The sequence below is a fragment of the Ochotona princeps genome, chromosome 19 (genome assembly GCF_030435755.1).
Source record: "Ochotona princeps isolate mOchPri1 chromosome 19, mOchPri1.hap1, whole genome shotgun sequence".
NCBI lineage: Eukaryota > Metazoa > Chordata > Mammalia > Lagomorpha > Ochotonidae > Ochotona > Ochotona princeps.
In genome coordinates this window covers 47,482,428-47,768,810 of record NC_080850.1, presented here as the reverse complement: position 1 = coordinate 47,768,810, position 286,383 = coordinate 47,482,428, and the positions used below count along the sequence as shown (strand labels likewise).

General features: G+C 46.4%; 3 protein-coding genes and 1 pseudogene across 6 annotated transcripts; all 4 read left to right on the top strand.

Annotated features, from left to right (window-relative positions):
• The first annotated feature begins 50,647 nt into the window (after positions 1-50,647).
• On the top strand, positions 50,648-105,814 carry LVRN (laeverin). 2 transcript variants are annotated; one of them, XM_004586352.3, is made up of 20 exons: positions 50,649-52,108; positions 68,047-68,189; positions 68,979-69,118; positions 71,866-71,992; positions 76,795-76,949; positions 77,817-77,930; positions 84,184-84,327; positions 84,476-84,541; positions 84,638-84,703; positions 85,038-85,204; positions 86,635-86,711; positions 87,845-87,984; positions 89,756-89,811; positions 91,937-92,090; positions 94,021-94,115; positions 95,837-95,944; positions 96,587-96,754; positions 97,324-97,461; positions 102,141-102,216; positions 105,209-105,814. In XM_004586352.3, the coding sequence occupies exons 1-20, from the start codon at positions 51,411-51,413 to the stop codon at positions 105,347-105,349; spliced, it is 2,973 nt and encodes a 990-aa protein (XP_004586409.2). In that variant the 5' UTR covers positions 50,649-51,410; the 3' UTR covers positions 105,350-105,814. The 2 variants fall into 2 exon arrangements, with proteins under 2 accessions (XP_058533521.1, XP_004586409.2); XM_058677538.1 differs by lacking the exon at positions 96,587-96,754 and having other exon boundaries at positions 50,648-52,108.
• Positions 101,401-101,548, top strand: LOC118760143 (U2 spliceosomal RNA; annotated as a pseudogene).
• A 6,835-nt stretch (positions 105,815-112,649) lies between the features above and the next one.
• Positions 112,650-127,521, top strand: ARL14EPL (ADP ribosylation factor like GTPase 14 effector protein like). Of its 3 annotated transcripts, XM_058677515.1 has the most exons (5): positions 112,662-112,812; positions 112,892-112,996; positions 122,523-122,627; positions 124,385-124,524; positions 127,007-127,521. In XM_058677515.1, exons 3-5 carry the CDS (start codon positions 122,532-122,534, stop codon positions 127,227-127,229), a joined length of 459 nt encoding a protein of 152 aa, XP_058533498.1. In that variant the 5' UTR covers positions 112,662-112,812; positions 112,892-112,996; positions 122,523-122,531; the 3' UTR covers positions 127,230-127,521. The 3 variants fall into 3 exon arrangements, with proteins under 3 accessions (XP_058533499.1, XP_058533498.1, XP_058533497.1); XM_058677514.1 differs by lacking the exon at positions 112,892-112,996 and having other exon boundaries at positions 112,663-112,812; XM_058677516.1 differs by lacking the exons at positions 112,892-112,996; positions 122,523-122,627 and having other exon boundaries at positions 112,650-112,812.
• Positions 127,522-141,080: 13,559 nt separating this feature from the next.
• Positions 141,081-270,729, top strand: COMMD10 (COMM domain containing 10). Its single transcript, XM_012927413.2, has 7 exons — positions 141,081-141,188; positions 142,061-142,151; positions 144,965-145,075; positions 146,711-146,866; positions 164,320-164,430; positions 269,891-269,950; positions 270,611-270,729. Exons 1-7 carry the CDS (start codon positions 141,148-141,150, stop codon positions 270,647-270,649), a joined length of 609 nt encoding a protein of 202 aa, XP_012782867.2. The 5' UTR covers positions 141,081-141,147; the 3' UTR covers positions 270,650-270,729.
• The last annotated feature ends 15,654 nt before the right edge of the window (positions 270,730-286,383 follow it).

Sequence of the window (286,383 nt, the reverse complement as noted above, 5' to 3'; positions counted from 1 at the left end):
GAATTCTCACAGATTGACTCTCTGTCTCTACGTAGGATTCTAACAGAAAATTACCTGTTGGGTTTGGAAGCTGTGTGTTTGAAAACCCAAAGCTGGACATTTAGAGTTTTACATACAAAGTAGGAAGCATGAAGAAGGTGTATGACAGTGACTTTTGAATGGTGCTCCCTTTCTCGCAATGGTTTTCAGTTCCAAAGTCTTAACAGAATTGCTTTTACAGTTTTGACCTGCAGGTGCATATTAAAGTGGCCATCAGAAAATAAAATCAGAAATGTAAAATTTGAGCTAAATGCGGTTAAATATACTGCTCAAAATACACTAGTGTTCTGTAGTAAACCTTCTGACATCCAAACCGTCATAATTAGAATCTTGATTTTCCTTTGAGTGTTTCCTGTATATTTTTTCATGCATTACTTTTTACAGTTACACATAGCTGGCAATGAGCAACTTGTTTGTATGACACCTTTTTGGTGTGGTTTTAGAGGTTGTTTATAAGCCTCCGATTTAAAATTTTAGAATGAAAGTTTGTTGAGTTTTATGGAGTTTAAAAAAATGAACTTGATAAATTGCCCATCTTGCTAATTAGAAAAGTGTCCTCTAGAATTTGACATTGTTTGTAGCCCCTGGCAACATGTGTGCCTTTGTGGCCTGTGCTAGGAGCAGTGTGTACTGTGCCGGAAACTGAGCTGTGTCTCTGGTCCATGCCACTACCTCCCAAACAGGAAGTATGTAATGGTCTCACTCCTTCCAGTGACTGAACTCACTGCCGCCTCCTGTGTTCCAGTACTTATTCACATTACTTAAACTGCCAGTTTCTAGCGAAGAGTCATAAACTACTTGAGTCTATTGTTAACTTCTTTAGTCAGTAGAACTAGTAATTGGCTCTCCCTCCCTACCAGCCTCTCCCAATCAGATGCCCATTTTTGAATCGCAGAGAATGAGAAATGTTTGCAGGTCATTCCCAATGGGAGTTCAGCCTGCTGCCTGGACAGGTCCACTTATACAGGCCTTTGGGTCACTTGTCATGGTCAAAACTAGTTGTGACAAAGCCAAGAATGTCATTCGTCATACAGGCCAGGGCTGTGTTTGATACTAAAATTATCACTGATGATAATCTGTATAAAATAACATCTTTTTTTTAAGGTTTTCAATTTTTTTTGTTAAAATTGTTTGAAAATTCTGTAGCTGCTCACAAGAACATTAGCAGCAGCGTGTTTTATCTGTTGGGGTGTTGAAGCATTGCCTTTGAAACCAAAACCAGGCTTCCGTGAACCCCCAGATTTCAAGCTTCTGCCTCAACATTCAGAAATTTAAAAATTGAATATTTCTGTCTTGCCCAAAAACATTCTGTTAAAGTCTTGCATCATTTTGTTAATGATTTTGAGTCTGAAACCATTGACTAATGTGCTTATTAACGTTGGTGTTCTTTCACTTGGTGTTAGTTCAGGGCCTGTGTGGCGAACCTTCCAGGAGAGATGGGGGAAGGCTTTGTAGCTGGAGATGATCCCAGCTGCCGTCTTATTATGCTGTCTTTCAAACTTAAAAAAGCATTGTAAGATGGTAGGGTGGGGTTTTATGTCTTGGATGAAATAAAAAACTAGATTATTCCTTTCCTTTTCCCTGTAAGTTAATTGCTGTTGCATGAGAAAACAAAAAAGGAAAACTTTCATTCTTTGAAATGGAGTAGTGCTGCCTTTTCAGTTTTGCTTGCACATATTTTGTTTATTTTTGGGTCTGGCAATTTAAAAACAGATAAAAAACAAATCATATCCATCCATTACTATCTTTGTGATTCAAGTGCTTGAAATTTCCAAGAGTATGTCTGTATAAGTCTTCTATCTGTTTGGCCTCATTTTGGTATACTTGCAGACTTCATTTTGTTTTCTTTCTCTTAATTCTGTTTGTTTAAACTCATGGGAGAGAAGACATGCTGTCCCCATTCTTCCATCCAGTCCACACCCTGACTGCTTTGGTTAGTGCACTTGCTGCGGTCTCCTTGGTACAGTGGTGCTCCAGTAGAACAGGTGGAAACAAGTTATTTCTCTAGTAGAACTTTCTCTTTTTTCTGCTTTGTGTCAGTTGTATACACTTAAGTCTTGAAGAACTATGCAGTACTGTCAGGAATATCTTATTTTTACAGTTTATGTTATATTTTCTGTGAACAAAAAACTTAAATTTCTACAACTCTTAGTGTTGAAAAAGTTAAATGGCAGTAAAAGTTACCTACCTTATTGCTTTGAGTATGTTTTACTTTAAAAACAACAAACGAAATGAAAGTTAACTTTGCACCTCTGGGTCAGCTGATTGATTTCCAAGGGCAGATGACCTCTTTGACATGTTCTGATTGAAGAAGGTTGCTTCGGCCTTGACTCCCGTGGAAATCTGGCCATTCACATGTTGACTTGCTGAGTAAGCCCGGCTTCATGTATGAGCGTCGGTGGCCCCTCTCCACATATACCTACTGACCAGTAGTCCTCCCCTCGCTTCCTTCACATTTTATATTCCGCAGAACCCAACTGCTTGAAGTGTTAAGTACACATAACAATTTTTAAGGTTTTCTATACCCTAAATTAATGACATGCTACACAGAAGGATTGAACATGCTTGAGAAATAATTTGATTCTCCTCATTCATCTGGGTGTTTTGAATAGTCCCCGTCCTTTGCATGTCTATGGCTTGCTGCTTATGTTTAGAAGAACTGTAGTTGTACTTAGAGATTTTTCTTGGCTACACATAAAGAACATGGCACATACATGTTACTGAACTGATTGCTATGTTGACTATGTATTCTCATTAACAGCCAACAGTCTAAACCATCTTTGGTCTCAACTGATTTTAATGAAATTTAATAGGTTGTGTTTTCTTATTCTCATTTTTTTAGGTTTGATTAGCTGGTCATGGTGAACAGGGTATTATGGAAAGTAAGGTTTCATGACATTTAATACCGAAAAGCAGGTTACTGTTGAAACATGTAAACCATAGCATCTGGTAGTGTGTATACACACACACATTCTGTTTTTCTCTTGCAATAATAATTTTGTGAAGCCAATAATTCATAACTTTAAAAATATGTGTACTCAAGTATTTGATCAATGGTCTCCTACATTCTACTTATCATTTGTACCCCTTATGGAAATTCCACAGTAAATAGTGGAAAATTAGAAAATCCTTCTACTTGGAAAATGATGCTGGTTTCAGGATGTCTGCAATCTTGTAAAATTTTTCATGTTTTTGGCGGACAGCAAACTTCCTGGTAAGAGAGCTGCTAATTGCATTCCTCTTTGATCCTACATTATTCTAGCTGTTGGTAGCAGGACCTTTACCTTAACAGGATTGCAGCAAAGACCCCTTGGATAGAATTTGTGCTTCCCTGAGTAGTGCTCCCCTGCATCTGCAACGTCTTTCGGGTAGGGGAGGGAGGCGAGAGGTAACACACCCTGTGTCTGTGGCGTGGGGTCAGTGAGAAACAGCATGCACAAAGAGGAGCCGAGTGCCCAGCCGGGCGGGCCTCGAGGGCAGGTGCTTGCCATCCGCATCAGCCAGATCATTGCCTGTGGAGACCATATTTCTTACTAACATTATTTACTAATTTTCCTATTTTTTCCAAATCGGAGTTGATAATCCATGGCTTTTATTTCATTGCTTAACAGTGTTTTATCCTTTATTTAGCAAATAATTTATACTGGCCTATTTTGTATCAGTCAAGATTTTTCTCAGGTAACAGCTTTATTATTATTATTTTAATGAACGAAAGAGGTAGGATTCACACGAGAAAATAAAATCATGAGAAGGAACTTGACCACTAATGCCTCTGAATTCATGGACACACAATTTGCACAAAGTACAAAATGTGCTTTTGTGACTTAAATTTGTTCTTTTGTGCAGCATGATACCACTTATCTCAGGTGTGCCTCTGGGCTCTGTGTTTACACCTTAGATGAGAAGAGATGAAATCTGATTGGTAAATTAATCAAACCTTGGTAAATACAGTGGCAGTTGTGTGTCACTTTTATTTTCAGGCTTTTTTTTTTTTTCAAAATTGTTTCACAGATTCTAAACTTTTCAAGTAAGAACAAAGCCATGTATTCCTCATGGTAATCCTGACTGGATTCATTTACTTACATGTACTACCTCTTGCATTTATGCTATTTTTTATCTAAATCTGTATATAGGATTTTGAATATATGAATGCTTTTGAGTCTACGTTATATGACAAAGCATTTTTAACTGTGCTTTTACAATGCATCAAAGGGTTGGGATGATCTTTCCTTGCAGTTTTACCTTTAGGAAGAGCTAATTATTAGATTGAGGCTTCACTTAAAGCCTGATTTTAAAAACAAACAAAAACCCAAAACCAAACAAAACTTTCTTAGAAAAGGTGAGAAGAATCCCCACAATTTGAAAAACTAATTTTACCGTTTTGAAATGTTTCAAGGGGTTAACCTTGAGGAAAGAAACTTGAACATAATCTGTTACTTTCAGTTTCTGTCTCATAACACATACTTGCAATAAATACCATTTTGAAAAGAAAAATACAGAGATATTTGATGAAGATTCTATCATAAATTATGCATTGTGCTTATTTACCAGTTAGGATATAGGTGAAGATTTGCTTTTGTCATGTGGATATTGTGTATAGTGTTCAGGTGGTACACATTAATTTGTATTTAAGTCTACATTGTTACCATTGCATGTTCACTGTATTTTTGTAATGTGTCAACTATTTTCTCTTATAGATTAGTATTTCAAAGTAACCATTTCATACCAATTCAAACCGCCATCTGATTTTTGAGCTTATTATATGAAGTCTTTGGTCATTGTCTTCCATGGTGTTTTCTGATGAGCTCCACCTGAGTTGTACATTTGCCTTTTCTTGTATTTGCTTCTGTGCGCAGGCTGGCTTGGCGGGTGCCCCGGCCCGTGCTGTATCAGCTGTGAAGAATATGAACCTTCCTGAGATCCCGAGAAATATTAACATTGGTGACATCAGTATAAAAGTGCCAAACCTGCCCTCTTTTAAATAAAAAAATTAAAAGACCACTCCCAGGTAAAATCCAGGGGGAAAGTCATCCAAGTTTACCATGCACTTGTTTACCAAAAACAGAGCAGTCTTACGTGCCGCTCTTGGACCTGAGTCCAGGTACTGGATAGAGCTGTGTAAGATCGCCCGCAAGTTCAGTGTTGCTTTTCTTGCTCAGTGATTTTAAAGAAATCGAGTAGTTCCTGTGTGATTTTCTTTGTGTTGTGGCCTGCATTCCTGTACCCACCTGAGGTGTGCCCTCTGTCTTGGCCGCCGCGGCAGCATGCCCAGCAGTGTCTGGGGGCTCCTGCAGGATGGCCCCCCGCCCGGGCAGGAGTGTGGGTGGGGATCACAGTGCAGCATTGCTCAGTTCTTTCTGCTCTGTGTCACAATTGTTATTTAAAGAACCGAGTGTGTATTGCATGAAAACATTGTGATCTTTTCCTCTTAGTTTAAATAAACTCCAAGGCAACTGGACTTCTAACACCTCTTTCTGTTTGTCTGATATCTACTTTAGCAATAATTTTTTTATGACCCTCTGATTAAAAAGTAAATAAAAGTATATTTTATCACTGTTAAGTAGCTGTTAATGTTGATTTATTTAATTTATGCTCAAGGTTTTAATAGTCAAAAAACGCTGAAGTATCCTAAAACTCAGGTATTTCACAAATCAGGAGTGTTTTGGCGTATTTATTTGGTAGGGAGTGACCTGGTGTGGAAGATGAGAAATCTTTTCTAAGTACCTGTTGGCAGTGTAAAATATTTTTTTCATTTTTCACAAAGGAGCTTTAAGTTTCAGATGCCTGATCTCTTCCTGCCCAGTCAAGAAAAATATCTAGACAAACACACTAGTTAATTTTGAACACAAAAATATTAGGGTGCCATGTCACTTTCCTGTCCTGAAGTCAGAACCGCCCCAGGTCCCAAATTCTTAGTTTCCCAGAATTGGCCCAAGCTGGCACATGAACTGGTATGCCCTTAAGGGATGCTGGTGTCGCAGATCTCCACAAGGCCAGCCTTTGAGAAACTTTAGAAAATTAAAAGTGTGCATATTATACATTCCCTGTGACTTTTTTGGGAGGGCCTTTATATTGATATAGCACACTTTGATACCTTTCTGTAAAAATAAATGTACTTTTTATAAAACAAAAATAAAGCTAGAAATGATATGAAACTAGTTCAGTAACTAGTAATCTCCCCGTGGGTTGTGACAGTGAGACCCTGAGGACCTCGTGTCTGTCAGGAGACAGGAACGAAGCTCTGTCAAGTCCGCACTGGAATCCTGTGGAGTCCTCCACAGGGATGAGAAAACTTGCCTGTGAATTCAAAGGGATCCCTGGAATGTACTGTCAGGTTAAGAACAGAGGGAACAGTGTGTCTAGAAAGTCTGTTAGCCAGGGTTCTTCAGAGAAACAGAACCGGGAGTACGGAGGGCAAGCTGAACCCTGGGATCCTGCACTGGGGTGGATCCAGCCCAGAGGCAGTGCCCAAGGAGCCCTGTCCTGCTGGGGCTGGGCGTGGGCAGTGTCAGCATGGTTGTTCTTTCAGGACCTTCAGCTGGTTGGATAACTCATTTAAATGTCCCTGTTGCCAAAAGCATCTTTGCAGAAACACTCACTTCCTTCTGCACTGTGGACAAGCACCCTTCCCTCAACCACTGGGGACAGGAGTGCCAGGCACCCGGCACGGCTCAGAGCCCACCCCTGGCATGAGCGTAGGGGTATCCAAGGTAAGAATAGACACAATAGACACACAAGGGAAGCCACCGCCTGCCATGCTGGCATGCATGCTGGCACTAGTTCAAGTCCTGGCTGCTCCATTTAGGATCCAGCTCCCTGCTAATGCACCTGGGAAAGCAGCAGAAGACGGTCCACTTGGGCTGCTGCCCACAGCAGTGGAAGACCCCAAATGGACTTCCCAGCTTGTGGCTTTGATCTGGACCAGGTCTGACTTTTGAGACTGTTTGAGGACAAGTAGATGGAAGATGTCTGCCTAACTCTTTGTAACTCTGCATTTTAAATAAATAAATCTTTTAAAAATGAAAAAAAAAAGGATTGTGTCTATGTTTGCCTTTCAAATAATATTTCTAAATCCATGGAATCCTGGGCAGTGGCTGATGGCTTGGCTGATGAGTCAGGCAAAGCTTGCACTGTCTGTGACTCTACGGAGAGCGTCATAGAGGAAGCTCTGGCATTCCTGGAGCAGACTGTAGTTTGGCGAAGAGTCGGTTGCCCTGCTGCTGACACAGTGGACCTGAGCACAAGCCATGGGAGCAGGGAGGTAGGCTCACTTAGGCCAGGCCTGCTGCTTCTGTCAGATACCTGTCCACTCCCCACAGAGACCGCGGCCTGGCCCCAGTGCAGCAGCTCCCGTGAGGAGGACAAGCAGCCGCTTTGACAGATAATGTCCTCCCTGACCTTGTATTTTCCAGCTTCATGGCCTCTGCCTTGCTCAAGGATTTAAACAGGATTTGGAAAGGGTTTGGTCAACCTCCATGTATCTCATATAACACCTCAAAGGAACAATGAGTCTACCTCACAGCGGAGTAGGTGCCATGGTGGTGTATAGACAGACGCAGGGGCTGAACCAACAACCCCACAGCGCTGGCTAAGAGCAGACTCAGAGCCCATGGAGGGGGAGGGGGCAGGGCTCCCCACCCCGGAGCCCATCCAGGGGGGAGGGGGCAGGGCTCCCCACCCCGGAGCCCATCCAGGGGGAGAGGGGGCAGGGCTCCCCACCCTGCTGCATGGCCTCTCGTCCACGTGTGCTGCCCCGCCGCTTTCTCACCCTGCAGAGGGGCATGCCGGTGCCTGCCAACTCCCTGCTAGGAATCCTGTGATGCCTAGTATTGGCGTCCGCTGAAATGCGAATATGGACAAAGCCTGACTGGTCAGCAAAGGATGTGTTTGACTTTCAAGGGCTTCTTCCTCTTGGAACCGGCGCTTCCAGAACCTTCCTTCTCAGGTGCCTGTTCAGGGGGGTTGGGTTTTCCTCACTTGTCATTCCCACCTTACCCAGGCTTGGGAACATAAATCAAAGTAGGAGTATTTTCCATAATAAAGCTATTTGAATTTCAGTAAGCAGAAGTTCTAATTATGTTCAGCACCTTCTTTATAGTTTATCTTTCACTTCCTGGAATTTGCTTTCTTTTTCCTATGAGATTAGAAGGGACATCAGTGCCCAAACCTCAGAATGGTTTATTCTGGAATGACTGGCAATGTGTGTGAGGTTTCTTTTTTTTCTCCAGACTCCCCTCTTCCTGCACACACACACACACACACACACACACAGCTTGAAGGCCGAAGCAGATGATTTCCATATCTCCCTTGGACACTAGCCAGGGTGTGCCATTGCACCCCACCCCGGACGCAGCCCTGCCAGCAGGCTTGGGCTCCCTGGGGAAGTTGTCCAGTCTGGACTCCAAGCAGATGTCATTTTCTAAATGTGGTACATTTTATACCAGCTATTTGTAGAAATAACAGAAGCTGCTTACTAACTTTCCTAAGCTGCTTTCTAGAACTCTACAGTGGAACACAGAAACACTGGTAAAATTACTTTGGGAGCAAAAAAAGCCCTTTAATAGCTCTGTAGTGTGGAAGCCATAATCCTTTCCATTTCCAGCAGACCAGTGCCGCCACGTCCTGTTCAGGTGATCGGCAAGTGCATTTCAAATCCAATTGCGGTAAAATGTAATAACCTGAAGCAGCACTTCAGATGAGCAGCAAGATCTGCTCTACCGCTGGAGCTGTAGGACACGGTTTACAGGTGTCCCCGTGTGGGTCGCTGGCCTGTGTCCTGGCCGCGGCAGAGGAGAGGCCACGCCTGGGGAAGGCTCCCAGGAAGAGACTGGACTGACAGTGAATGCAGTGTCTGCCGGGAGCAGCCGGAGCAGGGTTCTCCAGGCGGTGCCATCTGAGGCTGGCAGATCCATGGGGGGCCGGTGTGTGTGCTGTGGAGTGATCAGTAGCAGCCCCTCTCCTAGCTGTGACAGCAGAAGTATTTCCAGACACTTCCCAGTGCCCCCACGGTTGCAGAATGACCCCCTGAGAACATCAGCTCCAGAGGCCCTTGGCATCGTCTGCCCTGTCAGACCTGATGGTGCCAGCTGTGAGCTTAGGAGCTCAGAATCTGAAAAAGAGGGCAGCCCAGTTCTGTCTGCCTCCCCACCTCTTTTTTCTTTTTTTTTTTTACCACGATCAACTGTCACTGATGATTATTCAGGAATAATGTGGCGTGTGCACGTGGCTGTGAGTACCTGAGGCATGGACAGGAAAGGCGCACACGCACTGAAGGACGCTGGAATCCGCCGCAGGAATCCGCCGCAGGACCAGGCATGGGCTCTGCACACTCGCAAAGACATGGATGCCGGCTCACCATGAGGAGGACTCAAAGGACAGACACAAGGGTTCACATGTGTCAGGGGAAATCACGGATCCTCATGAGAGACCTGAGAAGGAAGGGAGAGGGTGGAACAAGAAGAGGAAGAGCAGTGAGCGAAGCCAGTGCAGCTCAGAGGCTGGGGCGGCACAGCTGGCCTAGAGGGCACGGCAGATCTGGAAGGTAGAAGCAGGCTTCCATCAACCACAGAACAGGCCTTCCTGAGCACATGACTGAACACAACCCAAACGTATTTAAAGATAGGATGTCCCCCGGAGACTGAGGAGGTAGCAAAGACGGATCCTCGGTGAAAAGGCACAGTGACTGCTAGACAGTGGGGCAAGAATATGTACACACACAGTAACCCCAACACACTGGTGAAGTTTCTGAATTTCTAAGCAAAGCTGATAGAAAAGTGAGTTGCAGGAAAGATGGGGAAGTTAAGGTGGCTTCACACTGCCCTCGGCGGCAGTTGCAGAACATCCTCAATAGGCTAGGGCTGGAGAGGTCAGTATGAAAGCGCATGTGGCCTGGAATAGACACAGCAGCACACACACACACACATCAGAGGTGCATGTTACATGCAGACAGGCACTAGCAAGGACACACCCACTTCTGTCGTCTGAGAAGGTCTGGACCAAGCAGAAAGAGAAACATGCCACACTGATAGGGCAACGGGGACGCCCAACACTCAGGAGAGGGGAGCAGCCAGCCGTCTGCTGGAGAGCCGTGCACCCCGAGACAGTGTGCGGAGAACGGATCCCGGGTTGTCCTGCCGAGGGCCCATGTGTGCATTCGAACTGTGAGGAATGCAGCAGACACGGAGGAGCCAGTCCACCCACACCCTGGCCTGTGCTGCTCTCAGCTGCCACAACACCAAAGCAAGACACCTCTGAGAACCTGGCAGGGTCAGAAGACACCAGGTAAAGCACAGAGAATTCCAATAATGGTGGACCAATGACTCATTCATTATGACAAATTATGCTATTGTGAGAAGGTAACAGGAGAAACTGCTTACTGGCTACCATCTTTGTTCTGTAAATCCAAAACTATTGTTGAACAATATTTTGCAACACTTTTTTAAAATCCTGTAAGCATATACGTTGTGACTGTCATGGCTTCTGCTTTTCACGCAGCCGTACATGCAGACAGAAGTCCTCCCCAGCCGTCCATTGCTCTCCATTTGTGGAGAAATGCTGACACTCTGCCCACCACATTTTAAAAACTACTCACCTGGGGCTGGCATTGTGGCATAGCAGACAAAGCTGCCACCTGCAACACTGGTGTTTCATGTGGGTGCTGGCTTGTGTCCTAGTCGCTGCTCTTCCAATCCAGTCCCTGGAAAAAACAGAAGATAGCCGAAGTGGGGCCCCTGCTACCAGAATAAGTTCCTGGCTTTGGCCTGGCCCAGCCCTGGCTGTTACAACCTTCTGGGGGAGTGAACCAGAGGATGGAAGCTCTTTCTCTCTCTCTGCAACTTTCAAATAAATAAGTAAATCTGTATTTATGTATAAGAATGGCTGTCTCTGAATAGTGGAATCTGCCAATTTTCTGAACTGCTTGAATTATTTCTAAGACTTGAGGCATTTCTATCAGAGTATTAAAATCACCGAGTTTTTTTTTTTTAGTTGACAGATGCCAATCATCAAGAACTTTTTGTCCTGTTAATACTCTAGTCACAATAGGAGCTGACATACTGACTGAATTTATACAGAAATTCAGGACAAAGCCACCAGTGCATTTGAATATAATGTTACGTAATCAAGAAAAGCAAAAAGCATGTCTCCTGGCTGTTTTCCTGTGGGAACATGCCGGCACACACGGGTCTGGGTTGTGTGACTGCCACTCTGAAACTCAAGTCATTTGCAGCCGGCCGCTACAGTGGGAGTACAAGTGCAGCCCAACTGAGCTGTTAGTCCGTAGGCTGCAAATTCAAATGTCCAGAGGCAAAGGACATGCTGAGTGCGAGGAGAGCTCATGAGAAGACAGAACTGGAGATGAGTCACTGCCCTTCCTGAAGGCGAGCAGCAGAGAGCAGCTCCGGGAGGGCTCGCTGCCCTCTGAAAACAGGGCACGGTTTACAGGACAAGCTGCCCCGGGCCCTGGGCTCTGGGGAGAGCACAGGTTACACGCCTTGGGGCCCAGCCACGGATCCATAGGCAGCTGGCTGCATAGCTCCACTGTAACCAGCCTTCCTCTGGCATTTGTGTGCCTTTCCACGAGTCACCATCCCTGGAGATTTCAAGTCCAGTTCCTTTGTCTTGTCACCAATAACGCTTCCTGTTGCTTGTTGAAGATGGTACCTGAGCTGGAATTCAAAGCCACCTCTGAGAACCACCCATCCCATCTCCCAAGTACGTGGTGAAGCAGACATGTTAACCAAACTGCTTTTTTGTTTTCTCTTGTTAATTTGCTTTTTGTTTCAGGGATCTGTTCCAACTAATAGCCCATGATGGTTGAAGAAAAAGTTTCTTCCCTTACAGTTGCTAGCAGAAAAGGAAGCCAGATCTCTCTTAACAACCTCGTCAGGCTGCAGACAAGGAGTGGGGACCTTGGCATTTGTTTGGGGGAGCCCAGTTCTGCTGGCACAGTAGATGAGTCGGGGTGGAAGCCTGTTCTCTGGAAATGTCCCCTTGCAGCAGGCCTCACCCCCATCCCCAGTGTGTTTTGAAATCATGATTCATACTCAACTTCCAGGAACCCGTCTCACTGGGGCAAATACACATAGTTCTCTGGGTATGTCTTACAAGGCTCTGCTGTGGCCCAGAAAACTTCATCTTTGCTGTACACTGCCTTCCCTGGAGACAAACAAAGCTGGGATATCCCGGCTGCCAGGAACCACCAGAGCCCAGCATTAAGCCACAAAAGCCATTATGCATTCAGTACACACACACACACACACCCCTTCTCACACACATACCTTTACACAAGCACACACACCCCTCCACATACACACTCCTCACCTGCACACCATTCATACATGTGCACACACCCCTTCACATACACGTTCCACACACCCACCCCTTCACATGCACACCCATTCACACACGTGCACACACACTTCATACACACCTTCACACACCCATGCACACTCCTTCATATACACGCACACACCCCTTCACATACACGCTTCACACATACACACCCCTTTACATACACACCATTCACACATGTGCACACATACTCCTTCACACGCACCTTCACACACATATACACACTTCTTCACACATGTGCACACACCCCTTCATATACACACCCATTCACACATGTGCACACACCCCTTCAAATATATGCTCCACACATACACACTCCACACACACACACCTTTACATGCACACCCATTCTCCTTCATACCCCTTCACACTCATGCGCATGCACACACACAAACTCTTCACACACATACACACACACATCCGTTCTTGACTTCTCCCTCCCTATCACTGCTTGATTCTGGATCCACAGCTCCTAAGTGACAAAAACAAGTCATTGTGATCATGAACATATTCCCAAGAAAAGAAACCAAGCAAAACAGAAAGGATCTGAGAGGGAGAAACTGGCCTTCACTGTGGGTTCCTTCTGTGTGGTAAGCACATGAGTGTAAGCCAGATGACTGGCGTGTCGCCTCCAGAAGTCATTTTAAGGATTAAACTCGACTCCCCTGTTGGCTGTTTTGAGTGGGGTGTGCAAAGAAGCCCTCACTACCCAGGGAACCTGAACGCCTGCCTACACCTCGGTCAGTGCACCCTGGAGGCCTTCACCCGAGTCAGGCTATGTGCCTGTGGACAGTCGCAGGCTGCCCAGGCTCTTGGTGGAGCTGGACACCAGCTGGCCAACTGCAGGGCTAGGAATCCCATGGAAAGGGAACAGAGAAAGAAAGCAGCTGTGTCAAAGTCAAGGTGATTACTCGTCAGGAGAATCAGGGCAGAGGTGCTCTAGTTGTAGTTGATATCTGCATGTCAGTGTCCCATGAGCCAGGGACCAACAGGAGCTTCGTGGAGATGGAGTACAAGTGTCTGTAAAACACAGATCTAAACAATCGAGGTTTCTAAGTAACGAGGGTTCTGCTCCTGGTCTCTAGTTCTTCTCACTGTGCTCCAAAGTTACTTGTCTTTCAGGAGCGAGAGGCCGGAATCTGCTGTGTCTACCTTCTCACTTCTGAAGATGTGTTCACAGTTCAAGGCCGCCAATAGAAAGATGATTCAGCTAGAAGATAATGTCCGAAGACAGAAGCAACTCATGAGCGGGGAGGGGCGTGAATTGCACTAGAGTTCTGTAGATGCCGTGCTTGGGGCCAGGGGAAGCAGCCCTCCCGCCAGCTGGCTTCCTGGGCTCCCAGGAGGGGCCCACACGCAAGCGCAGCAGGTGCTGGGGCTCATCCCCGGAATGAGCTGTTGTACTTCATCCCTGAGGATCCCCACTGAACCCTGGAAGAGGCACAACTTGTCCCTGCTCCCCAACCCGCTTCATTTGTGATCTCATCAGCAGTGGCCTGTGGAGGCTGGGCTCCCTGCAGCAGGGGTAAAGGCACACAAATCCCTCAGAGTCCCCCCAAAACGCTGCCATTTCTGGGTTGTCTGTGCTGGTTCTGTTTTAACCTTGCCCCTTCCCTCCCTCTTCCCATCAGCTCAGACTTGCCCCCATCTACACACAGGATTCCCCCAGGCTTTTGCTAGAAATGGGTGGGCCACAGCTGACAGCTGTGGACCTGGCCCCACATCACATGCCCTGGGAACACTAAAGTCTCCACAGGCTTGAGGGGAAGTCTATGAATCACAAACTGGCCACCCTAGCAGGAAGGATTTAGAAAAGCCAAATGGAAAATTAATTAAAATGTTCAAGATGGGACTTAGAGAAAGCTGGGAAAAGACCATTGCCATCATCTGTGGAGAGCACAGGGGCCTGTTCAACGCTTTTAGGGAGAACCAACTCACAGCTGATAGGTGCTTGAGTTCAAACTCCTGAATCATGGCCAGGCACTGAGGCTAATGATGGGGAGCAGCAGGGCAGGTGAGCAATCCATGGGTGCCTGTCACAGCAGAGCCCTCACACCCATGACTTAAGTTTCATTTTCTGAACTGGCTCTTTAAATCACAATAATGCTCATCACCATAACATAAGCTTGTGTGATTTGCACCAAGTCCAGGGCTGCATATGAATCCTAGTGAATGAAGCCATGGCTTTTCTTCCAAGCAGCCCTGCCTTGTCTTTGCTAGGAGACCAGCTGCAACTTCAGGCATGTTTGCTCCGTCAGTGTCCAGTGCACAGTACGCCAGTTTCTGAGTTGCTCATACAACTCCAATAGCCTCAACTGCAAACTTGTCCACCAGCTTTCTGTTAAAGCAGCTGGATTCTTTAAATCTCAGGAAAAGATATTTCCCTCTCTTCTGTTTGTACTTCCCTTGGAAGTAACAGAATTCCCATGAGCTTCCAGTCGGGACTGGTGGCCAGCTTGTATGCAATGACGCAGGCATACTTATATCAAGCAACACAAAAACGCTTCCTGCTTGTTGGTAGACACTGCCCCGTCTTTGCAGAAGCTCACTCTCTGCCCTCTTGGCCACGCCCTAGCATCCCCAGATGCCTCGACATCCGTCTGAGGTTTTTTGGGCTCCTATGACAGCATACTACAAACTGGGCTGCTACCACAACAGACATTACTATCCAAACCATTCCAGAGGCTGCGTGGGGGTCTGAGGTCAGGATGCTGGCTCTTGCTCTCACTGCAGATACTTACGGAGGGATCTGCCCCAGGTCTCTTGCAGGTGCTGGTGGTTCATGAGCCATCTTTGAGTACCTTGGCTTGTAGCTCCCTGGCCTCTATCTGTGCCCGCATGTCCATGTGGCATTCTTCCTGTGGGGGTCTGTATGAGAGTTCTGGGAGTGACCCCACTCTAGACAACAGGGCCTGTCCTGTCCTATGTGCTCCAGCACTGACTTCAAATGCAGTGACTTGCCACATCTTGCAGCCAGGAGTAGAAGAAAAAGAATGCTCCCAGGCAGGGGCCCAGCTGTGCGCAGCATTTAGGTGCGAGGCAATGGCTGTGCCGTGAGTGTCACTTCCAAATGGGCTGCGCTGCCGTGGGCTCACCGGCAGCACGCTGGTCTGGAATAATCTGCCCGGGCTGCTGGCCGGCCCAGCTGGCAGGACAGGCTGCAGGTCCACGGCGGCCACAGGTGCTCCTCACACGCTCAGACTCACCCCTGTCACGTGTTTCCACATGGAGCACAACATGCCAGATGAAAAGGATGCAAAAGCATTTCCAGCTTTCTGCTTTCTGGACCCCCTACCTAAAACCAGAAACAAGTACCCCTTTGTCCCAGCATTCTAAGTTTAAGGGCAAAGTCAGAACTTGTTCCTTTTATTTTTTTTTTAAAAAGAAGGCTTTATTTATTTATTTACTGAAAAGCAAAAGAGAAAGATCTTCTGGTTCACTCTGAAAGTGTCCACAAGGCCAGGGCTGGGTGTGAAGCCAGGAGCCAGGAGCTTTCCTGGGTCTCCCACGGAACTCGAGCCATCATCAGGGTGATTTAGCAGGGATGGGAAGTGGGACCCAATCCAAAGTACTCAGACATGGGGTGTGGGCAACCCATGGTGCCACAATGCCCACCACTGCCTACTTTTAGTTTGTTGGTGAAAGGGAAAGGCAAGGATGAAGGGGCAAGATGAGAATCTTGATTTTCCCTTTGATGAGTAGGGGCTTGGGGCAGGGAATTTCTTCCACAAAGCACAAGTCTATATAAATTTGAAAGAATTACAAAGAGACTCTTGGGCCCAACACGATAGCGTAGTGGTTAAAGTCCTCACCTTGCAAGCGCTGAGATTCCATATGGGTGCTGGTTCTAATCCTGGCGGCCCCGCTTCCCGTCCAACTCCCTGCTTGTGGCCTGGGAGGGCAGTCAAGGATGGCCCAAAGCCTTGGGACCCTGCACCCTTGTGTGGGAGACCCAGAAGAGGCTCTGGGCTCCTGGCTTCGGATTGGCTCAACTGCAGCCATTGTGGCCACCTGGGGAGTGAATCATCGGACTGAAGATCTTCCTCTCTGTCTTTCCTCCTCTCTCTCTGTATATCTGCCTTTCCAATAAAAATAAACAAATCTTAAAAAAAAAAAAAAAGCAAAGACTCTTCCATCTGCTGGTTCACTCCCCAAATAGCCTCAATAGTGAGAGCTGGACTAGACCAAAGCCAGGAGCCACCTGGGTGCAGAGGCCCAAGAGGTTGGGCCAAGCTCCACCACTTTCCCAGGTGCATTAGCAGGGAGCTGGACTGAGAGTGGAGCAGCCGAGAAGGGAATGAGCATCCACATAGGATGCCAGCGTCAAACGATAGCTTAACGCACTACACTACAGCCACCGGCTCCTGAAACAAACGTCTTAAGGTCCTGGACCAGCCATTTCAGCACATGGGTGCGTAAAACATGGGAAATTTTGTTCCTGATGCATTTCACCCAGGCCTGACAAACCAACCGTGTTAGCCTGGGTTCTCAAAGAGCAGAGCCTGGGGCAGGAGCTAATGCCCCCTCAGTGCAGCCCCGCGAGGGAGGGGGTGGGGGTTGCCCAGGCCGGTCCACAGTGAAGATGAGTGATCAGTCCCCTGCTGCAGGCAGCAGCGCCACGGGGTGGTCTTCTGGGAGAAGTGGACTGGCTCTGTTTTGCCTGCTGTTGGCCTGCAGGTCACAGATGAACTGTCCAGCTGCAGCCTTGTTCTGGGATGCACACATGTGGGCACTAAGGGCTGCCCACTGCCTCCTCACACTGCTGGACGTGTGACACTTGCCATCCTGCAAAAAAATCCAAGATCAGTTACAAATTCCGGAGTCGGATATTGGGTGGCATCAGCTTGGACGGAATGGGAATGCTGGGTCAGCTGACTGGGCAGGATCCAGGAGTCCTGCTTGCAAGGAAGCTGATCCCAAGGGGGAGGAAGCTGTGTGACCCAGCAGCCTTGCACAGGTCACCAGCCCACCAGACTGCTGCCCTTGACTTTGACTAGTCACGACACTGTTCAGTCCAGCATTGAGCAGGCGCTCTTAAATGCCTGCTTGTTGAATGAATGGCTGAAGTTTGGAACCAGCCCAGGCCCTCCGCCTCACCTGGCGGGTGATCTTGTTTGTGGCTCTGACTTCCTGTACTTGAGCCAGGTCATGAGATTTCCCCTGTCTGCATTTGTCTCTGATACCAGTGTCTTCCCCATGCACTGAGACAGAGTGAGATTTGTTCTTGCGGTCAGAGCCTCTAGCTTCTGATTGTTCCATTTTAACTTCTGATCTTCACCTCACCCCTCATCAGTGCAAGTGTTGTAGCCTCAGACTGACCCACGTGCGGGGGACGCAGCCACGGACTGATCCGCATGTGGGGAACACAGCCACGGACTGCCCCATGCTCTGCATTTGGAGCTACTAGAAGCCTGAGCCCTCACTTGCTGGCTGGGTTACTTAGCCCTAGCCCGGTGGGAAGCAAGCAGCCCCATCCCTCTTTGCGGCCCAGCCTCTGTTTCCAGGTTGTACCTACCTGAGAACAGTGGTGGAGGACAGACAGAGATAGAATGCTTTTCTTGCTGATCTCGCCTCACAACTCAGGCCAGTGTGGGGTGGCCTCACAGGGCGGGTGGCCTCACAGGGCACGTGGCCCGTGCAGCACTGTAGCCCATCCCCTCCACAAAGGAGCCCCATCCAGGATGAGTCCACGTGCTCCTGCACCCCACATCCCTGCATGCTTCCTTCCACGGCATTGCCCCTCAAGTCTCGCTGCTGTCCTCACAACCCACAAGCACAGCACACTCCAAGGGACACGGAACGGCCGCTGAGAACCGAGGAGCATCTGCTGGAACAGCCTCCTTCGTTTCCAGATCACCTGAGCCCGTGACAGTGCAGACACTGTCCAGACACACAGAGGAATCTCTTGCTGGCCCATATGGCAGCCCAGCCCTGACAGGGCCAGAAACTCCTCCACGTTCTGCCCTAACTGCTGTCTTTCTGCAGCATCGGGAGCAGCTCAACATTGAACTCTGTTCAGTCAGCTAGGTCGAAATTGGGCTAAGTGGCCCCAAAGGGTGCCCAAGCACCAGACGAAATAAGTGGATGCTCATGGCGGAAATGGGGTTCCCTGGCTGCTCACGAACTTCTCAACATTCCCCAATTGATACATTTGTGTGAGTGACTAGCTGTGGCCCACAGACTGGGAGCAGAAGTCACAGGAGGCACTTCTGGCTGCGGCTGCTTGCGCTGCTGTGCCACCTCCATCACCTCCCAGTGAGATGGGCACGCCCGTGGAGTGCCGGGGAACATCCTGTGCCCCTGGGTTCCGGGCATCTCATCCTGTCCCCCAGATTCCTGGAGCCCTGGGCTTTTCTCCTGACCCTCCCGCTCCCACTTTTAGCCCACCTTTTCTTGCTGAAGGAATGCGTCAAGTCACAGGAGTGATCTTCAAAATGTTTTCACACACTCGTGGATTTCAAAAATGCTCACTCCGAAACACACTGACATTTCAATGCTGTTTTCCATATACTTTTTGGAATCCCATATATGGCAGTAAGATGAGATTTAGGGACATACCAAGTGCCATGAGACAAATGTTGATTCCATGTTCTCCCTCATTGCCTGGCTCAGTGTCAGCCCACCATGCCCCACAGGGACCTGTCATGTATTTTTCATTGTTTCTCCTGCAGCTCATCCCTTTAACTGGATCCCTTTAACTGGACCTCATGAAATTTTAATTTTTCTCTGGGATAAAAACCTGGTCAGATTTCACACATGCGGAGTCTTTGCTGTTTCCAATTAACAGTAGAAAATATTTTCCTTTCAACAATTCAGAATTGACTCTTGGCTTCTTCCAAGCTAAGCAGATTTAGTTCTCATCTCATGATGCTCATTACAAACCAAGCCAACACTCACCATTTTCTAAACCAAGAGTCAGGGAAATCCCAGCCTGGCTTCCCGGTGGTGTCCTTGAGGCCCACCCTCACTGTCCTGCAGCCTTCCCCTTGACCCACTGGTGCCCAGATGGCACTGTCAACAGTGGGAATGTTTACAATTGGAACTTTTTTTAAGATTTATTTATTTTTATTACAAAGTCAGATATACAGAGAGGAGGAGGGACAGAGAGGAAGACCTTCCGTCCGATGATTCACTCCCCGAGTGAGCGCAACGGCTGGTGCTGCGCTGATCCGAAGTCAGGAGCCAGAAACCTCTTCCAGGTCTCCCACGCGGATGCAGGGTCCCAAAGCATTGGGTCGTCCTCGACTGCCCTCCCAGGCCACAAGCAGGGAGCTGGATGGGAAGTGGAGCTGCCGGGATTAGAACTGGGGTCTATATGGGATCCCGGGGCGTTCAAGGTGAGGGCTTTCGCTGCTAGGCCATGCCGCTGGGCCCTACAATTGGAACTTAAGCCCGCTGCTGGACACTCCTTCCCTGGTCTCTGAGACACGTGAGTACAGGGCAGTAAATGTGAACCAGACCGGGTCACCGATGACACAACCACACGGGCGCGCCGCCCCGGACCCGCGGCGCTGGACCAGCCCCGACCACGGCTTCGCTTCCCCCTTCCCCGCATCCTTTATCCTCTGGCAGCTTTGGGGCCAAAGCAGAGGCGAGCACAAGGCACAGTGTCCTCCTCACTCTCCAGCCCACGCAGCGTCCCCACTCCCCACGGCCAGCAGCCACCATGTGGCCCAGGTGCACCCCCGTGACACTTCATGGTGGCGCAAGGACTGTGTTTCACTTTGGAGTTCACTCTGTGGGCAGGGCAGTGACGTGGATGCACCCTAAGCCCCACACACGATGCAGACTCGCCGGCATGGCCTCCCTGCGCTCCTTTTCTGCACTAATTCACATGTGATCCAGACACACGGAACATGTGATCCCAAGTCATGTTGGGATCACATGTTCCATGTGCGCCCCTGCTCCCCATCCCCAAAACAGATAATCTTGTTGCTGGGTCGTGCTTCCATCCATTCCAGAATGCTCTACAGCCGAAGGTCAACTTTTGTTAAGTGGCAGCTCCGCGTTACACCGGGTGTGACACAAGCCTGTGGAGAGGCAGGGCTGGGAGCAGGTACGCGACTGAACCCCACGTCGTGTGGGTTGTTGCCTTCCCCTGCCACGATGGCAGCAGCAGAAGGGAGAAAGCCAGCTGGGGCCCCAAGTTCCTAGGGTACCTCCTGCTGGTTTCGCAGGCACATTAGCAGGGAGGTGAATCAGAGGTAGAGCAGCTGGGACATGAACTGGCACCAGTATGGGATGCTGGTGCTGCAGGTGGAGGCTTACCCCACTACACCATGGCACAGACCCCCCCCCCTCAGTTTTAAACCTGCAAGACTGGCTTCTATGGCTCTTTTAAATTCCTGTACTTCTGGGATCACAATGGGCTGTGGCTCCATCTGCTGCAGCTGCACACACATTCTCGTCTTCCTTCAGCACCTGGGAACACAACTTCCTCCACACTTCTCCCTCAGAGCCCTGACAGTGTGAGGGCCCGGGGCCCACACCTCCCTGGCTTTCCTCTTACTGCCCTGGACTGCCCTCCTTGGTTTTCTTGGTGGAATGGGCCTCATCTTCTCCACGTCTATGTGCTGGAGTGCACCACTCCCCTTCACCTACACACCTTCGTGGTTACAATCTTGCAGTTCTATGGCCACAAACACAAAGCCATCCTGACTGTTGGTAATCTGCAATTGATACATACAGTCCTTGGATCACCCCCAAAACTCAAACAGCCCACTCACCATCGCCATTTGATATCTAACAGGCACAGAGGAATCAGACACGGATCTTCATCCACCTAGCCCAAACCCTGTCTGTTAGTCAGGTGGACACCTTCGGTCGATCCCGGCTCCTCCCCTCCACCCCTGCTTGTGTCTTCTGTAGGCTGACCCTCCTGACTTCCAGAGAAACCCCCTCCCCTCCACCTTGCTGCCTCCAGTCTAAGGTGTTGTCACATGTGCTACAGAGAGCTCCACCAGAAGGGAGGGAGGGAGGGATTTTTTCAGAGAACCCCAAGGATGCCTTGCCTCTGCTGGCAGCCTTCCCTCACAAGGCATGTCACTCCCCTGCCTTGGACCTGGACTCTCACCCTGACGTGCCATTTCCCTGCGTCTCCCTGCAGCCCCCAGTCACTCCTTGCTGTTCCACAGGCCCAGCTGGCACACGCTGGCCTCTGGGTGGTGCTGTTCCTCTTCCTCTTCCCGGGGTCCTATTCTCCCAGAGGTTGCCTGATGGGTGCCTCCCGTGTGCGGCTGCCTAGGTGTCAGGGAGATCTTTAGTCTCTTGCAGCAGGCGCCATAGGTCGCTGTCTCCCTGTGAGGATCTGAGAGCTGCGTCATTCACTGCTCCCAGCCTCAAGGGCAGCACCTCCCAGGGGCCGAATGAGGAGAGTACTGGGCTGTGTCCCTCTGCCCTGCTTTGCCCCAGGACCTCTGGGATCAGTGTGTGTCGGCGTGTCAGTGTCTGCTCCTACTGTCACCACTTGTATGTGCTGACCAACAACTCTGGGCTTTCTAACAGACTCATTAGGAAGTGGGGCTAGCATTACATGCACCCGTGCTTTAGCAGGTTCGGTCTGCCATGAGGAAAGAAAGAAGGGCCGGGATGGAGCCAGAGCATGTAGTTAGCAGGATTCCCGCCCGCAAACCGCCCCCTTGGAAAGCTCCTGGGTCCCTAGGCACAGGACACAGCAACATGGCTGTACTACCCTTTGGCTTCCTCACTCCTTTCCTGGCGTGGTGTGCTGCAGTTGATTGGAATTTAGGAAGTACACATTCCTTCGTTAGTTTCACAAACAATTTATTAGGTCTATGCCACGCCCAGCAGCGGACCAGCAGTTATCTGGACTGACAGATGAGCACGCATCAGAGGGTCAGCAAGTTGCTGCAACTCTGTCCAGGACAGGATGGGTCTGGCTTGGTGTGGGATGGGGTGGAGGCTCCTTACAACTTTTGGAGGCAACGCTGATAGAAACTTGGCAATTGATTCTGTGTAAGCAATGAAGGAGCAGGCGGAAATGAGGCCAACACCCAGCTTTTTGGCTTGAGTCACTGCGGGCTGGAGGGGGATGCCATACCCCAAGGCAGGGAACACTGGAGCAGCAGGGTGCAGAGCGGGGAGAAAAGCGAGTGCATTCTGCCAGGGAGGTGCCAGCAGGCCAGCACAGGTGCCAAGGAGTAGATGCGCACGGGGTGAGGGCAAGACTAAGGTCAGGACCCGGGAGCGCATGCCGGTGTGAGTTTGGAGCCTAGGCTAGAGGTGTCCTTGGGTCAGGGGAGACCACGCCCTGGGGAGCTCCCACATTCAGTGTTGGAGCAGAATGCCCAGTCGGTGGGCCAGAGAGGAGCCAGGAAAGAATCATCGGAGGTGAGGATGGCAGACAGAGGCTGGCCGCGGGAGGAGGCCGGCTCAGCGCCAGGGAGGTGAAGGAGCTCGCTCATGATTTCAGCTGGGACAGTGTGAAAAGTGATGGGACAATGTGGACTCAGAAACGCACGGGGCGGGGGGACTCCGAGCTAGCTGGCTAGAGGGGAGCTGGAGCTCAGGGCCCCGCCCCAGAGGCCAGGGGCCAGGGCCAGGTTTCTGCGCAGGTACGGGTATAAGGAGGTGGAAGAGGAGCAGATGGGGGAATCGGTGGGCTGTGGGATTAAGCAAAGATCAAGAGGTCCCTGGTTCAAAGCCAGTTATCCCCCTCCTCATGTTTTTTTTTTTTTTAAGATTTTATTATTATTGGAAAGCCGGATATACAGAGAGGAGGAGAGACAGAGAGGAAGATCTTCCATCCGATGATTCACTCCCCAAGTGAGCCGCAATGGGCCGGTACGCGCCAATCCGATGCCGGGACCAGGAACCTCTTCCGGGTCTCCCACACGGGTGCAGGGTCCCAATGCATTGGGCCGTCCTCGACTGCTTTCCCAGGCCACAAGCAGGGAGCTGGATGGGAAGTGGAGCTGCCGGGACCAGAACCGGGGCCCATATGGGATCCCGGGGCTTTCAAGGCGAGGACTTTTAGCCGCTAGGCCACACCGCCGGGCCCCCTCCTCATGTTTTTTTTTTTTTTTTTTTAAAGGGAGGAGTGGGGGTGAGGAACCTTTTTGATTTTTTTTATTTATTTTATTTTTATTACAAAGTCAGATATACTGAGAGGAGGAGAGATAGAGAAGAAGTGGAGCTGCCGGGATTAGAACCAGCAGCCATATGGGATCAAGGCGAGGACCTTCGCCACTAGGCCACACTGCCGAGCCCCACCCTCCTCATGTTTTAAACAACAGATTTCTGGGGCCAGTGCCGTGGCTCAGCAGGCTAATCCTGACATGGCAAGCATCAGTATCCCACATGGGCGTCAATTCGTGTCCCGTTTGGGACATTTTCCCCGCGTGGGAGACCGGGAGGAGGCTCCGGCCATGGCGGCCGCGTGGGGCGTGAACCAGCGGGTGGAGGATCTTTCTCTGACTCTCTTCTGTTAACCTCTGTTAAAGGTACACCTTTAAAAGGAAGCTAAAATGCTCCCAGGGCCAAAGCCGTCTCAAAGCAGCCTCTCTGGAGGGCCTGGCCAGAAGGGGAGCCGCCCTGCCCTCCTCGCAGTCCTCCAAAGAGCCGGCACCGGAACCACGAAAAGACCCTGTCATCCGCCCCGAACAGAGCCTCTTCCGGCAGCGAGGACCCGCCTCTTCCTGGAGGACCGCCTCTGCCCGCCTCTGATTGGGTCAGCCTGGGATACCAGCCAATACCACTCAGGCTCCACTTCACGTGACTTGTTGGCTCCACCCCGTTTCGACACCTCCTCCACGACCAGGAGGTTCTGCTAATAAACAGATGGCGCTGCTTCCCGAGTCCGCTGGGCGAGAAGGTAACAAGTGTTTGCCACAGATGTTGGTGTTATTATGAAAGTAAAGTACAGAGAAGCGTACAGGAGTAAGCAAATCGGCTGAGACAGTGTGCGGTGGCTCGGCCCCTCCGCACAGCCGGCATCGGTGCGGGCTCCTGGCCTGTGGGGCACGTGGCAGGGAGGCTGGTGGCCCCTTCCCGCCCTGCACCGTCCACCCGCACTCCATACGCACGTCCTCCACCCTCTTGCCTGGCCGCACCTGCCTGTGCCAAGTCCCTGGGCCGTCCTGGACTGCTTTCCCAGGCCACAGGCAGGGAGCCAGGAAGTGGGGCCGCCGGGATTAGAACCGGCGCCCACGTGCTGTGCCACAACTCCCGAATCTCCGCTCCCCCTGCTGCCTGTTTTGGGGGTTCCTTTGCTCTTGAGGCGTTTCTCCTTGTTGGGGTTGGGAGAACACAGGAAGGTTATATAGAGCTGCCAGGGTGGGTTTTTTGGAGTAAGTGGGGGTCTGTGCTGGGATAAGTTCTTCCTCCTAATGAGTAAGCGCCTGCTAGTTTATTGCCTGTATCCATCTGTTCCAAGTGTCCACTGTACTTTGCTAAAAAGGCTTCCTAAGAGTGTGTGAAGCCACATTGCTTAGTCCTTGCACATCTGAAAATTTCCAATTCTTATTTCACTCTCATACTTGATCAATACTTAGCATATAGAATTCTAGGTGCAAAATCATTTCCATTCAGTTTGAAGGAACTGTGGTGTTGTATCCTGGACCGGTGGTGGAGTTGCGGTCTGGTGCCATCTTGGTCGTGTTGCGTTGGTTTTCCCTGCAAGCCTGTGGAACACGGTCTGGCTTGGACACTCGGAAGTCCACAGCAAAAGGCTTTGGGGTCAGCCCTGAGAGTTCTTCCCGTTGTTTCCTGGTTGGTGACAATGGCCCAACAGTAGGCCTTTCCAAGCTACATTCGTGTCAATTCATTAATAATTTTCTGCTTTGTTTTCTAAATTCTCACATTCTAATTCTCTGATTTTCTTCTTATCTCCAATTTTCCAGCTCTTACCATTTTGTTTCTTTTAGGAAATTCCTTCAATTTCAGCGTCTACATCTTTCGTAAATTATCTTATCTATTTTTCCCCCCGTTTTTTGCTTTATTCACAAAATCGTTTTCTTGTCTGACTGGCAGTATTCATTTCAAAGTATGAAAAATGACATCTGCCTCTTGCATATTGTTTCCTCTGAATTCCTCTTTGCCATCCAGGTTCTTCCTCTTGTGTATTTTTCTCGAACGCCCACCGATCCTTAGCTCTGCTCGCGTTCTAGCACATGCCTCAGTATTGCCAGTCGGAGGGTTTGGATGAGAGGGGTGGGAGGGGGCCTGTTGCATTTCAAATTAAGAAATAAATCAATGTTTTTAAAGATGTAGCAAGCTGTCGATATATCAGCAGGAGAGTAACTGCAAGAAAAGGAAGAGAGGAGGCCGGTGCGGGTCAGGGCCTTGCAGGTGCTGGGAGGCCTTCCTGGGTGTGCAGTGTGCAGTGACACCCTTGGAAGCAGCAGCCTGGGAATGTGACTTTAGATTGCAAAGTCTCTGCAACAGGAGGGCTGAGGACTGACTCCTGGAGGACCTTCGGATCTGGAGAGCAGCAGGGACGGCCCACCTGCTGACCCGGGGACAGGGACAGGAGGAGGGCTTTCGCCAGATGACAAGAGCAGGAGTTAGGTTTGACATTTACTTACTAGGGTGGGGGTGAAGTGTTGGGGAGGAGAGGTGCCTGGGAGTGCTGTGCTCAGGCATGGCCTCATGGTGGCGGAGGCTAAGCCAGTCTTTCTTCTTCAGGGTTTAGAGTTTGAGGTCAACAGGGCCTGGTTAAAAAGGTGCTTGTTGTGTAAATTGCTGAGAATGAATGAGTTGTTCAACAAGTTTGTCTCCTCCTGGAGGAGAGAGGCTGAGCGGTGCCCAGGCTTTGGCCGTAAATAATGAGATAACACAAGGCGGTTGTCCTCCTGGCCTTGTGCTTTGTGGATTGGGTTATCCTGAGGTGGTGTCTGTGCAGATGGTCCCAACTTCTGATTCCCCATATTATCTAGTCATTTAGCTCGTGTGTCAGTTGATACGAACGTCTGGAAGCCATGTCTTGCTTCTCTGAAGATTGCTTGTTTTACCCGTTTGCCAAAATAAATTTAAATCTCTGTTCCTGCTACAATGATTTAATCTTCCAAAAAGAACATTCATACCTTCAGTTTACAGTCAGCTCCTCTTTTCCAGAAGAGCATTATCATAAAATCTTATGCTGAAATGAGAGATTTTTAGCTGGTCCACATGTAAGTTGAAAATGTGCAGTTAATTGATAAGTTAAAAAATCCTTTGTATTTATTATAGAAATTATTGTATTTTGAAGGGATCTAGCAGTGAAAGATGCTGATTTGGATGGTGTTTGTGTATTCGATTTTAACACTAGTGAAAGCAGAGGAGGTGGCTGGCTGCTCAGGCTTTCTCAGGCGTCTGGGTCCCTGAGCTGATGGGCCCCGAGCAGGTGTAGCGCTCTCCCCACAGGCCCTCCAGCCATTCCATTTCCATGCAGGACTGGCCGCCACTGGCCTTCCAATGAGAGACAGCTGTGCCTTGGTGGCATGACAGTTTGGAGGGGAAAAGGATGTTGGCTTGCTCTTTGCTCCTTGTGGCAAAGCTGCAGCCTGAGGGGGAGAGTTTGGCACGGCAAAGCGACGTGGGCATCTTGGTCTCCCTGGCTGCCAAGGTCTGGGTTGTTGGCCCAGCTACCAGCCAGTGCTATGGAGCCTGCAGCTTCTCTCCTACTCTCTGTAGGAGAACTTAGCGTTCACACTCTAGTTGATGTAAGTACCAAATGTTGCTAGCATGTTATTTTCTGTGACATCACGGTATGACTTTTACCAGATTGTCTTACTTAATCCTTTTTATAAACACTCTGGGGTATGTCCTCTCTGGGGTATCCTCATTTTGAAGACAGAGCTCTGCTAGCTCACAGAGAGGATCTGAGGATGGAAACCCCAGCTTCCCAACTTGACAGTCTGTCCCTCTGAACTGCTGTGCAGTAAGCGCTGTCTGATGTGGAAATAATGCTGGAAGAGTCCCATGAGTAAATGTGCAGAGAGAGGAGCGAAGAGCTGAGAGTTCAAAGAGTCCCATGCGTGTGAATACATTCCCATCTCTTATAGGAATGTTGCACATTAAACATGAAAATAGCAAAAGTGGAAAATAGTAATGACAGTTTTCTTCTGCTCTCAACTAGAGGGATTTATTACACTTGAATTTATTTAATTTCAAAATATTTATTTTACAGGTAGGGCACACACAGAGAAGTCTTTTATCCCTGATATGCTCTCCAAATGTTTGCAACAGACGGGACTCGATCAGGCAGAAGCCAGGAGCCCAGGGTTGAATGTAGCTCTCTCATGTGGGCTACAGGGCCCACATGCTTGATCCGTCACCTTCTGCTTCCCTGGGCGGGGGCGGACATCAGCAGAAAGCTGGCATTGGCAGTGGAACCAAAACTGAAACCGACACTCCTGTGATGTGGAGTGTGGGTACCCCAAGGAGGACCCTGTCAGTGGCACTTGTCATTGCTATTAAGGGTGTTAGGTGACCCTGCCTGTTCTCACTGGCCTGGGTCCTTACATGGTATTGAAGTTTGAATTTCACCCCTAATGGGAAGACAGCTCATTGAGATTTATTTAGAAGCAGAAATGTAAGCCATGTTCTAATACTCTGTAATTCTGCTCTTAAGGAAGTAACATAATTGTGAAACAAGGAGTAAACTCAATTCAATACCTTTAACCTTACTTTTCTTATCAAATATTTACAAATAGTCTACATGTACAGTAGCAGGAACATGGCTAAGTAAACTAAGAATCTATTCATACACATATTAAGATAAAACAATTATGTAAAATGGAGAGTTACATGAAAGAATGCTTATGACATGAGTTAAAGGATTTTAGGGGTCTGGCATTATGGCGTAGCAAGTGAAGCTGCAACCTGCAGTGCTGGTTCACATCCCAGCTGCTCCACTTCCGATCCAGCTCCCTGCTAATGCACCTGGGAAAGCAGCAGATGGTCCAGTGCTGGCCCTGCCACTGCCTCCCAGTTCCAGTCCCAGATCTAGCTTTCTGCTGGGTGAAGCTCCAGGTGCCTGGCTGCAGGCTGGCTCAGCCCTGGCTGCTGCAGCTTCCTGGACAGTGGAAGAGCGAGCTCTCTTTCACTCTAACTTGCAGAAGAAGTAGAAGATTCTGTATTTTATGTGTTCTGTGATTCTGTCTGTGGCTGACTGCAGTTTTTAGATGGACAGATAAAAGCACTAGTTGAGAAGAAAGGCCTCAAAATGCTCACAGAGATTTATGCTAGCGTGGAGACTTCTTCCGGTTTTCTCAGTTTCCGTAGTGTGTGTATTTCTAATATGGAAAAAATGTGAAAGAAAAAATAGGCCATCCACAAATCAGTTCTTTATAGGCAGGCAGACCTTGCAACCTCATACCCAGCAAACTGCTTTTAAAGGAAAGTCATTTTCTGTGCTTCCTGGAATTAACTGAAGCAACAAAAGCAGCGCCGCCCTCTGGACCCCACGTGAGGGAGGGCCTGTCGGTGCTCGGTGAGGGACGCGCTCAGTGGGCAGCCCTGGGGAGGCGCTGCAGTTAACAAGCATGCGCTGGCCAGAGCCTCGGCTCCCCACCACGGGGGGCTCGTGGAGACCACCCAGTCAGCACAGGTGCCCAGCAGGGGTTGTGACCCACCCTGGCGTTTGTGCTGTGTGTGTCAGCGGCATGGGGTGCGGTAAGGTGGAGGGTGTGGCCGCACAGCCCGGGCTTCGGGCACCTCTGTTTCGGAAGACTTTTATTTTTATTTGAAAGGCAAAAAAATACAGAGAGAGAGAGAGAGAAAGCGAGCAAGAGAGCGGGCTTCTGGTTCCCTCCCCAGATGGAGCTGAGCTGATCCAAAGCCAGGAGCTTCCTCCAGGTCTCCCACGTGGATTCAGGGGCCCACCAACTGAGCCATGCTGTTGCTTTCCCAGGTCATAGGCAGGGAGCTGGGTCAGGAGTGGAGCAGCTGGGACATGAACTGGGGCCTGCACGGGAAGCTGGCATGATGGGGTGGGGATTGGCCTGCTGCATCACTGTGACAGTCCCAAACTGACTTTTTAACTTTTTTTTTTAAATCATCCTAGCTCTCCTCCTGAGCCTCAGAGAAATACAGCTTTCTGCCTCTGCGTTTTCCCTCTCAGGTGTGGAGGAACTGGAATGGGGAGGGGGGAAAGTGGTCCAAAACAGAAGAAACAGTGAAGTGGGGGTTCCAGAAGGGGTCGCACTGCTGGCATGCGTAGTGGGGTTTTGTTCGTCTTGCTTTAATCTCTTCTGTTTTGCTTTGCTGTTTTCTTATATTAGGGAAGGGTATGTGCGTTTCAGTATTTTACAGATATCAAATTACCAATTCTGTTAACAGAAATAAACGGGTAGTTATCACCTGAAGAAGTAGATAATCTAAGTATCACCAAACTTCGGTCTGTGTTAACCATGGTACCAAAACCAGAGGAAGACATCACCAGTGAGTGAGGAGGCCTGTGGTTGGAGAGTGTGGACAGAACTATGCCTGCAGAAACACTGGCACGTTGCCCTCGTGCTCTCAGAGACAGGACTTGAGTCAGCAACTGTGCAGCTTCCACAGAGACCCAAGATGAAGTCAGCCTACCTTTACTGTGTCTGACCGAAGGACAGAGACAACCAGACAGGAGGCAGAAGACTGGCTCTGGGAAGTGGAGAGTTCTGGTGGGTGCCTAGCAGGTCTGTCTGATGGACGGGACATCTAGGGGACTGCCCTGAGGAGGCTGATCCTGTGTCTTTGAGGAGGAGCCCTCCTCCCCGCTTTGTTGGAGCGCGCGGCAGAAGCTGTCTGCCACAAGGAAACTCAGAACCGATCCCCTGTTTCTTTGACCGCCAGCCTGGCAGCTGAGCTTCTGTCCTGGAATCACTTGATTGTGGATGAGCTGCTCTTGCTAAGGTAAAACACCTGTGTACCTGAAGAACGATCAGAACTGGCTTGGGAAGGGACTGCTCCTGCAGCTGGATTTCAAAGTTGCATGACTGGTGTGCTGGAATGTAAAGGAAGATGAGGCGGTTTTATTCTGGAGGCTCTTTCTCAGCATACTCACAACGAACACTTCGCGGGATCCCAGGGTTGGTGTTGCTTTTAGGAGCCTGTGAACGCTGATGGCAGAAGCCAGCACAGTGCTGTATCGTGGTGCTAGCATTCGATGTGGGTGTCAGTTCTAGTCCCAGCTGCTCCACTTCCCATCCAGCTCCCTGCTCGTGGCCTGGGAAAGCAGCAGAAGATGGCCCAAGTCCTTGGGACCCTGCACCCGTGTGGGAGACCTGGAAAGAAGCTCCTGGCTTCTGGATTTGGATCGGCTCAACTCTGACCATTGCAGCCACACGGGGAATCAACCTGCAGATGAAAAACCTCTCTCTCCTTCTCTTTCCAAAAAATATGCCTTTCAAGTAAAAATACATACAATGTTTAAGAAAAACTGATGACATATTTAGTTACTGTTATGATTCATCTAGTGATTAAGGTGCCTGGGTCTGACTTCCATCTCGCAGTCCCTGGGAGGGCTGGTGCAGGTTCAACAGGCTGCATTCTTGCCACTTGTTTGGGAGTTCCTGGTTCCTGGCTTTTGCCCCTGTTCAGCCATGGCCTTGATGGCAACTGGGAAGTAGATCTGTGGGTAGGAGCTCTCTGTCTTCTGCCTCTCCCTGTTTCCATTTCTGCCCCAGACAGTCAGCTCTCAGCACAGCAGCAATGCCTTGCTTTCCCTGGCAGATGGTCTAGGAAGAAGATCAGCATATGGTTTTGTCCATAACAAGACCTAGAGGCGTCATCACAGCCAGGAGTGAAGTCTGGTGGTGGCTCCTGATGGTGAAGTTGTCACACAGTAACACCCATAGTGATGAACATTGAACTCTGGTGGCACCACACAGCCGCTGAAATTCTGCAAACCACAGTTGCCACAGTGCCCTTCGAAGCTACAGGGGCGTCCAAGACAGTCCGCCAACCAGGAGTGGTAGAGGAGGTTATAAGAGCAAGGTGTTTGTGGGAAAAAAAGATTACTCTTGAATACCTGTTATGTCTGGGGGAAATAAGAGTAGAAGAGGGCCTGGTGCAGTAGCCTAGTGGCTAAGGTTTTTTGCCTTGCATGCGCTGGGATCCCATATGGGTGCCGGTTACAATCCCAGCGGCCCCACTTTCCATCCAGCTCCCTGCTTGTGGCCTGGGAAAGCAGTCGAGGATGGCCCAAAGCCTTGGGACCCTGCACCCACGTGGGAGACCCAGAAGAAACTCCTGGCTCCTGGCTCCTGGCTTCAGATCAGCTCAGCTCTGGCCATTGTGGCCACTTGGGGAGTGAACCAGCAGACAGATCTTTGTGCCTTCTTTCTGTAGATCTCACTTTCCAATTAAAAAAAAATATATTGAAAAAAGAATAGAAGAGCAGGAGGATGTGGCTGGTTGAGCTCTGTGCAGCTCCTAGGCTGTCGCCAGCACTCAGACACGTCAGTCACTTACAGAAGAGCTGACCGACTGACCTTGAGAGCAAGACCTTGCAGCAGCATGGCTAGTGTCGCTCGAGTGCTGCTCTCGTCCTTCCACAAAGCATACTTGAAAAGCCATCCACTAGGGGAAAGGGATGACCAAGCATTTTGAGGGGCTGGACACAGGACCTGAGTGGACATGACATCTGGACACAAGGTGGTGGTGTGGACCCCTGTTGGACATGAGGCCCCAGCCTGTCATGAATGCTTGCCTGTCTCTTGCTGCAATTCGGGGGGTCTGCTGCCAAGCAGGTGCTACACAAAGAGGAGCTTCCCAGGCTCTCCTGGGGCTCCCGCGTGTGTCAGAGGAAGTCCCAGAGAGGCAGAGTCGATGCAGCCAAGGAGCCAGATGGTCATGTGTGTGTCCTGTGGTAATTGAGGCAGCAGTGCACCCCTCCCAGCTGGTGCTCTCTGTGCTCAGTGATCCTGCTCTGGGAGCTCGGCTGGGGCAAGCTGACAGCGCACAGGCTGCCTGGCCCCTCTGCACTACACTGCTTGCCTTGCCCATCTGGGCTGCAGGTGCTGGAACAACCCGCAGGAAGGCCTTTTAGACTGAAGAGAAGCTTCAACCAAGTCCTTCAGTTGCCAGGTGAGGTTTGTCCTTTTCCAGAGCGTTGTTCATGGAACAAGCTGCTGGCAGATGCCTGAACCTTCTGTTTCATATCCACATTAAAACTGATCATTTTCCTTTGTCAGTCTCCCTGTCTGGCTGTGGCGGGTAGTTACAAGTTCACATCTTTCCAAGGACTTACCAGTGTACATGTGGAACCAGATCCTTGGAAATTGGAGTAATTCCAAAGTTGGGTTCCTGGGTTATGGAGTGAGGGCATAACAGTGGGCATCGCTGAGTCCACCCCTCCCGGTCATGACACTAAGTCATGGCTCAAATACCCGTGGGCAGAAAGTGCTCTGAGAGGGTGGGGCGCTGCCCTCCAGAACTTTGGGTGCTACGTGAGAGAACGACATGAGCTACTGTTGCCTTACTGGGAGGGATGTGTGGGTCTGGGGAGCGGCACGTGAAAACAGGAGTGGCTACACCTAACTGTGGCTTCCAGTGACTCGGGGAGATTTTGTATTCTCATCCCTGTGACTGTGGCTCCGTGTGGTTACAAGGCCTGGTGCCCAAAGTGACTGTGCTCTTCCTGGGGTCACATGACATTTGGGTCACCTTGTATTTGCACAGTGCAGCAGATGGAGGAGTTGCCATTCTGCAGGGAGAATTGATTATGATTGGCCAGAGGCAGCAGGACTGCCCTGACATGGCAGGAGCAATGACTGGCTGCACAGAGGTCAAAGAAGGGCTCCCTGGCCCTTTTGTAACTCTGAGTGGATGGGACAGTAGCCCCGAATTGAGCTTTGCCTGCCTGGACAACAGGCCCCTTAGCTGTGAAAACTCCCTGAGTGGAAAGGGAATTTAAGATTGATTTATTTGAAAGGCAGAGTTGCAAAAACGGGAAAAACGCAGAGAATCTAGCATCTGCTGGCTCACTCCCCTCCAGTGGCTGCAACAGCCAGAACTGGACCAGGCTGAGGCCAGGAGCCAGCAGCTTCCTGGGTCATATGTGGGTGGGTCACAAGCTCCTAGACCATCTGCTGCTTTCGTAGGGGCATTAGTATGGAGCAGGATTAGAAGTGAAGCCATTGGGATGTGAACTGACCCCGTTACGGGGTACTGGCATTGCAGATGGCAGGTTCACCTGCGCCCTACTCCACAGGACCAGCCTGGAAAGGGGAGGAAGGAGGATGGGTACCACTTGTGGCCATGAGTTCAGTTGTGTCACTGGCTACCATCCATCCCACTAACCTCCTTTGCCTGAGTTTCCCTCCAGTAGGGCACCCAGAGGACCCAGGGGGGAACTGCACCTGGCAGGCTTCTGGAGCATCCCATCAGGGGGCGGTCTCAGCTGCTGTGCCAGAGGAAGCTGTCCTGCCAGGGGCTTCTCACCAAGTGATGCTGAGAGACACAGAGCCTCCTGTGGCAGAATTAGGGCTCAGAGACTTTCCAATAATGATGTCAACCTTTCTGGAGACTTCCACCCAAGTGTACCTCTTCTCCATCGTTGACTTCAGACTTACAACAAAGTTTGAAGGCTTTCCCATTCTTCCATTTCCCCTGGCCACACGCGGTTCTTGCCCTGCAGTCACTCCCTAATAACATTTCTGTACATTGAACCTCATCTTGGGGTCTGCTTTTGCGAGGACTGAGACGGGCTATGCCGGGCCATGACTTGCTTTCTTTCTAATTTCCACGTATGAGAAGAAGCATGCAGTCATTGCCTTTCTGTATCTGGCTTATTTTATTTAATGTCGTGACCTCCCCCCTCCCAGTTCCATAATTTTGTTAAAATGACAAGGTTTTGTTCTTTCGAATGGATGGATGATATTGATCACATTTTAAGTCCATTTATCTGGTGATGACATCTAGGTTGATTGCATATCTTGGCTGTGGTGAATACTGGTGCATTGAATATGGCAGTACAGGTATCGCATTGGTAAGCTGGTTTAATTTCCTTCTGACATCCTTCTGGCACTGGGATAGCTGGGTCACACGGTAGATCTAATTTTAGTGTTTTGAGGAAGCTCCATGTTGTTCTCCTTAGCAGTTGAGCTAACTTGCATTTCCCGCAGCAGTGTAGGGCCCCTGCCCTCCGCAGCCTCAGTACCCGGTTGTGTTCCTGACTTTGTGATAATAGGCCTCCTTGTGATGCCGCCCTTAGCGCTCTGATTTGCCTTTCCCTGGGACTGGTGGGACTGAACATTTTTTTCGTGTTTTGGTTAACTGTGTTTTTTCTTTAGAGAGATATCCGTTCAGTTCTTTTTTGTGCATTTCTGAACTGGACTGTTAGGATTTTGTTGTTAGATTTTCTCAATTCCTTGTATATTCTGTATATTAATTATTTCTTAGATGAGTAGTTTGAAGATATTTTCTCCCATTCTATCTCTTCTCTCTGTTGAGTGTGATTTTTCACTGTGCATGATTTGATATAGTGCTTAGTTGGATGCAATCATATGTTTTTTTAAAAAATAAAATTTATTTTTCAATTTAGTAATCAAATGTTTAGTCTCACTTTGGTTTTCTTTGCTTTTGAAATATTCAAAGAATTCAGTCTTTGAATATTTCACAGAAATTACCTATTCTGGTATCTTGAATTTTTCCCTGTATGGTTGCTTCTAGTGGTTCCACGTTTTAAAGTCTTATGGTCACTCTCTAATCCATTTTGAATTTTTATGTAGCTGGGACAGGGTAAGGTCTTGTTTGAGTCTTTTTCTCTTGATATCCGGTTTTCCCAGCATTGCTGAAAAGACTGGTTTTTTTTTTGTTGAGGATCAGCAGTAAATGCATGGATTCATTTCTGGCCTTTTATTTTTTTTAAATTGGTCTGTGGTAAATTTTTATGCCAAAACCTTACATTTGGGTTTTTATAGCTCTTTGATGTGTCTTGTTTTAGGATTCTAAAGTTTAATTTGAAAATCAAAATTATAGACATAGATGGGGAAACAGAAAGAGATTTTCTATTAATTTACTCCCCAGATGGTTGCAATGGCCACACTTAAGCCAAGCCAAAGCCACAAGCCAGGAGTTTCAGCCTGATCTCTTGTGGGTGGCAGGGGCTCAAGCACATGGGACATCTTTCACTGCTTTTCCCAAGATATTAGCACAGTGCTGAGTCAGAAGTGGAGCAGCCAGGACCTGGCACACTAATGGGATGCTGGTGATACCAAAATGCTAGCCCCCATGTGAGGTCTGTTGAAATGGATTGCAACGCTTCTGGCTTTGTTCAGGATGGCTTTGGTTATCTCAGATCTTCTGTGCTTCCATTGCAAATTCTGGGGTTGTGTTGAGAGACAGAAATTTGGAGGACAGGCCTCCTTGCTAGCATAGTTCCACAACCAGCTGTCATCCTGTGAGAAAGATCCAGAAACGCGGGGAGGCATCCTGAAGGGTTGATATGGGAATGCACAGGCCAGAAGCTCCCTGATCCTCAAGTTTAGATAGCAGATCGAAGGGAGGTGCCTGCTAGAAAAACACACTGTTTCCTGACAGACCGCGCCCTGCATGCCTGTTTCAGACCCTGCCTCCTGGACTGCGTGACCCTGGTCTGTAAAAATCTAATGCTGTTAGTAAACCGCGCTACTGACTGTCAGTCAGTAGTCCGTGTGTGTGATTATTCGCTGCAAGCACCTAGTCCCTCACTGCTGGACAGTTCACAGGGTTGCTTTTCTCATTTTGTGAAGAAAATCATTGGTATTTTTCATGGGGATTACCTTAAATGTGTAAATCTTTTTGTGTCGTATGGAGTGTTCAGTAACACCGATTCTTCCGATCCAGGAACATTGAAAGTCTTCAGTTATATGTGTGTTTTCTTCAATTTTTTTTTTATAATCTATTTTATTGTGTTGTTGTTGACAATCTTTTCATAGTTAATTACAGTTAAAGAAAGAAAAAGAAAAAAAAAAGGTTCAGGGGGATAGGGAAGTGGGTAATACTATCATGTCCATATTGTTTCCATCATGTATCTGAGGTAAAGGGGGATATTGAGAGAGAAGCCCCACCCGGTTTCCCGCCCACCCCGAGTCCCGGATGTGGGGCATGCTCTGAGATATGTGCTCTAGTGGTGTTAATAGTTCTCCAGTTATGAATCGCTGCCAGTTTCGCTCGATGAGGTCGTCCACTGACTGATATGGTCCATCATAAAGTCTCCGTTTGCCCCATTTTTCGCTGCTAACATGTAGCTGAGATGAATGATTGATCTGCTCTGTCTTCTGTCTTTTCTTGATTAGAGTTCTGAGTCCAGCAGTTCGATTGGGGAGATCTCCAAAGAAACTTTGAGGTATTCCCAGACTAGTTTCTTGCATGTTCTAGCAAGCACAGGGCTTTTGGGGATTTTAGTGTTGCTTAGATCCTATCTGCTGAATGTCAGAGAACCACACAGTGGGCCTGTTGGTGGTGCTGGTGGTGGATCAGGGCTGTAGATTTGGTTCCCACCTCGTGGAGTTGTGCTAGATGGCAGGAGAATTATGTTAGACACATATCACCATTCACAGGTGTGTAGGATTCTTGCTTCCACTATCATTGTGGTCAGATCTCTGTTAGGAGTAAGCTGGTGGTCGTCCTTACACTAATATCCAGAGTGAACACACTTTCCCCCTTTTCTGTAACTGTTTGGAGGGAGGGAAACACTTGGTAAGCTCTTGAAGAGCTAAAAGCACAAGTGACTAAGATAAAATACAGAAAAAGTTTAATGAAGACTCGCAATTGAGCTTCAACCTGATGACAGAACAAGAACACTTGAAGCAGAAGTGAAAATTAGTAACATAAGTCTAAACAAACTTTTTCCAAACTGAAAAAGGTTTCAAATTACCAATCTCAGAAGAACTTGTGATGTTCCAATAAAAAAAAATCGATGGAAAGAGATATATTCTTGAGAGCATCCTGGAGATAATTTTTGGATTATAAAGATAAAGGAAACAATTGTCATGCATGTCTAGAAGAACATGTGCTAGAATTCTAAACATTTTTTTTTTTCCTAAAGTGTATTAGTTTGGGTCTTTCAAGGAAGTCTGAAGTGAATTAAATGTGCAAAAGATTTACTGGGAGAAATGACTGTGGATAAAGGGCCAGGAACTGGAGGAGCCAGAGAGAACTTGTGGACTGTGCTGGACTCTGCCATCTGTGTGGGAGGGAGACAGGGAGTGCAGGACCGGAAGCCAGGCGCAGAGACAAGTAGGGAGTGCGGGATGGGAAACCAGGTGCAGAGACAGGTGGGGAGTGCCGGACAGGAAGCCAGGCTCAGAGACAAGTGGGGAGTGTGGGACTCAAAGCCAGGCTCAGAGACAAGTGGGGAGTGCGGGATGGGAAACCAGGCACAGAGACAGGTGGGGAGTGCCGGATGGGAAGCCAGGCTCAGAGGCCAGAAAGTTTTCTTCAGGCCAAGGAGAGGTTTCCCAGACACTGGCCAGTGCGAGCCAAGTGCTCTGCAGCCTTTGATTAGCATCCCTGCCACACTCAGTCATATGGACTCCAAGCAGCAAGTGGAAAGCCTTACTTTTAATAATTTTTTTGCATGAAACAGTCTGTTTCTTGCAGCTGAAAGGGCCAGGAATGTCTTTTTTTTTCCCCTTGCGGATGCTGAGCAAACTGTGTTGTGTGTCTGTGTTTTGACTGGGATGGGTCACATGTGGCCCAGATGTGGAATTTTCCACCTGAGCATCAAGGTGCTCAGGAAGTTTAGGATTTTAGATTTCAGATTTTCATTTTAGGGGAGCTTCTGTTAAAAAAAAAAGTTGGAATGTTTATAGAAATGGTATTAAAACTTGTATGAACAAGGTGAAGTTTGAATCTGTATACAAGTCCTTGGCTTTTCCCATTTTAACTACTGGCACAAATCTGGTGCACTGAGTCCTTAAGTTTATTTAAAAGGTGAGGAGGACGCACACACCACACAGACCACACACACTGACACTGTTCAAGAGTAAAGACCGGGAAGGGAAAAGGATGGTCTGGAGAGAGAGTCCCTCCCACTTACCTTTCTCTTAGTTTAGAAAGGGGAGTGGTTGCATGGAAGAGATGCATCCTGGGAAAGGGATTATTGGGCCAGCAGGTGCATGGGTAGCCTTGCACAAGTCTGCATTTGCTGTGCTGATAGCGACATCTTCCTGCCTTGTTTTCTTACTCACCAGCATGAGATGTCTAGCCATTGATTGAAGTATTTTTACGTTTTTTCAGCAGGAAAGTCTTTGACCATCTTCATTGAACCCATTCTAACTGCTTCATTCTTCTTGGGGCTGTTGCTAGGGGACATGCTGTCCTGCTTTCCTTTTCAGATTGCGCATTGTTGACATCTAGGAACAACAAGTAGTTTTTGTGTTGCCCCTGCACCCTGCAACTTTGTCAAACTTGTTACTTTTTTTTTTTTTTAAAGATTTATTCATTTTATTACAGCCAGATATACACAGAGGAGGAGAGACAGAGAGGAAGATCTTCCGTCCGATGATTCACTCTCCGAGTGAGCCGCAACGGGCCAATGCACGCCGATCCGAAGCCAGGAACCTGGAACCTCTTCCGGGTCTCCCACGCGGGTGCAGGGTCCCAATGCATTGGCCCGTCCTCAACTGCTTTCCCAGGCCACAAGCAGGGAGCTGGATGGGAAGTGGAGCTGCCGGGATTAGAACCGGCACCCATATGGGATCCCGGGGCTTTCAAGGCGAGGACTTTAGCTACTAGGCCACACCACCGGGCCCAAATTTGTTACTTTAGTAGCATTTTTAAATGGGCCCTGTGGGCTTTTCTACATACACAATTATGTAATGTGCAAATACACAATTCTATCTTTTTTTTTTTTTTTTTTTTTTGCAATTTTGATGACTTTTGTGTATTTTTCTTTTGTAATGGCTCTGGGGAACCCTTCAAATACAGTGTTATCAAATAGCAATAAAAGCAGAAATCCTTGTCTCTCCTCCATCTTAGGGAGAAACTTTTAGTCTTTTTTTATGAGAATTACTTATTTTTATTGGGAAGGCAGATTTAGAGAGGAGAGACAAAGAGAAAAAGATTTTCCATCTGCTGGTTCACTCCCCAAATGACTTCAATGGTTGGAACCGATCCCAAGCCAGGAACCGGGAGCCTCCTCTGGGTCTGGCTTTGGGCCATCCTCTTCTGATTCTCCAGGCCACAAGCAGGGAGCTGGATGGGAAGTGGAGCAGCCATGACAGGAATTGGCACCCATGTGTGGTGCAAATGCCTGCAAATGGAGGATGAGCCAGTTGAACCTCTGAACCACCACAAACTATATTTCTTTGTTGAGCCACTTTTGGATTCTTGGGCTAAACCCAGCTTGGTTGTGGTGAATAATCCTTTTGATCTGATGGATCTGTTCTCCTAACTTCCTGTTGAGGATTTTTGCATCTGTATACCTAAGGATAGGTCTGCGATTTTCTTTTCTGATGATGTCTGTGTCTAGTTTTATTAGCAGAGTATTTGGAAGAGTTTTGAAGGGTTGATTTGAAGTCTTTTTAAGTGTTTGCTGAAGTTCACTGGAGCAGCTGTCTGGCCCAGGAGCTTTTGCTGATTACTGACTCAGCTGGGAGGTTTTCATGAGTCAGTTGTATCATTTGTGTTTCAAAGAATCTATCCATTTCTTCTGGGTGAACTCATTTTTGGTATATGATTATTGGTAGTGTTCTGGTATAACCATTTGTTTTTATCCCTGTTAAGTCAGTAGTCATATCCCTACTCTTGATTTTTAGTTATTTGTATCTTCTTTGTTTATTTTATCAGGGTACTCAGTTGTTGACGGTTTTAAAAATCTTTTCCCAGAAACCTTTTGGTTTCTTTGATTTTTCTGATGTTCTTCTATTAAGTTTATCTCCACCCACTTGTATTAGTCCTTTCTTCAGCTAGCTTTCAGTTTAGTTGGTCTTTCTTTGTCTAATCCTGAAGGTATGAAGTTAAGTTATTGATTTGAGATCTTCCTTGGTTTTTGATGTAGGCATTAATAGTTCCCTTGAATTACTGCTTTCACCATATCCTGCAGTTTTCCTCCTAAGTTTTTTATAACCAATTGGTTATGTATGTTTTTATTTCCACATATTTATCTCAAGTTTTCCTTCTGTTGCCAATCTCCATCTTCATCCCGTTGTGGTTGGAGAACATGGCTCATGTGACATCTGTCTTTAAATCCGTAGAGACTTGTCCAGATGAGCATATGGTCAGCCTGGAAAGAATCGTGGCTGTCCATGGAGATGAGGAGAGTGTTTATCTTGCTGTTGTTTGGGAGAGAGCTGTGCACATGTCTGTTAGGTCCGAGAGGTTTACTGTGTTGGTCATGGCCTGTTTTCATCTTGTCATGTTTAAACAGAAGGACCAGGTGCCTGTTGGGATGAGAAGGGCGTCTTCTTCCCAGAAGTTGCCTTTACAAAAACAAAATACCATCCCCACTCACAGTCTTACCGTGGGAACAGCAAAGGGGCAATGATTCTACCCTTCTGCGTTTTTAGCTTATCTTGAGAATAGAAGAGGCTCCTACAGATCCTTCTGATGGCTTTTTGTTTTATCATGAACACCTAGACAGCATTACAGTTCCCCTTCTCCTAATCTGTCCTCACCCTCTGATTGTTTTTCAAATTGTACATGAAGACTCCACTTTGACTGGATCCTCTCTCAGAGCCCCCTTCCCCTCTGCCCGCTCAATTGCTATGGCAGATTTCTTCCTTCCTTTCTTTCTTTCTTTCTTTCTTTCTTTCTTTCTTTCTTTCTTTCTTTCTTTCTTTCTTTCTTTCTCTTTCTTTCTTTTCTCTATATAAATTTTATTTTTAGTTTTGATGATGTTTACATTGTTGATCAGGGTGGGAAATCGAGGGTTAGGGAAAAGTGGGTGTGATCATTGTTTCCAAACTTTATATTTCTTCTTCCCATTTCTGGGGGGTGTGGAGAGATAAGGGGGGAAACCATACCCAGCTTCCCAACAGCCCCAGTACCCAGGAATGGGGAATAGCTGCCTGATTTCAACCCAGTGTTCCAATGTGGCACACTCTCTGAGGGTTTTGCCCAGGTGATTTCAGTAGTTCTGAAATGTTGTTGATCTCACCGATTGAAACATGAGGGAACCCTTTCAATGTCCAGTGGCAGACACAGTTGATCTTAGAGTCTCCATTCGCCCTGATTTCTGCTGCCATCGTTCGGCTGGGGTAGTTGTCCAGTTTGCTCTGTTCTTTCTCTGCTGTGGTACCACGTGTCCTCTGCAGGCTCCAAGGGACTGCCATATCCTACATGTGTATCTGGCCTGCTGTCCACTGCTCTCTCTCTTCCAGTGAGGAGGATGAGTTTCCGCAGGCAGGCCCAAGGACCTGGCCCAGGTGACCTGAGCCCCCCTGGGCCACCCTCCCACCCCCCAGTGGGTGTCGGGTTCATGAGCCTTAGGGGCAGTGGGTCCAGTGAGGCCTGGGTTGCATGGCCTGGGACCTTAGGCCTGTCTGAGTGGCAGATTTATTATTTATTTATTATTTATTATTTATATTTATTTATTTTATTGGAAAGGCAGATGTACAGAGGGGAGGAGAGACAGAGAGGAAGATCTTCTGTCCGGCCGCAACGGCCGGTGCTGCACTGATCCGAAGCCAGGAACATCTTTCCGGGTCTCCAACGCGGGTGCTTTGGGCCGTCCTCGACTGCTTTCCCAGGCCACAAACAGGGAGCTGGATGGGAAGTGGAGCTGCCGGGATTAGAACTGGCGCCCATATGGGATCCCGGGGTGTTCAAGGTGAGGACCTTAACCATTACGCTATCACGCCGGGCCCATTCCCTGGTAATCTTTTTGAAAATGGAAGTGCATTATATTGAAGATTAGCATAGCCACCTTAGATCTCTTTTGGTTAATATTTGCATTTCCTTTCCTGCTCATTTTCAGCCTTGATCTTTGGATCTAAAGTGAGTCTTTTGTAGACAGCATATAGTTAGGTCATTAAATCAGTTCTGCCAATCTGTTTGTTTTGTCTGGAGTGTTTAAGACATTTACATTTAGAAAGACTGATTATAAAGAGCCTAGTGCAGCCATATTGGTTCTTTGTGTTCTCTGCGTTATAGGTTTTTCTTCTGTTGCTCATTTCATTCAATCATACCACCTTTGTATGAAATTGATTGTTTTTTGTGTGAAAAATTTTGATTGACTTCCCATTTTTATGTGTATATTCTATCAATATTTTCTTTGTGGTTATCATTTTTTGTTTTGTAAACCTTTTAAAATTTTTGTCATGTAAACCTTTATTTACTTAAAAGGCAGATCTACAGAGAGAGTAAAAGAGAAAGAGAGAACCTTCACTCTCTGATGACCCCAACAGCCAGGTTTGAGACAGGTTGAAGCCAGGAGCTTGGAACTCCATCTGGGTCTCCCACATGGGTGGTGGCTGCCCAGGTAGTGTATTGGCAGGTGTATTGGAAGTAGAGCAGCTGTGACTTGAATGGGCATACACATGGGATGCTGGCATTGTAGTTGGAAGCTGAACCACTGTGCCACAACACCAGCCCCCACATTCGACATCTTAAGGTTGTAATAATATAATTTGAATCCATATGAAGTTAACATGACAGCATATATCATGTAGTATTACCAGCCATGCCATAGTGGCAATCCCTGCTCCACTTCTCATCCAACTCCCTGCTGACTCACATGAGGAAAAGCAGCAGAGGATGGTCCAAGTATGTGGCCCTCTGCATTCATGTGGGAGAGCTAGCAGAGGCTCCTTGTTCCTGGCTTTGGACTGGCACAGCTCCAGTGATTGCAGTTACATGGGGAATGAACCAGCAGATGGAAGATCTTTCTCTCTGTAACTCTGCTTTTCAAATAAATAAATTTTTTAAAAAACAGGAAGACCTCAGCTGTAGGCAGCTGCCTAGGTTGCATTGTACCTAGGCAAATATTACACTGCTGGGAGGAAAGCAGCTAATTGCTACCAGGCATCCTGGGCCTGGTTAATGCCAAGTTTGTGTTAATTGTACCAATTTTCCAGCATGGTTGCCTGTTCTATTTTTTTTTTTTTAAAAGATCTGTGTGGGGCAGACACTGACATGCCAGCAGACAGGGTCTGGGGTCCTGTGCATGAGTGTGTGCGCCCTGGGTAGGCTGGCACAGCACACTGCTGGAGGACCGGGCTTGGGGATCTGCATGCTCACGGGCAGGGGGCTGAGGATTACTCAGGGTAGCAGGTCTGGAGACGTGTGGGAGGGAAGACTGCTGAGGGAGGACAAGATAGGTGAGGAGTGACTTCCAGGGGACTTTCACCAACCAGGCTACTGTACTAGTAGGTAAACAAGGAGGCTGAGACCAGGTGGTTTAGAGGAAGGAAATCAGGCAGGACCCTTTGGGGTTACATGAATACACCCACCCACATGGGAGACCTGAGCTGGGATTGTTGGTATCAACCAACACCTACGGGCACGTACTGTGGCTGGGGGGCCTGCCTGGCAGGGCTTAACCACAGGACCCACCATTGAGTGTTGGGGCAGGAGGTGAACCATGTTAGACTGGGCCATGACACTAACCAGCTCACGAGAGAACAGGATGTGGGAACAGATTGTGTGGGGCATTGTGGGTTCAGCCCTGTGGGGCTGCCAAACCAGTTGGTTTGTTCAAAGGCTGGGGGTGGTGATGAACTTAAGCTAGGCATGATCATGGAACTCACCAACACTCATGGGTACTGGGGTTGGGAACAGGGCAGTGCTGGTCCAATCTTTTATCACTGACAGGCACACTCATCTACCAGCATATACACAACATCTACCAGCATATACACAACATCTACCAGCATATACAAAGGCTGATACTGCGGGGCAGACTGTGCTGGGCAAAAGGACCTAACACCTGCTGGCACACATGAGATCTGTGTCTTGGAGTTGGCCTGGTGGGGGAACTTGGGGATCTCCCCTGGTGGGCCACTATTCCCACTGGTGAGCATACGAGTCAGGGCTAGGTACTGGTCAGGTCTGGCAGGGCTGCTTCACTTGTCAGCAGGTGTGTGGGTTGGCTCTGGGGGCTGAGGGTTGGGGCAGACTGGCCAGGGCCAGGCCAAACCATAGCACACCGGCATGCATGGAATCTAGGCTGGAGTGTGGGCCATGCTGGGCTAAGCTAGGCTATCACCCCTCCCTGTGTGCACGAAAGCCAGGGATGTGTGCAGGCTGGGCAGGGCTAGGCTGCAGCACCCATCAACAAGAGTTGGGACTGGGGGCGGGGCAGGCCAGACAGGCTGCAACATCTGATAACAAAGGTCAAGTTGGGTGACAGGTTAAGCTGGGCTGGGTCAGAGCAACCACAGGCATGCGCAAAATGTGGCTGGGATTGAGTCTTTTTGGGGAGCTAAGCGAATGCTCTGGCTGGGCTGCCATTCCCACTGGTGAGCATGAGAGCCAGAATGAGGGCGGTGATCTTGGTTGGACATGGCTGTGGCATTCCTTAGCTTGGGTGTAGCCTATTCTGGGATGTGCTGGACTGGGCTAGGCTCCAGCACCAGCTGATGCTCACAGGAGTAGGTGTAGGACAGTCTGGGTTAGGTCTCTGTACCTGCTGAACCATGCAAAACCTGGGTCTGGGCGTGAACCAGGCAGGGCTAGGCTATATTACCCAACAATAAGAGCCGGAATGGGTATGGGCTCTTTGGGAAAGGCAGGTGTGCCTGCCAGGAAAGGAGGTGGACCAAGTCAGGCTGGGCCAAGAACCTATCAGTGTGCACAAGCTCTGCCATTGGGAGATGACCTGATAGAGTAGTTTGGGGCACTCCTTTGTCAGGATGTAATCCCTGTAGGTGAGTGTAAGAACCAAGGCTGGGAGCAGCCCAGACAAAGTCAGGTGCTGCTAGGCAAGGTGTGGGTCAGGTCTGGGGGCAGGCCAAGCTGGGGCAGTCCATAGCACCCACTGGCATTTCAGAGAACCAGGAAGGGGTGCAAGACAGGCCAGATTGGGTCACAACACCAGTCAGTTCATCTTAGGACTGGGACTGGGTTCTGGTTGGGCTGGTCTGGCTGTAGCACCTGCCAACAGTAGCTGGAACTGGAGATAGACTGGGCCAAACAAGACTATAGCATCAGCTGGTGAATGCTTAGGTAAGACGAGCCATGCCAGTCTGTGCTGCAGCACCACAAGCACACATAACACCCAGGATGGGGGCGGCAAACACAATAGGGGAGCTGTGGGGCGGGGAGGAGGTTCCCAGCTGTGCCACTGCTCCCACTGGTGAGCGTGAGAGCTGGGAATGGGGCAGACCAGGCTGGGAAGGGCTATAAAACCAGTTGAACTGCATGTGAGTTGGGTTGGGGAAGAGCCAGTCTGTATCCACTAGTACATGCATAAGCCACAGTAAGTGCAGATTGGTTGGGCTAGCAGATGCTGGGACTAGGAGCAAGTCATGTCAAGCTAGACCATGGAACCACTTGGAAAGTACAAGATTCCAGGACTGGCAGTGGGCCTAGAAGGAAAATTGTGGGCACTTCTCTGATGGGCTGTAGCTTCCACTCGTAAGCATAGGTTCCAGGACTGGGTATGATCCTGGCTGGACAGGTGGTGGCACCTGCCATCATGAGTGTGGGCTAGATAGTGGAGTTGGTTGGGCTGAGTTAGGCTGTGACTCCTATTGATGTGTATGGGAGCCGAATAGGCTGTGTGATAGACTGTACCAGTTTGCTGTACATACTGGCATGCACAGGAATCAGAGCTGTTGGCAAACATGGTGGGAAATTGGGGGTCACTCTGACTAGGCTACAGCTCCTGCTGGTGTGTGTGAGAGCCACATACGTGGTGGTTAGGGTTGGGCTGGGCCACAATATCCACTGGTTTATCAGATGGGGCTGGAGACAGAATTGACCAGGTGACTGCAAACGCCAGTGTGTGTGTAGGCTGATGTGGGTGATAGACTGAGCCAGACTCTGTGCTAACCTGCACACACAGGAGTTAGGTTGGAATTATCTCTGGCGAGTTTTCTTTGGGGGAGTCCAGTTTCCCAACTGGATCACTGGACTCAAAACTCCAACCATGGTGAAAATCACAGGATCTGTGGTCTGACTATGGAGTGCATGTGTCAGAACTGGGCTTTCTTAGTTGCAGTACACAATGTGGCGGCAGCATGCCTAGATGCTCATGGGCAATTCGACAACCAGTTCATTGAGGCCTGCAAAGGACATTTAGTACCATGGAGAGCAGAGGAAATTGGACAGCACTTCTGGGCAAGCTTTGACAGCAAGTATCTGAACGAGTCAAGACTCTACGGTGGACCTTGGAAGAATTCCTCAACCTTGGAGCAATGAAATCAGCAGCATCTCAGAACTATCAAAACCACTTAAGCAGTATCCTGGGATGGCATCGGGTGGCTGTTCCCCATTCCTGGGTACTGATATGGTTAGGCTTTAGGGCGGCAAGGGTGTCCCCACTTTCCACAGATAAAAGAAGAAAAAGGGAGATTGGAAGCACTTGCTTCATCCAATTTCTCCATCCCTCAACCCTTCCCACTCTAATCAGTGGTCCACATGGGCGTATATCCCTCTCAACTATGTAAACATCATCAAAAATAAAATGAAATTATTATTATTTTTAAGAAGAAGAAATGGAGCAGCTGGGACTTGAATTAGCACCCATGGGATGTTGGCATAGTACGTGGAAGCCTACAGCCTCTTTATTACATGTTATAAATGTAATGAACTGTTCTTGGTGGGGAGACAGAGGCAGAGATCTAGACAACCCCACTCTGGTTCACTACTGAAACGCCTGCAACAGCCAAGACTGGGCTACGCTGAAGCCTGGAGCTGGGAACTCCATCCAGGGCTCCTGCCACTGGGGCAGAGACCCAGGAAGCTGGAATTAAGAGTGAAGTTGGGGGCCTGGTGTAGTAGCCTAGTGGCAGCGCCTTGCATCTGTCTAGGTCCCATATTGGTGCTCATTCATGTACTGGCTGCTCCACTTCCATTCCAGCTCCCTGCTTGCAGCCTGGGAAAGCAGTAGAGGATTCCCAAAGCCTTGGCACTCTGAATCCACAAAGGAGACCCGGAAGAAGCTCCTAACTCCTCGCTTCAGATTGTCTCACCTCAGGCTGTTGTGGCCAGTAGGGGAGTGAACTGGCAGGTGGAAGATCTTTCTCTCTGTATATCTGCCTTCCCAATAAAAATAAATAAATCCTAAAAAATAAAAAACAAGGGGTAGAATAGGGGCTCACACCCAGGTACATTCTGATTTGTATGTAAGCATCCCTGGTAGTGTCTTAAGTGCACAGTGGAATGTCTGGCTCTCTTTTGTGTTATTGATTTCATAGATTACATGTGTATATTTTATAGAATAAAAAGCAATATTTTGTATGCATGTATCTTAAATCCCATCTTAGAAAGTGGAGCTACAAAACAAAATTAGAAAAACACCAGCTGTCGCAACTGCTTCCGTATTTGTCTTTACTGTAGATATGTATATCCTCATATGGCTTTCAGTTACTATCTAGTGTCCTTTCATGTATGCAAAAATTTAATTTAATTTTATTTGAAAGTCACCAAGATTGATTTTCTGTCTCCTGATTAATTTACAAAACACTTGTTAAAATGGAGCCTGGGCCAGGTTAGAGCCAGGAGCCTGGCAGTCTATCTGGGTCTCCCACATGATTGGCAGGAACCCCAAACACTTGAGCCATCCCCTGCTGCCTGCCAGAGCATGCCTTAGCTCGATTTGGAAGTGGCTCTCAACCTGGAGCTGAGGTGTTTCTGACATGGGCTTCAGAAGTCCCAAGCAACAACTTAACCCTTGCACTATAACATCCCACCCCAAGTGCCCTTTCATTGTAATCTGCTTTCACTGAGCTTCTGATAAGCCAAGGACATTTTAACTTTCCTCACATTCTCAAGGGACATCAAATCCCCAGTTGACAGATCTTTCTTTTAGCACTTAGCTTACATTGATCCACTGTCTTGTGGTACCCAGGGTTTCTGATGTGAAACCTGAGGAGGGCTGGTGTGTGATGTGTTCCTTCTCCCTGTTGCTGTCAGAGTCTCTCTTGGACTTCAGCTAGCACAGTGTGATTGCAATATGTCTGTGTTTATCCTGCTTGGAATTTGTTGAAGTTCTTGGATTTGTGGATTCATGTCTTGCATCAGATGGGCGACATTTTTGGCCGTTGTGTCTTCATGCAGTCTCCAGCCTTCCATACCCCTCTTTTCCTTCTGGAATGCCCACCGTATTTGTGCTGGTCTGCTTGGCCATGTCTCACAGGTTCCTCAGGCTCTGGTTTATTTTACCCTTTCCTGCACCGTCCTCTTCCTCATACCGAATAATCTCATTTGCCTGTCTTTATTTACTCATTCCTTCTTCTTTCTGATAAAGCTGACTGCTGAGACCATTTAGTGGATTTTTACTTCAATTATTTTACTTTCAATTTTAGAGTTTCTACTGGTTCTTTAAGAAATAACTTGCTTTTTAGTTGATATTTTCTACTGAGAAATTATTCATATACTTCTTTTCCTTTCATTCTTTTACCACATTTAAAATCGCTAGCTCTGTGTGGCATTGTCTGATTCTGTAATTCCTCAGGGACCTTTTCTTTTGCTTTTTCTGTGTGTATGAGCACACTTTTATAAAAAGATGATATTTCTTTTTTTACAGGGTTAGCATCACTTTATTTTTTTTTTTTGAATTTTGAATTATGTGGTACAATTTTGTATAGGCTGGGATTCCCCCCGCCCAAACTCCCACCCCCTAACAGATTTTCCCCATTTTACTACAGTTATGTAGTCCTTCATAGGGAATCGTCATTCTATCAGTCTCTTATTCAAGTGTACCCTGACATTGTTGGTACAGACAATGTCAGGCAGTCCAGCATCCCATTGTCTACACATGTCCAACAGATTCATGGAGATCCATCTTTCATCTGGAAGCAGAGATGCATGTTCCGTTATTCTCCCACATCTGGATATGTTAGACCCCAGTACTCCATCACTATACATTTCCATAATTGAGAAGCCATGAAACAAGGTCAACAACTGGTATAAGTTAGAACAGCCTCAACAACAACAACATCAACAAGTTACACACCATGAAAAAACGTGCTACTGAGTAACCAACACACGAGTGACAAAAAGGAAACACAAACGTCTCTTGGGAAAAATGATGCCACCGTGTAATCCATGAGCCAGTGATGAATTCAACAAGAGAAAAGAAATTATTTGGAATAAACAAAACTGAAATACAAAACATCAGAACACATGGGATACAGCCAAAAAAGCAAACAAACAAAAAAGATGATATTTCATTGTTTTAGCAGCCAGAGTGACAGAGAGAATCTTGCATGCATTGATTGACTTCCCAAATGGCTGCCAACATCTAGGGCTGAGTAAAGTTGAAGCCAGGAGCCAGGAACTCAGTGTTGGTCTCCCACATGGGTGCAGGGTCCCCTTGGTAGCCATCCTCTGCTGCTTTCTCAGGTGTAAGTTGGGTCACTGGATCAAAAGTGGAGCAGCCAAGACAAACGCTGCCGACAGTGCAGGCAGCGGCTTGGCATACTACTCCAGTGCTCTGACCCCATAGCTCATGCTAAAAAAATGTAGGAAACATTTTCTTGACAGCTGATGTTTATTCCAGAACTACTTTTTCATTGAAATGTCAATTATTTCACATAATATTTTTCCAGTTATTTTTTAATTGTCATGTTTCTTTCTCAGCCAATATGCTCTTTTGCAACACTCGAGTGACATTAATGATTGTCAGAAGTAGTTTTTTCTTAATTAGATGCTCATGTGGTATGGTTTTATGATTTTGTAGCTTTCTGTGTGGCAGTCAGTCTGCTTAATGATGTTAGGGCAGTAGAATTGAATCTTCATGTCCACGGGTGTGCTTCTCTTGGGAGTGAAATCATTCAGAATCCTCAGGAACCTGTCCTGGGGTGTGTCCTGCAGGACGGGGAAGGCTGGCCCAGGGCCTCATCACATGCACCTGCACTTGAATGTCAGTTCTGCCTGGTTTGGACTCGGGGTGTCCTCTTTCTCTGGGCAAAGGGTCTTGATACTTGGGGCTATGCGGAAGCTTCGGAGGAGCCGAGCCCATGCCTTGTAACACCTGGGATACGGGGCATGACACTCCTTAGCGCCCTTATCCCCTTCCTTTCCCCCTCTCCCCCCAAGTTCCACCAAGGCTGCAGGGCTCTAGCCTCCTTTCTGTTCTTGCACTAGCTACGTGCACCACATGCGTCCGGCCTCCCTCCAGAGGCAAGTTTAGGGCTAGGGATTTGTTTTCAAAAATTCTTCTGGGGCCCAGCACAGTAGCCTACTGGCTAAATCCTTGCCTTGCATGTGCCAGGATCCTGTATGGGCACCAGTTCGTGTCCCAGCTGCTTCCCTTCCAGCTCCTTGCTTGTGGCCTGGGAAAGCAGTTGAAGATGGCCCAAAGCTTTAGGACCCTGCACCTGAGTGGAAGACATGGAAGAAGCTCCTGGCTCCTGGTTTCAGATCAACTTAGCTCCAGCCATTGCAGCCACTTTGGGAGTCAACCAACAGGTGAATATCTTTCTGTTTCTCCTTCTCTCTGTTAATCTGTCTTTCCAATAAAAATAAAATCTTTTTAAAAAGGATTAAAAATTCCTTCTGACGGCATGACCGCCCTTCGTGGGTTATTACAGCACATGACCCAAATGTCCTGACTCTGAGGCCCCAACCCACCCCTCAGTATCCGGTTCCATGAGGGTAGGAGTCTAGCAGGTGCATGACTGGGAAGCCCTTTGAGCGGTCCAGGAGGACTGATTCCTACAGGGAACGCAGGCACACCTCAGCAAATCTCTTTAGGTCAAAAACCCTGTCGGAGGGGTCCAGATCTCAGAGTGGTCCAGCCGCCTCCTCCCCATGCCTCTCCTTCAGAAGCTGCAGCGGTGCGGCCCTACCCTGCACTCCCCAGGGGCGTGCCCCTTGGTGAGCTGCGTTCCGCCTCCTCTTTGGTTCTGGAGGGTGGGGGTGGGTAAGCAGGGGCTGGAACTGATTAGCTCGGAGGGGAAAGCCTTGGAGGGACAGGAGGAGGAACAGGAGCAGAAAGGAAGGCGCGGATCCAGCTGCCGCCTCCCATTCCAGGCTTCTACCCGGTTCCTGCCAGGCGCATTATGGGGTCCCCTTCCAGCCCCGGCTTTTACTTGAGCCGCGTGGTGGCCCTGCTGCTGGCCGGGCTGGTTGCCGCGCTCCTTCTAGCGCTGGCCGTGCTGGCTGCCCTGTTCGGGCACTGTGCGCGCACCCCGCTGTCGGAGTCCAAAGTCTTGGGGGTCCCCGGCTCTGCGTCCTCCCCTCCCAGCCGGCAAGAGGAAACCCGACCGACTCCAAAGTCCGGCTCTGCCCAGGACAGGGCGGCGATGACCCCCTCGAGCGAGTGGCGCCCCCCGGGCCCTTGGGATCAGTTGCGGCTGCCGTCCTGGGTCGTACCTCTGCACTATGACCTGGAGCTGTGGCCCCGCCTGCAGCCCGATGCGCTCCCGGAGCCGGGGCTGCGATTCAGCGGCTGCGTGAACATCACCGTGCGCTGCACGGCGGCCACCACGCGGCTGCTCTTGCACAGCCTCTTCCTGGACTATGAGCTCGCTGAAGTGCTCGGTCCCCTGCCTCCAGGCACCAGGGGCACCTCCGTGGGCCGTGTGCAGGTGAACGACGTGTGGTTCGCGCTGGACACGCAGTATATGGTGCTGGAACTGGGAGAGGCGCTGCAGCCTGGGTCCCGCTACGAGCTCCGGCTTGCCTTCTCCGGCCCTGTGCTCGTGGACGCCAGAGAGGGGCTGTTCCTTAATGTCTACACCGACCAAGGCAAGCGCAGGTAAGGGCCGGAGCCCGTCACTCAGCGGGTTGCAAGGGCGCACCTCTCGCCTCTCCCGGCCCCGCTCAGAGCAAAGGTGTGGAGATCAGGTGCTTCTTACGGCCGGTTTCCGCTGCGTCCCGGCTCCTACAGGGTTTTGTTTTTTTTTTTAATCGCTGTCTCTATTGAAGGTCTCTGCTGCAGCGGAACTGGGGAATCCTTCAGAAAGCCCCTTAAGAAGTTTCTCTAGCTTGCAGTTTTTCAATTCCCCTCTCCCTCCGGGGACAGAGTCCTTGCTACTTGAGGTTGGCCCCTGGCACTTGGGGACGGGCAGGCTGACCAGAAGGGCGGAGCCGCGTGGGGCTCCCTGCTCTACCTTTATCTAGGCGTCCTGGAGCCGCTGCTCCTGCACAAAGCGCACCCACGCCGCAGTGTGGCTCACCAGGACCCCGGGCTTTGCCGTTACTCATCCCCGCTTCGCGCCCAGGGTCCGCACAGCCTGCTACGCCCACCCACTGCGAGACACTGCGGGCCAGAGCGAGGATACCGATGGGATTCCTTTGCGGAGGAGCCAGGAGGGCGGCAGCAGGAGGCCTGCCCTGGGGGGGCACGCTGCGCGGTGTGCACGCGTTCCTTTTTCTCCCTTTCCACACTCCCCGGCTACTGACCTCAGGGCGTGAGCAAGGTAACAGAAGGGTTTTCTTTTTTGAAGATATCTTTCGTCTCTCCACCCTGGCTGCAGCATCTGCAGTTTACACAACTGCACCTAGTCTGCCCTTTATTATTAGAGAAAGTGTTCTCAGATGTGCCGCGAGGGCAGGAAACCGCAGAGTTGCTCTCTAAACCGTCTGCCGCTCCTTTTCAAGCTCCTTTTCAAGCTCCCCGGGGAGCACCCCTGGCGTCTTGGAGGATGCAATCTGCTAACTCTTGCTCCGAGGGGCGCTGTGCTTGGGTTGCTGCTTGGAGGATGAGGTGTCCTAGTTAAGCCTGTGGGGAAACTTTCTCAACAGCCGAGTGTAGCAGTTCAGGGCAGATGCTCTTTGTCCCAGTGCCCACTGGCTGGGCGAGTCCCAAGGTGCCCACCCCTGCAAGTGCAGCCTGAACCCGGCCGCAGCCAGGAAGGAAAGTACCCCTCTGTTGTGCTGCCAGCTGCAGCAGAGCAGGCCCCACATATGTTCAGAAACCGCGGAGGGTTCCCACCTGGCAGCGTTTGCAAGAGCCAGGCTATAGGGAAGTCAGGAGGATAGCCCCTTTGGGCGTGTGCGGGCCCTGGGTTCCAGGGACTCTGGGCAGGTTTGTGTAGTCCCACCGGCCTCAGTGTGATCCTCACTGTGTGAGGTGAGTCTTTGCTTCATTCGTGGGGGTCAGACTACACGGTGGAGCTGAGCAGGGTGGTACACAGCCGGGGTGAGTGGCTACTGTCTGAGCCCTGAGTACTGTCCCCACTTAGAACAAGGGGGAGTCAGCAAGGAGCCCAGAGGCAGGAAGGAGCCCTGCTCTAGGGCACCTGGAGCTGTTCCGGCACTGGGTGGACTTGGGTAGTTTTAGTTTGGGGAGATGGAAAGAGTTTGAAGTTGGTCACAGCAATGTGACTTACCCTAACATTGCTGAACCACACACTTAAAAACATGCGGACAGCAGATTTCATGTTACATGAATTTCACAATTAAAAATTTAGAAAGAAGGAACTGTTCTACGTCAGTGAGCTTCGAATAGGGCTCAGAAATGTACATATCACTTCAGCTAATTTAATATCCACAGTCAGTGCCTCCTATATCATTCCAACTTTGGTTTTTACGAGATTACAGAATCATTGAAAGTGAGAGGTTCTGTAGACCCTCCACCCAATACTCCCAAATAGTTTTTAAGAAAGATTTATTTTATTTTTATGTGGAAGACAGGGTTAGTTACAGAGAGGAGAGATACAGAGAGAGAGAGAAAGTCTTCCATCTGCTGGTTCATTCCCCAAATGGTTGCAATGGCCAGAGCTGAGCTGATCTAAAGTCAGGAGTCAGGAGATTCTTCAGGGTCTCCCACACAGGTGCAGGGTCCCAAGGACTTGAGCCGTTCTCAGCTGCTCTCCCAGGTCATAAGCAGGCAGCTGGGACAGGAAGCAGCACCCATATGGGATGCCAACACTGCAGGCAAAGGTTTAGCCAATGGCATCGCATCTCCCCCCCCCCCCCGCCCCCAGTAGTTCTATCTTCCATGGTAGTAGTGCAGTGTGGACGGATGCAGGAAAGTGACGTGATTCCTTTGTGTGCTCTCAGTCTGGGCTGCTTGTCGCGTGGGTACTTTGTTTGCCACACTGTCCCCTGCCTCCAAGATTGCCTTAACACTTCCGTGTGTGCATACGTACCCCTCCCCAGCAGCCCGAACCCCTGGACCACTAACATGGTCTCCACCTCTCTCATTTGTCCACTCTGACAACATTGGGTATATGGAATTATGCAGTATAGAAGCTTTCAGGATTGACGTGTGTCACTTACTAGAATCTGATGGAACTAGAGATGGGGTCCGTTCGAATTGTGTGAATTTACTACCTCTAGAAATTGTGGGTTTGCTTTTTGTTGTTGTTTTTGGTGGATCCTTTGGAATTTCCTGTGTGAAACCTCATGCCATCTGGAAAGAGCAGCGTTCAGTGCTCCCATTCCCATCCATATGCTGTTGATTTTCCTTTCCTGTTTGCTTCTGCTGGCTGAAACCTCCAGGCCAGTGCTGAACAGGAGGGTGAGGATGGACGTTCCCTCGTTTTCCTCTTGTTCTCAGGGAGACCACTTTTAACCCTTCACCTTTCAGCATGAAATAACATTGGGTATAGGATTTTGTTTGCCTTTATCAAGTTGAGAATGTTCTGCTGTATTCACATTTTTCTTGGGTGATTTTTGCATGAGTAAATTTTGTCAAGCAGTTTCTCTGTACCAGCTGATATAGTCGTGTGATTTTTCTTTCTTTTTCGAAGATTCACTTATTTGAAAGGGAGAGTGACAGAGGGAGAGGCAGACATTGAGGCACCTGGTGAGTCACTCTCACATGACTGCAGTGAAACCAGGAGCCCGGAACTCCATCAGGCTCTCCCAGTGGTCCTGGGCCCCAAGCCCTGGAGCCGTCCCAGGCACACTGGAAATGATTGGGCTCACAGTGGAGCAGCCAGGATTTGAACCAACACTCCACTGTGGATGCCAAGCTTGCAGCTTAACCCACTCTGCACAAAAGCAACTTTGTTTTCTTTGCCTGTTTTTGTGGTGTATTCCAGTGACTGACTGTTAAGTGGTGAGCCAGCCTTAGTGTCTCTCTTTTTTGATAGGGCAGCTGCTGTACAGTAAGGGCCAGCAGAGTTCCCTCCCCAGGCAGGGAGGAAGGTGTTTCAGAGTCTGGACAGACAGAGCAGGTGTCTTTGTTGCCCATTCTCCTTCAGACAACACACAACTCTCACACAGACTCTCTTCTGGAAGTCATTTCTTAGGAAACATTTACAGAAAAAGAGCTGGAGACTGGGAAGGGAAGGAGGCAGGACGTGAGATCAGGCCAAGTCCCAGGAAGGAAAGATCTGGGGAATGGGAGCCTGTCATCGGCAAGGTAGGGAGGGCTTTACTCTTCCCACTGGTCATGACCACTCCCCACCCCACCCCGGGGCAGGTGGGTCCTCAGGTCTCTGCTGTTCAGGCCTGTAGAGCACTGGCCTCCCATTTCGCATGGGCAGGCAATACAGCCAGAGCCACTCAGATTGGAACACTAGTGTCTCAGGCCAGCAGGCCAGCAGGCCCTGGCAGTGGAGGTTGCAATCCATTGAGACCTAGGGGATCAAGAGTTTCTGCCATGGGCTACCGAGGAGCCACTGTGCTAACGGCCAAAGAGGCTGGGCTGCAGCTGGATGCTGAGAAAGCATTCACTCGAGATGGAGCACAGCAAAGGGTGGCACAGAGGCCCAGGGCCCAGAAAGTCCCCCTACCTTTCTGAGTCTCTTTGTCCTTTCTTTCCCCATGTGGCATCTGGGTAGGAAGAAGATCCTTAGTGTCTGTGGAGTTTGTTCTTTGACTTGGCCTAAACCATGCTGTTGGAACCTCAGTAGCAGTGAATAACCTTTCGTTGGCAAGCTTGCAGTTCCCCCCATATTGGCAGCTACTACGGGGAGATGAGTCAGGAGGCTGTGTGCTTACACCAGGCACCTGTAACCATGTTTCAGTGACTCCTTGCTCTGTCCTCCAGGTAAAATAAGTCTCCCTGAGTTGAATAACTGCACTCAAAACACTCTGGCTTACCCATGGTTTCTAAATAGTCAACGACTCTTTAAGTCATCAAGGACTCCATAAAACCCTGCCATGTGCCAGCTGCTCTGAAAGAGGGGACCATGTCGCTCAGCTGCTCAGCTCCCTGATGGTCACATGATAGCAGATGCTCTGCACTAATTGCTCCAGTGATCCTGGACTACAGGTCGTCTTTGACCATTTTGAGACACGAGGAGGCCCTTTTTTAAACATCTTCCAGAGGGTGAATGTAGCTAACACCAGTGCCCAGGATTTTTAGGGGCCGTGCAGCATTCTCGCCTTGAAGATGAGAGACACTTTTTCATGTCACTAACATCCCATGACCAAATGGGAGCCCCTGGAATGCCTTCATCGGGGTGGTGTTTACCTTTTCTGGTTATGACACTGTTCATTGCACTTATCATTGCCAAGACTTTGGTAAGGAGTGAATAGACACGGCCAGCCTGGTGTCTAATGCCATAGAACGCAGCTCAAAGCAATGGAAAGGTTAGGAACCCCTCCTTTTCTTGCTGGCATAGAAGGGTTGAGATCTGGAAAAGGATACCTTGTAAGTAACGTATATATATATATATAATGTATAATTATTATGTGTATTATATGTGTAATCTCCCTATAATTATATGCATAATATACCACACATGGAATATAGAATACATAATATATAACATGTACAATAATATATAACATAATATATACAATATAACACATATAATATGACTATATGTTTATATGTAATATACAAATATATTTTTATATGATATATAATGCAAGATACCTTTTAAGTAATATCTTATATATTAATATATACCTTTTAATATATGTTATGCATAATTTAATACACGATATATTAATATAATATACATTTTGATTATATATCAAGTAATATGTATGATATGTGTAGCATATACTATATAATATGTATATTATATATTACATATTATATGCAATTATATGAATCTATGGTATATAACAGCTGTTCTAATATATAGTATAAATATACATATATTTATATATGTAATGTATAAATATTTTATCATATGATAATATATAGCATATATTGTATTGTATGTTGTATATATCTTTATTTCATTCCTCATTGTGTCATCTTTTCCTCTGTCTCCTAGAACATGCTGGGTAGCTGTAAATCATTTCTGGGATGAAGGCTTTTTCCTGAGGTTGCCTTACTGCTTTGCATTCCATGGTTCTTACACAGCCTGACTGTGATGTGGTTGACAGGCCCTGATGACTTCACACACACAGACCTGGGTGGTGCTGCAAGCTCTGTGTCCTTGGTAATCCCACCCTCCTGCCATGCCCATCTTTGTCACCCGCCTCCCTGCCAGGCAGTCTGGTTGGCATTTCCTGTGTTTCATCTGGAGAGACCCATGCAGCCTGTACCCTTGCATGTCTTCTTCCGCTGGTAGGTTGCTTGGAGCCTTTGGTGTCTGTCCATGGTTTCCTGTGGCAGGGATTTCTGCCTTGCATACGTTTTCCACAGTGTGTGCAGCAGCTGAAAAATCCCCAATGCATTTGGATGGTTCCCAGCAATCAATAGTCAGGTCCTTGTAGGAATTTACTTCACTTGAGCAAACGTCCGGACTGCAGAGGTCCGATCATGAGGTAAGTGAATGTTTACTGCCGTAAAACATTGCACAACTGCTTTCCCAGGGGTCTGACCGTTGAGAGCTTCCATCAACAGTGGGAAAGTGTTCCAGTCGCTCCACATCCTGCCCAGCAGCTGGCCTGGTGAGGTCAGCAGGTGCATGTGGCCCCCACTGCAGTCTTAGTTTGTATTTTCCTGATGACCAACATCATTGGACATCATTTCCCATCCCTGTTTTCCATCCGTATGTCTCCTTAGTAAAGGATCTACTACAACTTTTAATGCACATTTTTATTGCCAACTTTTAAGAGGATTCTTTCTGAAATATGAGATTTGCAAATATCTTCTTTGTTGTTTGTCTTTTCATTTTCTGAACAGTGCCTTGAAGGAACACAAATCTGAATGGATCAACTTTTCCTTTTTAATTTTTTTTTTTTTTTGAGAGGCAGAGAAAGCTTCCATCCACTGATTGGCTTCCCAGAAACACATAACTGGGCTTGGACTAGGCGAAGCGGGGGTTGGAGCCTAGTGGGCCAGTGGATGGCAAGGACCCAAGTCCTCGAGGCATCCCGGCTGCCCCCAGGCTGTGCTAAAGCAGGAAGCTGTAATTGGGAGTCGAGCCAGGACTCCAAGCCAAGCATATTACAAGGAATGCAGGTGTCCCAGGAGGCATCTTAACTGGTCAGGCAGCACCTGTCACTGATTTATTTATTTATTTATTTTTGTATCAAGCTTTTGGTACTGCATTGAAGAAAACATCTGGTTCAAACGCATAAACATTTTCTTCTGTGATTTTGTAGTTTTCAGTTTTATAGAACATCTGTGATCCATTTTGAGCTAGAGCTTATATGTGATATGAAGCATAGACGGAAACATTTTTCTTTATGAATATAGAAGTTGAACTGTCCCGCTGTTTGCTGTAAGGTCTATTCTTTTTCCACTGGATTGCCTTTGTGCCTTTGTGGAAAAAAAGTAGTATGTATGTATATGTTAAAATTGTGTTTTGTTCCATTAATGTGTGTATCTTCATAGCCACTCTGTTATTTTGAGTTCTTAGGCTTTATAGTAATTTTGAAGTTAGGTAGTATTTGTCTCCAAATTCTCGTTCCTTTTCAAAATTATCTGAGATGTTCTAGTCCTTTGCATTTCATTATATATTTTAGAATTAGATGATTAATTTCTACAGATTAGAAGAAAAAGTAGGGAAAAACCTGCTGGGATTTTGACTGCTATTGTGTTGCCTACAGAAAAATTTGACACAAAATTCAAATTCTTACTGCATTAAATCCTCTGACCCATGAACGTAGTGTGTATGTATGTGTGTGTGTATATATATGATCTTCATTTATCTCAGCAGTATCTTGGTTTTTACTGTACACACCATAAATATTTTGTCAGATGTATCCCTATTCAGATTTTAACTATTTTTATACGTAATTATTTTCAAAATTTCAGTTATTTATTGCTGGTCTCTGTGTATTTACCTTGTGTGCTACAATCTTGCTACATTCTTAGTTTTAGCAATTTTTTGCTGACAACTATTAGTTTCCTGTTAGGATGGTGATTATTCCATCTAAAGTCCTGACAGTTTTGTTTCTTTCCCACTCACGGGACCATTGGTTATTGTATCCCTGTTTTTCTTTTCCTCTTGCGTTTTTTAAGGGGGTGGCTGTTGTTGGTTATTCTGACTAGCTTTGGCAAGTTCCCCTGTTTCTAATATCCTGAGTTTTGTTAGGGGACATGCTGTTTTGACACGTGTTTGTTTTACATCTGTTGAGGTGGTCACGTGGTTTTCCTTCCGTTTGTTCGTGTCGTAAGTTGCTTTGATTTTCCATTGGTGAGCCATTCGTCATCCCTAGGATAAACCTTATCAGCCTTTTTGGATATTGTTAGATTTGTTCTGCTGGCATCTGGGTTAGAATTGCCACACCCAGGTGGCGATACTGCACTGAACTCTTCAGGGTCTGCTGCTTTGTCTGGCTTCTGGTTTCAGGTGATGGTGGCCTGGAAGAGGAGTGTGGAGGCATTCCTTCTGGAGTTTCCATGCAGGAATTTGTGTACTATAGGCACAGTTACTTTCTTTATTGTCTGGTTGGATTTCCCCAGAAGGGCACCTGGCTGGAACTGCTGGCCGTGGTTTTAGTGCATAGGAAGGTGTTTAATAGAAGTGGGGACGGCGGGGTCTGGTTGATTGGAGAGTATTAGCAGATGGGCTCTCACGGGGGAGGGGGCTGTTTAGTGAGGGTTGTCAGAGCCTGACGTGTCAAGTTCTAAAACATTTCCTTGTTCTGTGATTTGACTTGACAGAATTAGTCCCCAGTGCCAGCTTCTGCGGCTATGCCCAAACATCCCTCACCCGCTCTAATTTATGCTTGCACCAGCAGGAATAATCAGCCCAGCCTGGCTTTTCCCTGGTCTAGTCCACATGCAGCGCACAGGTGTTGAAGCCTTGCATAGTCTAGTCTGTCTCTATCCCAGCCCACGCTCTCCATTGGGAGTAGCTGTCCGGCGAGGGAACCAGCCCCTTAATCCCCCCGCCAGTTCTGCCCCTCCCTTCCTTCCTGGATCTCATGTGTGCTGGTTGGGTGCTGCATTCATATCTAGTACAGGCAACCACGCCCTGGCATTCCATAATGTGTACTGGTTTTGTCGCGACCAAACCTGGCTGCTGGACTCAGAACTCTAATCAAGAAAAGACAGAAGACAGAGCAGATCAATCATTCATCTCAGCTACATGTTAGCAGCGAAATATGGGGCAAACGGAGACTTTATGATGGACCATATCAGTCAGTGGACGACCTCATCAAGCGAAACTGGCAGCGATTCATAACTGGAGAACTATTAACACCACTAGAGCACATATCTCAGAGCATGCCCCACATCCGGGACTCGGGGTGGGCGGGAAACCGGGTGGGGCTTCTCCCTCAATATCCCCCTATACCTCAGATACATGATGGAAACAATATGGACATAATAGTTATTACCCACTTCCCTATCCCCCTGAACTTTTTTTTTTCTTTTTCTTTCTTTAACTGTAATTAACTATGTAAAGATTGTCAACAACAATACAATAAAGTAGATTAAAAAAAAAAAATTTCCTTGTTCTGTAATCCCTGTGCGTTCTGTAGTGACCTTGCCCCTTCATTCCTGACAGTGTGACTCTGTGTCTTTTTCCCTTTAGGAGTTGGGCACCCTCCGACATCCTCCCCTGTGCCACTTACTAGGTGTCTGACTAGGCTGCTAGTCCCCTGGTCCTCAGCTTTTATATTCTACTCTCTGAGGTCTCTTCTGTTTCTGGGATTCAATGATTTGTGATCTGCACAGTAGTGTAGCAAGCATCCGTGGCACCAGCATCCCGTACGGGCACCAGTTTGTGTCCTGGCTGTTCCACTTCTGGTCCAGCTCCCTGGTTGTAGCCTGGGAAGGCAGTGGAAGAAGGATCAAGGCCTTGTGCACCCATGTGGAGACCTGGAGGAAGCGCCTGGCTCCCAGCTTTGGGTCAGCTCAGTTCTAGCCATTGCAGCCACTTGGGTAGTAAACCAGCAAATGGAAAATGTCTCTGTGTCTCTCCCAGTAATTCTGACTTCCAAGTAAAATGAATAAATCTTTAAAAGATATTAGTTGGATTTGATCGGTTTTATTCATCTATTAAAAACAGAACCACTTTTTGTCCTTTTTTTTTCATTTCTGTGAATTACGTATTGACCTTTATTATTTTCCCCTTTTATTTTGGGTTTCGTTTCCTTTTCTTCTCAATATTCTTTTACTTATTTTTTTAAAAAGAATATTTGTTCACTGGAAAGTCAGAGTGATAGGGAGGGAGGGGGAGAAAGCTCTTCCATCCACTGAGTCACTCCCCAAATGACTGCAGCCAGGTCCGGGCCAGGCCGAAGCCAGGCCGGAGCCAGGAGCCAGGAGACTCACTTGCGTCTTCCATGAGGGTGGCAAGGGTCCAGGCACTTCAGCCACTTCCTGCTGATTCCCCAGGCTCGTTAGCAGGGAGCAGGATTGGAAGGAGAGTAGTGGAGATATGACCTGTTGCCCTGTACAATGCCTGTCTTACAGGTGGCAGTTTTATCTGATATATTACAATGTGGGCCTCATTTTGGCATTTTAAAAAAAGATTTATTTATTTTTAATTGGAATGCCAGATTTACAGAGAGAAGGAGAAACAGAAATATTTTCCCAAGTGGCTACAACGAAGCTGAGCTGATCTGAAGCCAGGAGCCAGGAGTTTTTCCCAGGTCTCCCACATAGGTGCAGGGTCTCAAGGTTTTGGGCTGTCCTCTCCTGCTTTACAAGGCCACAGGCAGGAACTGGAAGGGAAGTGGAGCAGCTGGGAAATGAACCGGCGTCCATATGGGATCCCAGCACATGCAAGGTGAGGACTTTAGCCACTAGGCAATTGTGCTGGGCCCTCATTTTCATATTCTTAAGACCAACACAGCTCATTTTCTTTAAGAACCTTCTTTCACAGTAAGTGTACTTAGTGTTAATTTCTCCAGTAATTTTTTGCTTTAGCAGCAGGCCACAGTAACACTATGTTGTCATTTTATTTTCATTCCATTCATCATACTTTCCAGTTTCCATTTTGGTATCCTCTTTGAGTCATGGATTGTTCTGAACTGTGCTATTTCCTTTGTGAATGACAGAGTGTTTTCTCACGTTTCTGTTGAGAGCCTGACGGGCAGTCGCATGGTGCTGAGTGCTGGATTGTGTTGTAATACTTTAAAGAACGCTGTTTTCTGGGCGAGCACGCGGCTCCTTGGCGTGTCGAGGTGCCTTTTCTCTCCGGGACTGACTCCCAAGAGCCTGAGCTCCGGGACTGGGGCAGTTCTTTCTGGAGCAGTCCCGTGGTCTGGTGGTCTCTACGCTCTGGCTGTGGGAGTCCAGGCGACTTCTCGCAGCACTGTGTGAGCTCTGGGCGTGGTGTAGCTCGCTGTCACTCCTCCTGTTCTCTTCCCAGCGTCTGGTCTTGAGCACGAGGCTCCTGGAGGAGTGTGTCCATGCAGTCGTCTCCTCGCTTACCCACTGGCCCTCGGGTTCGGACTGTCAGTGTCTCCTGAGCTCTGATCCCTGCGTCCTCGCCACGGACTGCTGGTCTGTCTCTCAGCCCCCCTGCTCCATGTTGCAGTTCAGGACAGGTGGTTGTTGAGCCTGCCTTGCTCATTCTTCCGTATTGAGGGTCCAAGAGCTTCTCAACATCTAATGTCTAAGAGACTTGTTCTTGTCATTTTTCACAATAATTTTTTTTTTTTTTTTTGCTGCAGATGTGAATTCCATCTGCCCTTGGTGCTGTGCATTCGAATTCTGTTCCTCAGCCATTTGAACATCTCACTTTGATTTCCATGTTTCCTACGTTACACAGCTCGAGTGGACGGCGTGGGGGCACGTGCAGGATTCCGGCCTGGGAGCTGAGCTCTGGTTCTGGCACCCCCCCAGGCAGTCACTTTTCCGTAGGACTCTCCACGTGGTCATCTACTTTAGAAATCCAGCAAGAAAGGGTATAAGGTCCTTTCCTTGTTCATAGATTCCCTTAAGGAATGCTGCTGCTTTTCTGTTGATGACATTCACTCGAAAAGGCAAGGAAGAATTATGGGAAAAAAACAAAAATAGGAAGATGCGGAGATGGTGTCATGATGTAGTGGCAGAAACTTGGAGTCTCTTTGGGGGACAAGTTGAGTAACCTGAAGATAACTGATGGGTTTGTGTGGAGCAGGGAGAACACCTTCCTCACAGCAACTGTCTGTGCTAGACCTCTGACAGAGGTCTTCGGGTGTGACACGTGGGAGGGTTGAGCAACATTAGGAAAGAACTTGGGAGTCTCAAAGCGAAGTCGGTGAGCTCAAGGGGCAGGTGCATGGTGATGCCAGTACTGGCTTCCCAGGTGACATGGGGCTGGGAGGTGTGACCGGGGACAAGCTGTGCTCAGCAGGTACATATCCAATGTCTTCTGACAACTAGCTTTGGGCAGGAGGTGGCCACCTGGTTCCACCTTTCCCACTTTCCCTCCACAGTGTGTAATAAGGGCTGCCCTTTCTGTTCCTGTGGGAACAAACCAGTGGCCCATTCGTTCTTCTCATGACTGCAGTTATGGAAGCACACCTCCAGGCAGCTGCAAAAGTTGTAAAACACACACCTGTGTGCCACTCAGCATGTTGAACCTCAGTCATCGCGAACTTGTCCTCAGCCTGTTGTCCTTGGCTCCCCAACCCTTCCAACTGTCTCTTGGATAGAGGCTGCCATGAGGCGAGCCAGGTGCGTGGAATCCTCCACCTCTCTGCCCCCAAGTAGGGTGTAGCAGGGCTGGAGATACAGGGCCCACCCTCCCCTAAAAAGCATTTTCCTGGTCTCTTCAGCGTTACCCTGCTCCTTTGCCGCCTGGTGTTCCCTTGACTCCGCAGGGCGTGTTCCCCCAAACCCACCCCCAAGTTCCTGTTCTGATGGGCACTGTGACTCCTTCCGCAGGCCCTGGACGTGTTGTAATGTAGCTCTGAGCTCCTCCAGCCTCCTGCAGGTGAGTGTTTATCCTGACAAGCCTTAGGACAGCCCCGATGTTGGCTTGCTCTGTCTTGGAGCTTGGCTCTTCCAAGGAACACCCATGGGTCCCTTGCCTGGGACTGAGCTGGTTTCCAAGCAGCTGCACTCTTTTGGCACTTGCACCGAGTGGTCAGTGGCCTTGCTCCTCCACTTCCCTGCCTGCTGATTGCAGCTTTCTCAAGAGCAGCCTGCTCACCAGGCTGTGTAGCTCTGGGCTTGGGCAGCACCTTCTGCCCCCCAGCTTTCCTGACTTGCTGACCCTGGCATCAGGTGTCACCTCGGATCTTCCCGGTCGTCACTCCCTCACCACCATCTGAAATGCTTAAGAGGGGTCCCAGCTTGTGTACGACATAGCTTGGCCCCTTTCTTTGGAACTGCACATCTGTTTTGCTCGGTTGTCCTGTGGAAATGTTCCTTCTCAAGTAATCAGCAAACATGGTTCATGAGCCAAGCCCTGGACAGAAGTCTGGTGGTGTAACCTCTGGCTCTGCCCAAGAGTTTGATTGCTGAGTGTGTTTTATGTAAGAAATTGGGGCAGCAACTCTCCCAAGAGTTTGATTTCATCTTGGAGTCAACTAGAGCTGGAGGTTTGTGGCGTTCCTAAGACAGCTAGGCATGACTGTTCTGAGGGCGTGCTGCGGGTGTGTTTATGTGGTGGTGGATTGAATCCTCAGGGTTGCCCGTGGGTCTCGACCTCTCTGGAACCTCAGGGACCCAGAGAGTGGGAAGGCTAGGTTCTAGGGCTGGATGAGAGGACGGGTCAGTGGTGCTGTTGCCTGTGTCACAGTACACAGTCTCCCAGACTCTTTGCTACCCAGCTGGCCACTCTGGCCTCAGGCTGACCAGCACCGCCATTGTACATTTCAGGGAAACTCTAAGAGTGGATAGAGAGGGGCCAGCTCCACTCTCTGAGATCAGGGCCTCCTTACAGGGCTACTGGAGTCCAGAGCAGAGAGGGAAGAAAAGCCAGCCTAGACTTCCCACGGTCCCAGCTGTGGCATCTTCAGATCCCAGATGCCACCATGGTGTTCCATCTTTGCGGCAAAGGAGCAGGGTAACGCTGAAGAGACCAGGAAAATGCTTTTTAGGGGAGGGTGGGCCCTGTATCTCCAGCCCTGCTACACCCTACTTGGGGGCAGAGAGGTGGAGGATTCCACGCACCTGGCTCGCCTGGTGTTCCATCTTTGAGTTGCAGGGTCCCCTGTGTTTGGCTTGCCTGAGTGGTGACTCCCTCTGCTGCAGCCTCCTGCCTGCTGAAACCACACAGTCAGTGTGCGCTCAGCAGAGCCGTCTGCTTTCTTGCCCTCTCCTTACCTGGGACTCCTTGAGATCCCCAGAGATTACTGGTCAGGGTAGCTAGTACTGTTACAAGCCTAACTTGCTGTGGTTTCTGTGACAACAACAGTAGACATCCGTCGGTGTTGTGGGTGTAACTGAGAGCGTCTTATCACTGCATGCATCAATAGTGGGTGCATAGGTCTGGGCCACCCATAGCTGCCTTCCTGTTCGTGCAAGCAAAACTGTGAGAAAGCAGGGACAAGGCAGCCCACACAGACCAGGCTTACTAGCAAGGACAATTCGCCACCGTGGGCTCAGGGACCCCTCACAGGGCCAATAGAGAAGGGAGAAGGATTATTTTCTTTTTTTAATTTTATTTTCGATGTAGTTTCCATAGTTGACAAGAATGCAAGCCCATGAGGACCACTGAAAAGTGTGGGGAGGGTTGAGGTATGAGGGAAGGTGGGTGGCACGAAAGCTTCCATTCTTGTCTTTTCTCCTATGTCTGGGTGGGGGGCAGGTGGGGGGAAGAGGGTCAGCAATGAGGAAAGGGGAGGGCCGCTCCCAGCTGCCAAAACTACATCAGTCCCGGGAATGGAGAATGTGCACTTGATATCATCTTAGAAACCCCAGTGTGGGGAAGAATGTTCCAAGAATTTCGATAGTTATGAGATGCTGTTGTTTTCACCGCTCCTTGGTTGAGACAATCCTTCCAACGTCCATTGGCTGAGAGTCCACCCCACTGCATCCGCTCACCCAGACACTTCCTGCCAAGTTTGGCCAGAATTATCCAACCCGTTCTGCTTTCCATTTTCTTACGTGGCACTTCACATCCTCTGCAAACCTAAATGAGCTGGTCACCTCGTCTCCCCTATGCACCTGTGCATGCCAGCCACTGCACAGGCATCAGCAATCTAGGAGGCCCAGTCCCGATACGTGCATTCCAAGGTCAGAGCACAAATCCGAGTTTTGAGGACAGTGGTACAGTTGGGAAGTCCCCCAGAAACCTCAGCTGGGGTGACCCCAGACCTGACTCTTCCATGTGCCAGCCAGTTCGGGGCTCGATTCAGTCTGTCACCTGCATCAGCCTACACACATGCTAGAGATTGTAGTTACCTGGTCAGTTCTGTCCTCAGCCCCATGTCCTATGCAAACCAACAGGTGCTGCAGCCCAGCCCAACCCAGCATGCCACAGAGCTGGTGCTTGTGCACACCAGTGGGAACTACAACCTAGTTTGGGTGACCCTAATAACTCCCACCAGGCATGCTTCCAGCTCCAGTTCCTGTGCTTGCCAGTGTGTGCAGCAGACTGGTCTGGTCTGGTCTGCGGACCAGGAGTGAGTTTTGAATGTAGTGCCTGTCCTTAAGCTCTTCCTGAGGCCCTGCAGCTCTGTGTGCTAGTGAAAGCCTTGTCCTGGCGGAGAATGGGTTTCGGAAGGGGACAGATGATTCTTGAAATAGCTTTGTTGAAATCACATCTTATTTACCCAGGAACTGGGCCTGCAGCCAGGATAGAGCATCAGGGTCGTGAAGCCCCAGGACAGTCATTGAAAAGGAGGTTGACATCCACAGTTAACGTGGGGCCCAGCGAGGGTGACCATGAGCATGCAGCTTTACTCTGAGGAGGGAGATGTGGGCTGCAGCTCGGGCTGTGCTGGCAGAGGCTGAGCCCGCCGTCGGGCGTCGCACCCCTGCCCCCTCCCTACCAGTCTGCAGGGCACTGTGGGCTAAAGCTGCTAGCTGTCTCCTCCGTGCAGCTGAATGAGCAGCAGCAGCCCACGGATCTGCCCAGGAAGCATGAAAGGTGCTTGCTTCTGCTGTCAAGCGTTGGGGTGACTCACCCCTGTTTCCAAAGTAAGAGTTCCTATAGACTTCAGCGGGAAGAAGAGGGGACCTGTGGGAGACAGGGAGGACACAGGCCGAGTTCACCCAATGTGTGTTCTGGGGAAGCATGGACTTTTGCACAGAGGGACCCTAGGTCAGGGAGGGCCACATCCCCCTAGCCTGACCCGGCCACTGTGGCTGCTTATTTGTTGTTTTGTTTGTGAAAGGTTTGAAAACTTTATGACGTAATGAAACAAATATTGTCTTATGTGTTTTGGGTCTTAGGGGGACAGGACACCAAGTATGGTTGAAATTGGGGTGTGCGCATCCGGACTGCCCCGGTGCCCCAGGCTGGGTTACAAGCTCCGGCCTCCCATAGTTGCTCTGACCAGAGAGGAAAACAAATACTCCCTCGCCACACCTCTGACCCTGCAAACGTGTTTCAGGGCCCTGATCGCCTCGCAGATGGAGCCTACGTTCGCCCGGAGTGTCTTCCCTTGTTTTGACGAGCCAGCTCTAAAGGCCACCTTCCGCATCACAGTGGTCCACCATCCGGCTTATGTGGCACTCTCCAACATGCCAGTGCTGGGTGAGTAGTCCTCTATGTACTGGCTCTGCCTGTGTTGCCCCTGTGGGCAGTCCCTCAGGGCATTCTGAGGGCTCTGCCGGCCACAGTCACACCGGGAAGACCCTGGGCACTGTCCCGCTCCTGGACTGGCTGCCATGCTTAGACCTCCCACTGTTCTGTGGCTCCCCTTGCCCTGGCATTGCATCACCCCTGAGCTTCTGCCCTTGACTGTCGATGGTAGCAGGCGGGTGGCCTGGGACACAGTCTGGCACAAAGATGAGTTTTGTTTGGCTCATGTACTTTTTTAAAAACTCTGAGTTCATTTCCATCAACCAACAATGTAGAGATTCCACAGGAGGGTCTGTATCACCCGCAAGTCTTAGGACTAATGTTGGACCTGCCGGGCTTGAGGCGGCTGAGGCCACACCTGTGCCCGCACTGCCGCAGCTCCATGGTTCTCCCTGAGTGGCACCAGCCTGGCCCCGTGGGTCTTAAGGTCTGCAGTGTCACTTCAGAGGCCTAACTGGCTTCCCTGGAGACCTCGCTGTTCGAACCTTGGGAGAAACGTGTAATGTCAGGGAACAGTTGGAATGAGAGAGAGAGAGTGGTGGGGACCAAACTGAAACACTCGCTCTGCGATGTGGCCTTCAGTCAGGCCTATGTCACTCAAGGTGCACTCTGGGACCCAGCATGCTGTCCCCGAATCTTCCTCAGGTCTGTGGGGGGCCTTTGGGTGAGGACTGGCTTGAGAAATGACCTGCAGAAGAGACATTTCAGTTCACAATGGTCTGACTCAAACAATTCCTGTAGGTCAGTCGGAAAGGGAAGACGTGAACGGCACCAAGTGGACGGTCACAACCTTCCACACCACGCCCAGCATGCCCACCTATGTGGTCGCCGTTGCCATCTGTGACTTTAACTCTGTCAGCCAGACCGAGCGGGGGAAGGAGGTAAGTGAGGGTATGGCTTTGGAGAAGGGGCTTTCCCCACCGAGGGGCCTCACCTGTGTCCCCAGCGTTCTCTCTCCTATGTCCTTCGAAAGCTTTGGGGTGTTCTTGCTGAAGGGGACAGGAAGATTTCTGCTGCACTCTAAGGGGACTTCCGAAAGGCCACCCTTCCTACCCGCTCCTCCAGGCCACTGTCGAGCCCTGTGAACCTGCCCTCAGCCCCCTTCCCACCCCAGGAGGCTCAGGTTTGGGGGATCCCTCAGCCTCAGCTTTGGAGTCCGGATGGCCCTGGGCCTGGCAGTAGAAGCACACAGCAGGAGGCTGCGCAGTGGTCCATGTCATCCTGCCCTGGGGCAGGGCTGCCGTGGCCTGTGGGGTCTTCCTAGAGGACCTCCAGCTGCCCTGCAAGTAGAAGAAACAGCGTGCCTACAGAAGTGCACACCCGCCAGAAAGCTCCAATGCCAGCTGGGCTTGCCAGTGCAGGCCTGTGTTGGGCCGCCAGTCAGCCCTGCAGTTTGAACGAGTTCACTGATTTCTCTAGAGGGAAACCAAAGTGCAGGCTGGCTGCAGGATCCGGCCAGGCCCCAAAGTGCTCATGTGCTGAGAGACGCAGACCTGGAGAAGCTGGAGCTTGGTCCACGTGTAGCTAAGGAGGCATGTGGTAAACAGACCAGGGTAGTTGTAGAGAGGAGGGACCCGGGACAGAACCAGCACACCTGGGCTCTGGCAGGGATGGACGAGGGCCGACATCTCCACAGTGGCCCTTGTTGGCCTGGCTCCTTGCTGCCCTGCCAGGGGGCCACCCAGCCGCCCGTGAGCCTGAAATCCTGTGACTGACTTCACCCCGGCTGCCGGAGTGGTCCTCTATGGGAGGAGCCTGGCAAATGGAAATTCATGTACCAAAGTGTGCCTGTCTCCTCTGGGGGAGTGTGGCCTGTGGAGAGCAGGCTGCCTGAATGGTCTCAGAAGTCAGAACCTGGGGGGCAGGCAGGGTGGCTGGGAGGAGGGGGTGGAGAGGTGGGGCCAATGCCAGGCTCCTCCTGCCCAGGGTGAGGAACCCCTGCAGCGGAGGGAGGCTGAGGGCATTGACAAGTCCTGGCATGAGCCCCAGAAACAGGTGATTGCACTCTGTGAAGGAGGGGCATTCCTGAACCCTTGTGGAATTCAAAATCATGTAATTCAAGACACGTTTTCAGGGCGTGTATTCTTAGAGTGCACAGATCTAAGATTCCTTTCCTCAGGTTTTCCCCAGGGTTTCCCGGAAGAGCTCTTGTTGTAATATTGATTTGTTTTCATCCATTTGAAAGAAAGAGTTTCAGAGACAGAAGGAGGGAAAGAAGAGGAGGAGGAGGAGGAGGAGGAGAGAGAGAGAGAGAGATCCTTCAAATGCTTGCTCACTCCCCGAGTGCCCTCCCACAGCCAGGCTGGGCAAGGCTGAAGGCAGGAGCCTGGAATCTTATCTGAATCTCCCACATGGACTTGGGCACATGAGCAGGAAGTGGATTGGGCAGAGTGGCCAGGACTGAAGTCATACACTTGTATGTGGAGTGTGCTTCCCCCAAGTGGCAGCCTGCCCCACTGGCCTTGCCTGCCCGCCCGAGAGCTCCTTCTTAGTTAATGGCACAGCACTTGCATCAGGACCCATGTTTTGGTTCTGTCACCTCACACTCTCACTTCAAGGCTTTGGAGCCTCACCTATGCTTTTAGCATTAACACTGGCCACTCTGTCACAGATCACCTAGATGCTTTGTAGAGTATAAAATGCTTTTGTGTGATGATAATAATGGCTGTTAACCAGGAGCCTGTGAATCATACGGGTCGCCTTCCCAGTACCCTGTGAGAAGCACAGTTCCATACAGCTGACAGAGCGAGGCAGGCTCCTTTCTTCCTGTTGAACTGGAAAAAGGAACAGAATTAACCAAGAATTAACCAAGAATTGGCAACAGAATTAACTGAGTGTAATGCACTCACTGCATCAGCTTTAAAAATTTAAAACTTCACAATTTTAAACAAGGGGATTTGACCTCATTTCAATGATTGGAAATACAGAGGGACTATTGTTGTCCTAATTATTAAACCACTTAAAAATGTTTGTGATTCCCATTTGCTGAATCTGTGCTATACTGCTTCTTTAGAGAGAGACAGAGTTCCAGCTTTGTGTTCACTCCCTAAAGGCCTGACCGCCAGGACTGGGGCAGGCTGAAACCAGGAGCTTGGAACATGGTCCAGCAATCCCGGGGGGCGTCTTCTCCTGCTTTCCCAGGAACTTTAGCAGTGAGATGGATCAGAAGCAGAAAGGTTGGGATGCAGACTGCCTACCTGATACAGTATGCTGGCTTTGCAAGTGGTGGAATAGCTTACTCTGCCACAGCACCAGCCCCATGCAGAAGCATCTGCCCCTCCTGAGGGCACAGTTGTGTTTCGGCTTGTTAGAACTGGGTCCTGAGAAAGGAAGCCAGAGTTCCAAGTGCATTTTCACACAGACTCTGCACTTTCCTGGGGACAGATGGTGGTGTGGACCATTCAGAGGATTACTTTACGATCCCAGCATTCTACCTGTGGTTGGTAGAACTTGAAATGGGAGCCTTCTGAGGACAGCCCCACTAGTATCTTCGTGTGTGGTCCTCCAGGTTCTCTCAGCATATGTTCCCATGTCAACATTTTACTGCGCAGCTGCTGTTGAAGCCGTGACGGCAGGCTGTCCAGAGCACCTTGCTCTTCCTAACCACGCCCACGCTGTTTGGGTTCAGGTACGCATCTGGGCGCGGAAGGAAGCCATCACAGATGGACACGCAGACTTCGCCTTGAACATCACCGGGCCCATCTTCTCTTTTCTGGAGGATTTGTTTAATATCAGTTATCCTCTTCCCAAAACAGGTGAGGTCTTCCCTCGCAGGGCAACTGGTCCCCTGTGGTGGGGACGGGAATGCTGGGTGGAGGTCTCAGGCTCAGCAGATGGGCTCACCAGTTGTGGCCATGTGGCTGCTGCATTGGAATTGGACTCCTGGCCGCTCACTGTTAGATCACGCATCATCCACGATACATGAAAAGTTTGTGGAAAGTGGAATTGAAAGGAAAATGTGTTTTAATGACCATGGTCATTTTTGTTTTGTTGTTTTGTTTTTATTTGACTTTAAAAATTTTTATTTTTGATGAAGTTTACATAATTGATTAGTGCAAAGGATTGAGGGTTAGAGAAAAGTAGGTGCGGTCATTGTTTCCAAATTTCCCATTTCTTCTTGTTTCTGTGGGAAGGGAGGAAATAAGAGGAGAGAGCATTCCCAGCTTCCCAACTGCCTCAGTACCTGGGGATGGGGAACAGCCACCCAATATCAACCCAGGGTCCTGGTGTGGTGCGTATGCCAAGGGTTTTGCCCAGGTGGTTTCGATAGTTCTGAAATGTTGTAGCTCTCATCAGTGAGGAAGCCTTTCCGATGCCCATTGCTGATATAGCCATTTGACCATATTTTTGCTGTCTCCTTTGGCTGGGGTAGTTGTCCAGTTCTGTTCTCCTTCCTTTGCTATGATTTGTCCTCTGCAGGCTCCAGTGGGCTGCTATATCCTCCCTGTGTATCTGGGCCTGCTGTCACTGCTAGGATTCTTCCAGTGAGGAGGATGAGTTTTTGCAGGAGGGCCTAAGGACCTGGGTTAGGCGACCCAGACCCCTCAGGACTCCCTACCTCTGGGACTCATGGATCCTGCACCTACCATGCAGGGGGGCCCAAGGATCCAGGCTGGGTGACCTAGGCCCCCCCTGGTCCCCTCCCCCAAGGCTCACAGACCTGGCATCCACTGCTCCCAGACTGGCATGGCTTGCTTCAGTCCAGCATCAACCAGCATGAACTGCAGCCTGGTTTTTCTAGTCTGCTCCCAGTTCCAGCTCTTGCTGGTGGGTTTTGCATCCTAGCCTGGCCCAGCCAGCCCCTAGTCCTGGCCCTAATGTGGACTGTGGTCTGCCCTCCAATCCCACACTCCGTCCTGGTTCTCAGGTCTGCCAGTGAATGCTGTGAATTGGTCTGGGCTGCTCTTTGCCTTGGTTCTTGCGCTCATCTGCAGGGACTGCGTCCTGACAGAGGAGTTCCCCAAGCTCCTCTGTCAGGTCTCCTCCTGGCAGCAGCTCTCGTGCACACCAGTAGGTCCTTGGCGCAGGTTGACCTTGTCCACCTCTTGTCCTGGCAGGAACAGTGTCCTTAGGCCACACCCATTCTAGTTGATACTCTTGGTAGTTACAGCCCAGCCATACCTGGCCCATGCCCAGACACAGCTCTCACGTGGTTTAGTGGGAGCTGAGACCTAGCCCAGCTTGCTCAGCACCCACCCTGGCTCTTACAAGCACCAGACTGGGTGCTGGAACCTGGCCCAGTCTGGTGCTTGCCAGACCCAGTCTACACCCATGCCGAGGGAGACTGCAACCATATCCAGCCCAGAACCCTGCCTCTTGTCTGGCTCTCACGTTCACCAGTGGGAACCCCAACCCAGCTGGGGTGTCTGCTTAGCTCCCCTACCAGGCCTGTTTCCAGTCACAGATCTTGAACATGCCAGTGGAGATTACATTTCCACAGGGGTGAACCCACGTACCCCTTGACAGATTCTGTCCCCAGGCCTGATTCTCTCACGTACTGGTTAGTGTCATGGGTCAGCCTAACATTTCCCATCCCCTGTTCTGAATCTCACTGGTGAGTACTGTAACCTAACCCCACCACGTAGTCCTAGCTTTAGTGTGTGCCAGTGAGTGGTGGTCAGTGGTGGTAGGTGCTAACTACCCCAGCTCAGGTCTCGCATGAGTGCTGGTGCTTCAAGTCTGCCCCTTAAAGGTCCTCCCATTTGCTCCTTAAAACAACTCAGTCTAAGCCCCCCCACTTACCTCAGTGGTCTTGTCTGTGGAAGTCCCTAGTAGTCATTGCTCACCTGGACATGAACCCTTGAGTCCCCACTCACCCCCAACTGTGTGATCCCCCAGACCCCTGTAAGCCCACACCCCCAAGTCCCCAGAGTACGCAGGCCCCATGTGAATCCAGGAACTCCCAGGCTACACGTCCCTGCTGGGGACTCAGTGTAGTCTTCCTTCCTGCAGACCCTGCCCTCCCTCCTGAGCTCCAGCCTCACTGCTGCTCGTACACACATGTGCGTGGTGCTGTGCCCTGCATCCCCTTAGTGGCTTGTGTGTCATTCCAGGTCCCTCTGGGAGCTGTGCTGTTCGTGTGTCTTTGAAGTATTCTTTAGTTGTCAGCCATTGGATTAGGATTTGGGTTTGCCTTGTGTGGAATTGGAATCGTGTGTGAATATCGTGGGTTACTTCAGAAGACACGAACATCCATCATCTCCCCTGTTTCTGCATAGAATGCCTTAAAGCTGTAGGAGCCACCTGCTCAGAAAGCGTGCACAGGTCCCTCTACACTGAACATCTGGACATCTCTTTCGTTCCTCTGAGATGGTCCCTGAAGACTCAGAACAGTGTGCTCTGCCTGGACTGGCAGGCAGAGGAGGAGATGAGCAGCACAGTTTTGAGAGCTCAGGTCTCCAGGGTGCCAGGAAGCCAGGGCCTCTGCAACTCCAGCTTTTCAGCAAAGGGAAGTGGGCCTGGAGGAACACCAGTCCTCTAGGAGTCAAGACAGCTAAAATTCAGCCCTGGATACTCAACTGTTGCTGTTGCCTCTGGGACTGGAGGCGCCGCAGATGACCCTTGTCTGGGCCAGGAGCATTTGGTTGTGGTTATTTTTTTTTAAAGATTTATTTATTTTATTACAAAGTCAGATATACAGAGAGGAGGAGAGACAGAGAGGAAGATCTTCTGTCCGATGATTCACTCCCCAAGTGAGCCGCAACGGCCGGTGCGCGCCGATCTGAAGCCGGGAACCAGGAACCCCTTCCAGGTCTCCCACGCGGGTGCAGGGTCCCAATGCATTGGGCCGTCCTCGACTGCCTTCCCAGGCCACAAGCAGGGAGCTGGATGGGAAGTGGAGCTGCCGGGATTAGAACCAGCGCCGATATGGGATCCCGGGGCGTTCAAGGCGAGGACTTTAGCCGCTAGGCCACGCCGCCGGGCCCTTGGTTGTGGTTATTAAGGAGAGGGAGATGGGAGTCTGGAGGAATCCCGGGACCCAGGTGCTTTGCAGCACACACTCCATCCTGTGGGCCAGTGCTGTCCTTACACACTGCTCATGGTTCTGCCTCATGTTCTCTGGCATTGAAGTCGTCCCCCATCCTTCCTGGCGCCTCATCCAGCATAGCCCTGTGCACTCCTGCAGATGGCTCAGCCAGAACTTCTTGTGATTGCTGGCAGACCAACAAAACAGAGACCCTTGTCCCTGGATCTTTGGGAGAAAGTGGATAAGTGATTCATAATTACTCTGACTCTGTGCTTGAGCCACTGATGGAACAAATGGAAAACAACAAATGCCTTCTCCAGCAGCATTTCCCACATACACAAGTCTGTTCCTCTACCAGAGAGATTTGGAAAGCTGTTTGCTTTATTTCCTCCTGAATATTCCTTTAGCTTACCCTCTGGTAACTTGCTCAGTGAATTCAAGGAACCCAAGGTAATGTGAATCATGTGGACAGTACTTTTTTTCCCCTCCAGTGCTGGAGTCATTTTAATTCATAGTTGAAAATCAGAAGTAAACTGAAGTATCGAATACCAAAAAGAGTTAGATCCTCCTTAGGTCAGTGTGAGTTTTGGAAGAGTGGTGAAACGCTTTTAGGAGTATAGGTAGGTATTTAAGACTCAGAAGTTGTGAAATGGCACATTGGACATGAACATGCTTGTAAGATTATGATCTCATAGAAGTGAAACATGCTATGGTGGTCATTGGAGGTCTTTCTGGAAATATCACACGCTGTGTGGTTCTAATGCTAGATCCTTCTGGAACCTTCTGTAAGAGGAAAGAGATTAATGGATGTCATGCGTGTGGGGACAATGCAGGAAGGTGAGCAGGTGGGGGTTGAGGGGCCATGCTGGGCGGAGGATGTGGGGACAAGGCAGGAGGTGAGCAGGTGGGATACTCTGCTTCCTTCCCCTCCCCTCTTCTTCCCTCCCTTCCCCTCCCATTTCCTTGCTTTCTCTCCAGTTTTCTGCCCTTCCCTTCCCTTCCCTTCCCTTCCCTTCCCTTCCCTTCCCCTTCCTCTTCCCCTTCCCTTCCCTCTCTCCTCTCCTCTCCCTCCCATGTCCTCCCCTTCCCTACCCTCTCTTCCTCTCCCCTCTCTTCCTCTCCCCTCCCCTTTCCTGCCCTGTTCTGACCTCCCCTCCCCTCCTTGTCAGCACTTGGTGTTGGCAGGGTCTGAGTTTGCCATCCTGACAGCATCAGCAGTGTTGTGCAGTTCTCTGAGGACTGATAACATTGGGAATCTTTGTCTGCCATTTCTGTACCTCTTTTGCCAAAGCATCGGTGCGGATCTCTGCCCATTTAGTGATGACATTGGTTGTTTCCTTGCTGTTGAGTGTATTTTGGATGCAGTTCCCTTCATGGAGGTATTTGATTCTTGTATTGCCTGCACGGTTTATTTCCTGGTGGCTGTCTTTGGTATTCATCTTTGAACAGTCTTCCTATCCCTTTGGTTATAAACGTTCCCTTTTGTTTTTCCTAGGTTTATGATTTAATTTTTGAGATAATTTATGTCCACAAACCCCATGTTGTTTTTAGAAGGATGATTTCATTTTTCCCCCATTTAAATCCACTTAGATTTAATTGCCTTGCCTGTTTTTGACAAGCATGCGATGGAAAACTGGGGCCTGATGATGTTTGATGAATCTCTGTTGTTGCTGCGGCCCAGTGACCAGCTGACAGAGAGAAAGGCTATGATCACCTACATCGTCTCCCATGAGATCGGACACCAGGCACGTGGTAAAATGTTCCTCCTTCTCTCTCAGGAAGGCAGCCGGCAGTGTCCTTCCCCAGAAAAGCAGAGCAGTGAGGAAAGGGAGGGTATGTGTGATCAGAGGCTGGTGGCCTAGAGGCCTCGTGGGAGGAGTGGTGGGCCAGGGTTGGGTTATGCCAAAGTGCACAGAACACACACAGCCACACTTCACCTGTCATGTGAAGTATCATTTCCTATTCTAGCCTGACTGCACTTTCACCTGTCACCCCAAGTGTCAACCGTGTGTTGTTTTGGAACCGTGTGTTGTTTTGGCCACCAACTATTAGGCCAGCACAATGGCTTTAAGAGCTTGATTAAATACCAGGGCACAAATTTATTTGTTTTAGAAGTTACTGCAATTTTCTTTCCTAATTCTGTTTATCAACCATTTGACACTTTTTCCACCTCTTAAGCTCAGCTAGAAGTAATTACAGCTGGACCATGTTATGGAACAAAGGATTGCTTGAGCAATTTCTGCACAGGCCAAGTCCAGCTGTGTTCTTAGAGCCTACGCGCTCCCAGCAGAGTCCCATTGTAGCGTATGTAGAATACGAGGAGCTGGAGCTGGCAGGTGCTCAGCAAAGGGGGAGACTGCTTGAGCTCATGCTTGAGCAGCACACTTCCAGTCACTGCACTTGAGACGGTTGTTTCAGAGGGATGTATTTGTAATGTCTCCACATGTTAAAGCAACAGGATGGTTTGCAGAGTCATTATCTTTTTCACATTTTATTATTGAAGGCAATGGAAGTCTAATTCTGTCTTTTGATTGTACATTTACTTAACATGCAATTGTAACACATCTAACTTAAATTTAAGAGCGCTGTCTTTTCTCTCCCATCTTTGAAAGTGGTTTGGAAACTTGGTTACCATGGACTGGTGGAACAATCTCTGGCTCAGTGAGGGCTTTGCATCTTATTTGGAACTTGGAGTGATTAACTACCTCAATCCCAAACTCCCAAGAGTAAGTATATGTGCTATATTTACTTAATGTTTTTTGCTTATATAAAAGTAATGTGTATTTATTCATGGTTAAAATATGTAAAATTCAGAAAAAGTTAGGAAAACTGTGGGCACCCCAAGCACTTCAGAGACGGTGTATTTATTCTTTAATTTTTTTATTCCAGATCCCTTCCCTGTTGTCAATAGTTTTGAAAGTGGGAATTGCATAGAAATGTGTCTGTTTCATGCTCTGTTGTGAGCATTTCTGCAACTGCCCAAATTCTTTTTGAAAACAGGATTATGTGTTAGCTCCCCTGTTTCCTCACCCAGTATCCCCTGAGAAGGTGTTGGTGTATAATCTTGCCCTGTCAGTAGGTTTTGGGCTGCTTTTGCTGCTGCCTGGACTAAGCGGTACAGCAGAAACAATGATGGATAATGTGGTGCTTTCTGTGACTGAGGACTCTGGCTGGCATGTTTGCTGATTTGAGGAACGAGTAACATGCTGAAAAATGAAGCCCTGGATATGCAGATCTGGTTATTTCGACTATAGGCCATAACTGTGATATTTATTTAGAGTAATTAGGTAGTTAGATGTTTATGTTTAATGTTACTTTTTGGTGTACAGCTCAGTTCTTTGGCAGTGTGCGGGTCCTTCTGGGCTCACATCTCCTATTCCTGACTCCTCTCTGGTCCTTACAGCCATTCTTTCCCACTTCTTCCTCTTGTCACCTGCCACTGGTCCTGGAGCTGGGTGTGTGACCTCCTCTCCTGTCCCTGCCCTCACCCACGAGCGAGCTTGGTACTATTTGAAATGTTGGTCCCCTGTGGTTAGAGCTTCTTTACAGAGGAACTTGCCATTTTAAGGCAGGTTTGGGCCAGGTGTTTGGCCTGTGTTTAAGGTGCCCATTCACACGTGCATATACCAGGTTTAATGCCCTGACTCCAGTTTCCCGCTAAAGTAGTTGGATCTTTGCCATACACGTGGGAGGCATGGGTTGAGTTCCCTGTCACCGTCTTCAGCTCTAGCCAAGGACTGCTGCAGGTGTCTGGGGACGGAGTGGGCTCTCTCTCTCTCTGTATGTCTTTCCTATACTTTCAGTTATTCAAAGAATTAAGTTGAAAAATCAATATGTTAAATAAAAGTAAAGGAGATTGTGAGATTATGTCATTTTTGTTATTTTAGTTAGTTTTGTGGAAGATGAGTAAGGTAGATGCTTGTTTTTGTTGCTTGTGTGGCCAAAAAAAGAGAGAGAGAGAGAGAAAGGTCCTTCAGGGAGTCGCTAGAGCCTTAACTGGAGCAGAAGGCGCAGGTGCTGATGCTGTTCAGTTTGTGGATGAGGAGACCCAGGCAAAGAAGCATTGAGTACGGTGCACAAGGTCTCCCCCTGCCCAGGGGTCCCAGACATGACGCAGTCCCACCTGTGCTCTCCTGCCATGCTCTGCAGAGGGCCCTCTGGGGCACAGGGCTGTGTGTGTGTGGGCGGGGTCGCCTGCCCAGAGCCACAGGTGGCGCTTCTGTCAAGTCCCTGTGCCCACAAACTCGTGCACACCTCTGTTTCAGAGAACAGAAGCACTTGTGGTGTGTGCCCCCATAGAACTGTTTCTGAAAACGTTTGGTTGTCTCCCAGATTAACTGTGTTGGTAAGGAAAAAAGTTTCATCCTAAAAAACAATAGTATTTCCCCTTTTTTCTTAATTGAATAGACTACGTCATCAACATAAAATCTGATTTACCATATACTGAATCTAAAATGGGAATTATCAGTATCCAGCCTTTCTACATTTCTACTACTTTCAGGGCTAGGATGATAACAATGTCTTTTTGTCCTGTTGAGTTCTTTCTAGTTTCTCAGTTGCTAGTGGGACTGAATGTATTTAACCATAGGCAGGTGAGCTTCAGATCTCCAGACTTGGGGAAGTTGGCTTTGTTTGTTAAAAGCAAGGGGACTGGGCCCAGCATCGCGATAGCTTAGCGGCTAAAGTCCTCACCTCACACGTGCCAGAAACCCATATGGGCACCAATTCTAATCCCAGCTGCCCCGCTTCCCATCCAGCTTCCTGCTTGTGGCCTGGGAAAGCAGTTAAGGGCAGCCCAAAGCTTTGGGACCCTGCACCCATGTTGGAGACCTGGAAGAGGTTCCGGGCTCCTTGCTTCAGATCAGCTCAGCTCCAGCTGTTGCAGCCTCCTCTCTGTATATCTGACTGTCCAATAAAATAAATCTTAAAAAAAAAAAGCATGGGTACCAAGAAGTGGGGCTTCTGTGTAATCTAGTAAATTGCTTGAAATTCAGTAAAAAAAATTGTGTTTTCTGTTTCTTGGTCTAGTTTCAGCTGGAGGTGAGGAAGCCATGTGTCACGGCTCATGGAGTTAAGGGCCGAAGGCAGGTAGTTCTGACCTTGCTCACTGGCTCTCCTCCATCTCCCTCCTGTCTGCCCTCTGGAGGAGCAGGCTGGCCAGGGGCCCCATCATGATTCAGGCCTTCAGCAGTACTGCAGGTGGGCAGGGGCAAGCACTGGGAGACCTATGTGTTGCAGTACCTCACCATTGAAATGGCTGCACATGTACTTAGCGTCAAATTACTGGGCATGCACCTTGTGCTACTGGGACACTGACTGCCAAGCCAGCACTCGCTTGCTTACAGGGGTTGGTCTACTTGGCCTCATCCAGTGCCCAGGAAAACAGCCCAACAGCGGTTGGGACACAGCGGTTGGTTCCTTGTGGAACACACTCTGTCTGCCAGTCCTTGTGCTCTGAACTTCCCGCAGCAAGGACAGTGCTGCCCTCCCGGTTCCCTGTTTTCTAGGGGTGCATCAGTTGCAGAGGGAGGTGTGGTGACTATTGTGAGTCACCTGACTCCAAGAGGCTGACGGAGGGTTTAAACTGCAAAGCCTGTACCTGTTAAAATTTGTTTTCATTATATTTGAAAGGCAGAGACAAAGACAGACAGTAAGATCATTCTTCCGCTAGTTCATTCCCCAAAGGCCCTCAACAGTCAAAGCTGAGCCGGGCTGAACTGGGAGGCAGCTCTGTCCAGGTCTGCCATGCAGATGGCAGGTTTCCAAGAACTTGAGCCATTGCCAGCTGCCCGCTAGAGAGCACCTGTTGGCAGCAAGCTGGACTGGATGCAGACAAGCCAGGACTCGTACCCGGAGCTAGGTAAGGGCTGTGTTGTCTGAAGCGGTGCCTCGGCTGCTGGGCAGATTCCTGCCCCTGGAGCCCATGCCTTTAACCACTTTAACTCACAACAGGAAAGGAGGAGAGCAGGTTCTGAGAGACACAGGCCTTCTCTGGAATGTCCTTATCTGCAGGGACAGCAACAGTGGCTGTACGGTTTGATGCAGTGGCCAGATGTTTTCCTCTTACATTTGTAATGTGGGGTGAGGTGTCTGTTGTAGCAGTTAAGAGGACCATGTCCCACACTGGAACACCTGGGCTCCATGCCTCGCTCTGGCTCCCAGCTCCAGGTTCCTACCAGTGCCCACCCTGGGAGGCGGCATTGATGGCCCGCCCAAATGGGCTCCCGCCACTCCTGTGGGATACCTTGGATTGAGTTGTAGGTGTCTGAGGCATGAGCTGGTGGGTGGGAGCTCTCTCTCTTGCCCTCTGTCTCTTTCTGTGCTTATCACATAATCCTTTTTATTAAAAAAATTTAAAGTTAACGTACTTTTTATGTTATATTTTCTCTGGCAGGACTGAAACAGGCATCACTTTATCGGGGTCCCAGAGTTGAACTGCCTGAAATGTACGGAAAAAGAGGTGTTTGCTTTGTGTGATTAAAGTCATGCCAAGACTGAGGAAAACCTATACAGGCAGGCAGAGGCGTGGCAGTCCGTTCTCAAAGGGATATGTCTTGAACAGAGATAATGCTTTACATACAAAAGTGTTTGCTGACATGGGCCCTAACAGCAAGAAATCAGAGCAACTTGAACTTCTAACTAATAGCAGAACAATGATTAAGTCTGTGACTGCCCCTCAGCAAAACAAGAGGTGTTAGGTAGCTGGATATTCAGTTTTAATTGTGTGTTTTGTTTTTTTGCAAAGTCTGACCTGTACTTTGAAAGGAAGAAGTCTGATTTGAGTCGCCTGTGATAATCCTCATTGAGTTTCTCTTTTGATCTCATTTGTAGTGTGGCAGCCCTTACAGGCATAATCAAGAAAGCACAGCACTTTTTCCCCTTAAGATTTGTTTCTATTTAAAATCAGAGTTACAGACAGAGAGAGAAAGCAGGATGGAGGCGGAGAGAGAAAGAGAGCCTTCCATCTTCTGGTTCTCTCTCTAGGTTGCTGCAGTGGTCACGGCCGGGATAGTCCAAAGCCAGGAGCTTCATCCATGATTGCCATGTGGATGCAGCGTCCCAAACACTTGGCCATCTTCAGCTGCTTTTCTGAGGAGAAAAGCAGAGATCTGGGTTGAAAGTGGAGCAGCCAGGACACGAATTGGGGCCCATATCAGAGATGTCAGTGTAGCTGGCGCTGGCTTCACCCTGCATGCCGCAGCATCAGCCCTGAGGTCGCGCCATTTCTAATAGCTGTAATGAGTAAGTGGGGTAGAAAGTTTTCAGTGCTATGGGAATAAACAAGGTAGGAATGAAGTGTGCTCATCTCATGACTGTGGTGTTCACACTGGGACGTGAGATGATGGGTGGAGATATGACACGTGAGTCAGCAGTGAGCCCCTCAAGGCTCCTCAGCATGAAGCTACCAAAACCTGTGCCTAATGCAAGACCCACCCGCATGAACGGTTCCCTGCCATCCTGCTATGCTGCCAGCTAATTCTAGCAGGATCCACATCGAGTAGCTTGTGAGAAATGTAAGCTCCTACCGAAAGCAGCTGTCTTAGAACATGATGCTGACAAATCCCCAGAGGCTGGTTTGTGGGTTCCCGAAGTCAGCACAGGTCACCTGGCCCTGTCTGCCCAGCTGCTGCACTGCTCTGTGCTCTGGCGTGGGCAGCCCAGCCCCTCTCTGGCTGTTGGTGGGGTTTCCGTCAAGCAAAACACTGCCCCGCCCTGTGTCAGAGGGGAGGGAGGAGAGAGAGGCTTATCCTTAGAGAGACAGAGGGAGGCTCATCGTTGGAGAGGAGAGAAGGAGCTGGTCGTTTGGACAGCTCTGTGGTCCTCATTACAGTGTAATGAATTCCCTTCCCATAGTGCAGGCGCCATTGGCTGAGGTATCCCGTCTTTGAATTTATTCCCAGTTATAAAGGAAGTGGTTTGTGAGCTTGTGAATCTATAAATATGGCATGCTTTTGGTCTGTTCATGTCCTTGTGAGAGATTTATCAATGTTAAGGAGTCACTAATAAAATTATAAATAAAATTCTAGAGAATTCCAACCCCCTAGACTGGCTGTCTGATGGAGGCCTTGCCAGAGGCCAGGACCTTTCTAGGAGAAATGTCAGTGACTCTTGGAAAGCACACTAGTTTATATAAATGACTTTTTAAAAAATCAAACTAAGAAATACAAAATGAGGATTAGTGTGGTGGGTGAACTGCCTGTGATGCTAGGTCCTATATGGGCACCAGTTTGATTCCCAGCTGCTCCACTTTCAATCTCTCAAACCCAGGAAAGCAGGAGAAGCTGGGCCATGTGCTCGAGCCCCTGTGCCCATGTGGGAGCCCCAGAGCCCCTGGCTTTGGCTCTGGATTGGGCTAGTCCTGGCTGCTGCAGACATTTGGGGAGTGAACCAGCATATGGGAGATCTCTCTCCCTCTCTCTCTCCCTTTCTTCTCTTGGACTCTCTGCCTTCAGGTGGTGATTAAGGTATGAAATGAGCCAGAGAGTGTCCTACAGCTTTGTTGTTCCAGCAGTCCTGCCTTGTCCTGAATACTGCAGTTACGGATATTTGTTTGCTGTTCCCTCTGGCTACTTGAGCAGCAGGCTTTTTTTTTTTTTTTAAGATTTATTTGTTTTTATTGTAAAGTCAGAAATACAGAGAGGAGGAGAGACAGAGAGAAAGATCATCCGTCCAGTGAGTCACTCTCCAAGTGACCACATGGCCAGTGCTGCACCAATCCTAAGCCAGGAGCCAGGAACTTCCTGCAGGTCTCCCACGCAGGTACAGGGTCCCAAGGCTTTGGGCCGGCCTTGACTGCTTTCCCAGGCCACAGGCAGGGAACTGGAAGGGAAGCGGGGCTGCCGGAATTAGAACCGGCGCCCATATGGGATCCTGGCACGTTCAAGGCGAGGACTTCAGCCGCTAGCCACGGCGCCGGGCCCAGCAGCAGGCTTTAACGCTCTTCCAGGACCACTGACGCCTCCATGTTCTCCTTTGTAGAATGAGATATTTTTAGCCAACATTTTGCACATTATTCTCGGAGAAGATCACGCCTTGGTGACCAGAGCTGTGTCCTCGAGAGTGGGAAATTTCACAGACACGAGTGAAATCAATGAGCTCTTTGATCTGTTCACATACCACAAGGTAAAGACCATCAGGGTTCCCTCTGTCCTTGTGGGAAGTCACCTAGTGTAGATTCTGAGGATGGCAGTGTGCATTCAGCTGAAAACTGGGTGGAAAAAGCTGCAAGTGCGCCCAGGAGTTCTGATAACGGCTGCCTTTGTGTCCCTAGGGAGCGTCTCTGGCCAGGATGCTCCACAACTTCCTGGGTGAGCGTGTCTTTATCACAGCCCTCAAGGTGAGTTGGCAAAAAACAACAACAAAAGCTGTTGTCAGCTTGGCCACATCCATTGCTTTGACTTCCTTCGTAACCTTATCTTTTCTGTTTTTATAGTCCTATCTGGAGGCTTTTTCTTACTCGAATGCTGAGCAAGATGATTTGTGGAGACATTTCCAAATGGTAACTGTGCTGTCCTCTGTGTCTGCTGCCAGGGCAGGAGGCTGTGGCGAGCAGTGGTTCCTGGGGAGCCCTTCCCTAGGACATGGTGCCCCCTTTCTGGGAGGGCCGCCGCGGTTCCCAGGGCTCAGTGCCTTCAGTGAATGCAGTCATGGACTCTGGAGCTGTGTGTGGACACAGAGTTCACAACTCACTGCCATCTGCCCCAAGTGTCACCCACCAGGGAACACGGAGTAGGCCAGAAACAGAGCTTCTGTTAGGAGATGGCTGCTTTAACAGGTTTTGCTGCTAACCCTATCTGGTTTTGTGATTATTTGTTAAAAAAAAAAAACAACAGGCCATAGAGGACCAGAGTACAATTGTCTTGCCAATGACAGTGAAAAGCATAATGGACAGCTGGACACACCGGAGTGGATTTCCAGTTGTCACTTTAAATGTATCCACGGGCGTTGTGCGACAGGAGCCGTTTTATCTGGGAAAGGTTCAGACCCTTGTCACCCATAAGTAAGTGGTTCTGCCCTCCAGCTACCTCTCTCCTTCCTTGGGTGGGACTTGGTTGGAGGTGGTCAAGGAGCAGGACCCTTGCAGGGCACACACCCATTTACAAAGGGATCCCACAGGACCGTCCCCTTGGGCTAAGCGGGTAGCAGGGAAGCTGCTGATCCTGAGCTGGGCCCGAGGCCTTCAGTTGGGGTTCAAAGCAGTGCCGCTCCCCACTGCCTTGGGTTCCAGTTCATGAGCTTTGGCCCTCTAGCAGGAGTAGTAATCTTTTGGGGCTGTAAGACAGGCAGGAAGGCAGAGCCCTGTGTCCTTGGAGAGTTCTGTGAGGTGAGCATGGGGTCTGCATGCCTCTGTGTGTGTGTCTGTGAACATGTAGTGTGTGCATGTGTCTGTGCAAGCATGAGGGTGTGTGTGTGCCCATGTGGGTATGTGGGAGTGTATTTGAAGCCAAACCAGATTGGGTCGGACCCTGGTTCACATACTGACTTCACCATAATTCAACAAATTTGCTGAGTCTGAGTCGCCTTTCTAAGATTAATCTAGTAGCATGCATCCCAGGGAGTGCTGCGAAAGTGGAATGACATGTTCTTTCCTCACTTTCTCCTTCCATTTCTTCAATTATTAGATAATTTTCTGCCGTTCGTAGCATTTAAGGCAAAGCACAAATGAACAATAAATCTGCAAGTGACATTGCCAAAATTTACAATCAGTCCTCCTCTTTATGTAGAACCTTAGGGAGGGGAGAGAGGAGACTCCAAGTGTCCTTCTCCCTGTAACGCCCTGTGAAGTTGAGATGAAGCTGTGTCTTAGCTGTGCACGGGAACATGGACCCACACTTGACAGTCTCTGAGAACCCGGGCTTGCAGGAGTTTGTGCAAGACTGGAGGCACCGTGCAAGCTGCGGGTGGCGTGCCTCTTCCTGTGACTAATGTGCCGCTGTGGTCAGCTCTTTGCTCCAGGTTACGCGCACAATGTGGAGAGAGCATAGACATTCAATAAATACCAGTGTCCCGGCCAGCTCCTGTTGGATGCTTTCCTTGGGGGGGAGAAAGCTTAAGGCTGGAAAGTATTTTTGAAACCTTTGTGAAGCTGCTGCTCCAGAAATGACTTCCGTCCTGTGGGCTTGGATGAGCTCAGGCCCGTCTGCAGCCTCCTACTGAATGTAGTGGGACTAGTTGGGCGTAAACAGGCCTGGAAGATTTCAGTTAGAAGACAGTCGTGATGGCTATTGAGATGAAGCTGCTTACAATGCACCGAGAAGGAGGCTTGGGCGAGTAGCCCTGGTGACCCCGGCCCCAGCGGCATGTGACCCCGGGAGCAGGGCTGCGGTCAGGGGCCCCGAGCTCTCTGCTGTTCTGTCACCTCTTCAATGTTGACTTAGCATGCATGTTATGTGTGGAACTTAACGAAATGTTTTATTTTCTCCCAATAAGTGACACATGGATTATTCCTATTCTTTGGATAAAAAATGGAACTACACAATCTTTAGTCTGGCTAGATAAAAGCAGCAGTAAGTAACAAATTTTAAAAGCCATCTTCACATATATGCATATATAAAGGCAATGAATAAAAGGTTGAAATGTTTAGCTTTTGAAAAGTTGCTTCAGTTAAAACTAAAATGTGTCATTCTTGTTGAACATGAGGCTCTTAAGAAAAATTTAAAGCAAAAATACATTATATATGAAAATATGATATGGTAAGAGCTATACATTTTAGAATTCTTTTTAAATCTAAGATAAACTATACTATTGTAATAGTATAGGGGAAATCAAGGTGGGAAGGAGACTTGAAGAGGGGGAGGGGAAAACCCAGAGCTTACGAACTGTATCCTAAAATTAAAAATAGGTATAGAATTTAAAAAGATATATGCATATTTTAAAGATTGATTGATTTATTTGAAAAGTAAAGTGACCAGGAAGAAGGGAAGGAGGAAGGCAGGGAAGGAGGGACAGAGAGAAGGAAGAAGAGAGAGAGAGAGATCTTCCATCTGTTGCTTTATCCCCAAACCCAAACGCCTCTGCCGTGGGAGGAACGTGTCACAGCCAGCGGTGGGCCAGAGCACTGAGGCTGGCTCTGCTGCCTTTGCAGGGGCGTTCGCACAGAGCTGGCTCGCAAGTGGAACCAGCCCGAGTGAACTGGGGCCCATGTGGAGTCTGAGGCGCCTGCTTCACCCACTGCACTGTAACGGTGGCCCCAATTTGTTAAAATGTTTTGTTTATTTCTTTGAAGGAGGAGAGAGAGAGAGAGAGAGAGAGAGAGAGAGAGAGAGAGAAAGCTAGAGGAAGCTCGACTGCTGATTCTTACTCCCTAATGCCTGCAGTGGCTCAGGTTGGGCTTGAGTCAGGAATGCAAGCCTTGTTTCCAGAGCGAGTAGAGACTCAGTTCCGGAGCCCACTGCTGGCTCTCCAGACTGCCTTGGCAGGAAGCTGGAGTCGGGAGCCCCAAGAACTCTTCCCCATGAGATGTCCCCACAAGCGTTCTAACTACCGGGCCAACGACCTGCTCCTGCTCTAGAATTCTCATAATTGTTTTTCGTTTTCTTTTGCTTATTGTTTAGCATTAATCATTAACCATGTAGAGTATAAATGCTGAATCTCTTTTTTAAAATGTACAATTTAAAACTATTTCTACATCTCTTTGTAGAAGCGTTTCCTGAAATGCAAGTTACAGATTCTGACCATGACTGGGTGATTTTAAATTCTAACATGACTGGATATTACAGAGTTAATTATGATAACTTGGGTTGGAAGAAATTACAACAACAGCTTGAAACAGATCCCAAGGTAAGGTTTGATCTTGGTCAGTGGACATTTTTCAGAGCAGGCTCTGGACGCTGGGGGCCAGCCTGCCTGCTGGGGTGAGCCTCCCCGTGCCCCCGACCTCGGAGAGCTGCTTGGGAGGGGAGGATTTGGGCTGCCAGCACTGTGCTGCTTCATGCCAGTCTTCCTGTCCCCAGTCTTAACGTTCCAGGTAAGAATCAGAAGAGATTTCCCTATTAATTATGAGTTTTGTTTTTCTTGGGCAAATTGCTTAAATGTGCTGCTTCCATTTATCCCATGTATCCACTTTAAATGGAAATATAATCATATATTCTATTTTATGCGGGCCCTTTGTATATGCTTAAGGCATCTTAAGCTCCTCCTCAGGTCACTCAGACCCTGCAATGAAACTTCTCGTGCAGTTTGGTCTTGTGAAGTCTTGTAGGCCAGATCACCTGTGTTGTGTGCAGTCTGTGTGGTCAGTGATGTCTTCAAAAACCTACTGACATTTTTCTTTTTTTTTAAAGATTTATTTATTTTTATTACAAAGTCAGATATACAGAGAGGAGGAGAGACAGAGAGGAAGATTCTCTGTCCAATAAGTGACCACAATGGCTGGAGCTGTGCCAATCCAAAGTCCGGAGCCAGGAACCTCTTCCGAGTCTCCCACACAGGAGGCTGCCGGGATTAGAACTGGTGCCCATATGGGATCCTGGCGCGTTCAAGGCAAGGGCTTTAGCCACTAGGCCACGACGCTGGGCCCAACCTACTGACATTTTGAACAGAACACCTCCTGGGCCACTTGCCGTGCTGCCTTCCCTCCAGGCGCTTTCAGAGTGGCTGAGTACTTACTAGTTGCTAAGTGCACTCTGAGCCATGCCATCATGTTAGTGATTTATTGAGGCCACTTGTAAGACTCACTTTTTGAGAAGTGCAGGTAAATTATTTCTGTAGCACAATAGGTGAGCATATAGAGCATGGTTACCAGTAATGGCGATGTGGAAAATGTGGGTTGATTGCTGCCAAGAGGAATGCAGGGGCCACCAAGGGGACAGTGAGGATTGGCTGGCTGGATCCTGGAAGGCAGCTGGCGGAGCGAGGATTCGGAGGCAGGTCTTGCACACTGCTGGCTCCGTGAAGGGCCGACATGAGCTGCCTCGTGCCTGGCAGTGCCAGTTGAACAGCTGTCTGCAGAGCAAGGCTGGCACTGTCTCCCCTGTTTTTCTGGGGGTGATGCTGAGTCACAGTAGTGAAGTCCTCAGATGTCAGATACTACTTAAGAGACTTCCCCAGTATTACCAAAATAGTGCTAAATAAGACTTCAAAAAATATGTAAAATGAAATTTACACCGTAAGTTTCTTTTGATGCAATAAGTTGTGAAGTGGTGTGTAATTGTTTCTTCGTAAGCATCTTCCATGGACTTTGGTGCAGCCCCTCTGTGTTCCGTGAGGGCCTCTCTCTCATTCCAGCCATTCTAAGGCATGGAACATGTGCTGGGCTTCGGGGGAGGCCCTGGAGTCTGGTTGCTGTTTTCAGTTTCAGCGTGACTTGTTCCAGGAGTGTGCTGGCGCGCCTCCTGCGTGTGGAAGCCTTGTGATTGATGTCCAGGGGAACGTGTATCCACAGCAGATGTGTGATGAATGGCCTGTGGGGCCCGCTCTAACACATGAGACAGTTCACGTGCAAGTGCTTTGTGGGCAGCACTGATGTTTGAACCGTTACTGTTATTTTGAGTGTTTTGACCCAAAAAATGTTCTCTTCTTTTCCTGCACGTACATGGCTCAAATTCTCCAGGCCATTCCTGTGGTTCACAGGCTGCAGCTGATTGATGATGCCTTTTCCTTATCCAAGTGAGTACACTTTCTTTCTCACGCTTTTAGTGAGTGTCTTCAAAACTGTACGAAGGTCATGGCCTCCTGGCTGCAGATGGATCCTCGGGGTGTGCAGGCACTAGCCGGGGGAAATGAGGGGCCGATTCTGCCCCCAGATGGATGCCAGTATGGACTAGCAGTGCTGCCAGGAACAGGGCTGTCGGAGTGGAGTCTGAGTGGTCTGTCAGCCGAGGGGGAGGGCCATCTGTCAGTCATGGGGGAGGGCCGTCTGTCAGCCGAGGGGGAGGGCCATCTGTCAGTCATGGGGGAGGGCCGTCTGTCAGCCGAGGGGGAGGGCCGTCTGTCAACTGAGGGGGAGGGCCGTCTGTCAACTGAGGGGGAGGGCCGTCTGTCAACTGAGGGGGAGGGCCGTCTGTCAGCTGAGGGGGAGGGCCGTCTGTCAGTCATGGGGGAGGGCCGTCTGTCAACTGAGGGGGAGGGCCGTCTGTCAGTCATGGGGGAGGGCCGTCTGTCAACTGAGGGGGAGGGCCGTCTGTCAGCCTAGGGGGAGGGCCGTCTGTCAGCCGAGGGGGAGGGCCGTCTGTCAGTCATGGGGGAGGGCCGTCTGTCAACTGAGGGGGAGGGCCGTCTGTCAGCTGAGGGGGAGAGCTGTCCATAAGCCCAAGGCGGAGGGTTTCCATGGAGCTGCCATGAGGTTGCAGAATCGTCAATTTTGTGTAGATTACATTTACTCAATATAAGCTCCATGGCCAACTCTTGAATCAGGTAAATTAATACGTGTTCAGAATTTTTCAGTCAATAAAATTAAAGTTTATGAGATGACTTCAGTTCACAGAGATATGTGTTATGAAGAAGCTGCATGGATTTCCAAAAATAATTTTTCAGCAAAATAAACATTGTTTCATTTAATTTTCCATAAACTTTCTGAGATAACGTTGTATAGTCAGTTATATCGTTTATTCTGTTATTTGGCCTGTCATATATCTAGAGTAAATACCTCTTGATTTTGTCTGTTTTCCCCTCAGTGACCTGCGCCTCTTTCTGTCCTGTGCTCGCAGAAGCCCCTAACGCCCCGCGACCCCCACGGCGGGTCCACACTCCTGAGTACTCCTGCTGGGCCACCTGCTGCTGTCCTCAGCCTCTGCCTCTCCTGCTGTGAGCATCCTTAGGGCTGGCTCCCGTCTGTCTTCCCTTCCTGTCAGAGAGAGACCCCTACCTCCTTCCCTTCCTCCCTCTCTCTAGCTCAGCTAGGCCCATTCTGAGCAAGGTCCTTGGACTACTGCCTGCAGTCCTCTCACACTGAGCCAAGCTCTCACCATCTTTTGCCAGCCTGTTGCCTTCACCTCCAGCTTTTTGACCTTTCGAAGTTCATTCTGTTTTCTGAAGCACTATTGCAATGCAATCTTATGAATCACTTTCATCATATTACCCAAGTTGTTTAAATGCCCAAAGCACCTTGCTGCTGAATCTGGACTCTTGATCCTGACATTTAAGCCCCTGCCTGTTAGCTCCCATGTGTCCCTGTGCACAGAGCAAGCCTCGCCTCCGCCATCTGCTCAGCCTCAGTCCTGGGTGCGTCCTGCCTCTATTCCCATCTTGGTCCATCGCATCCTTCAGTGCTGTTTACAAGGACCCCTCCTCCGTGGGGCCTTCCCACACTTTTCCATCTTCCTCTGACTTCACACTGCTTTCCTGCCTTGCTGCTGTACTATGTTCATTGCCTTTTCCTGAGGCTTTTCAGTAACAGCCTCTCATGCGTGAGAGGCAAGCGCAGTTTCGTAGTTGGCGGTTGGTGTGCCCACCGTGCACTGTCAGAACATTAGACGGAATGATTGAATCATTCTTAGGTGGAAAGTGTGCTCTCACAGGAAAGATCAGTAAATGCACACATATCTTCCTGCCCGGTAGTTAATTCAACATTTGGCCTTTATTTCTTCTGTTGCCAAGTGTGTAGGCGTTTGATTATATGGAATTGAGATGAAGATTCTAGCAGCGTTGCTGGGGCTCCATCTTCCCTTCAGTGGCACCTCTGCCTCCCGCTTCCCGAGTTACCCACATACCTCACTGAAGCCACATAGAGAAAGTATGCAAATCATTTAGCAATTGAAGATTTTCTGAGTGTGTGCTTTTTACAACCAAACAGAAATAATTATATTGGCATCGAAACGGCACTTGATTTAACCAAGTACCTTGCTGAAGAAGATGAAATCATAGTATGGCGTGCAGTCTTGGAAAACTTGGTAACCAGTGATCTTGTTTCTGATGCAAGCAACTATGATATGTACCCATTATTAAAGGTAAGGTAACTCCATGCTTTGTTACACAGTTTTTCAGTAAATCTCCTCTTGCTGTTTTCGTGTTCTAGCCAGCATTTGTGACAGGTCTTCCCAAAGTGGTAGTCTGTTAGTTAAATCGCTGTGGCTGATTGCTTTTATTATTTTTTTTAAGATTGATTTCTTTTTATTGGAAAGGTAGGTTTGCAGAGAGAAGGAGAGACAGAAAGAAAGATCCTTCATCCACTGGTTCACTCCCTAAGTGACTGCAAGGGCTGGGAATGAGCCGATCCGAAGCCAGGAGCCAGGAGCCTCCTCTGGGGCTCCCATGTGGGTGTAGTGCCCCAAGGCCTTGGGTCATCTCCTACTGCCCTTCTGGGCCACAAGATGGATGTATAGTGGAATTGCTGGAACACAAACAGGAGCCCACATGAGATCCTGGCCCATGCAAGGCGAGGACCCCAGCCACTAGGCTAAGGCACTGGGCCCAGCCCGTTACTTTTCTTTTTTTTTTTTTTTTTAAGATTTATTTTTATTACAAAGTTAGATATACAGAGAGGAGGAGAGACAGAGAGGAAGATCTTCCGTCCGATGATTCACTCCCCAAGTGAGCCGCAACGGCCGGTGCGCGCCGATCTGAAGCCAGGAGCCAGGAACCTCTCCCGGGTCTCCCACGCGGGTGCAGAGTCCCAAAGCCTTGGGCCGTGCTCGACTGCTTTCCCAGGCCACAAGCAGGGAGCTGGATGGGAAGTGGAGCTGCCGGGATTAGAACCAGCACCCATATGGGATCCCGGGGCGTTCAAGGCGAGGACTTTAGCCGCTTGGCCATGCCGCCGGGCCCGAGCCCGTTACTTTTCATCAGTCACAGAACTGGACTGGGGGATGAGTGTGAATGAAATTTGGAAGAGGGTTTCATTCCTGGTGATGTGAGATGTGTCTCAGAAATCAAAGTGGATGGAACTGGAATCTTTAAAAAAAAAAAAAAGATACATTTACTTATTTGAAAGTCAGAGTTACAAAGAGAGAGAGAGAGATCTTTCACCAGATGACCACAGTGGCCAAGGCTGGGCCACGCTAAAGCCAGGAACGATGCATTTCTTCCAGGTCTCTCACATGGCTGCAGGGGCCAATTCACTTGAGCCATCCTCTGCTTCTTTCCCAGGCACATTAGCAGGAGACTGGATCAGAAATGGAGCAAGCTAAGACCAGTGGCCAGGAGAGTGTGCAGTTCCTGGGGCAACCAGAGGGTGTGATCGCAACCTCTCAGGGCCTCATCTCTCTTCTTCCTGTGTCCAAGGAACTGATAGGTGCCTGGTTAAATGGGGTGGTGATCAGTAGGAGCCCCTTAGATGTGTGTGGGGTTGAATTTGGTCATTTGTCATGTCTAGTGTAAAGAAATGAAAATGACTTGATTTTTAAATTTTCAGCAAGTGGACTCGTGTGTTCCTGGAGCTGTATTACCTGCTGAGAGCTCAGTTGGAGGAACTTTGCGTCAGGCTGGTGTCCGGGCACATATCAGTTCTCCCTGTGGCTGTGACAGTATATATACTTAGCATGAGAGTTCTAAAGTGAAGAGGTTAATTGTTTCGTGTGTTAGATTTCTCTGTTTTACAGACAACTGGAAATGAGTGACATGAACTGGTAATAACAGCTGAAAGTTAGCACTTACCCCTGCCAGGCAGGGTACTTTCATGCACTGTTCTTTTTTTTAACCCTTCTAATCACAATGCTATTGTTATAAATGGCATTTTACATAGAAGGTAACAACCTAAATGGGTTAAAAAATAGACCAGTTATACATTTGAGTTAGACATTTACTAATACAAGCCTAACAAAAATAATCTGTGAAGAACTGTTTTTTCCTTTTTGTACCAACATCTTTGTAAATAAGTACAGATGCAGTGAACATTCAGTGGTGAGGGAACTAACAATGTGTTTATGTTGTTGTTTATAGAAGTATCTATTAAAGAGAATCAAGTCAATTTGGACTATTTACTCAACTATAATCCGTGAAAATGTGGTGGTCTTACAAGATGACTATTTAGCTCTGTAAGTAATTTTAAGCAGTGATAGTTGCATGAAATGATTCTCATTCACATTCAGGCTTTTGAATTCATAAAAAAATCTTTCATACCTAGCGATTCCTGAGAGGTGTCATAATGACTGGAATAGGTGGGCTGTGTGTGTGTCCACATAGAAAATAACACCCTGGGATCCTGCTTGACCTGCAGAACACCACATGTACACATAGCTGTTACAGCCTGGATGCTCTCGTACCATAGGCTGTTGGTGGAAACTGCAAGTGTGTCCTCCTTGGGGGAAGAGCTGTGCTAGCCAGAGTTACCTTAGACCAGTGGATTGAAAAGCTACGGGAAGGCCAGGTGGGGAGACTCCCCGCCCCCCTGCACATTTGTGCCAACAGGAATCCTGCTGTGATGCAAAGAGAACAAGGCTGGTTGACAGGATACGTGTCAGTCGTCTGCGTGTGAGCAGGAGGGGAGGGAGCACTGGAACAGATTTTCACATTTTTGGTGAGAGATGTTGTGTGGGGCTGGCCTCCCTGGGCCGGATGTTTGTGTGTGTGGTTGGCTTCTACATGCAGAAAGGGAAACTGTCACCAACAAGTGGCAGCAATGTGTCTGCAACCTGCGCAGGTCAATAGACCAGGAGAGAATACAGGTGTTCCATCAGTTAGTGGCCTTCTGAGAGCATGTGACCAAAAGAACAAAGCTGACAGCAAAGTGGATGGAAGCCGGGTGCTGAGGGTTGGGGAGAGGATCCTGGGACAGAAGGGAAGCCATGCTGTGCGAGTGAACAGGAAGACAGAAGCATGCTCCATAGGCAGTACACATGCTAACCAGATGTATACTTGACTTTCCTAAGTTGCCCTGAAGTGGCTTCTACTTTGCAGCATTCTTGGACCAGTTCTTCTCTTGGGAGTTGCCTTGGGAGGTCAGATAGTGCTTCCCCAGGACTTCATCTTTATGTATCCAGGATCAGGGATGGGTGGGGAGAGGGAGTGGGCATGTATGGAAACATGCAGACTGTCTCCAGAGGATCTCTGCCCTGAACATTCCACTTCTGCTTATCAGGTCAAGTGGAAGGGTGGAGAAACAGAGGCACAGCTCCGGCACTTTCTAGCTGATGGCCAGTTTGGGCTCCTTTATTCGGAGCCCAGACATGGAGAGAATTCGAAGACATGCATGGCCAGGCATCACTTGCCAAGATGTCTTTTTCTTCTTTATTAAATTCTTTTGTACTGAGTTTACTTTGAGCCATAGTGTGAGCTCCTGTCCAGCCAAAACCCAAAGCAAACAGCTGCATTCATTCTTCCCTTAACAGGCAGTAAGAGGCAGAGACAGCGCCCCAGCAGGGAGTATGACCTCGCAAGGGGAGAATGAACCATCCTCTTCCCATTTCTCAGATGAAACATATCACATCAGGCACTCTGAAGCCATTTCTTTATCCATAGGCATTATTGTAAAAGAGAGAAAAAGTAACTCGACAGCAGGTGTGGGGATCGCTCCTGTGTGTGAGTGAAGGAGGTGAAAGGTGAAAGTGATTCATGTCTCACTTAAAAATATAAAATCCTACCCAGAAGGGCTTTTTGTTTTTGGTGCTGGAGAGCTTTTCAGCAAATATTTCTCTGAGTATGAAACACATCTGTCATCCACACAAGCTGCTTTCCGTAAGAAACCTGATGTTGTTGGAAGGGTGCTGTCCATGAAGGTGTGGTGAAAATGAACCTTCTCTTTGGCTTTTCCTTGAAGAATATCCCTGGAGAAACTCTTTGGAACTGCATGTTGGTTGGGCCTTGAAGACTGTCTTGGGCTGTCACGAGAACTCTTCCGGAAATGGATGACCCACCCACAGGATGAGTGAGCGTCACTTGGGAATCCCTCTTGGCTGCATCCCACTTGACACAAGGAAAACCTCTAGCTCTTGGCCTTGGGGATGCTCTCCCTGTGGGGGTGGCAGTTCTGCTTCCCCTGAATCAATCTTTCCCATCCATTCTTCTCAAATACTCCCCACCCCTTTTCAAACAGTTGACTGTTGTAGGTCTGCGTGTAGCAACAGATTTGAGTTGAGACTGTGTGTTCTCCCAGCCACTCTGCCGGGGTGGGACATCCTGTCTATATCTGTGAATGCGTCAGAGTGTCTGCCTTGGGCTTGTAGAGCTCATCAGAGAAGAGCCTGTGGTGGCCTTTCTGGCTTCATCACCACTACTGAGCCACCTCTGGAGGACTTGTAGCGAATAGGATCATGAGGCATGGGACCAGACTACATTATCCACCCACACCGAATGACCCTGAGTAACCTTTCTCTGAAGGCTAGGTTTCTGAACTAATTCAATGATCTGTTAAGGCTAGTAGCAGTTCACACCATTGCTTCTCTAGATCCCTGCTTTTGGCTTCTATGACTGAGATCTTAAATGTGGATGTATACTTCTAACTATGGAGCAACCTGGGTGAACATGTATCTTTACTGTGAGGAACAGCATTACACATCATGTCTTACAGAATACCATGTCCAATTAAAACTGTGATTCTATGTTATGGCATTGCCTTGGGAAGTGATGAAGAATGGGACTTTCTGTTCAGCGTCTATGTTAATAACACAGTGGAAGAAGAAAGGATGCAGTTTGCTTATGCCTTGAGCTGCAGTAAAGATCCATGGATACTTAACAGGTAATTGCACTCAGCCTGCCATGAACATGCCTGGGGAAGGAATCATTCAGTTAGTAAAGCGCAGAGAGAACGGAAGGGTGCTAAGGCACCAGCATCGTGGCGCAGCACGTTGGCCACTGCCTGGAGAAGCTAGCATCCTGTAGCAGAGCCCTGCTTCACACCTTAGCTGCTCAGCTTCCCTTCCAGCTGTCTGCTAATGCAGCTGCAGAGACCGAGAAAGATGGCCCAAGAGCCTGGGTTCCTGCTGCCTGCTTGGAGGCTCAAAGGGCAGTTCCAGCTCCCTGGCTTTGGCCTGGTTCAGCATGGCGCATCCCTGGCCACTGAGGCCGTTTGAGGAGTGAAATAGTTGGTGGGAAGACCTCTGTCTCATTCCCTCCCTCCCACCTGCTCTTCCACTCTACCTTTCAAATAAATAATCTTAAAAAAGAAAAGTGCTTATCTGAATATGAGAATTAAACATTGTTCTTTTGTGTATCACTGAGAATTGTGGGATTTTAATTCTGTTGAAGTTAACTCTTCATGTGGAATTTTCGTTTTAGTCATTCAGTTTTTGCAGTGTACTTTCGCAGGTATTTGGAATATGCCATCACTACATCTCCACTTGTTTTCAATGAAACGAATGTGATTGAAACCGTGGCTGCCTCCGAAGTTGGCCGGTACGTCGCCAAGGACTTTTTAATCAACCACTGGCAGGCTGTGAGTGAAAGGTAAGACCGAAGCTCAGCTGTGGCCGAGTGCCTTCCAGGAGTCCTTTGACTGAAGAATGTCGCAGCTGCAGTGACCCCAGCGCTAGCTTGGTGTCTGCACATGGAGCTCGTGGGAGACGTTTCTCCACTGTACTCACCACCGCATTTGTCCTAGGAGTCCCGGATTAGAGCAAGTTGTGTGTGCTGGACAGATCCTTCGTTTGTTCTGTGGAATCCAGCGCGATAGCTTTAAGAGCGATGCTCATTACTGCCTCAGAGTGGATGTTCTTTGTTTGTCAGGCTCCCTTGACAAAGCTGGAGTCTGGATTCCTAAAAGTTTGTATTTTCCACCTTTTAAGATTAAATCTGCTTACTTCCTGTTCCTTCTTTCAGACAAAATACATACTATCAGTGTGACTAACATCAGATGACCAGAGAGCATGTCCTTGCTGGCTGGTCTTTGTAGTACACTTCCTAATCAAGCATTCTTGAAAACCCAGAATGAATGTGTGCGCCATAATACCTAATCCTATTCACAAGCTGCAGGTGTAGCAGGTGCCAAGCAGCCAGCTTAAGGCCCGAGCACCCGAAAGGCTAGAGAATGCCTGGGCTGCTGAGGGTGCTGCATAGGCCAGTTCATTCCTTTGCAATAGAAGGACATAAACGACGATGCTCAGCCTTGTTCAGCCTGGTTCTCCTCCTGCCCCAGCTCTCGTGTTCACCAGTGGAAGCTGCGGTTCAGCAGAGGAGCTCCCCTAGTTCCCCTGCCAGGCCTGCTTCCAGCCCCGGATCTTTGCTGGTTAGTACTTTAACCCAGCCTGGCATGGCCTGCCCCCAGTCCCAAATGTGGCCAGCAGGTACTGCAGCCTATCCCAGTCTGACCTGTTCCCACCTCTCATGTGAGCCAGCAGCTTTCTTTCTTTCATGGTTACAAATTAATTGGATCTCTTTGTACTACCGAAGAGCACATTTTTATGTGTGGTATGAAGGTATGTAGTATTCAGTTAAAACAAAATTTTTTTAGGTTTTTTTTTTTAAAACATATATTTTTATTGCATTTCATTTTTTTAAAAAATTAATTACATTGCATTATGTGATACATTTTTTATGCTCTGGGATTCCCCCCACCCCTCCCCAGACCCTCCCCCCACCTTGTTGCATTTCCATAGTTCAAATTCAGTTGACATTCTTTCATTGGAGGTATTTACCAAGCATAAAGTCCAGCATCTTATTGTCCTGGTAAGTTCAATGGTTTCTTGGTGAGACCATCTCTGGTCTGAAGGTAGAGCCGGCAGAGTATCATCCCAACCAATTAAAAGCCCCAACATAATATTTCCAACCATTTACAACATTGTGGCATTAATTGACATGGTATTGATTAACCAATATGTTAATAGTAAAATGCAGGTTGTCAACCACAACCTGTGACTTCTTCATAGACATTTTAATTTTGGTTTATATTCAACTGTGTTCTATACACCTTAAAATGGCTTAGATTGCTATTCAGCTGTCTCATGCCTATTTTAATTTTAGTATTTAGCAGTTTATAGCATTGAAGCATGTAAAACAAATTTTTAAGAAAGATTTTATTTATTCTTATTGGAAAAACAGATCAGATTTATGAAGAGACAGAGAGAGATCTTCCATCCACTGATTCACTCCCCAAATGGCTGCAATAGCTGGAGCTGAGTCAATCTGAAGCCAGGAGCCAGGAACTTCTCTGAGGTCTCTCATGTGGGTGCAGGGCCGTAAGGCCTTGTGCCGTACTCTACTGCTTTCTCAAGCCATAAGCAGGGAGCTATATGGAAAGTAAAGCAGCTGGGACATGAACCAGCACCCACATGGGATCCTAGTACTTGTAAAGTGAGGATTTAGCCATTGAGCCGTTGTATCACGTCGTAAAGTGTAAATTTAAATTTAAATTGTGGAGGGATCTGGAGCAGTAGCCTAGTGGCTAAAGTCTGAGACCCCTCAATTTCCTTGTTTATAGAAGGCTTAACATGATCTAACCATGTGATGTGTGCAGTGTTGGGTATGTGATGAATGCTAATGCCCATTATTATTAATATTACCTTACTATATTGGTACATGTGTTTATTATTCCCTACCTTAATCTGTGTTTTTTTCTCAGTATGTTTTTCACTTTCTAGTCTGTGACACTGATAATGTCCTTAGAAGTGTAGAAATGCTATGTTTAAAGTGAAATACATATGCCTTAAGGTTGATTCTTTAAAATAACAGTTTAGGGATGAGTGATTGGTACAAGATTTAAGCTTGGCTAGCGACACTCAAAATCCCACATCAGAGTGCTTGGTTTCAATCACAATTCTGTTTCTTGTTGCAGCTTCCTGCTAATGTGCACCCTGGGGGGTGGCAGGTGAGGGCTCAAGTAGTTAGGTTCTGCCATCCATGTGGCCATGTGGGTAGTACACCCAGCTAAAGTTCCAGGCACCTGGCTTCAGCCTGGCCCAGCTTCAGCTGCTGTCGGGATCTGGGGTGTGAACCAGTGGTTGGAAAATCTCTTTCTCTCTCTCTCAAGTAAAATGGAACAATGTGTTTATATATATAACAATTATAATTACATGTGAAGTGATTATCTGTTAGTAAGGGCAAATAACTTGCCCAGAGTTTGTGCCTAGAGAATCGGAGAACTCCGGCTCCCTGGCTGTGAGCTCGGCTCTCTTCCTAGTTCCCGTGGCACAATGCAGTGCTAGCGTCTTAGTCACTGATTTGTGTGAGGACACCACTGAAGCTACTGAAGCCAGGAATATGTTCTTTGTTGACACTTCAAGTGTCTGTATTTTTGATAGCTTTGTATCTTTTAAATATTTTGAATTGCCAAGAGTTAGAGTTTTGCCATTTGTCTTGTTTGGAAAGCTAATCATGTGATGTGATATATTTGTCTGAATTCTAGAAAAAAAACTCTAATGCAGTAAGTGAGCTTGCTTTTCAGTTGATTTTAAAAAGTTAATTTTAGAGCAGTTTTAAGTTTATACCAGTTCATGGGATAGAGTTCGTGTGTGCCCTGTCTGCTCTGACAGCCTCTCCTGGTGTCAACGTTCTGTGCCAGCACATCATTGCCGCCCCATATCTGTGGTTTGGCTAGGCGTCTCTCCTGGGGTTACCCGTCCTGGGTCTGTTGCATACATGTGTCTACTCCACCGTGCCCTGCAGAGAATCCTACTACCCTAAGAATCCTGTCTGTTCTTCCCTTTTCCCCACCAGTCAGTAGCTTTATTTAATGAATCATTTACCTCTTTCAGAAGGTTTTGATTCATTGTTTAAATGTGTTGAGCTTTGAGCTTTGGCTGGGGCTTGACTTTGGGGATGGAACCAGGGTAAGCCTGGGCAAAGAGCTTCTGAAATATCCCCATCAGATGCTGCCTTGCTGGGACCTGGTCCTTGGGAAGATAGTTCCTTGGTTGTGGGTGAGGGACAGTCTGGCAGGGACAGAGGTAGCTCACCTAAATGTGAAAAGAGAAAAAACTTACAAAGAAAGTCCACATCCTCTCCCATTCAGGTCTGGTCCTAGGTGTGATACCTCTCACTGTGAGAGCCCTTGTGGGGTTACTTCTCACAGTGACACACGGACGTGGGGATGCCGTCCCCTTCATGGTCCTGTGTGGAGTCGAGTACACAGCCAGTGCATCTGGGGACCCCTGCTTCTCTACCAGGCCCCAAATCCTGCCTAGGAGGCCTAATCAGGGGCGTGCTCTGTGGTGTTTCATGGAGTAAAATCACTTTGGGCCTGGCTGTGCCCCTCATTGCCATGTGCTGGTCAGTGGTTGCTGTGACTTATTGTGTGTTGGCCAGAGATGATCTTCTGAATACTGGTACCATCGATGGAGGCTCTACTGGCCTTTTAGGAAGTGGACATGCTGCTGTAGATGGAGCCTGTGAGAGTACCAACAGAGAGGAAGCAAGAGTATTTTTTGTGGCTTTTTATAATATGTGGTAAGAATCGCTTCTTGGCCTTTTGGCTAAGATCAAGTGTAGTATAATATGTGGTAGGAATTGTTTGTTTGTTTTTTATCAGCCTTTGTAAGTGGATTCACAGACTACAGGAAAAGCCTAGTTTTATTTGAATATGGAATTCTAGGCACTTGTCAGAACTGTATGGAGAGGAGTCATGGGGGCTGTGTGCAGGTGGAGGAGAAGCTTGCTACAGCACTTTGCCAACTTCTGTGGATTTTTGCTTTTAAGAAGAGCTGAGTTGAACTGTCAGAGCTACTTGAACAGTGCCCTTGGAGCGTGCTCCACACAGGGGACCCTGGGCTGGGTGGGGGCTGGGTGGGGCTTCTCCCTTTATCTATTCCCCTTCCCGCCTTCCCCCAGATACAGAAAAAAAGGGAGAGAGAGAATGTGGAAATAATGGTCTTGCCCACTTTCCTGTAGCCCCTGACCCTTTGCGCCCTAATCAACTATGTAAAGATCATCAAAATAAAAAAATAATAATTTAAAAAATTCATTAAAAAGAGGAGCTTTTGCAGTCAAATAAAATTGTAATATTGCATGTTACACGGATCTGCATTTAACTATAAATGTTTCTTCAGTGTTGATAGAATTTCCTACACAGCATGTTTTTGTTCTAAAGGCTGAGCTGAGCTAGAGCCTACCTGTTTTGCTTAGAAGGGAGACTAGAACGAACAGGCGCTGGTCCCCGAGCGGCACCCATCCTGAGCACCTCCTCTGCTCTGCAGGTACGGAGCCCCGTCGCTGATCGCTCTCATGTACACAATTGGGAGGACAGTAAGTACAGACGCACAGATCACAGAGGTGAGTGCTGACTAGAGTGGAATACGGTGACAGACTGCATACAGCTTGTCGTGTGGCTTGGACGTGGTGAAAGTTACACATAACTGTCAAATCTGTTACACCCCTGGTCAGTTCCCCTCCACCCTTTCTGTTGCACCTGGCCCTGCTCCTGAAGGCTCGACTTTATCCTTTGGCGCCATGCTCGTCTCTCACTCTGGTCCCTGCACATCCCCACCTTCCCACTGCCCCTCTCTCAAGGCTGTCTGAGCTCTGTGTGGACTTCAGAGTCTTTGCGTTCAGAACAAGTGTGTCACCTGAATGTTAAGATGCCTGCATCCCCTCCCACCCCCCCCACCCCCCGCGCTGTCCCAGGGCCCCAGTTCAATTCCCTGCTCTGGCTCCAGCCTCCAGGAGGGTGGCCTGGAATGAACTCCTGGTTCCCACTTCTGTCCCAGACCAGCTGTTAGAGGCAGTCAGGGGGTGAACTGACAGATGGAAGCTTTTTCATCTGTCTCCCTCTCTTTCAGGAAGGAAGGAAAGGGAGGGAGGAGGAGGAGGGAAGAAGGAAAGAAAAGGGGGAAAAAGGATGAAAGAATCTGTTGACGAGCACGTGCAGCTGCTTGTGACCTGGCCCCCGCCTCACTCTGGCTTCGTGCTGTCCCACCTCTCCCCCAGGCACCAGGGAGCAGAAGGCACAGGCGGTTCACCATCCCTTTCCCCGCACCTGCCAGCTCAGCTGCACCACTTGCACGATTTCACACTCTCACATCAGTCCACCTTTTCTAGATTTCAAGACCATTTAGCCTTATGTCTATAGCACCTCATCCCCTTAGTGGCTGAGTGACTGCCCACCTTCCTCCTCCTTCCCTAAAAGCGATTCCTAACTTCCCTTTCAGATCCCATTCTACGGATTTTTTAGTGAACTGATTTATGTTCCCATATTGTCCCATATCTGCCTTCATCTTGGACCTGTGTCAATGGCACGGAACTGCAATGGGCGCCTGGTGAACTGTGATCATGTTGTAGTTAAGCCTATATTCTGGAATGTAGTACATTCTTGGTTTTGTTTCTCTTTGGGCTGAGATTCCTTTAGTCTGAGCTTTGTGCACATGGAGGCAACGGTGCCTCCTGGCCCACATGACCCTTGACACTTGAGCTGCAGGAGGAGGGAAAATGTCTTACTGAACTCTAAGTTCCCACCTTGAAAAGACGGCTTGGGTTGATCCTGCTCGGGTCACATGCACCAATCCCTGTGTAGTGCACATGGACTCTGATGGCCTGGCCAGGCCATGTACCAACACTGGGAAACAGCCGTACCCCAACGTCAGGTACTGAACAGGCAGTGGAGTCGTTCTGGAAGGAAACAGAGGAGATGAAGACCAGAAAGTAACCCAAAGGAACAGAAGCAAACACCTATAGAAAGACAGACACACAGCTGCACAAAGTAAACCAAGAACAGCATTTAAATGCCATTCAGTCACGTTGCTATTAGCAGGAGAACCACCAGCTTGGAGGTGTTGTACCTGTTTGGGTTCTGGCCCATGTCAGGCTTAGCTGTCAGGACTTCCCAGGAAAGGGGGAAGAGGGCACACTCAGAGCCTGCTGGGAGGAAGGCTCTAGGGTGGAGACCAAGTGATCTCATCGGTTCATCTTTGCCTCTGTTGAACCCAGTCATGTTTTGTTGTTTTAACGAGTGAAGGTTGGAATAAGTGTGGTAAACCTCACCGTTTTAAAATTTTGTAGTCACTGATAGTTTAGAGAATGCACAAATGAATTTAGTAATTATCAAATTATTCCAACTGTAAAAATAGACTAGCTATGATGAATATCCTTATCAACAATGTATTAATGTCCAGTGACCCTACTATATTACATCAGTTCACATGACAGTATCCAAAATAATTACTAGAAGGGTTGTGAGAAATCATTCCTCTAAGGCCAGGGCTTCTCCCTCTGTGTGCACACACCCACACGTCCATGTGGGAGTGTCTGCCTTCTGGCTTCAGCTTGGCTCAGCTCTGGATGTTGTAGCTATTTGAGGAGGGAACCTATGTGTCCCTTATCTCTTTAGCACTCTTTATATTTCAAATAAATATAAATCTTTAAAGAATACATTGAAATCAGACTTGATAGCCATATTACCGTTGGATTTCAGATACATCTGGGTGCTGAATTGATGTGAGCTTTGGTGAGCTGGTATGGGTATGCAATCACATATTATGAAATGAGTTCTTAGTTCTAATAGACTTTTGAGATGTAACTTATTTTTCAGTTGAAATCCAGCTTATGTGTAATGATTGGTACATATTCCAAGAACAGAATGCTTGTCATGATGCAGTTAAGAAGTTTAGCCAATGGATGAATCATTCTCTAAATATTTGTTTAAAATTAGATTAAGTTTTTATTTATCTATTTATTTATTGGAAAGGCAGATTTACAGAGAGACGGAGAGACAGGGAAAGAAAGATCTTCCATCTGCTGGTTCTCTCCCCACAATACTGCAGTGGCTGGAGCTGAGCTGATCCAAAGCTAGGAGCTTCTTCCGGGTCTCCCACAAGGGTGCAGGGAGGATCCCAGTGTTTTGGGCTGTCCTCTGCTCTTTTTCCAGGTGCATCAACAGGGACCTGGATAGGAAGTAGAGCAGGAAAAACATGAAGTGGCTCCCACATGGGATTATTGCAAGCAGAGGATTAGCTGTTTAGCCATTGCATTGGTCCCTAAACAATTATGTTTATAAAGACACAAATGTTACATACAGATTTTGAAATATACTTTCAGAGTTTATTTTTAGATTTAAAAAATGCTCACCATAATTTTGTCTGCAAATCTTTTGTCACATCCGGTATGTGTCCAGCAAATATTGAGACCAGCTGCCCAGACATGCTTTGGTAATGCAGCATGGGCCTTCTGGTCCACCTGACATCCCCTGGGGTAGACACAATCTGCTAGTTCCAGCAGTCTCTGTCGGGTTTTGGTGCAGACTTCGATCAGCCTTCTCTGTACTTCCTTCCAGCTGCAGCAGTTTTTCAGTGACATGTTGGAGGAGCCCCAGAGACTCACAGTCCATGCCAAACTACAGACCATAAAGAACGAAAACCTGGAAAACAGACAGCGGAGTGCCAGGATCGCTGCTTGGTTACAGAAGCACACCTAGCTCTTGCTTCCTTCTGGCCCGCCTCCTGTGTGTTACCATGGAGTCTGCTCACAGCTTTCTTTCGGTGCTCTGTGAGTCTGGGACACTTCACATGTTGATTGTTGTATTTCAGCCACACATACCAGGGCCCTGTTCCTCCTATAGCGTCACGCTGCAGCTCAGCCACCACTTGGGACTCTCAGCACTGCCAGATCTCTGGAGCAGATTTTACTTGGCATTGGGCAATAAACCCACAAGATTTACTTTGAACGTCTTGTAAACGCAAATTCGCCTAACAAAATCTAGCTTATTCTGTTGTGAAGGCCACCAGAATATTAAATCCTTGGCATTGCTGAAGAGTGCAGTCTTTTCTGAGGGAAATATAGGTCTGCAATTTTCAGGGTTTGCATAGCTTGGTACTGGGATGGTAATGACAGAGTAATGTGATAGTGAAAGCAGCAGAAACCAGAGAGAACATTCACCAGAAGAGAGAAAAGCCAGAGAGGGGGAGAGCAGACAAGCTTATGAGTCATGTTAAGTGTCAGAGAGCAGAAAGCATGTCTTTGGCTGGTTCTTTCTCCCGTATCTGTGCTACCTGAATCATGCTTTGCTGGCATCATAGTCCATGGTGTCTTAAGTGATTGTATGCTGTGCCCTTGTAATGGCCAAAATGGGGACGGAGGCTCTGCCCAGAAGGTCTTGGATGTATTTTCATCCTGGAGGTGTGGGGGTGCTCTTTCAGCCAACGACTGAGTGAAAATAATGGTGCCCAAAGCCAGTCACAGTTAAAGACACCTTTAGGCAGAAGGAAATCACCAAATAAGGAAAGTACAAGGTGAAAGCTAAGCAGAGGATCATTCTTGCAGGTTTGCACTCAGTGGTTAGGCTTACTAGGCTTACTTCCGTGATTTCACTTTGCAAATCAAGCCTACTTGTGATGTGGGCTGACTTGAAACATCTCGTCAGCGTGCAGCTAGGCAAACCGTTCCCCCTCCCCGGACTTGATGTGCTATCTTCTTTCACTCTTTCTTTTTGTATGATGTGGGTGAACCTAAAGAGCTCTTGCTTCCTTACTTAGATACTCTTACAGATTAAGAAAAAATGATGTGAAAAGTCCTTAAAGATGTATAAACTTAAGTCAATGTGGTTTAAGTTTTTTTTTTCTATTTCTTGTAAAAGTTAAGGCAGCTACAAATTAAAATGTAGCACAGAAGTTTGCTGTTATTCTCAGTTGACTAGAGGATTCTTTTTAAAAAGATCATTTATTTATTTATTTTAAATAGTCACAGAGAGAGAGAAGGAATAAGTGATAGCTTCCATCTGCTGGTTCATTCCCCAGATGGTATGACAGTGGAGCTGAGCCAAGTCCTGAACCCCAAGAGCTTCCTGTGGCCCCAGGCTGTATTTGTATTATGTAGGAATGTAGCTTTTAGGGTGTGAACTGTCCTCATGTTCTCAGCTGCTGTGTGGAGATGCTTTCCTGTGCTTCACCACTGGTCCAGCCCATCTTTCCACATCTTCTCTGCACCTAAAGGCTGACACGTGGCCTGGGCAGCTCTCACACCGGGGCTGGGGTGCCGAGCTCCAAGGACTGTGCCAGGAAAGCACAAGGCAAGTTTCTGTGCAATACCTGTTGAAAACTCAAGTCCCATTATCACTCAGCTTCTTTCAATTTCTTTAAATATTAAGAAAAACGAATTTGAATAGCATGCTTTTTATCTTACTTGGCTAAACTTGCTCCAGCTGAGCATTATATCATGCCTTATATCTTTATAAAAGGAAGTAATTATTAATTGATTGCTATGATACCAGTAAGGCAATAAACACTGGGGTAGGTTTGTCAAAATGACAAAAATATGTTTTTCACTAATGAAGCTAGCTTATCTGCTAGCATTCCAACATTGAGACAAATTTATATACTCAGCTATTTGTACCATTTCTCCTAAAACCAGTAGCTAACAAAATGGGCAATGTATTCATTCAGTTTTTCAATTTGGTAATGAGAATTTGACAATCTTCCTCACTCTTCTATGTGTCTTTCCTGCTCAGAAGTGTCCCCTGACTTTCCTTTGTTGGTGTGGAGCACACACACTGTGGTCTCAGGTTCAAGGTCATCTGTTATGAATTCTCTGGGGCCTGACTGAGGTACAAACAAAGAAGCAATGAGACAAGGCTTACATGGGTGCTCTTGTTGGTCACCTTCGTTGTTTCTCACTTTACATCAATTAGTGCTCTTCTTCCCATCCAAACTTGTGCAGGATTCTGACGTCCAGAGCAAGGCTTTGAGGTGCTCACAGGTAAGGCAAGCATGACTGCCTCCCGCACAGTTACGCAGACCAGTCAGTGGCATTTGAAACCGTCAGTATGGTCTTTTCTAATTCAACAAGGTCATGGTTGCCAACCATGTTTTCAGGATGTCTGGATTCTCGAGCCATCTTGGCATCTCCTCAAAGTGAGCTGAGGACAGCCTACGGTCCTGTGTGGGTGGAAGTTGCTGAGTGAGGAGAAGGAGCAGCTCATTTAGGACTTCAGAGCCCAGTGACAGTGAGCTGGAACCACGCAGGGAGAGTGGGCATCAAATGAGTGGGCATCAAAGGCCTTTGGGGGTAAAGAGGGTATCTGGGTTTGGCAGGGAGGTGGTGGCCTGAGGCATGGCACCCAGAAGGGGGTGAAGAGGGCATCCACTGGGAAAGAAGGAAGGCAAAGATGGGATCTTGGTTTTAAGAGTATGGATTAGAGAGTAAGATAAAGACATGAAAAGAGGACCCAAGTTCCTGCCTGTTGAAGAAGATATTCAAAAGGAAGGGGTTAGAATGAACTGTTGTGGTTGGAACTGGAAGTACTGGTGTTGACTCATTTTCCTCCATATGCAGATTAAGTAGGTAATAAGTAACTGTGAACCTGTAGATTTGTTTTGAGATCTCTAAACACACTTAGATGCAGACCCTGGCTTTTCCACCAGGAGAGCCTGGGAGCCACACTATGTCTCCCCAAATTTGCCAGTAGAAGCTCTAACCTCCTGGATCTGACTAGTGCCCTTGTGCGAAAAGTAACAGATTCCTTTTTCGTACAGTAGTAAGTGAAGTCCCCATGGGAAGGCAGCTATTGTCAAGCCAGGAAGTGGACCCTCTCCAGGAACCCAGTCAGCGTGCATCTGTAGAGTGGGTTCCCCAGGTTCCAAAGATGGGAGACATAAATGTATGGGCCTCAACCCCCCATCTGTGTGATCTTTTTTTACAACAGCTGGTGCTCAGACCGCTGTACTAACACTCAGTACAGCTGGTACACACAGCGTTGCTCTGGCTGCCACTCCTCACGGAGAAGTACGTAGTGTCAGGGCTGCGGCAGAAAGGAGACCACTAGAAATGGATCATCTTTTATTTATTTATTTATTTTAAAGATTTATTTTATTTTCATTACAAAGTCAGATATACAAAGAGGAGGAGAGACAGAGAGGAAGATCTTCCGTCTGATGATTCACTCCCCAAGTGACCACATGGCTGGTACTGCGCTGATCTGAAGCCAGGAGCCAGGAACTTCTTCGAAGTTTCCCACACGTGTGCAGAGTCCCATGTCTTTGGGCCGTCCTCAACTGCCTTCCCAGGCCAAAGGCAGGGAGCTGGATGGGAAGTGGAGCTGCCGGGATTAGAATCAGCAGCCATATGGGATCCTGGTGTGTTCAAGGCAAGGACTTTAACCGCTAGACCACGGCGCCGGGCCCTGGACCATCTTTTAGTATCCACATCCCAGGGAATCTTCCTAGAATGAGGGTCGGCAGAAGAACCAGCTTGATGGAGTCCTCCGCTGCCCTCCCCAGCCCTCCCCAGGTCAGTTCTGGGAAAATTGTTAAAGAAATAAAGTAGGAACCCATGAGTCTATTGTTATTTACCCAGAAGTGAAAACACTCAAATTCTGATGGTGAGAAAAGGATTTGTGTAATTTTAAAATACTTTCCCACAGAATCCTGACTGGTAATGAAAGTGTATGAGTAATTTACAGTGGAAAAGCCTGGAACACATCACTTCCGTCAAACGGTCAGTGTGGACATCATCATGGTGGGCTAAGAACAGATCCCCAGATTGATGAGATAGAATGACAAGCTTGTGGAAGTTCAGGAAAGAGGGAAGAAGCTTACCTCACATGAAAAGCATTAACGATGAGTGACAACGAGTGTGACCTTCTGAATGGGATCTTGTGCTGTAAAGAATATTATCGGGGCAGCTGGAAGACAGACACTGAGAATGCATCAGTGTTAATTTTCTCACTCCGATGGTAACGTGGCATTTGTGTAGGAGATAGCCTTGATTACAGCAGCACATATCAGAGGCTCTAGTTGTCTCGGTGGCTGAAGACAAAAAGTTGCCATTATAAAAATCCCAACTTTCTGTAAACTTGTAATTAAATAAATTTAAAAACAAAGGTATGTGTTGTCAGAACTGTAATGCATTGATGATGATGATGAGCGACAGCAAGCACTCCCAAGCACTATTTGTCCATTTCCCAAACGCGCAATGGCTGCTGGTTTACTGGGGCCAAAACTGGGAGCTGGGACTTTAATCCAAGTCTCCCACGTGGGAGTTGGTGATCCAGTTGCCTCAGCTGTCACCATTGCCACCCTGGGTCTGCACTAACAGGAAACCGAAGTCAAGAGGAAAATCAGGGATTGAATCCACGTTCTGCCACAAGGGTCTCATCTTAACCATGAGGCTGAAGGCCTGCCCCAGGAATGCCATGCAACCACCTTCCCCCACCCCAAAACTGGCAAAAGGCACAGTCCTAAGTTGCCTATCAATACTTTACTAAACCCAAAGTTGAAGTACAAGTCCCAAAAGACTTAATTTTGTATTTCAGTCAACATTTTCCATCTTAAATCAGAGGAACTAAAAAATTTTAAACTTTTGTATCCGAAAGTGCATTAGTGTGAAATAAAGATAAATCATTACACTTTGAATTAAGTGTCTCAAATTCTGTGAGTTCATATTATCTTTGCTTCTGAAGTCATTAAAACTTTACATAAAGGTTTTTTTTTTGAGGAAGGCCTTTACATATCTATATAAAATGTACTAAATAATACCTAAATGATAGCACTACCTAAATAATGTATTTCCATTTAATTTATCTGGTGGTAATTGATGCGTAAGTCTATAAGTGATATGTTACATAGTACCTGATATATAGTTATAAAAATTCTTAAATGTTAGTGTCTTTTCTTTTTTTTAAGATTTATTTAATTTTTTTTACAAAGTCAGATATACAGAGAGGAGGAAGAGACAGAGAGGAAGATCTTCCGTCCGATGATCCACTCCCCAAGTGAGCCACAATGGCCAGTGCTGTGCCGGTCCGAAGCCAGGAACCAGGAACCTCTTCCGGGTCTCCCACGCAGGTGCAGGATCCCAAGGCTTTGGGCCGTCCTGGACTGCTTTCCCGGGCCACAAGGAGGGAGCTGGATGGGAAGCAGAGCGTTCCTGGGGATGGGATCCTGGGGCGTTCAAGGCGAGGACTTCAGCCGCTAGGCCACGGTGCCGGGCCCAAATGTTAACGTCTTAATAAAGGCAATGATAAAAAGGAGTAGGTATACAACATCACCCATCTTTAAGTACTATTTCACTGGAGAAGATTTAGATGAATAAAAATTACTATGACCTGAGTGCTATAATAGAACTTTAAAATTCTGAATCAGATTTACAGGCACAGAACGAAAAGTGTAAATATTGTATTTTTTTTTAAATAAAGGACCCTTAGGTTAAGATTTCAAAAATAATATTTATAATTTGTACACATAAATTTATTTTTGAGAGGCAGATTTCTAGAGAGAGAAGTGAACCATCAGCTGGTTCTCTCTCCCAGTAGTAGCAACGGGAGCCAGGAGCGTCTTCTGGGTCTCCCTTGTGAGTGCAGGGTCCAAGAACCTGGGCCGTCCTCCACTGCTTTCCCAGGCCTTAAGCAGGAGCTGGGTGGGAAGCGGAGCCCATGTGGGTTGCCAGCATCCGGAAAACAAACTGGCGGCCATGTGTGGAGGCTCACAGAACTGTGGAGCCAGGCCTCTGAGGAGGGGCTCTGGGGGCACGTAGGGGGGCCACTGAGGGGGAGTCACACGAACCCAACTCTCACAACCACGGCTGAAGGCACAAACAACCCAGTCACGGCCGCGGCCACGCGCAGATGCCAGGACAGGAAGCGGAAGCAGTAAGGCACAGGAAGACCCTGCTAGCCCCGCCCACGTCCTTCCCCCGCCTGGGATTCAAGTGCGGGGTGGGAACCCAGAAACTGAGGTAGCCACGAGCGACCCAGGTCAGTGTAAGGTCGGGAGGCTCAGGCGTGAGGTGACCAGGCCAGCGGGCAGAGTGGGCCGTGAGGCGTGCCTGAGGCGGGTCGTCCCCAGGCCGGTCGCTGGCCTGAGCAGAGCTGTCGCCTGGTGACTGAGCAGGGCAGACAACGCCCTGCGTCCCCCACCTGAGGCAGGGCCTTCCTTGCCTGAGGCCGGAGCCATCGCCCGGGGCAGGGTCACTGGGCATTGGCCTGGGCAGGGCTTCGCCCGAGGCCGTGTCCCCTCCCGAGCGCCCCACCCCCAGGCAGGGCTGTCACCCGGGTAGGGTCACCTCCCTAGGCCGTTGACATGAGCAGGGTCACTGGTCAGCCTGAAGCAGAGCCGTACCCCCAGCTGGGGCCACTGGCCTGAGCAGGGACGTTGCCCAAGCCTGGTGACAGAGCAGGGCTATCGCCCAAGGCCGTGTCCCCGCCTGAGGCAGGGCCATTTCCTGGGGCAGGGTCACCTCCCTAGGCGGTCAGGCCTGAGGCTCCCCGGTGTACTCTGTGGTGTTGAGCACAAAGGAACACTTCCCTAGGGAGCGATTTCTGTAAGAAGCACTAAGGTGTGGCTTAGTTTGCGTTGTCACCTCCATTTGCCAACCAGATTTAGGTTTTAGAGAGGCTTTAGACGTTTAAAATGACCCGGCCTTGTCCTGTTAGATCACTGCCTCCTGTCATTCCTGATTTCTCTTATAAAAAAAAATGTACAGGGGCCGGGAATCCTCCGCCTGAAGCCAGAAGTGCCAGGATCCCATGTGGCCACAGGTTCTAGGGCTAACTGCTCCACTTCCCTTCTAGCTCCCTGCCGACGCGCCTGGGGAGAGTGGAGGATGGTGCCAGTTGTTGGGCCCCTGCCACCCTCATGGTAGACCTGGAAAAAGCTCCTGGCTCCTGGCTTCAGATTAGCTCTGTTCTGGCCAGGTTGGTGATTTAGGTAATGAGCCAGTGGAAGGAAGATCTGTTTCTCTCTTCCTGTGACTGCCTTCCAACAACAGCAAGTCCCTTAAAGAATTAGACTACACAGGGAGTACACTTTAAAGATCTGCTGTTGATAGAGACTGTTTTCATGTAATTGTAGTGCCCAGAAATATGCTTGTGTGATGCATGAAAACTAGCTTTCACTGAACTGCCAAGCTTCTCAGTATTTGTAAACCATATACCACCATAAAATGGAGGTGAGTGGATGTCAGTTATTAATGAGAAAACTATACATTAGAAATTATTTTAAAACTTAACTTGTTTGAGAGATAGAAGAGACCTCCCATCCCCTGATCCCCTGGTTCACTCCCCAGATGTGGAGCCCAGCCAGGGCTGGGCATGCTAAAGTCAGGACCCAGGATGCCCTGGCAGGCCTCACAGGTGAGTGGCCCAGGACCCAAGTGCGTGAGCCATTACCTGTTGCCTTCCAGGGCGTACTTCAGCAGGAAGCTGGGATGCAGGTCTCAGACCCAGGTGCTGGACTTGGGCTGTGGGCATTTGCAAAGCAGCATCTTAGCCACACTGCGAAACCCCCAGCCCCTGAGTACACGACACTTCCTGTGTTAGATGTCATATTTGTGAAAAGCATTCACGATGACCTTACAGATGTATTTCAACTGTTCTTACTGAAGTTTTCCTTTAAAAGTAATAATTTAAAAAATCTTTTTGGGTGTTTTTTATTTGCAGCTATCCTCTGAGCTTTTCTGGCCAGAGGAGAGTTTTGCCGTGGACTAGTGGGTTTTATCCAGCGACCTCTTGGAAGTATTTTCTGTATCCCACGCATGTTAACTAGGACAAACTCCCAGAGGGTTGGGGTAGCCAAGAACAGGAAGGCCCCATGTGACTCCTACCCTCCCCATCCTGCTGCAGTTGAAGTAGCTCCACGTTGCTTGGCTTCATATACTGTAGTTGACGTACAGGAAGAGACCCTTCCTAAAGCTGGTGGATGGCTAGATTTCCAGCACCCTTGCTGGAGCTGCAACAAGCTGACATGCGTGTGTCACCCCCAGGGGATCCTCCACGGGGGCCATCATGTGCTTCAGCCTCTCCAGGTCTGTCTCTGTAGGTCTGTGGTTGCAGAGATCCCTCCCCTGTGAAGTGACTTTGCTTTCATTGAAAATGAAGTAACTAGATGTACAGTGTAGAGAAGAATTCTGGGACCAGTATCCATTTTGGCTCATTCCAAAGGTACCCTACTCATGGTATTCTTTAGGTAGTAAGGGTTGTTTTTCTTTCTTTCTTTTTAGAGCTAGTTTAATTCTGTATTAGAGGTTTTGCACCATCTGCTGGACATAACTTACTTTGCATGTGGGAGAGAACCGAAGGCTATTATTCTTAGAAGTATCATTTGAAGTATTATTAATTACCTTTAAAACTATCATGCTTGATTATAGGAGATGAATAGATATAAGAAAAATGAAATACAAAACAGAAATTAGAGTTACTTTCCATTACCATGTATAAGTATGTTCTTACATATACACAGGAGAATTCTTTAAATACTAGCTGGAGATCAGCACTGTGGATTTCAATCTTGGCAGTAGTAAGAGGAGAAAAATGCAGATAGGAGGTTCAGGTTTTTTAAAAAATTATTTTATTTTTGATGTTGTTTACATAGTTGACAAGGGTGCCCATGCAGACCACTGATTAGAGCGGGGGGGGTCAAGGCGTGAGGGAAGGCGGGTGGTCCAAATGCTGCCTATTTTCCAGTTCTTCCCTTTTCTCCTGTATCTGGGGGTGAGGGGAGCCAGAGAGGGAGAAGACTGCTCCGAGCGGCCAAACTACATCAGTGCCTGGGGATGGGAGAGGTCCACATAAGGTCATCTTAGAACCTCGATGCGGAGTAGAATTATCTGAGACTTTTGCTGGAGTGATTTTGATAGTTCTGACGTGCTGTTGTTTTTACTGCTCCTTGGCTGAGACAATCCTTCCAAGGTTCGTTGGCTGACAGAGTGAGTGTATCCACTCACCAAGACACTTGCTGCCAAAGCTCAGCCATGAGAGTTGCCCAACCCATTCTTTTCTCCATCTTCTGACATGGCATTCGCTGTCCTTTGCAAGCCTAAAGAGCTGGCCATCTTGGTCCTCCACATGCACCTTGGCGTGCCATCACTGTATAGGCATAAGCAACTGAGGAAGCCCAGTCCCAACACATGCGTGAAGTCCAAAGTTGGTCCAGAAATCCTGTGATCTTTTCTGTGGCCAGGGTTTTGAGTTGGAAAGTGCCCCCAAGAAACTTCACTTGTGGTGACTCTAGACCTGACTGTTGCATGTGCCAGCCAGTGCAAGGTCCAGTTCAGTCTGTCACCTGCATCAGACTAGCCTAGGCACACACTGGTGATTATAGTTGCCTGGTCAGTATCACCCCAGCCCCATGTCCTATGCAAACCAATGGGTGCTGCGGCACGTCTCATTTCAGCATATCTTAGACCTGGCCTTTACACACACTAACAGACACTGCAACCTAGTTGGAGTTCAGTGTCTAAGACTACTATGAGCCTTAGGATTTACTTTGCTTATCATGCAAAGCAGGGCTTTTAGGCTTGGATTGAATTGGGCAAGGTGGGAGGGAGAGGGGTGGAGAGGTGGGGAAGGTGAGGTCCTGAAAAAGTGCCTTCTGTTTCTGGGTTTCATAGGAGGCACATTAGATCTCTAATTTATTATGCCTGGTGGGAAAAAAATGCTGTTTATCCTTCCTACTAGAGAGGATACATGAGCACAAGGAGCTAGGTCTGTGGCAGGAACTATGAAGATTTTATAGATCCTGCCTTGGAGCAATAAAGGTCTGGGGGTAGAGGGAGATAAATGTATGAGTCAATACAGTGCCCCCATCCGTCTCCATAGGGATACATGCTAAGGCTCTTGTTACCCCATGGATGCCTAAAACCTTAATAGCACCAAACTCTATGTTTCTTGAACACACGCAGTCCAGTGACACCATAGTGGATCTGACAATGAAAACATCTGCTCAGAGCAGCAGGTGGGCTTATATACGGCATGGGTATGCTGGCTGCAGGGCTAATTCACATCCCAGGCAGAATGCAGAAGGATGGCTGGAGATTTTGTTACTCCACTCAGAACAGCACACCATCTAAAAATTTACAAGTTATTTTTGATAATTTCCACTTCATGTTTTCAGACTGTAGTTGGCCACGTGAATGAAACCATGGAGAGAGAAGCTGCAGATAAATGGGGACTCCTGTAACTGGAAATACACTTGGGAGACCTAGAAGTGGGGTGCTTTGGGATGGGGGTATTCAAAGTTGTCCAAGTCTATCGCAGAAATGAGTCAAAGGCAGACCCTTAGAATCTCAGGAGTCTACTCACTGGCCAGTGCCCACCGGTGGACTGTCCCGTACCACTGCAGGCTGAAGAGGGGAGTAGCCCTGACCAGCTGTGTTCAGGGGCTTTTAAGCATCAATCATATAATCATATAAGAGGAGTGGTGCATGATACTAATCATGCACTAAGCTTACATCAGTGCACAACACAAATTAACTAATCAGCTGGTGGTGTGGAGCACAGATACCCAATCAGTTTAAGCATTGTGGACTTTAAACCATCCAATCAGGAAGAACTGCATCCTACCTAATAGCAAACAGAACCAGGCAAACAGATCCTTCCAATTCCATGCACAGAAACCAATTTGGGGCAGTCAGCTCACTGAATGAGCTGTGGAAGTAAAACAAGATCTCATCCTGGAATGAGATACCATCTTGTGATAAGTTTCTCATTCCCCTTTCCAAGAACCCAAGGTTATGGCAAATACCGGGTTATGGACATACCCCAGAAGTGTTTCAGGAGATGTAGCCTTACTGTCTCCATGTTTTATTTTCTTGGCTTCCGCAGGGGGAATGTCCTGACTGTGCAGCAGTTTTCCCAGGGGCGATTTTTACATTGTGTGGCAAGGGCCGCTGGGTGCTGGAGTGGGGGCATTCCTGTCTTCTGCTACTTGGTGTCAGGTTGAGAGAGAGTGACAGTGAAGGCAAGGCTGGGAAGGCAGGTATACATCATGCCAGTGGGGTCAGAGCTGTCAGGCTGAGGACCACCAGAAAGGCTTTGGAGGGGGCAGGTGACCTAATGTAATGTGTTAACAAGGTGGCATTGACCTCTGAGGACTGCTGGGGCTGAAGGCAGAGAAACCAAGTGAGGGTTAAAAGTAGGCCTGATGAAGAGGGGGAAATGTGACACAGACGAAAATGCCAAGCACCTAGGAAATAAAGTACAACCGGGGAAACACAACTTCCGAATAATTTAGTGCTGAAAAAACTAATATTTGGGTTTGGTTGTGAAAGTAAAGTGAGAGCAAGCCTCTATGTCTGTGGATCTTTTAAGCGTACCCAGAACCTCCCCAAATTGCATTTGCTTAGAACTGTAAATCCCAGGCAGGCTCCTGCAAGTCCCCAGGATGCAAGAGACAGACTAGGGTAGCAGAGGTGATGGAGGGGGAGCACCTCCTTGTACACAAGGCCCTGCTCTTGGGCAGAAGACCAGGGAAGGTGAGCTCTGCAGTCACTGGGCTTGTAAGCAAGAGGGTAGAGCCATTTCAGACTCGGTTTAGCACCAGGGGTGAGTGTGAGCCTGCTCTGGGTCTGCTCAACACATCTGGCTCCCAGGCTCATCTACGCCTGAGCCCAGACCCCGCTCCCCTCATCCTCTGCAGACCTACCAGGAAAAACAAATACAGCAGAAGGAAATCGAACCAGATTCGCCGCAGAATGCAAACACTAAAAGAAGAAATCAAATCAAAATAAGATGGGAAAAAGGAGAGGCTATAAAAAGTAAGCTGAGTGAACCGAGTAATGAGGATTATATCTGTAAGTGCTTCCAGTAGCGGGAAAGGAAGTGGAAACTCCTGAGATTAGCAAACATTTTAGGGCAGTAGGACATCCAAATATACCAAGTTCTTAGGAGGAGATGAGATGGGAAAAAGCTGGTTCTTTGAAAAGATGAGCATTCTTTTGAGAGAACACAGACTGTGTCTTGCTGCAGGAATATGTTACACATGATATTGTCAACAGGCCAAAGAGGAAACACTGAAGTTCCTAGAACAATCTAATTTCCAAAAACTATCTCACAAAGAAAGTTTTTAAAACCCTTCCTTCTTCTCCTGTTTTCTGAAAATGAAATGTGTAACTTTGATGCAATAAACACATTTCCACAAATCATTTTAATGGCTGCAGCCTGTCACAATATTGTGTTAAATAAAGTTGTGTTACTCACATTTTTAGCCTTGTAGATGTACGATCTGGCAGTTAATACAAGATAGACTTTTTTTTAGATTGTTATTTATTTTTATTGCAAAGTCAGATATAGAGAAGAGGAAAGAGAGAAGATCTTCTGTCCACTGATTCACTCCCCAAGTGACCGCAATGGCCGGAGCTGAGCCAATCCAAAGCCAATCCAGAGCCTCTTCCAGGTCTCCCACACAGGTGCAGGGTCCCAAGGCTTTGGGCTGTCCTGGACTGTTTTCCCAGGCCACAAGGAGGGAGCTGGATGGGAAGTGGGGCTGCCAGGATTAAAACTGGTGCCCTATGGAATCCTGGTGCATTCAAGGTGAGGACTTTAGCTGCTAGGCTATCTTGCTGGGCCCAAGGTTGACTCTTGCAGCTAACATTTTGTAAATATCTCTGTCTTTTACTAAATTCCCCAAAGGGGAATTCTTGGTCAAGGCAGACAACTTTTAAGCTTTTACTCTTGTGGTAAATAGCTAGAATGTTCATTTGAGGCATGATGGAAAACAATAGGAACAGGCTGAGGGGCAGCAAGCAGAGAATGTGTCCTGAGAAGGGAGGTGGCTATGAAATAATATGTGTAAAACCAAATTCAGAACACAGTATTAGCATAATAATAACACTAATAGGAATAGTGACTTTAAACCAATTAGCCTGTATGTCACACTCATTTTTTTTTTAATAGTCTCTTTTTTTTTTTTTTTTTAAGATTTATTTTATTTTTTTTATTACAAAGTCAGATATACTGAGAGGAGGAGAGATAGAGAGGAAGTGGAGCTGCCGGGATTAGAACCAGCGGCCATATGGGATCAAGGCAAGGACCTTAGCCACTAGGCCACGCTGCCAAGCCCAGTCACACTCATTTATACCCCTCTCTATCCAGGTTGCAAACTGTATCAAATCATGTTAGTAATTTTCCCAAATGAAGCCACCAGAGGTCCAGGAAGTGCATAGTTCTGCTTCCCCCTCTTGCTAGCCACACCACTTTTATCCCTGGGGAAGGTGCTCAGTAGAATATGCAGAAATACGCACAAGCTATCGTGTCCCAAATGGTGGCATGCCTGCTGGACACATCTGGGCATGTGAGCATTAATAAGCAAAAGAACTGGCCAGGAGAGTTTTATGTTGGTTATAATTCATATTCTTCAGGAGATTTTCTGAGCCTGCTGTTCAGCTCATTCTTGCCTTTGTACTTGATCGTTAGTATGTTTGGTTCTTCCTGGGGTTAAGGTAGCACTGTACATGAACACAACAACAAAGAGTGCTATTTATTGTCAATTATGTGACTTCAAAGCTTAACACTGGGAAGAGTAGACATTGTCATACTATGTGACTAACTATGGAACAGTCTGGTCAGCGTTGGACCTGCCCTGAGTTTTGTGGGTCCACTGCAGGCAAGATGAAACAGGTTTGATTATCAGGTTTGATTATCAGGTAATCACAAAAACCCAGCACTACCTTAGTGAACAGGACATGTGAGCCCAGGTGGCAGAGGACAGTGCACAGAGGGTTTACATCACCGCTTGACCTGTTTCTTAGACATAGCTTAAAAACAGCTTCATTTTCTTTTGGGGAAACATAGCTTTTTTTTCCTTTAAATATATATATTTCCTTAAATATATATACATTTATATAAAATATACATATATAAAATGTGTGTGTATATATATGTATATATATACATATATATGTGTGTATGTGTGTGTATATATATATATATATATATATTTCAGCTAAAACCTGTAAGTATATTTAGCATTGTTTATGCCAAAGTATAAAAATAGTCATGGAACAGTTTGGTATTAATGAGTTAGGCACTTGACATCAAGCTAGGAGTCTGAGCAATGGAGTCAGACACTAACTCTAGATGAATCGCTGTGGTGGGTGAACTAACGGAGAGGTGACTTACTTCCTCAGCTTTGGTGTGGTGCTGGTGTCCACGCTGGCTGGAAGAGCCAGCCTCTGCCCGTGCTGACTCTCCCTCGTCTTTCCTTCTCCCAGTCATTATTATAAAAGCCTTAAATTGTACCAACACCCTTGGGGCCTTACGGTTTTCCCATGAGGGACTCGTGGTTTCTCGGCAAAACAAAGGGAAGGAGGAAGTGCGGTTTCTCTCTCTTCCCGGGGTCCTCTCCCTCTCTGTGCAGCTTGCAGGTAGGCCTTCTGTCCTCTCTTTAACCCCCTGCTGCTTCAGCTGTGGCCTGTCCTTCCCAAGTGCAGAGGGACAGGCCCTGGCTGGGGGAGAGCCTGGGCCAAGCTGCTCTATCACCCTGCTGCCCTCTGCTTCAGAAGAGGAGGAGCAGGAGCCGCCCGGAGGTGACTCGGTGACTTTGCTTCCTTCCAGGGTTGTGGTTAGGAGTGGAAGACCCATGACATTTCCTCTTGGCCCTGTGGACTGAAGGAACAAGGGAAACTGAGGAACAAGCCCGAAAGGGCTGTGGGATCTGGGGGGAGAAATCTCCACACTTACATACTTGGAATGAGTGCTTTTGGAAGGCCGTTGATCAGGATGATGCTGAGTGTGTCTGCAGGGAGAGTGGCCCCAGCTTCTGGCCTCAGTTTGCTTCCGTCCATTGGTGGGAAAAGGTGAAGGCAGGTTTCTGGTTTTCATCGCCTTTCAAGGAGGGTTAAGATGTGCAACTCAAGAGACTTGTTATAAAAGAGCTGCAGTTGGAGAGGTGTTGATAGATGCAGGTTGGTGGCAGACCTGATGGACTCTGTCGGGTGACTGGTTTAAAAACTACCCCGAATGGTGGCGTTAATGACACTTGTAATGACAGCTGTCTGTCTGTGTTGTGTCTCAGAGACAATCACCTTCTCTGCCCAGTACATTTTCAAGTTATTTTAAATATGTTGTGTGTGTTTTCATACTGCTTTATATGGAGCCTCAGAAGTGTGTTTGTGTGTGTGTGTTGTGTAGGCAAGTGCAGCAATAAAAGCACCTGTGGAAATCACGCTGTTCCATTGTTGTTTACTCACATCACCCTCAAGGCTTAGGTCAGAGCTGCCTGCTGTCTCTTGGACACATGGCAATGGTGATTTTTTTTTTTAGAACAAGCAGTCCTCTGGTTTGAAAACAGCAGCCTAAGCTGGGAGGGAGCATGAGGGGCTGATTTAATTGACCACCTGCGCAGTGGCTGGCTTGTCACTAGATCCCCCAGGTGGGATGTGACTCACCTGTCGACTAACTCAGTGACTTGTCATTCCCAGCAAGTGCAGGAACTAAGGCTAGGGACAGAGTGGGATTAAAATAACTTGAGTCTCTGGTTTGCATGGGTCTGTGAATGTTTCTCCAGAAATGTCTTACAGATAGTGTCTCTGAAAAATGGCTTTATTTGGAAATGAGTAACAGTAGAGACTAACCTTTGCATAAGAATGTCAGCTTTTTTTGTTTGGTGATTTTCTAGTGACTTCAGGTTAGGGCAGAAAGATACTCTGTCATGATTGGCTCATCGTTTCAACTGCACATGCCAGGCACTGTTAAGGTAAGTGCCATGGGCCAAGTGCGAGTTCTGTCTGGAGCTTGGCCAGTGACCTGTTCCCTGGGTGGGTGTGAAGTGGACACCTGGGCCTGCTGCTGCATCCGCTGCCTCCACACAGTGGTGAGGCTCAGCGGTGAACACGGCTCATCCACCATGGGTAACTCAGTTGTCACCTGCCATGCGTAAGGCAGCTACCTGTAGTTGATGGACCGATGAAAAAGCCTGGAAGGAGCTGGAAGGGGGAATATCTAGCTGTACAGGCTGTTTACTAAAGGCATTTCACAGGGGAATTTATGCACGGGTGATTCCCATCACCTAAAATGTGCCTCCCTCCACACCCCCAAATTTGTATTTGGAAGCCTGAAACCCGATGTGACTAAATCTGGAGGTAAGGCCTTTAGGTGACAAATGAGACTGATCTAGGTCCCAGGGATGGGATTCTGATCTAATCTGATAGCCTTAGAGAAAGAGGAAGACTGAGACTGTGTGTGCATTGCACGTGTGTGTGTGTGTGTGCATGCGTGTGCCTCTAAAGGCCCTCTGAGGCCACTTGAATGGGACTCGTGACGAGCCTCTTGCGTTGGCTTCACTTTGCTCACACGCCTTGTGCCGCAGAGTTCTTTGTGCACAGACCAAAGTATTTCTGAAATGAAATATAGACATTTTAGCAACTGCATGTTATGGAAAACTGATGGCTTTCACTTAGCACAAATTGCACAGATATTTGTCAGAAAGTTTGAGTGAGGAGGTCAGGACTTTGAAAGGTAGCCTGAACAAGAGCTGGCTAAGCCTGTGGGAGTGCGTGGGATTTTCACCAAGTCCCCGAGGATGTGTGAATTCATGTCTTCCTGTTTCCCCAAAGAAGTGAGTGTCCAGGGGGAAGGCGGAGGCCTGAGAGTTCATGGGCTTCCTAGGCAGCTGGGGTGGTCCCCAGTACTGCCTGCATGGAACCATGTGATATTAAGGGCAGTGGAAGGTAGAGTCCTCCTCCTGTGACGGGCTACCTGGTGAGGAAGAACATGGGAGCCATGGTCCAGGGGTCACATGTAGACATAAGGGTGGTGGGAGTAGATGGCTTTCTCGGTAAGGCTGGCCTGGAAACAGAATTATGGGAGACAACAGGGAAGAGTCCTAAGGTGAAGATGCTGGGGATGTCAATAATTAATGCAATTTCTTTCCCCAATTGTTTAGTAATCAGAAATGAGTGAACAAGCAGCAAAACGCAGTTCCACTCAACAGAGACCCATGGATACAAGTTCTCCTGAGAAAACCTGCCAAACTGAGCTGAAGCAACTGGTATGGCGCCGTGAGGTCAGGGGAGTTCCCAGCAGGTGGAGCCCTGTGGGAAGCTGGGCCAGTCAGGACTCAAGGAGATGGTCTCTTCTCCCCGAGCTGGGGCACTGCGTGTCTTGTCACCCTGCTTACCCCTGTCGGGCCTTGCCTCACCTGTCTCCTGCTTGCGTCTCACAACCCTGTGAGCCTGAGCCCAGTGAGCCCAGTGTTTTGTGTAGAACAGAATCCTGCCCCCTGACTAGAATACTACTGGAGAATACCTTCCAGCGTTTTCTATGAACAAGCTCTCCTTTTGTTTTTATTATGTCATGTCATGATTCTGAAACTTCAACTGCTCTGAGCCTTGTCACAAGCTGCATTGGGAGCCCTGTTTTACAGGAGGACAGAAAGAGGCTTTGAGGAGCAGGAATTGCTCAAGGCACAGCAGCAGCCGGTGGCCAGGCCAGCACTTGCACATGGTGGGCACACCCCTGCCATCTCCATTCTTAGTCTCTGGCTGAGCTGTAAAGAACATGGGGGTGACAGATGGCACCACTGTGCCAGAGGGTGGGCCTGCACTGCCAGAGAGTGGACCTGCACTGGCAAGGTTCAGCATATAAAGCAAACCCATGTACACACTGGGGTCATGTTTTAAAGTGATTATCGTATAATACCTACTATTAAGCCCAGTCAACGACAGGGACGTCTGTGTACATCTGCTGAAGCCCCAGGGGGTGTGCCCCTCTGTTTCTGATTGTACAAGTTCATAGACAGGCCAACCTGTCCGTGTGTTTCCAGGTTCTCCAGGTGATTTTCTTCTGAAATTCTTGAAGGGAATACCCGCTTCCCTCATGACATAGGTGTTACTTGTTCACATTGAGTTGTCAAGAGACCAGCGCTGTGGTGCACCAGGTTAGCCCGCCTCTTGTTTTGCCTGATCTCACAGCAGAGCTGCTGATGGAGTCCTGGCTGCTTCTCCTCCAGCTCCCTGCTGACGCACCTGGAGGTAGCACATGGTCACTCCAGAATCCAGGTCCCTGACGCCCCGGTGGAAAGCCTGGAGGAAGTGTCCGACTCCTGGCAGTTTCAGCACGGCCCAGCCCTGGGCTGTTGCAGATGGACGAGCTGCTGGCTTGCTTTCACTGCATCTTGCAGATACATGAGTAGGCATGTACGGTTTTTTAGTGACTCATCAGGACTTGACTGAAGCATTCTGTTGCCTGGATAAGACTCCTTAGGCAGACTTTGAAACGTTCCCCAACACTGCAGAAGGTCATTGTGGTAGGACTTTGAGGTCGGACTCCGATGGAGCACTGCTGCTGTATGTGGTCACTGTCTCTGTGTGGCAGTCCCGCTGGTAGCCACGCTCCGGGCCACACCACCCTGGGCCCTGCACGGAGGGCAGGGCTGCGTGCGCTTCAGCTTCCCCTGCACTGTGAGGCTGCTAGCTTGGACTTCACAAAGAACAGGAAATCCTGACACTCGGCCCGTCACATTGGGGAAGCTCACGAATGCTCCATAGATCTGAAAATGGTTATCTTGTTCTCCCTTTATTGGATTTTTTTTTTGGCATTTGCTTTATATGAGTTTTGTAATTTTTTATTCAGAAGAAATAGCCTCACTGGAGAAAGTTTGCATCGTCTGCTGAAACTGAATCAGATCGGCTGCTTCTGTCTAAAACACACACTTGCTTGCATCCTAGTGGAAATTACAGAAAGTTTGCTTTGAGACAGTGTAAATACCCAAGGCTCTTCTTACTAGTACATCTGTTCATTTCACAGCAACAGATAGAGCGGCAGCTGAGATGCCTGGCATTCCAGAACCCCGGGCCCCAGGTAGCCGACTTCAACCCCGAGACACGGCAGCAGAACAAGAGGGCCAGGATGTCGAAGATGAACGAGTATTTTTCTCCAAAGTACAAGTGAGTCCATGGCCTATCGTGTTTGATTTGTGGAGTCATGACATGCATTTCCTTTAATCAAGCCAGGTAATTAAAAATTGCTCTGTTATGACTTATAAATATCTCTTCCTAACATGTAATAATAGTGCATTATCTGGGAATCAGCAAAGAAAGGAAACACTCCATTGCACCAAGTGAAGAGGTGGCTTTCTTCTGCTTTGTTTTTCATAGAGAGGTGTGACAGCTCTGGACCTGAGTAACAGTTTTAGTGGGAAATGTGTGTCTCTCCTCATTAGGAAGAGAAATAGCTCCAGCCATGGAAGGGATTTGTGGTATCATATGGGCCCAGGACTAACCACAGTGCAGTGGTTGTTAATATATCAGGGCAGAGATTAAGCAAAAGAAAGCTTGATAAATTTTACCACATGAAAATTAAAATCTCTGCCCATTAAACAATGAAGGATAAGTGAGGGAATATATATATATATAATATAAATATGATATAATTATACATAATATAATATAATTATATTATAATTATATAAATATTATATAATTATATATAATATATATTTAAAAATCACTAACCAAAATTTATAAGGAATCTTGCAAGTCAATGAAAAATAATATACATCTTAGTATGACCCCTGTGCTGTATCAGCCCTGTGCCGTATGACCCTGTGTCATATGACCCCCATGTTGTATGACCCCTGTGCTTATGACCCCTATGCTGTATGACCCCTGTGTCGTATGACCCCTGTGCCGTATGACCCTGTGTCATATGACCCCTGTGTTGTATGACCCCCATGTTGTATGACCCCTGTGCTTATGACCCTGTGCTGTATGACCCTGTGCTGTATGACCCCTGTGCCGTATCAGCCCTGTGCCGTATGACCCCTGTGTCATATGACCCCCGTGTTGTATGACCCCTGTGCCGTATGACCCCTGTGTCGTATGACCCCTGTGCCGTATGACCCTGTGTCGTATGACCCCTCTGCCGTATGACCCCTGTGTCGTATGACCCCTGTGCCGTATGACCCTGTGTCGTATGACCCCTATGCCGTATGACCCCTGTGCTGTATCAGCCCTGTGCCATATGACCCCTGTGTCGTATGACCCCTGTGCTGTATGACCCTGTGTCATATGACCCCTGTGTCGTATGACCCCTGTGCCGTATGACCCCTGTGCTGTATCAGCCCTGTGCCATATCAGTCCTGTGCCGTATGACCCTGTGTCATATGACCCCTGTGTTGTATCACCCCTGTGCTGTATGACCCCTGTGTCTTCACTCCTGGATTTCTGTCCTGCTAAAAGTCTTACACATGTGTGCAGACATGTTCAGGAGGTTTCCTGGCATTGCTGTTGTTGCTGGGACAAGCACCCATCAGGAATGCGCACGGGAAGTCATTGGTGGTGCCTTCTCACACTAGACTGTGGAGGGAAGTGGAAATATCTGGCTGCTGCCATTCTCGTCATTTGGGGAATGAACCAGTGAGTGGAAGACCCCTTTCTGTGTGTCTTTCTCATTGTATCAATATGCCTCTTTGAAAAAAATAGATAAAATGTTTAAATGTTCATTTATTTTTATTGGAAAGGCAGATATACAGAGAGAAGGGGATACAGAAGGATCTTCTATCTGCTGGTTCACTCTCTAAGTGGCCTCAGTGGCTGGAGCTGAGCTGAGCTGAGTCGAAGCCAGGAGCCAGGACCTTTTTCTGGGTCTCCCCACAGGTGCAGGGTCCCAAAACCTTGGGCCAACCTCCACTGCTTTCGCAGGCCACAAGCAGGGAGCTGGATGGGAAGTGGTGCAGCCAGGATACAAACCAGTGCACATATAAGATCCTAGCATATGCAAGGCGAGAATTTAGTCACTGAGCCATCACATCGGGCCCAGGAATAGTCATTTAAAAAAAAAAGACTTAAAAATTATTTGAAAGACAGGGCTACAGAGAGAAGAGAGACAGAGAGCAAGAGAATTTTCTATTCACTGATTTGCTTCCCAAATGGCTGCAGAAGTCAAAGCTGGGCCGGACTCAAGCCAGGATCCCCAAGTGTCTTCCAACATCCCAGAGGAGTACAGGGACCCAAACACTTAGAGCGTCCTCCAGTGCTTTCCCAGGAATATTAGCAGGGAGCTGCACTGAAAATGGAACAGCTGGGCCTCAAATCAGCTGCCATGTGGGATGCAGGCATTGCAAGCAGAGGCTCATCCTGCAGAGCTGTCCCAGAATGGTCATATCTTAAAGAAAAGTTTGAAACATCTGCAGGAGGAAGCTTTAGTCAGTTTATTGTTTATAGCATCCTTCACTGGATGGTCATACCCCACCAAAGCTGGAAAAATGCAAAGTCCGGCCGCCATAGGCTAACATTCCATGGCAAGCCAGCCGTAGACCATTCTGGCATATTTCTGGGTGATGCCCGAGTGTGTGAAGGCTGCTGTGCAGGCGTTTGCCCCAGTGCTGACTACAGCCCTGTCTTGTCTCCCTGGTTCGTTCCCCCGCAGGGCGGTGAAGAAGTACAACAGAAGTGGCAAGCTCGTATACAACGACGCCGACCTGTGCGACTGCCTGGAGAAGAACTGCCTGGGCTGCTTCTACCCCTGCCCCAAGTGCAACTCCAACAAGTGCGGCCCCGAGTGCCGCTGCAACCGCCGGTGGGTGTACGACGCCATCGTCACAGAGACCGGTGAGGTCATCAGTGCTCTGCCATTTAGTATTCCCGACTAGGGTCCCCTGCTGGCTAGCTGCTGCACGCGGAAGCCCACCTCTTGCTCCTGGATGCAGTGTATGGCTGCAGGAAATTATCAGAGAAATATCCCTGACTCATGGCTCTCAGGCCGCAGGATAGTATAGCATGGGCGGTAGTTCTAGAACCTTCTCTGTGTCTCCTCAAATTCCTTGGCTTAATGTTTTTGGAAGTTTGCAGCTGTGAGCTCTTACGTAGAATGTAGACTGATAGTTTATGGTACCTTCTTGTCCTTAGAATCTGGTCTATCACCAGCCGGTTCTGTCAGAATTGCTTTTGAATTTAAAAATTATATATATATATACACTTGTGACTTTGCACTGTATATCCATGGGACCATTTTTTCTCATGTACTAATAACATTAAAATTAAATTTGCTTTTGTGTTTTACTTGTCAAATTGAGCAGACAGGACTATTTTCATGCCTGGATCAGTGTTTCCAAATTTTCTTCAAAAATAGGAAACTTGAATTATTATGTAAGAATGACTTGTCCTGCATTTGCGGATTCGCTATATTCGCATGCTCTTGATTAAGTCCTGCTGTGGCCTTTCAGTTCTGACACACTATTGGAAGTTTATAGGAAGTTGAAGTCAACCTTCTATGAATTCATTTTTTACAAAATCATTTGTGGTTCTCCCTAGACTGCTTGTCAAAGCCCCGATCTTGAGGCCGCACCCCAGGGTCTCTGCCTCAGCAGGGCTAGGCTAGGGCTCGGAGCTGGCTTTGTAGCCGGCTCCTGGCTGATGCTGACGCCCCGATGTGCGGACTGTGCTTCAACAAGCACCCAAGTTGTGCTAGATCCATACGGAGCACGAGATGACTTAACACAGTCATTTAATATAGTTATAAAAGAAATAACATTTTGCTGAATAAATTTGAAATATTACAAATAGGAGTTTCTGGAGTCCATTTTGCCTCCATCATCAGAGTCAAGGCTCTGGGTTCTGCACACTCTACATCAGCCAGGAGACTCCAACCGACGTCGGCACACGCTGCCTGACAGCAGGTGTGAGGATAAACTCAGCGGAAGCCCCTCCGGGCATCCCGGGACACCTCTCTGTTGGGGAGAGAACTTGTGTGTTCCTCTGTGTGACTGTCCATGGGATTTACTGACGCTTCCAGACTTCACTCAGTGCAACGCAGCACCTGCTCTGAGCCAGGCTTTGTGTTGAGTGCTGACCAGGAGTGTCCAGCCCTGAGATGAGAAAGGAGTGGGGTCAGCTGCGCTGTCCTGCTAGGAGAGCAGTCGTTAAGCGGGGACTAAACGCAGCGTGAATAGCTTCTTCATTGCAGATGCCCATTCTCAAGCCCAGAGGAACCTGTGGGCTCATCGCAATAGCTCGTCTCTCAGCAGACACTAGTGGGGGTACAGGGATGGAGCAAGGGACTAAAATCGGGCTCCTGGTATCTTTGTAGTTTTGTTTGTTACTTTTACGACAGAACCTCAGAGAGAGAAAATGACTTGACAACTCTAAATAACAAGGCAGGGTTCTTCCCATGAGGTTACATCTGTCCTGATTGCCAGATCTTAGACCCTGGAACTCATGCAAGTACTCGGAGGGACCATGTTCCTGAGTTTACGGAGCTGGAAAGCCCAGGGCGAGTGCAAAGCTTCCTTGCTTGTAAGATGCGCTGTGGCTCTGTCCTGTGCGCAGTGGCGTCTGAGGAACGCTGGGTCACGCCGTCGGCTGTCCTGCTCTCACATTTGAAAGCACCCTAGGATATCAGTAGGGAATTCTCCTTCCCTTCCAAGTTATGATTTGGTCTTCAGGATTGAATAGAGGAATCTGGTTTAAAATGGTCTGGTTTCAAACATGTGGAGAATAATGTTGGTGACTTTCCCAGTAAAGCAAAAAAGTAAAATCACACCTAACCACTCATGGAGGTCTCGTGTTGGAAGCCTGCTAATGCACTAGGTGATCTAATGTCAGTTTAGTGCGTTACCCCAAATGGTTATTGTGAAGTGCACCCATGCGAATTGTCAGAAAGCCAGTTCGCAGTGTCTAGCTTGCATCACGAAGTGAACAAAGCTCCTCAACATTTGTACTGATTTCAGATGAAGGAGTGCCACTCCCCTGGCCCAGGAATGGCCTTTCAGTGTCACAGCATTCCTTCCCCTGCTTGGCTGTTTATCAGTGCTGATGGTGTGTCTTTGTGAATATGTACAGACATTGCAAGGCCATTTAAACATAAGGCATCCTGTGCCAGTTCCACCGTGGGCGTGCCAGCTCTTCAGTCTGCAGGACGCCGCTGTCCAGATCCAACCTGCCCAGAAAGAAGGACGTCATGGCAGCATCCGAGGCAACTGTCCTGCTGCTCCCCTCTCGTTCCTACCCCTGAAAGCCAAATATCTTAGATCCCCAAGAAGCCAGGACAGAAAAGCCTCTCACCCCCTCTCCTGCTTTCCTGTGCAGTGAATGGTGTTGGTCTAGACAGGCACATGCCAGAGTCATTCTGTAACGTGTCAGAAGGTTCTGGAAGGTGTGTCTGGATAGCACCTGTGCTCTGGATTTGCATTTCTAAGTGATGACACAGAACATCTTTTCACGTGTGTACTTACCATCTATAGGTCACGCTCGGTGATATGTCTCTTTATGTCATTGGCTCACTTTCTAGTAGAATTATTTGCTTTCTTACAGTTCCATTTTAACAGTTTTGTAAATACATTCAAGAGGCATGCATTGTAATGGGTAAAGCTGCCAGTTGCAATGCCAGCATGCCATGTGGCTGCTGGGTCGTGTCCTGCCTGCTCTTCTTGCCTTCCAATTCCCTGCTCATGGCCTGGAAAAGCAGCAGAAAATGGCCCACCTGCTCGAACCCCTGCCACCCACATGGGAGATCCAGATGAAGTTCCTGGGTCCAGATGAAGATGCTGGCTTCAGCTCGGGCCACTGCTGGCCTTTGCAGCCACCTGGGGAGTAAGCCAGCCAATGGCGGTCCTCTCCGTGTCCCCCTCTATGGGCACCATTGACTTTAAAACAAGTGAACCGAACTGGGACTTGAACTGGCACCGTATGGGATGCTGACACTGCGGGTGCTGGCCCTATCATGTCTTAATTTTTAAAAAATTTATTTATTTTTGATCACGTTTCATTTTGTGACACAGTTTCACAGGCTCTGGGATTCCCCCAACCCCTCCCCGTGCCCTGCCCCCATGGTGGATTCCTCCACCTTGTTGCAATATTACAGTTCAAATCCAGTCAAAATTCTTTCATTGTAGGCATATACCAAGCATAGCGTCCAGCATTTTGTTGTCCAGATAAATTCAACAGTTTCTTGGGTAGACCATCTCTGGTCTGAAGGCAGAGCTGGCAGAATATCATCCCGACCAATTAGAAGCCCCAACATAACATCAACGACAATTTACAACATTGCGGAGTTAATTGCATGTCTTTATTTTTAAAATTTGGTTTTTAATATTGTTTATATAATTGAGAGGGCTGCATACCCATATGGACTTCTGGTTAGGGTGGGGAGGGTCAGATATGGAGGAAGGTGGCTGGGACACATGTTTCAGTCTTTTCTCTTTTCTTTTCTTTTCTTTTCTTTTCTTTTCTTTTCTTTTCTTTTCTTTTCTTTTCTTCTTTCTTTCTTTTCTTTTTTTTTCTTTTCTTTTTTTTTTTTTTTTTGCCTGTGTCAGCATGGGAGGATGAAGGGGGGAGAGGAACAGACAGGTAGGGCAGGCTGGGAGGCCCTTACTTTGGGCCACTTCAAAGGCAGCATGTCAGCTAGCTTTCACTGCACCTGGATGGGACTTTGCAGCAGCGCTGCAATAGACAATGTCGACTCTGTAACTTTTCTGTATGATCTCGAAGAGTCACCTGCGTGTAGTTTTTAATCTGCTTTGCAAAAGATGGAAATCTCACGTGAATGGCTTTGGCTCCCTCTGGCGGCCATTTATATGTACTTCAGCTTTTACGGAGGACAGAAAAACCCAAGCAGGATTGTCCAGATTTGGAGTTTTTTCTCATTTTTAAAGATTATTTGAAGTTGGCCACAAGAAACTATTTTTATCCTCTTTGGAGTAAAATACTACCCTCGATAGCTTATTTCAGTTGGTTCTTTAGTGTTTGGGTAGATACATTCTTTTTTTGGTGGGAAAGGTGCTGTGGGGTCTTCCATGTGGGGCAGCAGGGCCAGAATATATGTTATTTTACTGATATTTATTTACCCCACTACAAGAGGTTTTCAGGCTTATTCTGTGTTTACTCGCCTGGTCCTAAAATCAACCATTTCTGGGGCAGGCTTTGTGGCGTAACAGGTAAAGCTTCCAGCTGCAATGCCAACCTCCCACATGGGTACCTGTTTGAACACTGGTGGCTCCACGTCCAATCCAGCTCCTTGTTAATGGTCTGGTAAAAAGAGCAGAAGATGGCCCAAGTTGTTGGGCCGCTGCCCCCATGTGGGAGACCCGGAATTTCCTAGTCACTGCCAACATCTGGGGAGTGAACCAGCAGGTGGAAGATCTCTGTGTCTTCCTCTCTCTGCAACTATGTGCTTTCAAATTAATAAAACTCAATCTTTTTTGTTTGTTTTAAAAGGGAACTAGCCATTTCACCCAGAAGGCTTGACCCTTTCCTGGGAAAGTGGTGTTAGTGCCCCCGGTGTGGCCAAAGCTGAGAGCTGTTTAACCTAAGGTGAAGGCGAGGGTCACTGCTCCACGTTTCCCCGTGTTTGACTTTGATAAACAGGTGCTGTTAATGCAAACAGAAAAGGCCACAAGGAATCCCAAAGAATATTCTGTGGACAAGTGGGAATAGAACGCTTGGATTTCACTGGGCTGGCAGGGAAGTGCTGTCTTGAGTTCTGCAAACACAGCTACAAGGCAAATGCGGTGTCTCCACTCGTTTTTCAGGGTCCCAGTAAAAACCATTCACTTAAAAATGAACTAACACAAAGAATTTTTTAAAAATCACGTCTTTAACAACACCCAGTGTTTCTCTTTCAGAGTAGAATGCACAAATTCCCTTGTCTACAAGCACCGTGTATCTAGCTATAAATGGGTTTGGGGTAGCTGTGTGTTCTGTGCTACCAGCGTGGCACTAGCAGCTGTGTTCTCGGGGCACAGTAAGGATGGACACACGCCTGCAGCATGGTCACACGTGATTCCTTGCACAGATGTTTGCTTGGTCTAATAAACCCCGGGAGATCCAGGGAAGAGGGTGACAAGGGGATGGGGGCAGCACAGCGTGTGAACTGAGGTGTGGGGTGAAGTCTCTTTTGCTTTCTGTCTGCCTGCCATTGGCACTTCAGGTGGACAGTTGGTCATTCCATGAGACTGCGGTTCCCTCTCCTCGTCAGTACTGTCTCCAAGGCCCCTGGCCACCGACACAGCTCTGCTTAAGGTCTCCTGGAGAGGGAAGAAACTTCAGCAGAGCTGTTCACAACGGGGGTGCCCTGGACTCTCCCTGGCACCAAGAATGGCTGTGGCACACTGGCGCACTTGGGAGCCCGGGCAGAGACACACAGGTCCTCCTGGCTTGCGGAGGGCACCACGTCCATGGCTGAGCCACCAAGTCCATGCTGTCCGTTGATCTCTGCCAACAGTCGAGAGAAAGCCTTTTAAAATCCCATGTAGAGACCAGTAGACTGAAGAGGTACGCCATTTGCATTCTCCACAAACGCATTCATATGAATAATTTATTTCAGATCTTTCCTTTAACACACGAAAATGTGGCAAGTGAATCACCATAATGGTTGGTGTCTTCACGTTGTTCATAAACTGGCACAGGAACGGGGCTGCTGAGCTCAAGGACCTGGCGTGTGCCTGGCCTGGCCTGGTTGCCACAGGCGTCTGCGCCCCGAGCAGCAGATGGAGGACGTTCCTCTGTCTGGCTCTCTCTATCTTTAGCATAAATAAATGAATAGTGAAAAATGAAATTGATGTTTACATTCTAAAGTGTTTCTTTTGATATATAACTTATCTTAATACTAAACACCAAAAAAAAAAAAAAAAAGCCGCTGGACATACAACCAATCTTGTTTGTTTTCATTACTTCCAATATTTTGAAAATATTCATGTTCAATATATTCAAAAATTTTATATTTATTGTTTTTCTGAAAAAATTCATTACCATTATTTGAAATTTAGGTGACAAAGAGGTATAAACAATTAATTAAAAATTACAGGCAATGTTACCAATACAAAATACTACCATGAGCATCAGACCAAGCTTAATTCTGGTAATTGCATAACGAGACATACATCACAATTTATATGCTGTATGTGGATAACGTGATATAAATACAGGTCATTTTTGGCATGTGTAAAAGAAGGAAAGCAGGCTGCAGAAGTGGCTGTAGGTAAGGCTACTGTTTCTTCCTGAACTAGCCTTCTGAGCCAGAGAGGTTTTGTTCCTGAATAATCCTCTTAGAGGGGTCACAAACTCCATATGATTCACAAAGCGAGCTGTGGAAGTTGCTTGTACTGTTTTCAAAATAAACGTCTCTAACATTCCCTCTGCCTTTGTGTAGTTGATGAAATAAAGTCAACAAGCAAAATGCTTCCCTAGTCCCTGAGCTGCATTTAGAACGCCGTTCTGCAGGTTATTGTGTTTCAAAAGACTATGGAAAACTTCATGAAGTTACAGTCAGTTGACTTTGAAGTAGTGTATTTCATTTGAAGATGTATTTATTTTTATTGGAAAGTCAGATATACAGAGAGGAGGAGAGACAGAGAGGAAGATCTTCTGTCTGATGATTCACTCCCCAAGCGACCACAATGGCTGGAGCTGAGTCAATCCGAAGCCAGGAGCCTCTGCCAGGTTTCCCACGTGGGTGCAGGGTCCCAAGGTCTTGAGCCGTCTTTGACTGCTTTCCCAGGCCACAAGCAGGGAGCTGAATGGGAAGTGGAGCTGCCGGGATTAGAACTGGCGCCCATATGGGATCCTGGCATGTGCAAGGTGAGGACTTTAGCCGCTACGCTATTACACCAGGCCCAAGTAGTGTATTTCATTTGACACAGGACTTACGAATCCATTGATGTGCAAAATAAAGAAATGACTTACTTAAAACTTTATTTCGGCAGGTGTTATGGCATAGTGCATTAAGCTCACCATTTGAGATGTTTGATCGTCTATAGAGTGTTGGCAGCTCTGCTTCCGATCCAGCCTCTTGCTAATGTGCTTTGGAATCATGGAGGAAGCCCCACGTGCCTGGGTCCCTGCCGCCCCCGTGGGACACCGTGATGGAGCTTAGGGCTCCTGGCTTCTGCTGGAAGCCTTGGCCCAGCCCTGGCTGTCGTGGGCACTTGAGGAATGAAGCAACGGGTGTAAGATCTCTCTGTCTCTCTGCTCCCCCACCCTCCCTCATCATCACTCTACCTGTCACAGATTATCTGCAAAATGACTTTATTCCACCTATTTTGTTCATTCTGAAATTAGTTCTCTTAGCTACATATTAAGGTTACGCTATCCAATACCATAACATTTATTTGGTTGCATATATGTAATGCTTCTGTTAGAGGGTTAGAGCATTACAGACAATCATGCGTCCACTGGTTCACTCCCAAATGGCTTCAATAGTTGTGGCCAGGTCAGGCTGAATCCAGGAACCAGGAACTCCATCCCGGTGTCCATGTGAGTGACCCAAATGCTAGGGTCATGATCTGCTGCCGTCCCAGGTGTGCTAACAGGTAGATGGATCGGAAGCAGAGTGGCCAGGACTGGAGCCGGCGCTCCCAGCTGGAGTGCATAACCATTGCGCCATAATGCTAGTTCTTATTTCCACTTATTTCTTGACTTTTCTAAAAAGAGCTCACCCGTGAACACTGTGAATGCAGTCACAGGGGAACAAAGCTGAAGGTGGTTGTTAAGGTGCCGGCTTTTCCACCTGACTGCTGGCAGAGGTTTGTCTCGGTCCTGGGAATGTGGCGAAGTTAACCAAATTGGTTCCAGTGTCAGGCGTCTGTCCCAGTTCCCAGGAAAACAGTTCATTCTTTCATTAAGCTGCAGCTTGAATTTTGTCCAACACTGTTGGGAAGCTGTCTCCTGTTAATGATTGTCTTCTCTTGTCTGTCCGGGGTGATACTGCCACACTGCCAGCGGGGAGGGCCCATCACACAACTCCTGGGGCTTTCTGGGGGAGCAGAGCAGGCTCCCACCCAGGTCCAAAGTGGCTGTAGGAGTGAGGCAGGGCACTTCACTTAGCGGGGTTCCTTGTGCAGGGTGCAGGAAGACATTGATGTGGCTTGAATTTCTCTCCTGTGTCAGAGGGTCAGGGGTGGGAGGAGCCCTGGGGCTCTTTGCTCAGGAGTGGGGCTCAAGAAGAAGGAGTTGGACTTAATAGCCCAACTCCTCACTTGGCTTGTCTTTGTTTCCCCCCTGCTTTGCACCACCCCACAGCACTCACACTGGGACAGGGCACAGGGGGCCTGCCCTTCACCTCTGCTATGGTCCAGTCTACACTGGTGCCTGGTTGGTATCTGGTGTGCTTGTGGGGAGACATTGAGGTTTTAGTCCTCAGTCTGTCTTTGAGTTTGCTCCTTACACCCACTGTTGCTGTCAGCTGCACAGAATTCATCCGCTCTACCAGGCTCTGTCTTGAGGAGCGTCCACCGGGCATTGTCTGTGTGTAATGGTGTGGTCCTCTGTGTCATGTCTGTCTTTGCAGTGTGTGGCGGCTGCATGGTTGTCAGACCATTTTCCCAGCCGATCTGCTCACCCCAGGACTTTGCCCACTTGGCCATCGTGTTCTCGGCTCCCTGGTCTGTGAACATAGGATCCGTCTGTCTGTCCAGCCTGAAGGTCTGATGGCTTGGTGTGGCACCCGTCAGCAGACTGCACAGAAGCCCAAGGAGAAGCCGGGGCCGAGGGTCTGGCTCTCTGGCCCTTGGTGACACACGTGGCAAGCCCGGAGCCCAGGAGCCTGTGATGACCCCAGGGACACAGACGCTTGCTTCCCTCGTTCCTACGTGGGGAGGCGGTGTCAGCTGTGTTAACAGCTGGTCAGGGCTGGAGCCACCCCGCTGCCTTTCCGCCTCCGAGGGTCTGCCCTTAACGCTCCCTTTCCTCTTCCTGTCTGCGGGCTTCCTTTCCACCCCTGGGATAACTAGGTGTAATCTCTTATTTGGCTTCACTCAGAAACACCAGAAGAGAAATGTGTGGCACTAGCCCCAGCTTGGAAGCCCTGGGCACCTCCGGGGCAGACAGTCCCCTGGGGCAGTGGAGGTTATACTCCTCACTTAGGACAGGGCGGTTTCCTGCACCTGCCTCTGTCCTTGGCAGCTGCTTTCCCAGGGTGTTGCCAAGGCCTGACCCCTTACCCCATACCTGCTGACCTCTGTCCTGCTGCCTGTCAGCTGAGCTCCCCAGCCTTCATTTCTTTCACAAGCTCTTGGTTAAAGGCCATCTGGGATTGTGACTCCCTTGGACAGGCTAATGCTTTTCAGCATACCTGGTGACAGTGACCAAAGAACCTTCCATCTATCACTGTGCAAACATCAGTCCTGGGAACGGCCCAGGCCTCTGGGAGGCAGAGCCGAAGGAAAGAGGTGCAAATTAAATCGGAGGGCTGATAATTTGAGACGGTTTTCAACTTGAAGTGAGAATGGCTTCGGTGGGGATGTGTTCATCTGATGATAAGATGTGTTTGTGCACCACTGTGCTCAAGGTTTCCCTCTGGACCCTTCAGCAGACTCTGGGCGAGTGAACATCAATGACTATAGTTTTTGCATCCATGGGACCCTGCCCCCTGAATGCTCTTTTTTCTTTTCCTTTTTAATTTTTCCCCCTGAGCTTCTTGCTTCCTTTCCACATCACTGCCTATCACACAAACGCTCAGGAGTAAATGCTGCCCCAGCGCGCTTCATTCCACAGGCGCCTCACATCAGACAAAGACATCCATGGAACTGACTCCTGATTAAAAAGATGTGAGCGAAACACGCCACTAACGCCCCTGGGAATCTGGGGAGCAAACATGGAATGAACCAGGTCCCTGCTTGCCACTGAGAAGGGTGTCCTTCAGTGCTGTGCAGCTGAGCCTCTCAGACGCACACGGCAGGTGCTGGCTGCAGAGCTAAAAGCAGGGCTGGTGGCAGAGCGGGAGCGTGGCGTGGAGGGGGCGGTGTGTGGGTGTGGGGTGAGAAGGGGAACTGGGTCAATGACATCCCCTAGACAGTGTGGCACAGCAGCTGCCGCAATGGGGGTACATGAGCTGCTGCCCCTCCTCCACAGGTAACTGCTGGTGCCTGGCACTGGAACATTAAGGGATGGTTTTGGGTGGGCCTTCTTGGTGTGTCTGAAGCCTGCAAGAGACTTCTGGGAGAAAAATGTCCTCGATTTGGGTCCCTCCTTGCTTTCCTGAGGAAATCTCCCAGGAACACGACTTGGAACCTGTCCATGCAAAACACAGAACAAACCTGCAGGAGTCATTGAAGAATCTGAAGATGCTCCCACAAGCTCGTGGAGGACGGACACAGGAAAAACTATGCACAGGTTTCAAAAATATTTGGTGGCAACGTAAGCTCACCCTGCAGCTGAGTCCTCCTGGAAGTGCCTGTGAGCTGTGCACCTTCAGCCCAGCCCAGCCCAGCCCAGCCCTAAGCCCAGCCCAGCCCAGCCCTAAGCCCAGCCCAGCCCAGCCCAGCCCGCCCGGCTTCCCAGGCGTGGGGACTCTGTCCTTCTTTGCCAGCAATACTGTCCTGGGAGCTTACTGCCATGTGGCTGGCTGGGGAACTGGAGTCCAGAGGTGGCAGGCAAAGGAGGAGCCAGGTGACCCACTCCTCCTGGAGCTCTGGACTCCCGCTCTGACTCTGCCACACGTGTGAGAGCTCTGGGGTCTCTAGTGGGGGAAACAGATGACAGCGCCCCCATCCTGACCCCCACTGCAAATGGTGGAATGGTGTGAGCCGTAGGACAAGTTTGATCAACAGGAGAGAATAACTGGAGAGGACTTGTGAAGTTCTTTCCTCACTTCCACCCCCAGGCTGTTCTGGAACACAAGGTCTTGAAATAGTCTGTCTGAAAATATCCCAAGGTGCTGAGAAATTAACTAGGTTCTGGAGCCACAAGCAGCGGACAGCACACACCTTGCACCTGCTCTCCTGTCCTTCCTCACTTTGCAGTGACCCCCACTCCTGTGTGAGGCACTGGCATGTAACTCACATTAAGGAAGAATGCAAAACAAAATAAGAACAGTGAAATTGGAAGTTGGCAATGAAGGGTGGGGCCTGGGAGAATCTTCGGGCATGCGGCATGCCTTGGTAACAGTGACAGATGAGGCACAGCACACCGGGGCTCTGAGGCCCTTGGGAAGGGGGGAGGAGTTGGGGGCTGGGATATAGGGTTAGTGATCATGGAGTTCAGCCTCCAGGAGGCCCATTCCCTGCTTCTGTAGCAGGGACTTTTTCCTGACACATGGAGTGTTTTTCCATGACTCTCCAGAAGTGCATGGAAAAATACATCCATATGAAAAAAATGCAAGAATTTAAAAACTTTATAAACAAAAACAAACTTATCTTTGAGCTGTACCCTGCTTCACTTCTGAGGTGCCCCCATCTAGGTCCATACCCCCTGAACATATGCAAATATCTTGGGTGAGGAGGTTCTGAGGTGAGAATGACATCAGCCTTCAAGGTCACAGGAATAGAAGTCGTCAGCCCATCATCGCAAACGAAGCGCAGTGCCGTGAAGACCTCGGTGTTCAGCAGACTCGGTTTCTAGAAATCTTGTGGGTGTATCTTGCACCTGTGCATCCCAGTGCCTGGTTCGCATCATCTTATAGGTCTGGGATGGAAGCTTGGTGGGGCTCCGTGCTTTGGGCGAAGATTCAGCACTTGACCACACTGCTCCTCTGGTTAAACCCCAGGCGTGCTTCCCAAGGCGAGTGAGGCTGGAAAAGGAAGTGGGCTTCTTTGGAAATGGGAGACATTGAAGCCAGGCAGTGACTCTCCTTCAGGCAGTGCATCAAGACCAAAGGCAAATCAGATGATTTTTGCAATCAATTAGCTGTTGGGCTAAGGTAGTGTGTGCCCGGATCGGAGCCCTACAGTGATGCAGAGTCCTGCGTCTTCTTTTTTTTCCAGACACATAAATTGAGGCGTATGTGGAGTGTTGTGGAACTAAATGTATTTGTATGTGTTCAGCACACTGTGTAATTGCCTCAATTATGCACGTGGGGATTATCCACTTTTAATTTGCAATCTGGCTTCTCCTCTCAGTCAGGATGGCTTTGGGACGGCTCTAGCCATGCCAACCAATTTAAATCACAATTTAAGTAAAAACGGAATTAGGAGGAAAATTAAATTCAGGGTCTTGCCGGCTCTTGAAGATTCTGCTGTGGAAAGAGAACTCTAGCCAGCAAGCCTCCCGTGGGCTCCCGCACTGGTTTCCGGTGCAGTTCTGCTGCGTGTCCCAGTGCCAGCAAGCCTCCCGTGGGCTCCCGCACTGGTTTCCGGTGCAGTTCTGCTGCGTGTCCCTCCCCAGTCCAACCACATCTATGCTGACAACAATCTCTAGAAAAAGCAGTGCCCATCACAACATTTCTCAGCTTGAAAACACTAAGTGCAGAGGAAACACACACACACACATACACACACTAGCATTTAGTAGTTGGCACTTTCTCACCAGGTGAAGGTGCACACTGCACCTGCCAGCCAAGGGTTTTTCGTCTCATGTACTGTTTGTCCTTCAGACTCCATTTAGGCCCTCTTACTCCTTGGCTTTTGGCCCCCTCTCCCGCGTATACCACCTGTCCCTGGAAGTCCACTCTCACCCCTGGATCTCCTGGACAGGCCATGGAGTTTTCCCATGGGAGGTGAAGATCTCTTTTGAGTCTCCCATGAGCTCCTTAACATCCTCTGTGACAGTTCAGGACCCTTACTGTGCTGTCCCTAGAAGGGGGAGGGGACACAGACGCATCACCTTCAGCGACCTCGAAGCTGAGGGCAGGGGTCTTGACCTGTCAATTGTCTGCCTAGAGTACAGTAGGTATGCTCCCACTGGACACGGGTGGAGGGCCTGGATGACATGCAACAAATCCGTGGGTGCCCAGCAGAGCGCCCAGGGTGCAGGTAGGAGAGGGGCGAATGGTACGGAGCCAAGACAGGGCTGGCAGCGACAGTCCTGCCTCAGCCTGCTGGGAGCCCCGTCCAGCAACCAGATGGAAGGGGGACTTGTTTCAGCTAGCCTTCCTGAAAGCATTTAATGCCTGTAAGATGGGGAGTCATTAAAGTCAGTGGAAAATGTGAAAAAAATGCATGGATTTAAAAATGCCTTTGCACTAAAATACACTTATTTTTTTTTTTAAATGTCAGAAGCAGAGAGAGAAAAGTGACAGATGACCACAGGCCGTAGAGGAGAGTGACTCACATACCCACACCCCCATAGCTCTCCAGCCCTGCCCCGCACACCTTCCTCACAGGACGCTGTACCCCAGCACATACACGCACACACACCCCATGGCTATCCAGCCATGCCCCGCACACCTTCCTCACGGGACGCTGTACCCCAGCACATACACGCACACCCCCCTAGCGATCCAGCCCTGCCCCGCACACCTTCCTCACAGGACGCTGTACCCCAGCACATACACGCACACACACCCCATGGCTATCCAGCCCTGCCCCGCACACCTTCCTCACAGGACGCTGTACCCCAGCACATACACGCACACACACCCCATAGCTCTCCAGCCCTGCCCCGCACACCTTCCTCACAGGACGCTGTACCCCAGCACATACACGCACACACACCCCATGGCTCTCCAGCCCTGCCCCGCACACCTTCCTCACGGGACGCTGTACCCCAGCACATACACGCACACCCCCCTAGCGATCCAGCCCGGCACCGCACGCGTCCTGCGCCCAGCGCCGCCCCGCCCGCAGGAGCGCGCAGCCGCGGTGGAGGCCGGCGTGGCCCTCCCGGCTTTCCGTCCCGGCGCGGCGGGCGGGGCGCACGAGCATGGCGGCGTCCGCGGCTCTGATCCTGAGGGAGGGCCCCAGGTAGTCGCGGGGCCGGCCGGGTTCAGGGGACCCCGGGAGCGGGCCCGGGACGTGGCTGCCGGACGGTGTCCCTCTCCCCGCTGCGTCCTGCGCCATGGCCGGCCGGACTCGGGGGCGCCGCGTTAGAGCTGTGTGTTCGGGGATCACTTCCCTGTCTGCCGCCCCAGGCTGCTCCCCAGAGTTCCCTGGTGTCATCAGATGGTTAAAGCGCAAGCACTAAGTGTAGTGAGTCCTGGTAGCGCAGGGGCAAGCTGGGCAGCGGGATTGTGTGTGTGTGTGTCCAGTGGGGCAGGGTTGCCGTTTTCAAGGCCCGGTTCTCGTGGGTCCCCTGGGCTGTGCCACCAGACGCCGTCCTGGGCACCCAGACGGTAGGACTGGGCGTGATTCCAGCTGAAAAGGTTTTGCAGCCGCTGCGCGCTTCCTGTCCCACAGGACCTTGTGCACACGCTGTCCTACTCCAGTGCCGTCATTTGCCCCGCAGCAGCCTAAATAATGCTGCTGGTGTCCACTGCTTCAGCTGCCACACCCGTTCCCCGGGGCCTGTCGGTTCCTGGGTGGGTAAAGTGGGTGCTTGGAGGGCCCCTGTTAAACTACTGCCATCCCTCCCTCCCCCCACAGGACGGGCTGGAGCTCCCCCAGTCTTCAGCTTGCTTAGCTCAAAGGAAAATGCCCTGTGGAGCTTTTCAGCAGGAGTTGCTTTGGGGGGTCTGTGGAGCAGGTACTGAGAGCGTCCCTGGCTTTCTCTGTCCTGTCTGTGGTTCCCACTCACCCAAATGGGACTCCCGGTTGACATGGAAACTCACAGATCCCCCCAACAAGTGTGGCAAAAATGGGAACACTCCATTAAAACGTTTTTTTCCTCTTTTATCTAGCATGAAAAAAGCGGTGACTCTGATAAATGCCATAGATATAGGAAGGTTTCCACGGCTGCTCACCCGAATTCTTCAAAAACTTCACCTGAAGGTTGGTTTGGTTCTCGCAGGCGCCTGGTGATTTCGCTGTAGTAACCCTGCTTGGTTTATCTGGAGAACTTTGGAACTGTTGTCTTCTCCAGAGAGCTGAGCCCGTGGAAGGTTTGATGATGTTCCGTGGTCAGAAGTTTGGAAACATTGCAAGGTTTTATATATATATATGTGTGTGTGTGTGTGTGTATATATATATATATATATATATAGCAGCTTTTTCTCTAGAGGTGTTTCTGAAATGTATTTAGGAGTGCCTGTTAGTGTGATGTGTATTATGGGACTAATGTGTTGAATGTACTGTGGGGAAAATGGCTTTCAGCTTCTCACTTTTAAGGATTACTATGTGCTACTTGCCCTAGATCAGTGAATTCTGTCTGTTTTAAGCGTGTGATTCTTGGGGGGTGTGGACGTTCAGCATTTTGCTCCATGATCACCACTCCCACTTCATTCCACGTCGGAGTGTCAAGAAATTTTGTTCTATGCAGCACACATTTAAGGGTAGCCCAGTAACTGCCCAGCTTGCTGCAGGCTGAGAACTGGGACTGTTTTCCAGTCTCTCCTCTTCTTTCCCCTGGCCAGGACGTGGCCTGAAAGCATCTCTCAGATCCAGGCTGTGATGCAAGCCCCGGTTGGGTAGTTAGCCTCACGCCACAGCCCCTGCCATTCCCTGCATGTGGCAGGCTCACACGCCCTGCTGCCTTTCCTTAATAGTATTCCAGTGATCTTTCTGGATATTTTTCTGAAAGAAGGCCCTATGTTTACAGTTTTCAGATCCACCTGTGGCCGTGGATGCCCTCGGGGAGTAGTTGAGAATTGTTCAGATGGCATGCCACAGGCTGCATCCCGAACCTTGAGCTGCCGTCGTGAGCTGAGCTCATGGGACCGCTTGCTAGGAGTGTGTTTGTTTCATGGTGAGGGGCCCCCGAGTTCCTAGCCCTGCCTTGGGCCTGGACCGTGTTGAGGATCATGTCTCACACACCACCTGTTTCCCGTGTGGGATGCATTGCTGCGTGTTTGGCTGATGTCCAGTAAGCACTATGGAAGTTCATTCTTTGCTGGGGGAACCCAGGACATGTGTGGGTGCCAGCAGCTTCCAGTGTTGGGAATTTGTGTGTGGATGGAGAGCTGGGAGGAGCTCCAACCTCAGCAATGCTTGGTGTGTTTGCTCTTCAGAAGCAGTGACCTTGTTCCCTCGGGAACGGTGCTGTTCAGTGGCTTTATATTAGTAGTGGGTCTCAACTCTGCAGCCACTTGAAGAACTGGGTACCGTCGATGTCCTTGCTTCATCCAGATGGGAACAGAGGCCAAGACTGTTTAAATCACTTAGTCAGCCTTATAGATCCCTGGTGAGGCAGCTTGGCTCCCTGGCCCGTGCCCTGAGCCCAGTACCCTCAAGCTCAGGGAAGAGTGGGAGGGATTGGCTGCACCATCCTGCGTGTGAATGACATGGCGGACACAGAGTTCCACCTGCTTTCCGCAGCTGTATGTCCAATGACACGGGACAGGGAGCGCATCTGCACCTGCTGTTCTCACCGGGGAGGATGGAACGGTTGCAGGCCAATTGAGACGTGTCCTGAGTGTTGCCTGTGGAGCTGACAAGAAGGTAACAGCTCCTAGAGTCGGCTGAGGTGCCGAGGGCAGCGCTGTGCCCTCAGGCGAGGCAGTGGAGACAGGAGGGTGTGCTGTGAGACCTGCCTCAGTGGAGGATGGGCACACAGCTGAGCCCAGCCTGCCAGGATCAGGGACCGTGCACTGGTTTTGATTTGTTGAGAAAGCTCTGGCAGAGACTTCAGGACTTGCTGCTTTCTCTGTCCTCTGGCTGTGTCAAGGCCATCTTTGAGATGGGCAGAGCGCATAGCACAGTGTGACTCAAGACAGGGAAGTGAGTGGTGAGGTTTAGAGGTTCGAATGCTACTGTAGAGGTGGTCAGCTTGGCACTTTGGACTCTACCGACAGGCAGAAGGCACTTCCAGACAGTTCCCTGGAGTGAGCCCCAGGACCTGGAGCCAGCATGGCCCAGGACAGCTGGTGTGCCGAGCAGGGACCTGGCCTTCTCCCTGGCCCGTGCTGTGACCTGTGCATATGTGGGGAGAGTTTGTTTGCTTTGTTGCAGTATGTGGTGTTGTGAGCCTTTAATGTCCAGGGACTTTTAAACACCTTATAATGTCCCATCTAGCTTTCAAGTAGTCTTCCTGGGAAACACAGAGGGAGGTCAGGTGAGTTTCCATACCTGAAGGCTTCCCATAGACAGTGCCTCTGAGCTTCAAAAAGAGCTCTCACACCCACACAGGAAAAACAAAAGGCCAGCGGGTAGGTAGCTCCATCCAGAGTCGTTTGGTGTAAGTGCTGTGTGCCTGGCCCTGTGGGGTCAGCTGGTGGGGGCTCCTGACCATGGCAGAAGGGAGCAGTGAGCAGGGCTTGGGCTGAGTGTGCTGCTCTCAGTGGGGCGTTAGGCAGCTTTAGGAATCACCACTGGTTGTGAGGGGACCCGAGGAAGTTATGAAAAACATGCCGGAAGTAAAGAAAACACCGAGTGTGAGATTTCTTTCATACGAGGTGAAAAGTCATCTAAGTATCTTAAAAGTTCTGTAGGATACTGAACATAGAACTCCGACTTCATAATTACAACCTACACACAAAAAATGACTGTGATCCAGTAAAACCCTAGGTTGGACCACCTGCGATTTAGGAGTTTGAAAACCCATGGATTTCGCTTCCTCGTGGCTTTGTTTTTTCTGTGCAGGTGTCCTTGGGGGAATGTGTGGGTGGGTCTGAATGCCGCGTGTGCTGATGGACTCGCTTGTGTTTCAGGCTGAGAGCAGCTTCAGTGAAGAAGAGGAAGAGAAACTTCAAGCTGCCTTTTCTCTGGAGAAGCAGGATCTTCACCTCATCCTGGAGACGGTGGCGTTCATTTTAGAGCAGGTACTTTCACTGTCTCAAATCTCTATGACTTGCTTACTATATATTTGAATTGCTATGATAACTATATACAACATTCTGTTTTTAAAAAGTGTACAGGCTAGAAGCTGTAGGTTTATTACAGCCAAGAATGTCAGTGTAGTAGAAAAAAATTTTTTTTGAATGCGTGATTTCTTTCCATTGTATTTTATCATACGAAGCCATCTTCCTTTTGCTTTTTCAACATTTATTTATTTTTATTGGAAAGGCAGATCAGATTTATAGAGAAAAGGAGAGACAGAGAGAAAGATCTTTGTTCTGCTGGTTCACTCCCCAAGTGGCCGCAATGGCCGGAGCTGAGTTGATCTGAAATGAGGTACTTCTTCTGAGTCTCCCACATGGGTACAGGATCCCAAGCCTTGGGGGACCAGCCTCTACTGCTTTCCCAGGCCACAGGCAAGGAGCTGGATGGGAAGTGGGGCAGCTGGGCACTAACTGGTGCCCAAATCACATCCCAGGGTTTGCTAGTTGAGGATTTAGCCACTGAACCATTGTGCTGGGTCCCTACAAAACTATCTTAATGTTGAGTAGTATCAGCAAGATATTTGAGAGTATGTATTTAACCTTTATCAACTTGAGACAGATAAGATTTGAATAATTTGAAACAATGAATTCATTTCATTTGAGCAATTAAATAAATTGTTTGATGAGATACACGGGCACTTGACTAGGAGGATAAATAAGACGTGGGGAGAAGGGGCTCTCCTGGCGGTGGCCTGCCGGGCTGCCCTCTGCCCTGCTTCTCCACGTTCAGCTCATTCTGCTGTAAGTCCCCGTGGCTGTCAGTGCCTGCAGTCCTCCTGCTTGATTGCTTCGTCCTTGGCTCCTCTCGGCTGGGCCGTCGTGGGTCTGTCACCATGTCAAGCGTGCTGCGTATGCCTCTGGCGCTAGCCTGGGAATGTACATGGTAGCCGGGCTCCTATTTGTTTATGCACCTTACCTCAGTCTAGCCCGTTGTTGGGCTTAATGCTACTGGTGGTTGAATAAGGGGGTGCTTGTGAAGTGGAAGTTGAAGTGTGACCGAGCTGGACATGGTGCCAAGCACAGCCGTGATCTTGGTCCTGGCGGCCGCTCCCTAGAGGATGGGGAAGTGCCCGGGCCAGCGCAGCTGGGGCTGGTAGGAGAGCTGTTCCAAGGAATGTGAGGAGCAACAGATATCGCTGTTCAGAAATCCAGAGATTTTTTTCTGCATGTATTAACTAGGAAGCTGGCATGTGAATACAGAATTGAGAAGGGCTTCTTGGAAAAAAAGTGTTATTTGGGAAACAAAACCATTGTACATGTCTTTAAAATAATTAAGTGAAATAGATGAGTGAAATTTTAATTAGGGAACTATTTACATAGCGAAAGCCAAGAAGTGTTCTGGTTATTAAGTGGATTTATGATTGCTTAAGCCACAGGCAAGAATGAAAAAGCTTAGCTTGAATAATTTAGGTCATTTAATCTTGAATCTTCCAGCCCTCGGTTGTGTATATAATTATTTGCAAAACAACCAAAAGTGACAGCAGCAGGAATGTAAAACAGTGTTTGATTTAGGCCGTGTAAATCAGTGAGTGCGTTGCTCACAGTCCGGGTCTGTGTGACTTCCCTCCACGGCAGGCGGTGTACCACAGCGTGAAGCCGGCAGCTCTGCGGCAGCAGCTGGAAAGCCTGCAGCTCCAGCAGGACAAGGCGGAGGTGTTCGTCCACGCCTGGGCGTCCATGGGCCAGGACACGGTGGAGAAGTTCAGGCAGGGCGTCTTGGCGCCCCACAAGGTACTGAGTGGACTGTCCCAGAGGGCGTTCTTGGTTGCTTGTGGCCTGAAGAATTCTATGTGAAGAGGTTTTGTTGAGAGGTAGAGTCAGGCGAGAGAAAATATATGCACAATATTCCTCTAAGATCATTTCCATATATTAACATATTTGCTACCACAGTGTGTCTTGTTTTTGGTTGCTGATTTAAAATGTATCTTCTTAACTTCAGAATAGGAATGAGACGGTCTTTTTTTGAAACTGAAGTGCTTGTGTGGAGATGGTCATTCCTTTCACGTGTGTCCACGTGTTTCACCGAGTTGTGGAGATCCCTTGTTTTGGGGTGTCTGCGTTGGTGCCTGTGTGCAGCACTGGGTTAGCAGCGAATGAACCTGTCCCTTTGGGACAGGTACAGAAACCACAATGGCATTCAACTTCCACATGCTTTGGCTCACTTTTATTTATTTATTTTTATTGGAAAGTCACATATACAGAGAAGAGGAGCGAGAGAAAGATCTTCTGATGATTCACTCCCCAAGTGGCCACAACGGCTAGAGCTGCACCAATCCAAAGCCAGGAGCCTGGAGCTTTTTCCCGGTCTCCCACGTGGGTGCAGGGTCCCAAGGACGGCTTTGAGCCGTCTTCAACTGCTTTCCCAGGCCACAAGTTGGGAGCTGCATGGGAAGCAGGGCTGCCAGGATTAGAACTGGTGCCCATATGGGATCCCGGCGTGTGCAAGGTGAGGACTTTAGCTGCTAGGCCATCTTGATGGGCCCTTCGGTTCACTTTTCGTGGAGATTCCGAAAATATGTGCAGTTTGCCATTTTTTTCAGTTGATAGTTTGTATTGTGTTGATTAATCTTCAGATGCTCCATGTTGTGTTCCTGGGATAAATCTCACTTGGTCTTAGACTATAATCCTTTGGGTAAGTTGCTGGATTTGATTTCCTAATATTTTGTTTAGGATTCTTACATCTGCGTGTTTGAAGGCTGTCCCTCTATAGTTTTCTTGTGATGTCTCTGGCTACCTTTGGTATGAGGAAGAGACTGGTTTCATAAAATGAGTTAAAAGTGTTCTTCCTTATCCTGCATTTTTTTGAAAGTGTTTGCAAAGTGTTGGTATTACTTTGCATTTCCACTTGCTGTAAATGAGAGTGTCAGTAGTTCTAAATCCTTGTTAGCACTTGGTGCTGCTGTTTTTGAAGCGTTTTGCTTAGGTTTGTGCGTGAGATCTTGTGTTTTTATCTTGCATTTCCTTAATATTATATTGATGATCTGGTGTGCTGTCTGTGTCTGCTGTGGTGCATGTCCCCTCAAACCTTCTGTCTAGCTGGCTTTTCACATTTGGACAGAGAAATCTCATTATTATTATTATTATTTTTGAGAAATCTCATTATAATATGAGGAACAAGCAAGGGAATAAATCCTACCTGCCTTATGGAAAGGCAGGGGCGTGGTTTGTTGTTGTGCCATGTGCAGCAGGGGTGCTGGCTGCGGTCCTCGGGAGCCTGCGTGACATGCGTGACTTGTGCAGCAAGGGTGTACCACAAGGGTGTACCACAAGGCTGCGGTCCTCGGGAGCCCATGGTGACATGCGTGACTTGTGCAGCAAGGGTGCTGGCTGCGGCCTGGGGAGCCCATGGTGACATGTGTGACTTGTGCAGCAGGGGTGCTGGCTGCGGCCTCGGGAGCCCATGGTGACATGCGTGACTCTCACGTGTGTGCTCTCATCTTGCGGCTTTCCTCTGCCAAGCCACCACTTGCATTCTGGTGTAGCTGGTCGCATCATCTGTCTGTTTTGGGTTCTACTTTTTGGTTTTGTATCAAAATCATAGCTTAGCCCAGTGTCACTCTGATTTTCTCTTTTGTTTTCTTTTCAATGTTGCACACTTTTGTTTAGATTTAGGATTAAGGTCCATTGTGACTTGGCTTTGTGGGTGGTGTGCGGTACAGTTTGGAGGTCAGGGTTTGGAATATGGGTGGCTGTTACTTCCAGTGCTGTTTATCGATAACATGATTCATTCCTGAATTACTTTCTCCCTTTGTTAAAAAGACAAAAACAAAACCAGCCCACCCCACACAGACTTGTACGAGCCTTTTCCTGCACCGGACTCTGTATGATTCCATTGATTGGGTCGTCTGTCTCGATGTCCACTCACATGCGCGTAGTTGCCGTACCTAGAGCAAGCCTGACAGCAGGAGGTGGGAGTCACTAACTTTGTTTGTTTTTTTTTTTGATAATTGCTTTGGCTGTTTGAGTTTCTATGCCTTTCGATAGAACTTTGAAAATCAGCTTTTCTGTTTCTATAAGAGAATCCTGCTGAGAAATTGATTAGGTTTTTGTTATTTTTTTTTTTTTAGGTCATTTGATGGGGGAAATAACTTTTTTTTTAAGGATGAAGGGAAAGTAGACCTATCTTATAAGTTCCCAAGAGACACCATGCCCTCTGACTCTTCCATCCTTTCTCTCTCTCTCTCTTTTTAACATTTTATTTTTATTTAAAAGGCAAAGTTACAGAGAGAGGCAGAGGCAGAAAGAGCGATCCCCCATTTGCTGGTTCACTCCCCAGATGGCTACAGTGGCTGGAGCTGGGCTGAGCTGAAGCCAGGAGCCAGGGGCGAGGCCCCAGGGCTTTGGGCCCTAAGGGGGGAGTTGAGTGAAAGTGGGCATGGGGGCAAGAGCCTGTGCCCACATGGGATGCAGTGCTGTAGACAGAGGCTTAAGCTGCTATGCCACAGGGCTGGTCCTTGGCGAAATGGCTTCTTAACAGTACTGGATCTTCTCATCTATTTAGGGTTTTTTAAAAAAATTGTCAATGTTTTTCTTTTTCACATGTAAGTCCTGCAAATATGTTGTTAAATTTACATCTCAGTATTTTGTTCTTTTTCTGAACTGTGGTAAGTGGCAGTGCCTTACATTTTTGTTTGTTGTGAGTGTGTGGAACTAGCATTGATTTTTCTGTATTGACTTTGTGTCCTGAGAGCTTGATAAAAACACTAAGGTGTGATAGCATTGTTATAGATTCTTGTGCTTTCTAGGTGAGCAGGTACATCTTACGTCGATGGAGATAGTTTCTCTCTCTCTTTTAACATTTACTTTAGTAATTTGCAAGCCCTAGTTACAGAGAGGTGGATCTTCATCCCTGGTTCAATCCTCAGACGACTGTACTGAGCAGGGCTGGGCGGGCTGAGGCCGGAGCTTCTTCCGTCAGCAGGGAGCTGGCTCAGCAGTGGAGCAGCTGGGTCTCGGACTGGAGCGGGTATCCATGTGTGGATGTGGTGTGATGAGTAGCAGTGTAACTGGCTGTGCCCCGTAGCTGAGTTTCTTGCCTTCTGGTCTTTATGATGTTACTGATTTTTCTTGAGTTGTTTTGCTGGTGAGGACTTGCAGTCTGATAGGTTTGAGGCCCCTTGGCTGCATTGTGGTTTCTGAGGAAGCGTGTGGTTTGTTTCTGCTGAGGACATCTGTCAGGCTTTAGGAAATGCCCCTCGGTTGTGCTCGCCTCCCTCTTGGTTGGTTTTTTTTTTTTTTTTAAATTCTGTGTCCTAACCATTTGCAAGCATTCCCCACTTCACTACTTAATTTTTCATAATTTGAATTTCTATTTCTTCTGTATCCTGTACACACATTAAGTTTTCCATTGCAATAGTTTGTTCTTGGAACTGCCTCGATTAATTGAAACCCTTCTGCCTCTTACTATGCATCTGTTCTCTATTTATAGAATCCATTTTGCATTGTAGCGGTCACACTATGCATTTTAAATTATATTTTTTTCTGCTTCCAGTAGTATGCCATTTTTTAGTATCTTCTGGATGATGTTTATATTTTTTAAAATAGTATTCCCTCCCAAAGCTTGCATAATTTTATTTTATGTTTTAGAAATGTTTAATCGGTATCTAATAAAGTATTCAAAGAAGAAGTTGGAAGAACTGGATTAATTATACATTGGTTTCTGAGAAGGGAGCTTATCTTTTGTCAATTCCTTGTAACGTGATGGGGTAGCTAATACTTTAATACTTCAAATGCTTAATTAAAATCATATAATAATAGTAAGCATTTCTTCTGTTTATTGTGGGATAAATATTAAACTAAGTGATTGATAGCTCAGTAATCTGTTAATAGTTACAGTTTATGTTTAGAAAATTTACACTTGTATTAAATATCTGCCCACGATTAGTGCCGCTAAGTATGTGGCTGAATTGGGATTTGACACAGCCAGTCACTTTTTTTTAAAGACGTATTTATCCTTTTTAAAGGTTTACTTATTTTTATTTGAAAGAGTTACAGTGAAGGAAGGGGAGACAGATCTTCATGGATTGGTCAACTCTTCCAGTTGGCAATAATGGCTGGAGGAGAGCTGATCTGAAGGCAGAAGCTGGGAGCTTTTTCCAGTTCTCCCACATGGGTGCAGGGGCCCAAGGACCACCCTCTGCTGCCTTCCCATGAGTGTTAGCAGGAAACTGGGTTAGAATTGGAGCAGCTGGGATACAAACTGGCACCTATGTAGTCAGCAGGGTGCAGTGTTACTAGCTGTAGTCAGCACTCTGTATCTTACAGCTCTAGAGCTTCGTCACCCTAAGGCAGGAGGTGGCCCCAGCGCTGTGGTCACCATGCTACCCTCTGCTGTGAGATGCACGTACTGTGGCTGAGGATGCCACTGTGGTGTAGGTGAGCCCATACAGTATTCTCCTTTCCTCTGGCTTATTTCACTGGGTGAAACAAGTACAGACATGGCTGTACTTTTTCCTGTGTGTGGCTGCATAAAAGTATTTTGTGTAAATCTCTTGTCTCTGTTACTGGTTCCCCAGGGGTTATTTTCCTATCTTGATCATTGTAACCAGGACTGCAGTAAACCTGGGAGTGTAGGCGCTGATTTCTTTCTTGTTGGATGTACACCCAGCTGGGGATTTCTGGGTCGTGGCATACTTCTGTTTTAGTTTTGTGGGGAATTATCACATCGTTCATAATGGCTGTACCAGTTTGCATTTCCACCAACAGTGTATAGGACTCCTTTAAAAAATTGGTTTATTTATTTTGATCTGAAAGACAGATTTACACGGGTGGGGGAGGGAAAAAGAGAGAGAGAGAGAGAGAGAGAGAGAGAGAGAGAGAGCTCGCGAGCGAGAGAGCTCCTCCATTTCCTGATTCACTCCCTATATGGCCACAGTGGTTGGAGCTGGGCAGGTATAAAACCCGAGCTGGATCTCCCTCTGGGCTTCCTGTGTGGGGGTGGGGGCCCAAGGAAGTGGGCCATCTTCTGCTGCTCTCCTAGGCACATGAGCAGGGGGCTGGATGGGAAGCTGAGCAGCCAGAATTTGGACTGGCCCCCACAGGGGGTGCCGTCACTGCAGGTGGAGGCTCACCCCAGTGTGCCACAGTGAGGGTTCCTTTTTCTGTCAACACCTATTAGTTCTGGTCTTGCTGAGAGCAGCCAGGTTCCCTTGTGGTATGGCAGTGTCTGGCTGTGGCTTTGAATGGCTTTTTCCTGATTATTAGTAATGTTAAGCACTTTTTTCCATAGCTAATTCAAAAAGTTAATAAAAATGGAATTGTAAGATTTATTTTGATGCAAAAAATGCTTGAAATCCATGCATAGGGGAGGTCTTCAGGAAGTTCATGGAAAACATCTGAATGCATTTCAAACTAACTTTGAAATTACCTTTTAATTCTGTTTCCTACAAACTTTTAAAAAATATCTGTATCTGTTGGTTAATTTTTGACTTTCTTGGAAAAAGTTTCTCTTTGGGTTGTTTGCCTTTAAATTTGTTTTTCTTTTAGTTACTGAGTTTGTGCGTAACATTCTGGAAAAACACGAGTCTTTTTCTCAAATTGGATGCTTATTGTTCTATCGGTGTAATATATAAATATAATAGTTAGGAAAATTGCAGGCATAAAAGGAGGGAACTAGATGATTTGTCTTCATGCTGTGGTATATTTGTTTATAGCCTGGGAGTGAGAGTAGTCCAACTTTATCGTCTCCTGAATTTTAGATGCTTCTGTATTTAGGACTCTATTAACTAAAGAAAGGAACTACACGCATCCTTTCTGTTAAAGTGTAATTATTTCAGCATTTATTCAGCATTTATTATTCCAGTTTTCAAATTACTCCAACTCCCAAACAGTGGGACTTTGAGAGTGCAACTTTGTGAATTCAGAAGAGTCGCCCTTAAACTGGAAAACAGAGCCGGGGTTCTCCTGGAGGATGTGTGGGTGACGGACGGTTTAATAAGCCCAGCTTGTGAATGCACCTGTGTTAGCTTACCTTCAACACCTTCTTATAAATGCGCAGCTTGTTCTTTCGGAAGGAAATGAGCTCAAAGGCTGAGGTGGAATCACTTGTACTAGAATAGGCATTTTCAGATGAGTTAGTACAAATGGCCAGGAAACATGTGAAACCATGCTCCGTGTCACCAGGGAAATGCAAATCCAAACCTCACTGAGGTATCATCTCACCCTGGTTAGAATGGCTGTTAGGAAAAAGACAAGAGATGAGAAATGCTGCTGAGGTCTGTGGAGAAAGCAGACTCCGTGTAGTGTTGGTGGCAGGAGTGTAAATGAGTGCGCAGTCATTATGGAAAGCAGCGTGGGGACTCCAAAGAGATCAATCGCAGATCCACTGTCTAATCCAGCTGTTCCACTTCTGAAGTCAGCATGTGGGCTGCAGCGTGGTTCATAGTAGCACAGAGAGGCAGCCAACCTGGGTGTCTGTCCATCTTCGGCTGAATGAATGAAGAAAATCTCGTGTGTGTATGTTCAGAATGGAATATCAATCAGCCAAGTACAATAGCTGGAAACAGAAAGACAAAAACCACGTGTTTTCTCTCCTATGTGAAAGTGAATGCCTGTTTTTATATCCATATGTAGATGTCAAAAAATGTGTAGATGCCATATTAATAATGTATTCTTCATTTTATGATCTTTGTCATAAATTCCACATTGTGGGGTATTAATATATCCATCCTTGTTTTCAGAACAAATTGCTTCGGGGTGTGTGTGTGTGTGTGTGTCTAATGTTTGGCATATGAGGCAAAAATGGAGAAATATGAAAAATTGTTAAATCTATATTCTCATTGAACTCCTTGTATTTTTCTGTTGTTTAAAATATTTTATAATAAAAACAAAGAAACAAAAGTACTTCAGTAACAGATACCAAAGCAAATAGTGAAATTTTAAATCAGTTATAAAAGCGAAAAAAAGTACTAAAAATCATTGAGAACAAAGATTGAACTTCTTTATAGCTGTAAATATAAATGAGCAAAATATTGAAGGAAAATTGCTCAGACAAGATAATAAAGCAAAACCAACCCAGAAATTTATACAAGTGATACACCCAAAAGAACGTTGTGACAACTCATTTGCAGATAAGCAGGTGTGTGATTACAAGGGGAAAGAAGCAGTAAGATGTGAGAGACAAGCTAGAGTTCCAGGCTGCACTTGCACGCTGCTGAGGGGCTGCCGGGACGTGGTCACAGAGACTGGACTGTGATTCACAGATGTGTTGAGCACAGGGTAGTAGTTTTGTGAAACTAATTGGCACTGATCTTGAAGTAAGAGAGACTGCTGGAAAGTAACACGTTTTGTTTTTTGCTGTTTGTTAGGTCCTCTGCTGCTACTTTTGCGTTTGTTATCACCACAGAAACCCTATGTGGTGGTTAAATTTAATTTTCTCCAGCTTACCTAATGTTAAGAAGCCAACAGTTACAAGGAGTAGGTGATTTGCACCATGGCAAGAGCCTCGGAGTTCTGGGACCGGGATTGGGATGCAGATTTGGTTGACTGAAAGACCAGTGACATTCTCATTTGGGAGGCTCAGTGGCTTCACGAAAAAGGATCCGATCAAGTGGATTCAGTCCACATCCAGACGTGTAAGCCTGAAAAGGAAGTCAGTTCAGGAGAGGAGCAACCATTTGAGGAGTGATTCATCCCACTGCTGTCACGTGACAAGGGCAGCTTTTCATGCTTGGCCAAGTTCATGGCTGAGGAATGTGGGTCGCAGAGCCCTTGGTCCTGCTAGCCCGTCTTTACCAGTGTCGCTGCAAAGTCTTGACCTTTGTTGAGATTCCTCTTTTTTTCAGTCCTCCTCTCTCGTCTCTTAGAGTGCTGAAGAAAACAATGGAAATTTCTTCTTAAAATTTGGATAGGAAGTGGAAAATCACGGATTCTGCCTTTGATCTTCCTTCCGCCTCTGTTGGGAGATGTGTTAGGAGACTCACAAGGTCTTGACTACCAGCATTTAAAGCAGAGCCTTCTTTGGCTTCCTCTGTCATCCAGGAGAAAAATACAAGTGATTTAAATTATCTTTTGGAGAATGCTTTTTTCTTTTAAAGGGTTTTGTTTGTTTGTTTTTTGTTTTTTTGAAGGCGGAGTTAGAGAAGGAGAGGGAGAGAGAGAGACTGATTGAATCTGTCTGCTGGTTCACTCCCCAAATGGATGCGATACCCAAAGCTCCATCAGGCTGCAGCCAGGAGCCTGGAACTGCATGTGTCTCCCACAGGGGTGGCAGGGTTGAAGCACTCTTTTTCCAGGCATATCAGCAGGGAGCTACATCAGAAGTGCAGCAGCTTGGGCTGGAAAGGTGCTTCTGTAGGGTGCTGGCATCCCAGGTGCCAGCCTCCGAGTGCCTTTTGGAATGGGAAGCCTGTTCTGTCTGACGTTAGAGCTGCTGCAGCCTTCGTCTGCTTTCTGTTTGCCTGGAATACCTTTTGCCCCCACCCAGTTACTTTCACACTGTATGTGCCATTATATTTAAATAAAATTTTTTGGACTGTATGTATTGGGTCTCAGCATTTTGAAATCCAGTCCTTTGTTAAGTTATTTGGAATGTTTGAACCATGAGTATTTAATGCTTATTGATGTGGTTTCTAGTTTGTTTTTTTGTTTCTCTCCCTCAGTTTTGTGTTTTGCTATTCATTTCCCTCCTTTTTGTCTTCCTTTGCATTATTTGAGTTTTAAAACAGAAATTTATTTTACTTTCTCTGTTGGCTTTTAATGGTATCTCTTTGCATTGCATGTTAGTCGTTGTTTTAAGGAGCATGCGTGTAGTTCTGCGCAGTCTCGTGGTGCTGTAGTTATGTCTGCATATGCATGTGTTATGTTTGGGCTGCTTGAGCATCCTACAAAGCTAATGAATTTCTGTTAAATTTTTTTTGAAATCCATGCATAGTTTTTTAAATCTAATATACGTTGTGAGTCTTTGAAGGTTCCTTCATAAATGTGTACATACCCACATGACAGGGTGACATTTGAAAAGTCACATGTTTTGTAGAAATTAAAAGAAAAATATGCTTTATATTCACCCATTTATGTGCCACCTGGAGTGATTTTTATTCATTCTTGAAGTTTTGAGTTTTTTGGTAATATTTTTTTTATTAGCCTGAAAAACATTCTTGGATGTATCTTACTGTCTAGTGTGAAGGTGACAAAGATCTTTTAAGTTGTTAGGCGAATATTTCTATTTTATTTTCACTCGGGAAGATATTTTCATGGCATATTGGTTCTGTGTTCCTGTTTTTTTCTAGCACTCCGTAGTTGTTGTTTCTGGTTTCTGATGAGAAGTTTGTAGTTATCCATATGGTTCTTGCCTCGTGATGAATTGTTTTCTCCTGAAATGCCTTCAGGAATTTGTGCCTTTATTTTTGGTCATCAGTGGTTGGTTTACAGTTTACCAGGGCATGGAGTTTCTTTAAGTTACCGTGATTGGAGTTCTCTGAATTTTTTTATATCTGTACTTTATGCTTTTGCCAGACTTGAGACGTTTCTTACATTATTTCCTGAAATATTTTCCTCTTCAACTATTTACATCCTCTAATTGTGCGACTACAATTGCATGTACAACAGGCTCTCTGGATTCATGGTTCCACATCCACGAATTCAACCAGCCATCGCTCATAGGTACTTTAAAAGACTGTATGTACACTCAGCCTTTTCTTTTTTGTTGTTACTCCTTGAGCAACGTTACCTGTCACCATTTGCATAGTATTTGTGATGTAAGCAGGTATTGTAAGTAATTCAGGGATGACGTGAAGTCAGTGGGAGGATGTGTGTAAGTTGTTTGCAAATCCTACATCATTCTGTAGAAGTATTTTGTACATCCATGGGTTTTTGTATTGCTGGGGATCCTGGAGCCAGTCCCCCATGGGGACTGAGAGATGATCCTATTGTAGACCTTACTGATTGTCTCAGGTTCTATGTACTTGAAGAAAAGCTTTTTTCTATGTTGTTTTCTTTGTAAAATTTGTTTTCAGCATTTTTGCATTCATTATTGAATTTTTGCCATCTTCTTGTGATTAAATTAGTGAATTTTACATCTTATTTTACTTTTAAATTCTATGATTTTCCTTTTTCTGATTGTTTGATGAAATTTTCTATTTTTTCTTTCTTTGTGATCATATTTCCACTTACTTGAATGAACATACTTGATGGAGTTGGCACTTCTGGATTCTATTATTTTCTTCCTAGAGGCCAGGTCCTATTTGCTTGACTTCTCATAGGTTGATAATTTTGGGTTATGTTTTCAACAGTGTGAACATTATGTTCTCGAGCTTGTTATTTTACTCTGATGCTTTGCATTGAAGGCAGTTAGCCCAGCATGGCTCAAACTGTAAACTACCATTTATTTGGCGAGTGGTGACTTAAATCTGGCACGCTGAGCTGCAAGCTGCTTTATGTTGACCGCTTCTGTCTTTTTTTTTTTTTTTTTAAAGATTTATTTTTTTTTATTTTTATTACAAAGTCAGATACACTGAGAGGAGGAGAGACAGAGAGGAAGTGGAGCTGCCAGGACTAGAACCAGCGGCCATATGGGATCAAGGCAAGGACCTTAGCCACTAGGCCACGCCGCCAAGCCCGACCGCTTCTGTCTTAACAATCATCTGGAGAGTAGGGGTGGCTTGGATGTGGAATTTAGGACCTCCCTTAATCTTCTTTTTCTTCTCGTTTTGAACTTTATTTTTTAACGAGTTACTTTTGTTAACTATGATGTTTACATAGTTGATTAGGGTGGGGAGAGTCAAGGATTGGGGGAAAGTAGGTGAGACCATTGCTTCCAAATTTTCTTTTTCTTCTTCCTGTATCTGGGAGGAAGAGGGAGGGATAAGGGGAGAAGCCTCAGTACCCAGGGATGGGGAATGGCCACCCCGTGTCATCCCAGGGTTCCTGATGTAGAGTGTGCTCTGAGGCTTCTGCTCAAGTGCTGTTGATCTTGCCGCTCCAAGGATGAGGAAGTCCTACCTGGTCCATTGGTTGACACAGTCCACCTTAGAGCCTTCGTTCACCCAAATATTTGCTGTCAGTGCTTGGCTGGGGTAGTTGACCAATGTGTTCTGCCGTCCATTCTCTGCTGTGGTACCAGATGTCCTCTGCAGACCCAATGGACTGTGATGTCCTCCATGTGCCTGTGCGTGTGTCATCCACTGCTCTGAGCCACTGAGGAGGCTGTTTTGAGACCACAGCTCCTGTGATTCTCCCCATGGTTGGAGGGGATCCCAAAAGAAACCTTATCTGAAGTGATCCCAGACCTGACTATAGTGTGTACTTGCCAGTTTGGAGTCCAGCTCAGTTCAACACCCATATTAGCCTACGCACACACTGGTAATTGAAATCGCTGGGTCCACCCTGCCTCTTATGTCAGCCAACAGATGCTGCAGCCCAGCCCTTATCTTCTTATTCCACATCCTCCCTCATTCCCAGTGAGCCCTGGAGGTTTTGGTCTCCTGCTACTTTTACCCAGAAAGATGTCAGACTCGAAGCTGTAGTTGTCCCCTGTACCTCAGGGCGAAGCCGCACCCCCTGGGGGACTACTGATGCCTGGCGTTTGCACAGATTCTCCCAAGCATGTGTTCTTGATCTGTAGAGAATCCTCAGATACCTGCTTTTGTATTTTGTTGAAAGGTTATGTGTATTGTTTGTTGACTTAAAAAAAAAAGATTTGTATTTGTTTTTTTTTTTTTTTTTTTTTTTTTTTTTTAAATTTTATTTTAAATTCATTAATTACATTGTATTATGTGACACAGTTTCATAGGTACTGGGATTCTCCCTGTATTTGTTTTTATTTGAAAGGCAGATTTTACAGTGAGAGGAGAGACAGATAGAAAAAAAAAATCTTCTATTCCGTGTTTGATTCCCAAAATGTCTGTAACTGCCCGAGCTGAACTGATCCGAAGTGGGGAGCCAGGAGCTTCTTGGGATTCTGCGTGGATTCAGGGTCCCCAGGCCTTGGGCCATCCTCTGCTGCTTTCCTGGTCATGAAACAGGGTTCTAGATTGGAGGTGGAGCAGTAATACATGAACCAGTGCCCATATGGGATGTTGGTGCTGCAGGCATAGGGCGGGCTAGCTAGGCTGTTTTTTAAGTTAAAAACTTTCTATAATTTATCACAAGATTGTATAGGAATAAGTAGCCAAAGGAAGTGTTGAAAAAAAAACCAGATTATTTTGCTAATTTTAAACCTACGTTAAAAAATGCTAGATATATATTCTTCTTAAACACATAATTGGCTTCCTAATTTTTACATTTCACAAGAGAAAGTACTGGTATACAGTTTCTGTGCTGAGCTGTACATGTGTAGGATTCCTGCAATGATATTTTCCAGTTATAAAATAGATGGGATTGTGAGATGTATAAGAACTAGCATACTGAACAGCTACAACATGGGTTTTGGAACATGAGAAATACCAATGGCTTGTTTTCCTTATACTTTAAGTTATTTTGGCAAAATTTTGACCCAACACATTTGTTGAGAAATGAGGGGGTCTCAAACTTAAATTTGAAAGTGAAATAAGAAGGCAGATTGTGTTAGAGTCTTGAACTGGCATTTGGTGCAGAGGTGCAGGTGCCATGTGGGAAGGCCGTCCCCAGTGTGGAAGTGCTAAGGTTCAGGTCCTGTCCTGCGGTGAATTCTGCCTTCTGGCTGCTGTGCAGCTTGGGAGCTGGCAGGTGGTGGTGGAAGCAGTTGGGTTTCTGCCATCCCCATGGGAGAACTTCTGCATGGCCCACACTGTTAGGAAATAAACCAGCACGTGGAACCTCTCTCTTTGATTGTGTCTCTGTGCCTTTCAGATAAGATGATGATAGATGAATGAAAACAGAAAAATAGTTTCTGAATGTTTTAATATATGAGGAGTTTTTGAACAGTTCATAACACGTGTGTACTGTGAACAAAGTATGCAGAGATTTCAAATTTTTTTTATCGCCAAATGAACTCATATTAGCTTGGGATAAACTATCTGAATAGTATCTAATCTGAGCACTAGAAATTAGTTAGAAAGGAATCAGTTTAGGAAAATATGAATTCTTTTCATTTAAATCAGAGCAATCACAAACATTGAAGTTATGGGAAAACTAAGGTAGAAGAATGGTGAACTCATTGATGTTTTTCGAGAAGTTCATGATGACAGTGCCCCAAAGAAGTCAGCATTTTACAAAGAGGTGGTTTGTTTTAAGAAAGGATGGAGTGATGTGGAAGATGAGGCCTTGGCAACAGACCACACACATCACTTTACAGGAAGAACTCTCATCTCATTTGTGCCCTAATTGGAAAGGACCAGGGATTCGCAGTAGAGATAGTAGCTGACACTGTGGACATGTCAACTGGTCCAGGTGACTCAGTTCTCACTGCAGACTTGAAGTGGTACAAACCCTGCTTGGTGGACGCCAGAGCTGCCAAGCCCAGATCAAATACAAATGATAGTGAGCTTTCAATGGAAACTTTGAACAGGATCCTGAAGCATTTGTTCCAGAAATTGGAGCAGGGAGTGAAGCTTGGCTCTGTCTGTGCAATCCTGAAGAGAAAGCACAACCCCAGCAACAGCTGCTGAGAGGTGCCAGTACAGAGAGAGAGAGAGAGAAACAGAGCTGGCGGAGGTCTGGGCAGAGGACTTCTGTGTGCTGGTTCACCTCTCCATGGTGGCAGTGCCAGGAGCTGTGTGGATCTCCCAGCTGAGTGGCAGGAATCCAAGCTCTGAGGCCAGACTGCTGCTTTCCCAGGCATGGTAGCTGGGAGCAGAGCCACTGGGCCACTCAGTGGGCCTAGGACCTGTATGTGTCCGCTTACTTTGTAGGAGTTTTCTCATTTTTTATCTTTCTGTTGTTTCCTCATGTTCACACTGCATGTACAACTTTTTGGTTAGAAGGATAAACTAGTGGTTGTAACCTTTACCAGATACCCACCTAGAAGAGGGACCTCAAGTTCAAGGCCTCTTCTTGGTGATATTCCCCAAGGAGGGGCTTCTTCCACTCCATAATTACTTCCTTTCTTGGGTAACTAGAGTGTATTTGTAGATCGATCCTTTGGAATATTTATCCAGTTTCAAATCTAACTTTCCCCACCTAGTGTCGGCTGATGTCTCTTACTTGAACTACTATTTGGTAACTTTTGATTTTGATGTCATTTCAAACTTAGAGAAACTTAGAGAAAGATTACAATTGTAGTATATATAAAAAAAACCCTCACGTATTTTGTATCCCAGCCAATTGTTTATGTTTGTTTTGTGTTTCTAAGCTATAAAATAGTAATAGAATATTTGGTCCTGGTCCTAGGAGCTCAGCCATTTTATTTTTAGCTGATTATTTTTTTTTAAAAAAAATTATTGTGTCATATAGGCCCAGGACAAATGTTCTTTACATCATAAAATTCAGTAGAAAAGGCTCTGGAAATTTTAGAAGACTCACTTTGTTAAGTCTTGACTCATAAAAACTACCTTCCCTATGGCGGCCACATTTGCAGCGTGTGAGGCTTTGAGTAGCTGGGAAGGTGTTGGAACCCGAGACCGGACAGGTAGGTGGCCGCTGCATGCGGAAGGCTTTGGCGTGCCAGGCTCCTGAGTTGGGATCTTGTATTTTCTTCTTATCAGGGAGCTGTTGGAGATTTTGAAGAAAAATGGGATGTCGAGATTGGGCTTAAATAGGAGGCAAGTAGTCCATGGAGGAGATAGATAGTGAGAGTCCGAAACGGGTCATTGTTTTTGGAAAACATTTTGGTATTGCAGAAAAAAATCAGGTGACCAAAATTTCTTAAAATTCCTTTCAGTGTGATACTGTGAATATGCATTTTCGTGTTTGTTGTTATCAATGACTTAAAGAAGTGGAGTTCACGTGGATGTATTTCTTTTATTTTTAAGAATGTATTTATTCATTTCAAAGAGTTACAGAGAGACAGAGAGAGAGGGAGAAGCAGAAAGAGAGAGAGAAACAGAGAGAGGCAGAGAGACAGAGAGAGGCAGAGAGCGAGCGAGAGCGCTTGTATTTGTTAGTTTGCTTCCCAGATGGCTCAACACTCAGGGCTGGGCCAGGTGGAGGTCAGGACCCAGGAACGTCGTCTGGTCTCCTAAACGGGTGGCAGGGGCCCAGACACTTAGGGCATCTTCTGTGGCTTTTCCCATGCGATAAGCAGGGAGCTGGACCAGAAGGGGAGCAGCCTGGACACAAACTTATGCGGTGTCGAGTGCCGACACCACAGGTGGTGGCTTGACCCTTCCTGCCTCTGGGCAGATCCCAGATTCACTTCTGCTTTGGGTAGGGAGGCTAAGACCTTGGAAGACCGCAGTTAGCCAGGGTCACGCCGCTGCTCGGTGAGTGCTTGAGTGTGAACCAAAGCCCTGGCTTCAGGCCTCACACTCGTTCTCGCTCCTCTGCCCCATCTCTGTGCAGTGTCTACTGCAGGCATTCATTCAAAGCCTGACCTCACAGGGGTGCACTTTACAGTATTGGTCGATGATGTTGAAGGGCACGGGTAGGAGCCCCTTGAATACTGGCCCACGGGAGTACCTGCAAGGGCTCTTCAGTGAGGGTATGGCACGTGCCAGGATGCTTGTGCCTACGTGACAGCCATCTTCCCCGGCTAATTCCTGTTCCATCGGAAGGTCTTATGGTATGTTACTGTAAAAATAGTGGTGGGCTGCTGTTAGAGGCTGCTGCTGTAACCACTGCGCAAGCCAGATGAAGGAGCCGAGCCGGCAGGCACCAGTAGGTTGATTTCTTGCTGATTAGGTATTAGGGATTATATCTCTACATCTTCTCCCCTGTTGACCATAGCCTCTAAAAACTTCAGTGCCAGAAAGAGCAGAACTGTATCTTTATTTTCTCATCTCGTTCTCTCTGGGATAGATAATGCTGCCATTGCTCTCTCTTTCAGCTTGGCTTTGAGTCACTGCTGTGAGTTTAGCTGTTGAAGTCTTTCATGTTGCATGATGAGTATTCTGGTCAGGCAGAAGCTGTTGGGAGGCTGGCACTCTTCCTCAGGATGGCTTAGGTGGTTTTTACTAAATCCATTACTAGGGTCAGCTTGGCAGAGGCCCGTGACAGTTGGCTTTCATGCAGCTCCCCTAAATGCCGATACTTGAGCTTTATAGGAGATTCTGTCTGAAACCTTATACTTCTGAGGTTGGAGGAAGCGGCGAGTTGTCAAGTTCAATAAGCTGTGTTTGTGCTGCTTTGTGTTTGCTAAGAAAAACCAAGCTGCCATGGTGTTTCCTGGCTTGTTTTCGACTTACCTGATTAAATTTTGCTGTTGCACTAATAAATTGAAAAGAAACATTCTAATTAGTTTCTGCCATAACAAGGCCAAGTGGAGTGCTCTGGGAAGTGTGAGTCTGTTGGGCAGCACCTGCTGGCCCGTGGGTATCAGTTCGTTGCCTGTCTCTGCGCCCATCTGCCTGTGCATAAACGCACGCCCCTCTTGCCTCTGGGTACTTCAGTGTCCCTCTAAATTAATAAAGAAAAAAAAAGCCTTCTCTGTATTCAACCTGGTGCAGAGTTTTCAAAGATAATTGAAAGTCATTAGACTGGTTTTCATTCTGCCCTTTGTGCGTGTTGGTTGCTAGTTGAAATTTGGTAACTATTTTTGAATTGTTGGTTTTTAGAATAGCAGTTTCCTATTTCAAAACTGTTGGTTCCTTTAGGACTCTTGTTGGCTTAGTCTTACAGTTTTGTTTTTAGAATGGATTATATTTAAGGATCACTTTTTTAAAAAAGATTTATTTATTTTTACTGGAAAGGCAGATATACACAGAGAGAAGGAGAGTCAGAGAGGAAGATCTCCTCCCCAAGTGGCCACAGTGGCTGGAACTGAGCCAATCTGAAGCCAGGAGCCTGGGGCCTCTTCCGGGTCTCCTTTGTGGGTGCAGGGTCCCACGGCTTTGGGCCGTCCTGGACTGCTTTCCCAGACCACAAGCAGGGAGCTGGATGGGAAGCGGGGCCGTCGGGATTAGAACCAGCGCCCATATGAGATCCCAGCGTGTTTGAGGCGAGGACTTTAACTGCTACTCTGTTACGCCGGGCCCAAGGATCACTTTTACTGTTGCTTTTGACAGACGGGAGGAGGCCAGTGCAGTGAGTTCCGAGGGAGAAGGACAGAGTGTGTGGGTTGAAGGCGCCAGGATCCGGCTTCCTGTGCACGTTCATTGCTGAGAGTGGAGCCTTACCTGAAACTGACCGCCTCCTCCTTCTGTGCCACCTGACTCCATTCTGTACTTGCCTTTTAGCTGGAGACTGTGGGATGGCAGCTTAACCTTCAGATGGCTCACTCTGCTCAGACGAAGCTGAAGGCTCCCCAGGCCGTGCTACAGCTGGGAGTGAGCAGCGAGGATTCCAAGGTAAGGTGTGGTGAGGCGGCCCACTGAGGCTTGCTTGGGGCATCTTCTGTTTGTTAGGCCTTGTACTTCACTGTTGACAGGGTCCTTGACAGCTGGATTTAAAATTTAGCTGTAACATGGTTACAATTCACCCAGGGTTTATATTATTGAAGTATCTTTATTTGTGTCAGGATTTGATGTCAGATTTAAATATCATTTTTTTTTAAAACTTGCTGAATAAATAGCTTATTCTGTAAGATACCTTTCTTACAACAGTTTTTAATAGTCTTGGCTTTAAATTATGCGCTGTAAAGATTTGATCAAGAATCTATAAAATTATGATTTTAGTATTTTGAATGTTCTTGACTGTCCCTGGTTGTCTTGGTGTTTGCCGTACACGGATGCAGAAGCAATAATGCCGGCCGGTACCTGGGGTCTGAAGATGGTTGGACTGTGGTTCCATGGGCATGTGTGTGCACATGTAAAACGCAGTTCTTAAAAAACAGATGTTTGCATTGATTTTCTACCACATGGTGATTTTTCCTTTAGCATTATCAAAGATTGGAGAATAGCTAGGGACCATAATTTCCGGAGAAATATGTACTTTTGATTTAATGACATCTATTTGTTGTTTTTGGTATTTGATTATCTTTTTAAGAGAAGAAAGAAAGAAGGAGTTTTTCCTCCTAGTTTATAGCTTATTTTTTTCATTTTAAGATCAATAAGATAAAGCTGAGAATGAGGTGTTGTTGTGATCTGAGGGCGGAGAGGTTACAGCGGTTGGTTTGATCGGGGAAGGGAAGGTGTTGTAGAGGGCGCCGGAGGGGGAGGGCGCCGGAGGGTGAGGGCACTGAGGGTGAGGACACTGAGGGTGAGGGCACTGAGGGTGAGGACACTGAGGGTGAGGGCACTGAGGGTGAGGGCGCTGAGGGTGAGTGCGCTGGAGGGAAGGTGTGTTGTAGAGGGCTCTGAGGGTGAGGGCACTGAGGGTGAGGGCGCTGAGGGTGAGTGCGCCGGAGGGAAGGTGTGTTGTAGAGGGCTCTGAGGGTGAGTGCGCTGGAGGGTGAGGGCACTGGAGTGTGAGGGCGCCGGAGGGTGAGGGCACCGGAGGGTGAGGACACTGAGGGTGAGGGCGCCGGAGGGGGAGGGCGCCGGAGGGTGAGGGCACTGAGGGTGAGGACACTGAGGGTGAGGGCACTGAGGGTGAGGGCGCTGAGGGTGAGTGCGCTGGAGGGAAGGTGTGTTGTAGAGGGCTCTGAGGGTGAGTGCGCTGGAGGGAAGGTGTGTTGTAGAGGGCGCTGAGGGTGAGGGCGCTGGAGGGTGAGGGCACTGGAGTGTGAGGACACTGAGGGTGAGGGCGCCGGAGGGTGAGGGCGCTGGAGGGTGAGGGCACTGAGGGTGAGGGCGCTGGAGGGTGAGGGCACTGAGGGTGAGGGCGCTGGAGGGTGAGGGCGCCAGAGGGTGAGGGTGCTGGAGGGTGAGGGCGCTGGAGGGTGAGGACACTGAGGGTGAGGGCACTGAGGGTGAGGGCGCTGGAGGGTGAGGACACTGAGGGTGAGGGTGCCGGAGGGTAAGGGCACTGGAGGGAAGGTGTGTTGTAGAGGGCACTGGAGGGTGAGGGCACTGGAGGGAAGGTGTGTTGTAGAGGGCGCTGAGGGTGAGGGCGCCGTTGCCCTGTTAGCACTCGCACCCTGCCCTATTTTATCATGCATTTTTTCTGTCTGCGTGAAGAACTAGGTGCAGCGCCATGCCCGGGTTACGTGGTGACAGGCTCATCGGTTGACTTTCATCTCAGATAACATGTGAGCTTACCACATCTGTTCATTTCCTAAACTTGTGGTTAAGCGTCATGCTGGTACATTGTGTTCTGCAGTTGACAGTGGAATCACTCGGGGCATGGCACTTGGTCTTCTTACCTGTAGAGTGGGGCAGTAGCGCCTTTTTCACGGGATTGTTGTGAGCAGTCCAGCCAAGGGGCTTAGTCCTCAGTCATCAGTGAGTGATCAACAAACACTAACTGCTGTGGGCAACAGCAGTGAGGCGTCCTGCTGCCGCAAACCAGCTTCCCTGCTGGACTCAATTCTGGTTCAGTCCTCACCGTTTCTCCCTACTTACGTTCCTACTCCCTGTTTTTTTTTTGGGGGGGGTGCTTTTTTTTTGTATTTATATTTACTGGGACTTGGAAGGAAGCAGCAATCCAGAAAGTCCTGCGCTTGTCCCGTGGCTGGGGCAGGCATTGCTTTTGGCTGAGGACAATGAGCCAAACCCAGTGGTTGGAGTGGGACTCTTCTGTGAGGGAAAATGCACTCCTGCCCTTCCCAACAGCCAGCTTCTCTGCTGCGTTTCTTGTGACCAGTCTCTGAAAGAGGTTTCTCTGTGGAGTGTTGACCATCTATTGAGAATGCTGCAGGTGGCCTGACTGACGTGCTGGACTTTGGTTTGGTCTGGTCCTCGCAGCCCCTTTGTTACAGCTTCAGATGATGCCTGTCTCACTTCTTTAGGCAGTAGGAATGAATGAGTAAGGCTTCTCATGAAACAATCATGTTTTCAGTTCAGGTTATTCAGGAAGACAGGACAGATGTGAAACCCCACTTCTCTGGGAAGTAGACTTGAGCAAATTGGTCCTTTTCTGCATGTTGCTGTTGTGGGGTGTTGCGCCCCGAAGCCCCGTGCTTGTTGGGTCCTCCCCCGTTGCAGAGCGGGGACCCACTTCCACAGCGGGGCAACCCCAGGAGGGAGAGCAGCAGGCAAGTCTCAGAGCCGGGTGCTTGTCGTCGTGGGCGCACACCCCGCTGCTTGCTTGTCTTGCCTCTGCCTGCTGTGGCCCTGTGTCAAGTGGGGTAGCCCGCAGTGGCATCAGAGCCCTCTGTCAGCCTCGGGAGAAACCTGCCCGTGTGCAAGCCATGTCGGGAGCCCTCGCTGCCAGGGCACGTTTCCTACCACGCCCGTCTGCCTCCCTCGCCTAGCCCTTGCTGTGGGTCTCCGTATGATGTACTGTCCTGCTCTTTGTCTTCTTACTTCATGTATCTGGTTCCTTGATGTGCATTTTTATGCAACTCATTAAGGATTATAAACTGTTTTCTGCTTAAATATTTGATGTGTTCAGTAAAGTGAGGATTCAGGAATTCTTACCAGGTTAAAATATTTGGTAAATTGAACAGGATTTAATACATCATTAAAAAAAACAGTTAAAGAGAGAGCTTTTATTAAAAGAAAGATCAAAAGTTACCAATGCTAAGTTTGTAATACAAAGTAACATGAAGTACAAACTTGTCATCCCTATGGAGTTGGCATTCATTTGAAACAAGAAAATGTTAGATAAAAATATTTTAAATGTGCTTAATTTACAAGGTGAAATTATCCTGAAAATATGCATACTTTGAAATGCTTCTGAGAAGGCCAAGGCCCATGAAAGTTGTGAGGGAATTTTTTAGGGAGTTCCCCGCATTTTCATCTCTGTAGTTCAGAGCGTGGCTGCTACGGAGCCCTTTTTCTCCTGTTGCTCCTCCATTGCACCCATGGCAACGGGTGTGCAGTGCGGCTCACTGGCTATCGCTCCAGATAACATTGTCTGACTCGGGTCTCCTTCTACAGTATTTCTGTCTCGTGGCTTTCCTGTTTTGCTACTAATTTTATCTCCAAACAAGCTGATTGTAACTTTCCTGCAGTGTTTTGATGTATATTCTAGTTGTTTTCAGTTGGTTGTTTGCTCCATTCTGTAAGGTTAAGTTATTTTCCTGTTCCACAGATACATCAAAACGTGTTCTGGGCGTCTTGCTTTTTCAGGTCTGTTTCATTAGGGGGCAGCAGAGTGCTTTACTTAGCCCGTTTCTTTTTTCTGGCATACACAGCCTTGTTTGAAATAGCACTCAAAATAATTTGTCAAGTCAGTAGTTATGGAAAATGTTAAGTGTTTCCATTTCTAATCTGTATGTAACAATGGAGTTCTCTTGTTTCCACCTGCAGAATTAATGCTTATTAATCAGATATGTATAGAATAAACAAATGAAGTCACTATGATTCAGCTTTTGTTAATTTGTATAGGCTCATATGCCAAAAGGAAGTTGATTTAAAATATCCTTTTTCACTGTTGCCCTTTTTGTTATATTCTGTTACTTGTATTAATATATTTGTGAGAAAAAAACAATGAAGAAAAAACCCAAGGTAATTGGCCATACAGGTTAAGTGTAACTACTTCCAGATTGTTTATATTCCTCTGAAATTTCTACATAGAGAGTAGCAATGTTATAGGAAACAAATACTGATAATTTTAATGATATCAACATTTTAGATGTGTATATCCTAATGCACTTAAATTTTCCTCTTATTGAATCTTTCCCAGAAAATTCACTAGTCAGGACAATTGTGCTTTGTTGAGGCATGGCTTTAGAAATTTTTTTCATGTCTGTTTTAGTCTTTTTTTGTTGCTATTAAATTCTGCTGTGCCACAGACTGGGTGAATTATAAAGAAAGGAGGTTGCTTTTGACCCTTGGTTCTGGAGCCCAGGGCAGCCCAGGACTTCACAGAGGAGCCGCCTTGGGCCTCTGTGTGCTACAGCCCTGCTCCCTTTGTGAGAGGTCCCAGCGTGTCGTCCTGGGGTCTCCCCTTCATGAGGGTATTCCGTCCCTATCACCACCGTTGAACACTGTCCTTGACCTGAGTTTCCGCCGTCCTAATTCCTCCCTGTGCAAGCCATAGCAACGTCTCTGAAGAGCCCGTGTTTCCCTGTCTTCACTCCCCTTGGCAGCAAATGAGAGTAAGTCAGCTTGGCAAGAAAACATGTCCATCTCTCCATGTCCAGCGGAGTATACTCAGGTGGAAGAAGGTCCCTTCTGGACAGGTGGCTGTGATTTTATGTGAATAAAGGCCTCTTGATACCTGGCCTTCTGTGTCTAAATGTCCCAGAGTGAGAAAAAAGCCAAACAAAACTATTTCCTAGTGTTTACTCTGTACCAGGCATAATGTTTAAGACATCTCATCCAGATATGTTCCTGTTATCCTTATTTTATTGATAAATGGAAGCTTGGATGATTTTCCCAATTATACAACTATTAAGCAGCAGACACAGGATTTGAGGCTGGACAGCTTCTTTGGAGTCTGTGCTCATTCACTGCTTGGGTACTGCATTAAGTTGGCCGAACTAATTACCGGCAGTCGATTCTGTACAATGTATATATGTTTGAATGTGTTGAAAACTGTTTTTAAGTGCAAGATTTTATTGTCATTCTGTTTTCTTCGTAAGATTATAGTTATGCAGATTCTAAATACCATTCTTTTCTTTGCATGTTCGTCAGTGAAAGGCCATTTGGGGAGTGAACCAGCAGATGGAAAATCTTTCTCTGTTTTTCCCTTTTGTCTTTGTCGTTCTGTCTTTCAAACAAATAAATGTTTTTTAGAAATCAAAAGCAACAACTAAGTTATATAATTCAAACATAATGAAAAATATTTCATCTGCTTTAAGATGGTGTTGATATTGGCTTATTGAAGTATTTTCTTCCTGAGCTATTTTCATGAACAGGTATAAATTTTCCAGTTTGTGTTTTTCAGGTTTCCCATGTCACATTTTTATTAGTGTGTATCACACTAAAGAATCTTTTTTTATTCGTAATTGATGATACCAGTGTAACAATCCAGCAGACAGAACATAATTCGAGTGTAATAGTCGGTTAGGCTGCTCCTGTGGTACCAGCATCCCATAAGGGTGCCGCTTCAAGCCTGGCTGCTGCTCTGATCCCACTCCCTGCTGAAATGCCTGAGAAAGCAGTGGAAGATGGCCCAGGTGCTTGGGTCACTACTCCCGCGGGGGAGACGGCTGAAGCTGCTGGTCCCTGGCTTCCGCCTGGCCCAGCCCTTGCTATGGCGGCCATTTAGGGTCTGAACTAGCAGACAGAACACGTGCCAATCTCTCTCTCTCTCTCTGTATCTCCCTTTTTCTCTCTGTAACTCTGCCCTTCAAATAAATAAGTGTTTGAAAGAAAAAAAAGCCAGCCTCTCATACATTTAATATTGCTAGATGGCTTTTTTTTTTTTTTTACATAATTTGAAGGTATATACCATACTGTTCTGGTATATAAATACATAGTAAAATAATTTATTGCAGTTACATAAATTAGTCTGTTTATCACCTTGCCTTTTGAGAGCATGTACAGTGTATCATCTTGCCTCTTTTCTCAGTGTGTGCTCTGTATGTGCTGCAACATGTGTGACCAGCCTCATTCTCTGCATGAGATCTCTAGGCTCATTCATTTGGGGTGACTGCAAGTCTGTGCCCTTTGGCCTTGTTTCCTCTGCTGCTCTGTCCCTGGAGACCTCAGCTCCACACACGCAGGTGAAGTCCTGTAGTGGTTTCCCTCTGTGCTGGTTGCTTTCATTTGGCATAATGTCCTCCGGACTTGTCCATGTTGTTACAAATAGTACACCTTCTTTTCTAAGGCTGATTAAAGTGTTTGTGTGTGTGTGTGTGTGTGTGTGTGTGAGTGTTTGTGCACCTACAGATGTCCTATGGCTTTAAAAAAGATTTATTTACTTATTTATTTATTATTTTAAAGTCAGAGTTACAAAGAGAGAGGGAGAGGCAGAGCTCTTCCATGTGCTGGTTCATTACAGTGGCTGTAGTGGCCGCGGCTGGGCCAGGCCTGCGCAGCTGGAGCTTCCACATGGGTGCAGGGACGCAAGCCGAGGGACGTCGCCCACTGCTTTACTGGGTACATCAGCAGAGAGCAGCTTAGATGTGGAGCAGCTGGAACCTGAACTGGATCCATTTGGAATGTGGGTGCTGTGGTTGTGGCTTTAACTGCTTCACTGCAGCACTGGCCTTAGAGTTCATTTAAAATCCATTGGTGAAGCTTTGGGACCCTGCACCTGCGTGGGAGACCCGGAAGAGGTTCCTGGTTCCCGGCTTCGGATCGGCGCACCGGCCTGTTGCGGCTCACTTGGGGAGTGAAACATCGGATGGAAGATCTTCCTCTCTGTCTCTCCTCCTCTCTGTATATCCAGCTTTCCAATAATAATAAATCTTTAAAAAAAAATCCATTGGTAGATTGTTTCTGTATCTTGGTCATTGTGAATAGTGCACATGGGACAGGATGTCTGTTTAGAATACTGATTTAATTTCTTTTGGATATAGACCCAGCAGGGGGTTTCTGGGTCCCATAGTGTTGTTCCTGTGATTTTATGATGAACCCATACTGCTGGAAGTAGCGGCTGTACCACTTGGTGTCCCAGCAGCAGTATACAGGGTTTCTTCACACTCCTACCAACGCTTGTTGTCTGCTGTCTTTTGACATTAGCTGTTCTAACAGTTATGAAGTGATTTCTCATTACCATTGTTATTTGCATTTTCTTGTTAGTTGGTAACAATCAGCAGTTTTTCATGTAACTGCTGGTCATTTTTCTGTCTTCATTGGTGAACTACCTATTCAGGTCCTTTGGTTATATTTTAATTGGATTGTTATTATTCGGGGCTGTTGAGTTGTATATGTTCTTTATTTTGGATATTATCCTGCATCAGATATGTCATTTGCAAACGTTTTCCTTGGTCAATAGGCTGACTTCCATTTTGTTAATTGTTTCCTTTTCTGTGCAGAGGCTTCCCCTTTCCCCCCAATATTTGTTTTGTTTTTGTTTGAAAGGTGGAGTTAACAGAGAGAGAAGGAGAGATACAGAGAGAGATCTTCCATCTGTTGATTCTCTCCCCAAATGGCTGCAATGGGTGGAGCTGAGCTGATTTGAAGCCAGGAGCCTGGAACTTCTACCAGGTCTCCCATATGGGTGCAGGGGCCCAGGGACATGGGCCATATTCTGCTGCTTTCCCAGGCCACAGGCAAGGAGCTGGTTCAAAAGTAGGGCAGCCGGGACTCGAACTGGTGCTCATATGTGGGTGCCAGCACTGCACACACAGGCTTAGCTTGCGATGCCATGGCACTGGTTCCAGAGGCTGATCAGAAGCCAGGAGCCAGGAGCTTCCTCCAGCTCTCCCACGCAAGTGCAGGGTCCCAAGGCTTTGGGCCGTCCTTTACTGCTTTCCCAGGCCACAAGCAGGGAGCTGGATGGGAAGTGCAACCACCGGGACCCAAAGCGGTACCCATATGGTATTCCATGCTTGGAGGTGGAGGATTAGTTGGTTGAGCCATTGTGCTGGTCCTGCTATTGAGTTTTTATACTTTGATTTTTGTATTCTGCTACTTAACTGAATTTACTTATTCATTTTAAGGTGTGTTTTTAATGGAACCTAGAGTTTCAACACACAGAATCATATAATGTATAAGTAGGAAGAGGTTTTTCATCCTTTCCAGCTTGCATTCCTTTTTTAGATGTTGGTTGTCTTGCTGTTTTTCCTGTGCTGTGTTACTGTGTTAAGATAGAACTGGCATTCTTGCCTTGTACAGATCTTAGGGGAACATGTTCAGTTTTTCTATAAGCTTTGGACAAATGACCCACATTATGTCGAGTAGCTTTTGCTGATAGTTTTTGTCATGAAAGGACAGTGTTCTGCTGTCAGTTGTCTTTTCTTAAGATGATCATATGGGGTTTTTTTCTTTTTTGTCTTTCATTCTGTTCCTGTAGTATCACGTTGATTGATTTGTTTATGTTAAGCACCTTTTGCATTTAGGAATTAACCCCTCTTGGTCATGGTATATAGTTTTTTGTGTTCCTGTTCAGTTTAATTTGCCACTTTTTTGGTGAGGCCTTTGCAGAGATGTCCGGCCCAGGGTTTTGGCACGTTGTTATCTTGCTGTGTCTTTGACTTTGCTGTCAGGATAATGCTGATCTCATAAATGAGTTTGGAAATATTCCCTTGAGATTTTGCTTTGGTTTTGCTTTAGAAGTGTTTTAAGCAGGGTTGTTTGTAATTTTTTCACTGTTTCATAGAATTCTGCTCGAGCTTATGGGTTTGTAGGAAATACAGATGATAAGCTGGTGAATATGTTGATGATTTAGCCAGAGGAATTCCATGGAACCGTGGAAGCCAGCAGTGAGGACCTGGGCCGGGGCAGGCGCAGAGATCCCAGGATGAAGCAGCACATTGGGAAGGCTAGTGATTGCTCTGCGCTACACCAAGGGTGAGGTTTCCAGGTGTCCAGGCGGAGATGGTCCTGTCTGTCTGAAATGCAGGTGGACATGGCAAACTAGCTGGGGAGATTTGGAACTCACTGAGGTTTAAGAATATAGATTGAGTCACGGGAATGGAAGTGAGAAGTGAGGAGTGGTGAGAGCTGGCGGCCGTCACTGGGAAACAGCAGTAGAAACTCAGAGGAAGAGCGCTTCTTGGAGGTGAAGCGTGTGACATGTTGTGAAGAGGTAACAGGAGGGTGGGAGTAGAGAAGATGTAACGTGACTACAGCCTGAGGTTGATCTTTTACAGGTCAAACACTATGGCTCTGTAGAGGTGGTTTTTTCCCCAAATTGAGTAGAACATGATGGGGCCGAGATTAGAGCCAGGCTTGACTCAACAGCCTGACCTTGCGGTCACTCTGAGGTGCTTAGCAAGGCAGTTAGAGATGTGGAGGGTGACCGGTGCTGGTCACTTTTGGGATGGGGAAGGGAATGGGTCACAGTGGAGGTCAGCAAAGTGCGGAGTAGACATGGGACTGCTGGCTGGAGAGTGGATTTCTCTGATGACCTTGGCAGTTGTAATTTCAGGTGCATTGAGAGGAGGAGGAGGAAGAAACCTGGGTGGAGTAAGAAAGGAACAGACACAGGGCAGCTGGTGGACGCAGCTTGGAGGGGAACGCTTCAAGAAACAGGGCAGTGGGACGTGTTGCTGTGGAATCTGGACCAGGCCCGGGGACTTGGAAGAGGCTTTCTGCCGATGCTGCCGATGCAGTGGGACAGAGTGACAGTGCAGGTGGCTGTCGGCTCCCTGAGAAAGTGAGGCGAGAGCAGATCAGAGCACAGACGCCACGGTTGCTCTTGGATGTCTGTGGGAACATGTCACTGTCTTAGAGAAAGCAGAGTGTGGCAAGATGAGGTCGTGATTCTGATTGCTTCAGTTTTCTCAGTGTGGTCATCACTCAGGAGAGTGGGGAGGTCTGAGTGCATGGGGAGCGGAACAGAAAGCATTATTTTGGATATTGGGCAAATGAGCTGACGAGGGTATTTTACTCAACAGTCCTGATTGCCCATATGAAGTCTGTGGCCATGAATCTGTGATGAGGACTTTTGTTAGGTTGTAGATTTTTTTCCTCATGTATGTTTAGCTGCTGTGGTGCAGATGTGCAGTAGGTGGATAATTGATTTAAGTCAGGAGTTCATCTTTGCCAGGTGCATCTGATGCGGTAAGGAAGCTGGCTGGGAGTACAGGGAATGGCTTTTAGAGATTAACTCTGGAAGATAACCGGCGTCAGGTGGAAGATAAGACTGGGGTGTGTTATGGGGTCAGGTTAGTGGACCCAGAGCCTTGGCTGTAGCCTTATGAGAGAGTGTGTGTGGAAGAGCCTCAAGTGGAAATGCTATTCCAAGATCCCACAGGGGTTTCTTCTAAAATTAGATTTTTACTTAATTATTTACTTGAAGAGTAACAAATAATCGAATAAAATGTCAAAATGTTTGTCAAAATAAATCTCTAGAGAGACACAGGCAGAGAACGAGAGAGAGATAATCTCTTATCCTCTGATTCCCTCTCCAAATGGCCGTAGCAGCAGAATCTGGGTTAGGCTAAAGCCAGGACTGGAAACTGCATCCCAGTCTCTGATGGGGTGGCAGGGGCCCAAGGACTTAAGCCGTAATCTGCTGCCTTCCGAGCACACCAGCAGGCAGCTGGATATCTGCTGCCTTCCGAGCACACCAGCAGGAAGCTGGATGTCTGCTGCTATCCGAACACACCAGCAGGCAGCTGGATGTCTGCTGCCATCCGAGCACACCAGCAGGAAGCTGGATGTCTGCTGCCTTCCGAGCACACCAGCAGGCAGCTGGATGAGAAGCAGAGCAGGCCTCAGAAGGCACTTGGATGTGGGATGCCGACATTGTAATCAGTGACTTTGTGTGCTGTGTCGCAATGCCAGCCCCTACTCAGGGACTTCTTCAGACTTTTAACTTAGTCAGTGTACAGTGTATCTCTTAAAAGGGGTGAGGGAGTGCAAATACAACCCGGTAGCTGGTCTTGTCTGAATTCTGACTGCGGCGTCAGCTGGAGACTGAAGTAGTTGAAGCACGTAGATCATGATGGGTGGCCGGCTTTCCTCCAGCATTACTTCCTAGGTTGAGAACATACCAGCACCTAATGGAGTTGTGGTGTATTTCATGATGCTCTAGGCAGAATCCAGTTAAAATGTGAGAGTCCAGAGAGATCTTGGTTGAATTGTATTAGGTTAGGAACATTAATGGTGATTTTCTGAAATTACATTTTACTGTGATTTGGAGGTCATGCTTTAAATTTTATACTTAAAGCTACATTAAGGTTTCTTGTGGATAAATTGCATTGTTAAATATTGAACCCAGTCCTATTTGTTTTGGTAAAAAAAAAAAAAACCTAGCACTTTAATTTCCTGGCATAGATTTGTTTATTATTTATTTCTTAAAACTTTTAAAAATCTTTTGTTCCTTTTATTTTTTTTAAGAGACCAATTACTTGTACTTTGTAAGTTAAGTGTGTGAGTTTAGGCAAGAGTATGTACACGCACACACACTGGAGAGAAGTGCAGTCTGCTCCCATCTGCTGGCTCACTCTCCAGGTGTGTGCAACCAATGGGATGCTCAGATCTGGGAGCTCCTTCTAGGTCTCCCAAGGGGTGGCGGGGACACAGGAACCCCAAGAGGGTTAACAGGAAGAGGGGAGCTGGAACTCAAACCCAAGCGACATGTGACCCTCCATGCCAAGCACGCTCTCCTCCAACCCCAGCATAGTTTATGTAGGACTTTCAGGATGTTTACAGTGCTGGGTTCTTAATGGATGCTTGTATAGTGTTGTTTGTACTTGAGAAAATGTGTTTTTCCTTTCCTTTATTGCAAATTTTAGAGGAAATTAATTTTATGCAAAAGAAAGGAATAATGTTTGCTATGTGTTTCTCTTCCCCAAAAATTATCGATATGCTTGTCTGTTTTTTTACATGCTTAGAAAAATTGGACCTTTTTTCTGATACAATACTATTATACAATACTATTTTTGCTTTAAAAGTTTCTCACTTGTCTCTAATACTTATGCGCCCAACCTCTGCAACTTTTCAAGAATCTTACGTTAGAATGTTACAAAACTAACTTCCTTAAGCATTCTCACATCTCGCACCATTGAACCTCTGACAGCCCAACATGCCTGATGTCCTCATGTTGGTGAATTTTCCAGTATTGTCAGTTCTGTGTTTCCAGTTTGTCCCTGGACGGCATGCTTGAGTCTTGATGGCAGCCGAACAGTTTGTGCCTGGCTTGTTTTCAGTCCCCTCATGGCAGGACGGCAGCGGGAGTCCACAAGGCCATGGGAGCAAGTCATAGCCAGAGCCGTAGATGACTACAGGTTAGAAATAGGGTTGAGGAGGCAGTATTGTCCTTCATCCCACTGATTTTCCCTCCCTGTCCTACCAGCCAATAGAAGATAGAGATACAATAAACATAATGTTTGGAATCCCTGGTAACTTGCTCATTTAATTAAAGTTTGGATTTCCAACTGTAGTCAATGAAGTGACATTCTGTATCCATGTTTTGAAAACATTAAAGCTTTAAACAATCTGTTGGCATCTGGATTTTGTATGTTTTGTGTATCGTCAGTAACTGTGCTGTTCTAACGTCAGTGAAACTGTATGTGTTTGCTGTAGTGTGATTGCTTCACCAACACATATTACTTACTAATCGTGTTTATTGAGGGAAGATAAAATATACTAGCTAATATATGTATAGAAAGAAAATCTTATTTATAATTTTTATTTTTAAGCAATCTTCATTTTATCTTTAAAACTATTTCATACTTTTCTAAATTTGCCTACGGTTCAGACTGTAAGAATAGGAAGATAAAAGCTGCCAAGCCATCGTGGCAGTACCACTTGGGTGACACTAGTGTACATCCTTCCCACTTGCTGTTGTAAATGACTCTTCTTGACCCTCAGAGCATTAATAAGCAAACATCACGGTAAGTGAAACAAACAAACAAGCTGTAGAGTGTTCTACTCTCTACTCTTTTTGTGTTTAAACCTATAATTTTGTTTTGGCCAAATGATTTTTTTCTTCAAGTAACTGGTCATCATTACCTTCACTTTTAAAGCTGTGTTTAGATCACTTGATATTAACCGTTGACTAAAGCAAAAGAGGTAGATTTGAGAAATGGTACCCATGTAACTGCCCTAAGATTTCTAGTAACTACTCAAGTGCTGGATTTTGTCATAGGTGAACAGTGAACTGCCTTTCCGGGTAGTAATGTGTTTGGGCACATGGTTTGAGTGCCTTTTGAAACGTGTGTGTGTGTGTGTGTGTGTGTGTGTGTGCGCGCGCTTCCAAGAGAGAATTCACAAGGTCTCAAAGTCAACTTTGTTTTGACCCTTATTCTCTATATTACAGCAAGATGTAGCTTCTTTAAGATACATTCCATTTTATCTTAAGGAGTTCTAACCTATCCATCTTAAAAAGGATAATTTTACCAAATTTAAAATGATACTGCTTTCTTGATGAGGACAGTTAACTAAATATCCAAATAGAATACTTTGTAAATCTCAGCAATAAAATGGACAAAACTGAATGATTTTCTTTATGGAATTAGCAAAGGTTTATGGCGATTTCCAACCAAATGAGATCTTAGATCTCACATAAATTCTTAATGACTTGACATTGAAGTATGAGTAACAGAAGAGGGTAGATAGATTGGACTTCACAACAATTGAAAGCTTTTGTGCATTAAAGGATGTATTCAGGAAAGTGAGAGACAATCGAGAGAGAGAAAGAAAGAGAGAGAGAGAGACCGACCGGATCTTAAGTGGTGAGCAAGTTCTGTCTGGGTGATATGAAGAACTCGCACCTCTGAACAACAAAGCAGAAAGTACTTAAGATGCGCAGATGTGGATAGAGGTTTTTCCAAATTCAAGAAAGATGCATAAATGGCCATGAAGTGTGTGACAAGATGCTGAATATTACTGATCACTAGGGACATGACAGTCAAATCCATGTGAGTTGTCCTGTGGTAAATTTTGCAATTTGAGAATATGATTAGTATTACTTCTAAGGTGCGTTAACTGAGATAATATCTATGAAGTGCCTGTCATGGTGGCTTTCACATTGTGGTACATAGTGTTGGTGTTAATTGACTTTGAATTTGCAGGCCATGATTTAACATTATGTTAAACACACAGTGCTACTCTGGAAACTGTTTTTAGAAATACCTTAAAAAATAACCAAGTACTGACTTGACAGATATACGATAGTTTGTTCTTTGAAAAAAAATTCAGTGGTAAGCATATCCTGCTTTCTGTTCAGAATTGAAGCCAAGCTGTCTATAGCCATTGTTTTTAAGGAGTGGATTTCCTTTCTCCTAACTGTAGAAGTAATTTCTAAATGCATATAAAGGAAGAACACAGGCTTCTTAATTTCACACGTTGCACTGTAGGCTGCTTGAACCGCCAGGGGATTTATCCTCTCCCCTGCACGGACCGTCCTGGAGAGTCAGCCTGAGAAGAGGCTGACGAGGGCAGCATGACCGTGTGCCAACTCAGTGTAGCTTTGTATTCCGTTCAGCCATCTTTGCTTTTATACCACCTTCCTTAGTGATAATACTTTATTTATGCAATAGCTTTCAGCCTCTTAACTTAAAATGCTTTACAAAATACTCCTTTGAAACAGGCGTATAGTAGTCTTTCTTTTCTTATGAGAGTAGGAGAATGGTATTTAATTTTCAATGCTGTAATAAGAACTAGTCCAACAGCATTATGTTCCTAGTTATAGCATGGGCTTATTTTAAAATAAGAAACAAAGAGTAGCCTTCTGTGAATAACAGTCAGATTTTCATACTCATTTTTATGTATTTGTTTAATTTTAGAGTAGTTATACTATTCACATGTCCACCAGCAATGTTTAAAAGCTGTGTTCAATCCATGTCATTTTTAGAATTGGACAGTGAGAAAGCTTTTGGTGGGTGAAGAATGTAGGTTTGAAGTGTCCCTTTTCCCCCTTGATTGCTAGTGAGATGGTTAACGTTGCCTGCTTTTCTTGGCCTTTTCAAGATCTGTGTTGAGGAGGCCATGAGGAGTGCTGGCGTGGCCGTTCGCCATTCTGTCCTACTGCTTGGCGGTCAACTCTCCTGTGACTGGGTGAATGCTTCTTAATGTTTGTTTTAATTACATTTTTACATTTTTGTGACTAACCTTTATTGGGAGAGTCGGTCCTGGTCTTTATTCCTGTAATATTTATTCCTGTCTTGAGTTTCATGAACCTGGCAGTTTTGGGGAACCATGTGTCGAGCTGTAAGGGGGAACTGTGTGTCGAGCTGGAAGGGGGGAACCGTGTGTCGAGCTGTAAGGGGGAACCGTGTGTCGAGCTGGAAGGGGGGAACCGTGTGTCGAGCTGGAAGGGGGAACCGTGTGTCGAGCTGGAAGGGGGGAACCGTGTGTCGAGCTGGAAGGGCTACTGTGCTTGACGGAAAGGCTGTGGTAGAGGAGGTTCCTGTGGCCTTGCAGACAACCATTGTGTTTTCCTTAGGTCTTGGCTCATTTAGTGCTGGATAGTTTTGTTATGCTTGACAAGGAACAGGTGCTAACATATCTGAAGGTCTTGTCCCAGGGACTACAGAGTCTAGGTCACCATGTTCACTAATTCAGTCCAGGACATTTTACTTCTCCTGTGGCTAATCATTTATGTTTGACACACACCTGTGCTTCTAGGCGCCTTGCTTCTGTTCTTGTCCTCTGTGTCATATTTTCATTAGTTACAGTGTATAATTTTTTTGTTTATGTATTTTTTAGAGATTTTTAAGGAATTTATTTGAAAGGCAGAGTTACAGAGAGGGAGGCAAAGATAGAGAGCTGGCTCTCTCCGCTGGGTTTCCTCCTTACATGGCCACAGAGATTGAGGCTGGGCCACCTGGAAACCAGAAGCTAGAAAGGTGGCAGGGAACCAAGCACTTGAATGATTTCCCACTGCTTTCCCAGGTGTGTCAGCAGGGAGATGGATTGGAAGTGGAGCAGGCAGTACTCGAACCCATGCTCCTGTGGGATACCAACATCATTGGCAGCAGTCAATCCCACTGTGCCACAGCACTGATCTCCCCTGTATATGTTTATAAAAATAGATTTAAAAAAAGATTTATTTATTTGGAAGACAGAGTTTCAGAAAGAGGGAAAGAGAATAGAAATCTTCCATCTGCAGGTTTGCTTCTCAGATAGCTACACTGGCCAGGACTGGGCCAGGCCAAAGTCAGGAACCAGGAATTGCACTTTGTCTCCCGGGAGGATGGCAAGGGCCCAAGGACTTGGACCATCATCAGCTATCTTCTCAGGAGCATTGCCGGGAGCTGGATCAAAAATGGAGTAGCCAGGACTTGAACCGGTGCCTGTATGGGATGCTAACATTGTAGGCGACAGCTTATCTTGCTGTGCCCCAATAGCAGCTCTTTTTCTGTGTATTTTAAAGGCTTCCCATGCAACTCAAAGGGAAGCCCACAGGCCTTAGCAGAGCCTGGGGAGCCGATGTGATCTCAACCTGTGCTGCCAGTCGGACTTGGTCTCTTACTTTTCTCCTGTGTTTTACCTGGAATACCGTCGCCATGTTCCTGCTGAGTGGGCCTTGGCTTGTTTGGTTTCTCCTCTGATGTGCTTCTTCCTGAGATAACCACCCACAAGCTCTTTTCCTCTCCATCTGGTCCCTGCTCTGATGGCACCTCAGCAGAGGGAGGCCTCTCCTGCACCCATTGCAGATAATTGTAGGATCACTCCTGCCACTGTCTGTCTGAATCAGAGAGGTACTGAGACTCCCCAGTGATGTGAGAGGAAAAGGTTTCGAAGCAGTTTAGTGACTGGAAAGTGTGTTAAGGACCCAGAGTCGTGCCTGGGCTACTGGCTGCTGAACTGTGGAGTTTGTGCCAGTACAGCGTGAGCACATTGGTGCATGGGACGAGCTTCGTTACATGCACCCGAAAGGTTCCAAAGACAAAAGTGTTGTTGGCTTAGGGCTTCCAAATAGGGTAAAAAGGCATGGACTGTTTGAGGAGAGGGAAGAGCAGAGGCAGTGGCTGAACTCAGTACTTAGCTCACCTTCCTGATGGTGTTTCTTTTATACAGGTAGGAAGTGTTTTGTTTACAATGAGAAGATTTGCATACAACATTGTGTAATAACCTTAATGGGACTTAGTGGCCAGATCGAGAACAGTACCTGAATGCTCAGCATATGAACTTGAGTTCCAAGTGAGGCGCCATGGCAACAAGCAGGCGTCTTTCTAAAGCCACTAAGTAGACAAAACTAGAAATAGAGGTACAGGTGAGACTGCAGTAACCCTTCAGGTGGATGTGCTGCACACCGGTTAGGGCTTTGGCTGTGGCTCACTGTTTTAGGGACAAATGATGACTTTTCAAAAATGAATTTATTGTGAAAGCTCAGCTCAAGTTCTTGCGTTGGTAATGATCTAAGTTCATCGTATATTGACTCTCCAATAGTATGAGGTGCTTCTCTTTAATTACGTGTGATGGATGAGGCTGGAGAGAGAGCAAAGCAGTGGAGGATGGATGAGCCTCTTCAGAAGGGGATGATGGATCTGTCTCTTTAACAGCTGTTTGGATTCTCTGATATAAAAATTTTCTTTGAAGGAAGAAGTGTTGTGGAAGTTTAAAGTAATACGAGAACCACACAGCTGTAGTTAACTTATTTTTTTAATGCTATGGTTGTCTTTCCCCTTGGCACCTTGGTCTGTAACATTCATGAATCCCGTGAAGTTACACTCTAATCCCCCCGCACTGAATTAGAAGTCTGTAGGTTCTGGATCTGTTCTGCCTTCTGGGGACCTGTGGGACTCAGCGTAGTTGGGTTCTGTGATGAAAATATTGGTAGAAGGCTGTTGGCTGCTGTTTAGTCTGTCACTTGTTTCCTATTCTGAGATTATGATCTTTATTCTTTTTCTTGCTAATATCATTTTGCTTTGAAAAATGCTGATGGTAGATCAGACATATTTGAAAAATATATTACACTAAAAAAATTAAATGTTGGGGGCCCGCATGGCAGTGTAGCATGCTAATTCTTTTCTTTGTAGCACCAACATCTCATATGGGTGTCAGTTTGAGTCCTGGCTACTCCATGTCTAAGCCTGCTCCCTGCTTATAGCCTGGAAAGGCAGCATAGAATAGCCCCTGCACCTTGTGGGAGACCTGCGGGAGGCTTCTGGCTCCTGGCTTGTGATTGTCTCAGATCTGGGCTTTGCAACCATTTGGGGAGTGAACCAGTGGATGGAAGATATCTCTGTGTGTCTCTCCTTCTCTCTGTAATGCTACCTTTAAAGTCAAACTTTAAAAATCCTTTAAAAAAGTGTTTGTTGTCCCACAGATGCATCAGGTCTGCGTGTCTGTGTGTATTTCTGTGTGTATTTATGCTGATCTGTGAAATAAAAGAATCTAGGAACTACCGATTTAGTAGAAAGATCATAGACCTTGGTTTCAGTATGCATGGTTTAAATTCTTTGTGTGTTATAATTTTTATTATCTCTAAATGGAGATATGAGTATTTTTTCTCTAAATGAATCTGTCGCTGAACAGAATACTGTGGTAATGAACTTACTATTTCAATTGTCATTTTATAAAATATTAGAAGCAAATTTTCCTAGTGTCATGATTTATAGTATATACTAATCCAAATATGTGTTACTTTTTTTTTTTAGCGTATTTTCATACCTTATGTAATGAATGCTTCTAACTATGTATGGTATGGTCTAAGCCTTATGTTTCCATTTCCCAATAAGAGATAACTGAAGCCAAGATGGTTAGTCCTGTTTGGTAAGTGACAGAGAACTCAAGAAAGCTAGCATGGTTTTCTTTTTTCTTTGCTGTTGTTGCTTTTGTTTCTGATAAAGGCAGCTTTATTTGGACCTAGGGCATTTAAAGCATTTTCCTTTTTTTTTCTGTTGTCTCCTATCAGACATTATAATCCTTTGCTTATAAGTTGAGAGTTTTGTAAAAGAGAATGATCTCCCCAGAGTCACACAAGCACCATGTGATTCCAAAGTGAGTAGAGCCGCTGCCATACGGTAGAGCCGCTGCATCAGGATGTACATGGCAGCGGGCACAGTCGTCTGAAGGCGGTCTTTCCTTTGTGGACAGCTGGGATGAGCCCAGGCAATATCCTTCTCAGGTTTATGAGCAAGAAAGTTTTCTCTGATTAATGTATTTTAGAGAACATTTTCAAATTGCTTTAAACACCTGAAGATTTGCATGTAAAGCCATTCAGCTGGACAAAACATGCAAATTGACTCATTTAGTGGTATAGATATTTAGCCCACTCTAAATATATAGTGTGAGTTTCTATATAAAATCGTAATTGGGCTTGGGCTATAACCTTACTTGTCCCTACTTAGCCTCCAAGACACCACACCAGACTATGATCCAGCCTGGTAGTTTTTGGTAATTTCTTTGCTGTAAGACCGTGTGCGTGTTGTCTCAGCCCAGCTGGGCAGATCAGTTGCTAAGCTGAACGTTTCATCAAGGAAGTCTGGGTCATCTGATCCCATATGGGGAGCAGTGCCCAAGGTGAGAGGAATGTCCAGGCTGCTAGGTGTCTGTTAGGTAGGAAGTTAAAATTAGCCTGTGCAAGAAAGCTGCTGCGGAAAAGCCAGGAGTGTGGCAGTGTCTGGCAGCGTGGGCATCACACCGTGGAAGCAGCCCAGTGCCTCACCCTGCCCCGTGCTGCCCACCAGGACTTCACAGGTGGTCCCAGCCTCCCTGCTCAAGGAGAGCTCCACACAAGAATTTTCAGCTTCTTTAGAAAACAGAACTGAGTTCCGACTTGAGAAGTTTTACTTGGGGTGATCTGTGTGTGAATTTGTGATTCCAACGTGTCTTTGCAGAGGCCCAGTCCTGCACAAATGTGCAGTCGGAACTCAGGACCAGGAACCCTGGGAAGCCAGCCACAGGGACTGCTCCTGAGTTCCGACTGCACAGTTGTAGCTCTGATGAAAGGTGTTGTGCTGACGTAAGTTACTCATCTCAAATAGTGAGGTTTGGACGGTTTAATTCATTGTTAAATGGCATTTCTATGTTATTATTACACAAAGTTGAATAGTACCAATATTGAGTTAATATGAAAGGACATCTTCATGTAACATCAGATCTTTGACTTTTCTAAAGTCTGTGAAGTTTAATCACTTTAAATAGTGGCAATGTTATTGTCTTCAGTTGAAGCTCATGAGAACACATTCAACCCTCCGTTTTATATTGTGTGTTTTCTTTTAATATGTAATGAAAAGACTCAGGAAATAAATGTTAACATCAGGACAAAGTCGTACAGTCTCGCAGTTCCCTGTTGTTCTCTATTTCACTGTTAAAGCAGTTTATAAGTGAGAACGGCCAGGCTAATGCCCTGATGGTAAACCTGGTTTCTATGAGATCAGGAAATCCCAAAGTTAGACTTCCTCTGGAAACCATATTTCAGCAGTGTTTCTGTAAGTGTAGTGACTTTGAGTTACTTGCTACTAATGAATAGCCTCTAAAATGTTATGTAAGTCAGGCGATCTAATACCAGGAGTATAAATTTTGGAATTTTCTGACATTTACTATTTTCACTTTCTACTTTGCTTTAGCAGGCTGGATCATGGAATTTAATTTATACAGTTTATATATATATTCAAGCAGCCAATAGTTATTTTCAGTGAACACAATGCAAATGGCTTTTTTCTTTAAAGATTCATTTATTAATTTTGAAAGACAGTGTTAGAGAGAGAGAGCCATCTTCCATCCTCTGATTCACTCTCCAGATGGCCGCAGGGTCAGGCCTGGGCCATGTGGAAGCAAGGGACCTAAGTGGGTCTCCCACATGTGCAAAGAGCCTACTCTAACTCAGTCAGGAGGTGAAGGTGGCAGGGTTTGTCCCCAGGAGTGGAGTTTGGGAGAGTTGTGAATGGTGACTTCAGAGTTGACCTGGACAAATTACATCTTCTACTGTTGTGTTCTCAGAAACACTATTCTGGCTCTTCCCCAAATAGTAGCCACTCTGCTTCAGTGTTGACCCAAGGCAGCAGCCTCAAGTATCCCATTTTAGCTTCCCTGTAAAGAAATAACCTATTTTTAAATTTTTACTGAGCACTTGAAACTCTTCATAGTAATGGGTTAACTTTTTATTTCTTTTTTTTTTTTTTAAAGATTTATTCATTTTATTACAGCCAGATATACACAGAGGAGGAGAGACAGAGAGGAAGATCTTCCATCTGATGATTCACTCCCCAAGTGAGCCGCAACGGGCCGATGCGCGCCGATCCGAAGCCGGGAACCTGGAACCTCTTCCGGGTCTCCCACACGGGTGCAGGGTCCCAATGCATTGGGCCGTCCTCGACTGTTTTCCCAGGCCACAAGCAGGGAGCTGGATGGGAAGTGGAGCTGCCGGGATTAGAACCGGCGCCCATATGGGATCCCGGGGCTTTCAAGGCGAGGACTTTAGCCACTAGGCCACGCTGCCGGGCCCAGTGCACTACTCTTAAGAATGAAAATCCTACAGCTTTACTGAAAAACAGTCCAGTGAGTCAGGAAAAAGTCGATACAGGCGAGGGCTTTGGCCTCACAGGTCCAAGCTGAAGTGTGTGGGTTCCGCCTGCAGCTCTGCCTCCTGCCTCCAGTCCGTGCTAACGTAGGACTGGGAAGTAGAGGTGTTGGCTCAAGGAACTGGGTTCCTGCCGCACACAGGGGACACTTGGGTCATGTCTGCCTGGCTGCAACCGCTGTGGACATTTGAGGAGTGACCCGTGGATGGGGGCTGTTTCCCCACAGCTTCCTTTTTTGACTTGCAAATGAATAAGTAAGTACAGAAGGTTGAAAAACTGCACGTGGGCTGACCATGTGACGTAACAGTTGTGCTTCTTTTCAGTCCTCTGCATTGCCCGGGTGCCGTTTATCCCTGTTGGCAGGTGTCTGGCTGGCCGAGCTGCTTGCCCTCCCTTTGACCACTCTGCAAGGGTTGATTTGATCAGTGTGTACAGTGGAGTATTAGCCCACCTTAAAAAGGAATGAAATTGCAACCCGTGCTGCAGCTTGGATGAACCTCGAAGGATGTGAAACAGACCAGAAACGGAAGGACAAATATTGTATAACCGTAATTTTGTGACCCAGAATATCCACATTTGTGGACAGAGCTTAGGGTGGTCATTGTGGAGTTCCAGAGGAGGGAGGACTGGGGCTTCTGTGTGTGGCAGTGAAGGGCTGCAGGTGGGGAGGGAGCTGCTGTGGTGCCAGAGATGGGTGCTGCGATGGGTGCCAGAGATGGGTGCTGCGATGGGTGCCAGAGATGGGTGCTTGCGATAGGTTGCACAGAGACCTCACAAGGGGTTCATTAGGCAAATTGTATGTTATGTAAATTTTACTGCAGTTAATAAGAAGGAGGAGGAAAGTGGAAAACAGGCCTGAGAACGGGTGGTCAGAGTTTGAATCTCCTCTTGACCTTGTCGGCTTGCCCCTGGGGACTCTGGAGCACCTCCCCCACCGGCCCTCAAAGGGCAGCTCACAGCAGGACCAGGCCTGGGTTGCATTGCCTGTTACTGGTGCTGCTCTGTTTTTGATTGACTTTATAAAATTTTTGTTTTAAGGCCTTACATTCCATATATTCTGATGTTGATGTCCTGTTGTACTCTTTTTAATTTTGTTTCTCAGAAGTCCCCAGTTATTAGGTCTCAGTGTCATCGTTCTCAAGTAATAAATGATTATTGTTGCCTGTTGTTAACATCTCTGAGTCTAGTCAGAAGGCATGTACATGGAGGAAGTCTAATACAGAGCTAGGAAGCTCTGACGGTGTGTGCAGGGCAGGCTGGGGCAGACGGAAGGAGCCGCTCCTCAGGTGGGAGCTGGGAGCCTGCAGGAGGCCTGCGCACAGCCTCCTGGGGGAGGACTCTCAGGCTGGGCCCCTCGGAGAAGCTTGGAGAGGTGTGGGGTCGGGTCCTGCGCATGCCTGTTTGTGTCCAGGGACCCTCAGAGTGGAGTCAGTACTGGATTCAAGCGTAAAGGAGTAGGAACAAGGGCAAGGGATGCGGGGTGCTGCTAGTCCTTGGAGGAGCAGAAATAAACTGGCACATTTGAGATGGGCTGCGATGAAGACTCAAGAGACCACTTCACCATTCTGGTTCTAACAGCCTGCGTCTAAGATACCAAGGACCGTCCGTGCGATCTCCCTTCCCTGTCTCTGCATCTGCATTGCTTTAGCTCAAGTGTTTCTCGTATTTATCCGAGGGGACTACACTGTTCTCCTAAGTGGTCTCACTTCACCGTCTGCCTCTCAGTCTGATACCATTTTTCTAAAAGTTCTTGCATGACATCTTGCTGCTTACCATTTCATAGTGAGGGGTGGCACAGCAGGTTGTGTAGGACACCCACATCTCTTGTGGGAACCCCGGCTACTTTACCACCTTAGCAAGGGTCATGGTCCAAGGGCTAGGCTCGGTGGGTCAGGATTCTGGCTCCAGGCTTCATCTTGGCTCATCCTAGGCCTTTGGGAAGTGAACCAGCTGATGGAAAACAAATCAGTCAATTTCCCTACCTGCAAGGGCTCCCTCTCTGTTAAATTCAGCCTTTCAAATAAACAGATAAGCTTACAATTTTTTTAAAAAGCTAAAAAAAATTCAGACATCATTGTTGAGTGTGGCGAGGGGACAGTCAGAAGCAGCTTGGGCTTTAGTCCATACCAACCTTCTTCAGCGCTGCTGGTGTGGGTTGTTGTTTTAATGCATTGTGGGTGTTTTTTTTTTTGTTTATGTTTTTCATAGTATACTCAGCCCTCTAAAATCACAGTCAGAAACCAGCTGCACATAAAAAATATTTGAAAAAGAATGTAACTGGACTGGACACATACAAAATTTTTCTTGTTATTCCTTAAAATGTACACTAGTCCAACTCTCCATGTGTTTATATTCTGCTGGGTGTTATGAGTAGTGAAGAGATTATTTAAAACAGAGGAGTGCATATGTAGTTTACATGCGAATTCTGCTGTAGAATGGGAGAGCCTTGAGCATCCACAGGTTTATTTTAGCTTTATGACATCAACTTTTGGATTTGAGCATTTAAGGAGTTTATGCATATTTATAGTATTACATCAATTACTGACTCATTATTTTTAAAAATTTTTAATTTCAAAGGCAGTCATAGAGAGGAGAGACAGAGGTACACTCTCCAAATGGTTGCCATAGCTAGAGCTGTGCCAGTCTAAATCCAGGAGCCAGGAGCTTCCTCCAGGTCTCCCACGTGGTGCAGGAGCCCAAGCACTTGGACTGTACTTTGCTGCTTTCCCAGCTGCATTGGCAGGGAACTGGATCAGAAGTGGTGTAGCTGGGACTTAAACCAGTGCCCAGCGTGGGATGCCAGTGCTGCAGTTAGAGGTTTAGCCTACTGTACCATGGTACTTGACCCCCTTCTGACTATGTTTTTATTAATCTCATATTAAATTTTTTGGTGGTAATTTGTAGAGGAAAATGGAGAGGTGTTTGTTTTAAAAGGCTTTATTTTATTGTTGCTGTACCTCCATTATGTGCTCAACTTCTGTAACTCTATTTTATTTCTCTGTGTTACTTCTCAGGTGTGCTCCCAGTTATATTAAACTGAGATTGCTGGATATGGTCCAGTTTGGATATGGTCTTTAGGTGTTCAATTTGTAATTTCCAAATACTATTTTTTTTTTAAAAGATAGATCTTCTAACCGCTGGTTCATTCCCCAAATGACTGTAACTGCCAGAGCTGAGCCAATCTAAAGCCGGGAGTCAGGAGCCTTCTGTAGTTCTCCTATATGGGTGCAGGGTCCCAAGGCTTCATCCCAGTCAGGTGCTCCACTGCCTCCCCAGGCCACGGGCAGGAAGCTGGATTGGAAGTGGAGCAGCCAGTTCATGATGCCCGGATGAGATGCACTTTAGGTAGAGGATGAACTAGTTGTGCCAATGTCCAGCCTCTGACTTTTATGTCTATGGAAGACTTTACCAGTGTCCTTATTTGCCATATTCTGAAGCTGTATGAAATAGCAGTGAAAGTCACCTAAACACAGCTTGTGATCTACAGTAATGTGAAAGAAATCTTATAGGCCTTATTGCTCCTGAGTTCTCTGTGTCCATAGATTTTTGAAAGTACAAAGCTTGCTTACCCATCAGAAGCCACACAAAACAAATATTTTTATTTTTAGAGAATTACTGCTTTAAAGAAACAATGTTAGCTTGGAGATCATATTCGGAGAACCACCGTTACAGATAATGGTGGATCCAGTTAAGAAATAGCATTATGGGCTGTGATGGAGCCATGTGGGAACTATTGTTGTCGACCATGGTGAGAACAGCATTACAGATTACAGTGCAGCCATTGACATCAGAATAAGAATGACAAGGCAGAGGTTTTTTTTTTTTTAATCTTAATAAACCAATCTTGGTTGGAATTGGAGGCTATCATGTTAAGTGAAAGCAGCCAGGCACAGGATGATGGGTATCACCCCTCTCACTCCTGCATAGAATCTGAAAATCCATGATCTTATAGAAGTTGAGCATATAATAATGTTTGCCAGAGGCTGAAGAGGGAAGGTGGGGAAAGTTATAGTTAAGTGGAAATAAGAGGTTCTGGGGTGATTATAGATAATTGTATATGTCTTTCTCTGTTAAAAACACAAGAAGATAGGATTTTGAGTGTTTTCAACATAGGGAAATGCTAGATATTTGAGGACCTAGAGAGAACAAGATTGTCCATATACAGCATATACATGCACTGAAAATCACATAGTACTTCATTAATACTTATATAATTTTTGTATTATACATTACATTTTTTTTCATACACTTAAAAAAATGCAGAGATTTTTAACTTCTAGCATTATGGTCTTGCTTATCACAGTGGGAGTGCATTATGAAGTTACCTAGCGTCTCAGCATTTTCATCAGATGTGTAGCCACTTGTCTAGGAAATATTCACTCAGCGCAGACCTGCTTCGTGCCCTCACAGAGCTGACATCCTTTTAGGGACCACATATGGACAAAAATAGGTCAGCAGTGACATTATGGAATTACCAGCTACAATAATTGATGGGCAAGTTAGGGGTAAGCTATGTGAGGGATCCAGGGTGATCTCTGAGGGGCTCACCTGCAGGTTGAGACCCACATAAGAGAAGCAGCCAGGTTCCCTGAGGGGTATTGTTTTAGCAGAGACTAAACTAATGGGCGTAGGCACTGGCTTGCCTGCAAGTAAGGTGCCAAATGGGGGGGGTGGGGGACAGTGGAGAGAGAGGAAAGGGAGGAGAAAAATCCTTACAGTTCTGGTTTAGAGAAGTGAGTGAAGTAGGTAGGAGTTTATTGTATGTGTGGTTGGGGAAGTTCATCAAAGGTCAGCTGAGATAATTAAAATTGCTGCTGTGTTAAAGTGAGAATCCACAGGGAAGCAACTTTGTTCAGAAAGTTAGAATACTTTCACCAGATGTTAACAATTTGAGGAAACAAAGCAGTGTTATCATCAGCAAGGTTATCATGGATTAAGAGGAAGCAATCAATTAGGGGAGTTTAAAGGAATGTTGACATCTATGAAGATTAATAAACTAGAAAGCCAAATAAAAGGGGATTAGCATTCTAGCCAAGTGGAAAAAGGTAGATGGTCCAGGTGAGTGAAAGTAATAAACAAAATAGCTAGTCCTAAAGAGATTATTGATAGGAAAGCCATATATATTGGGTGTGTATGGCTCATCAGAAAATGTAGATAAATTGATTGCTGTAGGCATACACTCTCACATTGTAGCTGGAGTAGGAAATGTTAGTTTATGCAAGGGACAGAGGGACAATGGCAGGATTGATTGCAAAACCAGAGTTCTACAAGTTAAAGGGCTCTGCAAGCCCTTGGACATCAAGTTTCAGTGCCTGAAGTGGCTTTGAAAATGAATGGAGCAAGCTGATGTTTTAGAATTTCAAGGACTGCATTGGATAGTAACTTATTAAAATTAAAGTCTTGTTTTTATGTTTAATGTAATATTTTCCAGTTCTCTAGGGGACTGTTGGGAGAATTTAAAGAATCCTTATCCTTATGCAACTGAGTTAGTGATAGGCCTTCCTGTTACTGAGGGCGCAAGCTACCCGAGTTTGATTCAGCCTGTGACATGGTTGGTGTTCTGGTTTCTTTGCATATGAAATAGGTCATTTCTGTTCCCCATCAGTTCACTGTGCTTAACACAGTGCCAGCCACACAGTAGACTTTTAATAAATACCGACTGAATGGATGTATGCATATGAATTTTACATTTGGATTTGGGTTATTGCAAAAGTTTTGAAGCATGAACAAGGCAGTTCACTTGTGCATGCTGCTGTATTGGGGTGTGGGTGGCAGCAGAGTTCCCCTGAGTAGGATTGGTGCTTTTTAGAATCGGGGTGTGGTGTTTCTGAGCTTGCATGTTTCGTTGTATTATAGAGTATACTGTTGAGACTTTAAGTCAAGTATAAATTGCTTTTAGTTTGGGTTTTAATTGTTTTGGTCAGTCTCCTCTTCAAGGTTAATTATCATAGTTGATTGTGTTATTCCTATGTTCCAAATCCCAGAGTTTTGAGTTTATGATACTTGGGGGACCATTAATGACTTGAAAAATGTTTTGTGAATCTCAGATGAACTTTTGTTATGTATGTTTATTTTTGCAATTCTGGTCAGTTTGCTTCCTGCCATAGTCACGTGTACACAGATGACAGCCGTTCCTGTCTGATCCATAGTTCTCTTGCCCTCTCTCGTCTTTTGTTTTTAATCTTGCTTTTAGTTTCTTTGTATATAATACTTCACTATGTAGCTACATTTTGTTCTTCTTCATAACTTTTTAATATATGACTTTTTCCTGAAGCTCTTGATTAAAGTCAGCTTTTAAAACAAGTATTTATTCTTATTTGAAAGAGTTACAGAGAGAAGGAGAAACAGAGATTTTGCACCTGCTGGTCCATTCCCCAATTGGCCAAAACTGAGCTGTCCTAAGCCAGGAACCAAGAACATTTCCCCAGTCTCCCACAGGGTTACAGGGTCTTGGGCCATCCTCTACTGCTCTCCCATGCCATTAGCAAGGAGTTGGATCAAAAGTGAAGCAGCCAGAACACGAACCAACACTCATGTAGGATGATGGCACCACCAGTGAATGATTAGCGTGCTGTTCCGCCCTGCCAGCCCCTACAGTCAGTTTTACAATAGCTTGAGTTCATGTGGTCGCTTTTTTCTTATGATCTTGTTATTTAACAATTATTACTCACATACTTGCTTCATGAGCTTTGTTTCGTACATAGAGACATGCTTTAGTGGCTACAGATTGAACTTTGTGTATCCTTTTGTGTTGGTAATACTGGATGCCACTTCTTCCTAGGGTGGACACTCATCACCCATGTGGTATAGAATTAAGATCTAGGGAGAATCAAGATGGTGGAATAGGGTAAGGACACGTTTAGATAAATGAAGAAACATTAGCCAGTATGAAGCAGAGAGGGCACATTCCAGAAATAGAGAGGACAGAGCAGCAGCAGAGGGGCACTTGCAGACTGACAGACACGGGAAAGCAGTGGACACAGTGGTGTGGTGTTACACTGACTGATACTCCAGCAGCATTCAGTGAGTGGTAATCTGAATTGCACCAGAAGCTGGAACTCCACCAGCAACAAAGTGGACATTCACTGGAAGCTCAGGAGGTGAACCCAGACAAAGAACTGCTCGTCCTGCTGGTCTGCTTGATTTGACCAGGAGCTGAGATAGAGCAGCAGATCCCAGACAGATGGTGCAAGAACAGTGTGGATTTCACAGCCCAGTCTGCCCCCTAGAGCCAAATTAGGTGCCATTTTGTTTAAGGAGGCAAAGGCTATGGACAGAGTTATACATGCACTGTGCTGGGAGTGAACTCATTTCTAACTCAGTGAACTGCATCAACGTGGCATCCTACAGGTTCTGTAGATCTGGGTAGCCCTCAGACCTGACAGCCAGCAGATCAAGAACTCTAGTAGTGGCACATCAGGTGCCATTATGTAGGATGCAGCAAAATGGAGACTGTCTTATCCAGATGTAAGGATACAATGCAGTTTGCATCTCTAATTCCAGGCCAAAGATGGACTCCCAATGAAACTATTTACTATATCTTGATAATAGGATGCTGGACTCTGCCATTGTCCATGCCTGCAATGATGGACATAGACTGTTTATGGAGAACTATAGTATAGTATAGTATAGTATAGTATAGTATAGTATAGGGGATTTCAGTAAGTGGGGAGGGGATAGGGGAGGGAGTAAGGGAAATCCCAGGGGCCTAAGAAACTGTATCATAAAATGATGATGATGATGATAATAATAATAAAGAAGTAAAAGAAATAAAAGACAAAAAAAAAGATCTAGTGAAAACCAAGCCTCAAGAAGCAGCATCAGCTTTCACTCCAGTGGCAGTGGGGAGAATCCATTTTCACCAAACAGTTCGGGCAGAGTGTAGTCTAAAATGTAGACTTTGGTAGGCACCATTATTATAAAGCAGTTATGTGACAGTGTTCAAGGGTTGGGCTCCTTGTAACCGTATGTGTGGGCTCTTAGCTGAGGATTTTGTTTAACAACAGTAATTCAGGAACCATGTAACACTGGTGATCTAATGGGCCTTGGCTTTGAACCCTGGCTTGTCATTGATTAATTGTGTGAGTGTGTGGTAAGTCACTTGACCTTGCTGGATCTCAACTTCTGTTTTGAAAAATGTGAGTGATATGACTGTGTGACCAGAATTTCTGGAGGCTAGGATGCAGTTACATATAGCAAACACCTAATGAAAAGTTCTGACGCGTAGAGGACTTTGCCTCGAGAAGAGCAGACTTGCCACTAAGGACGAAAAGCACCTGGGCCCCTGCACCCGGGTGGGAGACCCGGAAGAGGTTCCAGGTTCCGGCTTCAGATCGGCTTCAGATCGGCTTCAGATCGGCGCGCACCGGCCGTTGCAGTCACTTGGGGAGTGAATCATTGGATGAAGGATCTTCCTCTCTGTCTCTCCTCCTCTCTGTATATCTGACTGTAACAAAATAAATAAATCTTAAAAAAAAAAAAAAAAGAAAAGCACCTATTGTAAGTTAAGCTTCTGTGTTAATTGCTAAAGCTGTGTGCTCATGGGTCTCCATTGTTTTAACTTCAATGAGGCTGGCTTGGGTTTCTTTTAGCAAGCACGCAGGCTTTACTTTTTTGTTCACTTAGAACAGAAGGTCTGTTTGTACTCTGAGATCCTAGGTGGCTGGTGGGAGTGAGCAAGGAAGAGGGCGAGCCCACGGGTTAACCTGATCTGGGCCCGCCCGCTGGCAGAACCACTCTTCATTTCCCTGGCAGATTCGGTTGAACAAAGGGGTCTGTGTGTCACCCAAAAGCAAGTTCAAGCAGCCAGGTCCTGGGCTTCTCTCAGGTGTCTGCCCTGGTCCCCCTTCTCCTGGGCCTTTTCAAGGGTGTGGGAATCGGTAGAACTAGAGAGAGGGCAAGCATGACAGGATGGTTTGCAATTTTTTTTAAATTGAACCTCCCCAGGGAGAGGTACATTTTGAGTCATCTTGAGAAACTTTCCAACTGTAAAGTATCAGGTTTAGATATTGAGATTATCCTTACTTCCTCCTACCCGTTTCTGCTGAGACCTCTTTATCACAACTTTACTATTTTTTTCAATTTTCATTTTCTTTTAAAGATTTCATTTTTATCTGAAAGGTAGAAGTACAGAGAGAAGGAGGGACTGTGAGAGAGAAACAGAAAGATCATCCCTGCTTTGTTCATTCTCCCAGACCATAAACACGGAGCTGGATTGAATGTGAAACTGCTGGGACTTGAACTGGTGCCCACATGGTATGTTGGCACCACATGGGGGGCTTAGCTTACTGTGCCGTGGTGCTGGCCCCAAGACCCTTCCTGTTTTGCTTGTCCCTCCCATCACTTGCCCCTGGTCTCAGGGTCCGCGAAGTTCCTGCTCTCTGACACCTGGATGAGTGTCCTTCCCTCTGTGGTCTAGCACAGTGGGAGAGATCCACACACCGGGTCGGTTAGGTCCCTGCAGCTCCCCTTCCTGTCCGCATGGCAGCAGGATCTTCCCTTTGGCTTCTTACTGCCAATATTGAGCCTTCTCACTCTAATCCAAGGTTCAGATGCAAGTGTCCCTCATTTCAGCCTACTGTTAGAGCCACAAACCTCCTTCCTTCTCGCTTTCTCATGGCCAAGCTTCAGCTTTCTGTTTTTATGGTCTTTCTAGTCTACTCCAGTGCTGCCCACTCCGCCCCCGGCCCCGCTGCCCCACCGCCTGCTCCTGTACACCCCCCCACCTGCTCCTGTAACCCAAGCTGCGCTCACAGACTGGTCCGTCTCCCTGCGTAGTGTTGGTGCCTTTCCCACACCTTATGATAGCGTCCTTCATCCCTGCCTGTGAAAGAGTACTGCCCCACTCCTTTCACCAAGTTTGTGAGGTTTTCTTTTCCCCTTCATTGAGCTGTTACAGGTCCTGTTTCCAATCTGGGAAATCCACTCCTCCTTCCGCAGCTCCCTCCTGCCCCCTCAGTTACCCAGCTCTGAAGGTTTGTCCTGCCCGGCCATGCCCTCCTTTATGCCTCCTCCTCATAGCCTGGGCCTCATTTGCAGTAAGTATCTGCTTCTGTCTTCTCATGTCTTTTAATGTTAGCATCCAGACAGTAGTGATTTTTCTGGAAACAGGACCTGACACTGATACAGGGAATGCAAGTACATTTGTGGAAGAAGTGACCGACTAAGTTGCCAACTTTCCCCTGCCCTGGTTCAGTGTTTTGAGTTGTGTTCCTGACCTTACTGGAGCTCTGTTCCGTCAGCTCGTAATGACCTGTATGTGACATGCAATTGTTCGCCCCCGTGCTAGAGTTGCTGGGAGTTGCAGCCAGGTGTGTGTGCAGCTTTTCAGTGGAAACAGCTGGAATTTTCCTCTACTGTCCTCTGCTTGCTGCTTTAAAAACAGGAGGAGATATGTGATAATAATTTTAAACATCCTTAATAAGAAGTTGAAGATCTTGTTTTTAAAGGCATTTTAAGTTAATCAAATAAAATATTTATTAAGTGCTAGAAAGTCCTATAGAGTCCCCTTAAGATAAAAATGAAAATATAGACACATTTGAGTTTCTAAAAAATAAAACAGAAACCTAAACAACACTGTAGGAGTCCTTATGTTTAAAAGAGGCCACGGAGATTCAGCTTTGTGTTTTTCTACCTGAATATACCAAGATAATTCAGCAGGTTTGTGGAATTACGAGATAGGTTTATTTATTTATTTATTTTTTTAAAGATTTATTCATTTTATTAGAGCCAGATATATACAGAGGAGAGACAGAGAGGAAGATCTTCCGTCCGATGTTTCACTCCCCAAGTGAGCCGCAACGGGCCGATGTGCGCCGATCCGAAGCCGGGAACCTGGAACCTCTTCCGGGTCTCCCACGCGGGTGCAGTGTCCCAATGCATTGGGCCGTCCTCCACTGCTTTCCCAGGCCACAAGCAGGGAGCTGGATGGGAAGTGGAGCTGCCGGGATTAGAACCGGCGCCCATATGGGATCCCGGGGCTTTCAAGGCGAGGACCTTAGCCGCTAGGCCACGCCGCCGGGCCCGAGATAGGTTTATTTTTATGCAACAATCTTTGAAATCCATGCATGCATGTGGTATTCAGAGAGTTCTTAAAAATATATATTATTGACTAAATGCTATCCCGTATAGGTACCGGTTTGAGTCCCAACTGCTCCCACAGTGGAATATGGAGCCTATTGGACCAGATAGTCACTCCTGTCCCCTGATACAGCTGGAGTTTTGACCACATGACTTGCTGTTAACCAGCTGAAAAATCTGTTCATGCAACCTGACATCAGTTTAGCCCTCCTGGATGAGCTGGGCACAGTGTCGCCTCCTGCAGCAGCATCAGCATCTGGTGTCTCCTCATGGGGCGGGGACCAGCCAGCAGTGCGGGTGGTGCTGTGCAGTCAACACAGGTGTGCTGAGCGGACTCAGCCTTGGGCATGGCTGGTGCAGTCCCAGAGCCTAACGGGTGTCCCGTGGCTGTTTCCATAAGCATCATCATTTCTTGGGCCCAAGACCTTGTCTGTTCATTTGCCAGAGGTCATTCTGTTCTCTGCACCCAGGAGCTCTGACTCGGCAGTTACCTGTGGGGAAGGCTTGCTCTTAATCCTAACTACCTGGAAATACATCCTATTTTAAGATAGCCACAGCTGTCAAAAGCCTAAATGTGAGTTAACACTGTAAAAGGAATCTTATTTATCTATTTATTTATGAAAGACAGGGCGAAGTCTTCCACCTGCTCATTGATGCCCCAGTTGACTGCATCAGCAGGAGCTGCACCAGTCCTAAGCCAGGAGCCCAGAGCTTCTGCTGGGTCTCCTGGCCATCCTCTGCTTCTCTCCCCGGTGCACTAGCAGGGAGTGGGATTGGACTGGAGTAGCTTTGACACCAGCTGGTACCCATATGGGATGCAGCTGTATCCACTGGTCCAGTCCCTCTCCTAGTATTTGTTTTTTGTTTTTTCCTTATATAGGTCATTTTCTGTGGTCAGCCTGCATGTAATAGAACCCTGAAACATCTTGCTCTTGGCTAGCTGAGTACGTGGTAATCAGTATCCCCATTCCTTCCTCCCTAGTCTTTGATGGCAATGTCTTTTTAACAGTGCAGTCTGTTCTGGCAGGATTGACTCATTCCATTCCTGTCCAGTGTAAGCTAGCTCACAGTGGTGTTTCTAGTAAGTAGCTGTGATCACTTTAATTTGGGGATTAAGGATGTGAAAAAGAAGGTAGCTGTTTTGAAGCCTGGCAGTGTAGTGTGAGCCTCGGGAGGTACGCACATCTGGCGTGAGTCCTCAGATGGTGCCATTTTTACCCCGAGTGACCTCAGGTAAGCTACTGAGTTTTTCAGCCTGACTTTTCAACCTGAAAGATGAACACCATACAAAGTGGTTGGGAACGTTAAATAAAATACATAATGCATTTATCACAGGCCCTGGGATTGGTGAGGGCTCTGTAAATGATAACTGATATTCCTGCCGGTGGTGAAAGTTATCACAGAAATGGCCGTTTTGCTACCCCGTTCCTAAATGCCCCATTACCCAAAAAAGAGTTCAAAAGTGCTCTGTAGCTTAGCTACATTAAGGGGCACATTAAATTTTATAAACTAGTCTTACTCCTGTTTTTATAACATTGTTTCCATGAGGATATGGGTTTTGAATTTTTTCCATCCTGAAGAAGATCTGTTTTGTGGTGTAACTCCTTCTGTGGGGAGGTTTGGCTGTGCTGTTCGTGTTGTCTGTAGCAGTGCTTCTTGTGGGCTCAAGCAGTCACGTAAGCAGGGTTCAGAAGCTGGTTAACAGAACAGTTGAGCTCAAGTGAAGCCTGCCGCGTGAGTGTGTTTACAGAGGCTGATGACTACTGTAACACGTCGTTTGGGGATCCTGTGGCTTGCCTAGTTAGGCTTCAGATGACATTACAAAGTTTCCATTTTCTTTTTATAGTCAACTGCTCATTATTTCACTTTCAAAGTGAAATCAGAATGTGTGGCCCTTAAGCGTATTGCGCTGATTGGCTCAACATTAGAAGATGTTGTTAGGGCACGTAGGTGCTGAGTTTGACACCGTTTGCTCACTGTCCTGAGGCTGCTCTTGCTGGAAGGCACACATCTGTGCTGTGTCAGCCTGCCAGGCTGCCTCGACTGGCTGGGCAAGCCAGCCTGTCGTGTGTGACACTGTTGACAGTACAGTGTGCACACATACATTGAAGTCACAAGTACATATATGAAAAATTGTTGACCATTTTGGCTGTTTTCTAAATCAATGGGAATAAGTTAATGAATAATCTTAGGCACACAGAGTTTAATGATGATGTTCTGCTATAAAAATATTTTGTAGTACACTCTTAGGCTTTCTTTGCCTGCTTTGGTTAGTGTACTGTCCTATGATCTTAATGATTAGGACTATGGAGTTGACACTGTATTGGCCAATTTTTTAAAAAGATATATTTTATTTTTTATCGCAAAGTCAGATGCAGAGACAGGAGGAGAGACAGAAAGTAAAATCTTCTGTTTGATGATTCACTCTCCAAGTGACCACAATGGCCGGAGCTAAGCCAATTCAAAGCCAAGAGCTTCATCCTGGTCCCCCACACAGGTGCAGGGTCCCAAGGCTTTGGGCCGTCCTCGACTGCTTTCCCATGCCCCGAGCAGGGAGCTGGGTGGGAAGTGGGGTTGCCAGGATTAGAACCGGCGCCCTTATGGGATCCCAGCACATTAAAGGTGAGGACTTTAGCTGCGAGGCTACCATGCCAGGCCCTGTAATGGCTAATTTTTAAGAAAAGCTTTTATTATTTGGCCTTTAGCCACAGAAATACTAAGTCTGTCTGTGAATGGTTTGACACATTAATGCTTATGTAAGTGATGTTTTATTTTTAAATTAAAATTTTGCTTGCTCACTGCAGATATGCTTGTATGTTAAAATTGTATCCTGCATGGTTGTACAAGCAGGAGGTTTATTTTGTTGATGGTTTTTTATTTGTAATATCTTTTATCTAATCTTGATATTATGATAATATTAGTCTCATAAAATGAGTTAGAAAGTATATTCTCTGCTATTTTCTAAAGGAAAGCAAAGAATTGGTATGGAAAATTTCTTCATTTAAAAGTTATCAGTGAACTTGTCTGCTAAGATTTTCTTTTTTTACAAATTATGGTTTAGTGATTGAGTTTCTTTAGTGGATATGGACCTGTTTAGATGATCTGTTTCTTTTGTGTGACTTCAAGTACTCCATTTTATCTAGATTATCAAATGTGTATGAAAAAGTTTTTCATTATATCCCATTGTTATCTTTTCTGTATTTGTGGGTTGCATTTTTTTAGTTATTAGTCATTTGTGTATTTTTGTTTGTTTCTTGGTTTGCCTGGTTAAAGACTTCTTGATTTTATTGACTTTTTTTTGACACATCAGCCCTTGATTTAGCTAATTTTTTCTCATTGTTTTTCTATCTTTAAAAATTTATATATAGAGGTAATTACAAATAAAGTTGTATCTATTAAGAGTGTAAAGTGCGATTATTTTTGCACACACGCGCACTGTGTACTGATTACCACAGTCAAATTAGCAAAATGATCACCTCCATGGTTACCGTGTGTGAGGGGGTGGAGAGCACACTTCAGTTTCATTGATTTCTGTCATTATTTTTGTTTCTTCTCTTCTTTGTGTACTTTTTAAAGTTGTGAGTTCAGATTGTTGATTTAGACACTGTTTTCTAATACACAGAGTCAAATGCTATGCATTTCCTTATGTTTTTGCCATCTCCCATGACTTTGGATAAGCTTTTTCTTCCTTTCTTAGCAAATGTATTTAATTTCTCTTTGTTCTTTGACTTATCCATGTATTTTTATTTATGTTGTTTATCTACAAGTATTTTGAGCCTTTCCGGCTGTCTTTCACATCACTGTGCTGTGGGAGCAGTTCCTGCATGGTTTCCATTCTTTTCAGTTTTCCAAGGTTTGTTTGACGTCCCAATATGTGGTCTATGTTAGTGAGTGTTTGATTTGAGTGTGATGAGACTTGTAGTCTATTGTCGGATGAAGTTGTCTGTAGATTCTGACTATGTCATGTAGATTGATGATGTTGCTAAGTTAAATGATTGCCTTAGCCGGTTTCTGCCTGCTGGTTCTGTCCGAGTCTGATAGGAAGGGGTGACGTCCCCAGCTGTGATAACAGATTCCTCTGTGTCGCTTGCAGTTTGATCGGTTCTTGCCTTATTTTGATGCTATGTTATTAAGATCATACATGCTAAAGGCTGTTATATCTTCTTGAAGAATTGACTTTTCAGTCTTTATACAGTGCCTTTTTCCCTGGTAACTTTCCTTGTTAGGAAATCTGCTGTGTCAGAAAATAATATGGCTATTTGCTTTCTTTTGAGGAATGTTAATGTGTTTTTTTTCTCCATCTACTGTAAATCTATATATGTCTTTATATTGAAAGTGGGCTTCCTGTAGACAACATATAGTTAGCTTTTTCTTAAATCCACTGTGGCAGTTTCTGTCTTTTGATCATGGTATATAGCCAACGCCATTTAAAATATGTATATATATCCTAATAGTTGGATAAATCTACTCCATATTATTGCTTTCTGTTTATTGTTTTTATTCTGTGTTCTATTTGTGTCTTTTGTCCATTTTTTCTGACTTGTGATTTTTAGTGAGCATTTTATATATTCCAATTTCATTGCTTAGTAAATCTGCTACACTTCAGTGCAAACTTTTTTATTTTTTTATGGATTGTCTTAGCATTCCAAGATATGTTTACAGGGACTCAAGTCTACTTTTGGATAAAGTTGTACTATTTCTTGAGTAGTGTAAATGCCTTATAACATCAAAACAACAAAGCAATTTTAATTTCCTCCTCCTGTTGCTTGCATCACTGTTGTAATTCATCTAATTTATTCATATATGAGAGTGTATAGACACACAAAAGGATACATATAGGCATATATATTCATATATACAAAATAAGCAAAATAAACATTTCAATTTCGTTTTTGTGAATGCTTTGAAATATACATATTTACATACCTGCTTATGAACATGTATAATGTGATACATTATTTTTGCCATTGTATTAAGGTAGCTATTATCTCTTAGTGCAATTTTGAATAAGAGCAGTGTTTATTTTTTTAATAATAGGGTATTTTTTATTAATTACATTGCATTATGTGACACAGTTTCATAGGCTCTGGGATTCCCCCAACCCCTCCATGTACCCTCCCCCCATGGTGGATTCCTCCACCTTGTTCCTGTATTACATTTCAAATTCACTCAAGATTCTTTCATTGCAAGCGTATACCAAGCATAGAGTCCAGCATCTTATTGTCCAGATAAATTCAACGGTTTCTTGGGGAGACCATCTCTGGTCTGAAGGCAGAGCTGGCAGAATATCATCCCAATCAATTTAAAGCCACAGCATAACATCAACAACAATTTACAACATTATGGAATTAATTGACATGGTATTGAGTAACCAGTATGTTAAAAAAAAATGCAAGTTCTGAACCACATCCTGTGACTACTTCATTGACATTTCAAATTTAGTTTATATACTACTGGCATCTGTAGACCTTAAAATGGCTATAGGGTTCTATTCAGGTGTCTCGTGTCTATTTTCATTTTAGTATTTAGAAGTTTATAGCGTTGAAGTATAAATTTGCTGAACTTGGCAGATTTTAGGCTAGTCTAAACTGGCTTATAACTCTAACAAGGCATATGTCAACAATTGAGGTGCAGAACAGTTTTAGGAGGGGTGTGCAGAGAAATCTTCAATACCTTAGTGAGGAGTAACTAATATTTGTGTCCTACCTGGTAAGGTATGTGTGAGTCCACGCTGACCATTTCCTGTCTGGTTCTAAGCTTTCCTTGTTGTTCTCTGACTATACATTCTAGTGTGTGTGTGTGTGTGTATGTGTGTGTGTGTGTGTTTGGGGGGAGCTCCGGAGCGACCCTGATGGTCATTGCAAGAGAGGGTGGGGATCCAAAGTTGGAACTAAGTAAGGACCAGAGAAAGCTCCCCTCCCTAGTCCCAAAGGAAGTTTACTGTTCTGTTTCTGTGGACCGCTCAGGGTTCCTGGCTGTTGTTCCGATGACCTTGGATCCTGTGAGGAAGGATTTGGGCTTCTTGCATCCCATGTGGTAGATCCAAACGGGGGTTGGATGACCTCAGAGTTCTCAGCCTCCGAAGGCACTCCAATTCCCCGTGGTCTCCTTGGCAGTTGGGATGTAGTCCTTGGTGCCTGTATTGATAGTCCTTGGTGAGGATCTGGTAGTCTCCAGGGTTGGGATACATGGGGAATCCCTGACTCTATGTAATTGTATCATAAAATTCAAAATTTAAAATAAAAATTAAAAAATTGGTTTGGCTTTTTATAAAGGTCTTATTTTCCAAAATATGACTCTTCAAGTTTCAGATAAGCTTTGCACTTGTAATAAAGTTTTTGTTAATGAAAAAAAGTTTTATTTTACTTTGATTTATTCTTTTCTCTGACACTTGATCTTTTTGTGTAGATCCAACTTTCTGACCCATATAATTTTCCTTTTCTCTAAAGAACTTTTGAAAAGATATTTTGGGAGACAGTTCCACTTTTCTGAAGTTTTCTCAGTTTCTGTTTTCCTGAAGAACTCTTCACTTTTTTTTCTTTGAAAGGACAGTTTTACAGGGATTAGAATTTCAGATTGGTGGATTTTTCTTTCTAAATATATCGTTCCTTGTATTTACTCACTTACTTATGTTAGAGAGATGGATGTCCCTTTGTGCAAGCCACTGAACTCAGTCTGTGTCTCCCAAGCGAGGGCAGGAACCTAGCTGCTCTGGTAGAAATTGAGGCCCGGCACTCCAGTGTGGGATGCAAGATGCTTTTACTGGCTTCTTAACTCCTAAGCCAAACTCTTGTTCCTCCATAATTTTCCTGCTTGTTGCTTCTGATTAGAATTCAAGTGTAAGGGGCCTGGTGCAGTGGTATATCAAGCTAGTCATCAGCCTGAGGTGCTAGTATTCTTTACAGGAACAGATTTGAGTCCTGAATGTTCCACTTTCAATCCAGCTCCCTGCTAATGGCCTGGGAAAGCAGCGGAGTATGGCAGGCTGTGATCCCTGCACCCTGGCTCCCAGCATCACATCAGCCCTATTCTGGCCATTGTGACTATTTGCAAATGAACCAGTGAATGGAGGATATCTCTTTCTGTCTCTCCTTATCTCTGTAGCTCTTTCAAGTAAAATAAATATTTTAATTTTATTGGAAAGACAGACACAACAGAGAGAAGGAGAAATGGTGAGAAGGATCTTTTGTCCACTGATAACTCCCCAAATGACCACAATGGCCAGAGCTGAGGCGATCCAAAGCCAGGAGCCAGGAACTTCCTCCAGGTCTCCCACATGGACAGAGTCTGAAGGCCTTGGGACATCTTTCACTGCCTTCTGAGGCCACAAGCAGGGAGCTGGATGGAAAGTGGAGCAGATGGGACATGAACTGGCATCCATATGGGACCCTGGCAGATACAAAGCAAGGATCCAGCCACCAGGTGATCACACCAGGCCCATAAAATAAATCCTTTTATAAAAAATAATTCAAATGTAATTCTTTGTTACTCTGTAGGAAATACATTTTTTCTTTTTTGTTTCTTTCTTCTTTCACGTATTTATCTTTGATTTTTGATATTGTAAATGTGGTATCTTTTGCTTTAGGTTTTGATTGATTGATTGATGTGTTTATCTTCTTTGTGATCTGAGCTTCCCGAGTCAGTAACTTTTTTTTGTTTTGAATTTGAGGAACCTGTCAGTCATTGTTGATTCCAATATTGTTCTACTTGCTTCTTTCTCTCTGCACCTTCTAGACTTGCCAACACGTGCCCTCCTCGCCTTGGTAGTAAGCCACAGGTTTTGGATCTTTGCTCTTGAGTTTCAGTTTTGCATTTTCATGTTTAGTTATTCCTCAGCTCAGAAGTTCATTCTGATAATTCCTGAGAGACCGTCTAGCTTTTCTATAGTGCTTCTGACCTCTGGGGTTTGTTCCGGCTCTTGCTTAGAATGTCCACCTCTCTGCTCTCTGTGTTTCCTTGTCTTCTGTCCTGTTGACTAGCCGGAGCCCTCGGCGTGTCACTCTGTTACTCTACGCTACTTTACACTCAGTTACTTTATACTTTTGATTTATCAGCATTCCTGCATCTCTGCTACGTCTGAGCTTGGTTCTGAGACTCTTCTGCCCTTTTTTTTCCTTCTAGTAGACTTTGGGATTTCTTCTTGGTAGCTGAACTTGCTAGATTGGGTAGAAAAGCAAAGCAAACCAAATCAAACGAAGATAAAACTAAAACAGGCAAAATCCGTGGCTGTAAACAGGCTTCTTAAAAGTGTTGGTAAGGATTGGCAGGCACAGAGTTTTGTCCTGCGACTCCATGTCAGAATTCAACAAGCTTTGCGACCTTGCTGGCTGCTGTCCACTTTGCTTAGACAGTGTGGTAGATTAGGCTGGAGGTGGGCACTTCCTCTTTCCCCTGAGAGGCTCACTCCAGCTGCGGTGAAGGTGTTTTCCTTACTGTGGTCAGGTAGGCTGTGATAAAACTAGCTGGGAAGGCTCCTTGTACTCAGTTGCTCCTGTGGGTGAACTTTGCCAGGAAGATTTTTGTTTGCCACGACAGCCAGGTTGGGCTTCTGGAGGTCTAACTTGGTTCAACCGAGGAGCCCCTCTTTGGGCATCCCCTGGACCAACCCTCAGAGTTGTACAAACTGAGCACACACTTCCCAGTCCCTGTCGGGTCTTGCTGCAGTAGCACTGCTGCCCGTAGAGGTTTCTGCTCCCGGAAGTTGAGACTCTGCACGCATCTGTTCACGTCTCCAACGCTGAGGCAGTGTGTGTCCTGCCCTCACTTCTAGGCTTCCAAGAGGATTTGCTTTTGTTCAGGTAGTTAAAATTCTACTTGCTATTATAGTGGATTGGCTATTTATGTGCTGGATTTTTATGTGTGAAGTCCCTGGAAATTATGTATTTTTTAAAAATTTTATTTACTTGAATGGCAGAGTTGCAGAGAGAGAGGCGTACACACATGCGCACACACACACACACACACACACACACACACACCTTCTGTCTGTTGGTTAATTCTGCAGATGGCTGCAACAGCCTTGGCTGGGTCGGGCTGAAACCAGAAGCCAGGACTAGAACTGACACCTGTATGGCTTGTGGCATTTCGGGTGGTAGCTTAACTGGCTGTGCCACCAAGTTGGCTCCCCTTGGATGTGATTTTAATGTTGTAAAAAGACACTGACTACACTGCAGCATTAAATGAAGAGAGTGAGAAATCATGGTTGGGCGTCCCGTCCAGCAGGACAGTCAACGGGGTCGCAGCCACCTAGGAGAGAATGAAGGGACAAGAGACACGAAGAATGGACAGCAAGACAGTAGGTCTGATCAAGCTGTCAGTTTATTGATTTCAACTGAGGGTTTTTATATTCTTCAGTAACTAAGGCTCAGGGAAAGAGAAGCTGGGACGCAGGCCATGGTCTCAAGACCGATTGTTCTTGAGCAGCCACCATATCAACAATAGTAACCAACATATCGACAGTAGCGTAGGTAATCAGTAACAAGATGTCGGTAAGTACAGCATCAATCACATTCTGAAACAGTTGCTAGGAACAATTCAAGCTAAGCGTGTGATTAGCTTCATAACTTCTTTCCCAAGCATCTAGCCAACCAGGGGTTTCCACTGTCCCATAGGTCTATATTCAAAATGGCTTCAGTGTGGCTATAGTGCACGGCTCCTGACAGTTGGGCTTTAAGTTTGGGAAATAAAAGCTCAAAACATTATTGAATTTCCCAAAATTACACAACGTGTAAGCAGAGAGGTATGACCCAAAACTAAATATTTTAACTACCAAATCATCTTTCTACTACACTAAATTCTACTTTTCTGAAAGGTGATATGAAGAAATGTTCCAATGTGGCTTCAATTCTTCTCTGTACCTTCTAGAATAGTTTGTCTTTTAGCTGCGGTTTCAGATGGTCCTGGATGGGAAGAGGAATACCACCATGAAGGAGGAAGTGGCTGACAGGAGTCGCTTTTCCTAATGTGACAGACAAAGAGGAACTGAAGTCCAAATTCTCTTTCCATTTCATTCTTTTGAATTTATAGAATTTATTAAAATCAAGAGTAACATGCAAATGAAAATGGTACAGTGAAATACTTGAGCTCAATCACATTTTAAGAGCATAAATAAGTTGCAAGGTTAGCATTATTGTACCCCTTAAATGTTAAGAAGTCATCTGATTTACAGTGGCTCTCTGCCTGTAAACCCTTTATTTACTGTGGCAGTCACGTCATAGGATATTAAGGAGACAGCCACCAAGGACTTGGTTTTTCTGATGAGCTCCCTGGTTCCCTTAGCAATTTTAGACGCACGTGCTGTTTTACTGGAAGAGTAACTACAGGATGCGGCCTGATCACTCTCTACCTCCCATAGCAAGCCTTCTGTTTGTTCTGTGAATTTGGTAGTTAAAGGTGTCTGATGAAATTTGCCATCTTTGATAGATGCTGCTAAATGAGACAGTCATACAATGGATGCCAAGCCCGGCAGCTCCTTTCTCTTCTATCATTAAACACACATTTCCTCGACGGTCCTGCCATCTGCTTTGTACAAAACCTCCTTCTCCGAAGGCTCGGAAATGGCAAGCAGGGGATCATCTCACAGTGAACGCATTCAGAGAGGATGAAGGCAAGCAAAGTTTTTCATGGAAATTTATTTTTACTTTTCTAACCGTCATATGATTTTCCTAGCAATATAACACAATTCCCTGCAGCCCTTCCCCATTTAATTGTTGAAGCAGAAAAGTACATTAAATCTTAATTAGCTGTGCTACCTATAATAGCATCTGGTGGAATTGCATTTTTGTTGGCAAATGAAATCAGTGTGGCAATCCTTCTTACCTTGAGGTTGGGATTAGAGCGTTGTTTCATTGGGGAACTTTTCTAATCTTTCTTTAAGATATCTTCAGGCCTTGTTGAAGCTATCTCAGATGCTTACAGACATACATTTCTTGGTATGCACGTGTGTGTGTAGATGATATATATGTATGTACTGAGACACATATGTGTTTGTGCACTTAAAAATATTCTTGTCCCATATTTTGTAAGCATTTCTCCCTTTAGAAAAATTTTTAATTCTTCTATTTTAAAAACATTTCCAGTAAAAAGTAAGACACAAGCATATGTGTTAGCCATGCTTGTAGACCTACACTGTCTTCCAGCTCTGGGTTTGGTTGTGGGAAGAGCTTCCACGTGGTAAAGCATGTGGAGCCGGCCCCTCCTGGACACCTCCCGGAGGAAAGGCCTGGGCCCTTCGTTCTGCAGAAGGTCGCTCTTTGCAGACATGTGTCCATGCGTGGTGTATCTCCTTTTTCATGTGGATTTGCTTGTAAGTCAATGATACAGCATGAACATTCCCCCATGTTGGTGGAAGTGGAGCAGCTGGGACACAATCAGCATTCATATAGGATGCCAGCGTTGCAGGTGGCTTCACCACTGTGGCCATAGTGCCTGCCCCGTGTGTTGTACTGTGATTCATTTAATAAATGCTTTGTTCCCTCTAATTCAGTATGGGAATTTTATTATTTAAATTTTTTTAATCATTTATTTGAAAGAGATCTTTGATCCATGGGGTGTTCCTCAGGTGTCCAGAACAGTTGATGCTGGGCCATTTTGAAACCAAGACCTCAGAATTAAATCCAGGTCACAAAGTGTGGGTGTCAGGGGCCCAAGAACTGAGCCATCCGCTGCTGCCTCCAAGGGGTGCAGTAGCAGGAAGCTGAATGCAAGAGTAGAGCTGGGATGCACACGTAGGCCCCCCAGTACAGGGTGGATGGCCCAGGCAAAGCCTTAACCACTGCGAAGCCTGCCTGGTGTGTGGACATTTTGATTTTTCTTTTTGTGTTTCTTTGACCTTTGCAAGAAGACGTGATTAGAACCCTGCATGATAGCCTAGTGGCTAAAGTCCTTGCCTTGTACACGCCAGGATCCCATATGGGTGCCAGTTCATATCCTGACTGCTCCACTATCCTTCCAACACCCTGCTTGTGGCCTGGGAAGGCAGTAGAGGATGGGCCAAAGCCTGGTGACCATGTGGGAGATCTGGAAGAAACTCCTGGCTCCTGGCTCCAAATCAGCTGAGCTCTAGCCATTGCAGCCACTTGGGGGATGAAGTCGTGGATGGAAGATCTTTCTCTCTGTATTGCCTTCTCTGTGTAAACCTGACTTTCCAAGAAAAATAAATAAATCTTTAAAAAAACGATGTGATTAAAGGCAACACTTTCTGGATAAGTACATTCCCAACTTTTGGAAAGCTAGCCACCAACATTTTCCCTAGTTTATAAGAGAAACAAGTCTCGGAGCCTTCAGGATCCAAGTGTCCAGCCTGGTGCACCAGATTTGTCCTTTACAATTGATTTCAAAACAGTATTTCTTGGCAGATGAAGCCAAAGCTACACAATACTCCATGTGGTTTTTACTTCTAAAGATGTTCCTTGCCATTCTTATTTTATGAAAAAAGAGTAGGAGAATTAAAAAACATATACTCATATAGCTAGGATTCAGTTATTGAACTGAAACCCATATTATCTGCCTCCTAATTGTCCTAAATTGTAGTTAAAACTAAGAAACCAGGCCAACATTAAAACTCCAACTGCATTTAGTAGCGCAGAGTGAAATGTTACCGAAAGTCATGGTATGCTTATTAAAGCATTTTAAATTAAATTCTTTAAGACATGTCTTAAAGAGTATGTTCTTATGTCCTTAAAAATTGCTTTTGAGTACATCTGTTTATCAGTCATTTTTAAGATATTTTATTTGTAAGATACACACATAGCAAAAAAGAGGGAGAGAGTGAGCCCATTGCGCTGAGGCTGACGGAGAGCCTGCATTTTCCCATTGACCCTTAAGTGCCGCCGGCAGCTGGGTCAGGCCAGACTCTGGGTCCACGTGGCAGACAGGGACTCAGTTCTCGAGTCCAGCATGCATCTCCCTTCCTCCCTCCCTCCCTCCCTTGCTTCCTGTCAAGATTTTTATTGGAAAAGCAGATATACAGAGAGAATGAGACAAAGAGAGATTCCATCTGCTGGTTCAATCCCCAAGTGGCTGCAATGGTTGGAGGCAAGCCAGTCTGCAACCAGGAGCCAGGGTCTTCTTTCTGGTCTCCCACATGGGTGCAGGGTCCCAAGGCTTTGGGCCATCCTCGAGTGCTTTCCCAGGGCATGAGCAGGGGAACTGGATGGAAGTGGAGCAGCAGGGATATGAACCAGCGTGCATATGGGGTGCCGACACATGCAAGGGGAGGATTTAGCTGCAGATTTGATGATTTCTGTTTTCCACTTTGTCAAGTGTAATGCCTTAACTTTTTTGCTTAAAGTGTTTTTTAAAGTTTGTTAATGATTCAAAAAGTTAGGCTTCACTTGTCTATTATGGAAAACTGCTTGTCAATGTGTGTTCACACCAACTATTAACATTCTGCATAATTAAGAAAATCCATATCTAAATGTGCAGCCAATTGAAATGAAAACATTTCACTGAAACACATGGACAGGAGTGTTTACGGCAGTACTGTTGTACTCACGTGCCCAGTCAGCAGCAGGATTAGCTAAGTCCTGTGATGTGGTGAGACAATAAAATGCTGTGCATCCGTAAGATTGTAAGAACTAGAGCTATTTTAGACAACCTTGTTGTATTCTGTAGATATAATGCTGAATGGAAGAACAACACCAGCTATGTGGCTTTGTTTGTACTTGCATTGCTGACAAAAGGTTTTGCTTGGGCCCAGCATGGCAGTGTAGCGGCTAAACTCCTCACCTTGAATGTGTCGGAATCCCATATGGCGCAGGTTCTAAAAATGGTGCCCCTGCTTCCCATCCAGCTCCCTCCCTGTGACCTGGGAAAGCAGTCAAAGACGGCCCAAATCTTTGGGACCCTGCACCCCGTGTGGGAAACCTGGAAGAGGCTTCTGGCTCCTGGCTTTGGATTGGCTCAGCTCCGGCCGTTGTGGCTGCTTGGGGAGTGAACCATTGGATGGAAGATCTTCCTCTCTGTCTCTCCTCCTCTCTGTATATCTGACTTTCCAATAAAAATAAATAAATCTTTAAAAAAAGATTTTGCTTAATGCTGACACTATATTGTGAAATGTGCCTTATTTTAATATCCGTTTTGAATTGGCTATGTTGTAAAGGATTCGAAAATTAAAATTTTTAGTAGAAAGATCATTTCTGTCTGCTAGAATGTACTTCTTCATCGTGGAATTATCAGGTTTTATGGATTTTCTTCAAAAATAAAAGAACTGATTTGTGCTATAGGAGCAGCTGATGCTTCATTTAAGCAGTGATGTTTAAAGGTCTTGTATCTGCAGTTCTGCTTTTCCTTGTATGTATCAGGGAAATTAATGATTCCAGTCTTTACTCAAAAAACACTTACATGTCGCTTATTTTTCTTACCCAGATATTAACTTGTTAAAGCATCATTAAATTAGTGGTTTTAAGGCAGGGATTATTACATTATAAAATCTATGAACCTCTAAACATTGATATATTTCCTTCTACAAGTGCTATTCAAAGATATTTTGACATATAAATGTGTACATTTGAACCGTTGAATTCAAAAGGTTCATGGAAAATGGAATTGAAAGGTAAAAATTAAGACTATAAGGGCTCAATGGAGCAGAATAGAAACACCAGACGGGAACCCACTCAGATACAGCCAAATAATCTTTGACAAAAGGACAAACGATAATCCTGGCAAATGGGAAGGTCTGTTCAATAAATGCTGTTGAACTGGTTGATAGCCTGTAGAAACAAAAAGATAGACCCACATCTCTCACCATACACCAAGATCAAATCTAAATGGATAAAAGATCTAAACCTACATCCAGAAACCTTTAAACTTCTGGAAGAAAATGTTGGAAATACTCTGCAAGATCTAGGGGTAGGTCCCTACTTCCTAAAAAGGACACCAAAGGCAATAGCAATCAAGACCAGAATAAACAAATGGGACCTCATCAAACTAAGAAGCTTCTGTACAGCAAGGGAAACAATCAATAAAGTAAAAAAGCAACCCACAGAATGGGAGAAGATCTTCGCGCACTACGTAGGTGATAGAGGGCTAATCTCCAGAATATACAAAACTACAAAACAGCCAAAACACCAAAACAAACAAGCCACTCAAGAAATGGGCACGGGAAATGGGCAGACACTTCACAAAGGAACAAACCCAAATGGCAAATAAACATATGAAAAAATGCTCAAGTTCCCTGGCAATAAGGGAAATCCAAATTAAAACATCAATGAGGTACCACCTAACGCCAGTAAGACTGGCCTACATGAATAAAAGCACCAACACCACTTGTTGGCGAGGTTGCGGGGAAAAGGGAACCCTACTCCACTGCTGGTGGGGCTGCAGGCTGGTACAGCCTCTATGGAAATCAGTATGGAGAACATTCATACAACTCAAAATCAACATACCGTATGATCCAGCAATAGCACTCCTAGGAATATATCCAGAACACTTGTTTTATGAGAAACCAAGATGCACTCCTATGTTCATAGCAGCACAATCAGTAATTGCAAAAACATGGAAGCAACCAAAATGCCCATCAACAGAGGATTGGATAAGAAAGCTATGGTTCATCTACTCCATGGAATATTACTCAGCTATTAAAAAAAACAAAATGCAGTTCTTTGTGGCCAAATGGGCCAAACTGGAAACCATAATGCTAAGGGAAATGAGCCAATCCCAAAAGGTTAAATACCACATGTTTGCCTTAATTTAAGATGATATGATGTTATGTATAACATGTTATGTATGTTATATGTTGTGTATAAACTAAAATTGAAATGTCAATGAGGTGGTCACAGAAGGTGGTTAAGAACTCGCATTTACTTTTAACATATTGGTTACTCATTACTATGTCAATTAATTCCATAATGATGTAAATTTTTGCTGATGGTATGTTGGAGCTTTTAATTGATCGGAATGCTACTCTGCTGGCTCTGTCTTCAGACCAGAGGGGGTATACCTAAGAAGCCGTGGAACTTGACTGGACAATAAGATGCTGGACTCTGTTTGGTATACGCTTGCAATGGGGGAATCTCAACTGAACTTGAGCTGTGGTTATGCAACAAGGTGGAGGAATCCACCATGGTGGGAGGGTTTGGGGAGGGGTGGGGAGAACCCAAGTACCTATGAAACTGTGTCACATAATACAATGTAATTAATGAATTAAAAATAATAAATAAATAAATAATAAAATAAAATCAATGCTAAAGTGAAAAAAAAAAAGACTATAAGGGCTATTTCCCAACTTTAGTTCCATCCAGAGCAGCACAGAGCAGGAGTAGAAGTGGAGCGGCAGGGACTAAAAGTGGTGCCTGTTCAGGATGCTGGCACCGCAGGTGGCGGCTCCACTGGCTAGGCCACTGCTGCCCCTCAAGACACTTCTGTTAGTGACAGTGCTAGCCAGTGAGTTTATACCTGTGACACTCGGCGTCCCGGGTGTGTAGCTGTCGGTGCAGTCTCTCTGTGTTACTAACCGAAGAACAATTGGATGCCTTGAAAGATTTTTTTGAGATCAGAACACTAAAGGATGAGAAGCCACATCCAGGATTCTAACGTGGAAGCTCTGATAAAATTGCCTTTATTTGACACGAGAAATGAGCAGAAGAATTGTGGTGAAGCATGGTGGAACTTTCCAGACATTTTTCTGTGAAAGCTTTGCTTTTTTCTGAGCACCCTGTAGAAAGTCAACCCTTACTGTGCTTGCAGCATCCTTGGGGTTCATTGCCATGCCCTTTGCCCTTGACCTTGAGGGAGCCACCTCCACTGGAGCGTAGCTGTTGCCATGGTGTGTCCTGTCGCAGGAGTGTACTGCTAAGGCTGTGTGCATCTGCTGCTTCCCTTCTGGGATGAAACGCTCTGGATTTTGATCGCACTTGTTCAACGTTTCTGTCAAAGGCTGTGCTGTTACCTGCCGCTGGTCCGGGCACAGAGCGCAGGCTCGGTTCCTCTCTGATGTTTCCGCGGAATTGTGCGCACAGGGCGGTTGAGATGTGTGTGGTGCAGGCCGTTGCTTCGGTGTGGTCATCTGTTGTCTTCAGGGAGGGCACAAAGACCAGGGCTCTTCTCACAAGTGGCCGCGGCGTTCTGCCCCTGGCCTGCTCCTCAGCACCCCTCAACGCGGCGTTCTGCCCCTGGCCTGCTCCTCAGCACCCCTCACCCCTTCCTCACACAAACTGGATTTGGCGGAGGCGTTGCCCCGTCAGGGTTTTGTAAAGCATCAGTGATTTCACTGTTTTTCCATGAAAATTCATCATGAATTTTGTATTTATACATAACTTTAATTTAGCAGAACTCATGTTGTTCAGATAGAGAATCTTTTTGAACTTTTTTTTAATTCTTAATAGCTTGGGCTATATTTTGTACAGGCTTATTACAAGAGAGTATACATTTACTTGCATAGGTTTTTCATTGTACACATTCTTCAATGAAGCTTGAGAATACTCTGCATGTCTGATATTCATTAGTGCATTAATATGCGCAAAGAATGTTCTAGTAGTGATCAAATTACATTCATAGATGACTTTTTTAACATAGGGAGAATTTTAAACTCAGAAATTCAAAAAATGAGGTTTTAAATTTTTGTAATTTAGTTTCATTTATTTTGAAGGACAACCAGCCAGCCAGACACAAAAATATTCCATCCGGTCCTTTGCCTCCCAAGTGCTCACATTGTCCACACCAGATGGGGCTGGCCATGCTAAGGCCAGGAGCCTAAAACTCAACCCAGGATGCTTGCATGGGAGGCAGTGACTAACCTGCCTGTCACTGTCAGGGTGCCCATTGGCAGGAACCCGGACGAGGAAGCAAAATGGGAGCTGAAGTCGAGGTGCTCTAGTTGGGGACGTGGCCCTTGCAACTAGCATCATCAGTTGCACCAAATGGCCGCCCCCAGGAACGGTTTATTGCATGCCTCTGTGCAAGTAAAGTGTGAACACAGGCAGCAACCAGCCCTTCGTTAAGTGAGATGATTATCCAAGGATATTTAAAGTGTGAAGTACGGGAAGGCAGTGGCCGGTCGTGGTTGAGAACATGGACTAGGAGCAGAGAACTGCCTTGGATTCCAGCCCTGGACTTGAGCCTCATTTTTATCACTTGCCATAAAGTGGTAATAAAACCTGCTTCTTGGTGTTGATTATTTGAGGGTATTTGTAAATTACTTAGCACAGTGCTCTTAACTTGGTGAGTATCAGAGGGGTCTCTGTTTCAGCTCTCAAATAGTTGATTTGATTTGTAATGTAACTTAGAGTAACAAATAGTACCATAGAGTAAAACAGAGCATTGATGGGAAAGTATAGGCGGAGTTCAAACTTTAAAAGCCAGAAGCAGATCTAAGCGTTGTAACCCCCTTCCCAGGCATCCATTTCTTCCACGGGGCATCGAAATGCACTCAAGGCAGAGGAGGTGGACAGGACTTTGTGCAGAGTGGGTCTTTGAAGGCGACTGAGAGTCAGAAATGTCATTCCAGTGACCGCAAGTGCCACAGTGCCAGGAGGAGTGGGGGCGGGGGGGAGTGGACAGCAGTGGCTGGAGGTGCCGGGAGGGTGGAGGGGTGGGTGGGGGGTTGGGGCTTGGACAGAGAGGTCTGAGTGTCCGCAGAGTGGAGAGGTCAGCCACGTGACACGTGTGTAGAATGTGTGACTTAAACAAGCAAGGATGTTCCCAGGTAGTGCTCTGCATGGCTTGCTCAAGTTACGATCTGGAGCCTTAGACTGCTCGCCCATTTTTAGTCTCATGATCCAGGCATTATTTATTTTAAGAAAACTTGCATTTTAATGGTTTGCTTTATTACGATCGTGGTGGATAACCGTTGGCTACCCTGTGCTGCAGTTTTAGTGGTCCTGGGAACTGAAGCGTGCTGTGAGTAGGTCTCACAGTTGCCGTTACTGCTTTGGAGGGCGTGCTAGGTTTGCTGCTAGTAGTTAACTTCACCTCAGTCTTCAGGTTTGTTGTGTCATTCAGATGTAGACTTCAGCAAAGTGTCACTCAGCCCAGGCTCTGCGTCGCGGTGCAGACAGCCAGTGGTCAGTTCAGGTCTTTGTGATGACTCACCTGTGTAGGTTCCATCTTCAGAATTGCCAGGGAACTCCTGGAGTGTCTACATATTTTTGTGTGAACATGCATGCCTTTTCTGAGAAGCGTCTAGGTGTGCACTCAAGACTCAATGAATGTGTTCCCTCTTGTACGTTGGCTGTGTGCTATTTACCTTCCTTCGTAAACAGTATATATTTCTGGAGAAACATAGCCACAATGTATGCTTTTGATTTTATAGTCCCCAAATTTATGGCTTTTTTGTGAGATTTTTTATCTTCTTTTTTAAAAAGATTTATTTATTTTTATTGGAAAGGCAGACTTACAGAGAGAAGATGTGGAGAGAAGGTCTTACATTGACTGGTTCACTTCCCAAATGGTCACAAAGGATGGAGCTGAGCTGATCCAAAGCCTCTTCCGGGTCTCCCGTGCAGGTGCAGGTCCCAAGGCTTTAGGCCGTCTTCCTCTGCTTTCCCACTCTGTAAGCAGGGAACTGAATGGGAAATGTAGCAGCCGGGTCGTGAACCAGCATCCTATGGGATTCTGGCACTTGTTTGTGAAGGATTCGCCAGCTGAGCCATCGTGATGAGCTGAGAGTGTGTAGGTTTTGTTTTTAATATCAGTTCACAGCTTAGTGCAAACACAGTGCTGCTGCATGTCATCAGTGAAGTGGAATTGATGCTTTTTGTAATTTTATCATTTCTATAACCAAATTCATTGTTAAAGGGGAAAAGAGATTCTTCATATCTTACGTTCCATTCTTATGGAGCAGAAGACTTCTGAACAAATTTCGTTTGAATTTTTGTTTTCATATTTAAAAAAATACTTGTTTTAATTCAATTATGTAACCCTGGCTCACTCTATAAAAATAAAGCATTATCGTACAGAAAACAGTAATACAGTATATGGAGTAGCCTAAACGACTTGAATGTTGTGAGTATCTGGGAGTATTTCATTCTGTTTGAGTTGGGTCTTATAGTGGAATCACACAGCTTTTGCTGTTCCTTCCTGGATCTTTGTGTTGCCAAGGGAGAAAACTTCTCAGAACATGGAGTTATAGTGAGAGTTCATATGGGTAGGGGGAGGATTAGAAAATGCAATTGCAGTCTCACCTTAATGAGTATTTTTGAACTAAGCATTGAATAATTTATTTCTCAATTACAGCACCCACTATGATGAGATTTACCAAGGACATTAATGAGCAAATGTGAAGTGATTTTGCTGACTTAGGAATTAAAGTTTGAAGCAAAATTTTATTTTGTCACCCAAGAAAGGAAGCACATTAATTCTATTAATTAATAAAATTATTAGGCCTAACAGTCCTTCATCGGGTGTTTACTCTGCCGCAGCGTGTCTGCATGTCACCTCTTTTGACCTTTACAAACATGAAATAAAGTGACATTGCTGTTTGAATGAGTAACAAGTCAAGCAACTTGATCAAAATATTTCATGTGCAAAATAGTTGTTCAGAATTTGTTAAATTAAATTGCTTTGAAATCTGTGCATGGGCCCATGTGGTAACCTAGTGGCTAAAGTCCTTACCTTGCATGCACTGGAATTCTATATGGACTCTGGTTCATACTCCGGCTGCTCCTTTTCCCATCCAGCTTCCTGCCTGTGGCCCGGGAAAGCAGTCGAGGATGGCCCAAAGCCTGAGACCCTGCACACGCATGGGAGAACCAGAAGAAATTTCTGGGTCCTGGCTTCAACTCAGCTCTGGCTGTTGTGGCCACATGGGAAGTGAACCAGTGGATGGAAGATCTTTCTGTCTCTCCTGTCTGTAAATCTTCTTTTCAATAAAAACAAGCAAACAAACAAACAATCCATGCATTTCTGATCCTTTCCTCTTTGGCATTTTAATTTCTGTGTTTACTGTTGTTAAGTTAATGGCTGAAAATTTGTGTGTGTGTTTATATATATGTATATATGTATAATACACACACATATGATATCCACATGTAAGGTGATCAAGGCAAAGTAAATATTAAAAATTAATGTAATATTGTTCATTCTTTTAAAAATGATATAATTTCAAGAATGAATGGCCCAAGGAACCCAGTCCGAAGTTGCGCAGCATGGAGGAGCACCCCGTGGAGTGTGTGCTCCCGTCTCCTGCAGTGGTGAGCCTGTTTGCAAGGAAAGCCCCAAATTATTTAGGAGAAGTAGCTTCCTTCTGTAGCTCCATATAGAAGCTAAGTGAAATCACAGTTCCCATGTGCTGGTCACCACTGAGGGAGCTGTGAATTGGCTAAGGTGTGGGAAATCACTGCATGAAATGGTTCTATAGCAGTGGGCACCAATCCTCTTGTAAAAAAAAATTATTTTTATTGGAAAGGCAGATCAGATTTACAGAGAGAAGGAGAGACAGAGAGAGATCTTCCTTCTGCTGATTCACTCTCCAAGTGGTTGCAGTGGCTAGAACTGAGCCGATCTGCAGCCAGGAGCCAGTATCTTCTCCTGGGTCTCCCATGCAGGTGCAGGGTCCCAAGGCTTTGTGCCGTCCTCCACTGCTTTCCCAGGCCACAGGCAGGGAGCTGGATGGGAAGTGGAGCAGCCGGGATGTGAACTGGTGCCCGGATGGGATCCAGGAACTGGCAAGACGAGGATTTAGCCACTGAACCATTGTGCCAGGCCCCCAGTCCTCATTTTTCTCAACAGTTTGTATTGCTTTTCCAAGGTCATCTTTTACTTGTTACTTCTATTGGTTTCGTGCCTTAAGGGGAAAAAAAACTTTATCTTAAAAAATGTCAAAATTACACTTCTGTAGCGTGTCATTTTCAGACTTCATTTTGAAATAGTGGTTAATACCACAAATAGATATCAAATTTATGTGTTGTGTGATATGAGAAAAAATTTAAAATTACAGTAAATATTTTATAAAGATGTAAGTATCATTAGAAGCATATTTTGAGTATTTTTGCATTATGTGTAGTTTGATTGAGGGAGTATAATATTGGCAAATACTACTACACCTAACTTTTATAAACTTGAGGAATTTTTTTTAAATTCATGGAGTTTACTTAACTCATATATTTGATTATATTTATCTTATCATTACCTATACAAAATATGGTATTAAATACTTTGTGCTTAATTATATTCATAGCATATTTAATAGTTTTTTGCTTTACTCTCAATTATTTATAGTCACAGTTTCAACATTTCCTATTTATACGTAACCCAATGTGGAGAGGTTTTTTCCCCTGGAAGGATGGCTTGGTAAAGTTATGAAGCTGGCATCGGAAAACATCCTGAGTTCCTGGAAAGAAAGCAGTTCTTTTTCCTTTTTACAGCAGAGATGGGAATGGAAGAGTTGTCCGTGGGAAAGGAAAAGACATCACATTTATAAAATCTGCTATCAGGCGGCCAGCTGTGCGCAGGAAAACAATCCAGACCGTTGGCACACTGATCACTTTCTCTAATTAAGGAGGTCAGAGGTCTTGAGGTTTTGGGGGATCAGTGTTTTTACACACAGGAGAAACACTTTTATCATCAAGGAAATCCATTTTGTTTTGCACGTTGTTTTTAACCACTCTGAAAGGTTTTTGTTGTGGGGAGACTGATGGAGAGACTTCACATTGAGGAGAAAGCTTGAATTTTACAGAGTTTTGATTCATAATATTGTGTACTGCATTTCTGTTAGTTCTGAAGTTGGTTTCACTCACCTTGCACTTGTGAGCAGAAAGGAGAAAGTGGCCCACCCCGACACGTGGCTCTTATCCAGTGTGTGTAGAGAGGGCAACATTCAGTAGAAGACACAGCGTACGTTCTCCTGGAAATCATGTCATGTTAGGTCATGTTTCTAAGACCCATATTCTACCCAAATTGTTACAAACATAATCACCAGCAAATGTTACACATGTCCATGCAGACCATTCTAGAGTGGCTGCAAATTCACTGTGTCATTTCTAAATGGCAGTTTTGTAAACATTTTCCATCTCCTTCTTAATTTTTTCACTATGTTTCTAATTCAAAAGAGGGGAAGACTTTTCTGTTAGGATTGTAGAATTTAGATACATATTCTGAGGGATAAATTTTAATAACCTCACATTTCAGTTTATGAATGATTGTGTTTTAAGTAAGCAGTCATTAATAAACTGAAATGCAGATATAAAAGCTTTTAAATTCTCAAAGTAGCTGATGGATATTAGGAAAGATTTGGAAGATACAAAGTTAAATGCTATGCAAACCAACCATTCCTAATGGTTAATTTTTTAAAATATAAATACTGACTGCTGTATAGATATAGCTTGTTTGTAAATTTTCACTATGAAAAGCAGTTTTAGGGAGGGCTGGCATTGTGGCCTGTTGGGTGAGACTGCGGTCAGTGGCACTGGTTTCCCATGTTGGCACAAGTGCTAATCCTGGCTATGCTGCTTCTTATCCAGCTCCTTGCCAGTGGCCTGGGAAAAGAAACAGAAGATGGTACAGGTGCTTGGGCCCTGCCACCCACATGGGAGACCCCGAAGAAGCTCTTGGCTTCGGGCTTCTGGCCGTTTAGGGAGTGAAGCAGCAGGTGAAAGTTCTCTCCCTCTCTCTCGATCTCCGTCCCTCTCTCTCTGTGTCTTCCCCTCTCTCTGTAACTCCGACTTTGAAATAAAAGAGTACATTTTAAAGAAAAGTTGCAGTTTTGACATCACACTTTCTGAGGATGCTGCTAGTGACAGCCAAGCACAGCTGTCCTTGGAAAGTGCTCAGCATGGTGAGCTAGCTGCCTGCTCTTTGTTCAGAGCAAGGCTGTTGCCTGGCTGCAGGTGCTTCTCTGATGCAGGTTGGCACAGTTTTCCCAGAAGCTGAGAATGTAGCTCCATTTTTCCAGGAAGGATATCCTTGGTGAGATGAGCTAGAGGAAACAGTAGGAACTCTGAGGACCCCTTAAGAGACATCTTGGGTATGCGAGAGTAGTAAGGGCACAGAAAGAACCTACATGAATGTGTCTTGGCCCCATGGCTCTACACCTGCTTGAACACTCTTAGAGGATGTTGTTATAGATTGACTTGTTTCCCAGCATTTTTGTGGTGGAGCCCTGACTCTCAATGTGACTGTATTTGGAGAGAACTAATCTAATATGATTAAGTCCCTATAAGAAAAAGAGCAGATACCAGAGATGGGCTTGCACAGGGACAATGTCCTGTGAGGAGGTTGTGGGAAGGCAGATGGTGTAAGCCGAGGCCAGAGGCCTGGGAGAAACCAAGCCAAGTGGAGCTTTGATCTTGCAGAGACTTGAGCTTCTGTGAGAAAATAAATCCCATTGTTTGAATCACCCTGTTGGTGACATCCTTCTGCAGCATACCCACCAAACCCATTCAGAGAAGGTGATTGGTTTGTCCCTTGCTCTGTCTCCTTTGCTTGTGAATAATGGTGGGTAGAATAATAGCTTTCTGTAGATACTGGTGCTTATACTTGGACCCTGGGAATTTCATTCAAAAGTAAAAGTTTTGGTTTTGAGTTTGTGTTGAATTTGTTTGGTGGCAAGTGGTTTGCACAGCAGTTAAATTGTCTGTACCTGGTTTCTAAGTGCCTAGGTTTGAGTCCTGGTTCTGCTCTCAATTCCAGGGTCCTGCCAGTGTGCACCCTAGGGAAGCAGCTGCGATGGCTCAGGTAGTTGGGGTTCTGCCTCTCACGTGGGAGACCCGTTGGATTCCCAGCTCCTGACTTTGGGCTAGCTGCCGGTCCCTACTGGGGCAGGAATTTATTGAATAAACAGCAAAAGGGAGCTCTCTGTTAGTGTGTGTCATTCTGTTGTTTTATTCTGTTTCTTTACTTCTCAAATAAGTAAGTGAGTAAAAATATATCTAACTTTTAAAAAATGTAGTATACTGACAGACTGCCAACCTTGAGGAGCATTTAAACTGAAGCTTCCCGTGACAGACAGTAGGGGATTGTGCTGGCCCAAGAGCAGGAGCCATGTTATGAAAGGGATACTTTAGATAATAAGACAAAAGGCCCATCCTGAAGCCATCTTTGGTTACCTGCAGAGCAAATTGGGGTGTACTGTGTCAGAAAACAGCCTGGATAGCGAAAGCTTCTCAACCACGTCCCACTTCCCTCGGCGGCACTGCAGAGAGGAGGCCGGGATTCTATCAGGAGCCCCCAGGCAGGGGAGCAGGTCACCGCGGGGGGCTGAGCTGGTCCTGGCCAGCTCCACCTGCGATTCAGTCATTCCCTTCTCTTCTTGCGCACAGAAAGCATCACCAATGTTGAGTGTCGGGGAAAGGTAGAGCATTGATCGTGTGGAGGAGCGTGTTTGAGCCTGTGGTCTGGAACAGTTGGGAGAGAAAGAAAAGGGCATTTCAGAAGGCTGCACATCTGCGTGCAAGTTGGACCTTTGGAACACTGCACAATTAATGTGATGTGTGGATTATATATGTGTGTATAACATAAAACACACATATAGAATGTATGCAGTATACAGGGTTCCTGTCTATTTCCTATCCTCCCCTCCTCACAGTTTTTGTCTCTCTCTCTTTTTAAATTGGGAAGTTAGATATACAGAGAGGAGGAGAGAAAGAGAGGAAGATCTTCGGTCCATTGAATAACTCCCTAAGTGGCTGCAACAGCCAGAGCCGAGCTGACCTGAAGCCAGGAGCCAGGAGCATCTTCTGGGTCTCCCTTGTGGGTGCAGGGTCCCAAGTTTTTGGGCCTCTACTGCTTTCCCAGGCCACAAGCAGGGAGCTGGATGGGAAGCGGGGCTGCCGGGATTAGAACCGGCACCCATATGGGATCCCAGCACGTGCAAGGCAGGACTTAAGCCACTAAGCTATCACGCCACAGGCCCTCTCTTATTTTTTCAGCATCTTATGTGTGACTTATTTGTTACAGTTGATGAATATTAATACAGTATCATTAACATAAAGCCCAAAGAATGTTATAACTTTTAAAGCTCATTCATGTATATCAAGCTTTAAATATTCTTCATGTTTACTCAGCATCTTCTTTCCCTTAGTCTTGAGTTGCCATCTCACGGTGCTCCTCTTGAGAACTGGCGATTTCTGTTAACATCTCTGACAACTCAGGGGTGATGGCAGCCTACCCTTCACTTTGTTTTTCTGAATGGTCCTGAATTTTCAGTTTATTTGTGAAGGGGCCTTTCTGGAAGCAACACTTTTGGTTTCTGCATTTTGCGTGTGTTATTTTAATGCCCTTAACTTGTACAGATTCTGATGAGAACTCACTGAGTCTCACCATTTTTACTCCTATGGCAAAGGAGAGAATTTTTCCTTGGCTGCTTTGAGGATAAGTTTATCTTTGGCTATCAGCAAGTTGACTGTTATTTGCAAGAGAAATTTTCCTTGAGTTTATACTAGTTAAATTTGATTGAATTTTTTTAGACCTCAGCTTACATTTTTCCTTCGAATTTGGAAGAGTTTCAGCTTTTATGTGTGTGGTTTTTTCTCTTTCTTTGTCACCCGTCCTGTTAAGGTTGTAGTCATACATGTGTTGGATCATTTCATATCATTTTACAGGCTTCTGGTATCCTGGTTATTTTACTCTTTTTTTCTCTTTCATTATGGATTTAGTACTTTTTACTAACCCATCTTTTGGCTGTGAAGCTTAAATCTAACATATCTACTTTTCTGTGGAGGCTTCTTCTGTGTTTATCCATTGATAGCATGTTTTCTGTCAGTTCTGAATTGCTGCCAATCTCGCCACTCCAAGCATGATGAACTCTCTTCAGAATCCACAGGCTGACATAGTATCTTCATGGTTGAGGTTCTGAGATCAGCAGTTCAGTTGGAGGGATCCCCAGAGAAACTTTGTCTGAGGTGATCCCAGACCTGATTCTTGTGTGTGTTTGCCAGTGCAGGGTCCAGCACAGTCTGTCACGCCAATCAGCTTATGCACATGCTGGTCATTGCAATTGCTGGGTCAGTTCTGTTTCCAGCCCTGTCTTCCACGTGAACTGATGGGTGTTGCAGTCCAGCCCGATCCTGCCCACTTCATACTTGGCCCTCACGCAAACCAGTGGGAGCTGCAGCCTAGTTGGGGCAACTCTCCATAACCTACACCAGTTCTGCCCGCTACCCTGGTTCCCATGCTTGCCAGTATGTTCAGCAGACTTGTTCAGTCTGTCCCACTTCCCATTTAGCTCTCGCACATGTCAATGGGCATTGAAGCCTAGTGCAATCCAGCCTGCACTGTTATCCAGCCCACACACATACTGGCAGGTGCTGTTCTGTCTAGCCACCCCTACCCCTGTCCTGGTTTTCATGCTCTCCGGTGGGAGTGGTGACCCAAGAGGGAGGAGCCCCCCATTTCCTTTCTAGGCCACTCCCACGCCTGGGTCTTGCTCTCTCCAGGTGATTCTGCGGATTGACTTGACAGATTTAGTCCCCAGTGCCAGCCCCCAGTGCCAGCATCTGCCAACTGATACTGCGGCAAAGCCCAACCAACCCGTACCCACTCCAGTTTTTGCTTGCACCAGTCGGAACAGTTAGCCCAGCATGGCTTTTCCCTAATCTGGCTCACATGAGGCCCACAGGTGCTGTAGCCCTACCTGGTCTGGTCTGTCCCCATCCCAACTCCTGCTCTGCAGTGGGAGTGGAAGGAAGTGTCCGGCAAGGAAGCCCTCCACATTCCCCCTGCCGGCTTTCCCCTGGTTCTCATGTGTGTTTGGGCGCTGCGGCCACATCTGGTACGGCCCGTCTCACCTTGGCGTTTGCCCAGAGTGTTTTCTAATTGAAATGGTAAAGTGTGTTTTTGAATTTTTGAAAGTTGAGTAGTGAGTAACTGGAGAACCCAGCATTGGTACAGACACTAAGTACTACGCAGTTCTACATAGTACGCCTGGTCGACCTTGTGGTGGAGGCTGAGGCTGTGCTTTGCTGTCCCTCATGGTTCCCTGTGATGTGACGGCGGCACATGCTACTCTGAGGTTTCCACCAGAACTGCCAATGTGGGTCCAGAGCAGAGGTCTTGCCACCACTCCCGTAAGCTGCTGCCTCCACTTAGCTTCCCTGTCCCCTTGGGGAAGTTTGTAGTTCCAAGCTGAGTTCTCTGCTTGGCATTCGTTGTGGCTGAACCCAGCCTGCTGTCAGTGAAAGTCATGGCAACTTTTCTTCCTTGTTGCCTGACCCTCATCATCTTATCCTGATCTCATTTTCTCCTAAATGGAACATCTCAATATGAATTCCTACCAATAGTTGTAAGAACTTTCCTATAAATTTTATTAAGATGATTCCACATTTATTCCCGATTACTTTGTTGTAGAAATCCTCTTTTCCAAGTTGTTTTATGCTCCTTGGGTCCAGTAAGCTCCTTTTTGGGTTATAACTTTAGTCGTGTATGGCTGCAGGGAAGCTTTGTAGCTGCCTGGCTGCCACACTAACATGGTGTTCTGGGAATTCTGCGTTCATATGCCCCCTGCTGCCCTCCCACCTGTGAGGACTGGGGAACATGGTCGCCCAATTACGTGATTTCATTCCTAGTGTCTTCATTTCCCAGGGGATTGCCTTCAGTACGTTTTTGTTTTTTCCTCTCATGTTAATATAGGACTAATTTTTCCTACTCGATTGGTGATTCTGAGTGTCCACAGCTCTCTGAATTTTTAGTAGAAAGGAATTCTAACAAGTCATTATCATGCCTTTCATCAGGAGAAAGACGATAGGAGATGTGGTTCTCCCGCCCTGGCAGCATGTGCGCCGATGGAGCCGACAGCGTGTCCCGGTTGCGGCTGCTTCCCACTGCGGTGACTGAGCAGAGCTAGGTCATCACAGAAATGTTAGCAAGGGGAGAGTGGGAATGAAATGTCAGAACAAGACTCATTTGTGTGCATTTGAGTGGAGCTAAAAGCCTTTTATGGGAAACAAGATCTCTCCATTGTAGCGACCCGTGTGCCTGCAGCCCGTTGCTGCAACCCTGCCCAAGTGTGCCCTCTGTCCCCGGCCCAACCTGGACCCCAGCTCACCCTGAGGGGCTGCTACAGGTAAAGGCTTTCCAGTCAAGTAAGGTATCTGCAGTGATTGGAAATGAGCTTTCAGCATTTCATTTGGAGTTAGGAGAAAGGAAATTCAGAGCAGTGTCAGCCACAGAACCAACGTTTTGATCACCGATATCATTTATATTCTAGGCCAGAGTTTATAGTTTAACAATTCAAAAAATAAAAATTTTCACGTCGTTGACTTTATGTAATAACATAAGCTAGATGTCAGTATTGAGTTCATTTAGGCAAAACATGGAAATCCCACATTTATCACTTTAATTTATACAGTAAGTATTTTTCTTATTAAGAAAATTAGTTGTGCATTTTTAAGAAATGCTTCAAAGTTGTTTTCAATACTAACATGGATTTAGTGAGGAATTTTTTAACAGGCTACTGCTTTTTTTCTTGTTCACATTTCCCTTGGACCTGAAGAGGTAACACAGTCCTGTGGGAGTGGTGCAGGAGCGCGTCCGTGCTGGGGTTCAGTGCTGGGAGGTCGTTTGAATGTGCAGGCTTCACTTCCTGTGACAAACACAACTTTTATTGTGACTCCCACTTTGGGATGGGAATAGCGTAGTTTATTTTGTTGCCTTATAAAATACGATAGAAGTAAATAGATGCCTATCAATTTTACCATTGCTCCGACCCCTCTGAGCACCCTGCCTGCAGTACCCTAATGACCTCCTCCAACTTCCTCCCCTCCCCAAGGCCCACCTTCAGGGGCCACTGACTTTAATTTGGGGATTAAGGTCCCAACACGTGAACTTTTGGGGAAAAAGTTCAAACTATGGCAAGCTTTATGCTATTTTTAAAATTCCCATTTATTGTTTGAAAGACACGAGCAGTGGGCTTGTATGTAAGAATATCATTTGTTTTGAGTAAAGGCAGACAATGAAGCTGATGGAGGTTTTGGGATCAGCTTCTTGATGACGGGTTTGTGTACATCAAACCTGCCCCTTGAACTAGCACTGCTGCCATTGTTGATAATACTGTCAGGGCAGTGCTGGCTGAAGAGATGTAAAGATTGAATTTACCTTTTTCTAGCAAGGTAGGCACAGAACCAGGGAGAAATATAAAAATTGACAGCCCCACAGTGTTGGATCTATTCAGCTGTGCTTTGGAGAAAGGCATGGTAGTGATAAAAGCACTGTTTAATTCTACAAGCATATGGAGCAGTTCTACATCCAAACCCTCTGTTAACTGCTCACCGGTACAAAAGCAGAGGACAGTATGATCCTGCCCTAAAGAAATTTGTCATGTGATTTGGGAGACTGATGCTTCATGTGTGAGGCACTGGAGAACAAGCTGCGATGTGTGTCATCACACGTGGGACTGTTGGTGCAGCGAAACACAAGCACAGTTTATGGATGTAGAAAGTGGAAAGAGATCTGTGTGATTTAAGATGTGGGTGGCAATATGAAGTAACAGCCTGTGCGTATGAGATCCTAGGTTACTTAAATGGGAGGGTGGGGAACTACAGTAATTCAAAAGGAATTTGTGTAAAATTTGGCCTGACCTAAAGCCCAAGTAGATATTTGATTATGTCATACATGAGATAACCAAATTCAAGAATAGTTTACTCCCTTTGAGTGGCTTAGTTGGTTTTTAAAAATTATTTATTTTTATTGGGAATACAGATTTACAGAAAGAGGGAGATACAGAGAGAAAGATCTTCCACTGGTTTACTCCCCATGTAGCCACAGTGGCCGGAGCTTGAGCCTGTCTGAAGCCAGGAGCCAGGAATTCTCCTGGGTCTGCCATGTGGGGCTGCTCTGCTGCTTTCCCAGGCCACAAGCAGGGAGCTGGATGGGAAGTGGAGCAATTGGGACATGAACCAGTACCCATATTGGATCTTGGTGCTTGGAGATGGAGGATCAGTCAGTTGAACCATTGCACCAGCACCAACTTAATTGGATTTTACCCATTGATTTGTCCTTGCCTCAGATATCGTAAGAGCTCATTCACCCTGTTTGGTAGTAAGTTTTCTTTGTATTCTAAATGCAGTTTGTTTTCCTAGTATCGAGGAAACCCGTGTTTATTACAAGGTAGACTCCGATGAGCAGATTAGTCATCTTAGCTTGAGACAAGCCTCCGTCCTTCCTGTTTCCTGCCTCCTTCAGGTCTTCAGTTACTGGTTTAGTAGACTCCTGAAACATTAGGCTTTCGAAATCCGACTGGCCAAGAAGCTTCCCCCTCCCGTGCTCCCCATCTCCCTGCTGGCCTTTCAATCCTCTTGTACATCTCAGGCCACAAATTTTATTCTAGTCAATTTACTTTTCTGTTGTATTAAACTGGCTTCTTCACTTTGTCATCTGGATTCATATAGTTCTTGGTACATCGTAGGTTTTTAAATAAACACTTAATGAATGAAGATGCCAAATTATGTGTTACACAGCACAATGCTAGTGAAAATTTGTTACTACATTTAATTGTCATAAGAAAATGAGTAGTGTATCCTCTTTGTGTCTTGTGGTCTGGTAGGAATGACTCTTTAACACCTGTTGACGTATGTGTGTTGTTAGCTCCTGCTCCCCTGCTGTATAATGATCTCCAGATGAAGTTCTAATACTTGTTTCCCTGTACTGCCATGAGTTACTGAAGTTACCTGAATGAGCACTGGATTCCTTGAACAAGTCTAAAAATGTAGGTTTGCTGTGTAGCTGAAGTGTGTGTGAGTGTCATGAGCATCCTTCCAAGAAATACATTTCTAGATGTTGAATGGCAGTGCCTTCCTCCCAACTGTGCCCTGATTCACTGATTTCAGTTTTGCCTTGAATGCTTAACTTGGGCTGGGGGTAGGCAGTGTTAGGTCTTTGATTAAGCTGACTTCAGAGCTTGTTGGAGGTAGGGTATAGGGCATTCACTTTGGCTACATGAGTTTGACCTGAGATAGAATCAGAAAGGATCTCTTGTTAATAAACTGAATGACCACTCATCTGCATTGTGTGTTGTAGCTGTTCGTGTATTTTGTTGTCACCTGGCTTATTTTTAAACGAACTGTATTTTATACTTAATTCTTTAAGCAGCAGAATACTTAGATGATTGTACTGACTAATAATTTGGGTCTCTCATTGTTTTCTTATTTTTAACTACTTTCCTTGAAATCAAGATTTATAGGTTTTACTTATAAGGCATTTTCCTTTTCAGTTTAAAAGAGTGAAATGTGAAGGCAATGTTTTGGTTATGAGGCTTTCCCTGAACACATTTTAGCATCAGCTGAGTCTGTCTGACCTTGACTGTTCTTCAGCAATAGTCTGGTTGTTTTAAAAACAATCCAAGGTAGACAGAGGATGCTGCAGACTGTTGTGGTTACACTAGCACTCATCCGTGCTTTGAGTCAGTTTTAGAATTTGAAAAATGTGACCAGTTGCTTTTTTCATTAGTGATGTTTCCTGAACACAGTCACATCACGTGCTGCTATTAATGTCTATGTAAGACATAAGAAGAGGTAAAATGGGAGGATTAAAGGAAATGTTCTAAAAAGCATTTCCATTAGCATTTGGAAATTCAGTCATTTTCGCTAGTGTATCCTCAGGTGGGTTCTGTCAACTAAACCAGGGTTTTATCTGCTTGTCAGAGTCCACCTCAAGCTCACGTCTGAGGAGAGTGTCCATTACTGTTATCGCATTCCCTTGGCACCACCTTACCCCCTCTGTGGGTAGAGTGATATTGTGGGATCATTTTGTGCCATAGAACCTTCTCTCCAGAAAAATCTGTCCAAAAAATTCAATATTGAAAACAGCTGTGAGACACACCTGTGATGAAACCAGGAGAGGAGATCCTACCCACTTCTTTTTACTCCTCTGCTCTGCTGGCCCAGGAGCACATACAGTATCAGAAAGTGGCTGTGATTCAACGCAGTCCAAGCTTTGCCATCAGACGTACAAGTCCCTGCTCTCTTGACTGTAAGACAATAGTAGTGTTGCCCAAGAGGATTTTCTAACATAAAATGCCTTGCACAAAGATTGGTATATAGACCCTTAGATCTTTGTTGAAATGGTTGAATTCCCAAGACCACCTACTTATAGTGGCAGAGCCAAACATAAAGACCCGAGGGACCACATGAGTTTGCTGGCTGTATCTGCTGGTTACTGTCATAGGCAGGAGGTGAGCGTTTGCTAGATACAGTCAGTCTTCGGAGGCATTCAGGCTCCATGTAACCTGTCACCAGCCCACAGCTGGTATCCGCGTCTCAACCTGGGTTAGTTTAGGAGGTGCCTCAGGGCCAGTCCATTCAAGGTGACGTGGGGCTGCATGTTCCTGTAGTTGCTGTAAGACCAAGACCCGTAAGAACCTTTGTAGGTGTGGTGAAGGATACTCTGGGAGGCTGAGGGTACCCAGGCTTATTCAAGAACAAACAAATTTTAGGCTTAATGGAGCACAGAGAATCTGACCAGATTAAGAACTACGTGTCTTGCATTTTTCTCCTTCCCTAAATAAAAGGATTATGTTATATGGTTTGTGGCATTGTTTAGAAAAGATTGTGTCTGTAACAAGCGAAATTTATTTAAAGGCTTTTTCTTATTTTTTTTTTAAAGCAGTGTGTGTGAGAGAGAAAGAGAGAAAAAGATCTCTCCTACCTACTCATTCCCTCCCTAAGTGGCAGCAATTATTAGGGCTGGGTAGGAGCCAGGAACTGGGCCTCCCGTATGATGGCAGAGGCCCAAGTGCAAAGAGACGAGGGAGCAGATGGAGGACTCGTGCTGGAGCTCTGATGTGGGATGCTGGCGTTGTAGGCTGGGGCTTCACTTGCTGTGCCACAATGCTGGGCCCCACAAGTAAGCTTTTCTTTGACCTTGCACATGCAAAATTTACGGAGTCTTGCAAGAGTACAGGTATGTAGGATTTTGCAGCTTGCCATTACTTTTAAAGAACCCTTAGGCTGAAATAAGCTGTTTGGATTGCATTTTACATCGTAACTTACTTCCATATCTTCTGAGCTATATTTTATGGTAGAAACCATGTGTTTTTTAGAAAGCCTAGCTGTGATTAAACTGTCTTTTATTGTTACAAGAAGGCAGTGACTATTGCTTTTACTAGACCCACTGCTCAGTTCTGCTCCCAGGCTTGGATGTATGTCTGCTTTCCCTGTCTCCTTCTGGTTAGTCTCCAGCCGCAGAGCCAAGTACCCTGGGAGGAAAAACCTGAGAACCCGTCCACACCCATTGGTTCGTACAAGTCACTGGATCGTTGATTCTTTTGCTTTTCTGTCCTGCTAAAACTGAAAGAAAACTCTTCCTGGCCTCTTACAGCCACCTTCTGTCTCCTGGTTGGCCTTCTACATGCTTGTTTGTACGAAGCAAAGCAGAAAAAAATGACAAGGCTGCCATGATTTTGTGACACCACAGTGCCTGTGCCCTGACCCCACCACCAGCCATTCTGGACTCTTCTATCCTGAGGGAGTACCAGCGAAGCAGAGAGTTATTGTAGGCAGTGCTGTTTAAAGAAAAAGATAAAAATGATTGCCTGGTGAGTTATTTAAATGCAGCAGAGCTGTAACGGTCCTTGTGTCAAGGCTAGTTGTAAGCTCTGCGAGGACGACTCACTGCTGCTGTTGGTGGACTTAGTGCACAGATGGAAGGCCTTCACTGAGACCCAGCACACGCCATGTTTGCAGTCGGTGTGGCTTCTCAGCACACACTCCTCTGTCAGTTTGACCACCCTAATGTCTGTTGACTATGATGATCCTGTGACTCGAAAATGTGTGCAGTGAATGCAAGAGACTCTTTGGTAGGGAAATCACAGTTTGGATAGGAGAAATACTTTTATTTAAAAATGTATTTATTGATCTGGGGCCGGTGTGGTGATGTATAGGCTAATCCTTCTCCCTATGGCTTCGTCATCCAATATGAATGCTAGTTCAAATCTTGGCTGCTCCACTTCCCATCCAGCTCCCTGCTAATGGCCTGAGAAGGCAACAGAGAATGGCCCAAAGCCTTGGTACCCTGCATCTACATGAAAGACCTGGAAGAGACTCCTGGATCTTGGTTTCAGATCAGCTCCACTCTTGCAATTGTGGCTGTTTGGGGGAAGTGAACCAGCAGGTGGGACAGTTCTCTCTGTCTCTCTGTCTGTCTGTGTAACTCTACGTTTTAAATAAAATTAATCTTTCAAAAGTGTTTATTAATCTTGTGAAGACTATTTGTTGACTAGGAGTTTAAGATCTACCGTGATCCTTATTTACTGGAGTTTTTGGTCATTAGCAGTTCTGGCTGAAAGCATGATTTAATTGAGTATAAATTTGTGATTGACATTTAAAGCCAAACTTTATTATTCCACAGTGCATTTACTTGAGGAGACAAGAGTTGAGAACATCACTGATGTCTTCAGTACAAGACATACTTTTTTTAAAAAAATCAACTTGTGAATGTGGTATGTTTTTACTAGGATCTGAGAATTACTTTAAGCTTGAAGAAAAAAAATTCTTCGAAAACTAAATGCAAAGACTTCAAAGCAAGTTGGGATCATCCAAATGGTTAGTCTAAACAATGGAAGACGTGAAGCAGATCCGTGTTTGTACATGACGGAACTGCTGAGTGGCACGGCAGTGCTTCGTTAGAGCAGTCTCCTCACTGCACTAACCTGCGTATTGCTGGACTTGTTGCCTGTAGCTTGACGCGTGGAGGAGTGTGAGCTTGGCTTTTCCCTGATGCTGTCAGGGGACATGGTTTTTGTGGCTTGAGCAGAGCTGCTTTGCACAGTCTAACATGTGCTCTGGGGAACCTACACATTTCTTTTCGAAAGCAGCTTCACAGTTCATGTTGAAATGCAGTCCTAATCCCGAGCAGCATAGAGAGTACTTGCCTGGTGAGATTTCAGAGCAGAAGCTTGAAGTTTGTTGAATAAAACTTAATGGGAAATTAAGTATGTTTTTAACTGTGAACAGATGCAACATCTAGGGAAGCTTTTAAAGCTTACAATACACTGTTAAGTGTGGTTGGTACAATATGTAATAGAACATCAAAGACTTGAAAGTTGCCCATATGAGGTTCATTGAAGACTCCTGCCTTTGCAACCATGAATCACAGATGTTCTTGTGCTAAGCATCATGTGACCCAGTGCAAATGTCACCAATACTGTGAACAGTCTGGTCATGTTCTAATAGAAGATGACCAGTTGCAAGCAGTTTTGGAAATAGTATTTTAAGAAATGTTTATTGGCTCAGAAACATCATTTCTTCCAGGAAATAGCCTTCTCTATTGGTCTGAGAATTCAAGGATGTGGCATCCTGTTGGAACTCGGGTTGGAGGGGGTATTACTATTTTCAGATCTTGTTTGTGTGCAACCTGAGCCGTATTGATTTCAAGATAATAAGAATTTATTCAAAAGAGGAGATTGTAAGATTCTGGAAGCAGATTGGTTTTTCTTTTATTAAATTTATCTTGATTAAAGCTAAGAAAATTGCTTTAAACACAATGACAATATAATGTTACCTTCTGCCTTGCTGTCACTTAACAACTTTCTCCAAATCTCTGCTGTTCATCTAACTTAGTAATAGCTGAAAGTATTAGCAAAAATCAAGGGATGTCTGTTTAACAACAGTGACAACCTAGAAGAAATGCAAAATACATTTATCTCACTTTTCTTTAGTACATACAACCCAGTGAGCTTTGCTGAGAAATTGGCCATTTAATAAAAAACAAATAGAGGCAATAATGGCTTTCATGATGGTAATAGTTTCTAAGAGCACTCTGGCTTGTAAATCTTGCATGTGTTTATTGTCTGAAACATTTATATTTAGAGAAAAGCTTGGCTTGGTAGTGATTTTTGTTTTCAGATTTCAGATTTCTAAATGTATAGAACTAAACTGAAAATCATATAGTCTGAAAGACTGTAGCTTCGGATCTGCCTTAGTACTGCTGCCCATCCAAGAGGAGAGTTCTCAGGTGCAGCCATTACTGTTGGCCCAGCTGCAGGCAGTCACCCTGTTGTGGAGTTTCTGGAGCAAGCGTAATCTCCACCTGCAACGCTCCGTGTTCCACCCCTCACACCTCAGCTTCCTGGTGAGCCTTTGTAGATCATCCTGCTGAAAATCACAAGCATTTGCTGCTTTGCAACACAAGCGTTAACTCCCCGGCTTTCCTCCAATTTGGGGACTTGTTTTGTACCTGGGTGTTGGGTTCACTGATGGGGAAGAAGTACAGACTTCTCTCGCACAGCTCCTTGCCCCTATGTTCACAACTTCCCACATTGTTAGTGTCCCTCACCACGCGGGTGCCTTTCATGGTTGGACCTGCATAGATGCAGCATCTTCATCATCTCCAGTGTTCTTAAATTTCACAGTTGTGCATTTCATGGGTTTGAAAAAATATATGATGCTGGGCTCCTCACTATTCTAAAAGACAGGACCTTTGAGTCACCCCTGCCTGCAAACCCTGGTAACCGCGGGTCAGGTTTTCCTTTTCAGGATGTAGTGTGTTTGGGATCGTGTAGCCTTTTCAGACTGCTGGCTTTAGGTTAGTGCTATACATTTTGGGTTCCCGCATGTGCTTTAATGACTTAATGCTCCTTTCTTTTTGTTCCTGAATACAATCTAGAGTATTCTGCTGAGTTGCTGAATGATGTACCTGTTTATAAAACATCTTAGGTTTGGGCAGTTATGACTGAAGGTGCTGTAAACATGTGTGCAAGGTTTTGTATAAACTCTAGTTTTCAGATCATTCAAGGGAACACCAAGGAGCGCTACTGCTGGACTGTGTGGTCAGTGTGTTCAGCTTTGCAGGAAGCTACCACACAGTGTTCCAAAGTGGCTATATTATTTTGCGTTTCAGCCAGCAACCAATAGCAGGCTCCTATTACTCTGCCTGTCCAGCAGTATTTGGTCATGTCCATGCTCTGGATCTTGGCCATCCAACAGACATGTTGTGTTTTTTGTTATTTTAACTTGCTATTCTTTGGTGACATATGGTGCGGAACATGTCTTCATATGTTTATTTACAATATGTGTATCTGCTTTGCTGAGGTATCTGATATGATATTTGCTCATATTTTTGACTGAATTGTTCATTGTTGATTGGATTATTTTATTGCTGAGTTCTTTGAGTTTTTAATGACAGTTTCTGCATTAGATATGCCTTGTAGATATCTGCAAGTCTCAGACTGACTTTTTCGTTCTCTTGACGTTGTCTTTAAAGAGTAGAAGATGTTAGTTGTAATGGAGTTCAGCTTGTCAGTTCCTGACTTCCTGAACCTTGCCCTTGGTGTTTCTCCTCTGCCCTTTTTATTTTAGTAGCATGAGTCACTTTTTTACACACTACGTAATGTTCTTATTTTTTAATAGTATGATGTGGGAAATAAAACATACAAAGAGCTGTTTAAAGATAATGGGAAAATAGGAATAATGTATGTGCTGCATGAAGGAAATTAAAGGAGTGATTTTTTTTTTAAGAATCACCAGACCTGAAGCTATTAATCTTCAGACAGAAGGGTTAAGCACTGAGCCTGTTGCAAGGGAAAGAGGGATGAGTAAAATAGTCATATCCAAATGTACAAATGTCTTCACAAATGTTCAAAAATGTATATCATGAAAAATTACATGAATTTAAAAAATTTTATATACAAATATACATCTTTCACGTCCAATTTTTAAATGATGTTTTAAAGTATACTTGCTCTTTAAGTTTTCCCAAAGACCAGCTATAAAGAAGAAAATCCTGAGACTCCAAGATGAAGAAAAGTTAACTTACAAAAGAAAGTTGATCAAACTGATGTCTGAGTTTTCATATGCAACTCTGACTTCTAGGACACAGTGAGGGAATGTGCTTAGGATTTTGTAGGAGAATGATTTTTACCTTAGAGGACTACATTCCCAAACAACTGTCTGTTAAATATGAGAGCAACCCATATATGTAAGAACCACCACTGTACAACTCCATGATGCGTGTCCCGTGAGAAACCCAGTGGGTATTCTCCAGTGGAACGGGGATCACAGTAGGTATAGGTGGGAGCCAAGAAACGGTGATTGTAGTCCAGCATTGCAGTGGGGACGGCTAATCCCCGAAATGCAGAAGTCATAGTTTTTGCAGTTATCCAATAAAGCAACTGATTGAGTTCAGAACTCAAAATTAACAAACAAGCAGTCATTCTGCAGTCATTAATCAAAGGGAATGTAGCTTTGATAATTCAGAGTTCTGAAGGACCAAAAACACTCCTCAAAGGAATGAAAAACTTCATTATCAACCTTTTTTGGGTTTAATTTATGCTTTTCTCTGATAAATGCTTATTATTAGCTCACACCCTTGTCTTACCTGTATCAGTGTTCCTTTTTTATTCATTTTTTAAAAGTTAGTGCTGGCATGTTTTGCAAGTGAAAAAAATGGCAAAATATATGTATAGAAGACACATGCAGAGGGCTGGTGATGTGGCACATCATATGAGACACCAGCACCCATGGTGGGCTCTGGTTTGAGTCCCAGCTGCTCCACTTGCATCCAGCTCCCTGTGCATGCACCTGGGAAAGTAGCAGAGAATAGCCCAAATCCTTGAGCTCCCGCACGCATGTAGGGGACCCAGAAGAAGTTCCAGCCTCCTGGCTGAACTCTCTCCTCCTCTCCTCTGTCTCTCAGATAAATAAATTAATTAATATATTTTTAAAACATAGGTATGAAGTTCTGTTATGCAAATAATTAATTTGTGTGTCCTTTGGGGAATGCTTTTCCATTTATCAGCTATTGATTGGTAGGGTGTGGGCAGTTGGATGGAGTAGGTGAGGGCTTCCCCACCAGAACAGCTTCAAGCCCCTGTATGGACGACTCTGATGTTTTTTCCCCATGGGGCAGCCGGTCAGGCTCTTGCCCTTTGGCCTGGCATCACTGAGGTGCAAGCGAGCTGTACCTGGTACTCTGCCAGCCGTTCATACTTTGGGATCGTGTCGCCAAGCGGGTTCCGAGAAGCGTTCAGTATCCGCACCCGTTAACCTCAGAGAAGCAGTCATCCTGCTGGGCATGCTTTTAAAACTCATACTGTTTTTGAACTAGTTCATAACTCCCTCTTGTGTAAATTATTTCCAGATGAAAGCAGTTCCAACCAGATTGCCTTATTTAAATGCATCATTACTGGACACTTCAATAGCTTCCTTGTTTCAGCACTGAATTTTACTCTGTGTAAAATATATTTACAAAAGCCATCCATAGCATTCTGGACTCACTACTGTATTACAGCAGGCACTTTAGCCATCTTCCAGGCCACATGTATTAGGTCATGGCAAGCATGAGAAGTTACGTGTGTTTGTCGGTATTTTTTTCTTGTTCTGTGTGACCTTACTCTAGTAATTTCTACAGAGTTGAAATTATCTTCATCTCAGTGTTCCCCAGTATTTCTTGTCTGGTTGTTTTTGAAAAGGCTGTTTTTCCAGCCAGACCTAAGGATGTCTGTCAGTGAGCAGGTGCCATTGTGGGTGGGCACTGCTGCCCGGTGACTTTCCCTGCATTTCCTTGCTGAGGTTCCTGTAAAGCCTTTCCCTCCCCCCCCCTCACCCCCCCCCCCCCCGCCTTCCCTGTCACGTGGCTTGGCAAGGATTCTCTAGAGGTCTTGAAGTACTGGTACTGTGAAGTGTCGGTTTTCTGGGGGAATCCCTTAAATCACTTCCTATCTGACAGCAATAGCTGGACTCTTTTTTTTTTTTTTTAAAGATTTTTATTGTTATTGGAAAGCCGGATATACACAGAGGAGGAGAGATAGAGAGGAAGATCTTCCATCCGATGATTCACCCCCCAAGTGAGCCGCAATGGGCCAATGCACGCCAATCCTATGCCGGGAACCAGGAACCTCCTCCTGGTCTCCCACGCGGGTGCAGGGTCCCAAGGTTTTGGGCTGTCCTCCACTGCTTTCCCAGGCCACAAGCAGGGAGCTGGATGGGAAGTGGAGCTGCCGGGATTAGAACCGGCGCCCATATGGGATCCCGGGGCTTTCAAGGCGAGGACTTTAGCCGCTAGGCCACGCCGCCGGGCCCAATAGCTGGGCTCTTGAGTGTGGTCTTAATGTTTGCACCGTCTGTTCCATCCCTACCTCTCTCACTCCACAATCTCTTTTCTCTTTACTGCTTAGGGTCACAGTGTCTCCTTGTGGTTCTGGAGGAAGACACCCAGATAAGCCCTGTTCCCAGGAGCCAGGCACTGGCTGCTCTGTCCGCCTGGAAGGTCCCCCTCTGGGATCCTCGCGGTTATCTGTTCATTTCTTTCAGGTCTTCACTCCAGCATCACCTTATTGGTGTGTGGATTGGTCAAGTGTATATTTTGATTAATTGGTATAAGTCTTCATTAGAATTCAGCCTCCCAGGAGCAGGGGACCTTAGTTTTGTAAACTGTTATCAACACTTATTAGATAGGTGTAGATGACTGGACGGGCAGAAGAGGGAGCAAGCTACCATCTACTGGTCCACTCCCAAAAGCAGCTCACTGGCCAGGGCAGGCAGTCCAGTCTATGCAGCTTCGTCATGGGCAGCGGCAACCTTCTGGGTATGCCTTAACAGGAAGCTGGCACTGAGGGTCGGAGCTGGGACTTGAACCCAGATACTGTGATGGGGGACACCAATGTCTAATTCATGTGTTAGCTGCTGGGCCAAATGCCTGCCCTGAAAGTCTCAATTTTATTGTGACTGAATGTTTCTGTTTTATTTCTCAACCTTTTCTTTCATTGGTCCTTTCCATGCTTCGTTGACAAGGACAGCCTCAGTCCAGGATTGTGGCGTAGCCTCCAGGGCCATGGTCTGAAAAGTTGATTGTTCTACTCCAGCCATGCTTACTTGTATACTCTGTCAATGAAAAGTTTGTAGTTTGCATTCTGTATGTGTATAATGTATTGGTATGAATTATAAACATACAATGTCCTCATTTTTATGTAAAACACAATAAACCTAGAAAATAATGAAGAATTTGGTGTGTATATGTATCTTCTGATATTTTTCTACACCCAATACTAAAGTACATAGTTCCTGACTACATATACTAGACTTCATAGTAACCGTTTTTAAATAAAATAATGACATCAATGTTAATTTTTTAAATTATTAAGGAAGAAATAATTGATATTTCAATCAGAAAGCTTTTGTTTGAAAATTTTGCATTGGTATGAATTTGGGAAATACTCTATAGAGAAGACAAGTTATTCTTGAACTTTTTGAATTGCCCTCGTCTCCAGTTAATGGGGTATATGAAAGACACTTGGCAAGTACTTGAGTTTTCCAAGGTATAAATTTAATAACTTACTTTCCTGCTTTAAATTCTCAAATAATTCACTTAGTACCTCCTTACATTTTGTATTCATATGAAGAATTTCTTATTTTTATAAATTTTGCTCAGAAAATAAGTTAGGACTAACCATGAAAAGCTTAAAAAAATTGCCCTATTTGTGTTTTCTTCTTTTTTTAAATGGCTGAGTAGAGACTTTTTTGATAAGCATTTTGCTATTTTTCAGCACATAAGTTTACACTTTGTGGTGACTTTAGTATCTAGGTCCAATAAATGTCCTTCAACTTCCCCTTTCTTACTTGTGGGATCAGTAATCCTCAAAGTAGACCATTCACAGAGGCTGTTTTAGAATCAGCACTTTTAAAATCATATGTTTTCTGCAGGAATTGATGTTTTAAAACAAATCTTCATTCAGTTCAAACTCAAATTTGTCCTTTTTCCTACGCCCGCTAATCTGCTTGTATCTTGGACAACTTAATTTGTAATCTCTACAGAGAGAAGTAGGGGAAGAAGGATGCATGGGGAAAGGGGGAAGAGGAGAGTGTGGTGAAGGGTGGAGAGAGAGCGAGAGAGAGAAATTGATAGATGGAGGTTATTTCTGCATCCTAAGTAATTATTATAAGTTTGCCCTGCCAAAAAACAAAGCAAAGAAAAACCCTGTGAACTTTTTCTTTGCTCTATATGTGGAGGTAAAGCAGAGAAACAGTTTAAATAATATTATAATATTAATTAGTTTTCAAAACAGGAAGCACGTAGATTTAACATTTGGTTTGCCAGCTAGCTTCCATTATGTCATCATTGGTTTCCTACTCTGATTACATATTTATCTAGGAAAAAACTGAATCCTGGTGAGATATCATTTTAATGCATTTGAGCCAGACTAAAGGTTTTAGGTTTGGAGATAGAGTGAAAAACAAAAGCAAAGATCTGGTTCATTTACAGTGCATTTCATTTTGATCAGCTTCTGGAGTTATCAATATATTTCATGAGTATATGTGTACACTCAGATTGGTAAGTTGTATATGCTAATGCTGTAAGACCAGCAGTTATTATGTTATTCATATACACTTACCAGTTACAAAGTAGGAAATCTAACACTAAAGCAAAATAAAGTATATTATTTTGGAGAATTTGAAAAAATTCTGTCCAAAAATGTAAAAGACGAAGAAGTTTGGGATAGTTCAGTATGAAAACCAGCCAATGTCTAAGAATGTGTAACTGCTCTGAAAGTGTCATCTGTTTCAATCCCCAAGAGGAGTACCACGGGCAGTGCCCTCCGGTAACGCTCCTATAGTAAGGATGGCAAGCAGTGAAGCGCTCCTTCTCGGCTCCTTATTGAGCACACGGGTTGATCACAGTGGTTCCCCCTCAGTTTCTTAGTCCCACTCCATGTATTGGAATACAGAAATCTGTCCAGGAGGAGCTTGGATCATTGAATTCACCGGCACTGTTTCTATAAGCAACTCTTGTTGCTTTTCTTCAGTGCATACAGTGTGTCAAAAATATGACATTTTTCTTTGATTTCCAGTCTTCTGTGTGCTCAGTTCAGCATGGTCATTACATGCCCCTCTTCTGTGACCTTGAAGTCTCCTTGGAGAAAACTTCAGCCTGTTAATTGACCTCACTGTGGCTTTTGGGCAACTCTGCCATGTCCTCGGGCAGAGCTTGGCACAGAGCCTGTTGAGTAGATGCCCCTGGTGTTTCGTTAAAGGCAGAGTTGAGGATCGTTGTGGCTTGGCTGTGCTGCTCATCTTCTTTCCTTGGCTTTTTACTGACTTTAAAACTACACTAAAATGAAAACTCCAACCTCGCTTGTGAAGTATACACCGTATGTCACTGTGTTGGTTCCTAAAGTGTACTGACAGAATTGAAATGAAAGGCTAAAATAGGGGGAAAAAAATCACTTTCTAGCATAACATTATTTTAAACAAAGTTAATTTATTGACATTTTGTTTGAATGTTGTGGGTTTTTGAAAATCAAGGAAAAGCAAATAACGAATAGTGTACACACCCACTATTTTAGTTTTAAGCTATGTTAAATGCCAGTTATCTCTATTTAGCAAGCTGTATTGTATTTAGGGAAACAAAAATATTTTTATTGCTTACTTTTGGAGTCTGGTTACCAGTCATATTCTTGCTTTAAAGCAACAAATTTTCACAACATAATCTTTTCACTGTGATATATTCAAGTGCTGTGTGGTTGGGACTATTTCAAGTAACTAAGTAGTTATAAAGACTCACTAATCACTAACTACTATTTATTCCTTTTTTTTTTAAGATTTATTTATTTTATTGCAAAGTCAGATTATACAGAGAGGAGGAGAGACAGAGAGGAAGATCTTCCATCCGATGATTCACCCCCCAAGTGAGCCGCAACAGCCGGTGCGCGCCGATCCGGAGCCAGGAGCCAGGAGCCAGGAGCCAGGAACCTCCTCCGGGTCTCCCACGCGGGTGCAGGGTCCCAATGCATTGGGCCGTCCTCAACTGCTTTCCCAGGCCACAAGCAGGGAGCTGGATGGGAAGTGGAGCTGCCGGGATTAGAACTGGCGCCCATATTGGATCCCGGGGCTTTCAAGGCGAGGACTTTAGCCGCTAGGCCACGCCGCCGGGCCCTATCCCTTGTTTTAATAGACAGTTATCAGAGGGCTCTGTAAGCTCTGGAATGGGATTCCAGTGCTTGTTGGGATGAGTATTGGGTTTCCATCTGTCAAACATCTGGATAAATAACGTGGCCTGGCCTTGGCACACCACAGAAGCTGGTTCTGTAGTGCATGTTGGTCTCAATGTACAGTTTTAGTTCTAAACATATTTGTTGTATCACAGTGATTTCAAAGTCACTATTACTGAGATGCCAAAGAAAAAGTTTATTCATAATGGTAGTAAGGTATTAGTAAGTATGGAGAAGGTGAAATTGAGAATTTGGAATGAAAAAGGCTTAACGAGCTCCCTCCCTCATCCTCACCCCTGCCCCTCCAGGCTACCTAAGATCGAATTCCAACAGCTAATGTGGTATAGCTAAGATGGGCAATGAGTTTATAGAAAAGAAACTATGCTATTTTGCAATTTTGAAAATGTGTTTCTATGGCCAATTAAAATTTTAAACATAGAGAATAAAATGCAGTACAGATTTTGAACTGTTTATATGGCTTTTTCTTCTTGTCATAATTCTGTTTTGGGAGGACTCTTGGCTAAAGAAAGGGACTGCCAACTGATTTTGTGAAATGTAAGAAACATGTTTGTTTATTCTGTGTTTGTCATAAAGTTAGCCATTTGTAGAAATTTTAAATTTGTATTACCATTGTTTTTCAAATTTTATTTCATGAATCATAATTTATGTTCTCCCAAACTTCCATATTCCATTACAGTTGATTCTTTTTTATTCATTGCCTGCTTTGAACAAGAGCTCTAAATTTTTCTTTTCAGACATCTAGTTTTTATTGCCTTGCAGCTAATTGATTTTCTGAGGTGATCGAACAAAATTACATTTTAAAAAATATTTTAGTTTATCTGGAAACCTTTGAACCTGAATCTTTTAGGGATTCACTAGATAAATGTTTTCTTAGCTGTATGTTGGGTGGAGTAATACGATAGGAAACTGTTCGTTTCTAGTCCAAATACTATTTTGTTTAATTGGAGCTTCTTTTGTCTTGCAAGTTTTTAAGACATTACTGGAAGAGAGGAAGATGAAAATGAGTTGACTGGTTACACAGCTGTGAGGGGCTGTGGAGGCAGTGGGAGGGAACCTACTGGAACTTTCTGGAACCCCTGAAATGAGAATTGGCAAGGGTGAGAAAGACTGGGAAGAGCTGACAGCAGGAGAATCAGTTAGAGGTCTGTGTCTGACCCTGTGACTGTTGGCTGCCCTGTCATTCTAATGTCCACAGAAGGGGAGTGAACCTGGAGGGAAGGGTTGGCACTGCATTACTGAGCCCACATTCATCTGGCTTTGAAAGGCTACTTCCCACCTCCTCCCTCCAGCACCCACTCACAGAAGCTTGCTGGGGTCCAAGAGGAGGCACATACACAGAGCCTTAAGTAGGCAGATGACAGACAAAGCCGACTTGATTATTAATGCTTGTCCATCAGTCCAGGCCTTCTTGTTAGGTTCTCATCTTTAGTTTTGTTATTCACTAAGTATTTTTTCCCTGGTGTACAGATTCTGCAATGTTGAAGTATGCTCTGCCTTTTTAGCATTTGGTTTTGACAGTCCAGTCATTAGAATGCACCAGAAACCACTTTCTCTTCTGAAAACACTTTCCTTTGCTGATAAAGTGAGATGTGATTTAGGAATAATTGGATTCTGTTTCCATTTCATAATCTTACTTTGCATTTAATAATGGCATAAGCTAGCACTGGTATTTAATAGTGAGCATAGATGCCAGCTGCAGCACGACACTTTGCTCTGTCGGGTTGTGTCTTACTTGCTTGTGAGAGATATAGAATGCTTTGTTCAAATACTGAGAAGTACTGATCCCATTAAGTTGGAGAGTAAAGTGATTAGATGTAGTTTTCAGAAACATTGCAGTTAGTCCCACACTTAATTTTTCTCATTTCCCTAAATTTTCATGGATATGCATATTGAGCTATTTTTGTGTTCAATCTGAGCTAAATAAATTAGCTCAAATATGCATGACTAAAATTACCTTCTATAAAAATTTCCAAAAGCATTTGAAAAATATCCCCAGGGTGGTAAATCCATAATATTTTACTTTATTAAAATGCTGTGCTTGGCTTCTGGATGGATGTGTGATCAGAAGCAAAAAATCTGAAGTGTAACAAAAGTTAGCCGTATGGCTGGAAAGGCCACCGTGATCTTGTCTCATTGAATGGGACTGACCTTGGAGACAGTGGAAGCTGAAAATGGTCCAGTTTCCCGCTTCCATTCACTCCGAGAAACTGAGAGTGTGCAGAATATCCTTTCCCTGTTTCTGAAGGTCAGTAGCATTGACATGATTATGCTGAAGCAGAATTTGGATGTTGGTTTTAATCAGTAATTGACTTTAATGTTTTGTACTTGGAGTGCCATAGAAATTATCTTTCCCTGTGCATCATATGACAGTACATTTTGATTAAGTGCCCTTGCACTTGTGTCTAATGAAACCAACGGAGGACGTTTTTCCCTTTTTGTCTTGTTTGGATGTTGAAGATAAAATACACACATCTTCTGTGTCTTGCAAATGGCCTTTGTAGGTGTTTTAAATATTTGTTTCTAGCTTCCTGCCAACTGAGTAAAGATACACTGGTTTTGGTTTCCCTTATTTTTAAACTTTTTTAAAGGTTTATTTATTTTTATTGGAAAGAAAGATTTACAGAAAGAAGGAGAGACAGAAAGATCTTCCAGCCACTTGTTCGTTCTTCAAGTAACCACAATGGCCTGAGCCAAGCTAATCCAAATCCAGAAGCCAGGAGCTTCTTCCATGTCTCCCACGTTGGTGCAGGGCCCCAAGGCTTTGTGTTGTCCTCGACTGCTTTCCCAGGCCACAGGCAGGGAGCTGGAAGGGAAGTGGAGCTGCCGGAACATGAACCAGCATCAATATGGATTCCCAGTGCCTGCAGTGCAAGAATTGTAGCCACTAGGCTATTGTGCCTGGCCCTCCTTATTTTTTTAAGGAATTTATTAATACATTAGACTCTCAGGATCACAGCAAAAAATGACAAGCAATATGATAGAGTTCTCCTGTTAATGTGGTGGCAATTCAAGGAGAAAAATCTCAGTGTAATTCAGAGATAGTTCCAAGAGTTTGATGATATTCTTCTCCCAACCCCTGCCTGTTTCCTGCTTGCTTTTCTTTAAATCTTTTCTTCCCTCCACCCACCTCTCTCTCTGTTTTTGAGATAACATTGTAAATATCTGTTACAGCCAGGGACTTAGTGCTCCGCTAACTAGAGCTGAACAAGTAAAAAGTGTGAAGGTCATAGTTGAGCCGGTAGACAAGAACTGTAAACAATATCAACTGAAAAGATGACCATCTCACTCAAATATGAGATTTTTTTTGAATAATCACAGCTCGTTAAAATGCTTGCTCAGTTCTGATGCTTCGCATGCTTCCAGCATTTGTGTATTTTTGTGAAGTTGTGACCTGAACACGCACAGCAGGGTTTTTCTGCGCGTCAGCAAGACCCATCAGCATCTGTATGTAGTTTAGATCCTCGCTATCTTTCTGAGCAGGCGGCCTCCAGCTGAAATCATGGTGTGGTTTAGGACAACATACTCATCTGAAAGTCGAGTGAATTTTTCAAAATGTAAGACATCAAAATTACTTAATAAAAAAAAGCATTTTGTGGTGTATTAATGTGCATTTCAGTTGACTGTAGCAACTTCTTATGTATGCACTGCTTTTGTATAATGTAGCCCCAAGTCAAAACTGCTGTGACCCACTGAGTTTGAGAAGACACTTTCTAAGAATTAATGCTGAAACTTTGTGACTCATGATTTTGTTTATGCGATTTTGTTACTTGATTCTCTTCCATACAGGGCATTTAACAGCAGCATAATCATTTGTGTCTACTTGGTTTCAAGAAGCATTTTAAGCAGCTCCAGGAATCCTGGGATGCAAATGATGTGTGTACAGAGTAGGCGTCTACACACGCGGGTGTGTTCGTGGAAAAGCACACTTGGAGTAAATCTGAAGACATATCAGTGAATCTCTATTCTGCTTAAAACCATCCCTTGGTACACCTGAGGGGAGAAAAAAAAACAGACAAACCCAGGTTATTTTTGAGAACATTAGAAAGCTCCTTTCTTACTGAGTGTCTTTTCTAACAATGTGTACGATTTTCTAGCATGGATCTGCCCCTTTTCTTCTTTGGTATCTTTGTAAACTACCTTTGTATTTTTAAATTTTTAGACTTTTGTTTCTAAACTGTGTATCGCTGATAATTTGAATTTAGTGTTTCTACATTTTGTTCATCAAATTTTTTTGTTTCGATTTTCCTTGATGCTAGGTTGAATTTTATATTGTTGTTTTGATAGAATTGTTGATACAGTATTCTTTTTTTGTAAGATTTATTTTATTTTTATTGCAAAGTCAGATATACAGAGAGGAGGAGAGACAGAGAGGAAGGTCTTCCATCTGATGATTCACTCCCCAAGTGGCTGAGACAGCCAGAACTGAGCCGATCCAAAGCCAGGAGCCCAGAGCCTCCTCCGGGTCTCCCATGTGGGTGCAGGGTTCCAAGGCTTTGGGCCGTCCTTGACTGCTTTCCCAGGCCACAGGCAGGGAGCTGCATGGGAATTGGAGCTGCCGGGATTAACCGGCGCCCATGTTGGAGCCCAGTGTTTGCAAGGTGAGGACTTCAGCTTCTTTCTTTTATTATTCATTAATTACATTGTAGTATGTGACAGTTTCATAGGTACTGGGATTCTCCCCACCCCTCCCCACTTCAGCTTCTTCTAAATTTACTTTCAAACCCTCTTACTAAATCTGTGTTTTTTCTCAGAATACTGGAGACATCTCTTGAGTTCATCTTCCAGCTCCATATTTTGCTCTTTGGCTAATTTTTTACAAAACAACATCAATTTTGTTTTTGATTGTGTATAATTTACCTTATTAGGTTTTTTTTTTAGGAGGGGGTAGGCAAGGGGTGCTGTCTTTCCAGGTATCACTTGGAGTGACAAAGTTTCCTTCTGTTACTGAATATCATTTCTTTAATTTGTAGTTTGGTGACTTTGTTGCTAATTTTCACTCTGAGGTTTATTACTGTGCACAGCTAAGCCTCTGAATAGAGCAGAGTCCTTGGCTGGAGGAGCATTTAACCCTCAGCCACAGGCTTTTGGGGCATGTGGGGCTTCATTCCAGAGCCTTCCGCAGGAGCTGTGAAGCAGGCAGTGGAGTGTGGTGGGCCCGGGTGTTCTGTGGTAGGGGTCGGTTGCCTGGTTGGGACTTCCTTCTCACAGTTCCCTGCCAGCTTGCTCCATCTCTCAGGATGCTGTGCAGCGTGGGTTCTGCGTACCCAGGAGTCACGTGGGAGCAGAGGGGCTGCGGAGGACAGAGACCGGCCCTGCGAGTTCCTCTGGTCTGTGTCTGTGCAGCGTGGGTTCTGGGTACCCAGGAGGACAGAGACCGGGCCTTGGTGCTGACTCTGAGTTGTTTGCTGTACCTGCAGTTTTCTCTTATTTTGCCTTTATTCATCTTAAAATTTCATTTGTAGAACTTCCCCCAGATTTTCTGCTCCATGGTTCTTTCTTAATATTTATTCTTAATATTTATCCTCTTGAATTTTATTTTAATTTGAAGGGGAGCAGAAGAGGTGAATGTGCCTTCATGTGCCATTTTGACCCATTTTCTCTTAAGGTAGAATATGAAAGTATAGATTTTAAAATTATACAAAAAAGATTATGAAGCCGCTTTGAGGAAAAATGATCAACTTATTGAAAAGATTTGAAAATATGCTGGATGTTTGGCCCGGCGGCGTGGCTTAGTGGCTAAAGTCCTCGCCTTGAACGCCCCGGGATCCCATATGGGCGCCGGTTCTAATCCCGGCAGCTCCACTTCCCATCCGGCTCCCTGCTTGTGGCCTGGGAAAGCAGTTGAGGATGGCCCAATGCATTGGGACCCTGCACCCGTGTGGGAGACCTGGAAGAGCTTCCTGGTTCCCGGCTTCGGATCGGCGTGCACCGGCCCGTTGTGGCTCACTTGGGGAGTGAATCATTGGACGAAAGTCCTTCCTCTCTGTCTCTCCTCCTCTCTGTATATCTGACTTTGTAATAAAATAAATACATCTTTAAAAATATGTGTATTTATTTGAAAAGTAGATTTACAGAGAGATGGAGAGACAGGGAAAGAGAAAGAACTACATCCACTTGTCCACTCCCCAAGTGGCCACATCAGCCAGAGCTGAGCCAATCTGAAGCCAAGAGCCAGGAGCTTCTTCTGGCTCTCCCTCATGAATACAGGGTTCCAAGGCCATCTTCCGCTGCTTTCCTAGGTCATAAGCAGGGAACTGGAAGGAAAGGGGAACAGCTGGGACATGAACTGGCACCCACTTGGGATTCCAGCATTGCTGCTGGCAGCTTGACTTGCTAGGTGGTAGTGCCAGCGTCCCAGCATGTTGTTTTCAAAAGCAGCATGACACTTTACCTATTGATTTGTGAATCTAATTTACTAAAACTAAAGAAACAAATCTTACGCACTGTAATGGCGATTATTAAATACTTTCACTGTTTTACTGTAGGCAAGATTTGTGAAAAGGAAAAAATAAGGTATTATATTGATTGTCATGCAAAACAATGGCTAATCTGCACAAGTAAATGAACTGTTAGCTGAATTGGACATGGAGTTGTTTGTAGCTTCATTTTAATTAATTATATGCAGTTTAAAATTGTATCACAGGCTTGAATTTAGCTTATTTTTCATAATGATAATTTGGAAACAAAGTTTGCTCGTAGGTGTTTAGAAAAGAGTAAGAAATTATTTTCATTTGTGTAGCTAGAGTTTATTTATGGAGTAATTATTTTGTTTGTCATTAATGTATTTAAAAATAGGAGTAAGTCATGAAATAGCACGCTTTCTTTGTGAAGACCGGAAATTCTTAGCAGATCAGTAAGATAACTTTGGTACATGTTCTGCTTCGTGGAGAGATAGAAAATTTGGTTTTATTCGTCTGTTTTACATTTCTCCACTAAATCTAGTTCCTACTTTAGAGACATCGGTAGCCCATGAACATTTATTGCATTTCGTTTCCAAATATACCTGCAACACAAAACCAATTAAAAACATACTTTAGAAAGAAGACTGCCATAAAAAAGTACTTTGCTTAGCACTGTCTAATTTGCCAGCATGACTGGTTTTGATGGAAAAGAAGTTTATTATAATGTTAAAAACTGGTTCTCTTGAACAGAGAAGCCGAGGCAGTCAGAAGTCACAGATGAGCCGTCGAGATGTTCAGTCTGCACATCTTAACGTTAAGATTGCTAACTCCTTCTAAACTTTTTTTTAAAAAAAATTTAATTTAGTTTGATTTTATTTTATTTAATTTAACTCTTAGAAAGGCAGATGTTCTGGCTCGCTGCCCAGATGGCCACATGGCTGGATTAGGTCAGGACAATGCCAGGAGCCCCGCACTCCACGTCCCTGCCTGGCTAGCAGGAGTCTACTTCCAGGGGTTGTCTCTGCTGCTCTCTTAGGCACGTTAGCAGGCAGTGTGGCTGCAAGTGGAGTACCTGAGACTTGAACCAGTTTTTATGTGAGATAGTGTCACAGATGGTGGCTGAACCAGCTGTACGGCAGCGCAGCCCTGGTACTCGTCTCCTACAGAATGGATCAGCGCTTCCTGCAGCTAAGTACCTCCAAGAACATGCTGCTGTTTTCATGTTAGTTCACATCTTCCTGGCTATCACTGACTGAAACCCTGCTTTCATTTAAACCTTGTTTTGTTGTAATTTTTATCTTGTGTTCGTTTGGAGATCCGTGGATCTCTGGCTGCTTCAGTCCTGTGAGGTAGATTAGTTTTTACTGGTTTGGCTCTTGTTGTCACTGGTAGCATAGATTACTCTTATTCACGTCTTCGCTGCGGGGTAGGTGTGCCTGCTTCTGTTCTGTGTCTCTTAGATCTCTCTTCCAAGGTTGGTGCTTTGGGCACTCTGAATGTTTTAGCTTCACAAGTGTTCTTATCCCTTTAGTCTTGTAATAAAACTAACATACTTTAGAAAGTTCATAGAAATAAAGAACTGAAATATCTTATTTTGGTGCAAAAAAAGTTTGAACCCATGTATAGCTTTTTTTAAATTTATTATTTTTAATTCATTAATTACATTGTATTATGTGACACAGTTTCATAGGTACTTGGACCATGTATAGCTTTTTAAGAAAATGCATTTTTCTGTGAATTCTTAATCCTCCTTCTATACATAGATTTCAAAATGTTTTGAACCAAAATAAATGTATCTTTTTTTTTAAAAGATTTATTTTTATTACAAAGTCAGATATACAGAGAGGAGGAGAGACAGAGAGGAAGATCTTCCATCCGATGATTCACTCCCAAGTGAGTCGCAACGGGCCGATGCCGGGAACCAGGAACCTCTTCCAGGTCTCCCACATGGGTGCAGGGTCCCAATGCATTGGGCCGTCCTCAACTGCTTTCCCAGGCCACAAGCAGGGAGCTGGATGGGAAGTGGAGCTGCCGGGATTAGAACTGGCGCCCTTATGGGATCCCGGCGCGTTCAAGGCGAAGACTTTAGCTGCTAGGCCACGCCGCCAGGCCCCAAATAAATGTATCTTTTAATTCTTTTTTTTAAATAAACATCATGAGGTACCTTCATATTAAACATTAAGGTGTATTTGAATTGTGGCAAATTGTGTTACCTAGGGCCATAGAAATGGGTTTTAGGCAGGACATGCACCTGTATGCGAGTGTATCTGCTAGTGAAGCCCACACACGAATGTGCCTGGTAGTTAGACTGCAGGCGCTTCAGACCCCTGAGCTGATGGGCCAGCCCCAAGGAGCTCAAGCCGCGCCCTGTCCCGGCCACCTTGGTGGCTGCGTCCTCCTGGTCCTGCTTTCTCCATGTGCCTTCTCAGATGGATCCTAGTGGTTGAGCTGCGGGACGTGGTGCACGGCAAGAATGAGGGCTTTGTTTTGCAGGTTTGCTCGCCTGTAGTTCAGGTGACGTTTGGGATATGCTGTGTGGAGCCAAGGTGGTGTTTCTGTTCATTCACTTTGCGGTTTCAGCAATCACTGCTTGGTGACCGTCCGCTAGTCAGGACATCCCTTCCCTGGAGTCCAGGTCAGTAATTTCAAAGCAGCTAGCATTATTAAGCATCCCCATAGCACTTAGCATGCAGAGGTCCTGTATTCTGCAGCCCATGGTGTCCTCACTCACCAGTGGACGAGCATTAATAACAGTGTCATGTAAAGGATTAGACTGACTGGAAACTGGAGCCTGTGCTGCTGAGGCTCGCCTGTTGCTGCCGTAGTCGCAGCACTGGGATCTGGACGCCCAGATCTGGAGCGCTGAGCACCGCTCCGTCTTGCTGATTCTCACCTGCTCCTCTTCATACGTATTTTTTAGCAATAGGAACCTGTTGGAGGGAGGTATCGTTTTTGTCAGATTTTGCAAAATGTCTTGAGCTGCTTGAGAAAGTGCTACCAGCTGAAGGTGAAGTATGGGTAATTCTTTTAGTCTAGCATTGTCTGATTTGTAATGCAAGTTCGCACTTTGTTCATCACACTGTCATTTAGCTCACCACAAATAACGCATGTCCTGAAAGTGTCAAGTTCTGCCTGAATTCAGAGTAGCTGGCATTTCATTTTGTCTTCATGTGTTCACTAAAAAAGGATAAGGAAAATATTTCATGTTGACATTATGGCTAAATTGCTGGGTTTGGTCACCAGTTAAACGAAGTTGATGGAGTCATCCTATTACAGACATTGTGCCTAGGTTACAGAACAGGAATGTAAATTTGCATTCCTGGTGGTCTGTGTTCAAGAGACGTTTCATCAGCGGACAGTTGGAAGTAGCAGCTTTAATGTGAAGCGGTGTTTGTAGGGAAAGAGCCCAACTGCCCACAGGCTTTCTACCTAGATCAGGATATTCTAGCTACTAGCTTTTTCACTCTATTCCGAAGTCAGTTCTCATAGTACTATTGGAATTGATTTTGATTGTATATGGAAAGGCCTCTTTAGAATTGGCATAGAATATCTTTCAGAGTTCTAACCATATTCTCAAGCAGTGGTGTGGTTACCTTTTCCCAAAAGTAATTTATTTGCATAATGTTTATCTACCTCTATAAACTTAAATTTGCTTATTTACTTTGTTTATTTAAGAGGTAGAGCCACAGAGAGGAAGGAGTGGGGAGACACACACAGAGTATCTTTGGTCTGCTGGTTCACTGTCTAAATGCCCACAATAGCTAGGACTGGGCCAGGCAGGAGCCTGGAGTGATGAACTTCGTGGTATCCCATCTGGGAGGCAGCAGATTGTAACCTACGTGTTTGGGTGGAACCACTGCTTGGGGCGCCTGCATCTTTTACTGGAGTGCTGGAGCAGGCTTGGCTCCTCCTCCTGCTTCTGTGTGTGATGACTGTACTGGGCAGTCTTAAAGGAGTTTGCTGATAATCCTGCTGCGTTCGCTTTGTGCACTCTAGATCCTGTCTGTGGTTGACATCAGCCAAAACTAAACTGAGGTTGTGACAGGTAGTGCGGTTTCTATTCCAAAGTTACCCATGTGGAAGCTGAGCTTCCAAGAACAGCGTCACTGTCTGTGTTCCCAGGGGTGGGGCCCAGCAGAAGGGGCCGGAGCTGCTGGGGAGAGTTATAGGCGGTATTGTCTTTGATGACTTCCACACGTTTCTGTATGTTTGTTGATGGATTCTTGGGAACCTCTGATACCTGGATCACTCTGCTTTTTAGAATTATCACGTGTCCACAGTAATTCTTTTGTTTTTAATTCTTCCTCTTAAGACAGTGTCTGAAGTATTGGGTGTGTTTTAGGAGGTTTATTCATGTTCTGCCCCGGTAGCATACATGTCTGCCTTTTTCTTCTGTCTCCCAGCATTCAAGTCTATCTATGACCTAGATCTCTAACTTGAATACAAACAGTCTGCTAGTCCTTTCCACTGGGTTGTCCAAGCATCCATTGGAATCAAATGTCTTTAGCTGAACTTGTAGTTCTCTCTCCTGTCCAAGCCTCTGTTCTCGACCCCCTTCTTTTTCAGTGTGTGCGCGTGCACCCTAGTCATCATTCAGGAGCCCAGGCTTCTTCCCGATTCGGAATTCCTTCTATCTCATGCATTTCCGTCATTGAAAGACTCGCTGATTTCTGTGGACCCCACCCCTGGGATACTCTACAAACTGTGTTTATTTTCATTTTCTCCTGCGTCTGCCCTGGTTCTGGCCATCGCCACCTCTGGTGGGGGCTGCTGCCATGTTCACCTCTTCTCCTTTCTGTGTTGTTTTGCTGGAAGGAAAGTCCTCCCATCTGGCCCGTCCTCGATGTGTCTTCACGTCTTGGATTAGGCATTGTGCCTGCTGGAGAGCCTCTGTTGACTGCGGTTTCTGGAGCTTGTGTTTCTTTGTTGTGTCCTGTGCTTGCCTGTCCGGCAGTTGTACTGTGTTACTGCCTCTGCTTGTTTCTGCTGGATTTGCTAAACTCAGGGTAAACAAAGATTGCGTGTGCTGTCGTCATCACTGCTGTAACCCAAAGGTTCTCTCAGGATGCTTGCAAATACTTCTTAAAAAAAAAAGATTTATTTACTTATTTGGAAAGATAAACAGAGAGGAGGAGAGACAGAGAGGAAGATCTTCTGTCCGCACATTCACTCCCCAAGTGGCTGAGACAGCCAGAACTGAGCCAATTTGAAGCCAGGAGCCTCCTCCGTGTTTCCCACACGGGTGCAGGGTCTCAAGGCTTTGGGCCGTCCTTGACTGCTTTTCCCAGGCCACAAGCAGGGAGCTGGATGGGGCAGGGCTGCCGGGATTAGAACTGGTGTCCATATGGGATCCCCATGTGTGCAAGGCAAGGACTTTGGCCACTAGGCTACTGTGTCGGGCCTGTGAATACTTGAAAAACAGAAATGAGGTTAACCTCAATGTCTGTAAAGTATGCTCATGTTCTGTGCAAGTCAAGGCAGTGGAGCATATTTAGTGAACTTAATGTTGGGGTAGTTCAAGGAAATATGTAATAATCATAAAGTTGAATGAATGAGTGAGGCAAAGTGATTTTACTTCACACAGGGATTTTAATTGCTGTAGAACCTTAGACCCTAAATCACCATGACATGTGCTGCTGAGGGCCGGACTCGCTTTAGTGTGTGCACCAATGTGTAGAATTGTGGTCACTGTCCTTACAAGTCATTTAAGTGTCCCCCATGTTAATACTGGCTGTTAGAAAGTAAAGAAACTAAATTTACTTAGATCAGGCTACTTTGTTAGCATTGCTTGATTATTGAAAATTCTAGAAGTTGGTTTTATAAAAGCACGATCAGAGAGTTGTTTCCTTTTTCATGTAAACCATGTTCAGTTTGGCTCAGTAAAATCTGAGTTTATCCCTTCAGAGATGGCGTTAATACTTAGGTGTTAAAAGACAGGCAGCATTTAATAATAGGGATCACAGACACATCCATTACTATTAATCTGATAGGTGTGAAGATTTTCTATAATTCTGTACTTTTCTATAATTCATCTGGAGATTAAAGAATATTAATTAAGTCATTTCCCCTGTTTATCAGTTTGAAAAACATAAGATGAAACTTGGTGAAAATTTCTAACTTGAGAAATTGAGCACATTTATTAGAAAGGCATGGAAAAGATTCTTAAAAGTGATTGCTGAAACTGAAAAATAATTCCTTGGCTTCAGCTTCACGGTTCTCAGAATCGAGGACAGAGCCTTATTTATTGTCAGTGGTGCGCACATATTGCTAATAGACTCTTTGTATAGTGCAAGCCACCAGCCTTGTCAACATAGGCGTTATAATTGCTCTTTGACAATTAAGAAAACTAAAGCTCAGGCAAATGCCATGATGAGGATTTGAACCCAGGTCCCTCTAGTTCCAGAATTTTCCTTCTTCAGTTTGTTTACCTGCAGTGGAAGTACTGAGAGACTCAGATCAGAGGAAAAGCTCCAGTCCTTGCTGCCCAGTAACGTTTGTGACTGCCACCTGCTGGCTCTGAGAAGCTCCCTAAACTCCCGAGTTTTGTTACACTTCATCTTTAGTGGAAGTAAAAAACCATCCCTGGGCCTGATGCAAGAATTAACCTTACTATGCTACCAAGTTTAATAGGCACACCTGTTTAAGTACTAGGTTCTAGCACATAGTAGGTGATATAGGGATTTTTGCTGATGCTATTTGAATTACCATGCCCTCAATGTTGAGTTACATATGTGTTTTCCCCCTTCATTATTTAAACCTATTACATATTAAGAAAAGGCCGTCGAGCAGTATTGAGATTAATGGCAAATATCAGTAGCTGGTTTTCTTCATGTAAGAAAGGTGTGTTGGAGAGTGCAGTGTGTGTGCTAGATACTGCAGACGGCAGGTAAGTGTCCATTTGCGACACAGAGTCTCCAAGGCCAGAAGCCACGTTGTGAAGCATCGTGCTGCGTGCCAGCAGCCTGCTCGGTGTGCCCTGGTGGGTGGGTGGGTAGGAGCAGGAACAAAGGAAAATGCTCCACAGGGAGATGGCATTCCAGGAGAGTCTCTAGGTATATTAAGAGGCCACCAGGGAAAAAAAGTGTAAATTAATTTCAAATAAATAAATTATATTCAAGGGTGCTTTAGCAAGTTTGTGGAAAATAGAGTTAAAAGATGAGTTTAGGAGCTAGTGCCATGGTATTGCACACTAATCCTCTACTTGTGGCACCGGCATCCCATAGGGCACCAGTTCGTGTCCCTGCTGCTCCACCTCTGATCCAGCTTCCTGCATGTGGCCTGGGAAAGCAGTAGAGGATGGCCCGAAGTCTTGGGACCCTGCACTCATGTGGGACACCCAGGAGAAGCTCCTGGCTCCTGGCTTCAGATTGGCTCAGCTCTGGCTGTTGCAAACACTTGGGATTGAATTAGTGGATGGAAGATCTTTTTGTCTCCCCTTCTCTCTATAAATATGCCTTTCCAATAAATAAATAAATAAATATTTTAAAAAATGGACATTGTTCCCAGCATAGGCAAGTCATTCAGGACAGAGGTGAGTAGCAGTTGCCTGGGGACTGGAGGCGAAATGCTGTGCTTGAGGGACAATGGCTGGAGCACGGGGCTCCTTTCTGCAGTGATGAAAATCCTGATTTACGAGCTCCAAGCACACTAAGGGTGTAGAGCACCTCAGCCTGTTAAAACCATTTACTTTCTAGAACTGGCATCATTAGTTTACTTTATAATTCCAAGAGGATTTTTAGGATCTTGACCGGATAATCGGGTTAGCAGGAACTAATGTGGCTGGGAAAATGAACCCACTTTTGTTTGGAAACAACATTTTAAAAGTTACAGATCTCCTCTAGACAGTTGCTGCCTTAAGTTGCTCCCAGGCCTTATCAAGGTAGCTGTTTGCCTGCTTTTATGAATGGGGTGTGCAGGAGCTAGGGGCATTTCCTGCTGTCGCGCAGCAGTGAGCTCTCAGCTGCCCTTTGTAATGTGCCGAACTTGTCCTTTCTACCTGGTTGGAGCAGAGCTTCCCGTGAGCTGGTAAGTGTAAGGTGCAACGAAATTGTGACATTAGCTCTCATTTGCTTGCAAGTGGAGGTCCTCTTTCACTGCAAGATGACATGACAGAGTGAGATAGAGAATATTCAACCAGCATATGTTTGTAAATAACCTTTTCCTTACACTGTGACTTACAATATTTAACTTAGGATACCAAATACCTAGTCGTTCTGGAAGGTATAAATGTGCGATCCCAGTGTCTGAGACCCGCATTTGAGTGTTGAGCCCACAGTCCGTACACCTCCCGCAAGCAGAGCAGATCTCACACTGCTGTTTGTCTTTGCCCTGAATCCCTCAGGCTGCTCACACATGTTCTGAGAAGCTCACCAAGTAAGGTGGCTGTTCTAAAGGATAAATGTGCATCAGTAATTGAATAAGTTAGAACAAATTATGACTTCCAGAAAAGTAGCATTTTCCATTGCATTTTTGTACAGAAAAGCTCCATTTTGTAATTGTGCATGTTCTTTCTTTTTCTTAAAGATTTGTTTTATTTTTATTGGAAAATCAGATATACAGAGAGGAGGAGAGACAGAGAGGAAGATATTCCGTTTGTTGATTCACTCCCCAAGGGGCTGCAATGGCCAGAGCTGAGCTGATCCGAAGCCAGGAGCCAGGAGCTTCTCCCTGGCCTCTCACATGTGCACAGGGTCTCAAGGCTTTTGGGCTTCCTCTGTTGCTTTCCCAGACCACAAGCAGGGAGCTGGAAGGAAAGTGGGACAGCCAGGATACGAACTGCTGTCATATGTGATCCTGGGTGTACAAGGCAAAGACTTCAGCCACTAGGCTATTACGCCAGCCCTCTTATGTAATTTTCATATCTGATACAAAGAATTCTGGTCAAAAAATGGTTGTCATGTGAGCAGCCCAAACTGTTGTATGTTTAGTCAATCTGTTTGTAAATCCCCCATCTCCTGTCTTGAGGAGGGAACCTTTCAACATGACAGGCCATGTCTCATGCTAACCAGGAAATCCCGGCACAGAGTTCTCTTGCTGTCCTGTTTCTTACTATGTTTTCTGACTCAGCGGGACTTATAGGACCTGCAAGACTGCTTCTGTCACTGGAGTAGAACACTGCACTTCCTTGACAGTAGGGTCATCTCCTGGCTGAGGCCCGCTTACTCCTGCACTGTCCTCAGGGGAGAATGACATGATGCCAGCTGGTTGGAGTATGAGAAGATCTGCCAAGATGAAGAAGCAGCTGGTGTGTGTACGTGTGTGTCCAGCTGCGAGTCCCTGGGAGCAGCACTGGGGAAGGCAGCGGGCAGGACCCGCCTGTGCTTCTGTGGGCACGATGTGTCTGGTAGGAGGCTTGGCCAGGCATCGGAAGTGTGGAAACCACACCAATCAGCTTGGGATTTACCTTTTTGTTGATGTTGATGCTGTTAATGAGTAAAGGATTTTGTCAAACTGTACTTCTCAAAGATTTTTTTTTTTTAAGTGTAAGTTTACAGTTTGGTTGGTTTGACCTTGGAGAGCACCCTGTGCTGCCTCTGTTCAGGCCATCCGCTGCAGGTGTCCTTCTGTAGCATGCTGCAAGCTCACTGTCTTCAGTTTGCTGCTCTCCTTAAGGGGCAGTGCCATGCTCAGGAGTTCGTGCAATCTGCTAGGCAGGGCAGCATCAGTAAGGAGGTTTTCAAATCGCGCAGCCTGAAGAAGCAGCAGAAATCAGCTCAGTATTCGGGTGAAGATGAGCCTGTACTACGTTTGTACTCACTGGGCTTAGAAATTTATTTGGTGTTTCTTAAGAATTGGAATTCTAAACTTAGTAGTGTTATTATACTTACTTTTTAAAAGAGAAGTTGGGAGTGAGAGAGACTCTTCCATCCACTCATCCCCTTGCCAAATGCCCACAGTAGCTGGGATTAGATGAGGTCAGAGTCAGTAGCCTGTCATTCCATCTGGGTTTCCTGGCCGTCCTCTGCTGCCTTCCCAGACACGAGAGGAAATGCATCTTAACAACCAGGTCTCGCACTTGCACTGTGACCTGGGATGCCCACACGCCAAACTGTGGCTTCCCTTGCCCATAGGCCCAGTGCTGTACTTATTTTGTTTTGTTTTAGTGTTACAAAGACAGAGAGATTTGATTGCATTTTTTCAGAACATTTTTGAGGAGCTGAACTTCAGTCTCTCACTATACCTGTACAGCTCAATACTCAGCTGCAATTATCAAAATATTTATATGCCTGTTATAGATTTCTGTGTAGCAGTACTGAGTGAAGTAATTGTGTAGATTCCTGGGTATGGGGGATTTCTGTATATCGTGGATATGCAGGTGTTGAGTCACTGCAGGCATGTGATGGAGAGAGGCGTGGCGGGTGGCATGGCTGTCTGCACCCTCTCCATGAGTTACCTTCCCTTTGTGGACACCCGTTTCCTCATCTCGGCAGGTCCTCATCACCCCTTATTCTAGCAGAGAGGGAGAGAGCCGTGTTGCCTCAAAGCTCCTTGTTGCCGCCATTAGCTCACCAGTCTAATTAGCATAATCAGTGTACTTCTCGGAGTCCCGGGCTGTGAAGCTCAGAAGCGCCTTGGGCTGTGGTGTAGCCAGGCTGGCTAATGGAGAAGTGAAGGTTGTTTCCTTCTCTGCTCAGGGTCCCTTTGCTTACACACTCCCAGCCTGGTACCCTGTGAATCAGAGCTGGTTGTAGAGCCTGGTACTCCTGGGGTTGTCAGGGCTGACCTGCGTAACTGACTGATGGAGAGGGAGTCCCTTCCTCCTGTGCTGTGCAGTGTACATTCTGTCCGTAGCTGAGAACTTAGACATCGCAGGCAGCCAGCTGCACGGTCTGGACCTGTCTGGTCAAGAGCGTCTCCCTCCTCTGCTTGCTCACCCCTGTGTCGTGAGCAGCCTGCGCAGTGCCTGGGACTCCTCACATGTTGACTGAATGACTGAATATTGTGAGTGACTGCAGTAGCAGACGGTAGGAGAACCTGGCTTACCTGCTGCATGGTATAAGATGAAATTGCATTCCTAGTTTTTGAACAACAATAATAACGACACTCAAGAAGCAAGCTGGAGATCCTAGGACCAGTGTGGTGTTATAGAGCACTCATTCTCCACCTGTCATGCTGACCTTCCATATGGATGCTGGTTCTAGTACTGGCTGCTCCACTTTCTATCCAGCTCCCTGCTAATCCAGCAGAAGATGGCCCAAAGTCTTGGGCTGCTGCCACCTACCTTGACGACCCAGAAATGGCTCTCAGCTCCCAGTTTTGAACCAACCCAGTTCTTTCTGTTGCAGCTATTTGGGGAGTGAGCCGATGGATGGAAGATTGATTGATCGATTTCTCTCTCTCTCTCTCTCTCTGTTTCAAGTATAATGGATAAGTCTTTTTTAAAAAATGGAGATCCTGAAATATATTTGCTTTTATTTGTAGTTGTATATAGTTATGGAGAATATGAGCATATTTAATAACATGCATAGTGATTTTTGTCTTGTAAGCACAGTCAGTGAAACTTGAGATATTGTTTAAATTTTATCTGTGCCTTTCATTTCTTTTTTTTTTTTTTCTTGTTTGTTTGTTTTTATTTGAAAGCCAGAGAGAGGGAGAGAAAGAAAGACACAATGTTTTGGGGTGTGTTGGTCAGTCCCCAAAATGCCTACAGCAGCCAAGACTGGGCCACGCCAAAGCCAGGAGCCCAGAACCCAGTCTACATCTTCTTCTCGGGTGGCAAGGGAGCCATTGCTGGATGGATCACCCGCTGCCCCCAGGGCACACACTTTGATGAAGGGGAACTCAGAGCCAGGCCCTCCAGTGTGGCACATGGGCTTCCCAGGCTCTGCCACGCACCCGCCTCTCTGGTTTTCCACTTCTACAACTGTATTGTCCCTAGCAAAGTATTTTCAGACAGAAGATTATTGGAACTTCTTTTACTGGAATGGTCTACCTCCTGATTTTCTAGGTGAAGGGATATTTGTATCTATCTGTTTCTGACATCCAGTTTAAGTTTAAAAGCTAAGCAATGTGAGTTTGGCTTAATTCTTATCTAGTTTATGTTTGTATTATTTAGAGAATATTTCCACTTAGATAATTTGTGACAGGGTTAATGTGTTTCTGATTCCTAACTAATGGGAAAGTGAAAGATATTTTTAGTGTCAGCTTTCATCAAGTCAGACCTTTCTGACGACCTTGCTAAATTGTATTTCCATGGGAATTTTGCTAATGGGCATGTGCAACATTATCTAGGGACTCGGAGATAGGGTTACAAATGAAAAATAAAGTGCAATGGATGAGCAAATACATCTTTGTTCTCTTTTAAGAAATTCATAGAATGTTAATCTGAACTTTCGTCTTGCAGAGTTTTTATATTGGGTACAGAGATTCTAAGATTGGTAATAATGTCTGAGATCAGTTTAGACAATGAAAATAATGAATTTCAAAAAAAAGAAAGAAAATAATGAATTTCCTAAATGGGTTCTTAGTTGTAATCTTATACGTGCAAGACAGAAGAGAGTAAGTTTTCCAATTGGTGTGTGTTTAGTTAACAATATTAATGGCTTCAGTGGGTTTTACAGGAAAATGGAAGATTGCATGCATGCTTTAAAACAAGCCACCCGTCATAGCTCCCGCTGGTGAACACATGATCTAGACCTGGGGGTCGGACAAGCTGGGCAAAGTAGCTCCAATGGCTGGCTAATGTGTGGGGTGGTAATGCAAACCCTAGCTCACAAGCAAAATTAGAAATCAGGATGGAGCACAGGTCATGCCGAGCTAGGCTCTTGCACCTACTGGTCTGTGTGAGCCAGGGAAGCTAAGCCACAGCATCTAAGGCAAAGGCCAAGACTGGTGAGGGGCTGTGCCAAGCTGGGTCAGAGCAACCACTGGCATGCACACCATCTGTGGCTGGGAACAGGCCTGGTTGGGGAGCTAAGGGGACACCCTAGCTGGGTTGAGGTTCTCACCAGTGAGCACAGGGCTGGAATGGGGGCTGCGTTCTGGTCTGGATATGACTGCAGCCTCCTTTGTCACAATTGTGGACTGGGACTGGACGCACCAAGTCGGGCTAGACGCCAACACCATCTGGTGCTCTGGAGGACCAGGGTAGATGGGGGACAGACTAGGCTAGGTCTCTACCCCTACCGAGCCATGGGTGAGCTGTGTCTGGGTATGGACAAGCCTTGGCTGGGCTGAAACATCCAACAGTAAGAACCAGATTGGGTTGAAGGCCAGTCAGGAAAGGTCACTGTTACTGCTAGTACATGAGGTGGACTGAGTAGGGCTGGCTCATGGACCCACCAGTATGCGCAGGATCGGCATTGGGAGAGATTCTGATGGAGGGGCCTGGGCAACTCCTTTGACAGGACACAGTCCCTGCAGGTGAACGCAAGAAGCACGAAAGGGAACAGCCCAGAACAGGTTGTGGAAAGGGACCCACTGGCATACATTTGGCACATGTTGGGGGCAGACCAGGCTGAACCACTTCCCATCAGCTGCTGGCAAATCTGAGCAGCAGAACAGAGTGTGGGTCGAGCCAGGTTCGATCGCGACGAAAACCAGTGCACATTACGGAATACCAAGGTGAGATGAGCCGTACTAGATGTGGTTGCAGCGCCCAAACAGCACATGTGAGAACCAGGGAGGGAGGGGGAAAAGCCGGCAGGGGGAATGTGGGCTCCCCTGCTGGACAGCCACTCCCACTAGACAGTGTGGGTTGAGATGGGGCAGACCAGGCCAGGCAAAGCTACAGCACCTGTGGGCCTCAGGTGAACCAGATCAGGGAAATGCCAGGTTGGGCTGACTGTTCCGGCTGGTGCAAGCAAAAATTGGAGTGGGTGAGGGTTGGTTGGGCTTTGCCACAGTGTCAGTTGGCAGATGCTGGCACTGGGGGCTAAATCTGTCAAGTTAAATTCCAGAACCAACTGGAGAGTGCAAGATCTGGAAGTGGGAGTGGCCTAGAAGGGAAATAGTGGGCGCCTCCCTCTTGGGTTACCACTCTCACTGGAGAGCATGAAAACCAGGACAGGGACAGGGATGGCTAGGCAGAAAGGCACCCAGCAACATCTGTGTGGGCTGTATAGTGGAGCTGATTGGGTTGAACTAGGCTTCAATGCGCTTTGACATGTACGAGAGCTGAATGGGATGTGGGACAGACTGGACTAATTTGCTGCACATACTGGCAAGCACGGGACCAGGGCAGGGAGTGGGCCTGGTGGGGGTTATTGCAGGTCGCTCCAACTAGGCTGCAGCTCCCACTAGTTTATTGAGGATCGAGCGTGTGCTGGGCAGAATCAGGCTGGACTGCAACACCCATCAGTTCGCGTGAAAGACAGGGCTGGAAACAGAGCTGACCCGGCAATTGCAACCCCCAGCTGACTGGGGCAATGGACTGTACCGGGCCCTGTACTTGCAAGTACACACAAGCATCTGGTCTGGGATCACCTCAAAGTTTCTTTTGGGATCTCCCCAATCGAACTGCCGGACTCAGAACCAATGGTCTGCCATGGAGTGCAAGTGCCAGAGCCAAGCCTCCTCAGATGCTGAGACCGAGCAGTGGAGAGCAGAACCAGCTGCACATGGAGAATATGCCAGTCTATCGGAACCTGCAGAGGACACCTGGCACCACAATAGAGGACAGAACAAATCAATCAATTGCCCCAGCCATATGTTGGCAGTGAAAAACTGGGCAAACGGAGACTCTAAGGTGGACAGTGTCAGTCAGCGGATTCTGCAGTGACCACATCATGCTTGGAATGGCAAGACTGGCAGCAATTCAGAACTGTGGAACTATCCAAACCACTTGAGCAGGACCCTCGGAGCATGCCCTGCATCAGTGACCTGGGATGAGTGGGAGACTGGGTGGGGCTTCTCCCCTTATCTCCCCCTTTACCCCAGGTACAGGAAAAAACAATGTGGAAATAATGGTCTTACCCACTTTTCTGTAGCCCTTGAACCTTTGTGCCCTAATTAACTATGTAAAGATTGTCAAAAATAAAGGGAGAAAAAGTCACCCCATTTTATTGCCTGTATGCTGATGAATTCATTCAGTTCATGTCATCATGTCGACTGTACGTTTCAGGGAATTAGAAGGCGTGTGTGGACTTGTCAGCCTGCACTGGGTGCTTGCCTTCCCTGAATACCGGAGCGCTTTACAGCTTGGCCCAGCTTACTGTGTTATTATTATTATTTTTTTTACCATACAAGCTACAGTCTTTTATTTGTTTATTATTTGAAAAGCAAAGTAGTATAGATTGGGGCTGGGCCAGGAGCCTAGAACTGCACCCTGCGCTCCCACATGGGTGCTGGGCCTAAGTACCTGGGCCCTCTCCCAGTGCTCTCCCAGGCAGGTCAGCAGGGAGCTTCGTTGGAGACAGAGCAGCTGGGACAGCAGTTGGTGCCAGAGCAGCAGTTGGGTGCCAGCCACGCAGGGGGCCTTGGCATCGTCAGCCCCGTGCAGCATTATTTCCTGGGCATTCTCATCCGCTCCCAGGCTTGAAATGATTCCCAAATGAGTCTGAGATTCCAGACTTGTTTCGTGAATTCTCAGGGAAATCCTACATCTTTAGCAAGCTCACTGTGTCTGAAACCGCCTCTGAGCTGTCCTCTCCCTCGCCCCGCTCCACCCCTCCACCCCCGCTCCACCCCTCCCCCACCCTGTCCACTGCCCTGGTGCTTCTGGCCTCTGTCCATTCAGCTGCTTTTGCCAGAAATGTGAGCCTAGATTTCTTTCAGTCCTTCAGCACCTGCCGCCCTAAGTCAGATCTATCACCAAGTGTTATCTTTTCTGCTTCAGAACCTTATCTCAAATTGTTTCCGTTTTCCCCAGCATCCCTGCCGTCACGTTAGATCAAGTACTCTCTCTTGCCGGCTACTGCAGTAGCTTGCTAACTGATCTCTCCACCTGCAGTTTGGCCAGTTCCAAATAAAAGTCAAAGTGAATTGTTAATATTTAAATATAATTTTATCATTTATTTACCTAAAACCTGCCAGTGACTTTCCACTGGTCCTTTTGTCTCTCAGATTGGTGCTGAGGCCTTTTTGTTTGTGGAGGCTGACGAAGGCCAGGTGTCCTTGTCCAGTTAGTTCCCCACAGTGTCAGTCCAGGAGTCCAAGGTCAAGGTGTGACTGGTGGTTTTTCTTCTCAAGTCCGTCTGTGGCCGGTCAGGCCATGTTCTCTGGTGTCTCCCCCCAGTCTGGTCACCTATTCTACTGTGTCCTCGTATGCTCTGAAAGGACTGGTCATAGTAGAGGCCCCCTCGCACCTTAGTGCCCCCAGCCCCTGTCTTGAGGGTTATTCACCTGCCCAAGTCCTGGGATTAGGACGTGACAGACTTGGGGGAGCCGCGGCTCAGCCTGCACAGGACTGATGGCAGAGGATGTACACCACCCCGGCTTTGCCATCCTGCCACCTCTGCATTGCCTCACCAAGACCTAACTGGCCCGTCAACAGCTTTCCCCACTAGTTGTTGAAAAGGGTCTGCCTCTGGAGAATGCAGGAGAGCAGTGCTCTATCCTCTTGCCTTCCAGTTCTGTTGCTTTTCCAGCCTTTGTCCATTCTGTGGTCACTTTCTTGTCCATCAGATGCTCCAAGCTTCTTGTCACCACACTCGCCTTGCTTCTGTTTGCGGTTTTCTCTCCTTCCCACCCCTTTGAACCCCACTCTCCTGTCTGAACTCTCCTGTGTCCTCTGTAGCCCACCAGTTAAAGGAGATCATTTTGATTCTATCAGGGAGCTGTGCTCGCTGCCTGCCTGCAGCCTCCAGGCTCTGAGTGCCCTGCCGGCAGGAGCAGCTGCTCCCAGCCCCTGGTGTGGGGCCTGTGAAGTCTGTGAAGCAGTGCCTTGGCTGGGTGGAGGAGTGAACAGACGGACGAAGCAGCTTTGTGAAGCAGGAGTCAGCGTGTGGAGATGTACAGTAGAACAGTCAGCAGAGTTTTGACCCGAGCACCCAGACTCAAGGCCGCCGTGGCAGGTGCAGTCTTCTCCCGGGAGTGCTTGTCCCTTTTTGTCTTCCAGTTTTGCTTCATTGTTGCTGCTGCTGCACTCTGGTCCTTCAGTGTTTTTCTGGTTGCAGCAAAACATACACAACATGAAAATTTGCCATTTTAGCCCTTTTATAGTTATAATGGGGTGGTATTAATTACATTCACAATGCTGTGTTTTCATCATGACTCTTCCCAGAACTCTGTGTCACTCCAGGCAATACAAATTCTGTACTGAAGTTCTGCACTGACTAGACGGTAACTCGCCCTCCCCTCCTGCTTGTCCCTGGCGGAGTCTGATGTGCTGTGTGCCTCTGTGGACTGGCCTCTTCAGACGCCAAGTCATGCAGTGTGCCCTTTAGAGCTGGCTTATTTCACTCAGCATGAGGATTCTGAGATTCATCTGTGTTGTAGCGTGTACCAGACCTTGCTTCCACATTATGGGTTAGTAATACTAGATTGTGTACATTATACCACCCATTTGTCTTTTGGCAGAAATGTAGGTTGTTTCTAGCGCTTGGCTGTTGTGAGTAATGCTACTAGGAACAGGGTCTTATAGATTCTCTGTTTTCAATTCTTTTGAGCACATGTATGCTTAGTAGTAGAGTCGCTGATTTTCCAGAGCAGTGCCATTTTCCACTCCTACTTGGAACGTCCATGTTTCTCTGCCTCCTTGCCAACGCCTGTTTTCCTTCCATTTTGAATCCCCTTCCTAAGAAGTCTGAAGAGTTGTTCATTGTGGTTTTGACTTGCATTTCCCTAATAACTAATGACATTGAGTGTATTTTCATTGGCTTATTTGTACTTTGTGTGTCTTCATTGGATCAAGAACTTTTGTTTTCCTGGCTTTAAATCAGAGCATTTGCCTTGTTGAAGTGCTGGGGACTAAGCTCTCAACAGTGACGTACTTTGCAAGTATCGTCTCCCATTCCATGAATTCTCTTTCCAGCCCTCTACCACTTCTGAATCTTAATTCACATGTCATCATCTCCATGAAACCTTTCAGTATTTAACCTCCCTCTTCTCACACACTTCACACAAACATTGCTGTATGTAAGCGTGCAGATTGTTATTATCATGTCAGTTGTTTGTTATCTATCTTCTTTGACAAAGAATGTGGAACGTTTGTCTCCTGCTCATTTCTGTATACCTAGTGCCTAGGAAACTATTGATTTATTAATATCTATAAAATGTATGAATATTTCTTTGATAAAAATGAATGGATGGATGCGATACATAGCAGTGCTACCCTGCCTGCATCCTTTTTGAATTATTTATTTCTTTAGAGGACAAAGACAGGGAAGTGGGGGTGTGGGTGGAAACATCTCCATTCAAAGTTCTACAAAGCTCTTGAAAGCTCCGTAGTGGCTGGGACTGGGCCAGGGTTGGGTCTGTGAGCCAGGAATGCAGGCAGGGTCTCCCACGCAGGTGATGGGAACTCACTATTGAAGACACCTTGCTGCTTCCGGGATCTGCCTTCTGGAAGCTGCTGGCAGGAGCCACGGCTGTGCTCTGAGACACAGGTCCCTTCTGTGGGGGAAGGGGAACGCTCACCCAGAACAGAGCGCTGTGCTCGTGACCCCCGGCTGGAGCAGGCTCGCAGGCCACTCCCCTCGCAGGCCGTCCCCCTTCTAGGGATCACTTTGGATGTTTCTGGCAATGTATGTATGGCTTTTCTTTTGTTCTGTTGGTCTGTCCATCTATTATTTGATCAGAAACATGAGAAGTTGTTTCTAGGCTCTCTGTTTTGTTTCATTAGTCTATATGTCTATCTGCGTATCAGACCATACTATTTTGGGTACTATATCTTTGTAATCATTTTAAAAGCAGGAAATCTAAGTCTCACAGCTTTATTTTCTGTAAAAAAAAAAATTTTAAACTATTCATGGTCCCCGTAGATTCCATATGAATTTCAGAATGAGTTTCTCTATTTCCGAGAAATGGCCTCATGGAGATTAGGGAATAAATTAGGTGGACTGGCTATCTTAACACTGTTACGTCTTCCAGTTTAGGAACAAGAGGTGTCTCCCAGTATGCTTGCCTTCTGTTTCTTTCAGCCATGGTTTACAGTTTTGAATATACACATCTTTCATCTTCCTGTTCGAGTTTATTCCTAAATATTTTATTCTTTCTGATGCTATTGTAAATTAAATTCTTAAGACCTTTGCTTTCAGATTATTCATTGTTTCTCAGTAGAAACAGTACTGAATTTTGCATGTTAAGTTCAAGTGTAGCAATTTTGCTAAATTAATATATTAGTTCTAACAGTGTTTCATGGGATCTTTTCTACATTTATGATCAAGCCATCCACATTAGAAATCATTTTGCTTGTTTTTCTGTTTGGATGTGTCTCCTTTCCTCCTCTTGTCCAAGTGTGCAGGCTGAGACGCCGAGTGGGAGTGAGAGTAGACATCCTTTGCTTGCTCTGCATCTTAAGACTTAGAGGAAAAAACCTTCAGTTTTTCACTACTTAGTATGCATCTTTATCTGTGGGGTTTTTTCCTTTTTCTTAATTTTTAATTTTATTTTTAATACATAGTTGAGAGAGATGCGCGCCCATGTGGGCTTCTGATTAGGGTGGGGAGGGTCCTAGTATAACAGAAGGTGGGTGGGACACCTGTCAGTTTTTTGTTCTGTTTTGTTTTTCCTCCTCTGTCCACAGGGAGGTAGGGGAGGGAGCCACTCCTTGCTGTCAAACTAACATCGACACCTGGGAATGGCAGGGCAGTCATTTGATGACACCTTAGAGACCCCAGGGGCAGGGGCAGAAAGAATGTTCCAGGGGTGTTACTTAAGTGGCTCTGATAGTTCTGGGCCACGGTCAGCTTCCTTGCACTAGGGTTGAGAAAATCTTTCCAAGGTCTATTATTGGCTGACAAAATCCACGTTAGTGCATGCACAGGCTCAGGAACATACTACAAAGCTTGGCCTGAAGAGTGGCCCAAGCTGTTCTGTTTTCCTTCCTCTGATGAGGCACTTGAAGTTCCCTGCTGGCTGTCATGTTCCCCATGTGCGTATGGGCGTGCTGTCCGCTGCACTGGCATCAGCAGCTAAGACGGCCCAGTCCCGATTATGCATTCCAAGGTTGGTCCATGTATTTTGTGCTTTTCCCTGTTCACTGGTCTACTTGGGGAATCCCCCAAGAAACCTCGCCTGGGGGTACCTCAGTCTCGACTCTTGCGTGCACCAGCCGGTGTAGGGTCAGGTGCGATCTGTCACCTGCAGCAGCCAACACACATACTGGTGGATGCTGCTGCCTGGTCGATTCCTCCCCAACCCTGTGATGGAAGGGCACCTGTGGCTTCCTGCTCTATCAACTTACTGATATCGTCTTAGCTGCTATTATTTTACATGAGGCTATCAAAGTTGTGTTCCTTTGATAATAAAGCAAAATGGAGGAAGATAGAAGCTCATCTTGGCTGCTACATCCTGGGATGTTAAGCTACTGATTGCAGGTTCATTTCTTAGCGTAGGGATGAGAGTAATGAACTGGTCCTGACCCTCCCAGGACCGACGGGTGATTAGGCTGAGGGTCCCCTTTCAGGTGCTGGCAGGGACAACACGGCTAGGTGTTGTGTAAACCTTGGGGGTTTCATGACAGTTGCTGGTTAGCCAGCTAGTTTTTCTGATCGTTTCAATACTACCTAATTTTATGCGGTTCCTGAAGGATGAGGTGTTAAATCAGATATACGTGTTTCTTTGTAAATCATGAGAACTTAAATGAGTGTGTGGGAGAAAACAAGCATGTGTGTGCCTGGGCTGAGTGAAGAGGGAAAGGGTTTGTGAGGTGGAAGTGGGAATTATTGACGCAGATAAACCAGGAGAATGGTCGTGGACCTGAGAACTAGAGTCTAGAGTGTGTTTAGCACCCAGTCAGTCCAGGATTCCGCTTTAAGTCTTGTGAGCCAATCCTGGGCCTGGGTGTTCCCTCATCCTTCACATTTACCTTCCCAGGAGATCAAATAAACTCATATAGCGCTGAGTTTGAATTGTCTCCTGGGTTCAGCTGGCTGTGATTTAGTGTCAGGGCACCACACTGCTGTGTACCCGGTGCTGTTACCCTCGGGCATGGGAACTGGAGGAGAGCAGAGGGTTGGCATCCCGGCCCTTTGCTATTGTTTCAGGGGTAACTGTGAGCTTGTGCTGAGTCCACACTGGCGAGGGCACAGTAGCGTGGGTGCTGTTAGGGACAACCGCAGGGCTCCCCAGCCAATGGCTGAGCGAGCTTGGGCAGCTGTGCCGCCTGCTGGGGCTATGCTGGTGTTTACTGCACTTCAGATGGGCTGCTGACAAAGAGGAAACAGAATCTTCTGTTTTGTCTCTGTCTTGAAAAGGTAGATAATGAAGTTGTTCTCTTCCTGGCCTGTGTTTTATTAGCCTTGGTGGAGTCACCTTAAAGAACCGCTCTGCCTGTGGCGCTCGTGTGGAGTGGCATGAAGTGCGTTTGTGAGTTGTAGGAGTTAGGGTTGAGTAGGGCAGGTAAGTGGGGTTTTTTTAAACCCTCCGAGAGTAATATCATGAGCCTAGCTGAAGATGGTACAGTGTAATTTACAAACAGCTGACTTCTTTTCTCTTTGTTGTTTTTTTCTCTGCAGAACCTCGAGAAAGTTCTACTGGGATTCAGTCACGAGGAGCTGTTTGATTTCTACAACAAGGTAGAGGTTTTTAAAAATAACTGTTTGATTCATGGAGGTTTTGTAATGTTTCCTTTGTTTTGTGAATTCTTATTTTTAAATATGCCATTGCAGAGCTGAATTCCTCTAAGATCCCTTGTAAATACTTTGTGTTTCACAGTGGGAAGTGTAGCTGACATGAAGGGAATCTAAAAAGCTAAATGAGGAAGAAAAATGGAAATGGTTTTAATTAAGGCAATAGGATTGTTGGTTTAATGTAAAGCTTTGAGTCAGCACACCATGTAATTCCAGCCGCGGGGCCAGGGTGAATGCAGATGGTCTGAGAGGCCCGAGCTGCCGGCGCAGGGGTCCGGGGACCCTGGGAGAGGGAGATGCCGAGCAGTGAGGCAGTTACCTCTGACTGTCGTTTCATGGTCCCTTCTAAATACTGATTTCATAATCCCTGAAAGCCCCCAGCTTTAAAATCTCAGCATAGAGGGCTGATTTCAAATGAACCTTTAGCAAATTTAAAAACTGAAATTGTAAAGCAAACATGAATTCTAGTATCTTCACGTACAAGGAAAATATTTTTCTTCCTTTGTGAGTTGAATATGCAAACTCAGCACCGCTCTTTGCCTTTCATCTCCGTGTTTCTAAACAGCGTCTTAGGAGTTTTTCTTTCTTTTTTGTCTTTGCTAATAGCTGGAGACCGTACAAGCGCAGCTGGACGCCCTTACGTGATGCCTCGAAGCCTGCTCTCTCCATCGCGCTGCTGCCCCCTCGTTACTTTGCATTGAAAGCGGATTGCCAGGTTGTGATTTCTGAAGGCTTTACACGTTTCATAGCTTATTACTGCTCAGACGAATCGCCGTCCAGTGGGTCGTGGTGAAGAGCTGTGGGGCTCTCACGTGCGTCTGTGAGCCGGCAGTCATTGTTGAGAAGACTTGGGCTCTAAAAGCAGACACACCACCGTCTCATTTCTGACTGTTGCTCTTTGCTGGCCTGTTTATTTAACGACCCTTTGTTGCCTCCTAGAGTGTCCATGGACAGAAAGTGCAGCCCACAGACAGCCACGCTGTATGAGCACGGTTCAGAAAACACAGCCCTGCAGCCAGACGCTTCGTGCCTTTCCCCTTGATAGGATGAGTGAGTTTTGCTTGGTAAATGACAAAGGAAAGGAATTTATAATAGAACTAGTGGTATTATATTGGTTAATTCCATTGAGACATCCTCCATCCATTCTAGTGTTTCTGAGTCTAATGATTTAATAATAGTGTGGGGTTTTGTTTGCTTTTCTCGGTGCTTTACATCCATGATGACTCACTTCACACACTGGAGAACAAACTCAGGTCATGAGTAAGGGGAATTGTAACAAATGCTAAATGGACGTCCTTACAGTTTCAAATTGGTTATCTTTTATATTCTGTTCCTATAAATACAAGAAATGATTTCAGTAAATAAATTTTTGTCATAGTTGAACTGAAGCCTACAGTCTTTTAATTCTACGTATTTTATGGTATATGCGTGTGTGGATGTGTGAGAGTACTTGGAACGGTTCACGTAAAGTGGAATTAAAAGGTAATGCGTATCTTCCATGAACATTGTGAACTACTTTCATATGTAAATATGAGCGTGGTTGCCTGCAGAAAAAAATGAGTTGAACTTTTTATGGGTGAAATACCTATTTTACATCCGCTATAGAACAGGAGGCGGATTCTAGCATGATTTTTCTCACATGAATGAATTTGATTTTGATTTCAAAAAGGTCCTATTTTAAAGAAACAAAGCTATTGAAACAAGCACATTTCTTCTGGCTGATACAACATTCAATGTTCAATATATGGAATTTAAACTTGGTTATATGTGTATTTGAATGTTGCGGCTTACGGGAATTGAGGGTTTGCAGTATTTCAGAAAGCCTATAGAGTCAAATTATTTATTTGTTTTATTGGGAAAGCAGTGAGAACGGCAGAGAAATCTGCTTTCTGCTGTCTCATTCCCCATGTGCCCACAGTGGCCACCAGAGGGCTGGGATGAAGCTGGGCGCTGGAAACGGCCATCTGGACCTCCCACGTGGGCGTCCAGGACTTAATCACTTGAGCCCCCAGGATGTGCATTTGCAGGAAGCTGGAGTGGAAAGTGGAGATGGGCCTTGAGCCCAGAGACTCTGGTAGGAGTCTTAGCCTCCAGCCAGATGCTCACCTTTAGTTAGAGGGGTTAGGAGTGTCTCAGGTCACATTCCTCTTGGCTGGCTGGCTGCGAGGCATGCTTTCTGTCGTGTGCCTCTGGGATCTTGTCTGTGGCGTTGGCCTGGACCCTGAGGTAAGTAGCTGAGATCCAGAGGGAACATCTCAGTAAACGTTTCTTTCTTGTTTCTTCTCCACCTGTGGATATATGTACTTCCCACCAGTGCTGAACTTGCCCGGTCTCCCCGACTGGCTGTGTAGGCAGATCAGTCATCATCAGTGTAATGGCCAAGTGAATTCCGTCCTAAAAGTGAAGGTTGGAAGTGAAACTTGCTAAAAGCACCTGGTCTGTGTTTATATTTGGATCTATAGAAAACCTTGCCAGATGGTATTCTATTAGCTTACCTCAACTATGTTTGACTCAAAGGGAATGTACTCCTGAAATGTATTTCATTTTGTATTTTATATGTTCTCTCTGATATAAGACAATCTTTATACAAAATCTAGGATCAGTAGATACATAGATAACCATGTATATACATATATTCATCTGTGTTGTTTATATTGCATATAAACAATGTATGTTTACACTGTATGTCAGCATCTATATTCATCTATTCAGCTAGAAGAATTGCATAAATGGAGACTGGTGTAACAAGAAGTAAAGATTCAATGCCGGACCATTTCCAATGAAGCTGTTAAAGAATCTTGACAGCAGGATGCTTCACTTTCTATTGTTGCCTGTGCCTACAATGCCATGAAACACTTAAATAGCGGAATGATGGACTTGTGACAATTTTATAGAGTTTTATTCCTTAAGGCATTAGCATTAGTCAAAGAAAATGTGGCATTTCAAATCCTTCTAAGAATCCCATTACACAACAGAGAAGACTGAATGGTCCGGCTCCTGTGGGCAGTGCCGGGGGCAGTCCTGGTCCTGCTGCCTGCATGTGTGTGTTGAGTGAGTTACTTCCATTACTAATGCCTGTTCTCCCGGTCCTTGCCATGAGAATAACACAGATGATGAAATGGTATCCTGAAGATAAAATGAAATAACCCATGGTAAGCAATGAGCACGATCCCTGACTCCAATAATCAAATAATAAGTATTAACTGTTATTTGTACAATTGTTAAGAAAGTAATGAGGCTTTCTGTTGAAATTATTCCAGAGGAGATTTGAATTAAAACAAAAATTTCAACAAGCTGGATATGAAGTTCCCTCACTTTGAATTTATAGGAGCTCTAATAACAATTTCACTTTGCAATCACTGGCTTCTAACAATGCCAATCTATCCCAATATTTTGTATAAACAAAACTAATAATTTTGTTTTATTAATACTTTTTATTAATAAAAGTAAGAAATGGGTTAATGGAAGACTAGAATGGGAAATGCTTTTTTCCATGGGTGTCTTTACATGGTCCTTCTGGCTCTGAGCGATTGTTTCATTATACTCAGTTTTGATTTCTTCTTGCTCCACTTTACTCCATACGTCAGCAGGAACAGCAGTAGCCCACCACTCGTTTTTGCCGATAAAGTTTTATTAGAACACAGCTGCCTTGCAACTGAACTTGCAAAGAAAGACATTTGTCCCCCCATGGCTTTGAGGACCAATCTGCAGAAATCCCAAGGAGTGACGGACCCCATGGTCAGGAACGACAGGCGTCCTCTGGGAATTGAGGGACAACAGTAGCAAGAAGTTGAGGCCGTGAGTCCTGTGACCCCGGAGAGTCTGTTGTGCCCACAGCATGGAAGAGCCTGACCGTGGGCTGTCCCTCAGCCAGGCTTCAAACGAGTACAGTCATCGACTTGCAGATGCTAGGCAAGTACCCAGCTCTGCAACTGTGGCAGTGTGTGTTACATTAAACCTCTACATTTGTGGTCATTTGTTTGGTTGCCGTAGAAAACTGCAGCAGCTGCCCGGTCGTTTGTACAGGCAGAGTCTGCACCTACTTGTGCACCACCATAGCAGAACTCAGTGGTTATGATGGAGACTTGACTCACAGCGCCCGAGGTAGCCACTGCCTGGCCCTGGACAGAACACAGCGTGCGGACCAGCCCGGGGCCTTGCTGGAAGAAAGCAGCTGGCAGTGGGCAATGGTTTACCTCGCTGCAGCAGCATTCTGACTCAAAACCATTGTCCTTCATCTTTGCTGGTTGTGGTATTCAGGAATTGTAAGTCAAAATGACATCAGTTCCAGGTTCCCTTCTCCTTTTGTGGGCCCAGATCAGAGTAGGAGCTGAGTTCATGTCAAGCAGAAATGGCACCGTTTTGCTGGAGGAGGGCAGTAAGTTGGAAAGGACCTGGGCCCCGGGATATCCGTATGCTACAGCAAAGCCACTTCGTCCTGGCTGTCCGTACTGCCACATGTGAGCCATTGAATCTTGATCAGTATAGGCCAACTTGGAGCCCAGCTAATCTGCTGGGAGCATCATTTTGACTTTATATTTTTAAAAGAGAGATTGACATTTTACAACCTGTAACTTGAAGCGTATGTAATTGCTAAGGAGAAAAAAATACAAACTTCAAAACTCAGCCTGCAGTTTCAGATTCAACTTCCAGAACCACAGGGAGCAGCTACCACCTTCCTCAGTGTGAGCACTTAGAAAGGGATGTTTGAGAAACCATGGGTGTGTGTTGTAAAAACTGTCCCCCAACACACACGCGCAACCCACACATCACTTCTCAGCTGCTGTTGAAAAAGAGACCCGAGACAGGTCTGACTTGTTCGGGCTCATTAGACGGAAGCTGCTCAGAAATTAAAAGTTGAGCTTCAGATCACTCAACTTTGCGTTCCTAATAAAACTTCACTTTTTGCCATCATTATGCAAATCATTCTACTCAATAGACCAGCCTCATCTAATGCTAAAATTAGAAACACATTAATTTGAGGGATTTTGTAGTAAAGCTTAATGGCCTTCATCATTTTGTAGAATGTAAAGGGTGTTTTATCACTGTTCCTCCTTGCCCAATTTCCGCACATCCTTCTGGAGTCTGTTTGCTTCTCTCTGAAGTGCACGGCTGTTCTGCCTGATGCGGGGCCCTACAGCCACATCCAAGTGATGCCAATTTTCCTAGTCTGCATTGTTGTCCTTGGAACGGAAAGTTACTAATTTTTTTTTTTAATATCTGGAGAAGTGGTGTGTAAAGACCTGCATTACAGCCTGGTAATCTGTGAGGAAGCAGCGTTAGAAAGCCTGTTTAATCTCCAGGGCAGGAAAAATCATGAATATGTAATAACGTTCCATCAGTGAGACCCGAGTTCCATCACTGTAGCTTTCATTAGTTCTTGTGCGTCTTTGTCCCAGATTTCATGCAAGCTCTTACTGAGCAGCATCCAGGCTCCAGATGGAATGGACAGGGAGATGCAGTGGTGATGACTGGGCATGGCAGCAGGCCCAGGCCACCTCTCTTTGTGTTCCAACATGGAGGTGGGGGACAGCGCCTCCCTTCGCTCCCACGATGCTCTCACGTGATCAGGCTGGGCCTTAGGATAGCATGATGCATGTCCCGATGGCCAGCACTCCTGGTGGACACTGGACTGCGGCTTCCTGGGTCCCTACCAGGCAGCAGGATAGGAGGAGAGCAGATGCCCCTAGATCTGGTCCCTCCCAAACACCTCCAGAGCCCTCAATGAGAAGCCAAGAACCTCAGTTTTCAAATGACTCCAATTTTCTTTCCTTCGAAGAAATCTAGCAAAAAGGAAACAGTTGGAAGTGAATTTAATTGTTGCGTTTATTTTATATTTAATTGATTTGTGATTTTTAGTGGACAGGTCAGTACTGTGTACACATTCCTTTTTAAAATAGAGTTTTAGAGAACCCAGCACAGTTTTGCTGCGTTGTTTCAGAAGTCCCTAGGAAGGCCTTTCTCCACTGGCACAGCTGCACAGCTGCTGGGAGACAAGGAACTCAGTGGTCTCCATCTCCCAAGATCATTGCTTGTGACTGCTGGCTCCTGAGACTCCTAGACCTGTGTTGTGCTGTTTCTAGTCCACACTTCAGATTCTTGCTGCAGGTTCAGCCTGGCTACCTGTGTTCACAGCACAAAGCTGTCCCCAGCGAGAGTGTGCCTCAGCATTGCAAGGTTGGAGGTGTCAGGGGCCCTCCCCACGTGCGGGTATGTGGCTGTCTTTGGTGGAGCTCAGCCATTTTCCCGAGGAGCACAGAAATGGTGACTCATCAGCCTGGACTGCGTGCTCGCCTGTGCAGTGCAACCTTCCTCTGGCTTCCTTGCTGATGTAAGTAGTTCTGTGAACACTGGGGAACTGAAGAAATAGTAGCTGTGTGAATTGAGGGTGTACAGAAATAGTTCTTCTCCCTCTGCCTTTATTTGCACAATATCATCTGAATTAATAAAACAAATAAGACCATTACAAACCCCAAATAATGTGAGAGTAGTTTTCCAAGTGACAGCCAGTTACATTGGTCATTCCGTTAGGGAGTAGTCGCATCCCTTTCTGGTGAGCGAGCTCCTGGCGTCTCTGATCCTTTTCTGTCCCCACCTGTAGATGCACAGGAGGAGAATGCCAGTCAGCCAGCAGCGATGCAGTCTCTGCCAGCCGGAAGGCCAGAGCAAGTCCTCCTGATGCTGATTTACCCCAGGCATGAAGACCACAGCCTTCCCTGGAAAGCGGCGGCGTTCCCGGCGGGTGAACTACTGACAGGCTGGATGAAGTACCCAGGGGGCCGTCAGCAACCTTGGGCTGAGATACGTGTTCAGCGCGTGTGGAGTTTGTGAGCTCATCACCTTTGAGTATAATTTTTTCCTGAAGATTGTGTGTTGATCCAAGACACGCCTGTGCACACGCTGCCTACAAAGAGTCCTCACCCGTGTGGGACAATGCGGTGAGAAAGTTTTAAAGAAAGTTTCCCTTTACATGGAAAAAACTGTTGCTTGTTATCAGCTTGACCAAAATCTGGAAAAACTGGCATCGGTCATGCTGAAAGCAAGGAAGCTAAGGAACCATTTAAAGCCATGAGGTAAGATGTTAGCTGTGCCCCCAAACATGGAGTGCGAGTTGAGAGCCAGCTTCTTCAGAATGACGATTCGTCACACTAATCTGTGCGGGGAACCCTCCGTCCCAGGGCCCTGTGGGTGGAGTCCCAGTGATTCTTGCTGTAAGGCGTGTCCAGGCCTTTGCTAGTGGGAGCTGAAGTGATGCAGCCGTAAATGGAACGTTCACGGTGTGGTGGACCGGATGTGGTGGCTTTTGGTCTGTGTGTTACCCGCTGTGGGCAGGTGTGAGGACTTGAAGTGGCCATCTTTGCTCAGTTTACTATGAACCTCTCACGTGGGTCTGGGTCAGCCTCCTCAAGCTCATGGACCGGTTGAGGGTGGCGACCATCTGTGGCATTAGTCCTCGGGACAGTCAGTGGGAACTCGCCCCAGTGGTCTGCTTCTCCCTGAGCACTGGCTCCCGGAGAACGCCTCCTCCTGCCTGATTTTTCTGGAGTGATTTTTGGGTTCCCTTCTCTTATAGTTCATACTTGCGGCTGAATTTGTAGTAGAAATAATCATAACATTTTAATTCTTGCCATTTAGCCTCCTGGTCTGTGTAGGAATAGCCTGGGATATAAATGAGGACTTGAAATAACAAACCCCAGCAAATCAAAGTGGTCCAACAGAATCATGGGTTTAGATATGTTGGATAGAGCAAATGCTGCAGCTTTCCCACTTGCCTCCCTGTTACCCCTCTTGGTTTTTCCCCCACATCCTTGAAAAGAGAAAAATTTGCCTTTTTCTTGGGTCAGCTCTAAAACACTGGGTGGCCTTGTGGGCAGACAGGTGGAACAGGCAGAAAGACTGTGTCCATGCTTTGTCCTTCTCTCCTGAGCTTCTCGCTTCCACTCCACTGGGATCACCAATGAGCCAAGCATCCTTTGGGGTCTGGCCACCCTTCTCTGCCTCAGCAAAGCATCTTTACATTGGTTTTTGCTGTGTAGCTGGCAAGGATCAGAGGTTATATTAAAGGATTTGGATAAGGGGCATGCAATGGGGTATGCCTTGGGAGCATACCATGTACCATAGCCCAGCCTGCTCATGCTCTATAAAAGATAATCAAGTGTCCCTTGGCTTCTCCTGGGGCGTATCATGTGTCGAAGGGTGATGGACATGGCCAGGTGAGGTCAGTGGAGGTGCTGTCATCAAATGTCATTAGTGCAGTCACAGCTTCACCTCTGTCCCTCTCAGCATCTCCCATTTTGGTTGTCAGCACTTAGAGTGAGCAATGGGCTTTTGCCGCAATGCAGTGGAATACCTTTTAGCTCTCAGGTGGGGCTGGAGGAGGAGACGATGGCTCTGAGGTCAGTGACTCTGACCCCCTCCAAAGAAGACCACGAGCTCCTTCTGACCCTCCCCGCCCTCCCCAGCAAACGAACCAAGCATCTTCCTCTGCAGGCTCACCCCAGGGACTCCCTGGTTACTCACCTACCACAACAGACCTTGCAAAGGCCTTGCTCCCAGTTCCTGGCATGGTGGAAGTTGACCTTGCGTTCACCTTATCTGCTCTTGTGAGTTCAAACGTGAGCTTGACCATCTCCCTCGGCTCCCTGGGAAACTAAGAAAGTGTGGAATGAGCCCTGAGTGCCCTCATGGGCTTCTGCTGGGCAGGAAGAGAACCCAAGAAGGCTCCTCCCATGCCAGACTAAGCGCTGACAGAGCAGCACAGCTCCCTAGAGAGGCACAGGGCGGAGATGTTGATTGGCAGAGCAGTCACCCTTGATGGCGCACATGCCACTTCCAGCCAGCTTGAGGCCTCTAAGTAAGCTCTGTCCTCTGCCAGTGGGCTGACTCACAACAGGTGAGCCCTGGAGGATCTGCTTCAGGCAGGGTCATGGATGAATGCGAGGCGGCTGCCATCTGTTCTCACCCTGAAGTCTGGTTCATCCCAATGAGTATCAAAAGCAAAGATACCGGTTCTTACAGTGCCAAGTTGTTTCTGCTTTGAACAGTGTGCTCCAACATTGTTTGGATCTGTGCAAGTGCTTATTGCCTGAATTTCATCCAGCGAATGTGTCACAGGCAGGGCGAAAACCAATCCTAGTTGTGCTAGTGATGTGACGCCTTACGGACGGGGCAGCGTTTCAGCTCCCCGCAGGAGCTCTGAAGTGTCCCAGGATGAGCTGCAGAGTCCTTAGCTGCGTTTGCCTCTTCTGCTTCTCCTTCAGGACTGGCTTTGTGGGGGAGGGGAGCCAGATGGTGGAAGGGCCTGCCCCAGCCAGTCATCACACCCTTCAGCCACAGCTCGTTCCCAGCTTCCTCCCCACAGGAATTGTTGACGGCCCCAGGACAGGCTGAGGGGGAGCGAGGACCACCAGGAACTCACCCTTCCTGCAGAGGGAGGCTCCGGATTCCAGATGGCGGTGGAAACCCTGGTGGCTTCCCCCACTGCCCCCAGCAGTTAGTAAACAAACCAGCCGGTGGTGGCCTTGCAGGTGCTCTTGGGTTTCTTCATGGATGAAGTCTGCATCAATGTCATTGGAAGGCATTGGATTTAAGGAAAATGGCTTTGGAGCACCTGGTGATGGTCGTGTGTAAGCAGGAGGCCTGACAGAGCGTGGGCTGTTGGTTCAGTCCTGTGATCACTTGTGAGTCCACGTGCTGTCTTCAGGCCTCGCCCTCCGTCCCCATAGAGGCTGACCACGTGCACTTGGGTTTCTCCTCCCACTGCCCCAGGAGCCTCCTGGCAGGAAGGAAGACAAGGAGCCCGCCGCGTGTGCCACTTCATCCTTCTTCAGTGACGACACTGTATATTGGTCACTTGATCGATATGTGGGTAGCTCTAGCCACAATCTACTGTTGATGTGTGAGTAGCAGGCATTCAGGGTGAGGAAGCAGACAGGGGAGTGTGGCCTGCCTACAAGTTGAGCTTTGCCTGGCCTGGTGTGCAGCGTGAGTGGTGCTGTGTGCAGCTCCCACAGCAGCGGCCACAGCAGGTGCCTCACACTTCCCCATCCCAGGGCCTTTGCATGCTCCGGATCTCTTAGGGGCCTCACGAGTGGTACCCATCTCATAGAGGAGCGAACTGAAATCAGGGCACCTCAGATGCCCGCCAAAGTCACACAGCCAAACTCAGATGAGAATTCTAAGTGACGCCTAGTTTAGTGTTCTCTTGATACCCCGTTGTGTCCATTATTCACTTTGCCTCTGGACTCCAGGCTTCCCTGTTAATGCTGGCCAGCTGTTATGGCTGGAACCACTTACCTCTCTTGCTTATGTGTGCCCTGTAGTAAGCTTCTCGGTGGTGTGTGGGTAGCTCTAGTCTCCTGGGGGCTCAGCACCTGCTCCTGGGCTGCTGGGGAGGCTGCCAGGGCAGTGGTGGTGCCTTGCCCCAGCTCTGCACCCAGAGCACCCAGTCCCAGTGAGCTTGCAGTGTGGGCCTAGGCTGGTACTCACTTTCCTTTATACCTCCCGGCACAGACACTGACCTCCTGCCCACGGCTGTACCTGGCCTGCCTACATGCCCGCTGCCCTGCCCTCCAGGTGTGCTCGCCTGCTCCTGACCTCTAGGTGCTCCTGGTCCCTCAGACCAACTGTCCTAACAAGGACACCAGGTGAGCCAAACCTCTTACCGTCGTTGACTGGCTCCCTGTTCCTGGTGGTTCCTTCCTGCTGCAGGGGCCTGCACAGATCATTGCATTTCTCTTGAGGGCAGTGAGCTGCACTATTACCTGCTGTCTGCTGGGTTTGAGCATTGGCCTTGAAGAGGAAGGACCATGTTCATAGTCAGAGAAGCCCTCCTCAGCCCTGTGCTTCCCTGGGAAGGTCTGTGCACCTGTACATGCTTGGTGATTCCTTGTGGTCTTTTTATTGTTATTATTATTTATTTTTATTGGAAACGCAGATATACAGAGAGGAGGAGAGACAGAGAGAAAGATCTTCCGTCTGATGGTTCACTCCCCAAGCAGCAGCAATGGCTGGAGCTGAACCAGTCTGAAGCCAGGAGCCCAGAGCCTCCTCTGGGTCTCATGCATGGGTGCAGGGTCCCAAGGCTTTGGGCCGTTCTTGACTGCTTTCCCAGACCATAGGCAGGGACTGGATGGGAAGAAGGGCTGCCGGGATTGGAACCGGAACCCATATGGGATCCTGGCACTTTCAACGCAAGGACTTTAGCTGCTAGGCTACTGCGCCAGGCCCAGTACCTCTTGAAACTGCTGGCTGGTTTGTTTTGTCATTAGAGTCGGATCCATGTGCTCACCACATTCTGATGTGGTTCAAGAAAAGAATTACAGTTCAGTGTGGACAGGGATCTTCAGGCCTGCTGTGATGCCTGACACGTAGGAGGAGTTGAATGAGGGTTGATTGGGCATAGTTTCAATGAGTTTGCCAGCCGTGTTAGATGGCCCTTGAGGCAGTCCACCCCACTGAGAGGGCTGGCCTGTTTGTGCGTGTGACCATTCTTAGTTCAGTGAGGATGCTCTGCTTCCAGCGGGGCAGCTACATTAGCCCCAACGGCAGGTCACCCAGCAATGCTGGCCGCAGCTGGGGACCCAGCACCTGCTGGCAACACAGGGGCAAGCTAAAGGAAGGTGGCGAGGAAAGACTATGAGGAACCAGCGCGCTGCCACGTGGTGTAACCTTTGTGAGGCTCTGCAGAGGTCAGCAGCTTGCACGGGGTCCTGCGGCCCCTGCTTGGAGGAGTCAGGAGAAAGGAAGCCTCCTTGCAATGGTCCCAGTCCTTACTGCTCCTCTGTGGCTTCGCCCAGCCCGTCTAGGGAGTGGGGACAAGTACCCAACAGTGGTCCAGCCCTTACCTACAGGTTCTGAAAGAATCTGTTTGGAGCGCTAGTGGAATTCCTGTCTGGGCTGTTACCTGGGTCACTGACCATCTGCCACCTACACCTACACCAAGTTTGGGTTTGGCTCTGCTGCAGCATCCTGCACTGTTGAGAGAGCGAAGTGCTCCTGCCCTGCCAGAGGCGCCCTGCTGCTTTCTCTGGAGTGGTCCTCACCCGCATCTCCCTGCCCGACATCTGCGGCCTTACCACGCTGATGAGCTTCCATGATGGTGTTGGTTCACTTAGCGGCACATTTTGATATTTCTGATCAGATGTTTTTCACGAGAGCTGAGGCATGGAATCCTTTAGTGAGTAGGGGAGGCCAGGAGAGCCTGGTCCACACCCCCTCAGGGCTTCCCCCACAGCACGACTTCTGGCGTGAGGCCTGCAGGGAGTGAGTGTTCGGGCAAATGTGACACAGCAGGTTTCATCCATTTCCCATCCATCTCCAGATGGGTCCCAGATGAGCCCACAGGGAGGGTGGGCATGGCAGGAGCTGTGCGAGCACAGTCAAACCGCATCAGTGGTGTCTTTGCTGTTGTCGGGGTGGGGCCCGTGCTGATGACGGGCACGGGATGTCTGTGCCCATCTGGGTGGGAAGCAGGAGACACGGGGTCCAGAGGGACTGTGTCTGTTTGTGAGCATCTGGGGCAAGGTGCTTGCCCTGCACAGAGGCTCTGTGAGATGGGAGTGGTCCTCTGTGCAGGCCAGCTCTGGCTGGAAGAAGCTCTTGGGGGGTGGGGGGGATTTCAGGGGTATCAGAAGCAACGTTGCCCTCCTTGGGGGAGGAACATGCTGCTTCCCTGGCCTGGTGAAATCGTTGGGCAAGGATGCTGCGGGTTCTGGAAGAGCTTGCTCAGGCTGCACGCTGCAGAGCCGAGCTTGCTCTGAAAGCCAGCACGGAGACCGTCCCTCGTCTATCAGTTCCCATGGACCTCAGTTTCTCTCCCCCTCTCTCCTGCCCTCAGTCCTGGCCCGCACAGTGTTCTCTGGTTTTCTTCTTGTTCTTCCATCTCCTTCATGCGAGAGATCTTCTCCCAGAGCCTGGGAAGATAGATGCCCTTTGGGAGACTGTGCAGTCAGGACCTCATCATTCTTTGTTAACACCTGGTGTCAGCTTCTGTAATGAACGTTGGAAGGCGTGAACTCTCGGCCCTGCAGTGTCGGGCATGAGAGGAAGGCAGTCCGGCACTCTGGCCCGGCAGCTGGCCCACAGCCAGCCCTGGGAGTGGCACAGCGTGCTCCATTGCAATGCATCATCGTGGATGTTGGAGCATCCTAGCTGTCTGAAAACTAGATTTTAAAAACAAAGTAACTGGAGTACATTTTAATTTTGCTCATATTTAATCTACATATAGTAAAATACACCATTCTGTTTGCGTTCGGTAAGTTTTGCACATGCATATGTAGAAGCTCGTGCCCAGCACTGCAGAGAAGCCATTTCTGCCATCCAGGAGGCCCTCCGTGTTTCCTTGTGGCTGCCTCTTCCACCCGTGTCCCCAGCACGCGTGTGCTTCCTGCTGCGGTAGACTACCTTTGCCTGTCCTGGGGCTTCCTGTAACTGGAAGGCAGACAGCAGGAGCTCCTGGTTTCTGACTTCTGTTTAATGTGTTCCTGAGATTTGACCACATTCTCTTTTTTTGTTGCTGAATAGTATTCCAACCATGTGGCTGTGCTGTGGAAATGTTTATCTGTTCATTGGTTGTTGGGCATTTCGGTTGTGTTTATTATAAACAAAGCTGTTGTGAACAGTCACATTGGTCTTTGGGAAAAAATGTATTGTCATTTCTCTTGTTCTGCTTGGGGTAGAACTAATGAATTGTTCAAAATGCATTTGCTCAGCTTTCGGAGAGGCAGCCAGGCTGTTTCTGCAGGAATGGCCCTACATGACACTCCTGCGCCCTTCAGTGGGTTGCTAAGGACCCACGTGCGCACCCACATGGTCTGCTGAGTCTTCCCGATTTTACCATTTCTAGAAGGTATGTAGTGCTTTTAACTTGCATTTCCATGATGACTAGTGACCCCAAACGATTTTCTATTTGCTTGTTTTGAAAATTATCCTGTCAAAACTTAAAAAGACGACACTTAAAAATTGTGTTGTCTTCTTGTTCTCCTGCAAGAGTTCTTCATGTGTGAAGAAATAATTCCCATTTCTGATATATGGATTGTACATTTTTTTTCATGTCAGCCGCTTGCCTTCAGAAAGCAGAGTGCTTTAATCTTAAAACATCTAGCATTTGCAGCTTTTTTTTCTTTTAGGCTTGTACTTCCTGTGTGCTAAAGGAAGACTTACCTTCTCCCAGGTCACGCTTGCTTGGTTTATAGGTTTAGCTTTTGCTTTTGGGTCTATAATTTGTTTCAGTGTCATTTTGATAAGAGGTGTGAGAAAGAGCCGATGTTATCATCCTTCTGGTGTCCCGGTTTCCCAGCATCATCTACTAACAGAACGTCGTTTCCCCATTGAATTATCTTGGCACTTTTGTCAACATGGAGTATTGATTATGTAGATCTGTTTCTGGACTCTGTATTTGACGCATATATATGATATGATGTGATTTATCTGTGATATGGTTCCTTTCCTTTGTTGATATTAAAAGGTGCATTTTATGTCTAGTTTTCACTTGTTCACTGGTGATGTCGGAACAGCTGATATTTGTGTTTAGTCTTCATGACTTGACAAACTCACGTAGTAGTTCTACTAGTTTTTTGAGAAATTCCTTCAGATTTTCTACACACGAGATCATGAAGTATGGGCAAAGTTACTTTATAATCTCTATGAAATTTTTGTTTTCTTGCCTTATTACACTAGCTGTGACTGCCCAGATAAAAGTAATTATAAATGATAAGAAAAACAATCTCATCTTAGTCTTTCCACATTAGTGTGATGTTAACTCCAAGCTTTTCATGCATTCTGTTGGTGAGTTTAAGTTCTTTGACTACTGAGAATTTTTATCATAAATGCATGTTGAATTCTGGCTGTGTTTTTCTGTTTATTAAGAAAATCATGTGTTTTATTTCTGCTTTATTCTGTTGATATGGTGGGTTATATTGACTGATATTCCTGGCATAAACTCAGCGTGCCACTTTGTATGACTAGCGTTATCATGGTGTTGGTGAAATTCACCATTAAGCCTGTAACAGTTTTATTTGTGGTGAGTTTATTATTTACAGTTGGTTTCTTTGTTATATGTGAATTTCAAGTTCTCCTTGAGATACCTTTAGTCATTTGTTTCTTTAAAGGAATTGTCTATTTCCGCCACAGCTTTCAAGTACATGGCCATCATGTTCCTAACAATCCACTGTGGGCTTTCTGTTGTCTGTGGTTTCTCTAATGATTCTTCTGCTTCAACATCAAGTATCCTTTCTTCCCTTGATTACTCAGGGTAACGGCTTCTCAGTTATATTGATCTTTCCAAAGAACCAGCTTTTATGTTGGTAGAATTTTCCTCACTGTTTTTCTGTTTTCAGTTTCACTTATTTCTGCATTAGTCCTGATTTATTCATTTTTATTGGAATGGCATATTTAGAGAGAGAAAGAAAGAATGATCTTTTCTGCTGGTTCACTCCCCAAATGGCTGTAGTAGCTGGGGTTGAACCGATCCGAAGCCAGGAGCCAGAGGTTTCTTCTAGATCTCCTATGTGGGTGCAGGGCCCAAGGACTTGAGCCCTCCTCTGCTACTTACCCAGGCCTTGAGCAGGGAGCTGGACTGGGAGAAGAGCAGCCGGAACACAAACGGCGCCCATATGGGAAGCCTGTGCTTGGAGGCAGAGGGTTGAACAATTGAGCCATCACGTCAGTTCTTCTAAATTTGTCTTTATTCTGTTTTTTCTTTCCTTCTGCATCTTTGAATTTAATTCTTTATTTTTCTTCTGCAGTTGGAAGCTTAGATTAGTGCTTTTGGCTCTTTGTTCTCTAAAACAAGCATGTCATGGGCTAGCTGCTCCATCACTGCTGTGTCTGCTCACCTCACAGCTCGGAGAGTTGTCTTCATTTTCTTTCAGTTCAGAATATTTTGGAAGTATTGTTTAAGTTTTGTGTGTTTGTGTGTTTCCCAGTGATGAAGCACAGGTCCTGACCCACAGCAGTGCCAGCTCCTCATGGGAGCGGTGCCTGGCGTGTGCGGTTGCTAGGGGAGCTGTGAGGGTGCGCAGTGAGAGGCCCAGTGGTTGCTAAGGGAGCTGTGAGGATGCGCAGTGAGAGGCCCAGTGGTTGCTGAGGGAGCTTTGCGGATGCGCAGTGAGAGGGCCTCTGTGTTTTCCTCCTGCCTGTGCCAGCCCTCTCCATCTTCAGCTGGCACTGCCCAGGCTGGCAGCTGTCTGCCAATGTTGTGCGCTTGCAGGTTGATGCTGCCCCCACACACCACCATCCACTGCCAGACATTAATACCATTCTCCAAGCTGTGCATTGTATTGAAAATGGGAAAGAAAATCCTTCTAGGGGGATTATTTTATCAACTACATCCAATCAGGCCTGGGCCCTTTCCTGATAAGGTAAATGGACAGATTACT

Excerpts from the sequence above, each read along its gene's own strand:
- LVRN (XM_004586352.3), top strand. The coding sequence starts at position 51,411 with ATGGGGTCCCCTTCCAGCCCCGGCTTTTACTTGAGCCGCGTGGTGGCC. Across the intron at positions 92,091-94,020 it reads ATATGTACCCATTATTAAAG|AAGTATCTATTAAAGAGAAT; the intron begins GTAAGGTAACTC and ends TGTTGTTTATAG. Across the intron at positions 96,755-97,323 it reads GATCCATGGATACTTAACAG|GTATTTGGAATATGCCATCA; the intron begins GTAATTGCACTC and ends GTACTTTCGCAG.
- ARL14EPL (XM_058677515.1), top strand. The coding sequence starts at position 122,532 with ATGAGTGAACAAGCAGCAAAACGCAGTTCCACTCAACAGAGACCCATG. Across the intron at positions 122,628-124,384 it reads AAACTGAGCTGAAGCAACTG|CAACAGATAGAGCGGCAGCT; the intron begins GTATGGCGCCGT and ends TTCATTTCACAG. Across the intron at positions 124,525-127,006 it reads TATTTTTCTCCAAAGTACAA|GGCGGTGAAGAAGTACAACA; the intron begins GTGAGTCCATGG and ends GTTCCCCCGCAG.
- COMMD10 (XM_012927413.2), top strand. The coding sequence starts at position 141,148 with ATGGCGGCGTCCGCGGCTCTGATCCTGAGGGAGGGCCCCAG. Across the intron at positions 141,189-142,060 it reads ATCCTGAGGGAGGGCCCCAG|CATGAAAAAAGCGGTGACTC; the intron begins GTAGTCGCGGGG and ends TCTTTTATCTAG. Across the intron at positions 142,152-144,964 it reads TTCAAAAACTTCACCTGAAG|GCTGAGAGCAGCTTCAGTGA; the intron begins GTTGGTTTGGTT and ends CTTGTGTTTCAG.